Genomic DNA, 258,185 nt, shown 5'->3' with positions numbered 1-258,185 from the left:
TTGGGGAAGTTCTATCTCCCTGTTTGGTGTGTGTGTGTGTGTGCGTGCGTGCGTGCATGCGTGCGTGCGTGCGTGCGTGCGTGCGTGTGTGTGTGTGTGTGTGTGTGTGTGTGTGTGGCTTTTTTCTTTTTGAATAAGGATTTGGCCCTAAGTTTTCCTCTTTATTTCCTATTTCAGAATTTTAAGGCATTTTATGTGTGAGCCTAGAATTACACATTTGTGAAGAAGACTAGGGTCATAGAGCCAAATATATGCAAACTGTCAAAGTGAGATATGATCATTGTTTTCTAAGTTTTAATTGATCTGATTATCATGATTATTTTAAGTAATAGTCATTCTCTTTCCCTAAGCAGTAACCCTAGTCCTCAGTACTGGCTCCTCAATGGGGATGACTGCCTCCTCCAAAGGCCAGCACAATGACATTGCAAAGGATTATCCTAGTGACCTAGAGTTTTGTGTGTAACAGTTCTGTTTGGTGGTTTCCCTTGGATTATTGAGATACTGGAGACATGTCTGAACCCGAGAATGACTAAAAACAATGATTTTGCCCTATCTCACAACCACATTTTTAATATGGCATAGGTGTACAGCCAAACAAAGTTTTCAGGGCTCACCACCTTGAAAAAAATCCTCATATTAAAATCTGGGCATGTGAGTCATAGAGGAGTATGTTAGTGATAGCTACCTTACAACTTTCTGTGTTATTGAGACAAATAAATGTGAGGCTTTTCACTCAGTTTTGAGCATAATGCTAGCAGAGAGAGAGAGCTATTTCTTAACAGAGAGATCAGACAAATGCCTTCAAGGAAAATAACATTTGAAGAAGCTACCTACCTTCTATCAAAACCAAAATTGGGGTATAAATTAGAACCCAAATGGTAGATAAAACTGTTGTTTCACAGAGTCAGAAGTCATAGGTTTATAGGAGAACACATCCAGTATTTCTTTCCAACACTAAACATGCATCATTATCACAGAGGGTTTTGTTTTTAACATAGAGCCACAGCTGTATGCAATATGTAAATATGTGTCTTAACTCAAAGCACACAATCAAATGGAGTTAGCAGCTTGGGTTTCATCCATCTACATTTTGGTAATATCAAGGTTATGCCAAGCCCCCCAGCTGCACACAGTGGCAAGGCTCCATCTCTAGTCTGGCCCTTTACAGTGAGTTGTCTGATCACTGGACAGTTTCAGGATATCTCTGAAGCCAACGCTGAAGCTTGTTTTCATTTTTCATCCTTTGAGGTCATTCTCAGTTGGTCAGAGGCCAACATTTGTTGGCCTTTGAATTACTTGTATTAGCAATGAGCAAAATTGAGGGCAATGACAATGTGAAGGAAGAAAAATGGCAGTTTTCATGAATGACCGTTGGTGGGAATTAAGAGTGAGAATACCAGATCACAGCAAAGAAAATACTAGGAAATACATTAGAAGAGCCCTGTGTAGGAACTCTGCTAGTTAGGGAACAAGGGTGAGCTTTTCAATTATATCTTAACTCTGGTCAAAGCAGATTAGGAGCTTTCCCTGGAAAATGGTAAGAGAGAAAATGCTATGCTTATACTTGGGTTGTACAAAGATTATGTTGCTAGTGGAGTGGAGTTATGCATTATATTTCCTGTCATGGTGACAAAAATACCTGGCAATATTGGATGACAGGAAGAAGTGTCTGTTTGTGTACTCAGTTTCCACCCTTCTTAGTGGGCAAGGCACCACAGAGTTCATGGTGGTGAGTTTACCATGTAGCAGAGAAGCTCCATACTGAATAGCAGATGAGGAAGCAGAAAAGTCATGCTTGAAAAACAGGCTGGCAAATACTGAATGACCCCCACCCTCTGCTACCTGGGCCACATGCCCAACACTTAAAATGACAACCTCCCAAAGCAATACCATCAAGTAGAAATCAAGTGTCCAAATACAAGGGCCTCTGGGAGGCTTTGTACATTCAAACCCTAGCAGAGGGACTTGAAATCTGGATGCATATATTGTCTAAACAACAACAAAAGAACAATTGCTTAATGATTATGGAACTATTCCATACCTATATCTAGCTTGTTCTTTTCCCCATAGACTATGCATGTGCAGGTCACCAGAGGCATCATCAACCCTGATCAGTCTTGCATTGGAGGAAAGTGACTCCATAGGAAAGTCAGAGACTGGGACCTAAATCCTCCTGGATGGAAATTATTTTAAAGTGTGTCTTCTTATTATACTGGCTGGATGCTGGCCTGCCTCCCTCTTACTGTGGTGTGTGACCCTGGGAAAACTTGTCTCCTGCCCCTTATCTCTTAAACCAATACAGACATGAGGACAACAAGACACACAGGATGATCATGTGAGGATGGGCCAGAGATGGCATTCGCAAGCCAGGGAGAGATGTCTGGAACCTGTCCTTCCCTTAGGTCCTTAAAGGAACCACCATGCTGACGTGCTGGTTTCTGACCTGCAGACAACAGAACTGTGTTTAGCCATCTAGTCTGTGATCTTTTTCTAGTACTGTTGAAGCAGAATAATGCGTATTTCCATAAACAAAGAGAGTGGAAGAATGAAGGTTGAGGGAACACTGGGATTTAATTACACATGTCTGCAGATTCTCCTTTGGCTTGTCCAGGTACCACAGCAGACCCCTTCATCAGTAAGGACATCCTGGGAAGAAGTGCGCTTACCACAGACAGAGGAGAATCCAGACATCCCCATTTGTGTCAGCTTACAGATTTACTTCAGAAGGTGATTGTGCAAGTCATCCAAAATCTACACAAGAGCCTTTAGTCTCCCCAAAGCTATTGTCCTTTTGCAGACATAAGTCAATACTTGGTTTTCAAAATGCTTTATTTGCTTTATTAAAGTCTTGGCTTTTCCAGGCAAAGAGATTTAGAGTCCCAAGTGAAATGAAATAGCTCTGGACAGTCTGTATCAGCACGTATTCATGAAGAACTACTCAGGGAGACCAGTTAACACCACGTTCTCTCCAAGTCACTTGCACTAGGTAATATATGCAAGTGGTGCATGTAGTTCCTTAACATAGCCCAAAACTGCTAAGGTCCTATTGCAGCACAAGAGGCTAAAGGAGAACATGCTCAAGGTTCTGCATCTTTGCAATATTATCTCAATCACAGCAGCACCAAATTTCTACAGAAATCTAACAGTGTATTGCTGCCAATAGCTCAATCTTTTTATTACTAAGTGTTCTCTTTCTCCTTTGCTCAAGGCATATTTTTAAAATCACGTAGTAGTAGTGCAGCTTATGTTTGGGAGAGACCAGATGATATCTCTATATCCTGAGGTCAGACCCCGACAGGCCATCAGTTAGCACTTGCCTGCCATGGACTATGTGTGTGACATTTTAAGTATTTCATTAGTCTGGGGCCATGCTCCCTGGGGCTCCCATATAACAAAGGGTATTATGGGTGCTTTCCAAATGCTCAGTTGTAATAAATCATTGTTATTAAAATGTAGAGGCTGTGGAAGGAGCAGAATCCTAGGATTTTAGATGGTGCTTTTGAAATCTTCCAGTCCATAGATGGCAAGTAGATTTTACCAGTGACAAACTCATTAGCAGTTGCTTGTGGCTACCTAAAGCATACTATTAGTTACTTTCTCATACCCAACAAAAGTCAACTCCACTGAGGTAGGGCTTAATTTTGGCTTATAATTTGAGGGCACAGTTCATCAGGGCACATTAACACAACAGAATTATCCCATGGTACACACAATCTAGAGGCAGAGTGGAATGAATGCTGACACTCAGTTTACTCTCTCCCTTTCTGCTTTCTATTTAGTCTGGGGTGCCATCTGTACTGTAAGACTGTTCTGGCTGCATCCAGTGTTAATCTTACACCCTCAACAAACCTCTCTAGAAACGTGCTCAGACGTGCCCAAAAGTGTCTATCCTAAGTGGGTCTAAATCCTGCTATACTGACAATGAAAATGAACAAGCATGATATTGAAGAATGTTCTAGCACCAAATGTGAGCATAGTAAATGTGCTGGTTGGTTTTGTGTGTCAACCTGACACAAGTTAGAGTCATCAGAGGAAGGAGCCTCAGCTGAGGAAATGCCTCCTTCAGATCCACCAATAAGGCATTTTCTCATTTAGTGATCAATAGGGGAGGGCCCAGCCCATGGTAGTAGTGCGGATCCCTGGGCTGCTGGTCCTGGGTTCTATAAGAAGGTATGTTCAGCAAGCCATGGGAAGCATACCAGTTAGAAACTCTCCTCCATGGCCTCTGCGTCAGTTCCTTTCTCCAGGACTCCGTGCTGTTTGAGTTCCTATCTTGACTTCTTCCAGTGGTGAACAGCAATGCTGAAGTGTCAGCCTAATAAACCCTTTCCTCCACAACTTGCATTTTGCTGATGGTATTTTGTCACAGCAATAGAAACTCTAAAAGACAGACTAAGACTGGGGCTGGTGTCTTGTGCAGACACAAGCGCAATAGTTACGACCTTCCAGATCTACATCCAAAGATGAGAAAACTGAGCCCCAGAAGCATTAAATGACAGCCACATGGTCACATACATCCAGACTCTTCTGCGACACCACTTGAAAAAATCCTAGTAGCATGAGTATAATTTAATTCTGCCTTCCAGATGGTGTCGCTGGACTTCATTCTCAAACGAAACTAATCCAAAAAGTACAGCTATCCGTCTTCCCTTTGTAACACCAACGTGATCTCCTTTCTTTGGGATTTTTGCTTGCATCTATGCAGTGTCCTCTTCATCTGAGAAGCCTTTTATGGGCGATTCTGAGACTAAGGACCTGTCTACATACTGTTACTCATCTATTAATTGTGACTAAGCAAAAAGTCTGTATTCTGCATGTTCAATTCAAAGCTCTCAAGCTCTGAGTTCTTTGGGTAAAGGAGTGCAAGGAAATATAAGTTCAGTTTGTTAGCAATATGACAAATGCAGGTAGAGTATTAATGATCATAGAATATAAAATATCCTGCAGTTAAACTGGATAAACCATGGCCAGGGTGGGGGTTGGGGGAATCTAAAAAGTGCCAGAAAACCTTTTTGAAGTAATAAGAGCAAGGAGTTAAATTTTAATATCTTGTAGCAATTATTTTCTCCCCTGGGGAAAGGACATTAAGAACTTTGTGTGGCAATGACATCTATTTTTTATTACACCCGTGAACGAGTACATCTTTCCAAACTGCTGCTATTCATTGCTTTTAAATCAGAATAGATGAGGTTGAAGAGAGATGAAGATTCATTAGTCCTAGCTCTAAATTTTGCTGGTGAAATTATTCTCATCTACTGCAGCCTACTGAAGACTCACAGGATGGTCAAGTAACACCCTTGATCCAAAGAATGTGTCCTTGTTCAGATGAATTCAGAGGTATAAAGACATGGGCCCTTCACTCACTCACCAAAATCATTATGTATTCTACACAGAGATGAATGTAAGAGCTTTAGAGGAGGGATCATTTCTGTGTGTTGGAAATATTCCAAATGCTAGGAGAAGGGAAGTTTGATTTTGATGTAGAATTTTTACATATTTTATAATCTTTAGAAAAGTGTTATTAGAATCCACTTGTGACCATAAAATTATAACCTCTAGAATACAGTAACCGTAGACATCTGCTCTCTGCTGGAAACTAGCCTGAAGAGCCATGTATTCTCCTGAACACTTGACTGCTGCTTTTATCATCAGCACATTAATTGGCACAACATTTTAAGATAATTTATAACATAATCCCATTTTACAGATGAAATACTGAGACGCTTAGGACACACATAAACTAGCCAGAAGATGAGCAACCAGTTAATGTGGATGCACAGGCAAAACAAAAAATAGAAACTACTCTAAACCATGACCTCCCATTAGGCTAACACGAAGGCTGTTCTAGACTATATTTGGTAACCAACTCATGTGCCCAGAATTCATATTCTTCCGAAGGTCTTACTTATGGACAATCAGACTTGTACAAAAAATGATGAGCATCAGGTGCACAGACTAACATGTCCAACCTGAAAATGCAACATCTAATTCTTCCCAAATTTAGACATTGGCGAGGTGATATTTTAAACGTGTAGTACACGCAGATACAAGTGGAGAAGGATCGTGACATCTCACTCATGGCATTCATTTCATCTTGCTCTTTATTAGATTTTGGTTTTTTTTTCTATGACAAGGACAAGAATTGTGTCATGCAACTTGAGTCACCCACTGCATTTTTTACCTTGCACATAGTGGGTGTTGAATGCAAGCAAGACTTCCTGAGTAAGTGAAGGATACACCCACATTAATACTGATGGGGTGTCCTTAGCTGTCAAAAACTCAGTTTCTTCATTCACCTGCTACCCTTGAACAATTTTCCAGACATAAGAACAACCTCATCTCACCCCCTTTCCTCTGCAGCTCTCCTGGCACACCCTCAGCTCTGTCCCCTTCACTGACTTATCCCAGTGTCGTGAGGTTCAAGGAGAATGACTCAACAGCTATATTTTCCATGTTTTGTTTTCTCCCTCACCGTTTGCTTCATTGCCAGTCTCAGTGACTCAGCTCTTAGCTTAATGGAAGCGGTGTTTGTTTATAGCATATGTAATATTCCTTGTACGTAAAGACATTTTCAAAACTCTCCCACAGCTTCTATTTCATCTGATGACATAGCTTTCTGAGGTCACCAGCTTGCATCTTTGGGGCTTTATGCCATCAGGAGCAACATAAAGGCAAGGCGACTTGTTCAAGGTCATACAGCTAAGCAAGTTAACAATGGCAGACCCATGTATCTCATATTCTTTTCAGTTTTTTCCTGTACCCAGGACATTGTTTTCACCCTCCCCCCCCCAGGACAAGGTTTCACCCCATTTTCTCAGCCCCACCTTAAGATACTGACTGCAGAAAACAGGACTGCAACTTTCAAAGGTTCAGTTATGGTTCTTTTTTGTTGCTGTTGCTTCTAGAGTTGAACATAGTTTTAAAGGCTTATTTTTGTTATGAACAAAAAAGAAACTTCCAGAAATATTTGATATTTTAAAAAATCTTATAAAAAGTGGATATTCTCTATTCTTTATTCTATGAAAATTTGAGCACGGAGGTGGCATAAGAATGTAGAAAAAACTCTATTTTTTATATAGCCCTTGTGTCCCAGAGAGGCATCCTAAAGACAAAGTTCCACAGGTAGGACTGCTAGATCCTATAAACCATGACTGGATGAATGTGCAAGGGGCTCTATCTTTAGAGAGAAGGAAGCTTCTCTAGGCAGAAGTGGTGGATGAAGGGATTCTTGGAGGAAAAGAGGACATGTATTGCAGAGAGAGACAGAGATGAGAAGTTGGTGTGCTAAGGGCTTGATGATGATACACATCTGTGGGAACAAGGAGGTTATGGACAGCCATGCCTTTGTCTTTATTTCTTTTTATGATGGTTTAAAAAAACTATTTTTACCTGAAAGCACTTCACGGTCTGTTAGGTGGTTACATGAAGGACACATTTATAGCTCCTTAGCTGTGTGTACTGGGGTAGTTTCTCTGAGTCTCACCTTTCTGCAGCTAAAACAGTGATGACCTAGTGCACCGGATGACCTGCCTGGTGCAGAAGACTTGCTCAGCCATTTATTTCTGGGTGGATTTTCTTGTGCCCCTCGTCCCTCTAAATGTATACGTTTCCAAACTGTCTCAATCCCCAAAGTCTGGATCCCCTCAAACACTCTGCTCAGTGTTTCTTCAGTCCAGAAGTAGGTTGGTTAGATAGGTAAGTGGGTAGGCATATAGGTATGTTGGTAGGTAGAAGATATATAGATAGAAGCAAGCATATGGATGGAAATGCACAGGGTGGAAAATTGATCTCCATAGGGAAGACAACTGAAGCATTTTTCTCAACCCACCCACATGCTATGGACTGTTACCATTTAATCCTGCGGAAACCAATGCCTGAGTAATTGCAAATGATGTTTGGACTTAGGAGGTTTCACTGAAGGTCCTGGTTATTTATATTTCTTCTTGTTACTGAGTAATGAGATATCACAGGAAAAAAGGAAGTAGTGGATAAGAAAAAAAGAATTAAACCTACACAGATACTAAAACTGGGATCAAATAAAAGCTGGAAAACAAAGAATGTACATTTTCCTTATTCTGATTGTACATTTTCAAGTCCCCTAACTCTGTCATGATTTCAATAAGGCCTACTCCCGTCACCCCCATACCGCCTCTCCCCTGCCAAAAGTACCCATGACCTCAACTATTAACACATAGCTGGGTGGTAACTAAAAATTACTGTTTATGTGGAACTCGGGAATGCTAAAATTTAATCTGATGGAGTAGGAGTAGAGGCTGGAATTAGAGAATTCTCAGATGAAATTGAGGGACAAGACTTGTCGAAACTGAATATTGGAATAGCCTATCTATATTTCATATTCCTGAAAAAGGAACAAGTACCAGGTACTAGCATTTTAACTGACCAGTTTCTGTCGTCAGAGAGGTCTATGGTTTAGATCTGGAATGTATCACAATGATCATGTGTTGAAGGTCTATAAAGGTTTTGATATAGTAGTTTTTGAAGTTGGAGATTTTGTATAGTGGTTAGATCATGAGGTTTCTGACCTCATTGATGGTTTAACTGAATGGTTTTATAATAATGAACAAATTGGAGATGGCAGGAAAAATAGACATGGGGAAGAAAAAAAAGAAGGAGTAATGAAGTAATCATGTTAATGAAGCTATACCTCAAAGAATATATTTTGCTTTTTGACCCTAGCCACCTTAATAGTAATTTGGTAATCTCTCTCTCTCTCTCTCTCTCTCTCTCTCTCTCTCTCTCTCTCTCTCTCTCTCTCTCTCACACACACACACACACACACACACACACACACACACATCTGTCTCAATGTCTCAATTTCTGTCTATCACATGTGTCTTGTCTGTCTCTCTTTCTCTCTGTCTCCTTCTCTCCTGATCCCCCTTTCTCCTTTCTATTGGCAAGAAATCAGTAGCTCAGGCACACCATTCATTTTCTACCATAATGATTCTACTTTATCACGGGCTAAAGAATGATGGAAACAAGTGCCTGGATGCATGGACTTTATAATCCAAAACTCAGGAAGCTGATTTCCTCATATATTTTTCACAGTGAAGGAAGGCTAACTAGCATAGGGAGCATTGAGCAAGAATGAACACGTCTGAGCAGAGAAAAACCATGTATTAACTGCCTTGCTTCCAGAGACCATAACATCTAGGATTCACACCCACAATGGAAGTGGCTCTGTTTATTCCAGTCAGACTCCTAGAAAAAATGTTTTACAACCAAACATCCCATAGTTCAGAACTCATTCTTAGCTATAAAGTGTTTTATATCTGCCTCTGTGTCGTTATAATGGTAGCTAACATTTGGGGAAGGCATATCGTATGCCAGGCACTGTTTAAATGATTTCTGGCATATTGATTTCATTGATATTCATTCCATTCCAGTGATGGAAATGATAACATGTAATCTCATAAATGAAAAATTCAAGACACAATCAAGTAACTCACACAAAATCACACAGTCAATCAGGGGATTCTAGATATGGACCCAGGCAGTCTGCATCAACTGCCCCTGTTCCTGCCAGCTATGCTATGCCTCCTTCTAACGTGAGGTGTGCTTTCTCTGGAGAAATGAGTCATTGAAGGACAAAACGTACACCAAAAGACACTTTAAATTAACATCATACAGATGAAAAACAACATGCCTGCTGCATTACTAATTTACAAACTATGAAGCAACATTGGATATGAAACTCTTTATGGCATGCTTACCCTGGTGATGTATGGCCAGTTCCCATATACAAAGTGTCTACAGTCCCCTAGTTTTAGTGTTTTTATTGTTTTGAGGCCATATCCACCCTTTTGGACACTGGCTGAGCCCCTGTGTTCCTCAGGTCTTCATTATGATCATTTATGTATTCATTCCACCTTGATCCGCACATAAATGAAGCAGAGTTCTAAGTTTCACAACTCCTTTACCCACCAAAGATTGTTGCAAGACAAACAATCTAGAAACACTAACTTATTCTGTATAATTGATGCTAATTCTTGGTATGTTGAAATAGAGATATCAAGACCTTGGATTTGAATGTTCACCCTCTAGAGGGACAAATACAAACAAAATCATAGGACCAGTTTCAGGAGCATCTTCTGTGGTATCTGATTTGACAGCTTTTACAAGAGTGTTAGAGATACTCTGGTCAGTGAGAACAGCTGACCAGTGTCAGGAACACCTTCTGTGAAGATAACAAAGTTTTGGCTAGTCCAGGGTTGCTCCAGACCATGACTTTCATGTGAAATGTGAGACAGAGTAAGAAGCATGTCCCCACAGTCCTTACAGATGACATAGCTGCCAGAAAGATGAAGCAGATGAGATGGATTTAGGGGTTTGGGCAATCTGCCTGGATGCTTATTCCAAATGACCATACAATGGGAGTTGGCGCCTTCAGGTCAGATTCTGGACATCCCACAGAAAATCTCTCTCTCCCCACTTCTCCGATGAGCATCACCCTGAAAGGGATGCAGTTGCTGCTACCTACACAAACAAACGACAGAAGAGACACAGTAATGCCTGAAGCATCCCATTTACAGAATAAAGTTGGGAATGGCACATAACAGGGGTTTGAAAATGCTGGTACCTTGAGAATACAGGATTGCCTGCTATTCATAGATCTTATATTTACCACAGCAACTGAGAAGTTGTAGGTGACACTTGGCTAAGCTCAGCATGGGATAAATAAGAATCTTCAAATGATGGTAAAATAAATCAAATCACATGTGATTTTAAAATGACCTCTCAGAAATGGGAATTATGTCACTGTCTTTGAGAGAAGTTTTGATGTTAAATTGGATATGTGGGAAGTTCATTTATTCCTTTCTATAAAAACATAGTGACCCAACTCTTGTGTTAACCTCTGAGATGAAGGAGAAGGGCAGAGACAGAATTGTCTCAAATCACTTGCCGTTAACAAGAGAACCATGTTTGACTCCTAAGAGCCTCTGAGTTCACAACAAGGAGAACTGAAACATTCTTGTCCTTCTCTTGTGAATGGATTTCCTAAGACCCTTTGTGATAGATATCTGGGGGCTGTTCCTTAAAAATAAGACTTGATGCTCACACCATGCATGGACATGGCACCAAGGCAGGCACAGATTGTTCATTGCAAGTCCAAATTTTACATGTCTCAAAAAATGAGAAACATAAGAAGAGCTGGGTAGGTGTTGTCAGACTCATACAACCTTTTTGGTTGTGTTGTCATAAAAACTCAAAATGGGACACACTGCTTGCCTGTGGGAGAGTCCATTAGGGACTAATAGGAGCGAGCTTCTCCATCTGAGGTGCACAGAAAATCCAATTGCAGACTGGCCAGGCAGAGAGCAGCTCTGCAGTCAGTTGTTTCTCATTAGGGTGAATAAAAAGAGACTCAAGGAGACGTGAACCAGAGCATTATGGATAGTAACAGCCACTTGATGATTGGAAATGTGTTTTTCCAGGTCCACGGGAAATCACTCCATGTAGTGTCTGGCCATTACTGACACCGTAAGATTTGCACCTAATAGGCTGCAGGATGTTTCTGACAGACCACTTCCAGAAACCTGATCTGAGCTGTTTGGGCCCAGTCTGAGAAGAAGAAGGAGGAGAAGAGGGGGAGGAGGAGGAAGAGAAGGAGGAGGAGGAGGAGGAGGAGGAGGAGGAGGAGGAGAGAGGAGGAAGAGAAGAAGAAGAAGAAGAAGAAGAAGAAGAAGAAGAAGAAGAAGAAGAAGAAGAAGAAGAAGAAGAAGAAGAAGAAGAAGGGATTTGATTTGATTTTTATAATATTTAATTTTTAGAATCTCACACATGTATTACACCATTCTCTCTCTTTGCATCTTAAACTCCTTATATGCTCCCCAACAGAATGATTCTTTTGGCCTAACCTGTGCACAAAGACATTTTTCTTTCTCCTTGTTTTATGGAAAGCACCACGCTGAGGATGGTGTAACACCTAGATCCCCATCAGATGACCAGTCATTTCATTTATACCTTCTGGTGCTGTCTGCTCTCTCGGGGGTTAGCTCACTATACCATTACTCTATTTAGGAAAGAAATGAACTGCTAAGCCCATGCAAGGGTAGGGACAACTTTTTAAAAAAGGTACAAGGGTAGAAAGAACCACATGGACAAACCACGTAACATTCAGGAATATTTTGTGGGAATTCTTTATATTGGACCATCCTCCTCCACCCCCTGCTTTTCAGCCAAGAGTGAGATTGGAGAGTTATTTTAATCTTAACTCTATTTACAGGGCTGGAACATTCCAAAGAGAAGGAGGGTTTTGCTGAGCATTTTAAACAATTGATTCCAGATGGAGTCTCTCTGTATTATTTTTGGAATTGTTTGCTCTAAATATGTTCTAAAGATAGAATGTACATGTGTGTTGAAGACTGATGGATGCTGAAATATTAAGCAACACAAGAAAGCGATCTTTCTGCATTTTGGTCTCACTTGGTCACATGGCTTAATTCTCATGTTTTTTTGTTTGTTTGTTTGTTTTTGTTTTTGTTTTGGGGAGGGGAAACACTCTCAATGTGTGCATATGTCTGCTCATGAGTATCCAAAATATCAAGCCCAGCAAGATAAGGTCTATAGGATGAGTGTATAGGATCCACTGTCCACAGCTCCTCTCTACTCAGCTGAGTATTTTGAGAACATTTTTAATGCATGAATTTTATTTTGAACTAGATTTTGGGGTGGCTAGGCTAAGAAAGTGTGCGTGTGTGTGTGTGTGTGTGTGTGTGTGTGTGTGTGTGTGTGTGTGTGTGTGTGTGTGTGTGTGTGTGTGTGTGTGTGTATGAGAGGCACACACACACACACACACACAGAGAGAGAGAGAGAGAGAGAGAGAGAGAGAGGGAGGAAGAGAAAGAGAGGTGGAAAGGGAGGCACTCTCTGAGTAGCCCATTCCACTCACATTGTATTACATATTATCCTATTAGGTTTCTATTCAATAATACTCATAAAAGGGTATGAGGAAGACCATTGGTGAAGCCCTAGATCCAATAGAGCAGCATGAGCATCAGCCATAACTTCCATGATGACTGTTGCTATGTAACAAGCTGAATGTCAGATATGCAGTGATAATCCAGAGGCTACACCCTCAGAATGGAAGTAAACTGCTGTCCCATTCAGTCTCAGAAAGCATACCAAATAGATAGAACTGATTGAGCCACTACTGCACTTGTAGATTAAAAGTCCAGCCTTGAAAGGTAGCTAAATGCAAAATAGGAATCTGTTTTGTGATGAAGACTGACTAACATAGCAAGAGACTTCTTGTCTACAGAAGCTGAAGACTGATTTGGGAAGTAGAAAAGGAAACAGAGACAGGGAGTCCATCAAAGAAATCAGAAAACAGAAGGAGAAGAAAGTGAAAAAAAGGAGGCTAGCGGCTGAGAGTGATACATTCAGTAAGCAGGTCCCAGTGTCCACAGGCAACAGAGAGGAGAGGAGGGTTCCAGAGATGCTCCAAGCCTTCTGAATCCTCACTGTGGGGAAAGTGAGGTGATTTCCTGGCCGTACACATATCCCCAAATGACACTTGTGATCCCGATCGCCCTGGCTGTCACAACCTCTCTCATCCATTTAACACAAGTACTATTAATAATACCTACAACAATAAAGTATGTACTGTATACTTAATATTTAAGTCAGTTCTTTTGTGGTTTTATTTGTCTTTTCAGATTTTTTATTTGAATTAGAAACAAGATTGTTTTACATGGCAATCCCAGTTTTCTTCTCCCTCCCATCCTCCCCTACCACCCCCCCAACTAAAACCCTACCTATCACATATCCTTTCTGTTCCCCAGAGAGGGTGAGGCCTTCCATAGGGTGTCATCAGAGTCTATCATATCCTTTGGGATAGGGCCTAGACCAACCTCTGTGTATCTTGGCTCAGGGAATATTCCTCTATGTGGAATGGGCTCCCAAAGTCCACACCTATGCTAGGGATAAGGACTGACCTACTGCAGGAGGTCCCATAGATTTCCGAGGTTTCCTCACTGCAACCCATGTTCCTGGGGTCTGGCTCAGTCCCATGCTGGTATCCCAGCTATCATTCTGGAGAGCAAGAGTTCCCTGCTGTTCAGGTCAGCTGTTTCTGTGGGTTTCAAAGCCTGGTATGGACCCCTTTGTTCATCACTCATCTTTCTCTGCATCTGAATTCCAATTCAATTTGGTGATTACTGGTGGGTGTCTGCTTCTACTTCCACCAGCTGCTGGATGAAGGCTGTAGGATGGCATATAAGTCAGTCATCAATCTCATTATCAGGGGAGGGCATTTAAGGTAGCCTCTCCTCTGTTGCTTAGATTGTTAGCTGGTGTCATCTTTGTAGATCTCCAGACATTTCCCTAGTGCCTGATTTCTCTGTAATCCTAAAATGTCTCCCTCTATTATGGTATGTCCATTCTTGTTATCTTCTATTCTTCCCATGAATCAAACTATCTGCTTCCTCATGTCCTCTGCATCCCTCCTCTTCTTCCCTTCTCATTCTCCTAGCTCCCCCCCCTCTTCCTGTGCTCCCAATTTCCTCAGGGGATCTTGGCCCTTTCCCCTTCTCCAGAGGACCATGTGTGTCTCTCTCAGGGTCCTCCTTGTTTACTAACTTTTCTGGCAGTGTGGATTGTAGGCTGGTTATCCTTTATTCTATGTCTAAAATCTGCATATGAGTGAGTACACACCATGTTTTTCTTTCTGTGATTGGGTTACCTCACTCAGAATGGTTTCTATTAGTTCCATACACTTCCCTGCAAATTTCAAGATTCCATTGTTTTTTTACGCTGAGTAGTATTCCATTGTGAAAATGTACCACATTTTCTGTATCCATTCTTCAGTTGAGCGGCATCTAGGCTGCTTCCAGTTTCTGGCTATCACAAATAGTGCTGCTATGAACATCGTTGAACAGATGTCCTTGTATGAATGTGCTTCTTTTGGGTATATGCCTAAGAGTGGAATTGCTGGTAGATACTTATGGTAGACTGATTTCTATTTTCTTGAGGAGTCACCATACTGATTTCCAAAGTGTCTGTACAAGTTTGCACTCCCACCAGCAGTGGAGAAGTGTTCCCCTTTCTCCACATCCTCTCCAGCATGAACTGTCATTGGTGTTTTTTATTTTGGCCATTCTGACAGGAGTAAAATTGTATCTCAGAGTTCTTTTGATTTGCATTTCCCTGATGGCTAAGGATGTTGAACACTTTGTGTGTCTTTCAGCCATTTTAGATTCTTCTATTGAGAATTGTCTATTTAGTTCTGTACCCCACTTTTTAAGTGGATTGTTTGGTGTTTTGGAGACTAGCTTCTTGAGTTCTTTGTATATTTTGGAAATCTGCCCTTTGTCAGATGTGGGGTTGGTGATTATCTTTTCCCAGTCTGTGGGCTGTTGTTTTGTCTTGCTGACTGTGTCCTTTGCCTTACAGAAGCTTCTCAGTTTCAGGAAGTCCCATTTATCAATTATTGATCTCAATGTCTGTGTTACTGGTGTAATGTTCAGGAATCGGTCTCCTGTACCAATTAATTCAAGGGTATTTCCCACTTTGCCTTCTAATAGGTTCAGTCTGGCTGGACTTATGTTGAGGTCTTTGATCCATTTTGACTTAAGTTTTGGGCAAGGCGATAGGCTTGAGTCTATCTGCAGTCTTCTACATGCCAGCAACCAGTTATACCAGCACCATTTGTTGAAAATGTTCTCTTTGTTCCATCATATAAATTTGGATTGTTTGTCAAAAATCTTGTGTTCATAGGAGTGTGAGTTAATATCAGGGTTTTCAACTCTATTCCATTGGTCTACCTGTCTATTTTTGTGTCAATACCAAGCTGTTTCAGGACTATAGCTCTGTAATAGAGCTTGAAGTCAGGGATCCTGATGCGTCCAGAAGTTCCTTTATTGTACCGGGTTGTTTTGGCTATCCTGAGTCTTTTTTTTCATATAAAGTTGAGAATTTTTCTTTCAAGGTCTATGAAGAATTCTGCTGGGATTGCATAAGCTCAACCCTAGGAGACAAGAGGCTAATTCTCCTCCCAGCAGTCATTAGTTGCCTATATTTCTTTGTCTAGGGGTGGGATCACTGAAAAACCCATTGATAAAAAACATGCTCATTGATAAACCATTGTTCCAGTCTTATTTATACAGCCATTTCTAGGAGAGCCTAATTTATATGTGGGGGAAAGGGAAAACCTATTTGCTGCTAGAGGTTCTGCAAAATGGCACAGCTACTATGGAAATCAGTGCAAAGTTTCCTCAAAAAGTCAAAAATATGCCTACCATATAATCCAGATGTTTCACTCTTGGACACATACTTGCATACTCTATATCTTACTACAAAGATTCCTGGTCATTATTTAATTACTGACCCACTAACAATAGCCAGGAAATGGAAACAGCCTAGATGTCCAACAGATTAATGGATAGTGAAAATGTGGTGTATTTACACAATGAAATATTAATCTGCTGTTACAAATAATTAAATTAACAGGTAAATATAAAGCTGGGATCAATAATGCTGAATAAGGTAATCAGAATCAGGAAGACAAATGTCACAGGTTTTTCTCTTTTCTGGATACTAGCCTTGAATTTGCAAATACAAATAGCTCATTTGAAATAGCCATAGATGTCAGGAAGATACTAAAGGATCTTAGGTGTTGGCTTTAAAGATGGGAACATAAAAAATAACATAGTTAAAGAGGGTTAATAGGACAGATAGAGTAAAACTTGGCATACAGAGAGGAATAAATTATTCTTCAAAAAGTCATATGGAAACTTACCTTCTAGTGTAGCAACTTCCTAAAACATGTGTGTATCTATTTGTAATCTCAACAATATGGTTACCCAAATAAGACTGGAACAATAACAATGCCACTTGATATGCCAGTGTGAATGGGAGACATTTCATAGGATCCCAAGATAATGAGATAAAAGTAATTAATAACTACTGAGGGCTAAAGAGTCTTCCTCATGGCTGTCATTGGTGGCACACACCTTTAATCCTAGCACTCAGGAGGCAGAAGCAGGCAGATCTCTGTGAGTTTGAGACTAGCCTGATCTGCAGAGCGTGTGCCAGGACAGGCTCCAAAGCTACACAAAGAAACCCTGTCTCAAAAAACAAAAATCAAACAAAAAAAAAGAGTCTTCCTCATGGGTGAAACCCCTAATTTTCTATCCAATACCAAATGATAAGCCCTAAAAGTATAGGAGCAATACTGAACTGACTTAGTAGAGTCTGTGTGCAATGTATGTATACACACATATATAGTATGCATATATGTATACATATATATATGTATATCAATGTGTATTTGTGCATATATATGTATATATACAACAACAATAATTAGAGAAAATATGAAATAGAGAGGAGGCATGAGATGGGTTGAAAGGAGGAGAGACATAAGGAAGTGATATAATATTTGTGATTAAAATAAAATGAATTTTAAAGAGAAAGAATGAAGTGCTGATATTGTGGCTACATGGATAGTACTGGAGAAAATAGCATTTAAGAATAATGAGCTACACAATGAAAAACAACTATTGCCCATCCTCATTTTTGTAGGAAAGCTAGGGTCTATCTCATAGAAGTAGAGTGGAGGGGTGTGGTGATAAATAATTTATGATTTATTAAAGTTTGCCTGAGGATTCAGAAATCAAAGTCAGCCATAAGCAATAGAAGCCAGGCACACATCTTTAATCCCAGCAGCCAGAAGCTAGGAGGTGATGATACATAACTTTAATCCTAGGATTCTGGGAGTCCAAGACCACCCAGATCTATACAAGATTGATCCAGTCCTCAAGAGCAACAGCTTACACAAAGATGATCTCAGCACCTGGGATCACACAACTTTAATCCCAGAATTAGGGAGGTATATAAGGCAGGAGCAAGGTCTCAGTATCAGGGTTTCATTCTCCAGCCATGTTGAGAATAGGAGGCATTGATTCTCCAGACTGAGGATAGGAAGGCTTTCATTCTCCAACCACATTGAGGATAGGAACTCCCCATTTTATAGGTAAGAGGTCTCTGGTAGTGTGGGTGCTTTGCTTCCCTGATCTTCAAGTTGAACCCCAATATCTGTCTCTGGGTCTTTTATTTATTCGTGTTACAGAGAGGTAGAAGAATAGAGTGGAAGTTGGATTATGAGTCCCAAAGTACAGTTAGATGGAAAGAATAAGTGTAGTGTTCCACAACGTAAGAGACTGACAATACCTGCAGATAATTTAATATGCCATCTATAAAGTACTAGAAGAGACAAGTTTTTCCCAAAAATATGACCAATGTTTAAGGAATTACAAATACTTGAATTCATCAGTACATACTGCATGCATGCATCAAACTGTCACCCTTTCCTTCACTAACATGTACAATTATTGTGTCAGTTATAATACTCATAAAGATAGTAGTTAAGTTTTTGGTTTTCATTCTTGAGTGCTGATGGGATTTAAGACCTTCAACCTGGACTGAGCTCATGAAGCTGGGATAGAAGCCAGATGTTCTACACACCTCTGAGCACATCCAGGATTGAGTCAAAGTGGCTCTAAAGAGTAAACAGGGTGGGTGAGCATTAGATTTGCCATAATGACTTGGGGGCACAAAGACACCAGGCACTGGAGCATGAAACATTGAACACTGTCCCAATCCTTTACTCTGATGGACTGTGACAAATAGCTACCATCTCTCTTTCCCCACTCCATGTCCCTAACTAAGTGCCTGTATTCTTCTGGCAGAGACCTTGTGAAAAAGAGAACACAAGTGGTGCTAATAATTGCCTTTGTGTCCTGTAGAATGTTGTGATCTCACACTTAAGAGATTTATTCTAAAAAAAAAACCTTGATTATATCTTGAGATAAGTCTGTGAGGAACTATAGAACCTTCAACTATAGTCCCAGTGACACCCACTGTTACAGCTTGTATATGTTGCAGAAACAAATCCACTTACTGAACTTTAGTGCAATGTTATCAAGTGCATGCCTATGTACACTCAGAAAATTATCACATATGAAAAAAGTGTCTCTAGATATAACTGGGAATAAAATTTTAGTACTAATTTTTCCCAAACATAAAGGACTTATGTCATAAGGTCCTATAGAAAATTTTAACCTATCATCTTGATTCAACTTAATTCTGACGGAGACAGAAGAAGATAGACCTAAATAATATTCTTGAGTGTTTCTTGTAAAAGAATAGACTGTAAAATCTTTTCATCTAGTACTTCTGTCTATAAATTTAATTTGCTTTTATTTGGAAGGACATTTATGCAAAGTGTTCATAAATATGATTACCTGGCAATCTCCAGTGGAACAGATGTTATTGAAGTATGATTCTCCTGGGTGCCAAACAAAATCTGCTGCTAGAATTCCATTCCCTTTAATTCTCTCAGATGGAAGTAAACAATAAAGTTTAAATCTGTGAACAATGGATGCTGCGCTTTCTCCCAGGTCCTTCTCCTGCATTTAGCATTTCCTTTGTCTCTGAGGCTACCTGACTCCTTCCTGCACTTACAATGGGTACTCTGCCCATAGATGCTGATGTTGAAATTTTCAAAATACTTTAAGGACTCTTTTTCAAATTTCAAGGAGAACCAAGTATAACTTGGGAAAAATAATTTATTGTATTACTAATTAATGGTTCCCCCTTTTTCTATGGAAGGATAAAAAGCATAAGAAAAACACATTATTTACTCCTCCTTTAAGGCTATTTGTACTTTTTCTGATGTAAGCAATAGTTTTTTTTTTCAGTTTTGACTCTGATTTTATTACTATACTCTTATTTCCCTGGGGAAGAAGCTTACTGGAACCCCTAAGAGATGGGAAATCAAGTACGATATGGAAGAAGGATGCCCACTCAAGTACATCTAAGTTATTGAAAACTACATTACTTCATGTGGCAAAGGGTATTTAAAAGAACCATTTCTTAAACTGAAAACTGAGACTCACATGTGTCTGTATGTATATACATGTGTGTGTATACACATGTATATACATATAGTGTACTAATTCATGTACATATAGATATGTATGTATAGATAGATGATAGATTGGGTGTGCATGCACATGTACACATGTGTTTGTGTGTAAAATTTTCTACAGGACATTGTGACACAAGTCCTCTATCTTTGGAAAAATGAGTATTAAAGTATTTGCTTCCAATTATAGCCAGAGATGCTTCTTTCATGTGTAATAATTTTCTGGGCATATATGTGGATGTGCTTGAAAATATAGCACTAAAATTCAGTAAGTGGAAGTGCCCTTCCGTGTATGGCTGCAGCCCTGCCTGTTTTCATGTAGCCTGACAAAGACATTGGATATGCCATTGAGGCCATTTTCTTTTGAATTCTGTCTTCATCTTCATCTTAACTAATAAGCTTCATTAAACTCTTATTTCCAGCTTCAGTCACTCTCTGATGTCCTAGATGGTCATTAACTTTTGGAGGAAGTAAGCCAACTCAGTGTAATTGGCTTTTTCAAGCTCTTGTAACAGTTTCCATTAGAGATGATAGAGGCTTAGACCAGCAAGGGAGGTGATCTCCAGGGATTCCATCTGAGGAAAATGTTAAAACAATAAGCAGACTGAATGAGGATGCAAAGAAGTGGAGTATGGAGAGATGACACCAAATCTGCTTTGAATAACTAACTGCAAGAATGTAATTCATCTTATAGAGGTGGCAGAGGGTCAGGATTTCAAAGAGAGTTTGGGTTTGGCTAGTGTTAGTATAAGATGTGTTGTCTCTTACTGTATGCAAGAAATTTGTGCCAGATCAAGTCAGTCCAAATCCAGTATGGATGATGCAAGGAGGCGTGATGTCACACCCCTAGTTGCAGAGCTACTGGATGGAGGTTGATGGCTGCTTGAGAGGGAGAGTCCATTTTCTTCATGGATGCACCCCATGAGAAGCTACCCATTCTCCAGAAGATGGCCCTATACATAAGCTCATGCAGGCAGCACTAAGTTGATTCAGTAGGTTTTTCTAAAAGAATATATGAAGTTTGGAGTTGATAGTGGTATGGGGGATAGGGGAGGGAATGAGTGGATTTTATCAAAACATTATATGCATGTGTAAAATTCTCAACACATTATTAAATAACAGACTATAAGAAAAGAAAGATAGAATGAATCAGTTAGCAGATCCCTATGTGCTTTCACAAAGCTCTGTGTCTAATGGTGTTTAGTTTCTCCCTCCTACTGAAGCTTAAGTGCATACAGAAGGTCCCTTCCTTCCCACTCTCTGTAGGAGGCCTATACAAAGAGTATCTCCTTGAGGTCCTGCAGACTTGCTTCCTCAGTCACACCTTAGGCAATCCAGTTCCTTTCCTACACTACTTACCCAGGCTCACAGCAGTCACATCTGGAGTGGAGAGACAACCAGAAGGAACTTGTAGGAAGGGAAAATAACAGGAGAAGGAGGAGGAGGAGGAGGAGGAGGAGGAGGAGGAGGAGGAGGAGGAGCCCTGCTTTGAGAAAATAACCGCCTTAGGCTTTGCACCATGTTTCATGATTAGTCCAGACTTTTTTTCACCTGAAATTTCATTGGAATCTCTTTTTGTGGAAAGCACCAAGGCTCTGGTTATTCCTATTCTTTTTGAATAGGAGTACTTCCCTGGCCTACTTCCCTGGCCTTGGTCTTACTTTTAAGCCATGTTTGGTAACTCTTGAGGTCTTCCATTTAGAAACAGTCCTTCCCCTTGGCCTTTGAACATTTATATCTTTTAGTTTTTCTCCTGACTCTGTACAATCCTCATCATATTCTTCCTCCCTCCCTCCCTCCCACCCTCCCTTCCTCCCTCCCTCTCTCACTCCTTCCCTCTCTTCTTCCCTCCCTCCTTCCCCCTCTCCCTCCATCCCTCCATCCTTCTGTCTCCCCCACACATACACAGGAGTTAATTTCTGAGATCTTATCCCTGACCTTCAGACTCAGACATGCCCTGAGTTTTGTAGGAACAGAGACATAGAATGGTTCTTCAACATCATCCCACACTAAGCTCCCTAACTCAGGTTGACACATGGCTGTGCCATCCCTCACTTCACAAGAGCTATTCTGTACAGCTCACTCATTTTCTCTCCTTATATACCCCTCATATGGTATTCCTTTCCTTCCCCCATACATCTATTTTTGCTTGCACGTTCTTCCTCAGCACTTTCAGTCCGCTCCTGACTGTCCAGCTTTCAGAGAAAGGTGTCTTCTTGGCAAACCACCATTGACCACTAGAGCCCTGTATCTACCCCATGTTATCTTTTACTGAATATAACTCCTATCACCACACTTAACTACTTCCTCTATATACTCTAAATGCCTGTTCCCTGTGATGGTACAGACCTGATCCTTGGGATGATAGGGCAGGTGGATCACAAGTTGAAAACCAGCGTTGAAGATCCTGTCTCAAAATAAAAAGTGAAAAAAGGGGGGCTGGAATATAGATCAGTGTTAGAGTGCTTGTTATCACCAGTAAAACATACACACACACACACACACACACACACACACACACACACACACACACACACACACGCAGAGAGAGAGAGAGAGAGAGAGAGAGAGAGAGAGAGAGAGAGAGAAGACAGACAGACAGAGATATCTCAGTGCATACCTTTCTGACTTCTCTTGTGGTGTCAGACAGAAAGGGAGAGTCACTTTGAAAACAGAAAACAGCTGGAAACAAGAGAAGTTAAGAACATGCAGAGGCTGCTGTCTTGTTTTGGAAAGTGTATATAGAGTGTTTTGGGGGTTAGGTTTACACGTTTACAAAAATTATACATGAAAACTTGAGGGAATTACACATTACTTTCAATCTCCCATTGACTCCAACTGATCTATAGTTTTTAGGACAAAGTTGTTTAGAACAACTTTAATAGCCTTGCCTAATTAATGTCTAGATACTACTGGGGCCAGAGCTTTGAGTTTACTGCAAACTACAGCACTTGCTGCAATTTTGATCCATGCTCATATGACAGTATTATTTTTCTTTAACTGGTAAGAATGAAGCCAATTGTGTAAAGTATCAAGATCTTCATTCGGCTATTTTCTGATATATAGGATATTAAATTATTGTAATAATCATATAATTTTACTCCGGATAATGTATATGATTGCCATATCAAATATATTACATAGATAAATTCAAACGTTGCTATTGGTTTGTAATTGGAAGAACTTAGGAAAGCATATAATCATCAGAAATTTAAAGAAATTATTGTCATTAAAATGTGTAACTAAACTGGGCATGGTGGTGCATGCCTTTCATCCCAACACTCACTTGGGAGGCAAAGGCAGGCAGATCTCTGTGAAACCAGCCTGGTTCACAAAGGGAGTTCCAGGACAGCCAGGGCTGTTATACAGAGAAACCCTGTCACCTGTCACAAAAAAGTGTTTGAAATGTGTAATTAAAAGTAAACTGTAAACTCTCTCTCACTCTCTCTCCTCTCTCTGTCTCTGTCTCTGTCTCTGTCTCTCTCTCTCTCTCTCTCTCTCTCTCTCTCTCTCTCTCTCTCTCTGTGTGTGTGTGTGTGTGTGTGTGTTTGTGTTACTAACAATAGAACACAAGGACCATGTGAGATAAAAACTCTACCACTGAGTATAATCCAAGCCCTATTCTGGCATATAGTTAGTGTAATGTAGAAATTTTATATTAAAGAAATACCAGATGACAAAACTTAATTACTGTGAAGTGCTTTAGGAGCTTTTAATAATAAAGAAGCCATCTTCTATTTCCTGAGACTGTGACCAGCTTTCCTTTTCAGAATTGTGGTTTGATGTCTCCTGAGAGGAGAGAGAGGAAACATAGCTGGCCTATAAGATGCTCACTCTAGTGTCCTGTTGTCTTACACTACTTGCTCTAATGGATGCAGAGAAAATGCTGAGGTCCCAGAACTGATATTGCCAAGTCTTCTTTTTTGTTCATGCATCCTTGTGGGATCCAGTCCTATATTCAAGTCACCCTGGTGAGGAGGGACCATGTCTTGACCTGTACACTGCACTCCCTTACACACAGTACCCCTACTTTTGTAAAAAAACATGTCCCCTTCTCCCTAGACTGTTCATTGCTTCTTCTCTTCTGATGTTCAAATGACCACTCAGGCTTCAGGATCCAGGTTCCACCATATCCCAGTGACAACTGTTAAGACTAAAATGTGCTGAAAATCTATTAATAAACTATTATTAATACAATTCTCTATACTGGGATGCTAAAAGTAACTAAAATTGTTCCACATTAAATGGTGTGTTGCTAAACTCTCCAGGAGCCTCTCCCAGAACTGTGCCACATAGTGCCAGACTAAAATAAACAAACAAACTCTGTTTGGAATAGAATACCTGATACCCTCACTTCCTGGATCAGCCCCTAAATAATGGAAGAATTCTCCTCCCTGCGTAGCTTTGTGATTCATTCTTCACATTTCTAAAAATTGTCACCTTTTCATTGTTTGCGACACAGAATTGTAACTGGAAAAATATTATTTCCAAAATAAAGAGCATTTTCTATGGAGCAATTTTAGTTATATTTATAAACACAAACAATAATGTTGTTAATGACTCCAACATTATTTTTAGAGAATAGAATGGAGAACATTTTGTTTCCTAAGCTTTTAGATCTGGCTATGAACTTCAAATTACCAGCAGGCTTAAACTTCCCAATCGTGCCTGCCTACCTCCTTGTACATTTAGTTATTGCCCTGAAATATGTGTCAATCATTTCATTATAAGGATGGATTGTAGATAATTGCCAAGTACCACTAGTTAGAACCCTGTTTCTGGGAAGTCAAAGGCTTAATTTTTCTTTTCTTCTGTTCAGAAAAAAAGTCTAGACTATCCAGAGGAACAGAAAGATCTTCGCTGTTGGTAGGTGGAGATATTCCTCAGAACTTCTTTAAGCCAAGGAGCAGGGCTAATGTTTAGGTGATTAAGCAGGCATATATGCTTTCATTAAGAGGGAAATGACTACAATAATTCAAGACACTGATTATTTACCAAATCAATTACAACAGCTTATTAGGCTGTGCTGATGTGAACAGACTGTTTTGTGAGCCTCCGTGATTACAGCACCTGAAATGTTAGGGTAAGCTGAGCTTTCAAGGGCTGCATGTACTCAGGATACCACTGGCTGTTAGGCATGAACTGCAACTTTGCCATCTTAAACAGTGTCTGTCTTCCTCCTTTAACATCCACCATGCTGATTCAAAAGAGCAAAATCAATCCAGAACATTTGGTTATCACAACCACGGGAACAGATGTTTGTTGTTACAAGTTTGGTAACCTGGAGGGTGTGCCTGAGACAGGCTCTGTGGACCCTGCCTGCAGAATTATGAACTGACTCATTTGTACTGCACCTGAAACACTATACATGTGGCAAAAAAGTTTGATACACATATATTTAAAATAAGCACGAAAAATACCTTAGGTCTTAATGATAACTTTCATTATTCTTTTAACCATGTAGAGTTGAATGATGTGCATGACAATTTCAATAGCTAACTTTAAAAAGATGTAAGTCACAAAGCAAACAAGGAGCCCCTTTTTTTCAGAAAAATGTATTTGCAATTCAAATGTTCATATAAAAAGCATAGATTTTAAAAAGTTCATGGATGTACGATTAGAAGTGCTATGGTTTTGCCATTCATTGCAATTACATTCCGAAATGTGCAGAGCGCCACTCTCTGCTGCTGTGTACATCTGTCACACGGATGTCACTCTCATGACCACCTCCCCGGAGCCATCATCTTCCGACACATCTTCATGGGCCCTCATTCGATTGAATAGATGTAATAGCACATAGCCACACTGGAACCGTGGTGAGGTTAGCTGCGTTGGGTGGACCAAGTTCCTGTTCCTCAGGGCTGACAGCGGCAACCACAAAGTCCTACTTGTGGAAGACTCCCCTCGGCTGCTTTCTTCAATGTCTGTGGCTTTGTCATAATTTAATACATCCCAGTGCAAATTAACAGCTCGCCATCGCTTAAACACTCTGTAAACTGCAGCTCCTTCATGGACAATGAGGCCTAAAATTCAAGGAAAGAAAATGACTATTGACAATTCAAAGTTGGAATCATTATTTTGTGTAAAGATCAAGAATAACAAACAAAAGACTAATCACTGTTACTCAACATTATCAGAGAACACAGCATTCTGAGGAATAGGGTAGCCACAGGTAAACTACTTCTTGCTAGGTAGAGCTGCACATTACTTAGAGGTAACTCATTAACATGGGGAGAGTTCAGCTGTCATTATGGAAAATCCCTTCCAGCATCCTGACTCAGAGTACACATAGAAGTATTCCATTGCTTTCAATCCTTGTGTTCATTTTTTTAAAAACTTAACATTGTACCAACTGTGTCTCATGCAGTATGTTAGGAACTGGGATGGAAGTGAGAGATGACGCAACCATGGATATCTTGAAACCATAATAAAAATCTCAAAATCACAGTGGGAAGAAATGAAAGCTTCTTACAGGCATGACTGAAGAGAAAAATGCTGTACATTGTTTATTAGTGCATACATGTGATGAAGGTATAAAAATATGAAAATAATAACTATTAAACTTAAGGCTGTAAGGAGGGAAGGGGTAAATGAAACTAGTGGGGGCTCGAACATGTGCTTTGAGTTATATTTCAAATAGAGAAATAGGGACACAGACATTCAACTATCATTTGGAATTGTTTTTGCCCCTGGGTGATTCAAATGTCCCAGACAACAGATAATTCATTAGCAATCTAACATCTACGCAAAGCTTTGGGGAAACAAAAATGTTGTGAACCTAACTTTGAAGAGCAGAGAAGTCATAAGTAGACTACAGAAAGGAAAACAAGTCTTCACAGAGAGAAAAATGGTGGGGTTTGCACCAACAGAATAGGGCACAATGAGTGATTTAAAGATCACTGATTTACCAGAGGCTTGGTGAGTGAGGGTTGGGAAATGCTCCATCTTTAGGAAATTGCCTGCCCCTCCTTCCCTCCCTCCCTCCCTCCTCCTCCCTCCTCCCTCCTCCCTCCTCCCTCCCTCACTTTCCTTCCTCTTGCCCTTCCCTTTTCATTTCTTCTTCTTTCCCTCCCTTCCATACATTCATCAGCTGAAACAATGCCAAGCAGGTGATGAACATATCTAGTCCTTGTAAAAAGGAAGGCAGAATTTTGTCTATTCCCACAACCTTAGCAGAGGAAAAGTTTCTTGTGTATGTAACTAAACACCTTGCAGAGACATTTCCATGTCATAAAAAAAGTGTGCAACCTGGTAAGTAACACATCTTTGAGGCAAAGTCTTCTATGTCACAAAATATCAGGGAAAATATGCTCTGTCCATTGTGAGAATCACAGACACACACACACACACACACACACACACACACACACACACACACACACACACACACACACACACAATCCTTGTTGAAGTTTACTTTTCCTACAGGAATGACAGGAGTTGACCTAACTGACTACTTGTTTAGAGGGAACAGCCAGAATTACAAGTCAAGATGACTAGGTTTTAATTGCTGCATTTAGTCTTAGATTCTGGAATTCATCATAGCCAGTGACTTAGCCTTTCTGACTTTGTCTTTCTTACTTAAAATGCACTTGAAATACCCAATTTTTGGATTTGGCAGAAGAGTTTGGAGATATATCGTAATTCCTCAATACTGAAGCACTTGGATTTCCTCTGAGATGGTAACTATATAAATACAAGACATTACTATTAATTAAAAACTCAATAACAAGCCTGAGTGATGTGAGAGCTCTTTCACACTAATAAAAAAATTGCAGTCCAAGGTAGGCTGATTCAGAGTGAGTGCAGTGGTGATGTGGGTTGCAGGATGGCTTTATCATAGAAAACCACTCACTTTGGGCATTTTTTCTTCTTCCACTAGCTTTCTTTGAAAGGCCAAAGTCTAGAACATTTACTAGAGCATAAAGTCACTTTCTAGATACATGTCAGAGAGTCAGTTCCTCAAATATAAAAATAAGCAGAAATGTGTCTTCCAGTCCAGAACCACAACAAATAAATGTTTGCTGTTTGAACCATCCAATCTCCAGTATTTCATGATAGCATGTGACCCGACTACAGTATTATAGAAAAAACTAATGTCATCTTCATTTAAAACTTAAGTAAATCAAATACTGGAGGCTGTGATTTGAGAGGAGTTATATAATCTGTTGCTATCATCAGCACCTCTGAACTTTGATGACATTAACATCAATAGGATGCTTTCCATCCTACAACAAAACAACTTAATGAAGACAATGGTTATTTGGCTCTGGGTTTCAGGAGTTTCTTCAACTTAAAGTCCAAATAAGTGGAATTACACACACACACACACACACACACACACACACACACACACACACACACACACACACACTGTGGTCCAGGGAGAGCTTGGAGGACAGAAGCTCACCTTGTGGTAGCAGAATGCTACTGGCTACTTTCTGTCACCTTCCTCTGTGATCATCAAGTGATACATTAATTTAACTGAGTAGGTTTGAGTCCTCAAATCCAATCACATCCCCAGAGCCTCACCACCTTTGAATACAGCATCAGGGATTAAAACTTCAATAGAACACGTGCCTTCATGGGCCATTCCATAGGCAAACAGTAGTAGCCAAAACAGCTATGCTCCTGTCCATGCCCTCTACTTCTTGGAGAAAAAGGTCTCTGAATCTTTTCAGAAGGCAATATCCCAAGCTGTGAAGACTCTGTCTAGTTATTGGGTAAGTTATACTCATTTCAGCTTCTCAAACAGAGAAACCCTGTGTAGGATCTTCTCTGCTCAATCCAAATACCCTTGGGAAGGCTGGTAAGTGCAGCAAAGATCTGACCAAAGGGGTGTTTTGGTTGATATCCCCTAACATTTCTAGCTTTAAATTCTTCTTTGTCAAAGTGTCACCACCCCAGTATGTGTGGGTGCACACATGTATACTTGCATGAATGTTTGTGTTCAAATGCTGTGAGCAGGAAGCAGGGGCCCTGCAGGGGTCTACACCAGTTCTCCCTCATGTCTGTTGTGACTGTAAACTTGATGTTTTTGTGGAATTCCTAACTGTGGGAGCAGGTGTGTCTTTGCATGCTCTTGGGACTTTTCCTCCTGTCGTGTTCCCTTGTCTAGCCTCAGTCAACCTTGTTGTATTTTGTTATGTTTGTTGTCTCTTGGAGACCTTCTCTTTTCGGAAGGGAGATGGAGGAGGAGTGGAACCTGGGGGAGGGGAAATGGGAAGAGTGAAGGAAGGGGAAACTGCGGTTGGGATGAATTATATGAGAGGAGAACCTATTTTTAAAAAAGTTCCCAGTGTGTCAACCTGAATAGTCAGTGCTTCTAGAAGCAGCCTGGAAATTTGGGTCTGTTTATTTCTACATGGTAGAGCAGTTTGGAGCCCATAGAACTATGTGGCCTTACTTTTGATGCCTTTATTTTTGGCAGAAATTGGTGAAAACAACAGTGTTGTTGCTTCCTAGTAACCACGAAATGAAACATTAGTTCACAATTTTCTTGGTGTTGATAAATTTTGCTGAAAATTCTTTTAGCAGTTGGAGTAGTTGCTCAGTGGGTAAAAGGCTTGTAGCAGAAGACAGACTAAGTTCAATCCCCAAAGCCCACTTAAAAGTGGAAGGGAGAACCAATTTCCCAGCGTTGTCCTCTGACCCCCACAAGTGCACTGTAGTGTGTTCATCCTCTTGTCCTCCCTCAATAATGATAATAAAGAAAATGTAGAGTGCTTCGAAGTGCATTCAGTCTTCTACCTCCATTTCCCAATCTGTTCCCAAGTTGCATTTCCAGTGCTTAGAGAAACTTAGATGTGAGTGTGGAAGCCATTACTGAAAAGGCATCTCTCGCTGAATATTGTTCACAAATGTCTTGAAGACATAACTGTAACTCACAGTTATTTTTCTATGTGCTAAAAGATTTCTGTTGTTGAACTGAACTATACATGACAGCTAAAACACATAAAAATGCAGGGGGGATGGGAACAAAGGGGGTGGAGCTGGGAGGAGAGGAGGGAGTGAAAACTGTGGTCAGGGTGTTTTGTAGAAGATAAGAATCTATTTCAAAAAATAAGAAAAAATAAAAACAAAATAACACTTTTTGTTATTAACAATCTATAAAAGTTGTGTTGGCCTTTCTATTGTAGAATGTGCATGGTATAGATTTTTGCTCACTTCAGAATTGTCTAGAACCAATCTGAGAGTGGTGTGCTGGCTCTAGTAACCAACAGCAAGCACAGATTCACCATTACCACTGGCAGGAAGGAGACCCCTGAGTCGGAGAACCTGACAAGTCCAATGAATTCCACCATGACACAGAAAAGAAGCCTTGGCATAGACAGTGACTTATTTCTAGGCACTGACATTCAAAAGCCACCACAACCCTTAATGTAGATAACTGCACACACCAAGAAGTGAACATGTGCTGTTGAAGACCCCAAGACTTGATGGAGTTTCTCTGAGTCAACAACATAAACTTTTTGACTGTTTTATGGCCCCATCTCTGTGTTCTGTGAGAGCTACATTCATTAGGTGGATGGAAGGAGCTTGTTCAGGCTGGATCTCCAAGGCTGGTCACACCAGGGCTGAATAGAGACCCAGACTGCAAAGCCCATATTGATACAGAAGTCAGATCACTGGCTGAACTGAGTGAAACAGTTCCCAAAAAGCACTGACATGGGTTTTAAATTTGTCCTTGTCTTCCCATTACTGTTCCAGTCAATGGCCATTGCCTCCTTTGCCTGCTTAGCAAACATGGATTGAAAACTTAGAAAGAGAAATGTCCCCCTCATGATGAGGTATTAGGACCACCTTCTTCTGTTTTTCCTCATGAGATTTGTCAACTCCTCCCTCCCTCCCTCCCATCTCCTTCTCAGCCCCCATGGGACAGATCTGAGCTGTGTTACTTATTTCCTGACCAGTAGTAACTTGTATAAACACTGTGGTCCCTGGTCTGCTGTGTTCACAGCAGTCTGAATACCACCTTCTTTTTCCTTTAGGGAGATATTTTTTCCTGCCCCATTTCCTGGCATGGGACAAAAACTCAATCAACCCTTACTGAATTCCAGAGGTAGAGAAGAAGCCTCAGCAGACCTTGGCAGGATCTACAGGGTTTAAAAAAAGAAAAAAAATACTGGAGCTGTCAGTCTGGGGTTCATGAGCTCCCCCTTGTTCGGGTCAGCTGTTTCTGTGGGTTTCCCCAGCATCGTCTTGACCCCTTTGCTCATCACTCCTCCCTCTCTACAACTGGATTCTGCATAGAACCGAATCAGACCCCCTGAATGTGGGTCAGTTAGGAGGCCTGAGCAGTCTATGGGGCCTCCGGTAGTGGATCAGCATTTATCCCTAGAGTATGAATGGACTTTGTGAGCCCATTCCACATAGAGGGATACTCTCTCAGCATAGACACAAGGGGGAGGACCTAGGGCCCTGCCCCAAATGATGTGACAGACTTTGATGATCCCTCATGGAAGCCCTCACCCTCCCTGGGGAGCAGAAAAGGGATAGATAGGATAGGGGTCAGTGAAGCACAGGAGAGGAGGGTGGGAGAGGGAACTGGGATTGATATGTAAAATAAGATTGTTTCTAATTTAAGTTAAAAAAAAGAAAAAAGAAAAAACTCGATCGTAGTTCTTTGAAACATTAAAGTAAATTTTAAAACACTGGCAGATGAATTAAAACATGTTATTCAAAACTATATTTGAAAAAAGCATAAGGGGTCATTGCCCATATTTTATGACAGTAGCTTTGCCTTCAGGGGAACATGGGAATGAAAAGAGGGATCATTAGTGGAAAAGGAGTTGCAGGGAATTTGTATTTAGCACAGGAAACTGCATCTTCCTCCTTTACTCTCTTGTCAGTCTTGTCATCAAAACTTGGCTGAATCAAACTATTATGAACCCAGATCTTACAAAATGACTGGGCCAGGACTAAAGCTTAATGAGCAGCTTATGGATTCCTCTTGGTTGGTACAGGAAAAAAAAAAACAGAGAATGGAAAGCAAGCCATCTCTTCATCTCAAACTTGCAGTCAATTCATCAATCGATCACATTTTTTATTATTTTGATTACTTAGTAGTCAGGGATTCTCTTGATAATTCAGTTACTAACCTCAGAGCACAAGCCTGTCACTGATATAGTCATAGAACGTTTCTCCAAAGCTGAATTAAAATGCTATAAATTGTAAATCTATGATGTGGCAAATGAGAGGAGATTAAAATCACCTTCAGCAGAAGAGTACTTATGACTTCTACAATTTTAGCCAATAATCATTGGAAAGGATCTGTGCCTAGGACTCTTTTTTTCCAGTGAACTAAAGAGATGGGCCTAATACTTTTGTAAAGGATAAAGGTAACTGTGACACATAATTAGGAGTACAGGTTAGAATTAATTCACTTGAAAGACACATCAGTGCTATTCCTCAGTTCAAACAATAATGAATTATCTTTTAACAAAGGGAAAATACCCTGTATCAAGGGGGCAAATAACTAAAGACAGCCTGGTGGATATAATAGTCACTGAACATCAGAGTTACACAGCACCCGTGTGCTGCAGTCCAGCTCTTTCATTTGTTGGGGGAGAGGATACAGATTCTGAGATGTAGAGATTCGATATGACACAGCTTATTCAAGGGTCTGAGGGTTAAATCTGAATCCAAACACCTGGTCCAGGAACTTAAGTCAAAGACCTCAGAAGCCGCATCCAGCTATTAATGACCACTGAATAGTCAGTGACAAAAAGGGATATTATACTGATCAAGGAGACAAAATCAAAATCCATTGTTTTCCTTGGAAAATCCCAAGGCTGAGATGAGGACTTTAGTGAAAATTGAACAAACATACTAAGTTCCCATTTCTTCCCCAAATAACAGACTCCTACTGCAAACTCACAAAGCAAAATTTAATAAACCTCTAAAACCTAGATGATACGGGTATTGCTTAGTCACTTTTGAGAAGTGAGAATAATATGCTAAAATACCCAAACTGAAAGATATATTTGAATAGTTAAAAGCTTATCTATCTTTATGAATCATAATAGGATTCTTCATTGCTGTTGTTTTTTTAAAGTATTTACTTTAAAACATAAAGGAAATAGGTAAAATCCCCAAATGCAGGGGGCCAGCTAAGCATTATTGTAATATTTAACCCTTCTTTTATTCTATGACATAAGAAAGGTATTTTATTTGAATACATGATGAAACTTTCAGTTAGAAATAAAAATTCTCAAGCTTTAGATTTCTTAGTATCATTTCTGTAACCTAGTTAAATGAGAAACTTCAAGATAAGTAGCAGTGTGTGTGTGTGTGTGTGTGTGTGTGTGTGTGTGTGTGTGTGTGTGTAAGATTGATGTGTACATGTGGGTGGCATGTCACATGCCTAGAGATGAGAGGATAACTTCATAGAGTTTATTATTTCCTTCCACTGTTTGAGAGTTCCAAACACCTTTACCCACAGCCTTCTCTTCAGGCCACATGGGATTCTTCATACATATAATTTTAAGTGATAAAAAGAATGGAAACAAAGAAAGGCCTTATGGGATTGGGATATGTTATCATGTTTTATACTCTCTCAACTAATACTTTTATACTTTTTATTTGATTAATTATAGATCTAAAGTGAATGAATAAAGATTATACATATGTAATCTTGGGAATTTTAGGGAAAATATTTTCTTATCTAAAATCAGCTCCTCCAATCCTTATGCCATATCTTCATATTTTACATAGTTTCCATTATTATATAGACAATAAGTTTTATAAGTATTCCAGTTTAGCACTGAAGGAGGGTCTTTTTCTTTTTTTAGTCAAGTTGTCAATTTAATGGACTATCACATAGATATTATTGGTCTTTCTACAGAATCTCTGGCTTGACAGAATCCCAGGCTTAGATCTTGTTTCCAGTCTGACCATGATCATGGGTTAACTGTTGTTTATAATCAGATGCCTTATCCTAAGATGAGAATGACAACAACATCCCACCTCACCATTTGCTGTGAAGGTCGAACTTGAACCCTGAGGTGAAGGGCTTAGACTTGTGCATGGCTCCTACTAACTCTGCCTTCAGGAATAACCTAGGATACATTTTTTAAAAAGCTTATCTATTTGGACGTTGTTGTGGAGACTTCTATGCCACTTTCATGCCACTCCCCTTCATTTCTGATGACTCCAAGCATATGTCCCTCTCCCTTCCGTCTCCAGGGTCCCTTGAGTAATAAATGTATCTCAAAAGAGTACAAAACCAGGAAATTCCCCAAAGGTACGGGTATGCAGTGGGAAGGACAGTCCCTGAGTATGGGGGACTGAGAGAGATGCCTTTTCCTATATCCTTCTGAATGGTGACAATTGGGTCTGCTTGCAAGAGTTTGACCTCATTGTCATGTGATCTGATTCCTTCTTTCCCTTTCCAAGTTGACTTACCTTTCATAGCCTTGTTATCTCACAATACCACAGTACACACTCACATATAGTGTGAAATTGCAAGAGAAGTGTACTTACACCCACTCCCCAATGTCTACAATCACCACAGGCGTGCTTCCTATGCCTGCAGGATCTGTGGAAATACAGGCTCTATAGGCTAAGATGCAAAATCCCATCGTTGGCATTGCCTTCTGGAAACAATATCATCTCCAAGTTCTGCCTCCACTTCCCAGTTCTCTACCCTACCCATTTTCTTCACCTTGTTGCCCCCCTTATACCTCTTGAGAGATTTTCAGGGGTTTTGCCAATTTCACTGCTTTGCAACATTTTTTCTTCTCTAGAAGCCAAAAAACCAGCTCATCCCATCCTAAGGCCATTCTCTTACCTCATAAGGTCAGATGCATGGCTGTTCCATCCCAGAATCTCTGTATCACCAAATCCTATCTTATCCCAGATCTAGTGGTTCAGCTGTCTGAACTTTATCCTATTTCCTAGGGTAAAATATACCATCTAGCTGTATTTTACAGGATTAGTAAACTGTGGCCTTGGAAGAGTGTTGAATCAGACCTAGCAGTTCTTCAAACCCCTGGGCTCGTGCTCATCTCCCAATTCACTCAGCCACCAGACACCTTGTTTATTCCTCTCCTGAGACTCTTCTTTCCATATCCTGCCTTCTCTGAGAAGATGCCCACTCTGCCCATCTTACTGAGAAATCGAGGCGGACTCGGTGGCATTCTTTCCAGCAGTGCTTACCCTTCCCCTTCACTCAGGGGAATGGTTCAGTTGTTACTGTGCATGGTAACCTTCCTCTCTGCCCTCTGGGATATGGTCAGGCTGCTCTTTCCCATCTTGATCTTCATGTTCTCTTCTGACTTCCAAGAAACATCTCTCCTCATCAGTTGTCTATCTCTAGCACTACCATTAGAATGTGCAATCCAGTAAACAACACCTTTTTCAAGTCCACATCCCCTCTAGATCCTATCCATTTTCAACTGTGTCCTCTGTCAGGCCAGACTGGTGAACTTACATTTCCAGCCTTCTTGTGCCCACATTCATGCTGCTGTAGTGCCATGCTTCTCCATGCCCCTATATTACCAAGTCTGCTTTCCTCTCCTTACTGGGACTTATTTCTGATTGGGTCACCTCATCCTCCTCTTGCCCTCAGCTGACCTTCCCTACTCTGGCCATGCTCCCCTGCCCTTTCTGACTCCCTTTGTTCCTCAAACTTCAGCTCACCTTGCCCAAATCATTTCCCTGGCAGACACTTGTCTCCGAGACCACATATAAACCTCTAGCTCCAACCTTTATCTTGAGCTGCAGGCTCTTAATTCTGGTGCTTTTTGGCTGAATTCCTTAGGATTCCCCAGAAATTCTGACAAAAATAGATGCTCAAGAGGATTCCACAATCTTTCTCTCCTTCTGATGTCCCAGCCTTCAGAAATTAACAGCAGCCTCTGTGAATCCCAGCTGAGGGGCGCTCCCTGTATCCCCAGCTGCAACTCCTTCCGACACTCTCATCTGATTCATCTCCTTTCATAACAGTAGTTCTCTACCGGGGCTGAAAAATCCTGAATCATTTACTTAGGTGACTGTACTGTCTTCATCACCATTTCCTACATAACTGTCCTCTACACCTATGAATATCAATAAAATTTCTTCACTATCAGGATCTTCAACCATACTCAGAAAAGTATTTCCTAAGGTCTTTTGAACTGTGGTCCAGAGACCAGCATGGTCTATATATCAAGTTCCAGTCCAGCCAGGGCTACATAGTGAATCCCAATCTTTAAAAAAAAAAGAAAGAAAAGAAGGAAGAAAGGGAGGTAGAGAGGAGGAAGGAAAAAAGGAAGGAAGGAAGGAAGAAGGAAGGAAGGAGGAAAAAAAAAGGAAGGACGAAGGAAGGGCTCTAAACATACACTGATTAATCTAAGTAGTCACCTCCTCTCCAGGACTTGCAAGTTTCTGCCCTTCTTCAAAATTTAGCTCAAGACTTTTTCTTCCACATGGGTTTTGCTGATCCTAAATTGATTACCCCTCCTCTCAGCAGTTCTCAGAAATTTCTCTCCTGGTACTTTCCAGGTCTTATTTAATCTTGTTTCTATGAATGTCTCCCTATGACCGTCAGACAAAGCAGTAGGCATGCTATATCCCGGTTTAGTAAATAGCAAATGCAAAGGGACTAGAGCTAGTAATATTTATTTATTTATTTATTTATTTATTTATTTATTTATTTATTTATTTTATGTGCATTGGTGTTTTTGCCTGTATGCATGTCTGTGTGAGGGTGCTGGATACTCTGGAACTCGAGTTACAGACAGCTGTGAGCTGCCATGTGGGTGCTGGGAATTGAACCCAGGTCCTCTCGAGTGAGCAGCCAGTGCTCTTAATCACTGAGCACCCAGAGAGTGAATTTTTGAAGCTGTGCAAGCCCTGTGGTTCCTGTTACAGCTTCTCATTGCTAGCACACATATAAACAGATGTGGCTTTTTCTCTATACAATGCTATAAACATTAAATGTTTCAGTTCGATAAAATTTTAGTGTATCATAAGTTAGTATTCTTTTGGGGTATTTACCCATTAAAATGAAAAAAAAAATATCCAATCGTTCTCAAGGTCAAAAACAATCAATGTCTTGTATCTGGCCCTAGGCCCTGTGTGCTGACCCACTTTCTGTCTCTTTCTCAGCTCTGTACATCAGGGGTAACACAATGTACATACATGATGAAGCATCATATGTCTCAACAGGTTACTGACACCCTTTTGGCTAGACAGTTCTCAGTGGAGACACACAGCTGAGGGTGTCTTGATTTCCCATTGAGGAGATGGAAGTCGGTAATAATAGCACACTTGGTGTGCTGTTTGTTTAATCTTGTTAGTATTTCTTCAAAAGAACTAGGTCTTTACAAGGTCATTTAAGATGGAGGCTTCCTTGGGATCTTTTATTTTCACCCCTCATGGGAGACTATGGGGTTAATTAGTAATGAGAGACCATTCCAACTCAGCCCAGAAAGGCATGTATCAAAGATGAGTTCCCTTCTGTTTTAATTCCTGGGGTTCAAAATGCAACAGAATCACTAATAGCCAACCAAGATAATAATCTTTTTTAAAAAAAAACTGGTAAATATCACCATGAATAAGGAATAGAAAGCCCTATAATTTATACCTCCTGAGAAAAAGGATAATGACCTACTTCTCAAATCATATGAAGCATAAAAGTCTATTTTTCTTTAACTATCTCAAACAGTTCAGGACCACTCTGCCTCTGCCTCCAGCATGCATCCAAATTGCAGTCACAGTCTTCAGCATTCAAGGCTAGGGCTGGTGTTCAGGGGAGACTTGGATTGTGATTAAGTCTGACTGATGTTATCAGACAATTTCTGAATGAAACAGTGGCATTTACTAGGGTCTGGAACATGTTAGCCTATTCTGAAGTCAAGGAATAGTGATGTGTCCATATAAATAAATTCTACTACATCTAAAGAATGATTTCTAGTGAGCTGGCAGAGTGTGCTTTCTGTATAGTTGTGGTCAAACATGCCAAAGACTCTGGAAGTGCAGGGAACCATACAGCCTATCTTCCACTTGAGATGGACTTGAGGGGGAAAAACCCCAGGGGGATTCAGGCCAAGGACAGAATAAATGTTCTGCCCTTCATACAGAAGCAGATGGGTGAAGGTCTCCCAAGGAGCCAAATTGTAGTACTGAAGGTGTGAGTCCCTGATCAAATTACAGTTCAAGAAAAATGAAAAAATTTCCTGGAGTAGAAAATTACAGTGCTGCAGACATTCAAGAGAGGCAATACAAGCTAATCAACTTTTGTGGTTATTATGCCAAGCAGTGTTTAAGCTGGGTTTCCTTTATCACATGCCTTTTGATTCATGCAGATGTCAACGCATCCATGCTTCCTACCAAACTCAGCTGACCACAAAAGCAGCAATTCCTCCTATAACTGCCTCTAACTAAAACCAGAGTGCCAAACACAACTCAGGAAGCCTTCTGCACCCTACTCTATGGCTGAATGCTAACCACTGACTTCAAAGTTCAGTTCCTGGATAACTCCAATGACTTAATTCCAAACTGGGTAGTGATGGTGGTGACTGGGTACAAGGATGGAGTGTGATGAAGGGTTGCATCTGGATTCTGGATATTTTTTATAGAAAAACATCTACATATTCATTACATCTTTTGATGGAAATTACTAATGATTTTGAATAGGAAAGGCCTGTTTAGTTCAGTTCACCCTGGCATATGTGTGTCTGGGAGGGGGTGGGAGAATGGCTGGCACCTATGGTGTCTACTTCCCACAAAGAAAGCTAGTCCATGCAAAATGATGCTAGACTCTGGTGGTCCTCCCTCACTTGAGGCAAGTCTAGGAAAGAGCCCCCTCCATTCACACACCCCAACCCCACGAATGTACAATAGCATTCCCTATGTTAACAGTAGGGCAAACATGCTGAGGTTCTTTTGGTAATTTTGAATTATTCATTTGGGTCTATCTGATGTATTTTATATGTATCCAGAGATATCTCATAGCTTTAGCATGTGTGGTCGTTAGATAATGACCCTGGATCTGTTTCAATCACACATATCTTACTCATGATGAACAACCAGCAACTTGGAGGCTCTTTAGGTGCCTCCTAAATTATGTCCTGTCTCAACTTGTAGTGATGATTCATTTTTAACACTTCTGTCTTCTCTGTAGACCCATTTTTTCACACAAGACACTTTAAAATATTTTCAGCTTTTGAATCTTTCCAAAATACACCAGAAAATAAGAATTTAGTCTTTTCTTGCTTTTTGCTTGAGATGTTTAAGAATTTTATGTTTCCATACCAGATCTGTTTTCTCAATTAAGTTTCCTTATGCCAGTTGCTTCATATTTAGCGAAAGCAATGGAGATGACCCACAGCTCCATTTTAGATGTAAACCTTTCATCATTATGTGGGCATCACTGATAGGGGAATATATTTATGGAAATATTGAAATTTCTTCTTGCCAAAATTATGCATCTTTACTCACATAATATAAAGAGTGAGAAAATGTACTTTTAAAGTTTCCTATCAGCATAATATTAAACCACATGATTACTTAATGCTCTGCCTCCCTCCCTCCCCCTCCCTCCCTCCCTCCTCTCTCTCTCTCTCTCTCTCTCTCTCTCTCTCTCTCTCTCTCTGTGTGTGTGTACATGTGATGTATGCATATTATGTATGTGAGCAGTGATTCGTGTGCCATCACAAGTGTGTAAAGTTAGAGGAGAATTTTCAGCAGTCAGTCCTAGCCTTTCCATATTTTTTTAAAGATTTGTTTTTGTTTTATGTGTATGAATGTTTTTGCCTGCATGCACATATATGCAGTACACCCACACCAGCAGAGGTCAGATTGGAACTAGAGTTGCAAATGGTGGTGAGCTGCTGTGTGGATGCCAGGAGCCAAACTTATATTCTCTGTAAGAGCAGGAAGCATTTGTAACCACTAAGCCATCTCCCCAGTCCATATCCACATTGGTTTTGAGGCAGGGTTGTCTATTGATTGATTTTGCCACTGGGTATAGTGAACTAGCTAGCTCATGAGCTACAAGGTGATTTTCCTGTCTCCCTTCCCATTTCCCACAGGAGTGCTGGCTTTCCTGGTGCCTAGTGCCATGGTGTAGTATCTGACATTTTACTTAGGGTCAGAGTATTCAACTCAGGTTGTCAGGCTTATATCACAAGCACATTTGCTCACTGAAACATCTCACTGGCTGTGTTTTTAGCTCTTCTATCCAGAAAAAAATTCACAAAGTGAAACAAAATTACCTGCACAATGAATGCTAATCTAAAACTAAAAGCCAAATAAAAGTATTACCTCAACTCTTTAAAATGTAAATATATGTCTAATCCAGCCAACCAAACACTGCATTATACTTATCGTTCTGAATCTCTGTAATGAAATGTGAATACATGGGTGACTGTAACTCTGAGAAGTTTGTGTGCCCAAGAAACTGGAGAAAGATAAACATTCAGCTATGAAAAGTATATTTCAATAGGGCTACCATCACAATTATCAGAATTGCTTGAATTTAAATAACTATTTTGATTGAAAATCTAGGAGACTAAAAGTTTATTTGGGGTAAAATGAGCCTCCAGCCTAAGAAGTGTATGTTTCAGTGTTAACGATAATTGGTACAGCAAGAAGAAAATATTTTCATCTAATTGTTGTTCTTGCATGCCCCAGTTTACTTTTTAGAATCCCGTAAATTTGGAAGCATTTGAAAGCAGTACAGCATATTAAACTCATGTCATTGTTTTCTGTTCGATCAGCTGCATTCAGGACATAGACTGAGTCATTATCGCAAAAGAGCCCTGAGAGAGCTTGTGGTTCCTGGGGGGGGGGGTACATCGAGTAGGTTCACAAAGGTGCATGGGTGTGTCAAATGCCCCACCATTCTGTGATCTCCTGCTTTAAATTCAGAAATTAACATGGAGAAGAAAAGTAACACATCAGTATTTTATCTGGCAAACAGAGTAAGAGAGGGGGCTGCTTCCTTCAACTACTTTCAGGCGGTAGATTCTATACAGAAACAGAAACCGAAGTTGTCAAAACAGCTGAAGGAGCTGACCACAGTGTGTCTAGCATACTGGGGGATCCAGAGCGTGTGAGAGGCAGTTGGTACCACTCTCCATCGCCCGTGCTGAGCTTCACCTCGGAGAGAAACATGAAAGTGACACACTGGAAATTTACTCTCTGTCTGTGCCCTGTGCCACTGCTCTTCAAGGCTGTAGGGAGGAAAAGCTGTCCCAGGCCTGACACAGAGTGGCCTTGCTCATTTTCTTGGATAAAACTATCATACTGATTTAATTATAGAGCCAATTTGGAGAAAATGAGTCTAATGCCGTTCTGTATACCTAAAGCCACCAGTGGCAACATCAGGAAGTGATGATATATATCCTTGGCTACCAAGGCATGGGAAAACAAGAACTTTCCTTTGGTGTGTTGTAAATGCTAAAAGCTATATAGTGGGTTATTTAAAGGTATCTTCTAAAATATAACACACATGCCTACTACTCTATCCAGACTCTCTACTCTCAGAATCTTGTCTGAAGAAATAGTTAAAGCAGATGTCTGCCACAGCATCATCCCTCATGGCAAAAGTGACATTGAATGGTTTAAGTTGCCATCAGTAGATGGAAGGTGAAGTAAATCATGGTATAACAAACAAATAAGAGTCCTGAGATCACACTGTTGTGTGGAAAAGACTGTTTGATGTACATATTTGCAGAGCATAAAGATGAAATTTGGAATCTGTGTGTTTATAAGAACAGAATGATCTGGAGATACATTAAAATGTTGAGAATGGACATTTCCACAAAGGGAATACTGCATCAGGAAGAGGGGTGTGAGCCAGCCAGGTGGGCCTTTTGATAACTGCAGATTTTATAAGTACAAATCAAATGTATGTATCTGTGCATATTATGTGCATAGTAAAAGAACAATGCCAATCCATCTTTTAAAAGAAAGCAACAATAATCAGTGCCTTCCAGACTATCCCAGGAAAGATCAAAACCTATCTTTCACAGACATGGGCTTGCCACCAGCTTGCAGTGTTTATTAGAATTTTAAAAACTGGTTTTCTAATTCTGTGACATTATGTAAGTAAAGATGTATAATTTTGACCGGAAGATATTTCAGGATTATCTGTCTTGGTCATCACAAATAAGTTCCCTCATCAGGGATGCCTATGTAATGACAAAGGGTTTCCTTTTTAAATGAAGCTGTGGGGACCCCACTAATATAACATGGCTTTAGTCTGCTGCTTCCACAGCATTCTCCTTCTGACTCCTCCTGAAAGTGGAATGGCTTGGGAAATACCTTCATTTTAGATGCAAGCTAATAAACTGACTCTATGTCCTTTCATCTCCTAGCATGCCCAAGCTGGTCATTAATAAATACATTCGTCTCACAGCACAGCCACTGGGTCACACAGTCAATGAGTGTATGACCTCCCATTCCCTCAATGAGCAATGTGAAATACCCAGTTCTCTGGCCAATGCCCGGCCCCACTCCCTATACTGGCTCTTCCTTCTGGAGTTTCTAGTCTTCCCTGCTCCGCTGCACAAACCTTCCTTGGAAAAATCAGCAAAAGCCTATGTTAATTTTTACTTATTCCTAAGTTACTATTGTAGGGGGAAATGCTGGCCATGCCCACTTGAGGGTTGGCCTAGGTAAAGCTGTCCATCCCCAATTGGGGGCTGGCACAGTGATGCTGACCATGCACACTTGGGCGTGTATCTCTGGCTACATATGCCAGAGAATCAGGTTGTCCTGTGAACAATGATAATCTGAATGGCGACCACTTAGTGGTTGGATGATTGATTGTTAGGTTTCGACAAGATGGCATCCGTTTTGATTCTGAAGACCTCCACAGCCATATGAGGCCATGGCCTGACTGCAGACAGCCAAATAACTGACCTCAGTTGTGTTCTGAGCATCTAGCACCGTGTTTGACATAGAACATGCCCAATGACTGAGCTGAATAAACTCAACTTGACTCTGTAAATCTTTATACTTGGCTCCACGTCTTCTAGCCAGTAGTTTCTAAGTGTAATCTGTGTAATTTTGTTAGCATGTACCTTCAATTCGAAGACATTTAAGTTAATTTGTAATTTTGGCTAGGGTTAATACTGGCCATAATCCAGCTGATTAATGCATTCTTTGCTATGTTACTTTCTCAGGTTCTCAGGGTAAAAAAAAAATTACATTTTGTAGTTGTAAAATATACTAATTAATGAGGTTGCTAAATGAAATGATGCTAACTCTGAATTATTTCAAGTTTTTCTAACCCTGCAAATAGATCAGTGAATGATGAGAGTGGGGTCTGATGAGCCAAAAGACAACAGAACGTGTTTTCAATATTTATAACAGATAAAAATTCACTTTCTAAAATGTCTCTTCTAAGAAACTTGACTTTTAAAAAATGAGAGAATATTCAAATTTTAAAAGAGGATCCCAAATATAGCACATCTTCCCCCAAAGAACACTGGTTCACATGTCTGTGCTCTGGGAAGCAGGTCTAATAGTCTTAATTAAAATACTGACAGTAATATGTAATAACTTAGCAATGAATGCACACTGCAACACTCATAGAAATGATTTCCTACTTAGGAGGCATCTGGTCCTTCTTAGTTTACAAAAAGGTAAGGAAGGGCAGATAGACCTTCCCCCACAGGTTCGCTTCTCAGTCTAATGATTTCATAGTATTAGCTGTGTTTAACTTTCTTTTGTAAATTTATTTTAGTTGGTTCACAAAAATACAAAATGAAAGCTATTGATGTGCCTTTAATGTTTGTGTTAAGAAGTGCATAGACCTTTCTTCTCCTGAATTTATCCCTTATTAATCGTGAAAACTTTCAAAGAAACCTTTCCTCCAGGCTAAGGGAGCACCTCCCTTGTGATATCAAAAGCATACAACATTTCATAACAGACACTGGAGGAGTAAACACACTCTCTGAGATGCCTGGGGGATTTGGTATGAAGAATGGTTTCATGACTCCTCTTGATTTAGAGCAATACCCTAGAGATTAAATTTTAAGAGAGATTTGGAATTTTCCAAGCACTTGCACATGTATTAGCACATTTACCATAGAGTGCTCATATGTGTGATCAGCCTAATTACCCAGGAAACAAGTAGTTAGATTACTGTCTTCACAACATTTAGCTCTTTCATTTCTCTTTTGGGCCTGAAATTTCATCATTTTCATTCTTGTTAGTCTTGTATTAGTGACAAGGGAAGGAAGAAAGGAAGGAGTTTCTACACATTTTAAATGTGTAGAAACTTCCTTTTATAAAACAACTGAGGATATGGAAATTTCTAGTTAAATTTAGACTCTCATAAGTACAGACATCAATTCAAGGGACCCAGAGTGACTTTGGTGTTTCTGACCAGTGCTTACATATCTAGTATGCCAATGCCTACTAATAATGGGCTTCTTTCATAGTCATGGCTGCCTTTAATTAGGCTTGCTTGGTGGAAATTATTGTTCCATTTTGTGGATAGAAAGACAGAGGGTGGAGAGATGAAGCAGATCTACTCAAGCAGAGGGTGGGGCCAGAGACCCAGGCACTTGATCACACATGGAGCATTTTCCCTAGGACTGTTGGCTCTCCAGCTTCAGTATTCATCACCACTGCAGAAAATGTGAACAAGACAGATACCAGCTCCACCTTTCAAGTTTCTAATTCAGTAGGTCTGGGATGGGCCTGCTGATCAGCATTTCTAATCAGGTGACAGGTCACCATCACAGTGCCTGTGAGGACACCTCGCACACACCACACAATGTAACGTGAGTGAACTTCTGTTGATTGGCCAAGTGAACCATAAGTGTAACTAACCCTGCCTGTGAAGTCTAATTTAGCTACATTTAGGGAAAGCAGGAAACTTTCCCTCTTCTCAGACATTGAATTTATTAAGCACAATGAGAGAAAAATAAACAAGGAAAATGGTCCCATGCCCTCCACTTTTTGAGTGGCCATTTATGCTCAAAGGAATCTGAGTCCCAACTATGCAGCAGATTTCTTATGGTGCAGTCATATCTGCAAACCCACAATATTGCTGTTGGCACTGGCCATGCTTCCTCAGCTTTGGAAAGGGTACCAGTTTGTTCTTGCTTCTTAGAAACAAGTGGCAGTTCTAACATTGCTCTCCCCATGGAATTTCCTCAACCACTCCATCTTCCTTTTTGGTTGCAAAATATGCCACACTAAATGAACACTAGCCTGCTATTTCTTTTTCTTTTCAAACTACCCTAGAAGCAGTCAAGTTGTGGCAACATCCTCTTCCTGCCCCAGTCATTAACCAGAAGTCAAGGTAATTTATACAGCAGCATTCTGTGTGTAGTAGACATGACTGGTAGAAGTGCGGACGCTGAAAGAGATGTGTTACTAACAGTTGGTGAATATTTACCGCAGTGGTCTTACCTATGCACACTAGATCCATAAAACCATACATTCCATAGCAGATTTGAAAAAGGATGTCCTTCCTCTGCCACACTGCATAGGGGCTGAAGGCTGACCAGAGGAGCCAAGTCACACTCGCTATTAAGAACAGGGATCCTAGGATTACAGCAATCATCTGCACTTTCTCAACCAGTGTTATAGAAATGCTCTGCCACTAAAAGAAAAACAGAGGCATGTAAGGAAAAGGTGCTGTGCAGAGTTAAAGAGGAAAGAAAAAAATCACATTTTTAGTGTTTCTCTTCATAATGCCAGACCCCTTTCAAGCTGATAATCCCCCAAATGAATTTCTCCATTATATCCAGGATATGAAACAATAGACAAGCAGATAATGATTAATGAATTGCCTTTGACTACATCATTTTCATTAATTCACCATTCTCAAACTTTTATACAACCTTAGTCCAGATCATAATACTGGATGTGAACGGCTCAGAAATATTTGGTTACCTGGAAATCACATACCCACATGTAATTAAATACCTTCTGACATTACACAATGAGAACTCCTCTATCTCAGGCTTTTTCTTTCCTTAAACATATATGGTTTTTAAAAAAGGGAAAATTCTCTCTTGTTCTTGTAGAAGAATGTAAAAAATAGCAAACAAACTATATGTGGTCATCAGTGAAAATAGTTACTGAAAGTAACACATTAAAATAATCATACAGCTGTTCTTATCTGTTAATGGAGTGTCTCATATTCTTAGTCATCATTGGCTCTTATTATCAGTGGGTAAGCCATGGAGCATTTTTACCAAGATTTAGAATTTGTATACCAATAGCAGATCTTAGAAACAAATGAAACCATGGTATCACTTTTGGTATTCAATGAAGAGTGACTTAAACATCCTAAGTATCAGTATTTGAGAGGAATTACAGGTGCTCACAATGTCCATTGGTGGCCCTACTAGGTTGAGAATATAAATTAATCATGTTCTCACTTTTATATGCTTGAGAAACACACACAAGACAAGAACTGATGTTTGACTCATAAGCAGTGAAACACCTAAGAACCTACTCAGTCTGTGGAGGAAAGGCCTGGCTGCTGCCAAGTTGGGCTCATTGAGGAACCCTCTCCACGGGAGCTCAACCTAATATGTCCATTCAATAAATCTGAGTTTTCTTAAAACCCATACTTACCTTAAATCTGAATGCACAAGCTGTTCAATAATAAATCTATCCTCACTTGTAATTTCCCTCTACATTCTCTCCTTCTCTTCCTCTCCTACCTCACCAGCAGATCACCAAATAACCCACATGTAATATTTTAATTCTGAAGTTGGTCTCCAGTATTCACAGGTATATTATTGAACTCTATATTGTTGTGGGTTAAATATAAACATGCACTTAAAATAGTGCTCTACAGTCGTGTACTTAACAAGAGGCAAAACCAACAGTCAACAATTATTCACTGTGATAAACATATCTTCATTTTAATGTGGGGTTTTCTTTTATAATTTTAACAAACATGAAAATAATAATAAATTGTTGTGTATGGTTTCATCTTTACAACAGGGCTGTAGTAAGTGTAGTTTTGCTTTTTCCTTAGCTTCCTGATGCAATTAGAAACACATTAACCCCACCTTCTAGATATTTAATGGGAAAGCATCTTAAACTTCTTGTCATCCAACAAATGTGAAGTGCCACTGTAACTTGTTCTTGTTTACCGTGGATTTATATTAAAATGTGCCTTAAATACAGCAGCACAGTAAGCAACACAGAAAGCTGGCATACATCCTAAATGGAATGGATGCTGTCATATCTACATGCATGATCTTATCCTGAATCAATCACTTCAGGTAAATAAAAACAAAACATAAAGCAACACATACACTTGGGGATCCTACTTTTCAGACAGGGTCTCAATCATAGCACTGAGTTCACAGTTCTCTTGCTATGCAGACTGTTGACCAATGAGGAATACACCACCACTACTGGTGGTGGTGGTGGTGGTGGTGGTGTGTGTGTGTGTGTGTGTGTGTGTGTGTGTGTGTGTGTGTGCACGCGCGTGCTTTATTTCCATCTAGAGGTTCATAGCACATAGCTAAGCACATAGGACTGAATCATAGGACTTCTGGATAACCAAAAATGAGTGAGTAGGATTCAGCAAGAATGTTCTTATTCACTGATATATATTTTTATTCTTCCAATAGTCTGTGTAATGGAAGGGTGGAGTTTAAATTACACAATTCGGGGGTGGTAAGTTATACTTGGCCTCAATAAGACCTTGTCTGTAGGTCAAGCTTCTAACCTATGGGATATGCCCCTCCTTAGCAGAGAAGCCAAGTGAGTAAAGGGACACATCCAGGAGCAAGAAGTATGAATGTTCCACCTTTGCTGGTTGAGGCCACATTTAGGGTGGCTTACTATGTGAATGCCTGTAGTCTGAATGTATGTGTTGAAGGTCATGTGAGCAGACTACAAGGAAGTAAAAACTTGATTATGCCACACTGGGAGGGTCAACATGTACATTATTACAGAAATTTACTGTTGCTGGGGTTTTTCAAAGTTAGTTTTAAAGAAGGATAAACCGTATTTAATCTACAACAGATCATCTGTCATTTTCTGGTATCGTGCTGTGAATAATTGACTTTCTCCATTCACAACACAAATTATCCAGTAAGTTTATGTGTTGATGAACCCCAAATATCACATTGCTTCACTGAGTGGCTAGGGGGGACAAACACTGTCAAAGTCAAAATTATGGAATGTGATCATGGGCACAGGGGCTTCCCTTGATACAGTTACATCATCTTGGTGATTTCTTTGCCCTCTCTTTGTAGCCCCCTCATATTACCAGAGGTAAGTACAAGAGGAAGGAAGGTTGCCTCACTTATCCCAGAGAAAAATAGCTCTGTTTTCCATGATAGGGAATTCAGCCAGCATCTTTGCCCTTGGATGTAGGAGACTATCCATGGGCTCAGCTTGCATACAGCTTGACAGACCAAAAAAAATTAGAATATGGTGGCCATCTCAGTGCCTGCCCTTTCACTTCGTGGTATCCAAGGACTAGACTTCAGTCTGTAAAACGTTTGAAACTTGAGCTAAAGTTTCCAATGGTGAAACATATTTTTGTCCTCTGGAGACACAGGTATAGTACCTCATGCCTGAAATTCCAGCACTCAAAGGAGGAGAGAAATCTCCATAAGACTGAGCCAACCTGGTATGCTTAGTGACTTCTGGAATAACTGGGCTCCATAATGAGACCATGTCTCAAAGAGTTTTCTTTTCTCGAATAATCCCTTTCTCTCTCCCTCCTCTCCCTCTCTCCCTCCTTCTACTCCTTCTCTTCCTTCCCCCCCCAGTGTGTGTGTGTGTGTGTGTGTGTGTGTGTGTGTGTGTGTGTGTGTGTATTTTTCACTGACTTCATGCCATGAATGAGTAGAAAGAAAGGCGATGCAACGGTACCTAAATTGGCTTTCCATTCTCACTGTTATTTCATTTAGTCCTTAATATTTGATTCACAATCCTAAAAACTATTTGTGTCTGTACAAAAAACTATCATTCCTTTAAAAGCTGGGGCCAACAAGGTCTTCTGTTGGATGTTTACCCTCATTAAATGTCCTGGAGATAGTTTAATGATAATAACTTCCATTCACATAGGACCAATATATGCCAGTCATATTTCTAACTTATATGTAGTAACTCATTAAATTACCATAACAACTTTGTGAGAGAGTTGCAACCACCATTTTAAAGATAAGTAAATGCAAGCTGAAATGACATGATGTTTAATATTGATTACGAACCTGACAGGATTTATAATCACTTAAAAAAATAAGCTTCTGGACCTGACTATGAAGGGTTATATTGATTAGGTTAGTCTCCGGCCATGTCTTCAGGGATTACATTGATTAGGTTAACTGTGGTGGGAGAGCCCACCCTAAAGCTGAGAAGCCCCATTTCCTGGTCTTGGTCTTAGACTTCATAGAAAGGAAAAAAAGAGGCTGAGCACAACAGTTTGTCATTGTCTACTTCTTAACTACAGATGCCATTCTGATGGGGCTTGAAAGACAAGAAGTCTAAAAGAAATGTGCATAGCAGAGGTGCCAGTTCATGCAGTTTCAGGGAGAACAAGGACTCTGCAGGAATTGGACTAGGAGGAAATTACATGATATCTTGGCCAAGAATCGGCCTTCACTCTGCCAATGTCCTGAGAAGATAAGCGAGGTTGAATTTAAAGACAGGACTAATCTGTTCACTAGAGGACATTTCAAAACTGGTAGAATATATTCAGGTTTGGGCATAGCTGGCTAGTTTTTATGGCTCTTATCCAGTTCTGTAGTAAAAAAGAGCAAATCATGGAACAGATTATTGAGGACAAGAATAGCTTGAAGAAGTTAAATTGTGCAGCCTAGGTACATGCTGAAAAGAGTCGTAGTTGTTAAAGAAACACACCTCGATCTGCACAGGGACAACAGGACATGTGTCTCAAGAGCAACCTTCCACCCATCAAAAGTGGCTCAAGAGGTCCCTGACCTGTGGAAGGAACTTCCTGGGCCAGTGTTTCCCCATGTCCAGAGACACTTATGCATCTGTTGTCCAGTAGAGGCAGGCTTCATCTCAAACTGATGGCACTTGACAGCAGGACCAAGGTGGTACAGTCTTCTCAGATTGAGATGATCACAGAGAGCAGGTAAGGCAGTGTGTGATAGGGTCAGAGTTCATGAAAGGCACCCTGAGAGGCCATTATGCAAAGCTTTAAAAGATGGAGACCCCAGGAAGATGATGATGCCAGAACCAAGAGGTGTCTGCTAAGGAAAGTTTCGTGTATGAAAGGGAGAAAAGTTATAAGAGAAGTTGTGTGTGCTGCAGGTTCTAGAGCTTTAACAGTGGGGGCACCTAATCTTTCATGCCCAGATGATTCTGTCACAGGCCCAAGATGCTAGACATGAAGCTACAGGGTGTAGAGTACTCTCTGCTGGGTTTCGATCTTACTTTTGTCTCATTTTACTTGATTGGTCTTCATCCTACCCTTTTAGAAATGGGAGTGTTTATTCTTTACTGTTGTGTGTAGGGAATATGTAATGATTTATTTTTGGATGTCATAATTAAAGCATTGCCTGTAATATAAGCTGAAACTTTGGATTTGTAAATGGTGTTAGAATATTTAAATACAGTAAAGACCTTCAAAGTTAGACTCAAAGTTTTCCTGCCGTATGACATACCATGAGCCACACAGGTGTAAATTTTTGGCTTAAAAGTGAAGTTTCGACAGGTGATGGTGGCGCATGCCTTTAATCCCAGCACTCAGGAGGCAGAGACAGGTGGATCTCTTGTGAGTTCGAGGCCAGCCTGGTCTCCAGAGCGAGTGCCAGGATAGGCTCCAAAGCTACACAGAGAAACCCTGTCTCGAAAAACCAAAAAGAAAAAAATGTGTTTGGATGTCAAGTAGGCAAGGGGTAGAGTGATGTTGATATTGATTATTGACATGATTTAGAATTACCTAGGAGGCAGGCTTCAGGATGGAATGCTGAGTAATTACCTTAACTAGGTTAATTGAGGTCTAAAGACCCATACAAAACATGGGAAACACCATTCACTTGGCTTGAGTTCTGGGCTGTATAAAGTGGAAAAACATGGTTGACTTGTTTTATTCTCTACCCCTTGACTGTGGAAGCAATATAACTGGCTTCTTCAACTACTGCTGCCAGGGTTTTACCCTTGAATTGTGAAGCAAAATAAGCCATTTATCCATTAATTGGCTTTTGTCATGGTATTTTATCAAGCAAGAGAGGGAAGCAGGGAGAGAGGGAGGGAGGGAGGGAGGGAGGGAGGGAGGGAGGAGGGAGGAGGGAGGGAGGGAGGGAATATATATATATATATATATATATATATATATCCAGGATAGAAAGCTAAACAGTTTTCCCAAGCTTATCCTATTTAGGACTGGAAACAAGACATAAGCTCAGGCAGTATGACTCCTGCAATCATACTGTTAACACATTAGATTTTATAATTCTAGGGGACTTTATGACAATTTCATATATCCTCTATATCTTCCTCTTTGCAGTGCTGTGACATGCCTCTGGTGATGCCCCAGTGCTGTCACCTGTGGTTTGTTGTGGAACAGAATTCTAGCTGGGCTTGTGGCTGAACACTAGTCTCTGTTCTTCTGTGTAAGAGAAGGAGGGCTGAGCCTTCAAATTCCATCAAAGAGGGCTCCTCGGATCAACAGGAACCCTCAGTGTTTGACATACTGATACAGAATGTGAGAGAAGGTGATCAAGGGGGAGCATGAGAAGGGGAATGAAGGGATAGGAGGAAGAAGGGGAGGAGAGACCTCTCTCAGCTCATTTTATTTCATTCTCTCAGATGTCATTCATCACTTTGTGAACCAAGCATGTTCCTTCTCTTTCTCTTACTGACACTGTTTCTCATCCATTCCCATGGGGCTCCAAAGCCATGTTGACTGCACTAGCCAGCCCTTCTTCCTCTCCCTCTTCAAAGGGTGACTCTTCTCTCCTGACCCTCATGTCCACTATTAATGCATCTGTTTAAAGCCCATTATTTCTCACTTCAATCACAGACAGACCTACGGTCTCTACATCTTGCACAGACCACAGATTTTTTGACAGTTGAAACTGAAACCTATCCCCTCACATTTACCACACTGCTGAACTCACCCACCAGTGCCTGGAAATACAGGATACTAAGAGTGGTTTCTGCCATCTGTGTGACTGTCAAGTGGTCATTCTTTTCACATTCATCATCATGAAGTCCTCGATCTGGCCAAACCACCAGTGAATGGAGACTTGTCCTTAAAAGTCTAAGTTATTTCCAAATTTTCCTCTCTGCTTCCTATGTCTTCTCTCATCCTTTCCCTACCTGTTTGAATCTGTATCTTAAAGTTAGGAAAACACAGACACAATCACAACAATCACAGAAAAGGCTGAGAGAAGGGAAACCACAGGCAGCAAAGGCAACCCAGCACGGTGCCAGCTTAGACTACAAACTCTCAGGGGCATCCACAGTACTTCCCGAGTCTGGAAATCACAGCTTCTGAGATAAGAAACTTCCTCTCCACATGAAGAAGATAATTTCTCGAGGAGTTGAATCTCTTTAGTTTGAACTAATTTAGAAAAAAAATAAACAGGAACAGGAACTATTTAGAGGTGCTTTCATTTGTTCCAAAAAGATATGGACAATATACACAGTCAGAATTAGCAGCACTGTGTGAGGGTCCATGTTGGTCACTCTTCTTAGAAAATAATGTTAATTCCTCTGAAACTGTCAGATGGTGATCTGACAAAAATATTATTACTAATTTACTCAGCTTTGTTACTGCCAGCTGAGAAGACAAGATACAAGAAAAATGTAGGAATTTTCTATAAAACTTGACCAGAGATCAAGTCAAAACAAGACCTAAAGTTTCCTTCTGTATAAAAAAATTCCAACCAGTAAAACATGCTTGGGCACCTAGGAAACCACTTGAGAGATGTGATTTCCATCCTGTTACCTCAAAGAGTTAAAGTATTTTCTAAGTTAAGCGCCCAATTTGCTCCCGGAAAAATAACATGTGCTGAGAGGAAACCAGGCTTAACTTGGAGAGTGCAGTTCCGTTTGGTGAGCACTAAATCATTGAGTCTAAAAGAATGTGTCATCTTTGTTTTTACAAGAAGGCCAGATATGAATCATAAGCTAATGGGTCTGTAGTAAGATGATAGGTGGGATTACTCACCAGGGCTACTTGAGAGAACATCTGCTCCTAAGGAGTGTCTTCATCAGAAAGAAATGATGTTAAATGAAATCTATTTTCAATCATCTTTATATGGTGTTTAGATTGCAGTCCTAGAGTTATGATTGAAAACATAGGCAGATAACTTGCTATGGTGGAATCAGAGTGACAAGAAATTGTAATGTCCCCTTGATTACAGGTCTTATTCATTGTAGAGCTGATTTACAGGCTACAAGATAGAAGTGGTTTCATGGACTTGAACAGGTCTTCCTTTCTACAAAAGCAACTTCACAAAAAATTTTAGAACTGAGATAAAGCCAGACAAATGAAAGCTGAAATCTGAACAACTTCTGGAAAATCATCAGGAAACAGAACCAGGTGTTTGGAAAAGTTAACAACAACTTACAGTATGAAAGAGGTGTTGCAATCATTGACTCCATATTATAGATAGATGGGTGCAATGGAGGGAGCAATCATAGTCTCAAAACTGACACATGAAGAAAAGGAATGCATGAATAGTTCCATAGGCTACCCCTTCAATTTGTTGTGCATCTCAGACTGCCTTTTCTCTCCAGATCCTCCTGTCTTAGTGTCTTGGGCACTTGTGCCACCACACCCAGCTGTGAACCAAAGTGTTTAAACATTGCTTACATGCTATTCCTTAAAGAAACTAAAGACTCAAATAAATTACAGCTATAGATTAAGATGTACTATTGTTTAGGTACCCATTCACTCCAAATTTAAATTCTAGACAAAATAGGATCAAAATATTATCATGAAGACTGTTTCATTGTTATTTATCATATATTTATAGTACAGATCACTCATTTACAATAATCCTCTCTCATGTGGTACCAATAATTCTAATTTTTATGCTCCTGGATGGCAAAAGCAAAAGCAAAGTTCCAAATTCTCTAGTTGGGTTTAAGTTTCTATAAGGACCAGAGAGTTGGAAAATCTCTGAGCCTACTTTCTTATGTGAAAACTGTCTTCATTCTAATCTCTTGGCTACTGTAAAGGCACATGATTGACTGACACTGTCCTGACTGTAAACTATCACTTTATTTAACTAGAATGCCTGGACCCAAGTCATATGATCAAGAAAAGAAAAAGGAAAGAGGGGAATGGATAACTCAAGTGTTCCAGAAGATATGAAAGCTCCATGTTATTGGATAGCATTCAAAGTCAATGAAACATTGTCTTCCAAATTCCTGGAAATCTCAGAGCAGAACAGATCAGGACAAAAGGGAATCTGGCTCATGGTCATATAAGAAGGGACACACAATACGGGCCAGGACAAAAGAAATCTGTCAGCCTGAAAAGTTCCAAATTCAACTCTAGGATAAGGGGGAATTGGTGTGAGATGAAGGTTTGGTTGTGTAATGAGTCACAGCAATCAGAGGACTGTGACTAGGATCAGAGAGGGTGCTACCCAGGGAGCATCTGTGGACAACTATTGCAGGATTCACATGAGCCTCTCAGGGTGGCATCTACCCAGAGTTCCCTACAAGGAAACTTGACCTTCATTTACAGGCCAATTATTTGAGAATAGATTAAGGGTCCTATAGCTTAATTTGGGGGCTTGTTGAGAAAAAGCACATGTATTCCTTTGGTATCGTCCCCCTAATTCCCAAAGAACTATCCATATCTCACCTCTCTCACTTGATTGTCCTGAGTTTTTTTATATTTTCATACACTAGGCAAGGTCTGTGTAGTGAGATGAAAATATGCATATATCTCTCCAGTTCTTGAAGCCTTTTGTTACCTTTTCCATCCTTGCTTAAGTTTTTTAATAACAAATTAGGTACCATTATTATTTGAAATGAGAGAAATGTTATTTGTGTGACAACCATCTAATGTTAGTAGCCTGGATTTTGTCAGACATGATTTAGAGGTGTGTGCCAGTCACAGTGCCTACTCATGACTCATTGACTCATATGGAGTCAATTTATGTTTGTCTGTTGGGCACTTAGGACCCCTAAGTATAGGGCTCCACTGTTCTCTCCACAAAGATGCAAGAATTGTCTTTGCTAAAGGAGAGTATTAAAATTTTCAGTGTTTTTTGAATTTGCTTTTTCCACAGAATTTCCACAGATGGAAGCTATCTTACTGTCTCAGTCCATGCGGACCATGCACTGCACTGAGTATTTATGATATTAGGGGGAAGGACAGTGCCCTTGGAAATAAGGAGTGACAGCAGAAGGCAGATAGCCTCTTCTGTGGGATTTTCACAGTGCTTTTGTCTCTTGCCTATGGGAATGCAACATAATGTAGTAGGAAAAATATTAGAGGCTAAGAAGTGGTCCCACAACCAAGCACTTCAGTTCATAAGCACCTGAGTAGCATTCTATGTGAATGGCACTGGACAATAGCTATCGGTACAGGTTTCCTGTGCTGGATATTTTATAAGAGGAAGACTGAGCAGTGTGTAATTATGTACACACCCAGGAACATAAATGTATATATACATATATATATGCATATAACAATAATTAATAAAAGCGGCAATGAATTGAAAGCAAAGTAAGGAGGGTATATGGGAGGGCCTTGGAGGGAGGAAGTGGAAGGAGGAAATGATGTAATTGTATTGTAATGTCAAAAAAGCATATTAAAGCAGTTTTGTAAAAAGGAAGCCATACTCCCAGAGGAATAATATGTGTCTTACCCAGCCAGCTTGCCTGAGCGAGAGCAGTTATAAGAAAAGGAAGGCTGGCCCTGTGATCTCTTTTGCTAATTCTCACACTCATGTGATACTATTTACCTTCACGGCCTCCTGATCAGGAGTTTCAACCTCCAAAAGTATGAGCTCAGTGTTTTCTTAATAAAGTACTCAATCTTGGGCATTTTGTTATATCCAATAAATAAATAAAAAGGAACTAAGACCTAAGACAGTTATTAGAGAAAAAAACTTATGTTCTCAGAACTTGTTCTACTTCCCTAATTAGAGTCCTGGAGACTGAATCAGTGGAAGAAGACCACAAAGAGGCTGAGTTCCAGAGAAAAGACATAGTCTATGAAGCAGAGTGATGATCCTGTGGCATCTACCTCATGTTCAAGGTCTGAGAAGTCACACTACGGAACACCACCACCAATGTAAAAGCACCCATAGAATGTTTGCACACGCATCCCCTTAAGAACTAAAATACATGCAACCATTCAGTGTGCATTTATCAGATGCCGTAGAAAAAAACTAAGTTTGTGAAAAAATTCCAGTTCTCAGGAGACCAGAAGACTAGGTATACTCATAGAGAAAATGAGTATGCTGCTTATTGAGTGGAGGCATTTCCTTTGCTGGGGCCAACAGGGGAAGCTTCCAGGAAAGTAACCCTGAGTCAAACTTAGCAGGATGGATAAGAGACAGTTCCTTGAGGAAGCTGCTGTAGACTTGTGGAGAAGAAGGAAGTATTTGGAAAGACACTGCTGGGCAAACAATAAGGTTTTTCTTGCTAGGAAGTAGGACGTAAGTAGGCAAGTGCTGAAGGGTTTCCACTATCAATCAGAGCTTGAGTCCTTAGCATTTACCATAGCACAAGCACAAGAATGCCAGGCTCTGGGTGCGATGGGATGGCTCAGAGACATCTTCTGCTTAGTTCAATCTTGCTTCTTCTCTTTTCTCCAAGGGTGAGCAAAAGTGGTGAGTCCCAACCTAGGTGCTCTTCTGTCACATGGCTCTTGTAACCATGGAGTGGCAATCATTTCCCTACCCCTGTCAGTAAGGGGACACATTTTGGACAACAATGCATGGCAAGAATGACCCTGTGACTACCCCCAAGCAAAGGCTGTCCCTGTGTAATCAATGTGAATTTCCTAGCTTTTGTTAACCACAGCAGTTAACAAGTCTGACTTCCCTGAACTCAGCTCAAGCTACATGGAGAGGCCCTGGGCCAGTGGAAGTGGCATTGTGTGCTCAGAAGCTTCAAGGTATTAGTCATGGGGTAGAGGCACCACCTGGAAACAAATTCTCTAGCTACAAAGCACACAACAGCCACCATGCTGGCCACAGACACACAGAGAGTCAAAACTCTTCCAACTTCAGAATCAAATGCAAGAGAGTCATCTGAAGCCAGCGATCTGCTCACCGGATCCGAACTCACTTGTGGAAACCGACACACCGAGGCCCTGGTGGCAGCTCTGCCTCCATCCACAGGCCCAGGTAGGCCAGGGGCTGTTTCCAGTTCCCGTTCAGCGTCACTGCTCAGAGTCATCTGACGCCAGCGATCTGCTCACGGGATCTGAATTTGGGGGCAGAATCCAACACACCAAACACTCCTGAGGCCCCAGTGGCAGTTCCAGCTCCATCCACGAGGACAAACATCAGAGTATTGGATCTGTTTACATCTACCAGAAGGGAACCTTGGTCCCATACCCACCAGGAGAGGAAGAGACTCCTGCTACTCCCACCAGAAGAAAGGATGAGAAGTGGACAAGGTAAAAGCACATTCAACAGCAGAAAATACAATATGACACCACTGGAGAGGGGAACCATACAACAGCAAGACCTGAACATCACAATGCAGATGAACCAGAAGAGAATGACATTATAAACATCTTCAGGAAAATGATAGAGGACCTCAAAGAGGACGTGAGAAAAATCCCTTAAAGAAATGGAAGAAAAAACTAACCAAAAAAATACAAGATACCAACAAACCTCTCAAGTAAACAGTTCAAGACCTAAAAACTGAAATAGAAAAAATAAAGAAAGCACAATCTGAGGGGATGCTGGAAATAGAAAAGCTAGGTAAACGATCAGGAACTGCAGACGCAAGCATAACCAACAGAATACAAGAGATGGAAGAGAGAATCTCAGGAGTTGAAGACACACTAGCGGAAATAGATTCATCAACCAAAGAAAATCTTAAGTCCAACAAATCCCTAACACAAAATATCCAGGAAATATGGGACACCGTGAAAAGACCAAACCTAAGAATAATGGGTATAGAATAAGGTGAAGAAATCCAACCCAAAGGCGCAGAAAACATATTCAACAAAATCATAGAAGAAAACTTTCCCAACCTAAAGAAAGGCATGCCAATGAAAATACAAGAAGCCTACAGAACACCAAATAGACTGAACCAAATAAAAGGTCTCATTGCCACATAATAATCAAAACACCAAACATACAGAAGGAAAAATGTCGGGTAACCTATAAAGGCAAACCTATCAGAATCACACCTGACTTTTCCATGGAAACTATGAAAGCCAGAAGGTCCTGGATATTCTACCTACACTAAGAGACCATGATTGCCAGCCCAGACTTCTATATCAAGCAAAGCTTTTAATCAATATAGATGGAGAAAACAAGATATTCCATGACAAAACCAGATTCAAATATTACATATCCACCAATCCAGCCCTACAGAAAGTTCTGGAAGGAAAACTGCAACCCAAGGAAGTTAACTACAACCAGAAAAATGTAGGCAATAGATAACCCCACTTTGCCAACAGTCAAAAGGAAAAATGGATAGAATCCCACACATAATTTCACCACCATCACCAAATCAAAAACAAACAAGAATGAACAATCAATGGTCATTAATATCCATCAACATTAATGGTCTTAACTTGCCTATAAAAAGACACAGATTAGCAGAATGGATAAGAAGACAGAATCCTTCCTTCTGCTGCATACAAGAAACACACCTCAACTTCAAAGACATATGGTACCTAAGAATTAAAGGGGGGTAGCAATCCTAATATCCAACAATCTGGACTTTAAACTAAAATCAATCAAAAGAGATGAAGGAGGTCACTTCCTACTCATCACAGGAGAAATCCATCAGGATGAAGTCTCAATTCTGAACATTTATGTCCCAAATACAAAGGCATCCACGTTTGTAAAAGAAACATTACTAAAACTCAAATCACACATAAAACCACACACACTTATAGTGTGAGACTTCAACAGCCCACTCTCACCACTAGACAGGAACACCAGACAGAAACTTAACAAAGAAATAAAGGAACTAATAGAAGTTATGGTGCAATTGAACTTAACAGATATCTATAGAACATTCCATCCAAATACAAAACAATTTACATTCTTCTCAGTGCCACATGGAACCTTCTCTAAAATCGACCACATACTTGGCAACAGAATCAAATGCAAGATAAAGACAGCTAGGCATGGGTCAGTCTCTTCTTCTCATCATGGTGAGAAGATGTAGATCCATGGTGAGAGCATGTTGAGATTCCTGGTGAGAGCATGCTGAGGCTCATGTGATGGGGGAAATCCTTCTGTGTATATGTTAGTCTTATTGGTTGATAAATAAAGCACTCTTGGCCAATAGGGAAGCAAGTTAGGCGGGAGTAGGAAAGAAGGAGGATTCTGGAAAATGTAGTAGGGAAGGTCATCATGTGATTCCAGGAAGAGAGGACGCACATATCTGGTGTCCTCTGTAAAATAAGTCCTTATAAAAATAAATGGATTTATAGTTATGGTTGATACTTAAGACAGAGCTAGAAAATAAGAAATCCTAGTCATTGGCCAGCAGCATTGTACCAAATATAGATCTCTGTGCGTTACTTGGGAGCCCTGAAGCAGTGGCAGAACTCAGGCAGCTGGCGGTAAGAGTTATTATTACACTCAAGGTGAGAACATGCTGACATTCATGGAGAGAACATGTTGAGACCCATGGTGATAACATACTGAGACGCAGAGCAATACGTTGCTAGCATTTCACCAACTCCTTTGATTTGCACAATTTCTCAACCTTTCTCTTCACCGTCTTTACATAACATTCCAGTTTGTGACTCTTCTTTTTCACAATTTCCTCAGTATCAAGTAGTTTACTAACTTTTTACTTAATCTAATTTTTCATCCCCATCTCTTTTTTCCTACATCCTAGGAATTTTGTAACAATAAGAACAAAACAAACAAACAAATAAAACCCTTAAAAAAACACTAGAGGTGCTTCCTGGGTGATAGAAGTGTCTAAAGATAGATGGTGGTGACACAAACATAAAGCCTGAATATTCCCCACTCCCCCACTCCCTCCTACCCCCCCCCCGTAGTATATACTGAACTTAGTGGACATGCATGGTATGTAAGTCATATCCGATTAAAGCTAAGTTTTATAGGTTTAAAATAAAGTCAGGGCCTTAAAACAGAAAAACAAGACTCTAGGCAAGAAGGACCTTGTCTTGCTCACCATTAAAATAGGGTAACTGTACAGGCTAGTGTGGCTCAGTGATAGAGCTCTTATCTAACATACATATTGCCTAGAGTTCAAGTCTAACACCACAAAGAAAAAAATATAAAACAGAATTCAACACTTATTTCATACGGTGTGGTAAAGGTTAAGTAAAATCACACACACTCCCTCATACACACACACACACACACACACACACACACACACACACACACACACATATAGGCGCAGCACCAGAGGGGCTGCATTTAACTAAAATCTTTGTTCAAAGGGCAAAAGAGTCCTATCGTGCACCTTCTCTGAGAACAGGAAATTCCTGAACCCTTTGTTTCTAGGTAACATCTGGTAAAAGAATAACATTGCTGTGTCTGTGTATGGCTACACCATCCAACTTCCTGTTAGACCCCATCTATTTCATGCTTCAGTGTTCTAATCAGCATATTGACCTTTAGCTGAAGTCCAAAGAAGTCCCATTCACTGACAAAAATACTGTAAACTCTAACGTGTAAATTGGTAATTCGTTGCCTCATTGTAAGGAGCACAAGAAGGAGAGCTGATGTCCTATTTTATCCTTTATTTGGGAAACAGGATAATACAGTAGATGAATGCCTTTCTGTAACACTTTGGCCTTTTCATTGTCCCCCAAGGAAAAGGAAACAGACAGAAGCTTTTCCTCAAGGGCATCTTCCCCTTGCTTAAATGTTATACCACTCACTCACATGATAATTGAGAATCCACGAATCTGATGGCCTTGCAACAGTGCAGGATGCTACAATGTCAGGTTCCCAGACAGAGCCCCTGACCATGCAATGGGGATGGAGACCCATGGCCAGTAACTGCTAGGAGCCAAGAGACCCAGTAATCCCAAGACTTGGAAATTCAGGGAAGTAAGTGTGATTTAGTGTTTTGAAACATTAGAAGCAATACATGAGGAAGGAAAAACAACATTCCTCAGTTATAAGCACTTCTCAGCTTGTAGCTTTGTTTTTTAAATATGGCCTTCCACTTGCCTTTGTTGAGATCTGAGTTTTTCTTCCATGCCTCACTCTATAGAAAGTCTTCCATGCAAGTCTATAGAAATATTCAAATAACAACTCCTTTCATCCAAAAATCTAGCATAACACCTGATTTCTATCTTCATATATTGCACAATGCATGTGAGTAATATGACCACTGGATGAGACGTGGGACTAAGCCATGCATCATGCCCTAGAGCCACAAACTATGAAAAAAGACTGTGTACTTTCCAGTGGGCATTGAGTAGATAGCAACCCAGAACAGCTTCCTGGTGGAGGCAAATCTTTCTGTAAATATCAAGGAGAACCTGAATGTGTAAAAATCTTAGCTGAATCCATCAGCCTAAGCAAGTACCACAAAGGGTAGATGAGTGGGTTGCCTCTGCCATGTCCCATTTAAAACAAACCTGTGCCTGCAGGACTCCAAAGAAGCCATCTCAACGGTAAAAGGTACAGTGCAAACTATGATTGTAAAAGTTGGTCCCCATGATGTCAGCAGCAGGATGAAGTGTGTCTTTGTAATTCCTGCTGACCCATGATTATCCATCCATTTGCCTGCTTCCCCGACAGCATCATGAGCTCTCACAGCAGGGACTAGAACTTATCGATGAGACCTTGTAACTTAGTATCCTGATACAGAATGACATCAGAACTTAGACACACTGAATCAGGGTTTTGTCTTATCTGCTTTACATGAGGAACAGAATGAAAGGCTCACCAAAGTCATTTTCACTTCTAACCCACTCTCCTCTCTCTCTCTCTCTCTCTCTCTCTCTCTCTCTCTCTCTCTCTCTCTCTCTCTCTCTCTCTCTCTCCCCTCAGATGAGCATGCCCCAAGTTTATTCAATAGTTGTCTACAGTCGTCTTTGATTGGCATTTCTAGAAATGGTGCCAACACCACCAGTGAATAATGCCAAACATGTGTGACACACAAGACAGACCTCTCAGCAAAACGAAATCATGAACAGCACCAAGTTCAAGAAACCCCATCCTTCTCTGTTACATAAAAGGATACACAAGACTGTGTCTAGACCATGGATGCACTGGGTGAACTTAAAATGCATTTATTCCAGTTCATCCATGGTTATTTTTTGTCACCACAGGGAGCTGGCATGGGAGTAACAGAAATCACCTGTGTCATCAATGTCAAAGGAGGTTGTGGAGGGGGCACAGCTCTTGAGCTGAGACTTTGACCAAAAGTGAGGGAGTAGAGCATTATTTCCTATGAAAGCTTTGATTATCTTGACAAACACTCCAAATGAAGGAATTTTACAGAACACAATGAATTTAAAGCCTTCTGCCTGGTGACTTGCTTTTACTGGTCTATTAAGCAGGGCATTTATCCATCAGCAGGCATGGAGGCACACACCCTGGAACATCCCTCTGCTTTAGCTACTCAGGGGAAAAGACCCAGAACAAACATGAGGTTTGACTTTAGGGAGACTTGACAAGAGAGGGAGACTTGAAGAAAGTGCTACTGATCTTTTTCTGAAAGTCAGATCACCCTAGCTTTGGTTTCCAGTAAGTTATGTCCCTGTTAAAGGATAATTTGCTCTCCAACTAACTTCTTCGGGGAAAATAAACAAAATCTATGTTTGGAAGAACTGGGGTTGCATTGACAATAGTAAAATCAAAAGATGACTTATAAGTTTGAAACAATGAACACGTTGTTGAACAGAGGCAACAATATTAAACGTGACCGCCCTTTTCCACATCCTCCATGGAAAGCAAAAAGCTTCAGAACACTCAAAGCCAAGGAAGTGGAAAAGGAAAGCAGGCACTGGTTTGCAGTGGTGAATGAACCATCTTGGAAGGCTGTGCTGTGGCTTCTGTCCTTAGAGGAAGAGAGCTGAGTGGTTGGGACAGAACTACTGCCAGAGTAGGGACAGAAACCAGGTAGCAAGGTGGATGAGGAGACAGAAGAAACCTCAGCTGCATTCATCTAAGTAGCACTGTGACAAGGCAGGGAGGGTGCAGGGGACTCTACAAAACAAGAGTCACAGAGCTTGGAGGCAACAGCCCACAATGTTCTCTGGGAATTGTCTTCTCCTTTCATTACAAGGCCACACAGTACAAGGCAAGGTTAGTATTTTTCCAGAGAGCTGAGATACCTGAAAAAACTGCAGAGTTTTTTTTCCCTGCAGCTTTGGAAGCCAAGCTGGACCTGGAGAACATCATGGAGACAGTACTTGCAAAAGGTGTACGCAGATGTCTTTGGGCACACATGTGTGACTGGTCCTTTGCTCTCCACCTGCTGTTGAGAAAGGGCCAGGCCTTGGTGACAGTTCTAATTATTCCTTTTCCATTTCATTATTTCACTTCAGGAATTTGCTTGACCTTCAGAACCTTGGTGTCCTTGGCTGAAAGACAAACAGAGCTAATCATTCCTACCTCACTGCTCTGCTGTGAGCATCTGTCACATAACCAGAAATGTATGTGCCTCATCTCTGTCCCCACATCCTGGCATGTGGCTCTTAAAGCCACTGGGCTCTCTAGAATCACAAGTGTCTTCATGTATATTAACAAGAAGACTGGAATCTGGAGGTCTTGGATAGCTCAAGATGAAACTGCTTCCACAGGGGCCAGCCATGTGGTTAGAGGACTGAAATTTCATCCCCTCTCTCTGATCTTCAGTGAGGAGGAGGGGTTAAAGGCTGACCTGACTACGAAGGACCAGTGAGATAATTAATCATCTCTGGAGAATGAGACCTGTATTAAAACATAAGAGGAAAGAGCTCAGAGAACTAACTCTGCAGTGACCCTCAGAGGCACTGACTTTGCATCCTTTCCAATATGTCTTGTCTTTTACACCACCTGTGCTCATGTCTCATCTTATTGACCACCTAATCAAACTCAGGCGTTTCCTGAGTTTACGAGCAATTCTTGCAAATTCCTGAGATTGCATCTCAGGGAAGGGTTTGGAAATCTCTGATGATGGGGAATGTACTACTGTGTATGTTTATCTTATTGATTATTGAATAAAATACTGTTTGGCCAATGAGACAGCAAGTTAGATGGAAGTAGGAGTCAAAGAGGATTCTGGGAAATGTAGTAGAGAAGCTGAACCAGGCAGGAAGTGACATAACAAGGAGACTCATACTTAAGCGAAAGAGAAACAGGAAGGGCTCTCTTTTCCCCTCGGCTCCTGCTTCAGCAGCACAATGTGATCACCAGCTAGGAGGGACACCAATAAGGCGTCCGATAAGATAAGTCTTATAAAATATATAGATGCATGATAATTGAGACTGAGCTAACAGATGAGAATCCTAGTCATTGGCCAAGCAGCATTGTAACTAATACAAGTCTCTCTGTGTATTCATTTGGGCCTAACTCGGGCAGGCGGCTGTTGTAAAGCTCACATGTGGCAGTGGGGCTCAGGCAGATTTTGACAGAAAGATTTATCGCAACACTCTGATCTACAGCTTCCAGAGATGTAAGAGAGAATTCAACTCAGACTTGAGATTGGCAATTGATGGTCAAGTTTGGGACAGTCTTATAGGTCTAAACCTTAACCTGACCAGATGTCAACTCATATAAGTCCATAAGGTATTGACATGTGAAGGAAGCTTGTTTCTAATTTGAACTAATTAAAAAAAAGAGGCCCCAGTCTATGATCAGGTGGACTTGTAACTTTCAGATCTCTGATAAAAGTGCAGGATGGCAATGTAGAGCAGGAAGTGGGGCAAAGAATGAAGCAAGACACTTTCTGGCCACCAAGCAGAAAACAAAACAACTAAATAGCAAGAGATGAAGGGATCTGGATCCTACAGTTCCTAAGAAGCGAACTCGCCCATGACATGACGCCCTTCCTCTAGGCTCCACATCCAACCTCGCAGTGCTACCCTGGAACCAAACCTCACCTTCAAATCAGTTTAGCATATTGAGTGATAGATATTCCATGTCAGAACTGCAGCATTCTGTCACTGTCCCCAAAACTTCATGCCCATTCCACAGCTCAAAATGCATTGAGTCCAATCTTTAAGAGTTGTCAAAGTCTTACTTGCCCCACCCTTGCTCAGCAGCCCAAAGTCCCTTTGGGGATTCAAAGCAAACTCAGCTGTGAACCCCTACAGAAACATACGCACTACTAAGATAGAATGGTGGGATACAACATCCCAAAGAATACTAGGGTGTGGTCTGACAAGGGCTTGGGCATCCATATCTTGTCACTCTTCAGGTTGCCATCCATGCGGCCTCTCTGTTGAGCTGATTTTGTGCACTTCCTGAAGCTTCCCTCAGCAGCTAATCATTGTTCCTGCAAGTCTAACTTCCAAAGTTCCCTACTGAAGCTTTGGCATCTTGTTCACAGCTTCCCACATTAGCAGTTGACTGTAGAACTCTGACTTGTGCACTGTGTAACCTGAAGGCTGCCTGGAAATTTCAGTACCAGATACCAAGATCCATAATGCATGTTGTCAAAACCAGTCTTGCATGTGTGACATCAAGGTTTATTGTTTATCCAAGCTATATAGGGTCTTCATAATGGCTGCATAATGCTTCATAAATGGCTGCAGTGGCCCCTTGCTGCCTTTCTGGCTGAACACAAGGAAATGAATCCCACAGTTTTGAGCACAGAGGGGATCCAGGACTCTTCTTTGAGAAGATTCTTCCCTGGAAGGTCTTTGAAAGAATTCTGCACTTCTAAACAACTCAACTTGTGAGGGCTGCAGCCTTGGCAGCTTCTTAAATGCCTTTAGAACAAGATCCCTGGGAGCAAGCACTGAGGTGGCCCCTCTTTCCTAGTGCTGGCCACAGTCTCCTTGGTCACACCTCTCATATGCTCTCTTCCTAGCCAGATTGCATTTCCCTTTTCCAATCTGCCCACTGTGCTCCGCATCTCTCTTTGCTTTGACTTCTAATCCGGGATGGTATTATGGAATCACAAAACCTACCTTCTGTCAAGTGCTGGAAGTTCAGATGCTGAATGCCTCCCCTCCCCAAACATATACAGGAGGCCATACAATAAAGCCCTGGTCTTCCAGGTGACACTATGGGGAAGTGATAGCTCCTTTATAAGACCCTTATATTGCTGGGTATATACCCTGAAGAGGATAGTGGGACCTGGTCTTTCTTTTGTTCCCCAGCCATGAAGTGAGCCATTTATTCTGACATGTTCTCTTTGCCATTGCCACCAAGCATCCCCACTAGAACACTGAAAGAAATGACCAACTTAATCCTAGACTGGAAATTCTAAAACTGAAAGTTAAAATAAGCCTTTTTTCTTTATTAGCTGGTTATCTTAGGTATTTTATTACAATGGCAGACAATTGAATAAATAGAGAATTGTAACTTCTACTGGCAGGATGTGGAGGGACCTTAGAACTTGTTTTACAGGGAGAGTTTGGTCAAGCATGGAGGAGCAGACTAGAGAGAACCAAGGAAAAGCAACTGGCAAACAACTGCTGATATGACTGCATTACCAGAGATTCCCCCCAACTCATAGCTGGCCCATCAACAAAAGACCATTATACCCATCATGGAGTTCCCCCACTAAGCTCCATTTGAAAAAAGTATGCCTCTCCTACTTTTCAGAACTGATTTATTCTTTTTTTGTCCACTAATCATAAAAGGTATAGTGAGTATAATTTTAAAGCCCTATCCCTTAAAAACAAAAGTGACAGTGTAAAGTGCCAGGTTGACACTAGAACTAAGCTCATACAGTTCGGTCACTGTATTCAAAAGCTGTTTTACACAAATGAATAATTGTTCTGTGTCACTGAATCAAAGGAGACATGATGCAGACACCTGTCCAGCAAAACTGCTTAGGTACGTGTCCACCCCTGACTCACTGGGGTCTACTGGTGGGGAAGGAATAGCATGCTGTATAGGAGAGCAGTAATAATGGCACAATACAAACATGAGATGTAAATAAATTGGGTGTCCATGTGAGCTGCAGAGGCTCATTTAAGAAATACTGAGGGAAAATGCCAGGTGACTACCAGCAAGGTCACAGCTAGTGAAGGGACAGCAGAACAAAAGATGTGTACACTACAGAAAGTAGCAGAAGACCTGGGAAGTCTGTTCAGTCTAGGAAGTAATAATTACTTCATTCCCTGAGGTCTGACAAGAAGATGAGGAGGGGAGGACCCCCATCATGAGATAACAGGGTTAAAAATGGCACAAATAGAAAACAGTGTGCATGTTATCCACACAGCCAAGTACACAAGGAAGTGAAATATATATATATATATATATATATATATATATATATATAGTTATTTCCTCAAAATCACTATAGCTTAAGGTGATCTACCAATGTCCCTTCATACACTGGATTGGTGACAACTCCATGCCTCATGATTTATTTTCTCTTTATGACAAAACAGAGTAAGAAACTCCAATCCCAGAAGGAGGCCACCAAGACTAACGTCCAGGTCACTTTGTCACAGAGACAGTCATCACCAAAGATGACCAGTGTGCCAATGGAAGGCCTGTCTACACTGCAGAATACCACTGAAAGAACTCCGTCTTATTTCTGATTGACTTTACAAAGGACAGAGTTTCACCAAGATAATCTTTTTGGATAGATGCTACCTTCCTGAATTACACAAAATGTAGCAATACATTCATGAAATGGGGGAGGGGGCAGAAGGCCTCAATGGAGGAACGGCACTTACTAGAATCTCAACACCAGGCCATCTTTGAAGAACCAAACAATGGGATCCATTCCTCTAGTTCTGATATTTTAACCAAGCGGATATTTTTATTTACAAAGGAAAGCTATTATTTCACTTTTAACAGAGATAGTTTATAATGCCAGAATTAGAAGTAGCAGAAATCTTGCTTTTAACAGAAAAACTAAAGGAAAAACAGATAATTGGGAGAAGCCTTCAGCGTCTCTGGTTTCATCTTCTCAGGGCTGTTTAAGGTCAATCTCCAGCATGCTCAGTTTTCACATATATCTTTGTTTATCTTCCAGAAACTATCATTATTCTGTGTGGCAGTAATCTCTACTTGTCTTCCAGTAAGCCTAACCCAACCCCCCTACCTCCACCCAGTCCTCCCCTCCCCTGACACCCTGGCCTGGGTACCAGGTTCCGGGTCCTCACAAGACTTACTTTGCCATCAGGATGAAATGGTTTTCATACTTACTAATATAAAAATTGACTACACCATCCATGGTTGTTCACTTTTTATGGGTTATGATTCCTTTTGACAAGTTTGATTATTGTTTTGAGAATCAGAATCGTAGTCTGAAAAATTAAAATAGAAATCATCTCAGAACTCCTGCTCTTTAGCATTTAACTCTCCTCTGTGCCTTGGGCTGTTGTGATTACTTTGTCCATTTGTACAGGAAACATCAGTGATGCTCATAAGTGAGATTGCAACTCTTGGTTCTGCAGTGATATTTTTAACAGAAGCTGAGATGGGAGTTTGTAAAGGGCATTTTGAAGGAAGAATAACTTAAGATGAAATATTTAGCCCATCTCCTTATTAAGACAAAATTTGCGAGTCTAATTTCAGCCATTATTTTGTAATGAGTGCCCTCCAGTTCCTTAATTCATCAATTTCCTCCACGGCTCTTGCATTAGCTGTGCACTTAGCCCTTCTTCCTGTGCTGTCTCAGGCTCCACTCAGGTCCTGTGCTGCCAGCTTCCTCCCCAGCTAAGGACCACTGTCAAGTGGCTCTTGATTTCACAGCCCCATCCACTTAGGAGAAGGGAATGAGCTCATCAATAAAGCTGAACCCAGAGCCCCGCCCCCACCCCAGAAGCCTGAGAGAAGATAGCAACAGGATACATGAAGATATTCATGTTGCATATGCAGATAGCCCACATGTTAGCAGGTAATCAGAATTGTTAAAATATTGGGCGGGAAGCAAGAATAAAATTATTCCCACAAAGAGGACATGCCAATTAAATAGGAAGTTGGATATGTTTACTTTTCCCTATAGTTACCTTTGTCAGTAAAAAGACTTTGGCTTACACTATTTTCAGATATGTCTTTGGAAGAGCTAAATGTTACAGCCAAAGAGACACAGCTCAGTAGGAAAGCACTGGCTGGCGTAGGATGTGGAACAGAAGACACACTTTGAGTGGTAAAGAAAATGATCTCTTTTGTGTTTATCAACTCAGCTTTTTTTTTTTTTTCAAAGGTGTTCTTGTAGCTGGTGTCTTCAGTGTTGGTGATGCAAGGCTTTCTCTATTTGTCTGACTGATGCCATCACAAAGTTGGATCCACATGTATAAGATCACACTGACCACAGACTTCAGTGCCAGGACCTGAGGAACTACCTCTCAGCAGAAATGCAAGGCACAGTGCATTACACCAGTCCCTGCTGATGCGCTCCTCTAAGCAGGGGTGGAGCTGCCCTTGCCCATACTTATACTTTCACCAAACCAGATGTCCAAGGGGCTGGGTGAACAGTGTCTGTAAAGCAGAATTGTTTTAGCCTTTGATCCAGAGGGTTGGACACCAGTTCTCAGGTGTTTTACAGGCACAAAACAATAACCTCATGAAGACTTAATGCTGCCCAGACAGGGTGTTTGAGGAGGACAAACAGAGAGACAGAGTTGGACTCAATGTGAATGGCAATGTCACTCCAACATCAGCTGGGCTTTCAGGGCAATTACTTAAGTCACAGGTTGGCAATACACAGAGAAGGACAGATGTGCTAACGCTGCGGCCGTGTGTGTGAATGCAGGGATATCACCAGTGTGATCAGGACATTGAAAAATGAGGGCCTAGTGTTGAGCTGTCTCCTTCAGAATAACACTCACTTCACACATGCTGGGCCAAAATGCTTACTACCATGACCAACCACTCTGGAAATTCACAGATTGATTTTTTCAATACAGAGATAAATAAAATATGACTCCGTCAGCTTTCCTATAGCATGATTCATTCGGGATGCGGTGAATTATTTATTCCTGACTCTCCGTGCTGCCTGCCTATTTATTCACTAATCTTTAAAGCTATATGGTAAAACGGTGCAAACTGTCCTGAAACAGATTCGCATGTATGGACATTTTAAACAGCTATATTTTACATATATCCGGGAGGAGAAATCAATGCTTCTGGGGCAACAGAGAATCTGGCCCTCAAGAAGATGAAATTATGGCTTCTTTAATTTAAACCCATGTATCATGCAAAATAAAATTATTCTTTCATCAACATCATCGTGGTCGCTCTGCTCATACATAGTGCAAAGACAGGAGACTAGTAAAGGCCCTCCTCACATGTAGCATGTAGCCCAGCGGATGTTAGATTTTTAAAAATTACATGAAAAAGTCAGGATGTAAACCTGTGCCAATAAACCTGGAAGAAGAGAAAGGGAAAAAAACATAGGTGGGTTTGGAATTCCAAGAAACCCCTTAGATAAAAAAAGAAAAACACACACACACAAAAAAAAAAAACGGTATTTATGCCAGTCACTTTTCAACGGCTGTGAAATACTTCAGATAAACATGGTTAGTTTTAATTGTTTCTAGTTGATACATCTAGATCCAGCTACATGGAGACTATCGATAAGGCATGTATAGATTAAGTTGGCCTGTGGGCTTGTCTGGGGGTGACTCTCTTGATAAACTGAGGTGGGAAGATCAGCTCACTGTGAGTGCCACCACTCTCTAGGAAGGGGACGGTGATGGAGAAGTGATCAGAGGAGCAGGGACACACAGGCACTGATTCATTGCTCTCCACCCTTGACTGTGCATATAGTGTGACCAGCTGCCTCAGGGTCCTGCTACTTTTACATCCCCAAAAGAGTGGATTGTAAACTGGAATTGTGAGTCAGATTTCTCCTCTGTGTTGTGTTTGTCATGGTATTTAATCATGGCAACAGGAATGCGATTAGACAGATAATTTAAAGGAGCAAGATGGACTTTAGCCTACCCTTTCAGAGACTCTGGTTCCTGCTTACTTACTTCTGTTGCAATGGGGCCTGCCGCAAGACAGTGAGACATCACATGACCATATGACAAAGAAAATGTTTTCACCTCATGATGGTTTCAAAGTAGAGATCAAGAAAAGGGAGGCAAGTTCCTACATCACCTTCAAGATCATGTATCTGGGGACCAAACTGCCTTCACTAGACACCATTACCTAAAAATTCTACTACTCATAAGAGTGTCACAAGTTAGCCACCATGCCTTTAGCATGTGGAAGAAATTTAAGATCCAAACCATAACATTTTATCCAAAATGCTAGAGATGTATCAGTAAGAATCATCTATGAGGTGCAGTGGACACAAGCGTTTAGCAGAATGCAGATGGCAGATGTGTTGGCAGCGTTCGGAGGCCTGTGAAGAACACAGGTAGCAGGAGACAGACCAGAAACATGAAATGAGTACAGAGAAGCAGGCCTGGTCTGCATCAAAAGGGAACTTAGTTCTTTTAAAGGAATTGAGATTTCTCCCAAGATGGCTAGACAACCAACTGCTAAAGAGGTTAACGACAGACATTTCTCTTGTTGCACTGTGCAACAGGAACCTGAGTGTAGAAACAGCAGAAATGCCATTTAGAAGATGCTGCTATTGGTCCAAACAGGATGAAGTGCATTGGACAAGGGGTGGCTGCATATGACACAGGGGAGCAAGGGAACAAAACACAGAAAGGTGGGGTTTAGAAAGGAAGGACATTTCAGGAGGAAGACCATGAGATCCATTACAGACTCACTTGGAGTCTAATTCTCCTTAGGTATGCAAAAGAAGTTGTCAATAGGTAAGTAGTTATTTATTCACACAAAAGACTTCTATATTCAATAGAGGAAGAACCAGGATTTTAAAAAAATCAAAGCAAAACACAGACCCCTCTCTCTCTCTCTCTCTCTCTCTCTCTCTCTCTCTCTCTGTCTGTCTCTCTCTCTCTCTCTCTCTCTCTCTCTCTCTCTCTCTCTCTCTCTCTCTCTCTCTCTCTCTCTCCTGTGTGTTTATATGGTGTGTGTTTGTGTGCATGTGTGTGTGTGCTCATGTGAATGTGCAGGTAAAAAATAAACCTGAGCATTCTGAGTGAGACAAAAAGAGAACTCCAGAGGAGCCAGGCCATGGCTGGCTTCAAGAACAGTTTCATGATAGTAATGGAAGAGTAAGTCAGCATTGAGTGGAGTGAAGAGCCATCCAGAAGTGAGGAGAGAGTTAGTGTGGACACCCTGTTTAAAGCACCTGGGAGAGAGAATTACAGCAGTGGCTTGTCAGCTTCTGAAACTAAGGGATGCAGCTATGTGAGTCTGTGTAACTTACACCTTTGGAAGTAACCCATGGAAAGGGACACATGATAATGGGGGAAAGTAGGAGGGAGAGCAGAGGACAAATGCTCATCCAGGATGAGCTTGGAACCATCGTGGAAAGATAATTCCTGAATAACTCGATCATTCCTGTCTGGTGCCAGATGGAGAAACGTCACTCAGGGAGCAAAACTCTAACATCATATAGGTTTTGAGGGAGGACTAATACTTCTAAGCCCTAGAGTAAGATAATTAGAATATTTGTGGTTCTCAAATACAAAAAAAAAAAGGTCACTGAATATTGTGTTTGGAACTAATGAAGTTCCATCTCACATACACTCACATGAGCACACACACATGCGCACAAACACACATCACATAAACACACAGGAGAGAGAGAGAGAGAGAGAGAGAGAGAGAGAGAGAGAGAGAGAGAGTTACATTTCTTGACTTGCTGACAATACCATTTAGGGCTCTTCAAGTTCTTGAGTTTATTCGGCCAATTATTCCTTTAGAGCAAAAAGCAAGCACAGAGCTCCATTTTATTACTTCTACTTATAGTAATAAAAACTCAATCTACAGGTTCAAGGAAACAATGCAGAATGCAATGGAGTAAAATGAAGTAGCTTAACACACAGTACTAAATAACTCTCCACAAATGGATCCCTGCCTCCCTTGGCTTTATGTCCATTCATTTTCTGTTAAGTGCTTTAACTCAGGGGCACTCTCCCTACTCCAGTAGTCAGTCTAAGGACAGCAAGCATAGACCAGCAAGTGCACAACACTCAAGGGCTATGGGGGAACTCCTACAGAAATTCTGAGAGGGGGATCCTGTTTGGTTTCTCAAGTTCACCTCAACAATTTAAATTCCCATTATTCATTCACTCTTTTCATTTTCAAATATGTTTTTAATTGAAATAGAATCACATCATTATCCTTTCTACATTCCCTTCCAATCTCTCCCATGCCCTTCAGCACTCAAGTTGGTATTATCTTTTCACTCCTTCATTTAACCTATCTGTATTGAAAATTCACAATGTTCCAGCTACACACTGGAAACATTGCAGAAAAGTAAAACAGCTCTTGGGTATATATGCCAAATCTCACTCAGGTAAATGCAGCAGACTCCTTCCTGGGAAGTTGGTTTCTGCTCTTGGGTCTCTGTTGAACAGAGTAGCCTGAAAGAGCTTCTCAGTGATTGTATCATCCCAGGTTTAAGCTCACCTCCAGATCCTCAAGAAGCTTTACAACTCATTTATGCAAGTGGACAAGTGAGGTTAGGACAAAATCCAAGAGGAGTCTATTCCTCTCCTTGGGAAGCCAGGCCTGCTGCAAGACCTCTGACCAAGAAAACATGGCAAAAGAGACATACTGGGGACAAACATGGGATAACAGAGCAACATGGGCCACAAGTAAGCCACCCCACATGAGTGCCATAACACTGACCAGGGCCCAGTCTGTTAGTGAGACTAGAACATAGACTGCCTGGCTAAGCCAAGCCAAATTGCTAACATATAGGTTACTGAGCTTAAACAAGTAGTAGTTGTTCGAAACCACCAATTTTGTGGTGCTCATTCAAGTTGGCAAAAGTTAGTCAATACACCCCCTTCTTCACATTTTGTTCCTGCTATACTGAGCTCCTTGTTCTGATGTGAACAAAACATGCCTATTCTGAACTCGCCCTTCCTGGTGACTTCATCTCACCCAGGTAGACACATGCATCACTTCTTTCAAATTTCTGCCTAGCTGCAATCTGTTGGTGAAGTGAAGCCCTCTGCAATAGGCCAGGTAGTTTTAAGCCTAAATGCCACATCCCAGATGAGCACTTCATGGGTTTTGTGCATAAGATTTACCACCATCTGGCATAATGCTTTACTACACATTTACTTATTTATTTTAATCCACCTTGCCCATGATGACAAGCCATTTCATTTATTTCATTCTTGCATGCTTGCCTTAGCACATATAGTGACTGTGACATGGTAACAATGTAATACATATTGGTGACATAAGCAAGAAAATGAATGAATGAAGCAAACAAAGACATAAAAACAGACAATAACTGCTATGCAGAGATTTAAAATTCAGTAACAAAGTGGTGGTTAGTGAGTCCTGTGATGAAATCAAGAGCCACAAATTAAGGTAGCAATTGAGTGGGTACTTAATTAAATTCAAGATTTTCTCAGTTATGAAGTCCAAGCTGCACTATCAATGTTGCTGTTAACAAACCCACTTTACTGTGTTACAATAGCTCAGAGAATGACCACTGTTGATAGAATCAAAGAGCAGGACTAAAGCTTATATGTATACTGAAATAATCTTACCTAACCTGTAGCAGCTGTCTTTATTCCAACTGCTCCATCAATGTCCTGCCACCAGTATCACTATAGCTACTGATCTCACATGTCTGATAAGAATAATGTCCACTTTTTTGAGCACTTGTACTTTTCTAGGCACTGCTGTTCTAGAAACACTGGCTTTTGAATCATGATTATTGTTAACTTTACTCTAATACTCAATGATCCTATTAATATTCTAGAAACTCAGAGACAGGGAGTTGAGGTACTCTGTCAGATGGCATAGAACTACAAAGCTGTCTTAAAATATGAGTAGTGCAGCTCTAATGCTTCTACCTTTCTTCACCCACATATGACCCCTTGCATTGATGCCAACACCTTATCTAGGATTGCCTCCAAAGGAAACTTCTGGTTCCTGATGTCTCAGCATTATGCCTCTCCCAGGAGTGCTTCCTCTTCCTTGCTCATAGGAACTGTCAAAGCATGGGGAAAGAGGCTCATTCCAGGAGAGTGCTGGATGGGACTTCTCCACATTTGCAATGGAAGGCAGTCTGATGGGGGAGGTCCTTCTGTGTATATGATTGTCTTATTGGTTGATAAATAAAGTACTGTTGGCCAATAGGAAAACAAGATAGGTGGGACTAGGAGTCAAGGAGGATTCTGGGAAAGGTAGGAGAAGGCACAGTGTCACCATGTCAGCCTGGGAAGACAGGATGCTTGTCACTGGCGTCCAATAAGATAAGTCTTATAAAATATATAGATTTATGACAATTAAGGCTGAGCTAACCGATGAGAAATCCTAGTCATTGGCCAAGCAGCATTTGTACTCTCTGTGTTACTTGGGACCATAATGTTGCTGCAGGCGGAACTTGGGTGGCCTGGCCGAAAATGCTCACTTGGCAGCAGGGCTCAGGCGGCTTGGTGGAAAGACTGATTGTTATAGCAGTCTGGTCCAGCCACCTACTATCTGACTGTCTCTGTCTCAGGATACTTTCTAGTACATTAGCTCCCAGCATCCATGTAGACGTACTTAATACCTTTCCAAAACCTGGCAGAAAAGAGCAACATTTAAGGGAAGCATTTTTCAGACAAGGAGAATTTATACAAATGATAAAAGCTCACATATTGGTATTCTGGTTCTGCCCAGTGAAAGTTTTACTGTTTACTCTGACCCCCACCCTTTATCCCTGTAGTTTTTCCCTCCTCCCTCATGCCATCACATATGCACATAGCCCTGACTTCCCTCTGCATCAGCCACTACATGCATTGCTTCCATGACAGACTAAATCTCCTTGGCAGCAAGGCAGGGACCAGGCACAGCATAGGTGTGTTCACCCTCCTTCAGAAGAGAAGGCATTCCATCAAAGGAGAGTGATACAGAGATGTTTAGAGGAGTTAGTTGGTCACGCATTCATCCACACAACCTGAAGAATCTCACCACAGAAGACATGCTTCCTTAATCCAGAAAGTCTGGACTATGCATTCTTAATGCTACATTTATTTCTTACATTGAGTAGTCCCTTTACAGTTGATGTCAGGACACTGTGCAGACAATGATTTCCTCAAGAACTTGACTCAGCCCTTCCAACTGAAGCATGCCCTGAATCTATATTCTCTTCTTCAAGCTTTTCCCCTCTCCCAACTCTTCACCCTGTCTACTTACCACATATGATGCTGTCATCTCAACTGAATCATCTCAGATATCTCTACACTGAGGTCTTAGCTCCACTACCTCAGTCCATGGTTGCCTTTAGAGATGAGGCTTTGACAGAATGGTATGGGGCAAAGTAAGAACAGTTGAGTGGGCTGGGATTGGAGCTGAGAGATCTTTTTGTAAGAAGAGTTTATAAGGATGCAGGTACACACAGATAGCTTTGTGAAGAGAAGAAAGGATGGCTACTGAAGGCCAAGGGGGTAAACTGGAACCCTTCTCTCACATCTCTCAGATATCTTGCCAGCACCCTGGTCTAAGATGTCTAGCCTCTAAACTTGGAAACAGTAACTCTCTGATGTCTCAAATGTTTTAAGAAGCAGCTCAAGTGAACCAATACATTGCAAACAGCCTTGGGATATGTCTCACACTGCTTTGTCTCTGAAATCCTGGGGTCTTATTTCTGATGGGGTTTTGTGGTCCAGACACAGTGATCTGTATAATTATTTAAGCCCCATGTGGACTCATTTCTCCAAGGTCAAAAGTCGGAAATCATGCATTCTTAATTGCAAAGGCATTTGTAGTGGCATTGCCAATGTCATCAGAATCATCATTTTGCAGAATCTACACCTGTGAAGATGGATTTGTAAAAAGATAAGCACATGTAGTATTGCCATATTAAAAACTAAGTCAGGAGCCTCATTTAGTATATAGGTATAAAAATAAACTTTTCACAAGTTACCATATGGCATGAAAATGTTCAGAAATCCATGAGTCAACAGAATAAAATGTTGAAGCCTGGACAGCCTGGGAAAAGTCCAGACCTTTTCTCTTAAATAAACAGAGTTGTGATGTGTTGTTTTTTAACAGAGCTATCAAGTGTAAATCAGGCGAGTGCGTGGATGCGGGAGACGATGAGAATGAAATGGGGAATAAGTAGGCTTGTTGTAATTTCTGAGCATGAAATTAACCTTGGCTGGGAGTAGAAATGAGCTGAGGACAGAGAAAGCAATTAGTGTGAAATTTTAAAGAATAAAATGAGGTATTGCTACTAGGAAACTGGAGCATAGAATGCTGAGGAAGAGTTATGAGACGTGGCTCACAGAAGAGAAGAACAAGAGCCACTGAGAAAGGAGGAGCTGTGAGAGCTAGTGGGTGAAAGCATGTGTCAGCTGCAGTTCCTCACAGAATTTTCTATGAGACTTACCATATCCACAGATCCCCGGGAGGTCTGTGTGATTACCTCATGGACTCTCAGTATTCCAGTTCCAGTATTCCAGAATGTATAGGATCATTAATTTATATCTTGAAAAACTAACATGTTTAGGGACAAGATATTTAATTAACTACATAAAATGCAAGTCTTTACTTGTCATCTCAATTGTTTTAAGAAGGATTCACTACAGGAATGCAAACCAAGAGGGTGGGGTGGAGGGCAGCTTGGCCTCCATGATAGGAGCTAGGTGGTTCAGCAATAGCTGTCTGCATGCTGGAGAGTCAAAGAATCAAGTTTCCAAGTCAGAAAGTGGGATGCCTTGGCAGTCACTGTCTCTGTCCAATGCTGGAAGTGCACTGGGCAGTCTCTGTATGGGTGCCATGTTGAAGATGGAGTGGAAACTGGTGTGATGGCAACAGGCCGCAGCTGCCATAGACAGACCCACCAAGAAGAAAAAGAGACTTGCGGAGTCCCATGCAGCCGTACTCAAAGTTACCTTCTTTCTTTATCTTTTTTCTAATCACTTTGCCCATTTGTGGGTCCATATCTGTTAACGCACTTGAGTTGACAGTACAGACCAGCAATCACATCAACCATGTCTACATTTTTGGCTGATGTTTGTTTTATCTGATTAGACTGTTGGTGGCGGGTTTTTTATGGTTTTTGTTTTTGTTTTGCATGTTCGGTTTTTTTTCTTTTTTGAAACATGGCAGTATTGCTTCAAAGCACAGAAGCTGTCTTATGTTCTTACTGATGTAAGATTATTCAAATTCTCTTTCATCAGCAATTTCCTTTTTGAGCGTTGTTCAGCCTCCTTTTGTCAGTTGTGTGAGGTGACATGGAGTTTAAACCACATGCTGTTCTATACAGTATCAGTTCAGCAGGGCTCTGGCAACTCTGACAGGCCACAGTCTGCTGAGACAGCACATGGGTGAGGACAGCACTGATGACAGCATATTTGTGACCATCTGATGTGAATGTGCACCAGGCCCCAGAGCTGACTCACACTAAACACTGGTAAAGCTTTTCCTGTGTGAACTGTGGATAATACACAATACATGAAGCTGTGCTAGAACAGGAGAGGACACGGTCAGTATTCAATGAATCATGTCAATAGCCTAACCCTAGAATCCTCAGCACTGGAGACAGTCCCCAAATGGCCCTGTGCCATGTGGCTTTCAAAGCATGGGATTAACTTCCGAGCAGTGTTTGTGCTGCCATGAGGAATCCAGACTCCAGGCTCGCTCCAGGAATGGATTTAGAGTTTGTAAACGCTGCCAACACTGTAGGACGGGATCCTCAACCAAGGTCATCCAGCTGGTTAACCCCAGCTGTGAAAGCTTCATGGTACACACTGCTTTCATACAATACCAAACAGAACGGTTTGAGGAAGCTTAGAGTACCCAACTAGGAGGAAATCCTATTGCATTTGTACCATGAAGTGGGACAAATTATACAAATACATGAGAAGAAATTTAACATAAATCCTTCACAGGTATGCTGAAAAAAAGAAACCTGTTTTTACTTTCCTCCATGAGAAGAAAGACACCAGCAAAGATATATTACCCCTGAAATTTGTAAATACTAAGTCAATGTCATGAGAATGTTCTCTTTCAGATTTATGAACATGACTTCTTGCTTGAAACTCTCTAGAACGCAATTGGATTTAGATTAATCACTTGCTATAGTTGCTGGTTTGGATTTCTTAAATAATATGACTTTAGTCAAGAGTCATTGTGCACAATAAGTATTGTAAACTACTATAGTAGGATCCTAACTATAGTTAGGATCAATTGATGAAGATAAAGGACTCATGATCGCAACTCATCTGTGAGTAAGATTAGAGGCACAGGTAGTAGATGAAAGGGGCAGGTGTCCTATGGTTTGGATATGGTTTGAGTGTGATACCCAAAACTTTCCATTCTGAAGTTCCAATGCCAGCGTGGTGATTCAAGAGCTGATGAGGGCTCTATAGGGATTAGCTCAAGGTAATGAAGTTGCTGAAGGGAGCTCCTTGCCTAAGCACAGTCACTGCTAACCTCCTGAGGGGACATTTTTAAGTCAGCTGAGGGCTGAGTGATGGCTCAGGAGGCAATGTGCTTATTATGTGAGCATGAAGATCTGAGCTTGGCTTACCAACACCCATAAGAAAAGCTGGGAGTGAAGACACCTGACTGTATCGTCAACACTTGGAGACTGAGACAGGTAGATTCCCGGGGTTTGCAGGACAGCTAATCTAGGAAAAATGATGGATTCCAGGGTCAGTGAAAAACCCTGTCTGAAAAAGTTAAGGTGGATAAATGCAAAAGAGGACATTGCCATCTGGATTTCCTAAGGGCAAGCACATACATCCGTACCCACACAGATCATCCCCTCTGGTGCCACACAACACACAGAGTGAAACTGGAATGGCTTTAGCCTCTGCCTTTCTATTTCATCACGGCATTTTCCCTGCCACTATGTACTGCCTCTCTGATGCTTTTGACCATGTTGTGATGCAGCCAAAGAAGCCCTCACCAAGTCCAGGTTCCACATCCAAGAACCTTCAAGACAGCTAGCTAAACAAATGTTTTTGTTTTTAAAACATTTACCTTTTTACCACCACATTTCCATTTTATACAATGGTTGATTTTGTTATATTTTAATCTCATGCACTCCACTCATATTCACCACCCATTCATTGCACTTCTCTGTCCCCATGTCCCACCTCCCACTAGTCCGCTTCTACCCTTCTGCTCTCATGAAGAACCTAGCTTCCATATACAAGCAGAATATGCAATTTTTGTTTTTTTGAGTCTCATTTATTCTACTCACTATGAGGAGCTCCAGTTCTATGCACTTTCTTTTGGAATCATTTCGTGTGTGTGTGTGTGTGTGTGTGTGTGTGTGTGTGTGTGTGTGTGTATCTCACATTTTAATTATCCATCCATAAGTAAATAGAGAGCTAGACTGGTTATGGGATGTGGCTGTTATGAATAAGGTTATAATAAACATATATTATTTTGTTGGTGCACAGGAATCCCTGTAGCATACGACATGGGGTCCTATGGGTATATACCAAAGTGGAATAACTGACTGATTCTACTTTCGTATATACCCATAGGACCCCAGGTCCTATAACTGACTGAATCATGTGCTAGTTCTACTCCTGGTTTTCTGAGGCCCCTTTGTACTAGTTTCTTCCAGCATGGCTACACTGGTTTCTATTCCCACTAACAGGGAAGAAGGGATCATTTCCTTACCTCATCCTCACCTTGATGGTACCATCCTGTCTGGGATGAAACATGTCCTCAATGTAATTTCATTTTATATATCCTTGATGGCTAGGATTGTTGGGTATTTTCCCATATGTTTACTGGACATTTGTACTTCTTTGGGGATGTCTATCTTTAATTAATTTGCTCATTATTGATTGGATTGTTAGTTGTTTTCGTATAGCAAGACAAAATTGGTTAATAGAGCATATAAAGGAAAGGGAATCAATAATTAAACAGTTTCTGATTTACATAAAGCTCACTGATTCCAAGGAGTTGTATGCCAGGAATGTACTATATAAATGCCACTAATTAGCAATATAGTCATGCATTATTTTGGCAGATAAACTAATTTATAACACATGAATTATTATGTTCCTTACTCCTAGTTTTAATATTTTGTGTATTAAATTAAGCTTAGGTTCTTAACTACAAAGTCCCTGTTTGTCATTAGCATTATAATAGATGCCCTTTCATGCCCTGCATACACATTTTAAAATAAAAATCAATTGTTTATAATAATGGAAAAACTCAGTACTATATGGTGGTTCTAAATTTCTTAGGGCAACAAATGCTAAATGATGCTACATTATTTCCTGGGCTTTGGTCCTGTGTCAAAGATTTTAAGCAATTCTAAGTTTCTCATACAATGAAGTCTACACAGTTAAGACTGTATACAATGAGGTTTGAGTAATTAAGACTGTAATGTAATGAGTGTTGGCATTAAATAAATTCATCCTATACATTGTTCATTACTAATACAATTAACTCTTCTGATCTTAAGAAGCAGTAACTGGAAAAGCTCTGCTTTGGTTTGCATCTACTTTTCTTATGACTAGATATAAAGAGTCAAATTAGTAACTTGATTAAACCATTAAAACTTGGGATATGTATATAAAGAATCATAAACCTTTAATAACAACATGAGTCTGCCTACATGTACTGGCACAGCTCAATCAGGAGAAAAAGCATTTATCCATGATTTGTTCAAATAATGAATGATGAAGTTAAAGAGATATATGTAGAATAGCTTTAAATATTCAAGTTTTACTGGGTATAATACAAATTTCTGGGACTTAATGAATATTATAATATGTGGAATACATAGTCAATTAGTTCCAACTCACTCCAGTCATGTTTAGAGCTAAGATTTCCACACATGCTCAACACAGACTATTAATCATCTTTATATCCACCTTTCTCTGCAGTCAGCTGAAGCAGTGAAACCATGTGACCAATTAGATCTTAGTGCCCAGGTGTCACCACACAGGGATGGCAAAGATTATCTTACGTACTCATCATCTCTCTCCTTTCTGGTGATCATTATGTTACAAATTCCAGAAGGAACCTCTACAACACAGAGATCATTGGACAGGGACATGAGTGTCCTGGCTAGCCTTAACTGTCAACTTGATACAGTCTAGAATCTCTGAAAGGTGTCTCAGTTGAGTGATTATCTTTATCAGGTTTGTCTGTGGACATGTCTGTGAAGGATGATTTTCATTGTTAATTGATGCAAGATGGCCAGGCCCACTGTGGGCAGCACTATCCTTAGGCATGTGGTTCTGGATATATATGAAAATTAGCCAAGCATGAATCTGTGAGCCAGACAGACAGCATGCCAGCCAGCAGTGTTAGGCCATGTTCCTCCCTCAAGTTCCTGCCCTGACTTCTGTCAGTGGTGAACTGTGACCTATAGGTGTGAGAAGAAATAAACACTTCTTTCTCAAGTTGATTTTGGTCAGAATATTTTATCACAGCAACAGAAGAGTGTGCAAGTCACTCTGTTGAGGAAGCCACTGAAACTTTGAGGTTTTCCCACATCAACCTACTTCCTTGACTAATGCATGTCAGAGAAGGTCTAGAGACCAGCTGAGTCAGCACAACAGACATGTATTCCCATTTGTAGCTGGCCTTCTGGACAAGTTCTTGATACCAAATTTACAAGCTGGTGTCGTTCTACAGAGAGAGACTGTCCTCTCTTCTTTGCAGAATTTTACTCTGACCCAGTTCCTGGGTGCTGTGCTTGCTATGCTACAAGATCTATGGGAGAGGGCATGTACTAAACACTCTTGATTGGACCTCTGTCTCAGTCTTTCTTACTCTCATGTCAGTCCTATGAGGTCCTTCTATGAGAATCCTTCTGGATTCTGAATAAATGGGATCAACTAAGGGGAGTTTAGGAGGTCACAGGGTGGAAGCAATAAAACTGTGGTATTGATCTACACATGGTAGTGAGCCACAGCAAACTCTGCCTGCCTGCCCAAGAATGTGACAGTGGCTATATTCCCCTATATGCCCACTCATCTCCTTTTCCTTGCCACAGCTGCTGAGCCTTTATACGAGTGATTCTCAACCTGCAGATCACAACCCTTACACAAGGTTCACCTAAGACCTTGTCTGGAAAACACAGACACTTATATTATGCTATATATCAATAGCAAAATCTCAGGCATTATGTAGCAATGAAATAATTTTATGGCTGGGGGTCACCGGGACATGAGGAACTGTATTAAAGGGTCACAGAATTAGGAAGGTTGGGAACCACTGCTTTATACGCTACTATTGTAGCCTCTGGTGTCTACCAAATCTTTCTGGTTTTCATATCCCGAACTACTAAGTCAACAAAACCCACCAAGCAGTCTATGATCTACAGTGGGTTGGTGAAAGCTACATGGAACACAAAAGGCTAAAACTGGGTGGATACAGGACACTACAACTGGAGTCTGCACTGCAGGAGAAACAAATGTATAACACAAACTCTAATTTAAAGTTAATAAGTTGGATATAGGGGAAAATGCTGAGAGATCAGAGAGAAGGGGCAAGCCAAAGCCACCTTTACCTCATTAGCTTCCCAATGGAAAAGAGACTCAGCTCCTATTTCCTCCCACCTATATTTCTCTCTCTACACAGCCATCTCACTTCCTGTCTGTACAGACCTCCAGACCTCTATGGTTAGCTAGTGGCAAGTGCCATCCCCTGATCTTCAAACATGGTTTATTTGTACAAACAAGATATCACCACACAAGTATACCCAGTGAGATATTCTAGCATAGTCCAGGTGGGCTTCTTAAGATCACCAGAAGCACACAGTCATACTAGGACTACAGTGAATATGGCTAAGTAGCACCCCTACCTGTGTGGTTAAAAGACAATGCTTGCTAATCACTAATCACTGAACTGAACTGGAATCCAGTTGCAGAGAAGGACGAGTGATGAGCCAAGGGGTCCAGACCAGGCTGGTGAAACACACAGAAACAGCTGACCTGAACAAGGGGGAGCTCACGGACCCCAGACTGATAGCTGGGAAACCAGCATGGGACTGATCCAGATCCTAGGAACATGGGTGTCAGTGATGAGACCTCGGAAATCTATGGGGCCTCCTGTAGTAGACAAGTACTTATCCCTAGCATAGGTGTGGACTTTGGGAGCCCATTCCACATAGAGGGATACTCCCTGAGCCAAGACACAAGGGGGTGGGCCTAGCCCCTATCCCAAAGGATATGATAGACTCTGAAGACCCCCTATAGAAGGCTTCACCCACTCTGTGGAGCAGAAAGGGTATGGGATAGTTAGGGTTTTAGTTGGGGGGTGGTAGGGGAGGGGGGAAGGGAGAGGGGACTGGGATTGACATGTAAAATAAACTTAGTTCTAATTAAAATAAAAAAGTGAAAACAAAAAAACAAAAAAAGACAATGCTTGTCTCTAGGCAGTTCATATGCAGATGGAGGCTATAGTAGAATACTTTTATTCAGCTTTGCAAACTTATGAATAACCACTAGCTTCCAAGTCATGCTGGAGCCTACTAGGGGAAAATGAATTTGAAATTGATAGGATCACACCATAATGAAGAAGAAACAAAAGCAAGAGAAATGATATCAAATATTCTTTATATTGGCACCTGGGATGGTTGTCATTAATTTGTAAAAATCACTGGGGAGATGAACCTCTGGGCATGCCTATTAATTATTACATTGATTACATTAATTTTAGAGGTAGCAATAATTGACTGTTAGGGTAGTACAGTCCTTAGCGGGAGACCATCCATTCATTGCTCTCTGCTTCCTAATTGAGGATGTTGTGTGCACAGTTGCTCCAAGGTCTTCATGTGTTGATGTTCCCACCATGACAGACTATACCTTTGAACTATAATGATTCCTCTTTAAGTTACCTTTGTCAGAGTATGTTCTCACAGCAACAAAAACATAACTAAGATGCCAACCACATGATTCCAAGTTGACTTGGCCTGGGAAAGACTCCTTAGAAGAGCTTTATGTGGGAAAAGGCACATAGACTATCCCTCCCACCAAAAGAAGTAACTTTAATGTCATTGGTCATGCATCAAACTGTGTGTGCATCTTTCAATGGCCATGAAAAAAATGCATTCAGTGTTCAACATATGTGACAACACTTTGTTATCTGTTCACACCAGGAAATTACAAATCTTTTGGGTGCCAGATGGGCACCAAACTTTAGAGACTAAACTTACCATGGAGTGTTATGCCTAGTTCCCCTCACTGACAAAACAGACACATTCCTTCATCAAGTATGGCCCTACCCTTTCATCACTAATATTTCTGTATGATAAAGTGTCATCATCCCCTGCCAGGTCCAGGGTGATTAGGAGATGGCTTTGCTTTGGAGGGACTCTTAGCTTTAGCACCATAGTTCAGCATTCAGGGTGGGAACTAGAACCATCAAATATTCACACTGGCCATGCAACTGGCATAAGACTGTCACAGTCTGGCACTCTGCAGTGTATAAGAGTATGATGTCTATAATGTATATAAGTGTGTAATGTGTATAATGTGTACAAGGATATAATGTGCATAAGGATATAATGTATATGTGTGTATAATGGTATAATGTGTATAATTTTATAAGGGTATACCAAGTATAATTGTACAATGAGGGTATAATGCTTTCTTTATTTCTGACATGACCAGTACCTTAAACTTTAATGTTGGAGCACTCCAAAGGCACTTCATGGAAATTTAAGGTCATAAGGGGACTAGGAATATTCCCCATCACTTCCTCACTATTAGTAGTATTCCCTTGGTTATATTTTTCTGACATTTATCAGGCAAACTTCTAACAGAGAGGTTACATCTTTGGTTCTTTTTTTCTGTAAAGTAAAACATTAAACAACTTACCAAGTCATGGTTTACAATAAGAAAAAATACTTATTTTTGAATGTTTAATTGAAGTAGCCTTGGCAATTTTAATTTAATGATAAGATGTTCAAATAAAAAATTTATTTTAGAGTTATTTTATAGTCCCATTATGCCTTAATTAAGAAAATTAACAACATGCTGGTTCAGCACTGCTTTCTTTCTATGCCTATTTTCAACAACTCTGGGGAAGGCTGTACAACATTTAACTGTAATGATGAGTAGGGTGACCCTGATGTCTTTTTAAGCTTGTTTTCAAGTTTCAATAAAAAGTGACCTCCAGTTGACATTCATTCCAATGAGTTATATAATCCTTTGGATTGGCACTGTTTTCTTAATTTAACTTTATATATACTAACAAAAGCAAGGATCCAAACAGAAATAAATGAATGTGGGGAAAGTATATACTTAAATTTGTGATATAAATCCAAAATTGAGCCCTTTCCACCTACCGACCCAGGAACTAGGTGAGTGAGTCTCTGCCCTTACCCAACTCCCACCGAAAACATTACTCACCCCGTCCACCATCCCCACCCCCATCCCCACCGCCACCCCCACCCCCGCATGTGCCTGCCTTCTTGGAGTAGACATGCCCAGGCAGGGAGGACCTTCCTGCTCCCTGACTCTGGTAGCATCCCACTCTTCCATCCCTTTCCGCCGACCAACCCAGGAACGAGGTGAGTGAGCCTCTGCCCTTACCCAACTCCCACCCAAACCATCACTCACCCCGACCACCCCGGGCCTGCGCCCGACTGCTTGGGGTAGACACGAACAAACAAGGAGGAGCTCCCTGAATCTGGAAACACCTTATTCTTCCATCTCTTCCCGAAAACCAATCCACAACGAGTGAGGAGACTACCAGGAGAGGCAAGACCATCCAGATTTGTGGACATTGAATTCCTGGGCCCCACACACCACTGGGTAACAAGAGGAGATAAAGAGACCCCACCTGCACCCACTAAAAGAAGATATGGGAAGAAGACAGAATAAGATTTCACTCAACAACAGAAAGACAAATATGACACCACCAGAATCTAGGGACTCCACTAAAGCAAGATCTGAAAAGCCCAACAGAGCATGAAGATGAGATGGACCTCAAAAATTATCCCGGCGAGATGATAGAGACCTTTAAAGAGGAAACAAGAAAATCCCTTAAAGAAATAGAAGAAAAAGCAAACAAAAAATTACATGAAATGGAGGAAAAGACAAACCAAAAAAATTCAAGAAATAAACAAATCTCTTAAAGAATCTAAAGAAACCCAAGAAAAAACATCCAAACAAGTGAAGGAAGTTCTTGAAACAGTTCAAAGCATGAAAGCTGAAATAGACACAATAAAGAAAACACAGAATGAGGCAATGCTGGAAATGGAAAGGCTGGATAAACGATCAGGAACTAAAGATGTGAGTATAACCAAAAGAATTCAAGAGATGGAAGAGAGAATCTCAGCTATTGAAGACTCACTAGAGGATATACATTCATCAACAAAGAAAACCTCAAGTCCAACAAATCCCTAACACGAAATATCCAGGAAATATGGGACACTGTAAAAAGACCAAACCTAAGAATAATAGGTGTAGAAGAAGGTGAAGAAACACTGCTCAATGGTACAGAAAACATATTCAACAAAATCATAGAAGAAAACTTCCCCAACCTACGGAAGGCTATGCCTATGAAAATACAAGAAGCTTACAGGAAACCAAACAGACTGGACCACAAAAAGAAGTCTCCATGACATATATTAATCAAAACACCAAATTTACAGAATAAAGAGAAAATATTAAGAGCAGCAAAGGAAAAAGGCCAGGAAACATAAAGGCAAACCAATCAGAATCACACCCGACTTCTCAATGGAAACTCTGAAAGCCAGAAGGTCTTGGAAGATACCCCACAAGCACTAAGGGAGCATGGATGTCAACCCAAACTACTGTACCCAGCAAAACTTTCAATCACTATAGATGGAGCAAACAAGATATTCCATGACAAAAACAGATTTAAACAATACATATCCACAAATCCAACACTACAGAAGGTTCTGGAAGGAAAACTCCAACCCAATGAACATAACTACACTCACAAAAACACTGGCAATAGATAATCTAATTTTACCAAACACAAAAAGAAACAGGAGGGCGAAATCCACAAGCAATGACACCACCAACAATAAATCCAAAACAAAGAAGAACCAATGAACAATGGACATTAATATCTCTAAATGTCAATGGTCTTAACTTACCCATAAAAAGATATGGGCTAACAGAATGGATACAAAGACAGAATCCATCCTTCTGCTGTTTACAAGAAACACACCTCAATTTCAAAGACAGGTGATACCTCAGAGTAAAAGGATGGGAAAAAATTTTACAATCAAATGGGCCCAAGAAACAAGTTGGTGTAGCAATCCTAATATCAATCAAATTAGACTTTAAACTAAGAACAATCAAAAGAGATGAAAAAGGGCATTTCATACTCATCACAGGAAAACTCCATCAAGATAAAGTCTCAATCCTGAACATCTATGCCCCAAATAAGAAAGCACCCACATTTGTAAGAGAAACACTACTAAAGCTCAAACCACACATAAAACCACCCACATTTATAGTAGGAGACTTCAACACCCCCCTTACACCACTAGACAGGACCATCAGACAGAAACTTAACAAAGAAACAAAGGATCTGACAGAAGTTATGACCCAACTGGGTTTAACAGATATCTATAGAACATTCCATCCAAACACAAAAGAATATACCTTCTTCTCAGCACCACATGGAACCTTCTCAAAAATTCACCACATAGTTGGCAGCAAAGCAAACCTCCACAGTTACAAAAGAGTTGAAATAACACCCTGTATCTTATCAGACCACCATGCATTAAAGCTAGAATTCAACAGCAATACAAATTGCAGAAAACCTACATTCTGGTGGAAAATGAATAACACCCAATTACACCATTCCTGGGTTGAGGAAGAAATAAAAAAAGAAATTAAAGACTTTCTAGAATTTAATGAGAATGTAGACACAACATACCCAAACTTATGAGGCAATCTGAAAGCAGTGCTAAGCGGGAAGTTCATAGCACTAAGTCCCACATGAAGAAACTGGAGAAAAGTCACATTAGAGAATTGACAGAACAACTGAAAGCTTTAGAGCAAAAAGAAGCAAACACACCAAGGAGGAGTAGACACCAGGAAATAATCAACCTGAGAGTCAAAATCAACAAAGTAGCAACTAGGAAAATAGTATAAAGAATCAATGAAACAAAGAGTTGGTTCTTTGAGAAGATCAACAAGATAGACAACCCTCTAGCCAAACTAACCAAAAGGCAGAGAGCCAAATTAACCAAAAGGCTAATTAACAAAATCAGAAACAAAAAGGGGGATATAACAACGGACACGGAGGAAATCCAGAAAATCTTCAGGTCATACTTTGAAAACCTGTACTCCACAAAATTGGAAAATCTAAAGGAAATGGACAGCTTTCTGGATAAATATCACTTACCAAAATTAAATCAAGATCAGATAAACAGTTTAAATCCACCCATAACCCCTAATGAAATAGAAGCAGTCATCAAAAGCCTCCCAACCAAAGTGAAGCCAGGGCCAGATGGCTTCACTGCAGAATTCTACCAGAAATTCAAACAAGAGCTAATTCCAGTATTCCTCAAACTGTTCTGCACAATAGAAGCAGATGGGATATTGCCAAACTCTTTGTACGAGGCTACAATCACTTTGATACCCAAGCCACACAAAGATAGGACTAAAAAAGAGAACTACAGACAAATATCCCTCATGAACATCGATGCTAAAATACTCAAGAAAATATTGATGAACCGAATCCAATAACATATCAGAAAAATCATCCACTATGATCAACTAGGCTTCATCCCAGGGATGCAAGGATGGTTCAACATACGAAAATCCATCAATGTAATCCACCATATAAACAAACTGAAAAAGAAAAACCACATGATCATCTCACTAGACACTGAAAAAGCCTTTAACAAAATCCAACATCCCTTCATGATAAAGATCTTGGAGAGAACAGGAATAACAGGAACATATCTAAACATGATAAACACAATATACACCAAATCAAAGGCCAAAATCAAACTAAATGGAGAGAAACTCAAAACGTTTCCTCTAAAATCAGGAACAAGACAAGGCTGTCCACTCTCTCCATATCTCTTCATTATTGTACTTGAAGTTCTGGCTAGAGCAATAAGACAAGAAAAGGGGATAAAAAAGATACAAATTGGAAAGAAGTCAAACTTTCACTATTTACAGACGACATGATAGTCTACATTAGTGACCCAAAAAACTCTACCATGGAACTCCTACGGCTGATAAACACCTTCAGCAAGGTAGCAGAATACAAAATTAACTCAAAAATATCAGTAGCCCTACTATATACAGATGATAATTCCAATGAGAAAGAAATCAGGGAAACATCACCTTTCACAATATCCACAAGCAACATAAAATGTCTTGGGGTAACACTAACAAAAAAAAGTGAAAGAACTGTACAATAAGAACTTTGAGACTTTAAAGAAAGAAATTAAAGAAGATACCAGAAAATGGAAAGATCTCCCATGCTCTTGGATATGTAGAATTAACATAGTAAAAATGGCAATCCTGCCAAAAGCAATCTACAGATTCAATGCAATCCCCATGAAAATCCCAACACAGTTTTTCACAGACATTGAAAGAACAATACTCAACTTTATATGGAAAAATAAAAAACCCAGGATAGCTAAAACAACTCTTTACAATAAAGGATCTTCTGGAGGTATCACTATCCCCAACTTCAAGCTCTACTATAGAGCCATAGTTCTGAAAACAGCTTGGTACTGGCAGAAAAATAGACAGACAGACCAATGGAATCGAATTGAAAACCCTGATATTGACACACGCACCTAAAAATACCTTATTTTTGACAAAGGTTCTAAATCTATACAATGGAAAAAAGATAGCATCTTCAATAAATGGTGCTGGTACAATTGGATTCAGACATGCAGAAAATTGCAGATAGATCTGTACCTGTCACCATGCACAAAACTTAAGTTCAAATGGATCAAAGATCTCAGCATAAATCCAGCCACACTGAATCTTCTAGAAGAGAAAGTGGGAATTACCCTTGAACGAATTGGCACAGGAGACCGCTTCATGAACATTACGCCAGTAGCACAGACATTGAGGTCTGCAATTAATAAATGGGACCTCCTGATACTGAGAAGCTTCTGCAAGGCAAAGGAAACAGTCAGTAGGACAAAACGACCACCCACAGAATGGGAAAAGATCTTCACCGATCCCATATCTGAAAGAGGACTGATTTCCAAAATATATAAGGAGCTCAAGAAGCTAGCCACCAAAACACCAAACAATTAAATTAAAAAGTGGGGTGCAGAACTAAATAGAGAATTCTCAACAGAGGAATCTGAAATGGCTGAAAGACACTTAAGAAAGTGCTCAAAATCATTGGCCATCAGAGAAATGCAACTCAAAACAACTCTGAGATACCACCTCACACCTGTCAGAATGGCTAAAATCAAAAATACCAATGACAATCTATGCTGGAGAGGATGTGGAGGAAAAGGAACACTCCTCCATTGCTGGTGGGAGTGCGAACTTGTAAGACCACTCTGGAAATCAGTATGGTGGTTGCTCAGAAAAATGGGAATCAGTCTACCTCAAGATCCAGCCATTCCTTTCTTGAGTATATACCCAAATAGTGCATGTTCATACAAAAAGGACATATGTTCAACTATGTTCATAGAAGCATTGTTGGTAATAGCCAGAACCTGGAAGCAACCTAGATGTCCCTCAACTGAAGAATGGATTGAGAAAATGTGGTACATTTATACAATGGAGTACTACTCAGCAGTAAAAAACAATGGAATCTTGAAATTAGCAGGCAAATGGATGGAACTAGAAGAAACCATCCTGAGTGAGGTAACCCAGTCACAAAAGACAAACATGGTATGTACTCACTCATATATGTATTTTAGACATAGAGCAAAGGATTACCAGCCTGTAATCCTCTTCACCAAAGAAACTAGGAAACATGAAGGACACTAAGGGATAAATGGTCACCAGGAATGGAAGTGGCATGAACTCCTGAACTAATTGGGAGCATGAGGGGAGGGGGGAGGTTGCTTCTACAATAAGAGCACGAGAAGAGGAGGAGAGGACAGGAAATGGAGGGGCAGAAATATTGAGTTCAGGGAAGAATAGAAGAGAGAGAGCAGGATGAGAGATACTTTATCAGAGGGAGCCACTATAGGTCCGAGAAGAGATCTGGAACCAGGGAGATCTCCAGAGACCTACAAGGATGACATGATCTGACAATCCAGGCAATGGTGGAGAGGATAACCTAAAAGCCCTTCCCCTAAAATGAGATTGATGACTTCTCTTTATGCCATCCTAGAGCCCTCATCCAGTGGCTGATGGAAGCAGAGACAGACATCCACAGATATACACTGAGCTGAAATCTGGAATTTAGTTGAAGAGAGGGAGGAATGAAGAGCGAAGGGTTCTGTACCAGGTTGGAGAAACCCACAGGAACAATTGGCCTGAACAAGGGAGAACACATCGATCCCAGATGCTGTCGGGGAGGCCAGTACAAGACTGATCCAGACCCCTGAACATGGATGTCAATAAGGAGGCCTCTGCACTCCAGGGAGCCTCTGGTAGTGGATTAGTATTTTTCCCTGGTGCAAGAAGGGACTTTGAGAGCCCATCCCACGTGAAAGGTTACACTCTGGCCCTGGACACATGGGGAAGGGCCCAGAACCAGGACAGGAAGATTTGGTGGACTTTGCAGAGGCCCCGTTGAGGGCCCTACCCTGCCTGGGGAGTGGTGGGTGGATGGGGTTGGGGTAGGCTGGGGGTGGAGGAGGAGGGATGGGGATGAGGGGAGGGAGAGGGAGAAGGGACTTATATGTGAAACAAGCTTGTTCCCTAAATACAACTAATAAAAAAAATCCAAAATTGATACTATTTCCTTCTCTTCCCATTTTTCATGTATTAATCTCTATGTCCTAAAAAAATCAATAAAATCCCCATATTTTGTCAGTTACAGAGAAAAAGAGAGTGCAGTGTTTATTACCCACTAAGACTTAATTGGTAAATACAGGTGGAATCTAATGTTAACAAATCTTAATATGATAATCAGATTCAGCTTGATAACGGGGTCAACCTGTCATCTAACAACCCACTTTGATTGTGCTACTGATGGGAAAGGATAAGTCCCACATACACATATGTGTGTACATCGGGAACTGTCGGCCCATGTCACAAGTCAGTTAAAACCACAAGTCAGTTAAAACCACAAGTCAGTTAAAACCACCAGTGCTTCATCAAGACTGGGTGTGCACAGATCTTGAATTTTAACATTTGCACTGTGCAAAACATGCAGACACAAGCCGGGCATTGGTGGCACACACCTTTAATCCCAGCACTCGGGAGGCAGAGGCAGGTTGATCTCTGTGAGTTCGAGACCAGCCTGGTCTACAAGAGCTAGTTCCAGGACAGCCTCCAAAAGCCACAGAGAACCCCTGTCTTGAAAAACCAAAAAACAAACAAACAAACAAACAAAAACCATGCAGACACACTGGGAATACTGAGATGGATGCCAAGGGCTGTCCTGGTGACATTTGTACATTTTAAATACAGTTGTGTTGTTACACCTATTCTGCAGAGATTCTCCCAGGTCATAGAACATAACCAATATGGTGCTAATAACTAGAAATGACACATGAAGAAACAAGGTGTAAAAGACAACTACTCAATTCTTTCATGAACATAATCCAAAAAGTATTTCTATAAGGAGTCAAGGAATGTTCAGGATATGCTTAAAATCTGAGATGTAAATGGGATAGAAGAGAAGCTTCGTTGCCATAAATCAAGCCCCCTCTGCATCATAAATGGACACTGGGAATCCAAGTATTCCTGCACAATTTTATCAGGCGTGCTTTCCACCCTCACTGAAGATAGGTCAATTCCTAAGTCCTGCACGATTAATGTAATTATCTTGAGACAGGTGCCTGTAAGGTTGGGTGAATTTATTAGGAAGATGAGATTGGCTCTCTCATGTTAAGCAGATGTATACCTATTATTGTATATGTAAAGCTAGCCACGATGGGTGTTTTCTATTTATCAAAGGTCAGCCTGATGGAGTAGACTGTAGAGAAGAGGAAACTAACACTTTCCCATATGTAAAACCAAGGCGAATCAAAACAGTAAAGCAACCCCTAGGTGTTCAAAGTTCACTCACGGACAAGGAGTGGACAGCCATCAGGAGGCATAGCAGGAGTTGTTTTTTGCTTAGTAAGTAACCTTATTGCCCCATCACAATTTCCTTCTATGGTTCATGAAAGTGGAAAACAATAAGCTAAAGCTTAGGATGATGCAAGACTTTCCACACAGGAAACAGATTCTGGAAATGTTTTCAATCAAATTTCAAACAGAATAATCACAATGTAGAATATCCCTGGAACAAAATCGCAAAAGTAGACCTTGGAGAAGGGTTGGGGCTCTGAAACAAAATGTATCTTTATCAGCAGGGAGCTGGGGGTGGGGTGGGGGTGGTTACACAAGAGAGAGATTTAGGAGGCTGCAGCATACCTGCTGTGGTCAGGAATGAGTCAGTCACCCACTCCAAGCTGTTTCCTCTAGGATGTCTTTCAGTTCTAATATTCTGGGCAGCTTAAGCAGGAAGATCACTTTACCCTGGCCAAAGAACACTCCACACCCCCTGCACCAACTACATACTCAGCTCTAATTTTTGCTAGTTTAGGGCTTCAGAAACTGAATCCTGGTGCAAAAGCACAATTTAAACAGCCCCGGTCATTAAGTAGTCAGCACTCTTGGTAAAGGAAAGCTCACCAAGAGAGAAATACAAAATGTCAGAGAAGCTGCCAACAGTGACCCGTGAGTGTCCTTAGGAGACTGGCTACAGACGGTTCACTTTATCTAGGTCCATGGGACCTCATGAGCTCAGACCAGTTACCCTGTAGCTGTGGAAACAGTCCAGAGGATGAGGAGATTGCACCCTCAATATGAAATACACAGGGAAGGCTCATCACAAGTGTTCAGAACTGAGTATGAAATAAGTACTGTCTGAGGTGTCTAAAAGCCCAAGAGCAAAAGCATTGTGGTGAGTGGCTGGGTGCCTTCCCTTTGGCATGACGTCATGGACCATCGGGCCCCCAGCCACATGTGCCTATTATTTCACCTCAGGACAGCAGGATGTCATTCCATTTGCTTGGAGAGCATCTACTTTGCATCTGTTTCCATTCTTTCTTCTTAAGCAACCCTCCTCCAGGATGTGGATCTGCACTGTCAGTAACGAGGACCTTAAACACGGAGATCTAACTGTGTAAGGAGAGATTTTTAACAGACAACTGGGATGGGAGAAACGTGTGAGCAACAGACAGATGGGGCCTATGCTTGGAAATACACAGTCTATAGTCAAAGTATCAGAGAACAAGAGAGTGTGACATATCAGCCTGGAGGCCAAGAATAAGAAAGATAATATTTAATTTACAGACACAAAGAACATTTCAGGAGCTATCCTGGAAGCCTCTGAAAGCCTGAAAGCAGCTATGCCCTAGTAAGCAACAGAAACAGGAAGTTGGTGCAAAAATATCAAGTACATCATTTTAAAATAAACCTAAATTGAAAAATAAAAAAATAAGGTTAATTCTCCCTACCCTGCCTGCCACAATTTAAGAGGAAAGGTTCAGAGAACAGTGCTGTAAATAACTGTATCTCTTAAGAAATGACCTGTAGCTCAACTTGAAAACACTGTCGAACAGACTGGTGTCTTCTACGTCTACTTAAAAAATGTGAATAAATCACACTACATACTACATGCATAGACATCAATGTAATTTCATCTGAAACATGCCCTTCAGTGTGAAGATATGAACATAAATGAAAGGTTCAAGAATCAGAAGATCAAAGGAAAAAAGAGAAAGGGGGGAAGAACCAGGGCAGAAGATAATGAATATGAGTTACTTGGAAAGATTTTTCAACACTAACAAAGTGCCCCTTCTGAAAATACAGAGCCCTGCAGAGCTGAGTTTGTGTCCTAGCTGCCTGTATCTCTTACTGTACCCAAAGAGCTCATAGTAAAGTAAGGGGGTGTGGTCAGGGAAATACACTACACACTACCAAGTTCAGGGGAAAGCCCAGCACAACAGCAGATGCCTGTAATGCCAACACTCAAAAGCACTATGAGTTCAAGACCTAAAAAGATGTCAACAAGAAAGCCAACAAAAAAGGGAGAAGAAAATGTTTGTGAAAAACAATAGTACTTACATGTAATAAATGTCTAACTAGTGTCTCAGCATACAAAAACAGAGCAAAGAGGACAGAAAAATTAATGAACATGTAAGATTTAAGTTAATAAAGTAAGAAGGAAAAGAAACATTCAGAGTCCACACTACCAGAAAAGTTTGAAAGATAACAATAAACACACAATCAGAAGACCTTGGTGAAATTGAAATCACCTTTTGGCATCCAGATAGAATAAAGGTAAACCTCCCCTAAAGGAAGACATCCAATCACCGTGAGATTCTCCCAGAAGTAGCTGGACTCCTCAAGCCAAAGAATTCAAGAGACAAGAACCACAGGAAAATGACTGCTGGTGGTTACTAAATGCACATAACGAACAAAAATGAAAGCAACTGCAAGAACCATGGTTTGAAACAGAAAAGAAATGGTATGTGCTCTGACACATGCAGAAAAGGGTGACACAAAATGTTGGAGTGCACATGAGAGGGGAAGTGAAGGTTTTATGAGTTACACTGACTTACCCTGGAGAACTGATATGAAAACACCAAACATAAATCTAGTAGGGAAAAGAAATTACAAACAATAATAGTATAAAAGCTACTAATAGAATAGTTAAAATAGGGGATATGGTCAACTAAAGTTAGGTAGTAAAAAGAAAAGAGAGAAGTAAGTGAGGAAAATACTTATCTCTTCACATGTCTTAAGGGGCATGAATAGATACTGTCCAAAGAAATAAAATTATCTATTATACTATGGTTATAAAGGTTGTTCCTAACAGAGTTGCAATATAACATAACCTTTCCAAATAACATGAAAAACTACAAAACTAAATCCAGACACTGTAGTAAAAATGTAAGCAGTAAAGCAAAGAACAGCATAAAATGTGATTACAGAGGTGAGACTAGACACATAAATACAAATAAAACTTCCCATTATAAAAAAGAGCCCCATCTTTGTCCCCACAGGAATAAGTGGTATAGATATGTGTAGAAACACAATAATGCAACCCAGAAATGATAAAAAATAAAAACTCAGGGAGCAGCATATCAGATAGACTAAATAGACATGAAAATAGGAGGGAGGCTTGAGAAAAGGGGTTCTGGGGGAAGGGAGAGACTGGGTGGGATGAGACATGAAAATATCTAAAGTTCGTTATACAAATGTACGTGTCTGTCAACTAGAAATCCAGTAACTTTGATTTGAATAAGACTCATTGGACTCATCCATAACAAATAGCATCAGGTAAGCCAAAGCTACTTTGAAGTTGAAGAATGTGTAGCCTACAGAATATCTAACACTTACAGCACGACATCAATATTTATGTAGCAAAACCATGAAAAACTGCACCCAAGTAAGGATTGCTGAAGAGTTTGGAGGCATCCTTGTGCTGGAAAACTTTCAGGGGAACGAGATATAAGAACAAAGTTACAGATCTACTCAAATAGACATATAAATGGAACTACATAGCAGAAATAAAGATGAGGCTTCCTTACAAATGTCTACCGAATGCTTTTTACTATTTATTAGGTTTTTAAAAATCCCCTGCAAGTCATAAAAAATAGATAGGAACAATACTGTTTGTTCACAGTTCAGTGAAATGGAAAATTTATAAAACCAGAGGGAGAGAAAGCCTATACCATCTGTAACAAGTTGAAATTCTCCAAACTTAGTTGTCAAAAATGAAATCCAAATAAGAATACAGAATATTTACATAATACTGTAAAAAATGATCTCTTGAAATCTCCAGAGAATCCTACTACATTCATAAGAAAGCCCATTGGTCACACTAATATACTACTTACAAAAATAAATATGAAATAATAAGTCCATTTAAAAAGAATTTTTCCATGTTGAAAAATAAGAAAAACATTTAAATAGTCAAAATTGATGCAAAGAAAAGTCAGAAAATGGAAATCATCACAGAGCAACTGTGAAACAAGTGCATCCTGACAAATACTTCACTTAAATGTATTCCTTAGACTCTGTAAATTATATGAATGTGTGGAGGGGATGACACATGAGGTCAAGTGTAAGATCCCCTAGAGCTGGAGTCCCATGTGGTTGTGAGCTACCAGAGGTGGATTCTGGAATTGAACTCAGGTCCTCCACAAAGCAGCAACTGCTCCTAACCTTTGAACCATCCCTTTATGCCCACCGAAAATAATTTGATAGTATATAAAACTTACATGAGTGGATTTTGTAGACCCGCAGGCAATGACTAGAAATGAAGATGCCATTATTTCTCAAGGCATAACCTTCCCCCAACTGTACTAAACAGCATTGGCCTCACACAAGTGGGTCTGCTGAACCCTTCAGGAACGGGTGATGCCAGCATCTACTGCACATACAGAAAGGAGTGTGAGTTTCTGAGTCTTCCTGCACAATCAACACAGCCTCCAAACCAACACCCAGTGCATGCACACACTCATGTTCCCTCAAACATGTGTACACCTGCATGTCTACAAACAACAGTATGGCCTCAATGCGAAAAACCTTAACCCTACACACTCTAAATGGCTTAGAACTGTTCAACAGTTAAAACACCTAAGTCTGTAGTGAGATATACACCCCACCCATACCTGTAGCACTGACCACACCTGTTTGGGCATGGTCACAGGTGAGGACATGATGGAGGAGAGGACTATATCTGGGAATGGCTTAGACCCCAGGGCTCTTTGGGTTCCGGTGGGCTCTCAGAGGGCAGCTGAGATTGGATACTCAGAGCGCTGACCTTGGGTTATCGGTTTCTCATGTAAATGATTTCTCCCCAATAAAATTAACCTCCTTCATCCCAAACCTGGGTGTCATAATATTTCTACTGCATGTCAATATAACTTCTTGTGTTTTTTTTTCAGGACAGAAAACACCAGGCAGAAGCAACATAACTCCTCTCTATTACAAATATGACAGCCGCTGGAGTTTTCTGAGAAGAGTTGGGACCAGGACAGGCCCTTGGGGATAGTCACTAAAAGAAACTGTCCAGGTGGGAGCCAAGCTTCTCCCTGTGCATAAGGTACCACAAAGCCTTAGAAGAGGGCTAAAGATCAGGAGGCCCATGATGGGAGATGAGGCTCCTGGGATTGAGGTTGAAAGGTAATCCTTCCAGAACCCCTGCCCTGCAACACTTAGGACAGCTGTGAGTAGAAATCACACCTGGGCCTTTTCCAAATCATCTAGGGATCCAAGTGTTAGATCTAGGGATCTAAGTAGAAGGCCAGGGGCAGAGATGTTCATATTAGCATATTAGAAGGGAAAAACATTTTCTTCATTCACACTGAGAAGGAACTTGACAAATTTTATTAAACTTAAATGTATATATCCTCAATTTTTAAAAAACTATAGAATTAGAGGGGGGAGAACACTAACATCATACAAATAGGAATGACTAAGATATATGTGGTAGTTATATTTCTGGCATCTTAAGTAAGTGTGCACCAATGTCAAGATTTTTTTCCTGAAGTCATGGTGAAATATGCCACAACACTGAAAAGGAGGGGACTTGGGAAAAAGTTCTGAAGCTGAGAGAATCCATTTACTCTCAAAGGTGGAGGAATGATCTAGTCTAAACTGACAGAGGAGGAAACACAAAGTGTCCATCATAGCAGGTGTTTCCAATCCGTACCCCGCAGTATGCACTGGAGACTTTATGTATGGACTGAAGAATAACACAGCAGATAGCAGACATTCATAACTCAGAGTCATGACTATTATCAATGTGGAGACCGGACTGAATTCTCACGTTCTGTACAGAAGACAATGGTGAATTCGTGGCATATCCCATGCAGGGAGATATTCTCTAATCCTCTTTCCACTGGAATCACCTCTAGGTTACTAGTTATATGAAATACAGTTTAACTGTGGAGTCATTTTCCCCATTGGTACAACAGCAATGAAACTGACACCACTCTACCCATGGAACAGAGTTTATAAACAATCTCCCTCCTGAGACCATGGTGTTTCCAAATAGACGCCTCTTAGGGCAACCAGATGGCCAAACAGATCACAGAGAACTCTTAACAAAGCCTGTGTTTGCCCTCAAGGCCCACATTGCCCACATGCTTCTGATGCCAGTGTTTCAAAGGAACACAGTGCTCAGTGTAACTCAGTGAGCCCGGTCAAGGTCCCAGTTACAGCTCTCATTGCCCTTGTCTCTCTCCTTTGCTGCTTCTACTTAAACAAAGCTCTGTTTACACTCTTTGCAGTTCAGGTTTGAACGCATAAAGGAGAATTGCATTGGACTTAAATGGAGCAGAATACTCTATGCCTTTCTCTCTTTCAGGTGGTCCTTGGCATTTTTTCACTGACTGAAGCACTTCTGATTCTTTGTTCTGTATCTGATTCTCCTTTCTGATATAGCACAGATTCATGAGACACCAGAGACCACCATCCATGAATGTGTAGGCAAGGAGGCAGGGTGGGCCTGGGAAGACTTGACTCCCATCCACCAGTCTTTCTCTATCTTTCTAACAGTGGACCAAGGCAAACTGGCTGTGCTTTGGTTTCTTCCTTGGCATCTTTTAAGAGACAGCTGACTGGGTCACTGAATACTATCATCCTCTACAGAAAGGACTTCCCATGCCCTATGTCTGAGGGCACATTGGTCCTGTAAGCTGCCTATCAGAAACAAGCACGTAGCCTTGAAAGAAAATTTTTCTAAACACAACTAAGCTCTAGCCAGCACTCTATAAATGAAGGTACTTCCCCCACCCAAAGTCAATCTTTCTTTTTATTCTAGAGAAACTATTATAAAATGGAGCAAGATGAAAGACAGGAAGGCAAATAACTAGGAAAATTTTGTCTGGGACAAAAGGTAATGATGTATTTGGGATAAGACTATGCAGCCAGAATACTAATAAAGAGGTTTGTGCAAATTCCTCAGTATCAGCAACACCTGGGACAGTCTGATGGTGAAATCTCTTCAGAACATGGGTAGGACTTCAGGAGTGTGGGCTAACAATTCCTAAATGAGATGCTTAGGACAATGGGGTTTCAGATTTAAGACCTTCTTTTCACAATTTGGATCTCTACATAAGCATGAAGGGGTCTCTTGGAAATGAGTGCCAAGACCAAATAGGAAATTCATTTGTGTTGTATATGCAGCCTGTATGCTTCAAGCTGAAGGAATCACTGACAATGCTTTAGCAGTTTTGTGCATGAGTCAACGTTTGAGTGGCCACACTTGCCTCTTCATGTTGATACTCAAAATAAATCCAATGTTGGGTCAGATGCAGAGAATCTGGTCTAAACATACCCAGCTTGAGGTTTGAATGGACCATGACATGTTATAGTCCAGGAACTTCCGAATACCTAGGTGGGTTAGTTAACTTTGTGTCTTTACAACACAGCAGTGGGGGAAGCCAAGTTTATGAAGTAAGAATATTCACTTAGCTCACACTTTAGAGATAAAGTCCAAGATCCAGTGACCACATGGCGAGAGCAGTCCCTCATGAGAGGAGCGTACATAAGAGAAAATAGACACACCTTGAAGCCCTCTGTAGACAACACACCTCCAGTAACCTAGACACTCCTCTACACTAGTCTCTAAAAGTCCATAGCATCTCTAAATAGTGCTGCCCTGTACCCACACTGTGACTTAATTCACAAATGACCAGCGAACACAATTAAATACTCAAACCATACCAGAATCACGAAACTGAGTTGAGTCCAGTATTCTGTAGACTTGTCCATACCCATTCTTTCTGGTGAACAAAGACTAAGTGAATTTAAGAAAAACCAAGTTCATTTCCTGGTTCATTGTCATTTGCCAAGTGGCCAAGAATAATTTGATTTTTACTTCCCTCAGGCCCAATAGACCCATATATAAAAAGAAACTAATGATTAAACCAATAGCCCAGATTTTCATAAGGCTTTATTGAGCTAATACATGTGAGAACACTTTATACACAAAAACAATTAAGAATTATTGTTATTACTCAGGAAATTCAGTATAAATGCTGTGAAATGAGTTCAGGAAACATAAAGGACTAGGATGCATCTAAATACTTGCAAATATTAATTAAGTTGACAACCTTTTGGTTTTTTCCCCCAGTGCCATGTTTTAAAGACACAACTAATCCACCAAGGAATTCAGTTGTTTCTGGATTATAACACATCACACTGTAAGATGTTATAGTCCATTCTAACTTCAAGTTGAATATATTTAAACCAAAATTAAGACCATTAAGTAAGCTGACTTCTTAAGATGGAATTCAGAAAACTGCTCAGATCCCATGTGCTCTATCAGTGTAATGCCCATCTCAATGCACAGCCTCCAGTGGTCCTTCCTCCTCCCTCAGCACACTCTCCTGCAGCATCTCTTACCATTTCTCTGTTCTCTAGTATTAAACCACTAAATGTGTGTTCATTGTTATTCTCTTTCTCATCCCTTAATCCTACCTCTTGTTTTCCATCAGCCTGCTGGATTGATTTGAGGGTTTTAGCATTTAGTTAAGCCATGCATTCTGATTCCTCATCAAAGTGACACATTGCAATCTGTGTACTGAGCACACAGAGGTGAGTCACATGGTTCTGAATTAGGTAAAAATACATCAAAATCTAAGAGTCATGTGGGGATCTTATGGCGCCAAATAAAGCCTATAATTTCACAATGCAAAATGCAGTGAATGTTATCCCCTGGAGAGGGGAAAGGGACAAAAATCTCCTGAGCAAATTGGGAGCATGGGGGAGGGGAGAAGGAGGTAGGAGAATGAGAAGGGGAGAAGAGGAGGGGTGAGGAGGACATAAGGGAGCAGGAAGGTTGTGTAGGGGGAAGAATAGAGGAGAGCAAAATAGACATACCATCAAAGAGGGAGCCAGTATAGGTTTAACACAAAATCAGGCACTAGTAAGATGTCCAGAGATCTACAAGGATGACACCAACTAACCATCTAAGCAACAGTGGGAGAGGCTACTTTAAATGCCCTCCCCTGATAACGAGATTGACGACTGACTTATATACCATCCTATAGCCTTCATCCAGCAGCTGATGGAAGTAGAAGCAGATAACCACAGCTAAAAACTGAACTGGAATGCAGTTGCAGAGAAGGAGGAGTGATGAGCAAAGGGGTCAGGACCAAGCTGGTGAAACCCACAGAAACAGCTCACCTGAACAAGAGGGAGCTCTTGGCCCCCAGACTGATCACTGGGAAACCAGTATGAAACTGATCCAGACCCCATAAATGTGGGTGTCAGAGAGGAGGCCTCAGAAATCTATGGGGCCTCTTGTAGTAGATCAGTATTTATCCCTAGCGTAGGAATGGACTTTGGGATTCCATTTCGTATAGAAGTATACTCCCTCAGCCTAGACACACAGGGGAGGGCTTAGGCCCTATCCCAAATGATATGTCAGACTCTGAAGCCCCCCCCCATAAGAGGCCTCACTCTGCCTGGGGAACAGAAATGGTATTGGATAGTTAGGGTGTTAATGGGGGCAGGGGAGGTGGGGAGGGAGAGGGAACCGGAATTGACATGTAAAACAATCTTTTTTACTAATTTAAATAAAAAATTAAAATTAAAAAAAAGAATGTAATATTCAGTTCCTTATCTGAGTATTTAATCTGTTAGGCAACCCTCCAAACTGAGTAGAAAGCCGCCAGCAACTAGTAAGGTTTTAAGCATTGATGTCGACTTTGAATGTTGTGTGCACAACATATGAAACCAGCAAAGTTAAAAGTGACATCTGATGGGAAAGTAAAGAGGCAACCTGTGAAAGCCACAGGGAAAATCTTTCCTTTTGGGTTAGGCTAAGAGCTCAAACAGAAATTTGTGGTGTAGGTTATCTGAAGAGAGTTGAACATATTTTAAAGATGTTCCCTATCATTCCTACCGCAGAAACTTAATCCTCAGTCTAACTTAGTGAAAGAAAGTGGCCATTAAAGGCCTTGTATGGTTTTATCAAAGGGTTTACAGAAATAACTTTTCTGTGTCTTCTACCAAAAAATGAAACCCCATGATTTAAATGATTAAAGATCACTGACAACTGGAAAATGGCTACACAAGTAGTCTGTCTGACTAGCTAGAATCACTGTAGGACAAGTTAAGTTGATATAGTTTCTAAGTTCTCAAATCATCCTCTCTTCCATTCTGCCCTTGTCTTCCTTGATACTTTGGTGTCAGGTATCCAAGGCAGCCATCAGGATCCTACAGCCAGTCTCCCAGGTAGGCCTGGGAGTGGTCTTTCTTGGTTTCACACTCCACTTCCATCTCATCCTTTTAGCCTTGTCAACTCTATAATTGTGTGTGTATATACATGAGAGAGAGAGAGAGAGAGAGAGAGAGAGAGAGAGAGAGAGAGAGAGAGAATGCAAGGTGCATGCTCTGTTTAACTCTGTCTGTCTATATTTCTGTGTGTGTGTGTGTGTGTATGTGTGTGTGCGCACGCACGCGCGCGTGTGTGTGTGTGTGTGTGTGTGTGTGTGTGTGTGTGTATTAATGTCTATTTCTTTCTTTTTTATTTAAATTAGAAGCAATCTTGTTTTACATGCCAATCCCAGTTCCCTTTCCCTCCCCTCCTGCCCTGCCCCCACCAACACCCTACTCCATCCCCTTTCTGCTCCCCAGGGAGGATGAGGCCCTCCATGTGGGATCTTCAAAGTTTATCGTATCATTTGGAAAAGGGCCTAGAACATCCCCCATGTGTCTAGGCTGAGAGAGTATCCCTCTATGAGGAGAGGGCTCTCTCAAACTCCATTCCTATACTAGGGATAAATATTGTTCCACTGCCAGAGGCCCCACAGATAGCCCAGGCCTCCTAACTGACACCCACATTCAGGAGGTCTGAGTGGATCTTATGCTGGTTTCCCAATTATCAGTCTGGGGACCATGAGGTCCCCTTTGTTAAGGTCAGTTGATTCTGTGGGTTTCACCAGCCTGGTCTTAACCCCTTTACTCATCCCTCCTCCCTCTCTGCAACTGGATTCCAGGAGTTGGGCTCAATGTTTTGCTGTGGGTGTCTGCTTCTGCTTCCATTAGCTACTGGATGAAGGCTCTAGGATGGCATATAAGGTAGTCATCAATCTCATTATAGGAGAAGGGCATTTAAGGTAGCCTCTCCACTATTGCTTAAATTCCTAGTTGTGGACATCCTTGTGGATATCTGGACATTTCCCTAGTGCCAGATTTCTCTTTAAACCTATAATGGCTCTCTCTATTCTGGGATCTCTTTTCTTGCTCTCCTCTATTTTTCTCCTGACTCAATCTTCCTACTCCCTCATATCCTCCTATGCCCTCCTCTTCCCTCTTTCTCTTTCTCCTGACCCCCTCTCCCCTCCCCCATGCCACTAATTTGCCCAGGAGATCTTATCCTTTTCCCCTTCTCCAGGAGACCTTGTATGTCTCTTTTAGTGTCCTCCTTGTTTCCTAGCTTCTCTGGAACTATGGACTGCAGGCTGGTAATCCTTTGCTCTGTGTCTAATAACCATATATGAGTGAGTACATACCATGTTTGTCTTTTTGTGACTGGGTTACCTCGCTCAGAATGGTTTCTTCTAGTTCCATCCATTTTCCTGCAAATTTTAAGATTCTATTGTTTTCTTCCACTGAGTAGTACTCCATTGTATAAATGAACGATATTTTGTTTATCCATTCTTCAGCTGAGTGGTAGCTAGGATGCTTAGAGGTACTGGCTATTACAAATAATGCTGCTATGAACAAAGTTGAGCAGATGTCCTTGTTGTATGAAAGTGCATCTTTGGGTATATGCCTAAGAGTGGAATTGCTGGATCTTGTGGTAGACTCCCATTTTCCTGAGGAGCCACTATACTGATGTCCAAAGTGACTATATGAGTTTGTACTTCAGCAATGGAGAAGTGTTCCCCTTACTCCACATCCTCTCCAGCATAAACCGTCATTGGTGTTTTTGATTTTAGCCATTCTAACAGGAGCAAGATGGTATCTCAGATTTGTTTTGATTTGCATTTCCCTGATGGCTAAGGATGTTGAGCACTTTCTTAAGAGTCTTTCAGGCATTTTAGATTCCTCTATTGAGAATTCTCTATTTAGTTCTGTACGCCACTTTTTAATTGGATTATTTGGTGTTTTGGTGACTAGTTTCTTGAGTTCTTTGTATATTTTGGAAACCAGCCCTCTTTCTGATGTGGGGTTGGTGAAGATCTTTTCCCATTCTGTGGACTGCTGTTTTGTCTTGTTGACAGTGTTCTTTGCATTCAGAAGCTTCTCAGTTTCAGGAGGTCCCATTTATTAATTGTCAATCTCAGGTCTGTGCTACTGGTGTTAAGTTCAGGAACTGGTCTCCTGTACCAATTCATTCAAGGGTACTTCCCACTTTCTCTTCTAAGAGATTCAGTGTGACTGGATTTATGTTGAGGTATTTGATCCATTTGGACTTAAGTTTTGTGCATGGCAATAGATATGGATCTATTTCAGTCTTCTACATACCAGCATCCAGTTATGCCAGCACCATTTGTTGAAGATGCTTTTTTTCTATTGTATAATTTTAGCTTTTTGTCAAAAATCAGGTGTTCATAGGTGTGTAGGTTAATATCAGGGTTTTCAATTTGATTGCATTGGTCTACCTGTCTATTTTTGTGCAAATGCCAAGAAATTTTCTAAACTAGAGCTCTATAATACAGCTTGAAATCAGTGAGCCTACCTATCCAAGGGCATGAGAGATCTTTCCATTTTCTGATATATTCTTTAATTTCCTTCTTTAAAGACTCAAAGTTCTTGATATACAGATCTTTCACTTGTTTGGTTAGTGTTACCCCAAGATATTTTATGTTGTTTGTGACTATTGTAAAGGGTGATATTTCTCTGATTTCTTTCTCAGCCAATTTTGGTCTCTATATAGTAGGGCTACTGATTTTTTTTTAGTTAATCTTGTATCCTGCCCTTTGCTGAAGGTGTTTATCAGCTGAGGAGTTCACTGGTAGAATTTTTGGGTCACTTATGTAGACTATCATATAATCTGCAAACAGTGAAAGTTTGACTTCTTCCTTTCCCATTTGTATTCCCTTGATCTCCTTTTGTTGTCTTATTGCTCTAGCTAGAACTTTTAGTACCATATTGAAGAGATATGGAAAGAGTGGACAGCTTTGCCTTGTTCCTGATTTTAGAGGAATTGTCTTGAGTTTCTCTCCATTTAGTTTGATGTTGGCTGTTGGTTTGCTGTATATTGATTTGATTGTGTTTAGGTATGTTCCTGTTATCCCTGATCTCTCCAAGACCTTTATGATGAAGAGGTGTTGGATTTTGTCAAAGGCTTTTTCAGCATCTAGTGAGATGATCATGTGGTTTTTCTTTCTCAGTCTGTTTATATGTTGGATTACATTGAGGGATTTTTGTATGTTGAACCATCCCTGCATCCCTGGGATGAAGCTTATTTGATCATGTTGGATGATGTGTTCTTGGATTTGATTTGCCAGTAGTTTATAGAGTATTTTTGCATCAATGTTCAGGAGGGATATTGGTCTTTAGTTCTCTTTCTTAGTTGTGTCTTTGTGTGGCTTGGGTAACAAGGTTATTGAAGTCTGGTAAAGAATTGTCAATGACCCTTCTGCTTCTATTGTGTACAATACTTTGAGAATTGGTACTGGCTCATTTGAATAACTGGTAGAATTCTTCACTGAAGCCATCTGGCCCTGGGCTTTTTTTGGTTGGGAAACTTTTGTTGACTGCTTCTATTTCATTAGGGATTATAGGTCTATTTAAATTATGTATTTGTTCTTGATTTAATTTTGGTAAGTGAAATCTATCCTGAAAATTGTCCATTTCCTTTAGAATTTTGAATTTTGAGGATTACAGGTTTTCATATATGACCTTGCGATTCTCTGGATTTTCTCAGTATGTGTTGGTATGTCCCCCTTTTCATTTCTGATTTTGTTAATTAGCATGTTCATTCTCTGCCATTTGTTAAGTTTGGATAAAGGTTTGTCTACCTTGTTGATTTTCTCAAAGAACCAGCTCTTTGTTACATTGATTCTTTGTATTGTTTTCTTTGTTTGTACTTTATTGATTTCAGCTCTCAGTTTATTTCCTGTCATCTACTCCTATGAGCTGAGTTTTCTTCTTTTGTTATAGAGCTTTCAGTTGTGCTGTTAATTATCTAGTGTGACTATTCTCCAGTTTCTTCATGTAGGCACTTAGTGCTATGAAATTTCCTCTTAGTATTGCTTTCAAAGTGTCTCATAAATTTGGGTATGTTGTGTCTTCATGCTAGGAAGTCTTTAATTCTTTTTTTTATTTCTTCCTTGACCCAGCAGTGGTTCAATTGCACATTGTTCAATTTCCATGAGTTTATGGGATTTCTGATATTTATGTTGTTGAATTCTAACTTTAAATCATGGTGGTCTGATAAGATGCATGGAGATATTCCAATTTTTTGTACTTTTTGAGGTTTGTTATTTTGCCAGGTATCTGGTTAATTTTAGAGAAGGTTCCATGTGGCACTGAGGAGAAGGTATATTCTTTTGTGTTTGGATGGAATGTTCTGTGGATGTCTGTTAAGCCCAATTGGGTCATAACTTCTGTTAGTTCCTTTGTTTCTTTTTTAAGTTTCTGTCTGGTGGTCTTGTCTAGTGTTGAGTGTGGGGTGTTGAAGCCTCCCACTATAAGTGTATGAGGTTTTATGTGTGATTTGAGTTTTAGTTATGTTTCTTTTATGAATGTGGATGCCTTTGTATTTGAGGCATAGATGCTCAGAATTGAGACTTTATCTTAATGGAGTTTTCCTGTGATGAGTATGAAATGACCTCCTTCATCTCTTTTGATTGATTTTAGTTTGAAGTCTAATTTGTTAGATATTAGGATTGCTATATGAGCTTGTTTCTTGGGTCAATTTGATTGGAAAATCTTTTCCCAACCCTTAACTCTGAGGTACTGTCTGTCTTTGAAGTAGAGGTGTGTTTCTTGTATGCAGCAGAAGGATGGATTCTGTCTCTGTATCCATTCCATTAGCCTGTGTCTTTTTATAGGCTAATTAAGACCATTAGTATTGAGGGATATTAATGACCATTGATTGTTCTTGTTTGTTTTGGATTTGGTGGTGGTGGTATTGTGTGTAGATCTCCTCCGCCTTTTATTTTTGCTTTTGGCTGTGGGTAATGTATCTATTGCCTATGTTTATGTGAGTGTAGTTAACTTCCTTGGGTTGGAGCTTTCCTTCCAGAACTTTCTGTAGGGCTGGATTAGTGGATATGTATTTTGTAAATTTTGTTTTTTCATGGAATATCCTTTTTTCTCCATCTCTGGTGATAGAAAGCCTTGCTGGGTATAGTAGTCTGGGTTGGCATCCGTGGTCTCAGTGTTGGTAGAATATCTATCCAGGACCTTCTGGCTTTCAGAGTTTCCATAGAGAAGTCAGGTATAATTCTGATAGGTTTGCTTTTATATGTTACTTGTCCTTTTTTCTTTGCTGCTCTTAATATTCTTTCTTTATTCTGTATATTTGATGTTTTTATTATTATGTGGTGAGGGGAATTTTTTTGTTCCATTCTATTGTGTTTTGTAAGCTCCTTGTACTTTCATTGGCATGACTTTCTTTAGGTTGAGAAAGTTTTCTACTATGATTTTGTTGAATATCTTTTCTGCCATTTCTATACCTTCTATACCTATTATTCTTAGGTTTGGCCTTTTCACGGTGTCCCATATTTCCTAAATATTTTGTGTTAGGGATGTGTTGTACTTAAGATTTTCTTTGGTTGATGTATCTATTTCTCCTAGTGTATCTTCAACGCCTGAGATTCTCTCTTCCATCTCTTTATTCTGTTGGTTATGTTTGCATCTTTAGTTACTGATCATTCACCCAGCTTTTCTATTTCCAGCATTTCCTCAGACTTTGTATTTTTTTATTGTCTCTATTTCAGTTTTCAAGCCTTGCACTCTTTGAATTGTTTCCTTCACTTGTTTGGTTGTTTTTTCTTGGCTTTCCTTTTTTACTTTAAGAGACATGTTTATTTCTTGAAATTTTTGGTTTGTTTTTTTCCTCCATTTCCTGATTTTTTTCTTCCCATCCCTTTAATAGATTTTCTCATTACCTCTTTGAGGGTCTGTATCATCTTCTTAAAGTTGTTTTTAGAGTTGCTCTCTTCTGCTTCATCTGTGTTGGGGTGTTCAGGTCTTGCTGGTGTGGAGTCCCTGGATTCTGGTGACATCATATTGATCTTTCTGCTGTTGACTGTGTTCTTATACTGTCGTCTTCCCATCCCTTCTTCCAGTGGGTGCCAGTGGAGTCTCCCCCTCTCCTGGTGCGTAAAGGTTCAAGGTTCTCTTCCGATGGTTGCAAGCAGGTCCAATGCTCTGATGGTTCTCTTCTTTCCATGGGTGGAAGCGGTACTAGCACCTGGACTTCGGCAAACTCTGGGTGGGCTGGTCCGCTGGATGGGTTCCCATATGCAAGTTCCCAAGCCTCAGGAGGCTCCCAACAGGGCACCCAGAAGATGGATCGGAAATAGGGCCATGCTTACCTCCTCCTGTGGGTGGAGGTGGGACTAGCACAGCAAAACTGGACTCTGGATGGGCTGGTCTGCCGGGACGGGTGCCTCCGTGCACAGTCCTCAGGCCAGAGGAGGCTCCTGTGTTGGTGCCTTAGTTAAGGTTTTTATTGCTATGAAGAGACACCATGGCCATGGTAACTCATACAAAGAAAACACTCAATTGGGAAAACACTCAAGTGACAGAGGTCCAGTCCACTATCATCATGATGAGGGAGCATAGCAACATACAGGCAGATGTGGTGCTGGAGCTGAGCATGCTACATCAGACTGTCACACTGAGGTAAGCTTGAGCAAAAGAGAAGTCAAAGCCTGCCCCCATGAGGACACATTTCTTCCAACAAGGCCATACCTCCTAACAGTGCCATTCCCATTGGGGGCCATTTTCTTTTCAACCACCACAGTTGGTGTATATGTACATGTGTATGCGTGTGCATAGAGGCCTTGGGCATTGTTCCTTAGGAGCTGGCCACCTTGTCTGCATCAGCTCCCTCACTAGACCTATCGATTGTCAAATAAACCAAGCTGGGTGCGTGGTGAGCACCAGGGAGCTGCCTGTCTCTGCCTCCCCAGCACTGGGATTATAGGAGCATATATCCATGTCCAACTTATTATTTGTTGAGTACTGGTCATCAAACTCAGGTTCTTTTGTCTGCAAGAAAAGCACTTTACCAATTGACTCTCCCTCTTTAATTTTTATTAAGAAGTTAATCTCCTCATAAGGGCTAATGTACAGATAGTTACAGATAGCTTTAGGTAATCAGTGGGCCATTTGGAGTAATGTTTAGATTTTAAAAATGAATTCCATGGGGATAGGCGTATAGATGTGGAATGGCCAAGACATAGCATAATATGCTTTGTATTCAAACAAGTATTTGTAGACAATTCATGGTAACCACCCAAAGCCCAATTAGTTCCCATACCCACTCCTTTGCCACATCTTACTCTTTCAGACTCTCCTAACTTTTTAGTATCCTAACAGAATAAAACTATCAGCCTTTTGTCTTATATCCTTGATTCAGAAGTGTATGTGTATTTGTGTGGATATGTGCAAGGGTTCACATACATCCATACATCTGGAGATATTAACAATGGAATTAAATTCAATTTCTCCATCCAGATCTCCAGTTATAACCACAAGTAAACTAGTTACACATCATATTCTACCCTGATATTGCCAGGAAATCTATGAAAAGAAAAAACTCCCCCTATTAACCAAAAAGAGGAGGGCAGAAATAGTAGCTTTTTCATTTTGTTTTGTTGGAATTTATGAACAAAGACAGAGAACAACATTCCAGTTCACATGAGTATAGCATTGTGCATGTGTGTATATTTGTGGTGTGTGTGTGTGTGTGTGTGTGTGTGTGTGTGTGTGTGTGTGTGGTATGTATGTGTAGGTGGTGTGTATGTGTGTTTGTGGTATGTGATGTATGTGGCGTTTATGTGCTTGTGGTATGTTTGGGGGGGTTTATGTGTGGGTGTGGGTGGTGGTGGTGGTGGTGGTGTGTGTGTGTACATGTGTTGTCCTTCCCTAATTATCTATCTAGCTCTCCCAGAGAAATTTCAAGTAACATTGGAGACAGCACTTGTGTTTTGATGCCAGAATTGATCGCCGCATTTCCAGTATCTCATTCATTAAGTGTGAGAAGATTTGTAGTCGAGCTTTATATTTTTAATTTCTACTTTCCTGTCCAACTATGAATAAATAGTTTTGCCAGGTGTATTTTTGCATTTATCCAGATGGACGTGCCTTAACCAGTACACATATAATGGCAATGGTATAGACCAGGCAGTGCCTACCTGACCAGCCCTACAAATCTATTCCTGTCAAACAATAAGACGTAAGCCAGGTTTCTAGGCCAAGGGAAAATGCACAAATACAATGTGGTTTTAGTATTTCTTTGGAATAAGAATTATTTTTTTAATTAAAGCCCATGTCACAAACCATTGCAAGCCCTGATAATCAGTCTTTTCAAAAACAACCTAAAACACCTTTCCTTGGGATCCAGTGGGTTTTTATCAGAATCCAGTTTTGTTTTGTAAGGATTTGATCACCAGTGCAACAAGAACAGCTGTGGATGGCCCAATAAATCACCTCCAAACATCTTCTGAGCAGACTCAGACCTTCAGCTCCTACCCCAACTGAGACAAAGGCAGCCAAGATGTCTCATCACCCTCTCCCAGAGTCTATGAGAAAACTGCCCTGAACAAATTGCAGAAACTGGCATCAATCCTGAATTCTGTTTCCTCTACTTGGCTAATAAGGAATCCACTAGATATATAGATGTGCTGGAGGTAGACTGTAGTGTTCCCCTGCCACTAGAAGCTGGTTGTGCTATCTCTAAAATGAACATATCTCTCCAGTCACAGCTGATTAATCACCAATAATGTTATTTGGACCACACAAAGTGTAAGTTTCATGAGTGTGATATGATTGTTTGGGTTGTATAAAATAACTGTTTGGCACTAAGTGCACACATGGATGTACACTAAATCATCTGTCAGCTCTCGTTATCAGTGTGCTGTTCAGTGTTCTACTCTGCATACAGCCAAGAAAAGGAAAACAATCTAGGTGCACAAATCCTGTCCTCAGGTGCCTCAGAGTCTCTCTCTCTCTCTCTCTCTCTCTCTCTCTCTCTCTCTCTCTCTCTCTCTCTCACACACACACACACACACACACACACACACACAGTGCACACCCAATTCCAGAAGCAAAGACAGTTAAGCTCTTGGGGCCAGAAAAATGGTTCAGTGATTAACAGTATCTGCTACTCTTGCAGAAGACCTGTTCAGTTCCCAGCACCCAGCACCCTATAATTTGTTCCACGGAATCCAACAGCTTCTTTACTCCTGGGTATCTGTATTGATGTGTGCATATACATAACCCATAGCATATGTAATTTAAAAATGGAAATAAACTGTTCTGATAAAGTCCTGAGGGGGAGCTAAGAGGGACATAAGAGAAACAATGGTACAGAAACTGACAGTGATAAACAGCTTGGAAGACAGTAGCTTTGGATTAGCCTCAGAGACCTAGAAGGGATTCCTCCTTGTAAAGAACAGAGTGAAGGCATTCAACAGTGAGAAAGGAGCCTCTGCAGGGAAGTGACAAAAGCAGGAATCCATTTGCACTGGGAAAACAAGAGCGACGGCTCCAATAATCAGTCATAGGAAGCACAGATGGGGCAGACACAAGCCTGGCAGCTCAGGTGTGGCTCCCTTCCTTACAAACATGCTAAGAAGCTTGGCTTCCCCTCTGCAATTGACTGGGTGTGACTGAGAGGATCTTCGACAAGGGCACTTGGGTGTTCTGTATCACGATGTAGAACAGCTGGAAGGATAAGCATTGAGGTGAAGATCCCATCCAAAGCTAAGTGCATCATTCTCTACACCACAAGACACTGCTATAGAAGAAATTAATATAATTAGTGGATGTACACGTTGATAGAACTATTTATAGCTGAGAGTAATAATTGTCCAATATCTACTCACCCAGCTCTTAGTAAAGAACTAAAGTAGCTTACTTCAATAGGTCTCATGTTAAACAGAACAAATACAACATATTCAGGCTTATCTTCTCTCTAGACATGATCATATGAATAAGTCATGCTTCATTAGATATCATCTCAAGTACTGTAAACAATTTCTGAGAAATATTCCCTAGGTATTTCTAGATATTTCTGGAGAGATTGCCTCTCCGTGCCCCATCAAGGAACATGGATGTGGTGTCTATTACTAAAGTGGCCATGGTAGCCAGAAGGACACACTTGAGGATGAACACATCACAATGATACAAATATGGAATTCTCATCCATATACAGTAGTTCAGATGGGATGAGGGGCACAGATTCTGGGAGAGAGACAGCCCCTGTCTCCAACTGATGAGCCTACCATGCACCAACAGATAGCCCATGTACACAAGGGCAAACCTGGTCAAACTCAGTGTGTCACAAAACACAACAAAAAGGCATGAAGTAGAAAGGGGGTTGGGGGAGGAGGATGGGATCAGAGAGGCAACCACTATGTATGTGTATAAAACTGACAAAGAACAAATTGAGTAAAAATATTGTCTTTAAACAATGTCACATTTGCCTGCAAAAATGAATATATAATAATGTCCAGTATTCTACACAACTGCCCCAAAAGCTGAAGGTACACTAATGGCCAGTAGACCCAGGAAGTAACATTCAACCTCCCTAATCAAAGAAATGAGAATTAAAATAACACAGTATCACTTTTATGCAACATTAATAATTCAGTAATAATTAACTATTTATAATTTCCTTGTCCATGAGTATATGAGAAATGAGCACTGTCCCACAATGCCTATGGAAAAAGCAGGCTCTGAGATTGCTGATGGTGGGTAAAATCCAACACTTCCCCATCCAAAGGGGTCCCACAGCAAGGATCCCCATGTGCATACAGAATTCACTATGCCCCTTTATAACAGTGAAAATTTGGAGCCACTAATAGGAAAGCCTACCAGTTAGATTGCCAAATTCATTCTAAATAATACAGTCCATTAGTTGAAAAAAGGCAGGAACGCTTGTACTGAGAAGGCTGTCAGGAGACTGAAGCTGCACAACAAAGCAGGTAGGGGTTTCCCATGAGGAGGGACAAATAGTACAAATGCACACATACACAGATTCACATGTAAACACATTTGCAAAAGTCTGGGAAGTCCGTGGAACATTCCTTTTCCCGGGATTTCCCCGGGGGATCATAGGGTAGGTTGGGGCCTGAGAAAGAAAGAGGAATCCTAACTATTTCTACTGGACTGGTTAGTGTGTTTTCTCGGTTCTTTAAAAGCCAATGATATTATGCTGTTTTGAATTGGTTGTGTAGTTAAAAGTGACTTAGTAGACTATAATAAGATTTATTCCAGATCTCATAGTTCTAGGCAGTGCCTCGCCAACTGGGATACTGGCCCCCTGACTGGAAGTCAATCTTCTATTTCTCCAAATTGACTTAGCCTTCTAATTCCAGAAGTTCTGGCTGGTACAAAGCAAGGGATGCATTTCTAAGCTGATCAACCTTCCGCCTGCCAAGTGTGTCAGTCCTACTAAACACTCTGAAGAACACACAACACATAAGAGCACCCTAAGTGGCAGTTGTCATCACTGTCAGTATCTCTGGAGCTAGGGCTTGTTGTGTATTGTTGAAGTTTATAATATGGGAGTCCCTTCCCCTGGGTCACCAAGTTTAGCCTAGTCAGCTGGGAAAAGTGTGTATGCGGTGGGACACACAAGCATAATTTAACCCTTTCACTACAAATGACTTTCAACCATATCTTTAAAATGTTTTCCGTCCTAACACACCTCTCTAATAACAATAAACACCTGCCTAATTTCCATCAACTCCCACTGTCACTATGAAAAGAAGCCTTAATCCATGAGCACCCATGTGTGTATGGACAGTTTTTGTATGAGTTCTAGATCCATCTGCCACAAAACATAACAACTCTAATCCAATCACTGCACCATCATTTTGTGGATTCTGCTTGGTTTTGATCAAACATTGAAAAGGAATTCCATTACCAGGCTCTCTGGGGTAAGATATGAGAAATGAGCTCTCTCACTACTAAAGTATGAGACAGATTCTGACTCAGAACAGATAAGAAGTTATGTACTAGTTTCCTATCATAAAATTGCCACCTATACATTGTCAGTACCTTATTTGAAGGGCTTTGTCTTTGGGAATGAAACTGCCTTTAACAATGTGTAACAATTTAATAGTTCTTCATGAGGTGGCATTATATATATATATATATATATATATATATATATATATATATAGTTTCATTTTGCATCCCAACCTCAGTTCTCCATCACATCCCTCCTACTACTACGCTGTCTACTCCTCCTCATGGGTAAAGGCTCCCATGGGAATTCAACAAAGTCTGGCATATTAAGTTAGGGCAGGACCAAGCCTCTCTCCCATGAATTAAGGCTGAGCATGGCATCCCCCCATAGGGAATGGGCCCTAAGAAGCTAGCTCATGTACCAGGGTTAGATCCTACTCCTACTTCCAGGGGCTTTCAGATAGATCCAGCTACACAATTGTTTCCCACATGCAAAGGGTTTCGTTAGATCCCATGGAGTTTCCAGCTGTGGGCCTTGACTTCCTGAGTTCCCAGGAGCTTTCTGGGAACTCTCTGTAGATTTCTCCATCATGATCTTGACCTCCCTTGCTCATATATTCCCTGAGGAGGCTGATCTCAAGTCAGTGAGGTTCTGCCCAGTGATGGCTAGGTGAGTTTAAATATAGAGCAGAGTGCACCACTCAAATGCTCATTAATTTAAATATTCCTTTCTTTGCTCAATGAAATTTTATGCTACGTCATTGAAACCATTTCAGTTTGGAACAAACTCTTTAATGAATTATTTTTATTATTATGTTATTGCCATAAAAAATAGTATGCTGTGTATTGGATAAATGTTTAACTATTGAAAACATTTTACTGACCATACAAATCAGGTTTTGATTTACTGTGTGTTTATTTCATTTACTACTTATTGTTTGCTACAGAGAGAAAAACAGCTATTTTTGTAATAACTGTCATATCATTTTTCTCATCAAAGTAGGGTAGAGAATATAATTCAAGTTTTCTGAACTAAAACATATGCCCCTGGAACATATGACTAGGTATTAACTCTATCAAATTGTGTTAATGTTATGTTTAACTTTCTAAATAGTTTGTAGGATTATTTTGGTCTAGAAATATATTTTAGTTTTCAGTAAAACAAAAGCATGATTTGTACATCTTTATATTTAATACAGTTATTTACTAAACTCTTTTATAGGGTACATCTACCTTAAATGGGTTTAAAATAGACTTTAATAAAACTATACAAAAAAGAAGGTGATTATATATTGTAAAGGGAATTAATTCATCAAGATGTGATGGGGGAAGTCCTTCTGTGTATATGTCTCTCTTATTGGTTAATTAATAAAACACTGTTGGCTGATAGGGAAGCAAGATAAGTGGGACTTGGAGAGAAGGAGGATTCTGGGAAATGTAGTAACAAGGAGTCGCCATGTGATCCCAGGAAGAGAGGACACATAAGGCTGTCATCCTCAATAAGATAAGTCTTTATAAAATATATAGATTAATTGTTAGAGTTGATACTTAAGATAGAGCTAGCAAATAAGAAATCCTAGTCATTGGCCAGCAGCATTGTAACTAGTATTAAATCTCTCTGTGTTATTTGGGGGCCCTAATGTGGCAGCAGAACTCAGGCGGCTGGTGGAAAGAGTTATCGTTACAAAGGTGTTTTAACAATTGAAAGATAGATACAGTCATATCAGAGCACATTGATAACATAAGAAGTATTAATAAGTCTGAAGAGAGAGCTATGTTAATGCAACAATCATTTAGGATTTTAGTAACTCACTTTCAGCAAAGCTCAGAACACTGAGTAAACATCAGATTTCAACTACACTTCAGACAAAATAAACCAACAAATAGAGTAAATTCTGTATAATATGTACACAGTACCACATATTATTCTCAAAGATATAGGCAGAATTCTCCAGTATACATTACATTTTAGACCCTAAAGCAAATTAAAATAACATCAAGTATGTTTTCAACCATAATCACATGGAACCAGAAATCATTAATGTTAGAATTTAAGAAAATTCCAAAATACATGGGCATTCAATAACAAAAGGGTTAAAGAAGAAATTAAAAGTGAAATTCAAAAATGTCATAATACAAAGGATAATATATAAATCTATTTGGGATACAGCAAAAAGACCTAAAGCAGCCCAAATAATAGGAAGGAATATAGAATATACCCATAATAGATCATATAAAAGTAAATTAAATAAAATCCAAGTAAAACAATGAAATAAAACATCAATAAACTAAGAATTCATTTGTGAAGGGATAAACTAATTAAAATATTAAATAGACTGGGACAAAAAGAAAATCAGAAACAAAAGTTTTCAAGTGATGCTAGTAACAGAAAAACAGGCTAAAGTATGACTTTGGGAAATTATGTACCAACAAATGGATAACTGAGGAAATGTGTTACCACACAAAAAATGAATAACAAAGAAATAGAAAATCCGAATCAAACAATAACTAGTAAAGCGGCTGCATCAGTAGCCAAATAAATAAATAAATAAGCCCAAGAATTTATGGCTTGCCTGGTGAATCTATCAAATATTTATACTATTGCCAATCCTTTTAAACTCTATGACAACGTCAAATGTTGGCAACTCACTGATAACATTGCTGAGATTTTAAAGCAATACAAACATACTCTGGAAAGAAAAACTACCAATATCCCTGGTGAATATGGCCATGAGAATCACGAACAAAATACCAGCAAACCAAATTCATCAGAATCTTAAAAAGATAAAGTGGGGTTTATTCTTGGAATGTGAGAAAAGTTCAATATATACAGAGTATAAATATGACATACCACATTAACATAATGGAGAATTAAAAAATATGATTATCTTAATATATGTGGAAGTACTTTGGTGAAATGCAACATGCTTCTACACTAAAAAGTTAGATGCTAAGCATAGAAAGATCTTAGTACCATACAGGATAAATATGGATGTCTCATAGTTAGCATCAAACTCAACAGTCAGAAGGGTATTTTAATTCCTTGACAGTTTCCAACATGTATATAAAGAACTTTAATCATTTTCAACCTGTTGCCCCCTCTGTCTTACCCTCCCCTGCTGACACCCTTCTTTTCAACAAGCCCCCTTCTACTTTTGTGTCTTCTTTTTGTGTGTGACCCACTGAATTTATGAGTTGCTTACATAAGCATTGGTTTATTTGTATGAGACCCTAAAAGCACAGACAATGAAAATGAAGGAATAAATAATAACTACACTTAAGTTTAAAAGACTCTATGTAGCAAAGGAAATTATCATAGGGATAAGGAGATGACCTAGAGAATGAGAGAAAAATATTTGTAATCCATGCATTCACACAAGACCATAGGAAGGAAATAAAACCTGCTTTTTAGAAGACCCAGATCAATATTTCTGAAATGGCCAAAAAGCATGTGAAAAAAAATCAACATTTCTGGCTGTCAAGGAAATATAAGGAAACCACAGCGAGTTATTATCCCACACCTGTTAGAATGACTATTATCAAAAAGATTAGAGAATACAGAGGCAAGGCAGCTCCATACAGTGCTTAAGGATGCAAATTGGTACAGCTGAATAAATTAATGGAGGCTGTACCAGAAACAGAAAATAGAATTACCACATAGCTCATGAATAACACTGGGTACGCTCCAAAAGAAATGAACTTGCTTGGCATCTACAAGGACTACTTGCACAAACATAGTCTATTGCAATGCTATTCACGACAAACAAATAGGGAATCAACCTGTGTCCATCTGTTACAAATGAACAGATAGAGAAATCGTGACATCTACACATAGCAACTAGAAGTATGCAATGTTGGAATCCAGCCTCTGAGCATGCCTCATCTCACAGATACTACAAGGTACCATATTGGATACTATCTGTCAATCCTGAACTACTAGACCTGCCTCTGTCACACACAACTGGGAAGTCAGTTTACATCAAAGGAGTGCCACATTTGTTCCCTTCTGCCTGGGACTCAGATAGTCTAGCTTCAGCTCTTGATGTAAACCTCATCCTTCAAAAGGTAGAAAAAGAGGTCCCTCACATGGGCTTGAATATGCTTAGAGACCCTGCCATGCTGTCTCCCTTTCTTACTGTAGAACATTATTTTAAAATGTGTTCCATTTGTTTATGCTGTGAAATATTTGTTCAATGATGCAAAGATGCATTCCTTTATGTTGCATTGTTTTAACTCTGTGAAGCTGTGTTACTGTGTCTGTCTAAAGCACCTGATTGGTCTAATAAAGAGGTGAATGACCAATGAATGGCAAGGCAGGAGAGAGGATAGGAGAGGCTGGCAGGCAGAGAGAATACATAGAAGGAGAAAAAGAGAGAAAAGGTGGAAGAAAGAACAAGAAAAGAAGGAGGACATCAGGAGCCAGCTACATAGTAAGCCATGGAGTAAGAAAGATACACGAGATAATTTAAGAAAAGCTGGCAAGAAACAAGCCTAACTATCATCAGGCATTTGTAAGTAATAATAAGTCTCTGAGTATGATTTATTTGTGATCTGGGTGGTATGTACCCAAAAGAGTAAAGAGCCCAAAGACAGCCTGAACTATTTTACCATGTTGCCCCTCTATCTGTCCACAGCATTAATAAGATTTATAATAAACTCCTTAGTCTCCAGTGCCCCATCCCAATTTCCTCTTGATCAATCACCTGGTTACAAAATCTAACAATAACATACTATTCAGCTTTTCATAAACAAGTAGAAGTAACTTTCTGTTTATAATGACATAGATGAACCAAGAGACATTATGTTAAGTGAAATAAGCCAGGTGTTGGTGCACACCTTTAATCCCAGGACTTGGGAGGCAGAAGCAGGCAGATCTCTGTGAGTTGAGGCCAGCTTGGTCTACAGAGGGAGTTTCAGGACAGCCCCAAAAGCAATACAGAGAAACCATGTCTTGGAAAAGAAGAAAGAAAAAGACACACACACACACACACACACACACACACACACAGAGAGAGAGAGAGAGAGAGAGAGAGAGAGAGAGAGAGAGAGAGAGAGACCAAGACCATATGATCTCTCCTTTATGTGAAATCTGAAGAAGCAGAAAATAAAATGCAATTGCAATGGTCCAGGAGTATTGGCCAAAGGATTTACTTTTCAATTAGAAAGAATTAAGTTCAAGAGCTCTATAGTCAGTACTATAGTGATGTATTCTTGAAATAGGTAATAGGTAAGAAGTGGATTTTAAGAATTCTAACAACAAGCCGGTGTTGGTGGTGCACACCTTTAATCCCAGCACTCGGGAGGCAGAGACAGGCGGATCTCTGTGAGTTTGAGGCCAGCTTGGTCTCCAGAGCAAGTGCCAGGATAGCCTCCAAAGCTACACAGAGAAACCCTGTCTCAAAAAAAAAACAAAAAAAAAAGAATTCTAACAACAAATACTAAGTAAGTAGGGTGATTATATATGTATGTATGTATGTATGTATGTATGTATGTATGTATGTATACATACATATAAGCCAATATGCCAGTTGGCTTGATTTAGTCTTCTCACAAATTTACATATGTAAAATCTACATTCTTTACAAGATAAATATATGTAATCTTTATCTCCCCATGTAATCGATTTTAAATGAATAAATAAAAATACATTAACAAATGTTCTCAGTAGCATTGAAATCCAGTGGTCTCTCTTGAAAACATTATGCAAATGAATGAAATAGGTTCAGTGAATGTTAGGAACACACTATCATCTTACAGACACTTGCATGCCTAAACTCAGCTCCACTTCATGAGTTAGTCCCTCAGTAAGGTGGGGGCAGGTACAAAACAAGTTCCTCAGAACCCTGCCCTCAAAAGGTCCTACTTTTGCTGCTTTGAACCAAGAGCAATTTTGGCTTCATTAATCTGGAAAAGTAAAATTTAGATGTGTTTCCAGACAAAATAACTTTTGTCTAAAACCAACTATTTGAGTTGTTAAAATACATTGTAACTCTAAAGTTAAACTTTACTTCCCAGTTAGAAAAATAAAATTATCCATGTCTCTCCCCATTTTTTTCTTTGATTTCTTTGTCATTGCCAGGATACATCACTAGGGACTCACAGCTTCATCAAAAGTATTCTTCTTCACACATTCTCTCACCATGAACGAGCCTCAGGGATGGTCGGTGCCTCAATAGTTACAACTTAATTAATGTTCATCTGGCTGGTAACTAAGAATTAAAGCTGCCTGGAAAGCAGTCCGCCCTCAAGCGTGATGGCTTAGCATTAGTAAAATAATCAGTAGTAATGAAAAACCTCATTTTCAAATACAGTTCATCAGCTTTACATCATTAAAAGGGTGTCTCATCTACTTCTCTTTAGAAATGTGACCCCAAGCAAGGTAAAATGTCTTCTTTGAAACTGTAAAAACAGAAGTTAATATGTGATTAGATTCTCTTTCAAATAATAAAGTCTTTGCAATTACTGGGTCAGTGATTGCTTTTCTACATGTGATACCAGCTAGTTATGTTGTTTAGGGAATTTACACCTTGTTCCCCAGTTTGCTTTTCAGTATGTCACAAATATTCTGATACCATTAGGTATTATAATTATCTTCTCTTTAAACATACCACACCCAGAAATACAATGAGCAATAGTAATTGAATGCCCTCTCTAAAATAAATGCAAATTAATTTATACTCTGCTTGAGTTAAAATGCTTTCTCATCTTAAATTGTTTTAAAACTCATTCCAAAAAAAAAATACCTGAAGAGTTTATCCCCATCAACAAGTGGAATGATATAATATATATATGAGAGAGAGAGAACTTTTTGATTAAATTAAAGCCTGACCAAATAGAAAAATTTCATTCGCATTGATTAGGTAAGCAATGATAATTGATACATCTTTTTATCATTGATTTTTAAAAATACTTTAAGTAAATGCTTATTTTAAAATGAGAGCCTTAAGTGAATTTAATCTTGGTCTCATTCATTTCCAAGGAACATGAGAGAAGTACAGATTCCAAAAACACCATGCCCAAGGTTCCCGAGAGACACTAGAGGGCGGAGTTGCACAGGGAAGTCTATCTGCCACCAACCAGAAAGGGATGCAACATGGGGGTTTCTTGCTCTATCGACTGATTTATTCTATAGACCCACTGATTTATTTGGAAAGGATTTCAAACTTTTAAAAGGTGGTCTAATCTTTTCCAAAATGAAACCGCAGCCAACAAAACACAAGAAACCCAGAGAAGGGCTCATGAAGAATAATTTCTTAGGAATGACCATTCCTCCTTCTAGCCTGTACTCATAATGAACATCTCATTCTCTAAGACATGACTGCTGCTTTTCTCCTGAATAAAAGTGTTAGCAACAAAGGTACACTTGCAGACTCTAAAATCTGAAGGTGTAGAATTAATAATGCCTTGAATGATCAAATTGGGGAAAATGAGTATTCCATTTGTGTTAACCAAGTACCATAAAGATCAAACAAAATGTCTCCGTGCGCTTAAAAGTTTTCAAAAAAAAAAAAAAAAAGAGGAGGCATCCTCACACTTCAGAAGATTTTAATCCACATTTCCTATCAATGGCAGAGATGCAAAAAACAATATAGGTTGTCCAGCATCCCACTGCACTGACAAATGAAACCCATTTATTTCCAAATGGATTCTGGAAGCCCAAATATCAATTTGCACAGCTCGAGGAGCAACAGAAAAAAGTCATTTCCCACTCTTTAAGTCATTGCATGTTTTTCATTGTGGCTAAGACATTCGAGACACTTCAATATATCTCAATTATTTTATGTTGAACATCAGAGCATCAAACATTCATTCTCCAAATAGCCAAGTTTCCAGGGTACATTCAACAAGATGATCAAACTCTCCAAAGCCATTCATCTTAGAAACTGTGTGTTTTCTGTGAGAAAAAAAATGGCATTTGCCCAAAAAGAAATCATTTCAAAGTAGGGTTTTATCTGTCTTATTATCAATACCATATAAAATCAGCATTAGAAGTAATTAACCATTGAATAATATTTAATTTGATTTAGTCATACCAACAGCATTAAAGATTTAATAGACACAATATCTCTGCTCATCACATAGCTTGCCAATTGGATGAGCTGACATTGGTCCACATATTACCAAAGTCCATGCTCTTTCAATGATATTACAATAATCCTCCTATAATCTCAGCCATTATAAAAAGATATGTGGCAATTTTTAAATGGCATGGCATAAATGATAATGGCTATTTGTGCCAACTTGGTACCCTCCTCTGGAGAGTCTGGAGTTACAGAGGATATTAGCTACATGAAAATAGTACTAAGTATTATGTATTTATTTACTAGTAAGAGTTAATTCCTAAATCCTTCCCTTCTCATATCAGGTACTGCATGGTGGGAAAAGGACAAACTAAGAGAAAAAATCCAGACATTTCCCTCACAAGTTATAGATGAGGACAACTGTATGAATATATAAGTTAACACATATTCACAGAAAGTCTATTAGGAATTTAAGAACCCATAATCCAGCACATATGAACCCTGAATGTAGAATCTTAGACTCTAAATTGATGACTTTATAATCAGAGTATAACCAAGTATGTGTGATTTTGATAAATTTCAACTATAGCAATCACTTAATACAGGTCCAAAATTCCAGACTTAATAATACAACCATAGGGTCTCTCTAAGAGATCCAATTTAGATTCAAGGACAAAGTAGATGGAAAGATAAAAGATGAAAAAAATGTATATCATGGAAATGTGCAATCAAAGTAGAGTCAGAGTAGACTGACTGACATCAGACAAAACCAATATTGAGATGGAGTTGTAGAGTTCTATGTTTTGAATGACAATTCCCCTGGAATTTATATGTGGAAATTTAATGACCAGTGTAGCCACTAAGAAGCAGAGATTTAAAGAGATAGTTATGAGGTTAGAGCCCTCCCTCATAAATGGAACTGAGGCCTTTGTCAAAGGTCTTGAGGCTTCGCTCTCTTCCCATCATCTTTGTGTGAGGACACAGCACCCACACTCTCCAGTGGAGTTAGCCACCACCAGTCACCAAAGCTATGGGTGTCTAAATCTTGGAGTATGTCCCTCCAGAATGGGAAGAGAGAAGTTTCTATGTCTTCAAACTACTAGACATATGGCATTTTGTTACAGAACTAAAAATTGAAAAAGACATAGAAACAAAGGGTATTCTATAATGATAAAATGACCAGTATGTAGGATGGTATAACATTTATGAACATATTGGCATTCAATCCCTGACCCCTAAAATACAGGAAGGACAAATGGATAGAGCTGAATAAAGAACAGACAATTCAAAACTAACAGTTGGAAACATCAAGTATCTGCTTTCAAGTAGAGAGGAAATAAAAGACTTTAACATCACCATAAACAATTATACCTAACACTGTAAGTGAGCAGCTAGTTCTGATCAACAGAAGAAAGCAGGTTCTTCTCAAATCCACTTGAACGCTCTTCAACATGGAATGTACATTAGGCTAAAATTTCTCATCTAAAACACTTGCACCATATGAGAGTCAGAATTCCAAATTTTCTGGCTCTTTAATATAAAATAGTACATTTGTGGCATATTACAAAATACCCACATTATCATCCTGCACGTCAACAGCCCCTAATCAATTATATTTCCTCACAGACATAGACACCTCTTGGCACTAAAATAAAGATTATATAATAACACTACCTTCATTCCAATGTTGTCTCATCATCAAGCCCAAAGCATTTCCAAATGGGTTTTATTCTCTTTAAACTCTGATGCTGTTACGATAAATCTTTCCACCAAAAGCCACTGAGCCCCACCGCCACATGTGTGCTTTATGCAAACCACCAGCCTGAGTTAGGGCCCAAATGAATACACAAAAACTTGTATTAGGTTCAAAGCTGCATGGTCAATGACTAGGATTCTCATCTGTTAGCTCAGTGTTAATTATCGTAAACCTACATATTTTATAAGACTTATCTTATCGGATGCCTTATTGGTGTCCCTCCTTGCCGGTGGCTCACATCCCACTACTGGAGGAGGCATGGAGGGGGAAAGGGGCACTTATTTCTCCTTGCTCAAATAAGAGTCTCCTTTCTATGTCACTTCCGGCCTGGATCACCACTTCTCTACTACATTTCCCAGTATCCTCTTTGACTCCTAGTCCTGTCTAACTTGCTGTTTCATTGGCCAAACTGAACTTTATTAAACAATCAATAAGATAAACATACACAGTACATTCCCCATCATCTCCTCTTTTCTGTCTAAATAAAAAGAAAGATAACTTATCTTTTATAATAATTTTAGAAAACTATAACCATAACTATCTGTCTTCAACTCTATCAAAAGATCACAGAAGGATTATATATATATATATATATATTCTATAATTGACAGGACATCTCGCTACCTGGACAGTTACCCAAAGTTCCTCTGTAATGTTGGGGCATCCATCTTAGGAGAGTGTATATACCTAGTTAGGGATAGCTTCCTATTGTTTTTGGTTGGGACTGGAAGGAGGTGTTCAGGCTTGGACTCCTCTTTCAGATGACTTTAGGGTTTAGTTAAAATAGATAATTAGGATGTAACATAAGCAGATTGTTGTATCTTCTTATATTTCACCCTTATGATTGTTAATTTTGGATACTTTACACTGTTAAGTTTTAATCCTCTTTTAGACTAAAAGGGGAATTGTAGGGACCTGTAGCCACGGCTGCTTAGGGGCTGGCTACAGGTCTGCCTGACCACGCCTGCATAGGGTGACATAGAGTGAGAGATTCAGGTGGCTGGTTTTCACTTTTAGTTTTGCTTTTCAGCTTGCTGTACAGACTGCTGCCATGCTGGCTGGCTAGGTCACTCTGTAAGTAAGGCTTTTCCCTATTAAATACCCTTATATTTCTACTTGGCTCTGTATTGGTAATTTCCCACTTTATGATGCCATCATTTTAAACAAGCAACTATTATACTCCAAAGCTTTCTACCAGCATCCATGCTTTCAGTCCTCCTTCACTTCGGCAGTGTCCACAAAACAATAATGGCATTCACTGTTACCACTATAGTATTGGAGTGAGTCTCACATAATGTAAGCATCCATGTGTGGTTACTGAGGCCTTTGGCATCCTGAGACTGATAACTTTCTTCTTGAGACCATTGAATACTTTCCCTTTGCTCTTCAAATGAAATATGAATTGTTGGTGACAGTCTGTCTAACATGCTAAAGCCCAGCTTCCTCCAGAGCATCGCTAACTCTTCCTCCCTCAGAACTGTAGCTACATAGACATTTTTCGTTCCCCAAACACCCCATTAGTTCCTAGTTAGAGTCTGGTTTTCCCATCCCCCCCCTCAGAGTACACTTCAAATGGTTATCAAAACCAGCTTCGTCATCAACATCAGAATCTAATCTTAGGTGTCACATCCTATCACTTCTATAAGTCCCCTATCTAGCTAAGCTCACACTTCTCCATGCCCTTTTGAAACTTAATTTTAGACTTCTTTTGTTTACAAAAATGTGGCAAAGTTCACATGTGGCCCACATTCAGTTTACTTCTTGCTAATCTGTCAGGTTGTCACTGCATATTCACTGCAGCTGATAAACCAGCCACCACTTTAACACACCAGTGTGTGTTGAATAGTTTCCATACTTTATAATTCACCTGTCTCTTCTTGGGCTCTGTTTTTTATTCTAGTCTCCAATCTGGAATCTTTAGTCATTTTGCCCTTTTGTCTTTTCTTTCCTCAGATGTTCCTCTTTGTTTTTCCTTATGCTTTAAGAAGGGCTGCTCAAGTGCCTTTCAGGTTTCTTGACCACTTTTTGTGTCTTGTGTTGGTTTTTATTTTCATAACTGTACTGAGGTGTGTGTTTAGAGGGGAAACTGTTTCATCATATTATCTCAAGGGTATGTGCTATCAACATGACCTATAGCTGAGGGTGCTATCAATCCCTGACAGGGTTAACCTTAATCACGTGACTAAAGCAATGTTTGCTAGATATTGCAAACAGAAACCTATTCCTTTCTCCCATTTCTACCATAGCAGTCCTCTATTCTTTGGAATCAGATCACTGAGGACAGTCCACACTCAAATGGAGGAGGAGTAGAGTTATACCTTTCCTGGAGGGAAATTACATATGAAGTTATTTTAACGTGTTCTTGAGAGATTGTCTATTCTTTTTAATTTTATTTTTTATTTGAATTAGAAACATACTGTTTTACATGTCAATCCCAGTTCCCTCTCCCTCCCCTCTTCCCCTACTACCCTTCCCCCAACTAAAACCCTACCTATCACATATCCTTTCTGCTCCCCAGGGAAGGTGAGGCCTTCCCTAAGGGTCTTCAGAGTCTATTTTATCCTTTGGGATAGGGCCTAGGCCCTCCCCCATATGTCTTGGCTCAGGGAGTTTCCATCTATGTGGAATGGGCTCCCAAAGTCCACACATATGCTAGGGATAAATACTGATCTACTACAGGAGGCCCATAGATTTCTGAGGTCTCCTCACTGACACCCATGTTCCTGGGGTCTGGATCAGTCCCATGCTGGTTTCTCAGCTATCAGTCTGGGGACCAGGAGCTTCCCATTGTTCAGGTCAGGTGTTTCTATGGGTTTCACCAGCCTGATCTGGACCCCTTTGCTCATCACTCGTCCTTCTCTGCAACTGGATTCCAGTTGAGTTCAGTGAGTAGTTGTGGGTATCTGATTCTACTTCCACCAGCTGATGGATGAAGGTTATAGGATGGCATAAGTCAGTCATCGAGATTGCCTATTCTTTCACATTTGTTTGTTGGTTTGTTCTTTTATTTCTATCAGTGTCCACTCTACTCAAGTACTCCATGATCTATTTTATAAAACTCTGAAATAATGTAGAGGATTTGTTAGGACTATCCAGAGAGGCAATACCAATTGTGTGTGTGTGTGTGTGTGTGTGTGTGTGTGTGTGTGTGTGTGTGTGTGTGTGTTTTGAGGGATTTGTGGCAAGGAACTCATTCTTATAACTGAACTGGTAAGTCCTAAGACAGTTAATCAGAGCTGCTGCTTATATCCCTGGTGGAAGCTGAAGGCCTGAGAAATAGGAGCACTGACAGAATGCAATGAAAGCCCACCAATTGGAAGGAGAGACTGGATAATATCCAGGAAGAGCTGATGCTTCTGTTCAAATACAATGGCAACAAAAATTAATCCCCTGACTTAGAAACAAATAGGTGGAATTCCTTCTCCTTCCAAGAGGTGGTCAGCCCTTTTGCTCTCTTTAGGACTCCAATTCACTGGACAGGTGCAAGCCAGATTAGAAAGACACTCTGTTTTACTTCACCTATAGGTTCAAATGTCAGTCTCTCCAGACACATTCTCACAGACACACCCAGAATAAATGTCTGAGAATTTGTCCAGTGCATCTAAACATAAAATTAGCCATCACACCCAATTTATTTCCCATAGAATTAATAGCACAATATACAATTAACAAGGCCTTATATTTATTTTCTGTCACTCTTATTCATGATCTCAGCTCTGGAATCAGAGGCCCTACCAGCTTTAACAAACCTGGCAACTCCAGGGCTTAGCACAGTGCTTATAATGAAGCAGTCAGTAATTGAGAAATAAGTGAAAAAAAATCAGTCAGAAAGTATTGATTATATAGTGCAAGGTAGAAAATAACAATGATGGAATATGCTGTGATTACCTCTCAGAAGTAAGTAAAATCAAACCAAAAATAAACAAATGTATATTAGTTGCTTGTCTTGCTACTATGACAAAATACCTGAACAAAATCAATTTAAGAACAAACAATGGCTATTCTATCTCATAATTTAGGGTATAGTCCCTCAGGAAAGCCAAGGCAGAAGGAGCTCAAAGAATATAAACACATCATATCCACAACTGAAAAGCAGAGAGTAATTAAAGCAAGCTAGTGCTCATCTTGCCTTTTTATGCACTTTATAAAATTCAGAATCCCTTCACCAGAGAGTAGCACTGTCTACAATTAGGACAGGTCTTCATTTATCAATTTATTTAAGACACTCCTCTACAGGCATGCCCAGAGGTTCATCTCCCAGGTAATTCTAGACTTTGTCAAGTTGACAATTCACGCTATTCCCAGTCATGGTAGGCAACTCATGGTGGCAGGATCCTGAAGCAGCTGGTCACACTGTGTCATCAGGAAGCAGGAGAAGATGGAGCTTACTTCTGAGCTCACTTTCTCCATTTTATGCAGTCTAGGACCACAGCTCACATGTGAGGTGGATCTGCACAGCTCAGTTAACCTAACAGGCATGGCCAGAGACTATCTTAATCACAATAGTCCCTCACAGGTATGCCCAGATGCTTGTCTCTTATGTTACTCTAAATCCTGGTAAATGGACAATTATTAGTCATCACAATTCCACCATGTATCACCTTGATGTTCAAACACATCACTTTTAAGCCATAGGTTTCTACCCCTTATCTCCATAGGCTTATGTCACTCCAGTAATGCAAATTGTAATTAATACAACTTCAAAAGCCTCCAAAGACTTTATGGCTTTCAATACTCTTTAAGAGATAGAAGAGCAATCCTCATATATGAGACTCAGATAACATCTTAACTGTGAGTTCTTACACATTCAAAAACAAATTGTATACTTCAATTTACGATGGCACAGAATCAACACCTGCATTCCAAAAGGGAAGAATGGGAGAAAAGAAAGGATCAGACCAAAGCAAAAGCAGATCCCAGCAGGTGAAACACCAAATCCTACAGCTGCAAGTTCAGCATCTGGGGCTCCTGATGAAAGCACCTGGGCTTGAAAGCAGTTGAGCATCCTCAGGCCTCCAGCTGTTGCCTGCAGCACACCCACACCTCCAGCTGTTGCCTGCAGCACAGCCACGCCTCCAGCTGTTGCCTGCAGCACACACACACACAACCCCTCTATCCTAAGCATCATTACTTGGGGCCTGTGACTTTCCTTAGAGAAGGTCCTATGTTCCTGGCATCTCCAACATCTCCAACCTCAACCTCGTACCTTTACACAGACATTCCCAGAGTCTAACTTAATCTAGATAAAACCTCACAGGCATGCACACAGGCTTGTCTCCTACTTGGGTCTCGATTTTGTCAAGTTGACACTATTAATCTTCACAAATCCATTCCAAAACTATCATCATGCTCTGCCATGCTAATAATCTGCATCACTCTGCTCATTCATATATGAATTTTAGACATAGAGCAAAGGATTACCAGCCTACATCTCTTCACCAAAGAAATTAGGAAACATGAAGTACTCTAGAGGATAAATGCATGGACCCCAGGAGTGGGAAGGGGCAGGAACTCCTGGGCTAATTGGGAGCATGAGGGTAGGAGAGGGGGAGCTGCCAAAATGAGAGCAGGAGAAGAGGAGAGGAGGAAATGGAGGAGCAGAAATATTGAGTTGGGGGAAGAATAGAGGAGAGCAGAATGAGAGATACCATATTAGAGGGAGCCATTATAGGTCTGAGGAGAGATCTGGCACTAGGGAGACTTCCAGAGATCTACAAGGATGACACGAACTGACAATCCAAGCAATGGTGGAGAGAATAACATAAACACCCTTCCCCTAAAATGAAATTGATGACTACTTTTTATGCCATCCTAGAGCCCTCAGCCAGTGGGTGATGGAAGCAGAGGCAGACATCCACAGATACACACTGAACTGAACTCTGGAACTTAGTTGTAGAGAGGGAGGAATGAAGATCGAAGGGGTTGGCACCAGGTTGGAGAAACCCACAGAAACAGCTGGCCTGAACAAGGGGGAACACATGAACCCAGATGCTGCCTGGGAGGCCAGTGCAGGACTGATCCAGACCCCTGAACATGGATGTCAATGAGGAGGTCTCTGCACTCTAGAAGGCCACTGGTAGTGGATTAGTATTTTTCCCTGGTGTACGAAGATACTTTGAGAGCCCATCCCACATGAAGGGATGCACTCTTGCTCTGGACACATGGGGAAGGGCCTAGGCCCAGCCCAGGATGATGTGGTGAACTTTTTGGAGCCCCCTGTTGAGGGCCCTACCCTGCCTGGGGAGTGGAGGATGGATGGGGTGGGGGTAAGTTGGGTTGGGGTAGGAGGGGTGAGCGTGAGGGGAGGGAGAGGGAGAAGGGATTGACATGTGAAACAAGCTTGTTCCTAATTTGAACTAATAAAAAAAATAACCTGCATCACTCATAGTGACTTGATGGTGGTAGAGATTCCATATAGGCAACTTGAGAAGTAGATGGCATTTTTCTCCTTGCAGCTTGCAGAAACACAACTTAATTATATCCCAAATAAGGAGGCAGGGTTCCTTTTTTTATTTTATTTTATTAGTTCAAATTAGGAACAAGCTTGCTTCAGATGTCAATCCCTTCTCCCTCTCCCTCCCCTCCCCCCAACATCCTACCTGCCCCTAGCCATCCCCCCTCCACTCCCCAAGCAGGGTAAGGCCCTCAAAAGGGGCTCCCCAAAGTCTACCACATCATCCTGGGCCAGGCCTAAGCCCTTCCCCATGTGTCCAGGTCAAGAGAGCATCCCTTCACATGGGATGGGCTCTCAAAATTCCTTCTTTTTTTTAAGACCTTGCATATTTAATACAGTGGGTTATCCCTGTACAAATGGAAAAAAATTAAGTTCAACATTTCTAGACCAATATGGCTGTTAATTTTTGTACAATGCCAACTCAACACGGTAAACTGGGATACTTTTTTCCAAAGTTGACAGCACAGCTAAAGTTTCCAAAAATTCAAATTATATATATATATATATATATATATATATATATATATATATAATGGCAGTATGTTATGCATCAATAGCAGCAACAGCTTTTCCAGGTTCTGCAGTCATTTGAACAAAATTGTAGAGACATCCAGCACTCTCCATTTAAAAAAAAAAAAAGTAAAAAACAAAATCCCAGAAAAACAGCACAGTTCTGTTACTCTTGTGGTAACCTGGTTCCTTTTTAAGTCTTTTTCTACAATGGACATTAGCCTCATCTGTAGCAGGTCAGAGAGGGAGCCTTAGAAGTAAGAGGTAGTCGTCACTCATCCTTGCAAATCCCTCAGAAAGGTTTCAGTGTCTACATGTTCTATACGCTGTAGCCAGAGAACCACACAGCACAAAGCTACCCAACACATTTCAGACAAGTTGCTTGCAATCTTGTTAGCTGGCCTAGCATTTCATGTGTTTGTTTTTGTTTTCACTTCTTTAAACTACTCACATTGTGTAGAACACAGAATACACAGAAGCTACTGCACTATTCCTGAGCAGCTACAATGAAAGAAAGAAGATGCTACAGCAGGAGGCTTGAAGAAACTGTGCTATGAAAATTCAATTCAGCCTCTAAGTCTGAGGCTGGGCATTCTTGGTCCTGGGGAACACTACACAGGCAAAGGCCACCACCTCTCCTCTTTGTGCCCTTCTCTTCAGGGGTTTAGAAGATTCTCTGTAAATTTCCCACATATTCTCCCCTTATAAAAATGATAGAAAGATGACGTTCAGAAATTCAAGGAAGAGTTGGGCCAAGGATAAGATGAATAATAAAAAAGACCCTCTCCTCTTTTCTATTCACCTAACAAGTTTTTCACACACTTTATTAAAACAACTAATAGATCATTTAAATGCATATCCGTGTAAAAATCTGTAAATGAGACACAGAGAAATTTAATACCATAGCTTTTGAAATCTTCTTCACAAAACCATAAAGTCACCCAGTGTTTGTGAAAGCTGCTACCCTTTCCTAAAAATCTTTTCAACAAACCACATTGAGCCTGTGTAGGATCTTGAAATAGTTCCCTATTCATTTGAACTATTTTGTAACTCAGTGTCATGATGGTAATTGAGGAGGAAGATGCCATTTGGCACTACTGCAAGACCATATATAGCAAAGGAATACCCAGAGAGCTCCTGGAATAATAGCTAGACACTTGAGGAGCCCATCTATCCCCATCCTACATTAAGGTCTAGGCCACTTGCATATAATCCGAAGGCTGAAAAGAGAAGCAAGACAAAGGGCCCATTAAGGAAAGAACCTCCATTATTCCAGTTGGAACACGTTGCCCATGTGTCACCAATCAAAATGAACTATCCTGAGATAGAAATAGAAACAGAGTAAGTTATTAGATGAAAGTTTGCCCAGCATGTCAAACCTAAGGGGTGGATGGAATAAGAAATGTCTCTTTAATAAGCCTCTGTATTGCCTTTGCCTGTACTTGCTGCTTCTAGGTTTTCATCATTCCTCCCACACAACATTTTGCAGTCCACCTTTACTGATACCAAACTTCATTTGCATAAATCACATAGAACAGCTGTTGAATTATGAGCTATGTGCACTGGGGATATGCTGTCAAATATCCAAGGATACAGAAAGTACAAACCACAATACAGTTGTTCTCAGCAGAGTCCTCTGAGTTGGCCATGCATTTCCTTGTAATTGTAGTGATTATCTGCTCATCAGGCCACTCTCTGCCATTCTGAATGGTCCGATGCACTCCCAGTTTGTCCTCCAAGTCATTCTCTCTACTTTCAAAAGGTCCAAGAATAGAAGGAAGCTGAATTTCCTTTGTTCTTATCCCTTTAGTCACAGCACAGCAAAGGCACATGCAAGGTAAAGCAGGAAATGAGCAAGGGGGAAATTGCTTGCCCATTGCTAGATTTCCCTTTGCTGCAGTAGTGTATCCAACTGTCAAAAATCATCTTTGAATGTATGTTACAATGGTACAAACCATACATCAAAAAATGTAGCCTTGTTTTCAGTCAAGAGGCAGGTTTCATAGCCAGAATTTGTATCCCATAGACTTTCTTAACAGCCCATCTACAGCCATGAACACACAGTGAGAGTTCCAAAATTTTATTCAAATTCCCTGAGCAAATGTTATGTGAAACCCTTCAACCAGTGACAATCTCAAGAAAGCAAGTGTGACACACATAGCAATTCCATTTTCAATGAGTCTTTCTCATGACGTTTTAAGTTTTTTAAAGAGTGGATATATCTCACCAGAAGCTTTTTTTTCTAAATCTAGGTTTTCAAATTAATATTTTTATTACTTTTGATGCTTTTTGTTGTGGTCTAAAAAATTGAAAACATTTGCCTAGGCATATTCTGAATCTCACTGGTAGTAGATCTAAGAAGACAAACTGAAAATGAATGGCCAGCAAACAGGAAACCAACCAGTCCTCAGGTAATGAAAGCAATTTTAATTCCTTAAGACAAAGTCTCATGGCAGAAGTAACAGAACAGCCATGTTTCTAGAGCTTTGCTAAAATGCTCACTAAGGTATCCACACACTCACTCATTCATTCATTCACATCACCAGGATTCACTCAGGTATCCACACACTCACTCATTCATTCCCATCACCAGTATTCACTGAATGCTCAAAGGTGACCATAAAGCTATTTCATCTCAAGCACTATTGTGCTTTATTCTGTAATTTGTTCTAAAACTTGTTCCACTCAAGACTATAGGTCTACAAACCTAAGCATGCTGGAGAGATTCAATATCAGGACATTCAGAAGGACTATGCACACTTGGTGAGTGGCAGATGCTGGAAGGATCTGTGTTGGGATGGGCCCACTAACACTCTGCACATGTGTGTCAGAGGACTCACTGAGATTAGAGATAGCTTGCTCCAATGATACTTAGGGTTGCTATGGCCCTGTCTTTCATTCTGGTGATACTGAAATTTCCCTGTGGTTTGAAACAACTAAGAAACTGTTTGGAAGGAAGGAATAATGGGTTGAGTAATTAGCAATAGCCAACATTTAATACTTTTATGAAGCTGAAATGTCACCATCTTCTAAATGATGTAAGTTCATTATGATTTTACTTAAAGTGGCAAACAGTAAAACTGAAAACGCTTTGCCCATGTGACTAAGAGACACCCAAGTCTACAAGTCTGCCTTCCATTGTTTGAACTATTGCTGACCACCACAGAGCCCAGCCAGCTCTGCAATAGTTTTGGGTATATGCTGCAATTTTTTTTTAAATTTTAAAATGAGAGGAGGGGAAAACACAAAGGAATACCATTCCTTGAAACAATTTGATTAAGTGAAATTAAAACTCCAGTATTGCTAAGTGAAACTTCCCTGGAGTACAGTCATGTCCATCCATCTATATGGTGTCTACAGCTGTTTCCAAGCAAGGGTGGTGGCTATGATGCCCCTCGGAGTTTATTAACTTTCTATTCTGGCCCACTGGTTTAAATAACCAGGTATCAAGTGAAGATATGTTGGAGCTATATTTGTAGTCCTCTACTCAAAGAGTCTCTGCCAGTGTAACTTGTTTTGAGGGATAGATCCACCCACATCTGTGCTATAGATCCTTTCTCATAGAGGCAGCTGGGTGAACAGGCACAGACAGCAAAGAACAAAAACATGTATCAAAACAAAGGGAAGATATACTGTAAGACATGTATAAAATATGGAAAAGCAGATGCATGGGAAGGACAAATTTCTGGAAGATATCATCTACATGATATACATTGTCTCTCAGTCTCTCCCTATACAGGTTTTTCATAGCACCTGAACACACAAAGCCCCAAATTCTCCACCTTTCCTCCCTCCCCACCTCTCCTGTCTCAGAGCCATCTGGCTTTGGGACAACTTGGAGAATCAGCAGTACACAGTGCTGTTCAGTAAACATGACAGCTATAGTAGTGCACAAAACTCATCTACATATTTCAATCAGCAGAACATCATCAATCTTGCCTAGTGAGCGACATCACCCCAGACTTGAGAATTAGAAAATATATGAAACCAAACCAATTTCTAAGGTAAATAAACTGTCTTGTGGTGTGTTCCCTGTTTATCTTGGCATTTTTAGTTGCCTACAAGTTATGCCAGCATATACATCTGAAACGTATGCCTGGCCATCACCTTATTGCTATTGGGCATGATAATGAAAAGCTTTGCCTCCTCCCTGCTCTGCAATTGATCCCATGAAAAACATCAAGGAGAGCAACAGCTAGATATAACGTCGAAGTGAGACAAGGTTGTGCACACATGGACAAATGGACATTGTCATGAGTAAGCACTGGAGATGCTTCCCAGAGACAGCGTGCCTGGCTGATGGGGGTCCATGCCCTCCCATTTTATTAATAAAATTTCAAAATCTCGGGTAATTTTAGTGATAATTCATCAGCTTTTTTAGTGCATTATACTAACTATGAGTTTCAGTGAAGGTGAGAGTAGTGCCTCATATCCCATTTAAGAATAAAGGAGTTCCAGGCATGCCTTGCAAACAGGCCTAGAAGTTGGACCTTCGAACAATGGGCAAGATAAATACAAATGCTGCAAGTTTGTACCTAGTGTGGTGGACTACAGTATTTTAGTAATAAGGACTTAAAACTGAAAAATAATTACATGTCCTTTACCTTTTATGGGCAACTTTCAGATTATTCTTACTGTGGCCCAGGGTGTGTTATGTGTGTTTAAAGGAAAAGCGCCTGGGTTGATGAGCGAAAACAGCTGGGGAGCTATTGCCTTCAAAGGTAGATCAGCATGCAAGCCTCAGTCATTCCCCAGGCGGACAGGCCTGGTAGACAGCAAGCACTCATCTTTTCCTCTGTTTCAGTAATGGTAGAGGAGAGAGGAAAGTTTGGGGGAGGGGTGTCTCCTTCCCTTTTGATCTCTGCAAGGCCACCCTGTGTGTGTCATTACCCTCCAGCAACCTCTAAGGCTCCCTAACTTCCCACTGACTGCTCACGTGAAATCCACCCAATGATGGCCATTCCAAACTACAAATTAGCAATAGCTCTCTGACTTTGAATAAAGCTATCCTGTGAAATAATCACATTTAAAATTCTCCAAATCTCAGATCTCCAAATACAAGAATACTCAAGATAGATGTAAATTAGACTCATGGGGAGGGACATCTGGACTGCGACTGTACTTAGAACACTGAGATCAGTATATCTCAGTGCTTTCAAAAATACTGTTTTGCTAATAATTTATGATGATGGGTTCAGTTAGAAACTGGGATATGTTTTGGCTTTCAGAAGCAAGAAGTAAAATATGTAGGTGAAGAAATGGAAAACAATAAAACAATATGGAATTCACAATCTCCTGGTTATTGAGAAATCTGCATGCCTACAGAATATGATATGTATACACAAAGGAACACTATATAGTCTTTAAAAAAAAGCAAAAGTAACAAAAAAAAATCTCTGTTACTTGTCGCAATATAGATGAATCTTAAGGGTTTCATGTTAAATGGAATAAACCTGTAATTGGGTGATAAATAACATACAACTTCACTTATGTGTGGGACCCACAAAATATTGATATTTTTGCCAATAGAATGCCAAATATCAGAGGATGGGATGGGATGGAGTATAATAAAAGGGAGACAGTGGTCACCAGGATGAAATTTCAGTTGGATGCAGGGAGTAAATTCTGGTTCCCCATGTTGTCAACAACAATGTTATCTATAATTCAGAGCTAAAATATCATGACTTAGATAAATCCAACCAAAGAAAAAATGTTAAATATCTGATGTGGTGAATAAATCCATTAACCATATTATTCCTTCCACAATCTATCCATATACTGAAACATCTCTTTGTACCCTATAAGTTCATACAGTCAGTATTAATTAGTTACACATAAAACTTAAAGAGTTATATGGAAAGAGGAACTTTCTGCCTGGGGAAGGACTAAGGCTTGATGCTGGCCAGTTGCCTTTTAAGGAAAGTTAGTGAAAATAGAGGGGTAAAAAGAAGCACCTCTTATCAGAAAGGAACAAAATCTCTATTTCTTAGTAGGTTGAACAAGTAATAATGATGACAAGCAAGGGGGCAGCCATTATAAGCATGCCACGTATCTTTATAAAGTTAATGTATGAAATAACACAAGGAATAGGTGCCATCATGATATGATCTCTCTTTTAAGGATAAGTCATTACTAGAGAAATGGTTCAGAGGGTAAAGGCACCTGAAACCAAGCCTGATGACCTGAGTTTGATCTTCAAAGCTCACGTGGCAGAAGGAGAGAACCAAATGCCACAAGTGGTCTGTCCTCTGGCACCCACAAAAGTGGCATCACACACACACACACACACACACACACACACACACACACACACACACACACACACACACACGCAGCAAATAAGTGTAAAGACTATTTAATATAAGTTAACTGGTATGTACAATAATACTGTTAGGACTTCTTGTGTATGTATGTTTTTCTATCTGGAGGCACTGCAGACTGAGTTTTACTTCAAGGTGAAAGTATCCCACACAGCATATTACCTAGTAAATGTTATCCTCTCAAAAACGCACATCACCAACATCATTTATAACCTAAAACGGGGCTTCACCGGTTTATAATGTCACCAACGTCTAGAAATAAATGTGATCTTATATGCTCACACATCTCAATGTGCAGGCATAATTATGTGATTCAAAACATAATTAGCTTTTACTCTTAAAATACCATTAATGTATCATCTTGGATGCATTAATAAATAGGTTCTGTAAGTAAGAAGGAAGGTAAATGCATTTTAATCACATCAAATGTCTTAATTAACTCCTACTACTAATGATGCAACAATTAAGGTGTAAATGTGCCTGCTCAATTTCTCCTAGGTTGTACCACTGAGCATAACTGAAACACAAGGCAAGCAAGTGGAAGAATTTTAATCTTGATGAGAAAAACAAAGAGGAAAACTAAAGTTTTACATGGCACTTTTGTGGCATGTTTTGCTCACACATGCCTGTTGCCTGGAAATCACTCTCATGAACAATAAGACCATGACAACATGATGGTAACAAAGACTGCTGGACAGTGCTTGATGAAATGCATCAAACACCAAGGGCAAAGTCAAGCTTCCATGAACTGATAGCCTCCTTCAGCTTTGAGCCCACAATAGGGAAGTCATAACAATGCCCACTGGTCCACATGGACCTGATGAAGATCAGATCAAATAGAGAGATCGGGGTGGGAAGGTTAGTCACACTATACACTTCCTGCAGAGATGGTCTCTCTTTAAAAGAGGTCTGACTCCAAGAAGTGGAGTCAGGTTGCCCTTCTTTTGAATCAGAATGAGACTAAGTTTGCTTTAGATCGGAGAACACAACAGATGTGAAATCATGTCACTTTCAAGGCTCAGCTTTAATAGATTTGTAATGCTCACTTGTATCCTCCTGAGACCTAGACACCATATTTCTAGAAGCAGAGTATTTGGGAGGAGAATTGGGTTTCCAGTGAGTACCACCAGACTGAACCCCCAATCAACAGTCACCACCAAGAACAAGTCAAATGGGAAAGCCACCCAGGATTACAGTTCTAGGTAATCCCATGTGTGGACCAAAGCTCCCTAGCTAACCTCAATCAATATGCAGATGCTTGTGAGATAATGAGTTATAGTGGCTGTTTAAATAACTTAGAATTTAGGAAGTTCGTTATACAGCCAAAGATTTTATAGTCCTTCTTAGATACTTGAGTGAAAATCAGCTCCTGCCTACGTCAAGCCTCACTCATGAAAGACCCCAAAACATCAAGACAGGCTAGCAGAAGACTGAGAAGAACTTTCCAACATAGTGGTTAAGACCATGGACCCTGAAGCCAGATTGACTGAGTTCCAATCGAGATTTACTACTAGGAGAGACTGGCTGTGTTCCAGTTTCACATTGTGCAGGGTAGAGAGATAACAGTACTGCTCAGATTACTAATGTGTTACAAAGACTAAGTATCAGTATCCATGTGTATAAGGCATTTAGAACAGTGGCTGGCACAGACTAACTGCTCAGGAAATACTTCTGTTCAATATTATTGTTTATTCTCTATTCTGTTCTCATCCAGTGAACTGCCTGCTCATAACTGTAAGATGACCCTATGCCTAGAAATAGAGAGATAGACAGGGAAAGGAAGAGCCATACACACACTTTCTGTTTGATTCTGCCCTGGAGGAGGTAGCTTTATATCAGACCACAGGAACCTGGAAGTGGTAACTGACTGACATATAACTCCCATGGTCCTCAAGTTAAGATTCAGAGTGAACACACAGGCTGTGGGTCTTCCATTTATGGATGTTGAGCTGGGAACCAAACTCTAACCCTTCATCTGGCCATTAAAAATCTATTCTTTGGGGCTTCATGATCAACTCCAGTTAGGTGAGGGTAGCAAGCTCAGATTTGGAGTATAGCTCAGGATTAGAATATTTGCCTCATATGTGTGAGGGACAGAGTTCAATCCCTGGCACCCAAAAAATGAGCATCAGGCTTTGTATGTGTTAAGAGTAGTCTTGCAAAGTTCTTTCATCTCTGCATGATGCAACAATATACCAGCATAGCGTTCACATGAACCTCCTTTTAAACATCACTTTCCATCTCAGTGTAATAGTCATGTAATGTCACAGATCATATATATAAATGTATGTATATGTTTATATGTACATACAAGCTTTATATGTGTGTGTGTGTGTTTGTGTGTGTGTGTGTGTGTGTGTGTGTGTGTGTGTGTGTCAGAACAAAACTAATCTTAAATACATGTATAATGTTGGGTTAATTTGGGGGATTTTGAAAGGGAAGTGTTTGGGGAATCATTTTTGTTAAAATAATTATTGTATTTTTAATGAAGCAAAAAATGAATTCCTTTTGCTCTAGGATTATAATTACTATAAATAGTATTATTTGCCTCGACTTTTACCTCTGTTCAGTGTTCATAAAGAACCTATTGCTATGTACTGAAAAATTAATGTTCAATAGAAATGATGTATAGTAGCTGTCAAAGTTTCTTTTTTTTTAAATATCTAGCATCCACTGTAGCTCCACACATCATCTCACTAGGTTCACTATCTGGAGATAAGACTTCTATGTCTTACCTCGATTGTATTCTACTCATCACAGACACAACAATGTCAACCATGCCATGACCTTTGGACACAGCTCCAATATGACAGCATAAGTAGATCCATTAACTCATGCAGTCTGGAGTTCTGGGAAAGGTGTCAGGTGTGTGCATTGCCACACCTCTCATTAGATCAGCTCCCCCTTTCCAAGTAACTTGTAAGCCTGAGGTGGAGAAATTCCCCTTTTCATTTCATGAATGCTAATCAGGCCTTAAATGCAGCTCTCAGAGATTCAAATTAACTGCATAATAAACAAGGTACCAAATAAATACTAGGAAATTTAAATTATTACTGCAATAATAATTCACATTCTGGGTTCCTTCTGAAACACTACAGTGCCATGCATGCTATATACCTCAATGTAAATCTGATTTGGTGATGTAGATGGCAACAGGGGCTGCTGTGTTCCAACATGTTCCCCTCTCCACTTTCCCATTGCCTCTTTCCTGGCTACTGAATCTCCCTGCCAGATCTCTGCTACACATTTCCCCCACGTTTCTCTAGATATCATGCTCAACATTCTGCATTTATGACTCCATCACCTTACTCAAAGAAATTGAGTCATTTCCACCAAGAAAAATAAGGGGGTGGGGAGAAAGAAGTGTATTGGGGGGGACATTTGCTTGCCTAGGATACTGTGTCCCTGTGTTGTGATTTTTACACAAAAGTTTGAAACTATGTACAATCTCAGCAGCATCATTGAGAGCATCTGCAGGGAACATACCTGGCATTAACTAATGAATGCCACCAAGAATTAATATGGGCAAAATGTAACCCATATGAAACGGAAGCTTAAGGAGGAAGGATACTCAAGAGCTGAGCTAACAGGTTCATCTGGAAGTTTCTGCACTAGTAAGCTGCCACTTCATTTGCAAGATCTGCATTTCCATAAACTGGGCTCCACGCAGTTTAAATAAATGTAGAAATGTCTACTAGATAAGCAGTATAACATCTCTAATTAACAAAACAGACAAGAAGATTCTGTGACATTTTACCAACTTACTCTCTAAGAAACAGAACTGTCAATAATTTGATCAGTAAATAACAAATTATGAAGGAAAGCATTTGGTTAAAATATCCTTTGAATTTCTCAGATAGAATGTCATAGCTTTCTCTAAGTACATCTTACAAATTCTAAATCTTGGGCTTACTTCAACTTGCATTAAATATTCCCAAGTAGCATTAAGGGGATCACATAAGCAAAAATGAAAGTCAAGTGTACCCTTGTTAACAAAATTATTCCTGGAAAAGTAAGAGCTGTGTCTACCTGGCAAGGTTGCTTCATCTTAATGGCTGTGACATGGTATCTATAACAGCACAGTTCACAGGTCCAGGAGCCTCTCTCACTGATCCACTTTAGAAGACACAGCTGATGTGTGTACCGAACAGACCCATCACATCGGCAGGGATTTAACAACTCACCCTGAAAAGAAAACAGCTCACTGTGAATATTCCTGTTTCTGCCTCTGCTTAAAAAACCCTGAGCTCTCTTTCTTTCCCTTCTAAACTGTTTACCCAGAAGGAAACAAGCATCAAGCTCTATCCCAGAAAACCAAATTAAAATTTTATATGTCTGATGGGAATGATACTAAAGCCTTAAAAACTGTTTCCAAGATAGTGCTTAGAGTTATGACATAAATGTTCCATACAAAATGTCTGCAAGACATGGCCCCCAATACCCTTGGGAGAAAGCTCTACTATTAAATCTCTTTAATAACTTTTAAGTGGGTGGTCAGATGCATTTCCTCTGCAGTTCTTCTTAATCATTGCCGAAGAAGAAATGCATGGCAGAAAGCAGCTCATAGTAGCATTATGCTTTTACTTTTTCTAAATGCAGCATCATAAATATTGACTCGGGGCATTATATTTCTGAAAGCCTCCATATTCTTATGCAACTTCCTTACTTTTAAAGACATTAAACCCAGTGTTTTCACACACTTTGGAGGGGCGATGCATTATCTTTTCCCTGCATGATGATTATCATGAAAGTTTGCATGTGCCTGTAATGGTGTTTATAATTTTTGAAATGGGTTTCTAACAAAGCCCAAGTACATCCATTGGCTAAAATAGCCTTTCTCTTAAAGTACTTCCTTTTGCAGAACTTCGGAGCCTTTTGCATTAATAATTTGCAATAAGGAAACACCCTCGTTTGTTATTGTAGCATGACTTACCCCCCCACCCCATCTGTAGTCTAAGACTAGGCTCTCTGGATATATTAATAGGAAACAAACTTCACCTTTGCATCCTATGGATTTGATTCCACTTGTAAGCTAAAATACTTTGAGTAATTCACAAGAAACGCTTGATAATGTTGCCATTATAGCACCTGAGGCGTAACCGACTGCAAAATCAGGTAGAGGGGAAAAGTGTAGGTTAAACTGACTTCGGTATTGGCCACCAGGACACTTTTTATGTGCCTTCACAGAAAGGGGACTGGAGTGCAAGGCGCCACTGCGAGGCGTGCGCTGTCCGCGGTGCTGAAAAGGCGCACCGCCTGCAGACCTGGCCTTACCTGCTCTGCGCCCTGGAAGCAGATCTTGCAAATGGGCTGATGGTGCTGGTGGTGATGGCCCGAGCGCTGGTCGCCTCCGCCTCCACTGCTACTGCTGCGGCTGCTGCACACGGAGCGTGTCTCGGGCTGGTCTCCCGTGCCCCGCCGCTCGCCCTCCCCGCACGCACCGGCCTCGGGCTCCCCGGGGCCGCCTTTCTCCGCTGCTGCCTCGGGGACCGCCCCCTCAGGAAGGTGCCTCGGACCTTCACAAGAGTCGCCCGCCACTGATACCTCCTGGTCTAGGGGCAACAGAGACGGCGGCAGGGGTTCATCCGCACCCTTGCGCCGCGGGGCCACCTCTACCAGCCGCTCGCACGACCCCGCGTTGCGCTCCGGAGGAGCGGGCAGAGGCGCTCGGTAGCGTGGGGAGGTGGAGACCAGGGCCGGCTCTCCAGGCGGCGGGGGCGGAGGTGGCGGAGGCAGGGTCGGCTCGACTTCACTGAGGTCCACCCGGCTACACCGTTTGCTGCCCTCCTCGTTCATGGTGGAGCCGCCGCCGCCCTCCTGCCCGCCCGGTGGCGGGCCGGGCGCGGACTGCAGCCAGAGAGAGCACTAGGAAAGGCCGGAGAGGGAGGAGGGAGGAGGGCGGGAAGGGAGGACCGAGGCACTGGGACTGGGAGGGCGGGACCGGGAGGGGACGCGGAGGACCAGCGCGGCGGCGGCAGAGGCGGCTGTTCAGCTGAGCCGCCGGCTCGGCTCTGATGGAGGCGGCGCAGAGTTCTGCTGCGCGTGCCAGGCGCGCAAAGGGGGGGAGGGGGCGGAGATGCGCAGGGAGGCTGGGAGGGAACAAGCGCGGGACTGGGGCGGGGGAGGGGGGTGCGAGTCGTGCGTGAGAGGGAAGTGTGGGGTGCAGAGAAGACCCGGCTGCAACTGGGGGAATCCCTGGGTTGCTTCCACCAACCCCGCCCCGGGCCGCTCACGTCGGTTCCGGGGCGGATTGTCCCTCTCAGAAGCGCGCGGCACTGCGGCTCCGTGAGCTAGGAAAAGGGGGAGGGGTCGGAAGCTACTGATCCAAAAACCGTTACTGGGTGGCTCTGAGGGGAATTCTGTGGCACCGGCCGGGTGGGGGCGCGATGGACCAAGCGGAAACCCGCGTGGGAGTGGGGAATGAGGGAGAGGCAGGTGTCTTCATGGTGCAAAAACCCATTGAACAGAGGCGCGCGGGAAAGGGCTTGTGGGGGCTGATGCTGTAACTGCTTTTTGCTCCACTGTTGTTCGGTGGATCCCAATCGTTTCCCTTCAGAGGATTCTGCATCCCAAGTGCCTTCAAACAGAAGCCTCTGGAACCTTCCTCATCCCCCCTCCCCCCTCCCCCGCCCTGCCATGAATCCTTCAGTCACCTGTCCCTGTCCCCTGCAGTATGTGTCCTGAGTTTGCAAATTTTTCATATGCCTCAGAAGTTGGAGGGTCACATCCTGTAGCAATGCCCCATTGTGTGGCTTGTGGGTCTCCTTCATCTGTGCAGGAATGATGAGAAAGGGCTACAACCCTGAACCTCTAATTGACTCAGTGTGAGTCCAGTTTCTCTTTCAAACTCCTTCCCAGGCCCGGTTCCTTTGTGAAGGGGACCCTACCCCCACCCCCATTTCCCACAGGGTACTAGGCAGAAATCAGCGCTGCTGTGATCAGGAAGTATGTTCCAAACTGGCAGTCAGAATCCCGAAATCATTGGATTTATATACTGAAAGGTGTCTATGCAAATCACTTGTGACTTTTCATTGATGTGGCACTTTAATGCCTTTGACACAGCAACTGGCCCTAGAAACATTCATTTTTGGCTAACTCCATAGCTGAAGACCCAGCATCAGAGAGGCAAACCAACACACCACTCAAGGTCACCGGTCTACTTAAGGACTTTTGAGATACCCGGTTGACTTTACTGGCTCTGGCATGAGTTCTCTCTCTCTCTCTCTCTCTCTCTCTCTCTCTCTCTCTCTCTCTCTCTCTCTGTCTCTCTCTCTCTCTCGGTCTCTCTCGGTCTCTCTCGGTCTCTCTCTCTCTCCTCTCTCCTCTCTCCTCTCCCCCTTCTCTCCCCCTTCTCTCTCTCCTCTCTCTCTGTCTCTCTCTGTCTCTGTCTCTCTCGGTCTCTCTCTCTCCTCTCTCCTCCCCCTCTCACTCTCTCTCTCTCTCTCTCTCTCTCTCTCTCTCTCTCTCTCTCTCTCTCTCTCTCTCTCTCTCTCTCTCTGTCCCCATCCTCTTAAAATAGTTCTGTAGAATGTGGTTTGTTTGGTATCTCTAACTCCAGTTCACAGATTTTGAAATGGTTGAGACAAAACACCAGCCTAAGTAAGTTTTTCAACTAAGTTTTTTAACTGCACATTTGGCAGTATGATATGTATTTGCCTTTTTCAAAGAAGAAAGAAAAGACCCAGATCAGTGGGATTTACAACAAAAATAATAATAATAATCAAGAATGCTTTGTCACAAATGGCCTTGGATGAAACAGTTTCCAGGAATGTCCTCTCACACTTAGTTCCTTCAGACCAGTTTATTTTTGGTAGCAGAGTAACAGGCAGCAAACACAGTTTTAAAATAATCCTTGCAGGCCCTGGGAACTTACCATATTGAAGAAATGTGATTGTAGATCTGTGTTGTCTGGGTCTTCACCTGTCAAAATTGCACTGCACACATCTATATATATTATCCCACTATTAGGATTTTCATAAATATTAATATACTCATAATCCTAGATCATAAATTCTTAAAGGGAGACAAAATTTATATATGATGCCAAGTAATTCAATGTATTGCTAATAAATCTCTGAGATATGACAAAATATGTTATTAAAGGACAAAATGAAGATAGAGATTGTGTGGATACCTAAGCAGGTAAATAGCACCTAGGTGTGTCCTTTAAGTTGCTTATTTCTGGGAAGGAAAAAAAAACTCTAATCTGCTTTACCTACTGAGTATTCAAGGGCCAGTAGCAACTGTAAGTTTTGACCTCTGCTGTAAAAGTGTGGAGTAATGAGAGACATGGAAAGAGGAGCTGCAAACACCCAAATGGAAGAGAGGAAGAAGACACAAAGAAGAGCGGAGGAAGGACACCACCGTCCAACAGCCACCAGAAGTTGACGTGTACCAACCTAGTTTTAAAGAATCAAGCTTTGTCAAATGTGAATGTTGTAAAGTATATGAAACCTCTCTTATATAAATAAGGAGAAATCTAAAGACAACATGGCAGATTAAACAAGTCGATTATTATGCTCCCCACATACATGCTTCATGACGTGGGCTGTTTCGCTGTGAATTACAGACCCTTTAGATACCACTAAGCAAATCTAAGAATGGTGAAGAAAGTGAGAAAGAACCGGGCAAGTGTCAGATGCTCTTTTGTGGCATTAATGAATATCCCTAAGAGTTTCTTCTGCAGCTTCCCTAGTGTGCACATCCTGGAATTGGATGCCGAAATCACTTCAAGGGAAGAGGGTTAGACAGCAGTTAATGGAGGCTATGGCAGGTGGGAGTGATTTTAGATTTATCCTGAATCTGGATTAGGCACTGTGGCCTTGGTATGCCCTTCAAACAAATAAAGATAGCCTGGAGAGATCTTTAGAATTAATTGCTTTTTCAAATCTTTTAAGTGTAGCTCTTGCTGATATTCCACTGTAGGATACACTGGCACTTTTAGGATACATTGATACCTCCATGGAGAGTATGATACATGGTATTCTCAGTTGTCCTCACATACAAGAAAAGAAACTAAGAATTCAGCCTATAATAAATCCAGAAACCATTTCCCTAGCCTTATGCTGTGCTTGAGAGTTGGGGGCTACATGTATCATACCCTGTAGCACAAAAAAATAAAGACCAAGAGATTGATATTGGGGGTTAAGCTTCAAAGTGAAGATCAGTAAAGCAAAGCAGTCAGCCACTAGCTCTTACCTCTGCCTCATGCTGAAAAGGCTGATCCTGTCTCCACAAATCCTCAGAGACAATGCTATCTCCAGAAATCCCCAGAGGTAAAAGCTCTGAGTTCCTGTCTCCTTCTGCCTTATATTCCTTTTTTTTTTCCACCCAGCCATATCACTCCTGCCTCCACATCCCTAGTGCTGGAATTAAAGGCCTATGATCCCAAGTGCTGGGATCAAAGGCATGAACTCGGTTACTCTTCACTCTTGTGTAGGCCAGGTTGGCCTTGAACTCAGAGTGATCATTTTCCTGTCTCCTGAATCCTGGGATTAAAGGTGTGTACCACCATCATCAGACCTCTGTAGCTTGTGGCTGACTTTGCATCCTGAACCCTCAAGCAAACTTTATTAAATCATAAATAATAAACCACCAAAGACACAAGACTCGTCAGTGCAGAGCATAGTTTGTAAGGCACCAGAACCTAAGCAGTGTCTGTAGCCTCGTGTCCGCATGGTTCCACATGCAGAGAGGTCCACAACTTACAGCTTCGCTCCTCTCCACTTAACCCTAGCTTCACATACCAGTTGTATCATCCAAAGACAAGTCTCACTAAGCAGGTCCAGTTCAAAAGTAGACAACACCCCCAAGCTTTTTCTTTTAATCTTCATTATGCCAGTTATCCAGTTGCTCACTCATTCTGTTGTTCAAGCCAAAATTTCTGACGTCATCCTTGCATTTTCTTTTCACATTATTGTATGAAATTGAAAGGTCCTTCAAATGTACTTTCAAAATATACACCAGATTCTACTACTACTTTTCACTGCTATGCCCACCATCGCAGTTCAGACTGCCATCCTGGTGCACCTGGATCATCAACATGGTTCTTGGTTGTTCCTGTGCTACTCACCATGGAACCCGCCCCTGCAGCAGCCAGATGATCTGACTCAAGTGTGAATTCAACTCATCAGCTCCCTGCTCAGTATCACTGATGGCTTCCCATAATAGTTGGTGCACTATCAAAACCTTAGTACACCCCTACCTCTGACTCTGAAGACATCTGCATACCCTGCCTGGAATTCACTTGTTATTTCCCAGGATCTTGTTCTTCTCCATTTTTGTCTTTAAGACTCATTCCTATCCCTCATTTCACTCACCCCCTCCATCTTAAACAAGATCCACTCTCATTATAAATCTGACCTTGGTCGAGTTCCCTGGTTCATCCCACCACCCAATATCCACTCGTATATTCACGTTTTATATATTTTCTTATTTGTTTTCTCACTTAGCATCTTTGACATACACTTGCCCTATAGGAAACTGTCTTGCTCGGGGTTCTATCACCAGTGCCTAGACCAGAGTAGTACACCACAAATATTTACTCAAAAAACAAACAAACAAACAAAGAAGTCTGTCATGCAGGAAATTCTTCACCAGTTTACATGTTTAAAGCACTGTGCAGCTGGTTAAGCAGACATTCTCAGGTGGGAATGCAATCATTAGTATAAATATGCTTCTTCCATTGGATGCAAGCTATTCTCCACTTCTTAACTGAGTTAATAAAAATTATCTCATTTTCTTTGTCATGTATAGAGGACTAAGTAGAGAGTCCTCTGTTACCAGGGATTAAATGATATCAAAATCTTAGATGATTTGATCATGTTCACCAAAGACACATGATCACATGATATTGCTGTCATTTCGAGAGTTTCAGAAATTGCTTACAATGCAATTCCTGTTTACTTAAGTAATATTATATTCTTCTGGGGTCTTTGATGGAGTTGAAGACTAAATAGTAATAATTATAGTTTTCCTTAGTTATAATAAAAGATAAATTAGATATACAACTTTAGACTCACAGATAGGATAAACAAGAGTATTTTCTTTATTTTTAACCAAATACAAATAGACTAAATATGATAACTGTAATTCTTGCATTATATCTGTTTTGTTATGTGTAATTTTACTATGTTAAAGTTAAAAACCTTCCTTCTTAATTAGACAGAAAAGGGGAGATGATGTGGGATGCCCACATCATCTGTATGCTGTGAATATGTTTTATTGCCATTGGTTAATAAAGATGCGGATTTGGCCAATAACCAGACAGGATAGAGCCAGTCAGAAAATCCAAACAAATGTACAAGGGGAAAAAAGGCAGAGCCAGGGAAACAGCATGTAAGCCGCTGGAGAAGTTAGATGCCAGAGCATTGCTGATGAGCCACAGCCAGGTGGCAATACATAGATTAATAGAAACAGGTTAATTTAAATGTGAGATTAAAAGAGTGATGGCTTTACAGGCAGCTGCAGGACCGGGAGGGATACATAAAAGCATCAGCTATAGACACATGACCAATTTTAAAAGTCAAGACCTAAGGAGTCAATGTGAAGGAGAAAGGATACATACTGGATAATTTGACTCATCTTTCTACAGACCTGCTGTGTCCTTCTCTGGTTTTATATAATTTAATTTTTCTTTTTTAGCTTATATCAATTCTACCCATAGTTTAAGAATATTATTTCTTTTCATCTTTCTAGTATTGGTTACAATATCTCACCACAGTTTTCTATCCCTGGCAATTTTTTCTACTCTTAAAGGCTTCCAAATCTAAGATAGCCAGGTCCTCTCTATCTTCACTATGCTCCCTGGCCCTCGCCAACGTAGTGTGACTACTGTCCTTCAAGTTCCTGGTCTCATCTGTAAAAGCTCTAGAATAACTAAACTTTGCAAACAAACAAATGTCATCAAAACTTCCTGATTGCCACCAAAACCACCCCTCTTCATCCCCCCTCCCCGAATGATATGAGACCTTAAAATACAGGAAACCAGTCTCTTAAAGACTGTGCATGATATGTAAAAGGTCATATTGCACTAAAATAAGGAATCCTTGTGTTCTCTCCTGTCTTGAATGTTGGAAACACAAAAGAGTTCTTCACATCAGAGATGTGAATGCCCAAAGTGCCTAATTAAAACACCGTGGATGTCTGCATGCACGGGCATCCAGAACCAACCTGCCATCTGGAATATAGTAAAATCGATGTCACTTGACAGGGCAGCCAAAACACTAATGAAGCCATCTCTGGCTCTGCCCAGCTGAAAATCATCTTGTTTTCTACCAAACACTAAATGTGTTTTTATGCTACATCTCGAATGCTATGCCTTGCATTACAGCATTAGACATGTTTTTATTTGGACCTTTCCCATTGTTCTACATTTTAACCCATTTGTATTGAGTCTATCTATGCATACACAACCCTCTTCTCTAAGGAAAATAATTACTATGATGCTGTGAGCATGAATTAAACATTAAATCAACATAAATTTTAATTCAAAATAACTTATTTTAAGTTATTAATACACTTCTAAACAATTAATAGCTTAAAAAGATTTATTTTCCCACCATGCTTGGGTAGAGGGCAGAGGAGTCAGCTATAGGACTTTCTAATGCAGACAACCACTTCATAACAAGCTTTGACAAAGACTCAGTGTCCCTAGGAAGCACTCATGAGCTACAGTATGTACAGGGGAATTGCCAAGTTTCCTTACAGTTTCACCTGTCCGAACCCACTTTTCTCCAAACTCTAATTGCACTACCAGGACACAGGACCTTCTTGAGAAGAGTGGAAATCTGAAGCAAGAAGCAGCATTAGCTTGCTGGCCTTCACGTGGATGGAAATCTGTCTGCTACAGTGCCTACTTCTTTCACAGGGCCTCTACCGTAGAGGCTGTCTTCCACAAAGAAGGGAACAAGCTCCAAGGTTACACTAGGCCACTAACCCCAATGGCCTCACTCTGCACCATTCCCCAGACCTAAAACCTTCCAAAGGAGAGTTGTAACGACTCCACAATACATCATGCACTGATGACCAGCCAGTGAAGATCCCGTCAAGAAAAATGCAGAACTACTGTGAGTCAATACCAATTCCTCAAAGGGAAGGAAGTGTTTTTCCCAGAGGAATGGCTGCTTGACTAATAAAAAGGTCCTATTTATGCCTACTTCTTGGATGTAATCTGTAGCTTGTACCAACTATTTTATTAACTGCCTTCTGCCATCCACCTGAATTCCCACACCCACACACCTAGCCCTCTCCTCAGCTAAGACAACAGCAGAAAACTGCACTTCCATATGTACTTGTTATTGTGATACAAAAGCAAGCATTATAAAAAATTCAGCTATACAATGGATGTCTAAATGCTAAATGTAAAAAGATTTGAGTAAATAGGCATAAATTAATCATTTATACACATAACATTTTAGGGGTCAGCAAAATATCTCAGAGGGTAAAGGTGTCATTTGCCAGGCCCCGTGACCAAAATGTGATACCCAAGATCCACAGAGAGGAAAGGAAGAGTGAGTGACTCCCACAAGTTGTCCTCTATCCTACACACACACACACACACACACACACACACACACACACACACACACGAATAAAAAAATTTAAATGTAAGAAAATATTTAATACTTTCATGGTCCCAACTTTTAATCTGTACTAGAGATTGATTTTTAAAAAATACTATTTGTACAATCAGCAATTAGCAAGTCAAATCTGCTAGATGGTGCCCTTTGACTAATCTCTTAGTACCTGCAGAAAAACTGAGAAGATGGAAATAAGATTAAACACATTGCATAGACTAAGAGTTATAGGATTAAAAGTGTTAGGAAAGTCCAGAAATATAAATAATTCTGTATGGAAAAGGAGACTCATTAGTAAAGCTTCTCATACTAGATCATTTGAGCTGGATTTAAATGATAAACAATAATGTGTTAGAAGTAATCCACCTTAACAAAATCAAGGGCCTAGAGAAAGTGCTGGTCACACATAGTGAGCTCAGTGTGAGGGCTAAAATGCAAAGGCCAAGAGGAGTTGTTATGCAAGTACAAGAAAGTGAATATGATTAGAATGAAAGTGTAACATTTGAGACAAACCAACTATGTGCCTAATGAAGTACAAGGATACAGGGACTTTCTGCTCAAAACCATCCCTACGAGGTTTGACCATTTATTTACCAAGAAGTCAAATGCAACCTAGAGCTGAGAATCAGGAAATGAACAAACCACCCTCTATCAGATCACCTCAGCCCATGCCCTTAACAATCTCACAGGTGAATTTATTAATGTTTAAAAAAATCTTAAACAGAACTACTACTACTAAATATGCTCCCCCAATTTCCCTGACCACAGCATACTGCAAACAACAAATTTGGAAATGCAAGCAGTATCCCCAGCATTTGAAAATAATAGCTAATGCTATTCCTTTAAAAAAAATTAAAGCCAATGTCTTAAAAACACCTCAGCAGTAAGTGTTCATTTATGAGCAAAAAGCTCTGTGTGTGCTTGAGTTAACTCCTGGACATATTACTGCCTCATAGCCTCTACACTCACTGGCTTTTATAATGAAGGGTGTGACCATCCAAGAAAAGTATATAGCCTCATCTTATTGCTCTGGAGAGCACAATTACTTAACACGAAGGATCCCTTGGATCAATGATCAGGATCTTAACATTAAAAAAATGAGTGTGTTGTCCATACCACATTTATTGATGAGCCAATAAAGGGCAATGAAACGTGTCTAGATTGTTTTTCAGTAAAGCCAGTATATTAGTTACTTTCCTTTTTTTGACTTTTAATTTCATTTATTTAGTTATGATTGTGGGTACTATCTCACATTCTTTGGGAGGCATCTCTTGATACTCCTGCAGTGTCACCACATAAGGACTTTATATGCCATCAGACATAAGGACCACAATTCTCAACTGTAAGCCATGATGCTGGGTAATGTTTGAAAGAACACATTTGATATCAATGTTCACATGAAAATATCAAAATGCCAGGCTTTTCTACTGCTGCGATAAAACACAATGGCAAAGGTAATTTATAGAAGTCAGAGTCTATTTGGGCTCTGGGTCCAGAGAGCTAGAGGCCGTGATGGTGAAGTGGAGGCAGCAGTCTATAGACATGGTAGCTGGAGTAGACACTGAGGGTCCACACTTTGAACCATAAATAAGCAGCAAAATGTGTGAACTAGAAATGGCATAAGTCTTCAAACTCTCAAAGCCCACCTCCAGTGACACACTTCCTCCAGCACGGCCATATCTCCTAAGCCTACCCATTCAGTAACACTAATAAGGACCATTATTCAAATGCCAAAGATTACAGGTGGCTTTATTATTCAAATCACCACAGTCAGATACACATTTCTGTCACTTAAGATAACCAGATTGAGAAGTTTTCTTAGATCCTCCTGAACAGCCTCTGAGCTTCCTGTTCTCCCAGTCCTAGGAGGCACAATATGTCTGTCACTGCCTTGACTAACAGGCATTATCACCACTTTCCACTTCAAACTCCTCCTTCTCCACCAACAGATCACACGTCATTTGAGGGCAGGCCATTTATATTCATGCAACTTTGATAGTTTGTCCCTAGTGCTAGGTGCAAATATCTAACCCATAATAGATATTCAGGAAAATCTTACACAGTGAGCACACAGAATGAAGTGATTGCAACATTTTCTAAAATTCATCTTAAGAATGAATGAGCTTTCAACTGCATGAGCAATTCTTTTGTACTTATTGATGATAACAAAAATTTATTGCTCATTTACTTGGTCAGGCACTGTTCCAAGTACTTCAAATGTGCTAATTTATTTAATCCTCATCTCAGGGCCAGGATCCAGGTACCATTAACTTCATTATAAGGAGGAGAAAGGGGAGGCCCAGAGAAAGTAAACTGCCCATTCAATAAGCTGGTGACAGAAACTTATGTTCCCACTCTGGCAATCTGCCCCCAGTCCATGCTATCACCAAACTTCCTGCACTTCTTATACTGGTATCTCCATAGTAGACCAATTGAAGAGAGCTGTGCACCTCATAGCTGTAAGACATGGCTGAGAGCCTAAACTACTTTACCAGTTTGAATAGCAACACAACCTCCTAAGGTAGCATAAACTTCTGAAGGCATTTGTGATGGTTAGACTTGGTTGTATAATTCAATTAAAAAGCAAATAAGACTGAGAAACACAAACACTGGAGTGTCCATGAGGGTGTTTCCAGAAAGGAAGAAGCAGTAGAAAGCCCTGCCCTTTACCACTATGATTTATTTAATGTGTTGAACCTATTTCTATTTCTATAGTAGAGAACTATGTAGCTTTGCCAGGCTTTCTGCAAAGGAGACCTGCTTCAAAGCATCCCCAGGATCTAGGTTTCTTTGAGTCCTATAAGCCTCCCTTATATTTGCCTTTCATACAACATTATTTCTAAGCATCTTTTCATGTTTCATGCATTTTTCAGTGATAAAATAGATTTGATCATGCCATAGTTTCCATGTACATATATGATAATCAAAATTCTGGGATATGTAGAAAGCTGATTTACTACATTGGTATATCCAGAATTTAAGAAAGATACCATCTATATTCCATGCCAGAACTCAGGAACTAACTCTCTTCCACACCAGAAGTAATGCAATATGGAAAAAAATATGTTTCCGTATACAGAAGTATTAGTAGAATTTCACCCATCCTATGGCAGGGATTTAGTTCAGGGCTGTGTGCACACTCAGAAAAGCTCTACATTTAGGAGTACAAAGGACTAGTTAGTGGCTGACTCATACTCAAGGTAAAAAAGATCACCACTGGGACTCACTCCTGCTCTAGATAGCCAGTGAGCCAAAGAGAATCCAGCTGCTCCAAGTTTGGAGCTGGGGTCATGCTGTTCTTATCTTGAATCTAACTACATTTCTGGTTTATGTGTTAAGAAGTGCCTAAGTAGTTAAACTTAACTCACTCAAATGTGTCACATATGAGAAAATGTGGCCCTTTCTTCATCTTCTCAACACAGTTAGTAAGGTTTAGCAGTAAGAGCTAGAAATGAACTTCCCATGGGAAGAAATCCCATAGTCTTAGGAGCCATCCTTAATTTCAAGCATCAGGCAGGTCAAGGGCACCATGGAAAATCTGGGAACCTCCAAAGAGACAGAAAATGCTGGATAGAGTCAGCTTTCAAGAGAGCCTAGGGTAAGACAGCTCAAAGTGCACATCAGGTCCAGTCAGGAAATGTATCTGATAAGAAAGGGTTACTACACACCTTCCTTGTCTCATCACCCTACTTTTACCCAGAATAGTACCTGGCTTGTAGGAAGAGATGAGCCATGATGGAAATAGCCAAGACAGCAGCATTACGATCATCTTTGTATGTCCCCAGAAAACTCCCTTCACACTGAGGTTAGGGACAGGAAGATTTGGTTTGCAGACAATTTATGATCATTGTCAGATGCTGAACGTTTGAATGAGTGGGACAGGTGGCCAATAATGGGCCACAAAGCTTTCAGACCAGTAAACATTATGTAGGGCAGAGAACCACAGAGAAGTGGTGTCTACCACCACTTCTCAGCATAATCCGTGTATATAACCCAGCATCATTTTTGCACTACATATGAACTGTGAGCTGTGTTCATTAACAATGGTTTCTTTAAAAGACAGAGTTATCTGGAATTTTGTGGGAGGAGAATTCTTTCTGTTTTTTATTCACCCCTGGTTTAATGGATGAGATTCCTGTGAAGCAAAAATAAATAATGAAGAAAAAGATACAGATGTATGTAATATGAATTGGGCAGGTCACAGGAGGCTTTCTGAATAAGGACAATAACCACAAAAAATTATATGCTCTTCAATGCTTGCCTGATGAAAAAATGACGAGGCATGATAAAATAACGATTTGGTATAAAGGGTAATCTGATGTTAACAAATTGGAAAAATTTATCGAGGCCTGTTCATATTGTTCTGTGTGTTACTGTCTTAAGAGACAGGAACTCCCTCCTTACAGGTAAAGGGATGGTATTGTTCTCACATGGGTTGTGTGACCTGAGTTACAAAAAAGGTCATAGGATTCTTTCACAATTTGTTTCAAGAAACAAGACAAAATACAGGAAGGAACAGATGCCTCACAGGCCTTCTGCTTCTGCTGTTTGCTCTGATGCCAAAGTGCCATGCTGTAGGTTAGGGTGTGCTTGCCCTCATTAATAACTATTGACACCTGCAAAGATTGTCTTATGCTCACTGAGAAAGGATGAGAAGCTCCGAGGATTGGAAACATCCCTCTCCGAAGGGATGTCAGTGGTGTTTCAACAGTTTCAAGTCCAACAGCTGCAAGTCCTAAGAAAGAAGAACAAGCAGCAGACAGAACATGTAGCTTATAAAAATGAAAATATTGACTGTACAGGCCTTCACGGTGGAGAAGGAATCTCACCCCCTACTTTAAACAGCACAAGGTTCATGAGAGGAATCTGGGGTTCAAGGAGATGAATAAGCCATAAACAAACATTCCCTGGCCAGCATAGCATAAAGGGATGTGATGGGACCCAGGAAAATTCTATTTAAGACCAGGCTGAAAGAGAGTGAGGAAAGGAATCTTCAGCAGAGCTCAATTTGGATGGGGTGGGAAAAGGACACTAAGCCCGACCTACAGAGATTGATGGCATGAAGTAACATAGCCACACTTCTTCAAAATTACTTTTTGATTCTGCTGACAGAAAGAAAATAGCAGGAGTGGAGGGTCATTGAGTACATATGATATTTCCTACGCTTCTATCTCTGTTCTGTCGGAAAAAGATAGCCTACGCTAAAAGGTCTGTCAGGTCCCATGTTTCAAAAATAATACACTTACAAATCATAACTAAAAATTATTTTTTTAAAAAAGGCTAAACTCATTCTCATCATGTGGTTCTTAACCAGGAGCAACTTTGCCAACTTTGACCCAACTCCTACCTACTAGGATATTTAGCAATATTTGTTGTGTGTGGACATTTTTTAATTTTGTTGTTACTACATTTAATAAGGTGGTGCTTTGGATATCAAGATGTGTAGACGCCAAAGATGCTGATGAACACTGTATGACCCCTCCCCCCGCCGCACACACACAATAAATAAACAAATGTAATGAGAGCAATGGCTGATGAGCATTGTATGATAACCTCCAAGTAAACAAATATAATGAAAGCAATGACCAATGAGCAATGTTTAACAACACCCCCACACAAATAATATACAAACAGATATAATTAAAGCAATGTAGCTCAGATGCAATGGGAGAGGAAAGGCATCTCCGACGGAGAAGCCATGTCCTTTCAGCTCATCTCTCATTTTCTTCAGTGCTCTGTGCAGAGGTTTCCCACTGACTTCAAAGGGTAGTTTGGGTTTTTGCTTTGGAAGCTAAAAATTAGACTTTGAAAATTATAACCCTCGCTGAATTAGATTTTAAATCTCCTAGAATGTAGAGACATGCTTATTCAATTTGTGCTGAAACTCATGTACTAAACAGAAACAAACATTTTAATGATAGTTCAGGGAATGAAGTTTGTATTTCTAAGAGGTGATGCTAAAAACAAATTGACTAGCAAAATGCAATGCAAATCAAGAACTTAAAAAAAAAAACAAGCAGACAAAGGAGAACCAAGGACCAATAACCGATGGCATCTGGGGGACAATTATATGTTTTTTATTTAAACAAACATTTTTAATATTTGCATTTATTACTTGAATATTTCGTGCGATGAATTCCATGGTTACACCAACTACCCCCTTAACTCCACCCAGAACCACCTGCACATACATCTCTCTACCCCTTCGACTTTGTGTGCCTGTGTGTGTGTGCCTGTGTGTGTGTGTGCCTGTGTGTGTGTGTGCCTGTGTGTGTGTGTGCCTGTGTGTGTGTGTGCCTGTGTGTGTGTGTGTGTGTGCCTGTGTGTGTTTGTGTGTGTGCCTGTGTGTGTGTGTGTGTGTGTGTGTGTGTGTGTGTGTGTGTGTGTGTGTGTGTGCATGACAGCACTTCTGACTAACCCATTATACTTATTACCTGTAGTACTGTAGTGCTTGTCCTAAAAGGACTTTAATGTTTTCTTTCCATGTTGTTACTTCTACTCCAGTCTGGTGATTCTCAGTTATGTATTGAGCATGTGAAATGGTATCCAAATGCCTGGCTTTGGTGTCGCTGTCTCCATGGCAGGTAATGCAGAGCCAGGCAGATGGAAGTGTGGAATGGATGAGGACAGGGCAGTGCCAGAACCTGGCATTGGTATTATAGGTATTCAGTTCATCATGCTAGAATCCAGGACCAGAGCTGGCTCCTCTCCAGAGGTGCAGGAGGGGCTGAAGTAGTTTCTTCCCAGCACTGACATTTGCGGTGTCAGGCACATCCCCACCGACCTGCGTTCTCCAGTACTGCTCAGCGTGAAGCTTTTTGGGGAGATGCTAAATGTGGGGGATTAATTTGCAGGATTATGAGGTTCTCAGCTCTGAAAACATTTCTACCAGTTTATGACTCCCTACCTCTTATGCTCCAGAACCGCAGGTTTTATTATACAACTGGCATGGCTACAGCTTTCTAGTGCCTTATGGATTCACATAGATGTCCCTATTTTATTGTAATGGGGTTTGAGAAGGGAAAGTAATAATTACGCTTTTCATTTGCTAAACTGATTTGAAACCTCTTATTGTATTAAGATTAGCAAGGTTCAAAATTGGATTCCACTTACCCTACAATCAGGATAAATTACCATGCCTCTGTTTCTTCATTTTAAATATGCCTATATGTATGCATATTGTCATGCATAGAACATGCATAGAATATTCCACAAATTCTAGATATAATTATCTTGTCATGTACATTGTTAAATTTTATATCTTGTAAAAGAAACCTTTTATGTATGGTCCAATGTGTTTATGTGAATGTGACTATAGGAATGTATTTATCTTTATGCCTTCCAATAATAAAGCTAGCACATATACATAGTATGAACCATATACATTGGAAGCACTGCACATATATTAACCCATAGTTCAGAAGGAGGGAGAACAGAGGAAATTAGAAAGTATTTTTAAGCAATAATGAAATACAACACAATAAACTTAGCGTGTGCTTTTTGCCATTATGTTTCCTAATTAGCTATTGCTGGTTCTTAAAAATGCTTTCGTTTCTGGTCATTTATTTTGGATTTAGTTAGTACAAAACAATGCCTCAGGCAGAGGGCTTATGAGTTATTTTAGTATTATTATTCTAAGGAATGGAAACAAGGCACGGAGCAGGGAGGTGGAGAGGCAGTCTTCTGAGAGTGTGCTATTGTGAGGGAGGCAGTGAGTCACACCCTCAATGCTTGAGGCCACTCTGAGGGGATATGAGCTCCATTTCAGGGTGACATCAGTGGGGACAGGGAGGAAGAGGAAATTCTTTATCGTCTATCTTCTTCCTTATCTCCGGGACATCAGGCCCTTAATTCTCTGCTTTGGCAGAGATCCAACTCAATCAGCTTGCTTCTCTCCAGGAACTTCCAATTGCTTCTGTGATTGTTCTAAAAGGCACTGGAAACCACACTGAGGTCAGAAAAGCTCATCTTTATATTTTGTTTGATACATAAGTTTTCATTGATTTTAGTGATATTTCATTATCATATCTATGTACATATACAAGCATATATGTGAATATACATATACAGGTACACGTATATGCTTATTCCTGTTTTGTAACATGTCACTCCTAAAACCACCAGAATCTCCAAAGTGGTAAGTGTCTTTCTATGCTAATGAGCTGTCTGATGGCTGGGGCCTAATGATGTGAGCAATTGTCTTTTCGTAACAAAGCGTCCATTAAAGACCCATCAGCTTTATCAGACTGAAGAGTAGCTGGATATATAGAGATTCCTGGAGAGCAGTCCTCTTCTCACAAGTCTTGGCCTGTGCATCTTTTCTATCTCACTCTTTACCTGTATCTTCTGTATTATCATTGTAAGTGACCAAAAATGTAAGTAACCACTGCCCTAATTCCTGAGTGGTGTGAATCATGGGAAAGGGCTGTGAAAACCCCAACCCATAGCTAGGTAGAAGTGTAAGTAACAACCCATTATATTCAAATGGTCACCGATGTGTGAGCATCCCTGATGACTAAGCCCTGTAGACCAGTCAAGTAGACTGGGTCAGAGTGAAATTGACTCAGATGACACCCTGCTTGTGTCCATCTCAGACTCTATTGCAGAAGACCTGGCTGTGTATGAAGACAGGTGTGTGTGTTAATGCACACACACATTTTGGTTCCCAGAGGTGATCTATTATGAGAATTACTGTAGGAAACTCACGTTGATGTCTTCCTGTATGTTATACTTCTTTTTGTTTGTTTGTTTTTAAGTTTTAGTTTTGATTACATCTTCCTCTAACAAATTTTGGCTAAATCTTCATCAAAGAATCCTTCGAGAAGCACGTTGGATTGTTAATACTTAGTTTCTGCTGTGTAACGAAGCTTCTTTGGACATGGTAAGTTAGAACAGTTGTGTGCATCATCTCAGCCTCTCTGTGGGTCAGGAGGCTAGGTAGAGATCACCTTGATGCCTCTACCACAAAGTCTCCAAAGACACAATTAGTGGTCATCCAGGGATTTGTCTGTATCACAATGCCCACTAGAAAGTTCCCAAGCTCACAGGGGCAGTTGCTAGATAAACTCTTCCCTCAGAAGGTTTGGATGTTCTGGCCCTTCCTGGCTGTGGGCAAATGTTAAGTTTCTTAACATGTGGGCAGCTTAACATGGCAGCCTCCTTCATTTAAAATAAACAAGTGAGAGAAATTCCAACAAGGAATCAGTCTTTCATAGTCTCAAGTTAGAAGTGGTAGGCCACCACGGGTTTTGCCATATTCAGTTTTCTCAGAAGTGATTGACTAGGCTGCAGGCATATGCAAGACCTCAGCTATGCTTGGGAACAAACCCTTTTAGGTGAAAAAGAACCAAGCTCCTCTGGGGAAGAGCCCGGTGTCTTTTCACTGCCTTCCCAGTAGCTGAAAGATAAATGTCTCATCTGCACTTGCCCACTTGGATCTACCAGTGCAGACTTTAAACAAGAGCTGCTTTGGGAAAGAGTGTGGTAGCAATAACCAAGTGTCAGGTGCTGCAGTGTGACAGGCATATTCCCAGCCCAGTCTGCATTGCTTCTGTGGCCCAAGCTGTACCATCAGTGGCCAGAGTCTCTGGAAACCCATATCCCAATGCTGTTGCTGAGAGTTTCTTGGTGACATTGAGACCTAACCAATGTCTGTAAGCGAATTCCTTTCCTCATGAGGTCAACCAGTGGTTTGTTTTTCCTCTGAAATGTGCCCCTAAGAAATTGGAAACTGCTAATGTTCTCATTATTATGTTAATTCCTTCTTTCTTGTGTCTTCTCCAAGATCAACAGTTCCCCATCAGAGTCCCCCTTTTTCTGCAACTTTGCCATACCTTTGTCTTTTCACTCTGCATTCTAAGACAGTCTCAGTTCTCTTACCGATGTGTTTTAAAGATTCATCTTCCAATGGTAACTTGTTCTTTCAAAAATATTTATTTTTTATGTGTGAGTGTTTGCCTGTATTATGCCCGTGCACCATATCCATGTAGGGCCTATAGATGCCAGCAAAGGGAGTCAGGTCTCCTGGCACAAGAGTTACATAGACGTTGCAAGGTACTGAGCAGGTGCTGGGAACCAAATCAGGATCCTTTACAAAAGCAATGAGTGCCCATAACTGCTGAGCTGTCTCTCCAGCCCCTTGCTCTTTATAATTTACTCTTTATATAGTTTCCAACTTAATTCACACTGCTCTCTTTGACACACCTCTGTTTGCAATGACTACAACTTACATCTCATCACTGTTCTTACTTTCTAGGATTCATTTATTCTTCATTGTAATTGAGAACACTAAGTATGAAATCCTCCAAAAGAACTTCCATTTCCAAAGCAAATATTTTGAAATGTATTTTCCTCTGTCTTACCTATGTGCCCCACTGATATTAAGGTCTGAGATTGTTTCAAAGTCAACTGCTTCAAGGATGAGTTTTACTTGAGTCCACTTGAGTATACGTACAGTCCAGCTGTCAGAAATCTGCCCAGATTTAACCTTAAAAGGCTAATGGTTAACATGGCTAATAGAAAATACTTTTTTAAAACATAGCTTTACTCCAAATGCTCAAAAAATTACCATATATGTGTTGATTCTTACACAAGAAACTTTGAAAAGATTGGAGAGATGAAAGTAATTGAAGTGTGGTGTACACATATATGAAGACATCAAGATGAAACCCATTACTGTGTATAAATAATACAATTGAATGGTTAAAGATGGAAAAATAAAGCTAGAACACATTTTAAAATTCCACAATGGTGTAAGTCATGTCTACTGACAAAGAACAAACTACCAAAGTGTTATTTAATATTCATAGAACTATTAATTTCATCAACTATATGGATATGTAATCTTTATGATGGGATTAGTGCCCTATAACTAGCCCAAGACTTTGGGTAGCTTAAGTTTCAGTAACTTAAGTGATACTAAGTACAAGAAGGATTCTTCTACTTTTCTCTAAAGCAGGACAAAGAACCACCAGGAGGTGCCTGTCTTAGGGCTTTTAATGCTGCAAAGAGACACCATGACCACAGCAACTTACAAAGAAAAAACATTTAATTTGGGGTGGTTTACATTTTCAGAGGCTTAGTCTATTTACTAGGGTGTGACATGGTTGCAGGCAGGCAGACATCGTGCTGTCTACATCTTGATCAGAAGGCAACAGGAAATGAACTGTCTTACTGGGTGTGACTTGAACATATATGAGACCTCCAAGCCTGCTTTCACAGTAACACACTTCCTTCAAAAGGTCACACCTACTCCAAGAAGGCCACACCTTCCAATAGTGCCATCTCCTTTGGGGGTCATTTTCCTTCAAATAACCACAGTTCCGTTTTGACATAAATAGGAAAGAGCCATCCTCATCTCTAAATGCAAGGGGGCACCAAGAATAGTATGAGCAAATGCCCTTGTCAAGAGTGTCCATTTATTGCCCTCAACTCACACCCTTTTTTATCCTCCGATCAAAAAAAAATGTATAACTTTACACTCTTTATCTACTTGAAAAAAAAAGCAGGTTCTACTATTGTTTCACATCTTCATTTTTACAAAGGGTCTCATTTCTTGTAAAACTTTTATTAAGAAAAGTGGTTTGAGGTGGTTGTGCTGGCACATGCCTTTAATCCTAGCTCTCAGGAGGCAGAGATGGGTGACTCTCTGTGAGTTTGAGGCCATCCTGGTCTACAAAGCTAGCTCCAGGTCAGCCAAGGCTGTTACCCAGAAAAACCCTGTCTCGAAAAACCTCAAAGGAAAAAAAAAAAGGAAGAAAGAAACAAAAAAAAGAAGAAAGTTTTTTGTTGTTGTTTATCTTATGTCAGCCTAGAACCAGTAGAAGAAAAAGGTATTTTCTTCCCCTAAATTTTCTATCAATGTTATGTATTTTAAATTATAAGACGGCAAACATCATACATAATTCACAGAAATTATATTTTTCTACTTATAAGATTTCTCAAAATAAGAAATTGGAAAATCAAACTGTATAAAAAGATATTATTTCTTACCTTTGATGTTGGAAAATTTTTATGGCACACTGAGTAGTCAAGGTTTGGAAAAATAAGAAGGTGATGCATAGTTGCTGGTGATGTAACTCTTTATACAAGTCTATAAAACCTCTCTCTAGAATGATTTTTAAAAGCTCATACCATTTGCTTCCACAATTACACTTGAGGTCTTTATCCCACAGATACCCCAAAAGACATTTTTTTCATAATAGCAAAAGGCAATACCAAAAACAACCTAAATGTCTGTGATATGAAGGTTAGCATCATCAACTTAACAGGATTTGGAATCACCTCTCAGACAGGCCACCTGAACACATCTGTCACAGATTATCTAGGATAGGTTGCCTCTGGGTATCCCTTCAGGGTATGGTTTTGATTAGAAAAAAAAAAAAAAAAAAACACTTGAACATTCCATCCACTGTGAGTGGTGTCATTTCTGGGCCTGGGATACTTGAGAGGAGAAAGTGAGCTAAGAAGTAATGTTCATTGCTTCCTGCTCCTGCTTATGAATGTGAGATGACCAGCTGCTTTAACCTCCCACAGTCTTGATTTCTCTTCCATGATAGACTGTGTCCTTGATGCAGGAGCTGAAATAAACCCTGTCTCCCCTGAGTTGCTTGTGTCAAGATATATCTCACAGGTACAGAAAAAGACATTATCTGTCAATGGGGCTGGGGATGGTAAAATAAATTTCAGTCTGTCATATTAAAAAATCTATGCATTAGTTCAGACAATGCGATAACTCTAGTTTTTCCAACCAAAGGTGATTTCCAAATCACACTGGAAATGGTGACAAAATAACAGGAAAGGGAAGCATGGTTCTAGTAGGTGTTCTTATCTTTTCATCACCTACCTGAGCAAAAGAGGAGGCAGCTGTCTGAATGCCTGTCTGTACATTGAATATTTACAAAAGGAAAAAAGATAATGCTACAGTGTTGACTCTTGGAAAATTTTCTAGAGACAGATGAATCTATAGAGCTATTTTTATAGTATGTACCTCTGTGACCTTCATATATTTCACCAAATGGTTAGTTTCAAAAATTCACTATAAGTTTTAATGAGTTTGTACTGATATGGTTGCCCATTTTTATATCTAGATATTCCAAATGTTTGATTATACTTATGCTCATTGCATTTTGGCATGAGACAGGGTCTTGATATGTAGTTCAGGCTAGTCACAAATGTGTGATGTCTGGTCTCAACTTCTCAAGAGCCTGGATTACGCTGTATGTTCTACCAAGCCCAGCCTCCTTGCATGTTTTAATGCTCTAAATGTAGGCAAGCAAACAGTATAATTCTCTCAGCAAATGGGACTCTTAGGTCATCAAGCAATTTTTTAAACTGAGTAGAAGCTATTTTTAAGAGTGAAAGCAAAATTATCTGAGATGGTATCTCAGGAGCAAATCCCTGGACAGGAAAGCAGCTGTGGGAAGCTGAGGGTAAATGCTTAACCTCAGACCCTTTGAAATTAAACTTCATTTACAAGTTGTGCTGTTGCCTTGCAAAGACCAGCTCAGTTAAGAGGATGTAGCCCCTGTGTCCACATATGAGAACATCAGCATTGTGTATCTACAACATTCCTTGGCCTCCTTACAAAAATGTGGGCTTTTGATCTTTCTTCCAAACTAATTTCACCTGTGTTGATCATTTGGCATAAACATTATCTTGATCTTAATTATGTATTTTCTTTCATTTTGTTTCTTCCTCTTTACCATTTAAACTTAATTTCATGGGTTGTTTTTTCATTTAAGTAAGAGTTTTCATTAAGACTGCCAGAGTGATTTCATCGTAGTGTGCAGTTAATATACAGCAGTCTTTAAGATAACTTGCCAAGATTATGGAAGGACTGGTTTTATGAGTAAGAGTGGATGCTTTGTAATATTGAGCTTAAGTTAAAAGTTAAAAGAACTTTAAAAGTCACAATTCTTTCTAATAGACTAAGAATCAGTTGAATTTTAAGGTGGACATACATATGAGTATCCAATAGATGACACCATGACAAATAGCTGTGAAAAAACAGTGTAAGGGTTTTTCTAGCTTCCTTTCCATTGTTGTGATAGAGTACTTTGGCCAAAATTAGAGGTACAAAGGGTTCACTTGGCTTACACTTCCAGATCACAGTCCATTACTGAGGAAAGTCAATAAAGGATCTTAGGCAAGAACTTGAAGAAACCATGGAGGAATGCTACTAGGTGGCTGACTCACAGCCTCAAGCTTGTACAGCCCAGAACCAGAATACTAGATAATACAGACACCCACAGTGTCCAGGCCCTCCCGCCTAATTAACAATCAAGACAATCTCCAGAGACATACTCACAGGACAATCTGATTTAGATAATTCCTCAACTGAGACTCTCTTTCAGATGACTCTGGGATATTGACAAGTAAAGCAGGAATGACTTATTTGGGATCCTGGATTCGGCTTGTTGTCAAGTGGCCACACTGCTGTGGGACTGTAAGGAACCTGGGCATTAGAATGAGAAGGACCGATAGAAATGAGCTGCTAGCCTTATGTTAACTGGTAAGCAGAGAGAGAGTCAGGAGGGTGCTGAGGACAAGGTAAAGACTTCTGGGGAAGACCCCAAGTGATCCACTTCCTGCAACCAGACCAGCACCACATCCCTCAAACTACTAACAAATTGTGAGTTTGTTAGAAAATGTCGTACAGCCTACAGGCTTGCCTACAATCCAGTCATACTGAGACATTTTCTCAATTGAGGCTACCTCCTCTCCAGTGACTCTAGCTGACATAAAACTAGCCAGCATATTACCCAGATGAACCTAAATGATATTAAGCAAAATTTTTTTTAAAGTGCTTATTTTTGCAATGCTGACGAGCATCAGGATGTCACCAAATTGAAACAGGTGGTGAACTGGGACTTTTCAAGTCGTACCACATATGTCCTTTCAAGGAACAATCTTCTATATAGCCTTTACCCGTCTAGTCTACACTACATAGCTTGCACCACCTGTGTTAGTATTTTACAGGGAGATGCCTTCTATTCTCCTCCAGGGCCAGTGTCCTGTGTACTAGAAGCTGAATAAAATAACTACAGAACAATTCAACTCTCCTTGCTGTAATTGCCTATTAACTGAGGCTATGCATTATTTATCCACTGGGCAATAGGATGTAAATAAATTCCCTGCTCTGCCTCCAGGAAAGTGTTTATTTGGCCTTGAAAAATTCTGAATCAGGCCTGTTTGTGAGATTTCACACTTTGAGAACATTACCACTGATCCACTAAACTCAGACACATCTGAGTAAATTTTGGCATAGCTATAACTTAATCACTTCAATACTGGATAATGCCCTTGCATGTAGACACAGATTTTGGAAGCAAAGAGGATTTTCATATGATTTTGAAGGCAGTTTGCTTAAACTATTAGCGGATCTTATTTAACTTGTAGTTCATCTTTTCTAGTTTTTAAGAGTGTATAAGAGCTTTTAGTAATCCAAGTGATACACTGGTATGGAGAATATAAATTTTAAGCTCAGTGGGGTTTGACTTGTACTTGGGTTTGGTTCTGAAATCAACCTTTTGGCAAAAGTCTTGTGTAGAATAATTACCCTTGGCAGTACCCCAGCTAAAGCAAACATCCCTTTCCTTCAAGCCCACAGCAGCCAGCTCCTCGTGTCAACACACACTTCCATTTTGTCAGTCTGACACCAAATGAAGCTGCTGGCTGGCATTTAGGGGCCATTGCACAAATAACAGGTAATCTATTCTTTTTGTATTAAAAAGTAAAGATTCTTTATAGAAGTGTGAGATTTCCATGCAATCAGAAGTCAAGAGGATCGCTGAGTCAGCAGCATATTTGTTTTATGTTGCATTTGCATAGCAATTGATAATGTTTGGTGACAAAGCAGATAGAGACACAGTAATATTCTCTCCTCCTTTCTGTTATATAACTCACAGATGCTAAACCTTTGTGCTTTTTCACTGTCATGAAAGTTAGTTGTCCTCAAAAACTTGTCACAAATCTATGAAAAGATGAAGCATGCTTTGTACTCATTCCACAAGTCACATTGCAAGTATGGGGTTCCAAAATACCCTTACTGCAATCTTTGGGAGAAAAAGGTTTGTCCCAACTCCACCAAGTTCTAAAAGATATGAAAGATTTTCCTGATAGCATTATCTGTGATTCTATGTTTAGGACCACATTGATATACATACATACATACATACATACATACATACATACATATTTAAATAGCTACTGATTCCCACTGTCAGAAGCATCTGAAGAAATAGATTGAGAAGCTGGCATATGGAAAGCATCCCATGAATATACAACAGGGAGCTCCTCATAAGACAGCTTTCTGCCCTCTCCTATCATGCTTTAACTCTGAGATTCAGAAACCATGAGGTCCATGGAAGACTAACGAAGATTTCATCTGGCATATGCGTGGATCAGCATCTCAGTGAGGGAGCCATGGCAAAACCATCAAAGAAGATTTTCAAAAGGGAAATGAGTAAAAGGATTTGGGGTGCTGATACCTCAAGCAGAGAGAAAACGAAGGCAACTTCCCTTCTATCAATTACCTCCCCAGTTCTTGAAGCCACTTAGAAAAGTTGAGCTTCATTCCATTTTGCAAAGGAAGAAACAGAGGTTGAAAGATATCTAGTAACATATCCAAGGCCATAGACACTGTAGGTGGTACAGCCGAGGCACAAACAGCTTTATCTGCCTCCAGGCCTCCAATGGCTGCACTATACCATGCAATTAAAATTATCCCTAAATCCCATGCTTCCTCTCAGCCTGTATCACAAAGATACTCTTGTTTATTTTTATGAAAGTTTTCACTAATCAAGCAAGAAATTTTTGAGTGCTTACTTCTTTAAAAGATTTGCATGGAGTTTATTACATTTATAGCAAGAATTCTCAGTCTGGCTCCTTAAAAGGAGTTTGGTGTATTGTCCACACAAAGTGTGTGCTGTTTGGTTTAAAGCCCTTGTTTCCAGTCCCACATCCCCAAATAGGAGTTCTCAGTCTCAGATTTCCCCTGCTTCCCATTCTCCATAGAATAACCTCTTCTCTCCTGACAGAAGAGCATAAATCAGGCTGAAATGGGACAAAGGAGCAGGTTTGGGGGTCACTGTTTTGCATGAATACTTGCCAACACTCTTTCTGTGTCTGCCCTACACAGATCCAATTTGCAGAGGTAGATAGAACTTTCCATCTCCCCAAACTCCCACTTCAGGCCTTCTGTGATAGACATTAGCCTGACCCTCTCTCCAGCTCACACTCCAACTTCCTCTGTGGAGCTAAACCTCTTATCATTTGCTTTTTCTTTTCTTAGTTCCAAAATTTTGTTGCTGTTATGTCTACGCCTATCCCTTTTAACTTGTGGGCTTCTACCTACAAAGGTTGCTATAAATGTGACCCACTAGGTTAGTTCAATTCCCTCTCCACTTGAGTGTAGAGGTTCCCTTTGCCTTTCGTCTTCCTCTCCAATGGTTTATTCAGAAGCATTGGGTATGGTTAGATCCACATTTAGGCTATAGGATCCCGATAAAACGGGTCCCAAGTGAGAACTATGAGTGGACTTCATGCTGACTAGAAAGAGTATATGATTACTGAACAGCAGCTAAATTCCTGAATTATGCAGCAACTAAAAATCAGATATCAAATGCTTGATTTAAGGAAAGCTGCAAGGTGGTCCTCTAGAAACTGCAACCAACATGGGAGGATGAGATCCCAATGGTGGGATCTGTTCCACAAATGCCAAAATCCTGGACAATAAACTCAACTGGATCAATCGTATCATCTCCATTTAGAGTTTCACCTTTGGGCCAAGTGAGAGAATCGGGGGTTAGTATCAACCAAACAAGCATGTGACAGCATTTCAGAAGGGAGGTCTTCAAACCCCAATACAGGGGTACTCATGTATCACAGAGCTCAGGAGTGAGCTATTCTTTGTATCCTATGAGATACTGCCATATACATATCTTTCCAAGGAACCCTCCTTCCCTTTTGAAAGTGGTACTATCAATTACCACAACACAGGTAGGTATTGTGCTGAAACTGAAAGACAAAGTCACATGTTGAATCTTCTAACTTTATGTTTAGTGGCTTTACAAATTGAAATCAGCGATGACGATGATACGTTTTTTAAATGGACAAATGGTTCAAATTTTAGCTCTACTCCCACCCTCCACAAGGCAGACTGACTCCTAAACACTTGGCAGCACAGCACTGATTATTACCCAGGTTGCGGCCTTCTTTACCTCTCAGTTTGCCCACGATTAAATGGGTCTAGTACTTCTGTTTTCCCTTGTCTAGACAACACGTTATTGAGACTTGAGCTAGGTCATAACAGCAAGTAATATAACACTGTGTAGACTGTATTATGAATATCCAGTGAGTAAATTTGCCATGCATTTTCTAAAGCAAAAGTGCAAGAATCCTAGAGACTAAAAATTGAAGCAATCTTTTGATGCCTTCCTTTCTCTTTTACTATGGAGCAAATTTAAATCACTCTTCTCAGAAATATTAAAACCATCACCTTTTCTGAAGGTGGAAAAGCTTGTCAGATCAATGCATTATTAGTTTATGTTTGTACATAAATATATTTTACAAAGTGAGTCTATATGCCTTATGTTCTTCAACTCTGTTAACATCTATTTTTATTTCAAAATTCCAATACAACTCTCACCTTGCATTCCCCCTTACATATAAAATAGACATTCTTAGATAAAATACAGATTGAGTTTTAGTTTCTGGTGAGGTATAGAGATGCACAAATCCTATGTTAGATCCCTATCTTGGTCTTTATGGACTCCTTTCTGAATGCTTGAATTGACATCAACTCCATGTCCCCCATTGGAAATGGATATTGCATCAGGACGGTGTGGCTATTTATCATTGTGTGGAAAAGAAAATGTTATGAGGTAGGCAATTCAGATAACATTAGACAACTACAACACACCAGGTGTTCTGATTATTTATAGGATAGTTCTGAGAGTGTAAAGAGGGACAGCCCCTACAATTGTGTTTGAAGGACAAAAATGGGGACAAACACAGGGAGCGCATCAGAAGGCAGGCTTCACAGATGCAATGATATCACCAACCTTGAGTTTCATCCATCTTATTTCCTGGAGCCATCTTTCACACTCTCTCCTAAGGGGAGGACTTTATTAGGGAACTGCATTCAAAGATATAGTAAGCATAATCTAAAAACAAATTTGCAAGGAAGAGACTTTGTTGAGAAAAAAAACCTAAAATAAAATATCCTTTTCACATAAAATCATAGCCCATGGAAATTTATAGGGTGAAAGAGAATATCAAGAAAATGAAGAATGGAATAGATACAGGCAAGAGAGAGGTGAAATTTGTACAAGACAAAGGAAAGAAAGACCATTAGGGTACTAATGAACTGTGACATAGCATTGTATCTTTATTTACTAACAGTTCAAAATGATACAGCCCTCTTGACCCAAGTTCTCCCTCCACCCCAGCATGAAATCTACAAAGGAAGACATGAGCAGACCCATGTGTCTTTTCAGGTGCCAAATACATGTGTCCCCACCAAGACCCTCCCTGGGTCTTTTATCTTTAAATTTAATCTTTGATTTAACATGAAAAGCCTGGTCCAGGTAAAGCAATTTCAGGCGTCATTGAGCAGGAAAGATTTGGCCCAGGGAATCTATCACACAGTATCAGTTTTGTGTACCTATGTATTTTTAATTATTTTTTAGTCTTGGCACAGACAACAATATAACTTCACAGTGCTGAGAAGTAAAATTTTCAGTCTGAAAATAAGCATGTGGCTATTGAAGACCTTGTGAGCAAAGAGACTTAGGAGCTTCCATGAATATATTACGTCAGTAATCTCCTCTATCCTTTACTTATTTACTCACTGGATGTATATTTTACTGAACAACTGTTCTGTGCCAAGTCATAATCATAGCATTAATTTTCTGGAGAAGGTCAACAGGAACACACACACACACACACACACACACACACACACACACACACACACACACACACGAGCATGTGTGTGTGCGCATGAAAGAACTTTATCCCGTGGACATTCCATTATAGGCAGTGGAGAAAAACAAGCAAACAATTACAGAAAAACATGTCAACCCGTGACAAAGTGTTCTACAGAGACCTGGGAAGTCATGACTATTAAGTTGTGTGGGCAGAGATCTCTCTGAGGAGGTCATGATCTACTAAAGCAGTATTTATAATAAGAATCGAAATGAAGAGAAATAAAGAATACCTTAAGACGAGGAAACAGCTATGTTAATTGTGGAAGAAGCCCCTGTGGCCACCCTGTGCTAGATGAGAAGTGTGTGAGGTGAATCCCAAGCAGACTGAAAAATCATGTCTTCATTTCTGGTCTAATTCCTGAGAGTCAAATGCCCCAGAAAGATGAAAGGGTGTGGGGGAGATAGAAGAAGGACAGACGGAATACTATTGCTCCTAAGAACATTTCTTTAATTTTTCATAACTGGGTTTCATGTTTGGTCAAAAGAGTTTTTATGAAACAAATGTTTACTGTGTTTTCTTTGTGTACAAGTCACTTAGTTATATCACTAGATTAGTAAACTTGACTTTACTACCAAAAAGAAAGTTAGTTTGTTTGATGTATACATCAACATTATTATCCACAACATGGAAATAATTTTATCTCTGGTACCTTCATCCCTGTGCTTGAAAGTAATGTAACATCATTTTTTTCTGTTGTTCTTTGTTCTTTGTTTTTATGGAGGTGGGAGCTCTGAGACAGCATTTCCCTGTTGTATCCCTAGCTGTCCTGGAACTCACTCTGTAGACCAGGCTCCTCTCTCTCAGAAATCCTCCTGCCTCTGTCTCTCAAATGGTGGGATTAAAGGCATGTGCCACCACACCTGGCTCAACTGTTTCTTAGAGTGGGGAAACCACACGTCCTCCTTCATAAATAGTAGCAACTTTGTGGAACCACTCATGCTGTTCTTCCTCTCATGTCTAAAAATTACTCCTTTCTTCCTTATATCTTAAAGTTCTTAGTTCATGTTTTATTCCTGCCCCCACAAACCATTTCCATCTGATTGCCACATAGAAAATTGTTTTGACCCTTTGTAGCAAGTTTAGGAGCTGCTTGCAAACCTATTTCACATTTGTATTTGTGTTAAGCTACTCCTGAATGGTCTCCCTGAAAGAGCTTTCACATAGAAACCAAGGGGTCACTTCCAAGGCTAGTTGGTTTTCACATCTTTATTAAGAGTCTGAAGGAATGTGAAAACACTAGTCATGTAATCTGGTTTTAAGTTGGGAATTTCTGTGATGACAGAGAAAGAAATTGAGAAGAAAACCACAGAATGGCTGAAATTCAACTTGGTAAGTTATAATATAATATATTAGAGAACTGAAAAAGAATGCAGAATGTGGACTGCCAGTTGTTGAGGGAAGTCAGTCAAATATTAATGTCTTCAAGGCCCAAGACTGATAGCAAAGTTAACTGTGCATGTTAGCAGAACCATGACCGGCTAGGCAATGATCGATGCTATTTTGTAGTGAAGATTCACTATACGGATAGAAGATGTGAAGAACAGGCAGATGGCATCAGAATTCAGCATTGTGTTTAATCTGTCACTATGTGGAAACCCCTCTCAGTTGAAATACATTAAAGGTAAGAGTCCAGAGAAGAGGGGAAGGAGAGAATTGACCTTCCTGTAGACAAGTATAGTGGGCTTATGAAGCAGCTATTAAGATTTAGCTGCTTGGGAATTACTGGAGGCCACAGAAGGGTGTGTAACACACAGTAAGAATTTAAAAGCCAGATTTTGTTTTGAATCTCCAGTTCTGCTTTTATTTGCTGTTCATCCTTGGGAAACATATTTGACTCACAAAGTCTTGGTATCTTGATCTGACAACCTAAAACAGCAGAAATGCTAAATTCTTACAGATTGAGAAATGAGTGGGAAAGCATGTGCTACAAAATTAATATGGTACCTGATACAAATATTCTCAGTAAATGCTGAGTGTAAGAAACAATAACAATAAAAACTTGGAAAGGATTTTTATAGCAATATACATAACATTTTGTCAGAAATTTTGCTTTTCCTTAGACTTGGGCAGGGCAATTTTTCTAGATGTGTCATTCAACATATAGTTTCTACCCAGACATTCAACAACTCACTGTTAACAGAGTGTTAATTGTAAGCAGTTCACTGCCTTCATCCCTTTCTCCACCATGTAACTCTACCATCTGTCCGCCTGTCTCTTCTTAATCAGAATAGCCCTAATGGGTAGTCCTGGATCTAGTGCTTTCTTTAATAAAGAGAATATAGAATGAGAGCCAGATGGTAAATTCAAGTGTATTTAGGACAATCTCTATTTAGCTGCAAAAACAAACAAACAAAATTAAAGTGTCTTTTCTCTCTTGTACATTACTTTTCTAGTCCAGATAGGTTCTTAACCCTGTTTTGTACATAATAAAAATGTCCCATACACTCATGATATAACACATATTACCTTAAACCACAACATTTCAAAGTTGGAGTGTACTGTAGCTGAGCAATTTCAAAAGGACTCAGTCATCAACTAATTAGTTGTTCCCTATTGTACACTCCACATCTCTTCAGTGATTTCAGGCTGAAAGATACATGGAGATATGATCTTTTAAGATAAATATTTGAGAGTAAGTAAATTAGAACTATGGGGTACAGGAATAGGCAAAGGCAGAGAGAGCATCACAATAAGGACAAGGATGTAAGCAACCTGGTTCAACAGAGGCTCCTTCTTCCTGGAGGTTGCTTGCTGATTCACACATCTCCCACAGACACAAGCAGTTGAATAAAGGATCCCCCCATCTGCCCACATGAAGTTAGAAGCCAGAATTTCCTGTGGCAATCTGTATCTTCTCTATTAATTAACAAGACACATTCCTTTTTCAATAGAAACCTTGTGCTCCAATGGCTTGGTCAATCAGATAACATTGAAATAGAAGCATTCTACTCCCAGTCATTTTTTATGAAAACAGAAATGAATGGCATAATACTTACACATTGTTCAGATGTGTTCATTTCTTTGTCCAAATTGAACATTTTTCAAAGAGTAGGTAAAAACTATCAAGTAGACATTGTTTGAAGTAATAGAGCAATTTCAAGTCTTTCTCTACCATTTTGACTTTAGTGTTACTGAAATAAGTTATTGTACTTTGGCTATTTCTAGTGAGGTTATCAAACTATATCATAATACTAGTTAGAAAGTTTAGTTTTCAAAACTTTGATTAGCTTGATAAATACCTCACTTCTTCCCTTAACACTGTAACTCAGCATAGCAATAGAGAAGATATTTTAACTTTCATGATACATCTTATAATTATTTTTGAGATTATAATCTAATTACATCATTCCCCTTCCCTTCCCCCTCTCCAAACTTTCCCATATATCCTTTGCTCTCTTTCAAATTCAGTCTCTTTTTTCATTAATTTTTGTTACATATATGTGTTAGCATATATATATATATATATATATATATATTATTATATATATATTCTTAACCACATAAATAAAACTGATCAGTCTATATAATGTTACTTGGCTACTATATGTGTTGAATTTCAGGCCCAATGCCCTGGAATTGGTTGCCTAAATATGACCTGGACAAGGAAGACACTAATAGACATGCCAGTGTGAACAGGGCAGGAAAGCTTACAAGTACTTAGCCCTACACAAAGAAGTTCAGGCCACTAAGAACTCCTGAGAGCAGGAGAAATAGTCTTCCCCAGGGAAGAGAAACCAATTGGTTATCCAACAGTGAATGGTCATACTTCCATGACTAGACTTCCTGTTTTGAGTCAGGGTATGTTAGTGACTTGTCTGGTTACGAATGACAAAACACCTGACAAAATCAATATAAAGAATGGAAAATTCATTTTAGTTCACTGTCAAGTGTGTCATTGAAATAGTGGTGGCAGCTGATCACTGTCAGGAAATAGCAATGAGGGCCACAGTTCAACTCACTGTCTCCTTATCATTCATCCCTGGACCTCAGCACATGGAACACGGTCTTCCACATCAACTAAGCTCATCTAGAAAATCCCTCACAGCTATCCACATTGGGTAGTTTCTATAGTGTTTCTAACTTCCATCAACTTAGCGGTTAATATTAACTCTTACAGAGGTGTTGGCTGATCTGGAATACCAGGTTTTCTTGTTTGTTTCATTTTGTTTTCGTAAACCATGCTGGTCTGGAACTAATAGCAATTTTCTCACCATCTCCTCCCACATATTGGAACTGCTGGTGTGCCACCATGAGTGATCTGTTTTTCATTTTTTCCCAAAAGAAGTTTCCTCCTCAAAATGGGGAACATTTTTACTTTTTGTAAATATAAACAATAAAAGGGTCTAAATGTGAAATTAGTCAAATTAAATACAAGTTTATCATTCTTGAGAGGTTGAGGGAGAAGGATTGTAAGCTTGAGGCCAGTCACAGAATAAGAACCTTTATCCAAAACAAACAACAAAAAAAGAATTTTAACTAAAAATATGGGGACAAATTATTATCTAGAGAAGACTTTTGTGGGACAATGTGGAATGTTTACCCTAGCCTGTACCATGGTGAGTTATTAAGCCTCAAGATTGAATCACATTGCCCTTCACACTGCACCAAGCTCATCCAAGTATCTGAAGCAGACTCCACTTTGTTGTAGGTGAAAGCAAGTTGCCCTACAGAACACCCAACAGCACATCATTAAATGTCTGCTACCCTAGGGGTGTTCTCTGCAGTTCTAATTCAATGCTTGATGTCAACATTTGTTTAATTTCATTTAACATTTACTGTTTATGATTTCGAAGTCTTTTCTCCCCAAATGTCCTTGGTTATGGGAGAGAAAGCATGGAAACAATGTCTCTGTTATTTACTACAGAGAACAGTTCTTTTATTTATATGGCTAAGTCAATTCTATCTAAATTGCTTTACTTGTCACTAAAATGCCATCCTGTAAATTCATTAGCTGTTGCGTACACTGTTTTACAAACAGTTAGAAAGTACTTATGCATCTCTAATTCTGTTCATGGAAGGGAAATTTTAAAATAAAAAGGAAACAGGGAACTACTCAACATTTTTCTATGGCTTTCCCAGCCAGATACCTCTTTGAATTATTCTAGATGTCAAAAATGTTTCATCCTTCCAAAAGTTGGTTCAAAAACAAACAAAAAACAACAACTAAACCCCCCAAACAAAATAAAAAACATCAAAGCTAGACAATTCAAGTGATTAAGAGATTGGTCAAAGGTTGACAGCATGTTCGGCTCTTGCAGAAGATCTCAGTTTGTTTCCCAACACCCATGTCAGGGAGCTTACAAATGCCTTTAACTCCAACTTCAGTAGATCCAGTGCCTTTGGTCTCCAGCCTGAACTTACATGCACAAGCCCACATACAGAAAACACATACATGTAGTTTAAAATGATAATAATTCTTTAAATGTGCACATTTTGTTTTATTCTTTGATGTATAAGTCAATTCTTAGTCCCCAGATCATCCTGTGCATCTCACCAGAAATGTATCAAATCCATGAGATGTAGATAACATTTTGACTTGATGACCTCTTCCAGTAAGGAAATATGAATATTAGGAATCTTAATGTTATATACTTATATAAATCTGCCTGTACTACAAATGACATTTCAATACAAAATATATTTTTGTACATTAAGTTCTATCCTAAATATATTTTGATTATATTCTCTGGAGACAAATTCATTTTTATCTTTAAGTTGACCAACTTCCTTAAGTTTTTGACAAATGTTATCTCAAAAGGCAAAAGGATTTTTGCTTATAAATATGTCCATCCAGTGGTTGCTCTTCAAAGCCCACAGCTTACCTAACTATTCCATATTTAAAATTCTTGTCTGGAGATCATTATTCCTTTAATGGATGGATACTGTCTTCATCACACAGCTGTTAGCCCATCAAGACACTGTTAATGAACTTGGCAATATAAATTGCATTAACTTTTTTGCCCTGAGGTTAATCATAGGGAATATTTTCAAATACATCTTTTATGTGCTGGGCTTTCCTAATAAATATGATTAACTAAAATCAGTTGGGAGGAAGAACTTCAAAACAGTGAAGATTGCTTGGCATTAGGCATTGGATTCAGGTCTGAGGACAGGGCAAGAGATGCCTGTGCATTCCCTGTCTGACAGAGAACACAGCTCTGACCCCAGAGGAGCATCCCCTCCATTCTGCTAAACAGTGGAAATGCTGACCAATACATCAACATCGTCTTTTGAATAGGACATCATAGGGATATTTTGCATAGAAAATGTGTGCAGTTTCCTGGCTTTTGTATCAAAATGGGCACTACAACCTTACTAGAATAAAAGAATACTAGCATTCTGGCCCCCTCAGAGTGCAGAGAGTGCAGAGGTGAGCTGCTTCAGGCCCTGCTTGGGCCTAACTTCCACCTGCCCACCCTGGCAAATCCTGCCCCTGGATCTGCAGGCAGACTGAATCGGTCCCTGAGGACCCTGGGATCCTGACTCTGCTGAGATCGCTGGCCTATTCTGGCCCCCACAGAGTGCAGAGAGTGCAGAGGGATCTTCGGCAGGATGACTCGTCCCCTGAGGACCAAGCAACCCAGAGTCTGATGACATCTCTGCACCAGTGCTGCTCTCACCCACCTGGAGAGCAAGTGCCTCAGACCTGCCTGCACCCAACTTGAAACCCATCAGAGTATCAAAGTCAATTGCACACACCTGAAGAGAACACCAGACCCATACACACCAGGAAAGGAAGTGACACCAACTGTACTCACTGGAAAAAGAGATGGGAAGATGACAATATAAGAACACATCCAACAACAGGAAAACCAATATGACACCACCAAAGTCTAGGGACTCTACACCAGCAAGACATGAACATCCCAACACAGAAGAAGCAGAAGAGAGCAACCTTGAAAACAACTTCATGCAGATGATAGAGAACCTAAGAGAGGAAATCAGAAAATCCTTCAGAGAAATGGAAGAAAAGACAAACCAAAAGAACGCAAGAAATCAAGGAAAGCCAAAAAAGCCAAGAAAATACAATTAAACAGCTGAAGGAAACAGTTCAGGACCTGAAAACTGAATTAGAGACAATAAAGAAAACACAAACTGAGGGAATGCTGGAAGTGGAAAAGCTGAGTAAACAATCAGGAACCAAAGATGCAAGCATAACCAATAGAATACAAGAGATGGAAGACACAATCTCAGATGCTGAAGACAAACTAGAGGAAATAAACTCGTCAAGCAAAGATAATCTGAAGTCTAATAAATCCATAACACAAAATATCCAGGAAATATGGGACACCATGACAAGATCAAACCTAAAGATAATAGGTATAGAAGAAGGTGAAGAAACCCAACTCAAAGGTGCAGAAAACATATTCAACAAAATCATAGAAGAAAACTTTCCCAACCTAAATAAAGACATGTCAACGAAAGTACAAGAAGCCTACAGAACACCAAATAGAGTGGACCACAAAAGAAATTCCCCTTGTCACATAATAATAAAACACAAAACGTACGGAATAAAGAAAAAATATTAAGAGCAGCAAGTGAAAAATGACAAGTAACATACAAAGGCAAACCAATCAGAATTACACCAGACTTCTCCATGGAAACTCTGAAAGCTAGAAGGACCTGTATAGATATTCTACCAACTCTGAGAGAACATGGATACCAGCCCAGACTACTATACCCAGCAAAGTTTTAATCACTAAATGGAGAAAACAAGATATTCCACGACAAAACCAGATTTAAACAACATGTAACCACTAATCCAGCCCTACAGAAAGTACTAGAAGGAAAATTCCAACCTAAGGAAATTAACTACACTCGCATAAACATAGGCAATAGATAATCCCACTCTACAAAAACACAAAATAAAAGGCAGGGTAAATCCACATACAATACCAGTACCAACAACAAACCAAAAACAAACAAGAATAAACACTCAATGGACCTTAATTTCCCTCAATATTAATGGTCTTAACTCGCCTATAAAAAAGACACAGGCTAACAGATTGGATACGAAGACAGAATCCATCCTTCTGTTTCATACAAGAAACACACCTCCAATTCAAAGACAGACATTACCTCAGAGTAAAGGATTGGAATAAGATACTCCAATCAAATAGACCCAAGAAAGGAGCTGGGGTAGCTATCCTAGTATCTAACAAGATAGACTTTAAACTAAAATCAATCTAAAGAGATGAAGAAGGTCATTTCATATTCATCACAGGAAAAATCCATCAGGAAGAAGTCTCAATTCTAAACATCTATGCCCCAAATAAAAAGGCACCAACATTCATAAAAGAAACATTATTAAAACTCAAATCACAAATAAGGCCTCACACAGTTATAGTGGGAGACTTCAACACCCCATTCTCACCACTGGACAGGACCACTAGACAGAAACTTAACAAAGAAACAAAGGAACTAACAGAAGTTATGACCCAATTGGGATTAACAGAAATTTATAGAACTTTCTATCCAAACACAAAAGAATATACCTTCTTTTCAGCATCACTAGGAACCTTCTCAAAAATCGACCATATTCTCGGCAACATAGCAGACCTCAACAGGTACAAAAAAATAGGAATAATCCCCTGTGTCTTATCAAACCACCATGCTTGAAAGATAGATATCAAAAACAAATCAAAGTGCAAAAAACCTATCAACTCATGGAAATTGAACAACACACAATTGCAACATTCCTGGGTCAAGGAAGAAATAAAGAAAGAAATTAAAGACTTCCTAGAATTCAATGAAAATGTTGACACAACATACTCAAACTTATGGGACACTTTGAAAGCAGTACCAAGAGGAAGTTCATAGCTCTAAGTGCTTACATGAAGAAACTAGAGAATAGCCACACCAGAGATTTGACATCACAGCTGAAAGCTCTAGAAAAAATGGAAGCAAATTCACCCCAGAGGAGCAGATGCCAGGAAATAATCAAACTGAGGGCAGAAATCAACAAAGTCAAAACAAAGAAAACAATTCAAAGAATCAATATAACAAAGAGTTGGTTCTTCAAGATAATCAACAAGATAGACAAACTGTTATCCAAATTAACCAAAAGGCAGAGAGAGATCATGCAAATTAACAAAATCAGAAATGAAAAGGGGGACATAATAATGGACACTGAGGAAATCCAGAGAATCTTCAGGTCATACTTTGAAAACGTGTACTCCACAAAATTTGAAAATTTAAAGGAAATGGACAATTTTCTGGACAGTTATCACTTACCAAAATTGAAACAAGAACAGATAAGCAACTTAAACAGACCTATAACCTCTAAGAAAATAGAAGCAGTCATCAAAAGTCTCCCAACCAAAAAAAGCCTGGGGCCAGATGGATTCACTGCAGAATTATACCAGAAATTCAAAGAAGTGCTAATACCAATACTCCTCAAATTGTTCCACAAAATAGAAGCAGAAGGGCCATTGCCAAACTCTTTTTAGGAGGCTACAAAAACCTTGATACCCAAGCCACACAAAGACACGACTTAGAAAGAGAACTACAGACCAATATCCCTCATGAACATTGATGCAAAATACTCAATAAAATCATGGCAAATCGAATACAAGATCTTATCAGAGAAATCATCCACCATGATCAAGTAGAATTCTTCCCAGGGATGCAAGGATGGTTCATAATGTGAAAATCCATCAATGTAATTGCCCATATAAACAGACTGAGAAAAAAAACACATGATCATCTCACTAGATGCTGAAAAAGTCTTTGACAAAATCCAACACCCCTTCATGATAAAGGTCTTGGAGAAATCAGGGATAACAGGAACATACCTCAACATAATAAAAGCAAAATACAGCAAGCCAACAGCCAACACCAAATTAAATGGAGAGAAACTCGATCCAATTCCTCTAAAATCTGGGACAAGGCAAGGTTTCCACTCTCTCCAAACCTCTTTAATATTGTCCTTGAAGTCATAGCTAGAGCAATAAGACAACAAAAGGAGATCAAGGGAATACAAATCAGAAAGGAAGAAGTCAAACTCTTACTATTTGCAGATGATATGATAGTCTACATTAGTGACCCGAAAAACTCTACCAAGGAACTCCCACACCTGATAAACACCTTCAGCAAAGTGGCAGGATACAAGATTAACTCAAAAAAATCCATAGCCCTAATATATACTGATGACACATTGGTGGAGAAAGAAATCAGAGAAACATCACCCTTTACAATTGCCACAAACAACATAAAATACCTTGGGGTAACATTAACCAAAAATGTGAAAGACCTGTACCATAAGAATTTTGAGTCTCTAAAGAAAGAAATTAAAAAAGATACCAGAAAATTGAAAGATCTCCCTTGCTCTTGCATAGGTAGGATCAACATAGTAAAAATGGCAATCTTGCCAAAAGCAATCTACAAATTCAATGCAATCCCCATCAAAATCCCAACACAATTCTTCACAGACTTTGAAGGAAAAATTCTCAACTTTATATGGAAAAACAAAAGACCCAGGATAGCCAAAACATCCCTATACAATAAAGGAACATCTTGAGGCGTCACCATCCCTGACTTCAAACTCAACAAAGCTATAGTCCTGAAAACAGCTTGGTATTGGCACAAAAATAGACTGGTAGACCAATGGAATAGAGTTGAAAACCCTGATATTACCCACACACCTATGAACACCTGATTTTTGACAAACAATCTAACTTTATACGATGGAACAAAGAGAACATCTTCAACAAATGGTGCTGGCATAACTGGTTGCAGACATGTAGAAGACTGCAGTTAGACCCAAGCCTATCGCCTTGCCCAAAACTTAAGTCAAAATGGATCAAATATCTCAACATAAATCCAGCTACACTGAACCTATTAGAAGACAAAGTGGGAAATACTCTCAAATTAATAGGTATAGGAGACCAATTCCTGAACATTACACCAGTAGCACAGACACTGAGATCAACAATTGATAAATGGGACCTCCTGAAACTGAGAAGCTTCTGTAAGGCAAAGGAGACAGTCAGCATGACAAAACGGCAGCCCACAGACTGGGAAAAGATATTCACCAACCCCACATCTGACAGAGGGATGATCTCCAAAATATACAAAGAACTCAAGAAGCTAGTCTCCAAAACACCAAACAATCCAATTAAAAAGTGGGGTACAGATCTAAATAGACAATTCTCAATAGAGGAATCAAAAATGGCTAAAAGACACATAAGAAAGTGTTCAACATCCTTAGCCATCAGGGAAATGCAGATCAAAACAACTCTGAGATACCATCTTACTCCTGTCAGATGGCCAAAATCAAAAACACGAATGACATTTCATGTTGGAGAGGATGTGGAGAAAGGGGAACACTTCTCCACTGCTGGTGGGAGTGCCAACTTGTACAGCCAATTTGGAAATCAGTATGGTGACTCCTCAAAAGAATGGGAATCAGTCTATCACAAGATGCAGCAATTCCACTCTTAGGCATATACCCAAAAGAAGCACATTCATACAACAAGGACATCTGTTCAACCATGTTCATATCAGCATTATTTGTAATATCCAGAAACTGGAAGCAGCCTAGATGCCCCTCAACCGAAGAATGGATAGAGAAAATGTGGTACATTTACACAATGGAGTACTACTCAGTGGAAAAAAAAAACAATGGAATCTTGAAATTTGCAGGAAAATGGATGGATCTAGAAGAAACCATTCTGAGAGAGGTAACCCACTCACATAAAGACAAACATGATATGTACTCACTCATATGTGGATTTTAGACATAGAGTAAGGATTACCAGCCTACAATCCACACTGCCAAAGAACCTAATAATCATGGAGGTCCCTAAGAGAGACATACATGGTCCCCTGGAGAAGGGGAGAGGTTCAAGATCTACTGAGCAATTTGGGAGCATGGGAAGAGGGGGCAGGGAGCTAGGAGAATGAGAAGGGGAGAAGAAGAGGGATGCTGAGGACATGAGGGAGCAGAAAATATGAGTACACGATAACAAGAATGGAGATACCATAATAGAGGGAGACATTTTTGGTTTACAGAGAAATCAGGCACTAGGGAATGTCTATAGATCTACAAAGATGACACCAGCTAACTATCTCAGCAACGAAGGAGAGGCTACCCTAAATGCCCTCCCCTGATTATGAGATTGATGACTTGCTTATATGCCTTTATCCAGCAGCTGGTGGAAGTAGAAGCAGACACCCTTAACTAATCACCGATCTGAACTGGAACCCAGATGTAGAGAAGGACCAGTGAAGAGCACAGAGGTCCAGACCACACTGGTGAAACACATAGAAACAGCTGACCTGAACATCCGGGAACTCTTGGTCCCCAGTCTGATAGCTGGAATACCAGCATGGGACTGATCCAGACCCAAGGCACATGGGTTTCTGTGAGGAAACTTCAGAAATCTATGGGACCTCCTGTAGAAGCCCAGTATTTATCCCTAGCATAGGTGTGGACTTTGTGAACCCATTCCATATAGAGGAATACTCCCTGAGCCAAGACACACAGGGGTGGGCCTAGACCCTACCCCAAAGGATACAAAAGACTCTGATGGCACCCTATAGAAGGTCTCACCATCGGGGGAAGCAGAAAAGATATGTGACAGATAAGGTTTTAGTTGGGGGGTACAGGTAGGGGAGGAAGGGTGTGAGAAGGGAAATGGGATTGTCATGTAAAACAAACCTGTTTCTAATTCAAATAAAATAAGTTGGAAAAAATGAATACTATATGATTACATGGACTGTGTTAAAGGGGCACACTCCCAAGAACAAAACTAAAGAGACACAAATTGTAAATATTACATGAAATAGTAACTTTAAAACAAAATATATTTCCTTACATTTTAGGAACAACAAAGTGGAATTCATCTGTTGCTACTGCTTCTGTGAGTGTCCCTCTTTTAAAGTTGTTCTTCATGTTTTATATTCTTTGAGATTATTGTATAGTTACATAATTCCCCTCTTCCCTTTCCTTCCTCAAACCCTCCCGTTTCACCCCTTCTTGCTCTCTTTCAAATTCACAGCTTCTTTTTACATTAATGTTGTTACATGCATGTGTGTGTGATGGGGAATGTACTTCTTTGTAAATTTATCTTGTTGATTATTGAATAAAATACTGTTTGGCCAATGAGACAGCAAGTTAGGACTAGGAGTCAAAGAGGATTCTGGGAAATGTAGTAGATAAGTGGTGATCCAGGCAGGAAGGGACATAACAAGGAGACTCATATTTAAAGAAGGAATAACAGGAAGCGTTCTCCTTTTTCCCCTTGCTCCTCCAGCAGCACAATGTGATCCACCGGCAAGGAGGGATGCCAATAAGGTGTCCGATAAGTCTTATATATATAGGTTTATTATAGTTAAGACTGAGCTAACAGATGAGAAGCCTAGTCATTGGACAAGCAGCAGTGTACCTAATACAAGTTTCTGTGTATTCATTTGGGCCCTAACTCAGGCCGCCGGCAGCTGGCATATAGCTCACACATGGCAGTGGGGCTCAGGCAGCTTTTGGCGTAAAGATTTATCTTAGTGCGTGCGTGCGTATGTATGTGTGCATACATATATATTTCTAAATAAAACCTACTCAATCTGTGTAATGTTACTTGTGTGTACATTTTCAGGGCTGACCAAGTGGATAACCAGTCAGTGTACTATTCCCTGGGGAAGACTATTTCTTCTGTCTCAGCAATCTTTAGTTGCCTGTAGCTTTTTATATAGGGTTGAGGCCTCCTAGGCTTTCCCTTCTCTACATTAGTATGTCTATTGTCCCTGTTCTGCTCGTGTATAGGTATATGTGTCTTCTGTATGTACACAATATATGTATAGATAAGTGACCATAAAGACCGGAAGAAGGTGTCAGATTCCCTAGGGTGAAGTTTTAAATAGTTGTGAACTGCCCCCTTTGGGTGGCAGGAACTGAACTTAGATCCTGTGCAAGAGCAGAAAGTGCTATTAACTGCTGGGTCTTCTTTCCTCACTGACTTACATCCATTGCTCTGAGTGCATCATTTTAGCCCTTATTGATGCGTTTGATATTGGACTAATCTGGTAACAAAATATAAGTTATATGGAATTTAAAACGATGAAGATTGAACAGGTCATTAGGAACACATTTTGTGATCTAATGTTCCTTATTTTAGTTTCCATTAGTGTGATAAAAATAATGGCTTTGGATTTAAACTCTGCATCATTTGTCTGGATCTAAAACGATGTTATTTTTGAACATTTTGATATAGTCAATTTAGTCATTTTCTCTGATGCCCGGAATGGTGACATCAGTATTGGAGATGATAGCAACCACCATTGAAGAGAGAAAAATTAATTTATATTTGAATTGGATCCAGGTTTTTTTTTCCATTCAAGTACAAAATCAGTACTTCTCAGCTCTTAGCACAAAATGCACTTGCAAAGGTGGAAAACCTGACTGAAACTTCCTGAATTCACCTGATTTCATCTTGGCTGAAGGAAAAAAATCACAGAGCATCTATCAGTGAGGTAGCAACCACTACTCTTCTCACAGTTCACAATGTGGGTGGGAGTTTTCTCAGGAGTCACCGAGACACCATCTCCAGGCAGACCTCTGTTCTCGGGATCTGGCATAGGCTCATATATGCAGTTTCTGTTTCTTCATTAGCTAGTGCATTTGAATATTTGTTAGAGAATCTTTCTGTTTGGTCAAAGCAGCCCAAATGAAGCTGAATTATCAGGAAAGATATTTGAAAAAAAACTTTAAAAGGTGACACACTTTAAGCACACTACCCCCTTTATCAGAAGGGGCATAAATCACACCCTTTCCAGAATTATCTGATAGCTTCAAACAAGAAACATTGTAGACTAAAGACATTCAGTACTAACAGCTAGGAGTCTCTGAAGAAGACAGAGGAGTCTATGAACCTATGACAGTAGTCTATACATCATAGCCAAACCCAACCTGCTGTCTATTTCTTTCCATTTTAAAATACGTAGTTGACTAATAATGATAGTATGTTTAAGGTACATAATGTGATGATTTAACGTACATATACATTAGGCAGCTTTATGAAAACATCCATCACCTCACAGGGTAGGTGAGAAAAGGAGAATTGAAATTACTCTAAGCAATTTTTGAAGAAATAATCTTGTAATATTAGCTGGGATTGCTATGGAATACACGACATCTACAGAGTATATTCATCTTGGAACTAAAAATTTGTACCTTTTGACCAATGTCTGCTCATATCTGTCACCTTTTCCCAAATCCTGGGAGCTGACAATCCTTCCTTGGCTCCTACAAGACCAGCATTTTCATAATGGGGTCACACCATTTTTGTCTTTCTATACCTTGCTCATTTAATCCAACACGATGTCATCTAGGTCTATTGTTGGTGCAATGCAGATTTACTTCTTTTCATGTCTAAATCTAGCCACTGTAATATAGACAATATTTACAAACATTGTTTAACACTGTATAAGTTTGACATCTGTTTTTTATTGTTTCCTTTGTTGTTTTAACCTTTTTTATTGGATGGATTCCCACTTGTTCATTTTTCCTTTTGTTATTGTCATCAGTTTTAATTAAATTTTATTAAGACACAACCTCAATATTTGTGTGTATTGTCTGAATGTTTTGTGCCATACTCTCTCAAGAGTAGCTATGGTAGATGTAGATATCCTATGAAATATAAAATGTTCCTATCTGGTTCTTTCTAGGAAAGGTTTACTTGTCTCTCAAATAGAAAATATGATGCAGAGAAAGGCTATGGGAAGACTCAAAAATGATTCTGCTTTGGGATCCACTGGATAAACATGTTGTAGGAGGAAAGACCATCAACAGGGAGTGCATGGACTTGTTGCCATGAATCTTGCCTTCTTCAGACTGTTATTCGGGGTTATTGTGTTCTAAGTGTCTCTGCTGTTTTTCCTCACAATTTTATGAGACACACTTTTCTGCTCATTTATCTCCACTTGAACCAGAGACTGGAAATGGAACTAAGTATGCCTCATGTCCCAGAAGGAAGTCAGTCAGGAGTGAAGTGATGCAAGATAAAGAAAAATACCACTGTGTTGCACTTGTGAGACCTAAGCACAGTCACTGTACCCACTGTTTGTCAGCTCAGTGAATTTTTTTCTTTATGGTAATGTGAGGACCCTAAACTGAAATATTATAGCATCATTTTTACACAGTTGGAGAAGTGCTGAATATTTTGACAAGGAAAGAGGTGTGCTGGGATATTTTCCTAAGGAAGATTCCATGTCTACAATACTTATGATGCATGTTGGGGAATAAGAGAAGCTGTATTACAAAGAACAGCCAGTACACACAGTCGAAAAGTTCCAGTGGGTGCCAAGAGCGAGAGGGAGACAAGGATGAGCAGGTGGAGTGTGGGGTGGGAGGGTAAGAAAATGATTCCACATCATGGTATAATGTAAATAGTCAGTGGATAGTAGTCATGGATCCCTTAGCATGACCAATACCAAGGAAGAATCTGAACATAAACTAAGGGCTGAGTTTTCGGTGTAGTTTGCTCAGCTGCAATAGAAAGAGCACTCAGGTGGGGATGCTCACAGTGGAAGTGGCTGGCTGTGATGTGCAGGTACCCAGGTTCATAAGAATGCTCATACTTTTTCCCAGTCTTGCTTTTTGTCTAAGTCCCCAAATTATTTTTTAATTCAATTTTTCAAATGTCTCTGGGGAGGGAGGAGTAAATCCAACTTTGTCAGACAGCCAGAAAAAGTGCCTTTAGGATATTCAGAAATATTAAAAAAAAAAAACTCCAAAGAAAGTTAATAGAAGAATGAAGTTTGAAGGTAGTTTGCTTGAAGACTGTAACATGGGACCAAGTAGGTGGCTTGGCAAGTAAAGGCTACTGCCACCATGCTTGGTGCAAGTAAGAACAGACTCTCACAAATTTTCCTCTGACTTTCACATGTGCACCCTGTCACATGTAGTCTAGAGAGTCTGAGATCTGTGCAGATTGCATTTGCAAATGGCTGCTTAAAGATCTTCTATCTCATTTTCCTTTTTTTGATGTGACACTGACTTCTGCCAGGGTTTTTCTCTGTCTCTCAAATTGTGGCAGGTCTACAAAGCGTACTCACCCTGTGGAACTCTTTGGGGTAAAATATTAATGCAATACAGGTTCCATGTGGTTCTCTTGGGGTGCTTACCATCATGCTGTAAGAGAATAGCTAGATCTGACATAGGCAAGCTGTGAGTTTCTGGCTAAAGCTCCAAGTGGTCCCAGCGAATGGAGATCAAGTGCAGTCCGCATATGCTTAGGTGAGCAGCAAGATAGCTGGAGTTCCAGACAAGAAGGCACAACATCATGCATAGTAGAGCCCAGTCAACAAACAGACCTTTAACAAAAATTAAATGATTCTTGTATGTTGATGTGTGACTCATTGTATGGGAGTAAAGTGCCAAATAAATGTAATAAGAAGAAAAGAAAAAATGCTCAAGTGTGTGGCCATTGATCTTTAATAAACCCTCGGAAAAGTGGAGTTAATGTTGCTAGGTCCAGCTCTCATGCTTTGTTTTGTTTTTTCATTTCAAACAAGTAGCTTAAGATTTGTTATCCTTCTTCCATGTGCTGCTGAGCTGACAGGATCCTGCTTTTGCCCAGGAGGTGGTCTACAGGAGCCAGAAGGAGAGCAATGCAAATTGCTACTTATGCATTTCATTAAAAGCAAAACATTGTATCTAAGTCTGTCCATTTTCCTGAAAATTTTGTAATGTCATTTTCTTTCGATCCACTATTCTACTACAGATATATACCTGTATGCATGTGTGCACCAAATTTTCATTATTTACCATGTGTTGATGGACGACTTGGTTGATTCTAATTCTTTGTTGTGGTGAATAAAGCATGAATAATATAGTAAGTGATGCACATAATCTAAAAAAGAAAAAAATGTGTTTCTTACTCATATATAGAATCTAGCCAATCATATGTAGATGCACACACACACACACACACACACACACACACACACACGTATACAAACGAACATACATGTTGGTGCAGTACAACATGCAGAAAAGAGAACAAGAAAGGCTTAAAAGTAGAGGATGAAGAACTGAAGTAGTTAGATAATGGACATGAGGTGTTAAAGAGGATATAAAGCTAACTGTTTTGCTAGCTCTAATTCTGTCAATGATGTTTCATTCTTGGTATTGGAGAAGTGCATAAAATATATATTCAACAGTAAAAGTGTAAAGTCTAATGGGGAGCTTTATGGCTTCAGACTTTATATTCTAATTGTACAGAAGTTCACTGATACATACTTTGGGTCTTGCTAACTAGGATGTAATGTTTATTTTATTTGCAAAGGTATTTTTAACAATAAAGTTTATAAAATTAAAAAGCTAAATTAAGAATATGCCATTCATCATTCCATGCATCCAGTTCCCAGGAAGTTAGAATGCAGTCAAAGGTACTGAACCCAGGTTTGCAATTCATTTTTAGGAGTGTATTTCCTAATTACACTCTGAATATTTATCCCTATGTCACAGAGAAGTGTCTTTCCCCATCAAAGAAACATCTCTTTGAAAGAGACAAAGTCCATTAGAGAAAACCATAATCAGTCAAAATGCCGAGAACCAATGAGTGTATGGTGGTCCATCTCCATGTGACACATCTACAACGCAGCTTCCACACCGGAGACTCAGTGATCACAGCATAGGAGGTAATGGGAAGTTTGGAAGAGCCAGAAGGACAGGAAGTTTGCGGTTAGAGTGCGTGTTCCAGAAGTGCCAGAGAGACACACACATGAAGTCTCATCAACATGGCTGCCTAAACAGGACTCCCACAAGGATGACACCAATAAACTTAATGACATGAAAGGAAGAAATCTCATGGGGTCTCCACCATACACAAAAACTACAGGCAACTAAGGAAGGATGATAAAGGGAAAATAGTCTCTCCTAGGGAAGAGAATACCAATTGAATATCTAATACCAAGTCACTAGCTCTGAAATCATATACATACAGGTTCCATATGGACTGAGGAGTCAGCATTTATGTATTTTAGAACATTTAGGAATATGGTGTGTGCGTGTGTGTGTGTGTGTGTGTGTGTGTGTGTGTGTGTGTGTGTGTGTGTGTGTGTGTGTACACTTAATGAAAAAGAGCAAGGGGTATACCGGAGGAGTTGAAGGGAGGGGAAAATGTTATATTTTAATTTCAAGAAACTTTAAATACATGTTTAAAAGACGAGTTTTACTAAGTCCCCTCCTCATCTTTAACATGATGCTTCATCTTTTTTACCTTTTACTAATTCTATCACAGATCCTATAACACCCTACAAGTCTTGCTAAGGCCCTCGGGCATGCACTTTAATCTAATTATGGCAACAACTCCAGAAGCCTGTCATTCATTTGGATTCTATGAGATATGTGATATAACAGGTCACATTCTTGGTCAAATTCCACTAGTCAAGCAGGAGGCAGCTGCTTGAGTGTGTCCAAGGATGCAGAAAGTGGATTCATCTGCTTTCAAGCCTGCACTTGCCACTTCATTCTCCAAAAAGAAAATTCTCCCCCCACGTAGGACTAAGTAATGTCTCTGGGTTTGCTGTCTGCCTCTTCCTCTTGTTCATGTGACAATGCTCCTCACTTATCCTTCCTATAATTTCTCTTAAATTTTATTTTGCTCAGTGGGTGGGGGTGCGGAGGGACAAAGGAAGGAGGCACTCCATGTTATGGGTGTGGAAGTGAAAAGACAATTTCATGGGGCCTATTTTCCCCTTCTACCACTACACAGGCTCCAGAGGTCAAACTCAGGCTGTCAGTATTGTGTTGTAAGCACATCTATCTATTGAACCATCTCTGTGGATTCCAGAACAAGTCCTTTCTAGTCTACCTTTCTTCTGAAATTCACCCCTTTCCTATCTTCTCTGAAACTTTGCCCATAAGTTATTCTCTCTCTTCTAAATGTCTGGCTACCCCCTTCTTTCATGACTCCTTTCATGATTTTATCCATGAAAAAAAAATCCACTCAAAAACCTACCACTCCCTTATCTTTTTGGTCCTTGAGTGTTCCCTTTCTTCCTTTCCAACCAATATCTTAAATACCTTGTTTCTCTCATATTATTTTTATTTTGGTCTCTGTCCTTTTCTTGTTGGTTTGAAGTGTGGAACTCTAAGCCTAGTGCATGCTAGGCAAGAGATCTCTTTCTACGAGGTCCAACTAGTTACTAACTTTCCCTCTGCTTCCTAGGTATCTCAAAAACCTGAGCCTTTTTTTTTCATGCACAATGCTACTGTCTTACCCATTTATATTCACTCTCTAACATTTCCCTTCACATCACACCATGCCATTCAGGACTTTGTATGTCTTGCATTGAGGTATATAGCATATTTGATTTTACATCTTTGTTTCAACACTTTTCACTAGTACTGGATATGAAGATGCAAGAGATGGGAGAGGACCTTCTCATTTTTATTTTTGAACCCATCTATATCAATCAGAATCATGGGCCCTTGAAACCAAGTTTAATTCAGCACACCAAACTTGTATATACTGAAGCAATGACACAACCTTCCCACACTAAACTTTCAGGGCCAGACATCTGAAGGAAGGACCTCTATCATTCACTTCCTTTGCAACTTAAAGGAAAGAGTACAGTACTTTCTACTAAAGACCAACTAACCACTGGGCCAAGCTCCAGGAGCTCAGCTGAAGAGAGGAAGGAGCGATAACAAGAGCAAAGTGCTCAAGACCAGGATGCAAAAACCCACAGAAACAGCTGACCCGAGCTAGTAGGAGCTGACTGACTCTGAACTGACAGCTGGGGAATCTGCATAAGACCAAACTAGGCCCACTGAATGCCTGTGACAATGGATGGCTGAGGCAGTTTGTGGGGCTACTGCAGTGGGACCAGGATCTATCCCTTGTGCATGAACTGGCTTTTTGGAACCCAAAAAGGTATCTCTTCCTGTGGAGAGATACCTTGCTCAGCCTAGACATAGGGGGAAGGCCTTGGTCCTGCCTCAACAGGGAAATAGGACAGACTTTGTTGACTCCCCATTGGAGGCCTTACCCTAGCTGAGCAGCAAAAGGTGGTGGTGAAGGGAAGGGGGGGAATAGGAAGAGGGGGGAACTGAGATTAGTATGTAAAAGAAATATTTATGTATTCAAATATATTAAAAAGTTAAGTGACCCATACAATAACAGGGTGGATGTGCATTAATTTATTTCGCCATTTTGTATGCAGTTTCTGCCCATCTACATTACATGTGGACTCCCCACCATCAGTTGCCATCAACGTCTGAGTCTACAGAATAAATCTTGGCTCTGCTCAAGTCAATGGCCTCTTATAGGTCTCTTGCTTTACCCTTCTGCGATTTTCTAGATAAATAAGCCCATTAGGTGGGAGGAGGGAAATTGCTATACCTAATGATGTCCTGAAATAACTGTGTGGCTCAAAAAGGCAAATGCTTTATTTTTAGGGACAGGAAGTTAGCCTCAGTATTTCAAGGTTCCAAAAGTGTGATTGATCTTTGGGAAAGACTATATAGGAAAGCAATATATCCTTTTGAATACAGGTCAAAAGTTGAAGGCATGGCATATGTGATTATATCAGAAATATTGCAATAAATCATAACAATTGAGACATTCTGCTCTTCAATGAAATTCTCAGCATAACAAATAGTTCCAGAATATAAGACCATAATTAAAACCAAGATAAGATTAAGGTATTATATCATAATTTATCCTACTATATTCAGACACTTTGATTAAGTTGGAAGAAAGTATATTGGCTGCTAAGAGTACATAAGTAGTTTTCAATTAATTTGTAACAGATAAAAAATAAATAAGTTATCTCCCCTAACTAAATTGTTATTTATATTTCATTATTCTCTTTTTTATTCAAACAGTTGCATTTGAAATTTTCAACTTTTGTTATTAATCTCATTATTCTCATTGCACTGAGAGTGACATATCTTATATTTACAGTGTTTCATTTTCTACTGTCTTTTTTGACCTATCTCACTATATCCAAGTCTCACATTAATCTTATGAAGTAGATAAGCCAGAGATAATTTCACACATGAAGGGACTGTCACCTCATCCATGATCACATGAGTAGCAACAGGACTAGGGAAAAATTCTGATCATCTGATTTTTAGCCTAGTGCTCTTTGAAACTCATCAATGATTCCAAACTCAGAAAATAAATCTCTCTCTGACTTTTCTAGAGTGAGCATTGGATTTGCAGGGGGTGTGCAGAATCTGAATTGCTTGCTGACTTTTGATCACTCCTTTCTTTTTGCCATTTCAAAACAGAAATGGCAAAGCTTGGGAATGTGTCCAAGTTTTACACAGTGAAAACTTTACTTCTTAGGACTTGGAAAAGTCCACTTGAGTCTGTCAAAGTAGGGAAAACTCCCACTCATGCAAAATTCAAGAGACAAATGAATTTCTAAAACTTGAAATGATGGCTAAGTTATAACCTCACAAACTGTATTTCAAAACATGATGGTGGTCTTCTGCATTAGCGGACACAATGTAACTTGTTCCAGAAAAGCCCTCTTACAAGAAGCAGACAAAACTGAACAAAAATATGAAACAATTGTTTTCAGATGCTAGGAGATAGGCAGCCCAGGTCTGTGAACCATGTGTAAAGAAACCATTCGATAAGCCTCCCAGGGAACCAGCAGCCTGACTGGGAACACTGGCCAAATGACTGTGGTTCAGGGAGTTGTGTCCTGAAGACACTATTAGAGCTCTGAGCTACTGTCTCTTTTCCCCAGGAAGCATGTGGCTCTTTCTTCTTCATACCAACTTTTGACAGTTTATCTAAAGAAATAGTTCACTGTTGACCATCCTATGAAGAAAAACAAGCCCACTCTTGTCACTTCATTCATTTCACTTTCATTCATTTATTTCAGTTGTCATTGCATAGCTTTATGTTATTAGATCTGTTTGTTTGTGGTCTGTTTCCCATTAAACTGGAAGTTTCACAATAGCACTAGTTCTGGTTTTCCTACTGCTGCACCTGTTCTCCTGGCACAAAAGAAAGGATGAATCTACATTTATTGAGTGGGAGCTGATCATTTGTGTTCATATAAATATTATCTTTGTAGTTAAATGTTTCAGTGTTGGGAATGAGAGCAGTTCATTAAGCATGTGATGTAAGTAGGCAAAACCGAAAAGATGCTGATGGGGAGAAGGAGAAACAGAAAGAGCTACAACCATGATCTTTGTCATTGTCACTTTGCTTAGTTTATGTTCTTAAAAGTATTTTGCCATTTTGCAAATTCCATACTGTTTTCTAAATTATGGTCTTCAAATATTGAACTGAGGTTGCATGATGACGTCAGCAGTGTCCTGTTAAACTGAGCTTGCATCATAGTTTCTAATGAGAACCCATATTCTTCCCTTTATATATTCAACAAAAATACGCTAACACTTCTTCTGTGTCAAGCACAAACATGTTTGAAGATGAGGACCAGCATAGTAGGTATGAAGCCAATAGTCTAGTGAGGAAAGAAGATCTGAGAACCAGTATGGAAGAGACTGACTAGTTCTGAAATAGAAGTCTGCACAGATTGATAAGGAAACTCAACAAAAATAAATTCAAGTTAGACCAGGTATAGGGAGAATGACTATAAGAAAACTATGCATATGCTGAGCCCAAAGTCATGTGCTTGTTTTGTATGCAGAAGAAGGCAAAGAAACAAGAAAAAATCACAAGGCTAAAACAAAGATATAAGAAAGCTCACACTGCAGACATCTATGAGAAGTTCCTCTTTTTGGTCCAAAAGCAATGTCACAATAAGAGGCCAGATCAGGAATGTGGCATGCTCTTGAGGATTTTAGATTTAAAAAATGAGTAACTGTTGAAATATTGAAAACAGGACCAAACTTGGACCACTGAAAGAATATTAGAACAGTTAATTAAAGAAATAGATCAGTTTGTAGACTGTTGCTTGAATTCAATCCAAAATAATAAGGGCCTGATCCAAATTAATGATGGTAGGGAGTCAGAGATGGGGAAGCATAATGGATGAAAGGGCTAGAACTAACCATGAGTTTTAGTTGTTGGTCAAATGTCAAGTGTTATGGGCAAGGAAGGGTTGGGTTTTGTGAGTAGATTGCTATGTGAATGGGTATGCCTACACTAAAGGAGATCCATTGGTGGCTGTCATTTATCTTGGTGATATTTCTGTGCATATCTCAAACTCAGGAAAGCCCTGAGGACTGACATCTAGCTTCCCTCACAGTCAAAATGAGTGTGCAAGCATGCTTGTCTTTTTGAGACATGTGCTGTGAAGCCATGGGAATGGATGAGATATCAAGAAAACAGCAAAGGATGTTACATTAAAATGGGTCTCTGGTCAGCATTTCATTGCTATAATGAATATCACGACCAGAACAAGTGGATCTCTAACTCTTGTGCCTGCTCTTGGGACTTTTTCCCTCCTTTTGGGCTACCATGTCCAACTTCAATATAATAGTTTTTGATTCATCATATTATATTTTATTTTGTTATGGTTGATTGTTGTCTCTTGGAAGCCTGTTCCTGTCTAATGACAGAGGGGAAGTAATGGAAGGAGGAACTAGAAGGAGTGGAGGGAGGGAAAACTATAATCAGGTTTTATTGTGTGAGAAAAGAATCTATTTTGAATAAAAGGAAAATATTAAAATAATAAATACAATTTAATAATAAGAAGAATAATGATAAAACAGCACATGGTCTATGCAGTGCTACAAGTATAATGGAGCTACAATGCTGTGATTATTTGGGGTAAGTAAACAGAATTCTACTCTTTTCCTGTACAGCGAGGCATGTTTTTCAAAAAGTTGAGACTTCTTGTTGAATTGACTCCATCAAATAAATTAAAAATGCAGTAAAAATAAATTATTGAACAAATGAATACCAGTACCAAAGAAAACTTAGGGAGGGGAGAGTTTATAGGGTTTATAGTTACAGTGTATCATTAAAGAATGCCATGGCAAGAGCTCAAGGCAGGAACTGCAGACAGGTCTTGAAGTGACATCATAGAGGGATGTTGCTTACTGACCTGCTTCCTCTGGCTTGCTTACATGCCTTTCTTATACAGACCACTCCTACCTACCTAGGAATTGCACCACCCAGAGAAGGCTGGACCCTCCTACCTCAGCTAACAATTAAGAATGCTTGGAGACATGGCCACAGGCCAACGTGATCCGAGAAATTCTTCAGTTAGGTTCCCCTCCTCCTGGGTGACTCTAGGCTTGTGCCAAGTTGACAGCTGAAGCTATCTCTAACAAGTGGCAAAAGGCAATTTTCAATAAAAATATGTGTATGTAATTTCTGTATAAGCAAACATCTTTTCTTGTTCCAGATCCAAGTTGGATGCAACGAACTTCTGACAGGGGTTTCAAACATGAGTGTCTTTCTCAATAAAGGGATTTTCCCTGAACAGTGGAGACACTGATGCTGAATATCTATCAGTTGTAAAATATAAGAAGAGATTCTGTGGAAGTGTGCTAGAAACAGGGCTCCAGATCTTCAACAAGGATCACATTTCCTTCAGTCTGACTTTTATAGCAGATGTTGTTGTCTACAAGTTCTACTCTCCACACCTTCTCTTTCCCTGCTTCCATTCAGCACAGTCCTGTGTGATATTAGCTACTTTGAATCTACATCGAAATCTCATGATTGTTTTTCAACAATTTGATAAATCCAGAACATCTTCAACTGTGATGCTGCCAAGTTGTCTGGTGTACTTCTGGTGGTAAAGTAATTCTCATTTTTTTGTTTGTTTTTAAGAATTTATCAAGGATGACCCCAGCTAAGACCCTAATCATTAGTGGAAAGGGTGCCTGAACTGGCCTTCCCCAGTAATCAGATTGATGATTACCCGAATTATGATAGAACCTTCATCCAACCAACTGAAGGAAGCATATGCAGAGATCCACTGCTAAGCACTGAGCCAAGCTCCCAGAATCCAGCTGAAGAGAGGGAGGAATAATAATATGAGCAAAGGGGTCAAGACCATTTTGGGAAAACTGACAAAAACAGTTGAACTGAGCTACTAGGAGCTCACTGACTCTGGACTGACATCGAGGGAACCTGCATAGGACCAAACAAGGCCCTCTGCATGTGGGTGACAGATGTGTGACTTGGGCAGTCTGTGGGGCCAATAGAGGTGGGACCAGGATTTATCCCTGGTGCTTGAACTGGCTTTCTGGAGCCCATCCTCTTTAGAGGGATACCTTGTTCAGCCTATATATAGGGAGAGGGCCTTGATCCTGCCCCAAGGTTATGTGCCAGATTTTGTTGACTCCCCATGGAAAGCCTTACCTTCTCTGAGGAGTGGATGGGGGTGGGGTGGGGGGAAGGTGAGGAGATCAGGAGGATGGGAGGGAATGGGAACTGGGATTGGTATGTAAAATGAAAAAAAGATTGTTTTAAAATAAAAACTGATTAAATAATAATAATAAGAGAATTTTTAGAAAGAATTGATCTTATTTTACTTTGGTATATATGTCTATGTATGTGAATATGTGTATGCAAGGACCCATTAAATGAAATGAACTCTTTTCTCCCCAAGTTGATTTTGCTCATGATGCTTCATCACAGCAATAGAAGCCCTAAGACAACAACATTTTATTCATCAAATTTTATCAGTCAGAAAGGTAACTGCCACACTCAGGTCTTCTGCAAGTTCTCTCTGCTCTAGCATGGGTTCTTTACCTGTTTACACATTTCCATCAGTCAATGGAGAGTTGAGAACCTCGTGGCTCAGTTCAGACTTCAAAGTTTCCAAACCACATCCCTGAGGAAATATTGCCAAAGGACACAATAGTGAAAGGCAGAGATGAAATTCTTTGTGTTGATTTTTAAATAACTCACTGTGGGTTGGATTGTGCCGAGTACTATAAATACTTACTCAGGTAAAAGAAAGTTGTTTTCCCTATGTAAAGAAGTTATTATGTAGCAGACAGGCTATTTCTACTTATTCTGCACTCAGTGGTTGATAGGTTTTATGGTTTGGACTTCATGATAAAACATCTAGCAACTCCCTGTGTTCTCATCTATATAAATTTGAAGCAAACATTTGGGTTCAGGTTTTAGTCATCATCTTTTGAGTCCTTCCCCATCAAGTACATTTGCCCTAAATTTGAATAATAGGAAAAGAATCATTTACTCTAGCAGATGAATTTATTTTATCATTTTATTAACACTTTTTCATTTATTTTACATATCAACCAGAGTTTCTCCTCCCTCCTCTCCTCTCAGTTCCTCTCCCTGACTTCCATCTACTCCCCTCCCCATCCACTCCTCCTCTGTCTCCGTTCAGAAAAGGGCAGGCCTCCCATGGACTTGAACACAGCATAGCATCTCAAGTTGAGGTAGGACCAAGCTCCTCCCTCTGCATAAAGGCTGGGAGAGTCAACCATGGGGAATAGGTTGTCAAAAGCTAGCTAAGCACTAGGGACAGGTCCTGATTTCACTGCTAGGAGCCCTACAAAGAGACCAAGCTACACAACTGTCACACCCATGCAGAACGGTCCCATGCAGGATCCCTAACTGTTGCTCTAGAGTCCATGCGCTCCTACGAGCTTGGGTCAGCTGGCAGTGGGATTTTTAATTCATTAAATGTCCGTGGTATCCTACTTGCACACATGCATTGTGAGCACATCCACCCATTCCCTTCCCACACCTCCACCCCTCAGAAAACTTCTTCCCAACGAGTCCTCTTCCTTCCTTCCTTCCTTCCTTCCTTCCTTCCTTCCTTCCTTCCTTCCTACCTTCCTTCCTTTCTTCTTTCCTCCCTTCCTCCCTTCCTCCTTCCTTCCCTACTGTCTTTCTCTCCTTTTCCCCCAGGTCTTATGCAGGTAGTCACAGATGCTGTGCATGTGATATATTGAGCACACCCATGTTGTTTCCATAAGTCAGTTCCCACTGCTCTCCTCCCCATCTTCTTACTCCCATCTTCTCCCTCAATGTTACCTGAGCCTCAGAGGTGTGATATCAATGTCCCACCTAGAGATAAACATTCACAGCTGAGTTTTTAAATCATCTATTTCCTTACAGAAGCCTTAACATACCATGAAATTATTTCTCAGTCTCTCTTTTAAAAAACAAGATCCTAGCTTCAGTAAGGGCCAGAGAGGCAAGAACAGTTGTGCATGAGAGAAATTATTTTAGTATTTCCATGTTGCCCTGGGATTCTTTGAATAAACAAATCGTCTCTGCTTTGGAATCCTATCCATTTACACAAAGAAGCATTTATTACCTTCAATTTCCAGTCTTTTCTCTTTAAGGTAATGTATAAGAGCCTATAGCTCTGTGAATAGAGTAGCTGAGTAAGAGCTATGGTTCCAGCTCAGTGGTTGTGTGAAATTAGCAAGGTGCTTGAACTCTTAAGAATCCAGTCTCTCCTGCTAAATATGCACCATACAACGGGTAGTGCATCAGGGACCTTGTGCAATTTTTTTGTTTTGTTTTGTTTCTGGAGACAGGGTTTCTCTGTGTAACAGCCCTGGCTATACCAGAACTCGCTCCATAGACAAGGCTGGCCTCGAACTCAAAGAGATCTGCCTGCCTCTGCCTCCTGAGTGCTGGCTGGGATTAAATCCACATGCCACCCAATACAATATTTGTATTCTGTTTTATTTGACAGAAATAAGTTTGTTCTGAAGCTCTGACTTTAAGGTCATTGAATGTATACACATTTAGAAAGCAATATCATGAATTATGTTCTAAATACATAAAGAATTTAGCCACATTTCTCATCTCATCCTGCAAACCATAGGAAGCCTGATATATATTTTCATTAATTGGAAATGATTCCACATTAAATATTTCCTTTCATTTGGGAAGTATCTGCTTAGGTGATAGTATTGCTATCATGTAATTGCTATCATGTGTTTTGTCTTGGTCTCAGAATCTGATTGACCTGGAATGATACCAAAAAGGCCATTATTGTTTACTCAATATTAGCATTGATCTCCCAATACATCATTATCCTCAAAGTCAACTTCAGGAAGGTTCTTTCACTGTATGGTGAGAAAAATCATGGCAGTGGCTACATGTGCAATTAAATGTAAGGCAGAATCTAACATGGACTTAGAGCCAAGAAAATAGACCCAAAATACATATTGAGTTGAGTGCACTAAAATCTTCACCAGAGATGGACACAGGTTAAGTGGGGTGGTCAAGAAGCTGCTTTGATGCAAAGCTAGAACTCAGGTCTTCTAATTACTGTCTACTGACAATAGAAATCACTCCAATTGTCCACAATAAAATAGCTAATGCTTAAAACTCCTAGGATAGACTATGTTTAACATGGGGGGGGGCATATACAGAGCTTTAGACTTTAATTGAAAATTGACCAAGATTGCATCTTATGCATCGATGCCATGTGAATGGTGTTAAAATTACACAATACTTGTGTTCTTTGTTCAAATACAGATATTTTCCACCAGGTTATGAAATCCTAGTTAAACATATTTAATTTAGTTGCTTTTTACTTGGAGTACTGATCTTAAATTGGAATTTAATTATAAAAAGCATTTGACTAAATTAGCCTCAGAGTTCCTTTTATTGTTTCTATGCATAAGATTAAAAATAATAATATAAGAGGAGGGAACCACAACAGAACAATACCATATAAACTTTCTGCTCGTGGATTAATCCCTGGTCTGAGGAGACAAACATCTTGTCCTGTTCAGGAAGGGCAACTAGGAGCACATTACAAAGTCATGAGTGCCAAGATGGCATCATCAATAAATACTGTCAGTTCTGCACAATTATATGTCAGATTTATATGTCACATTTAATCTATACAAAGTGTAAAGCAAGTGAATTCACATAAGGATTTAGCTTCATTGTGTTAACTTTGCCACTGGAATAGGGAAAGAGGCAATGTGTGGTGTCCTTTATGCTATAACTGTTCCTAAACTGTTGTGTGGCAGTTGAAGATACCATATTCTTCTCAGAAATGCTTAACTCGACTGTTGTAATTGCCTCTTTAAAATGTAAACATCATCCTAGTTGTTCACTCCCAAGAAATGGTTATATAGGCAGATGGATGTTTGGATATTCAAATAGAAATGTTTTCCTGATTATGGAGATAGTTTCCAAACCTCTGGTCTCAGATATCCCTCTAAATAGTGTTAGAGAAACCTCCTAAACTCTAGAGACTCTGTATCCTCCTAAAATTCTGGTCCTTATGATCCATCCTGTACTAGAGTTCAGTGCTCCAAGCTATCTAACTTCCTTGCTCAAAGCCAGCTGTTAAACACTTCACCAAAGGTTGAGCTCACAGTTCATGCTTTATTGTTGTAAATTTGCTGCTACAGTCTTTTCTCTATGGAAGAATGGAGGAATACACAAATAAACAAATGAGTCAATAACAAACAATGGTGCTTATATTACAGACATGTCTAACATGCCTTGTTCATTTTAAAATGCCTAATATGTAATCATTTAAATTTAAAAGAGGTGGGAGCCTGGGTTAAGGAATTTCCTATCTCCCAACAGGAAGAGCAAAAGGCATTTATTCTAGGGAAGGAAAGTCCTTCCCCATTGTTTTTGTGAAGTATATTATTCTGTTGCTTTCTGATTTATATTTATGTAGGAAAAAGCTAAAGCTTCACACATAATCTACTCAGAAAATAAAAATGATAAATTGTGGGGAGAAATCAAATAGAAATGAGATTGAAAGATAAAGGGTGTTATAAAATTTCCAGCTATTAAATAGCATGTTCATGAATATTTTAAGTGGCTGTGTTAAGTGCTTGTCTATGCTAAGTAATAATATAATTTAAGCAATTGGGTATCAATTTGTTATTATTGTTGACTCTATGAAGTATATTCTGAAGCACTTCAGAGAGGCTTTATTATAATCTGGTTATTACAATAACCCCTAAAGTTATTCATTTAAAATATTTAAAATATGTTGAGAAAACATTTCGAATGTGTGGCTATGCTGAGAACTCTGTGTGGAGTTCATCCATGCACACAGATTGGGATCACTACTCTCCATGAGCCGCCTCCACATGCTCATTTCCTTACTCAATGCACCACCAGCTGAAGTCTGACCAGTCTCTTCCTCATCAAAGCCATTTGCACACCACTAGTGTGTATTTCATGAATCCAGTGTGCATTGGCCTTCCTCACTTTGATCAATTTGAGGCTGGCTACAATGTCATTAGTTTTCTAGATATAACAAAGCAAAGGAAAACAACCTTAGAGGCTTAAAGCCAGAGAAAGGAAGTGTTCAGAGGCTCTGGGTAGATGTTTCCTTGCCTCATGATGGTAGCCACCAGTTCTTGGTGTTCCTGCCCTACAACTGTCTCAGTGAAGCCTCTGTCATCACAGGCCATCTTCCTCTTCTACATCTACATCTTAACATGGCATTTCCCTCTTCATATGAGGATACCTGTCTTCTTGTATTAAGGGTTTACCCCACTCCTGTGTGACCACATCTCAACCAATCACATCTTCAAAGGCCCAATTTCCAAGCTGGCTCATATTCCAGGTACCACAAATGAGGACACACACAGTTCAGACTGTAGCTGTGAGAAGTATTGCACTTTGCTTTGATAAACCCTTAAACCTCATGCTCCAGTATTTCCTTGGTCTCCTCTGTGATCCTTCAGGCTCTTCCTCTCTTCTTCCTTGACCTCTCACCACCAGTGTACCCAAGCCCCCGCTCATGGCACATATCCTAGTCCACAGGCCATCTGCTGAAGCCAGCCATGTCCCATTTCACTATGGGCTAACCGGTATCTCTCATCATGACCTCTCTTCTGAGCTCAGATATGCAACTGTCTCCTTAAAATAACCTCTTGGCTATCTCACAGGCATGTCTAACCCACTGCTCCCAAATTCCACTGCTCACCCCACACTCCATCTGTGCTCCCTCAGTTGTCTCCAGCTCAGATTCTGACACCCACACCCCCAGTTGTTCATGCCAGTAACCTGACAGTCATCTTGTGTCTATTCCTCCTCAGAAAACATCTTGACTCAACAGAGCTTTCTGTTTGGCTTGCCAATACTCTAAATCGAGGCACCATCATAACTCTCCTGAAATCATTACATGCTGGGTAGATTTCAAAGTCCATACAAGGCCTCCAGGGCTCCTTGTATCATTTATTAGGGCTCTCTGATAATAAAAGTTGACAAAGCCCTCTAAAGAATAAGGGGCTAGCTGTGTGGATATGACATTAACCCCCAAACCCCTTTCCTGTGGCTGCAGTCAACCTTTCCTGCTTGATAGAATTCCCAGGAGAGGATTGGGGCAATTAAGTCCTTTTGGAGGACTCTTCTTTAGGAAGTAAAGGGAACACAGGAAGTTCCTGCCTGTATCCACTGTCCCTTGTAAATGCCTGATTCAAAGTAACCAACTTTAAGGGGTAGCATTTCCTAAATTCCATCAGCAGAACTATTGCAAAGGAAGTAGACAAGTCCCTGACCTCAGATGACTAATCCAAGGTTTTGCACTGTAAGAATTGGTTACAAAGGACTGAGTGAGTCAGTGGGTGAGTAGTGTTAGTATTCATTTTAATGTCTTAATTCCTCCTTGGTTCACAGTAGACTTTGTTCAGATTCTTCTTATGCTAACCAAGATGTGAGAAAACCATTCTGCCAAGACTTTCGCTTCCCCCCACACAAACTTTCTCTTATATCCTACACTATTTTCTACATTGTCTATCAATAATGTCAAAAAACAATTGGTATTGTCCAATTCATAGCTATACTTGAAGGAGACCAAGTTTTTTTTTTTGGCATTGGCATTGGCATTGGCATTGGCATGAAGGGAATGAGGCTGAAAAGGCAGCAGTGCTAGAGTCAAGAGTATGGGTTTGGGTGGTACTCTCACCTTGGTTGACTGTCACTCCAGCCTTCACTGGGCTATTAGCACCATGAATCAACAGTAAGGGAAAACAGGAATGCTACTTTCATAGTATCTGCCAAAAGGGACCATGACTGTGAAGGTTCTGTCCATTTTCTTGCTCTCTGGGTTGGTTTATTTCCAAAGGCCACTGAATCCGTGGTATGCTAATTGCTGTCTTGAAAGGGAAAATTCTTTTGAAAGCCTCTTTTATAGCCATGACAAAGAAATGATATTTAGTTTAAACAATTCATTTTCAAGTCCTTTAAATGTGAGTTTAGTGATAAGACAATCATCAAAACAAGTCACACGAGTAGCAAAGTTTTCTGATGAACAACCCTGCTACTTTCTCCACATCTGCCATATTAGTGACCTTGTCTTGTCATTCTCTTTTTAAATTTCTTCACCCCTTATTATCAGCCTGCCTCCCCTTCACATATCTAAACATCTGACCTGCCTTTGGAACTCTACTACCAAAAGACATTCTATTGTCCCTTATTGTCCATTGCTATTGCCACTAGCTCAGATGAGGCCAGAGCTATTACATTCAACCTAGAGTGAGACAATGCTACAGCATATTCCTTACCCCACATCATCACCCCTTTAGCCATACTTCCTCATCCAGCTAACATCTGCAGCTTTGATTACCTACACAAAGCCCATCTATAACCATGTAACTACTTGGCTTTTAGAATAAAACACAGAAACCTATCACAGTTTAAAGGACTTCTACCATCTGTTCCACCTTAATCCCCCTAGCTTTTAGTTTTATAACACTTCCCAAACTTTCTATTGCTGCTCACAGAGTGCCTTTCATTAGAAGACTTTTTTCTCATGACCAAACTCCAACTGTTTGCAAATCTGAATTAGAGGTTGTTAGTGTTTTTTCTCATGGATATTTTCTGATGCTAGCTCTGATATCCCCTAAGAAAAAGTATCTGAAGTTTATTTTTAATGACTAGATCTGATGGTCCTTAACCTTCCATCATACCCATGGTCATTTACAGCATTTGCTGTATGTCAGTGTCAGAGAAACCCTTCCAAACAATAACATCTCTAGGTGACTCCAACCACTTATTTCTCCTAGAAGAATTATGCTACCTCTTCACTGCTTCTAATTATCTGGCTAGATTTTTTTTCAATAACAACCCCAAAATATAGCATTAAGAAATTCCCACCTGAAAACACTATTTTCAATGTCATATAATTGGATTACAGAAAGATTATTGCCTAAAGAAATACCTACACTCGACTTTGCTTTTACTATTAGTTACAGGGTTAGATTCAATGGGACTGTATGTTTGTGTTGATTGTATTCCACTAGAAAAGATAAACCCAAAGTTAGGATTTTGCTGATCTGTGGGACATTAGTTAATGTTTTATTCAGCCTAGCCAATTAATTCTAGCATTCTTTCTCTAAACTGTGTATAAACACCTCCACTTCTCAGTAGGCTGCTTCCCCTAGCTTGCTATCTTTGTAGGTCTCTCATAGGTGGGTTCATATACCCTGACTCACACAATTCTGTAACACAAATAAATAAATGACCCAGAGACTGATATTGGGGTTCAAGCTGAGTATCAAAAAAACAAAGCAGCTGGCCACTAGCTTCTTAGCTCTACCTCAGGCTTCGTGGACAAGTCCTGCCTTCATGAGCTCTCACCAAGCCTCAGACTGTAATTTCTCCTTAGCGTGGCTGGAGAATGAATAGTCTCTCCGAGACCTTGCTTCCCTAATGTTGGGATTAAAGGTGTGAGCTATATTCTCTTTTAGACTGAATCACTCTTATGTAGATCTGGGTGGCCTTGAACACACAGAGATCCATCTGTCTCTTAATTCTAAGTCCTAGGATTAAAGATGTGTACCATGACCTCCCAGCTTCTGGCTGCTGGGCTTAAAGGTGTGTACCTGGTTCCTATAGCTTGTGGCTGGCTTTGCTTTTCTGAATCCTCAGTCAAGCTCTCATAAATCATGAACAATATATCACTACACAATTCTGTATTTCCATAATGTTCCTATTTGGATGAGAAATGTCCCCAACAGGCTCATGTGTTTGAACACATCGTCTTCAGTTTCTGCTGCTGCTAGGGGAGGTTGTGGAATCCATGAAGCATGGAGTCTAGCGGGTAGAAGTAGAACACTAGGAGCAATTCACCTCTGGCTCTGGTCTGTGGTCTCTTATTTTGGACAGGTGTGAATAAGTAGCCATTAATGCCACCTGGCCCTCCCTGCTATGAGGGAATGTAATCTCTCTGCAACCACAAGCCAAAATAAGCTTCTTCTTTAAGTTGTATCTGTCAAGTATTTTGTCACAGTAATGAGAAAAATCAAGTTAGTGTACATGTGAATTGTGCATTTTAATTTTCTAATTATGCATTAACATCCTCATTGGAATTATTTTAGAATTATTTAATTTTCATGAGAACCATAGCTTCACTTACTTTTTGTGTGCTATTTATCTTTTTATAGCTATAATCCTCGAGAAGGGTTGGCCATGAAGAAAATTCACCTTTATGTCTGCAAATGGCAGATACTCAAAAATATCATTTGAGCGTGAGGGGAAATATGAGCAAAAAGTTGACTTTTTTTACAGTGAACATTACTTTAAGAAGGAATTTTAATTGGTAAAATTATGCTAAGTCCCTATTTAAAGTTCTCATATTTTGTTATAAATAGGACTTCAGAAACCTTCAATGATCATGCGTAGCTTTGATATATTCTTTTAATTTTACAATATCATCTGAGGAGGCCATTATTATCACTAAAGAGAGGGCCTCAGCACCACCAACAACCACATTCATATCGGATATTATAACAAATTAGGTCAATCAAAATAAAATAGTTGTATAAATAGCAAATTGGAAAATATACAATATAACTTTGGTATGTGCAAAGCAAACATCTCTGATAAGTGTGTAAAAAATGATGCAATAATTCAGTGTCTCTGTTTACTTTCTTTGATGTATATGAGTGTTTTGCCCATGCACCATGTGAGTGCCAGGTGGCCACAGAGGCCAGAAGAGAATGTCAGCCTTCCCAGTACTGGAGTCAACATGTGACTGTGAGATGCCCTGTGGGTGGTGGGAATCAAGCCCAGGTCTGTTAAAGCAACAAGTTGTCAATCCCCAATGTCCTTATTTTCAATTCCACATTCAATGACTTTCTTGAGACCTGAGACCACCTGCATCAAATAACTCATCCAATGAGATAGTGGAGAGAACACATGTATCACTTTGACCTGATTACTCCAAGTAATTCATACCCAGGAAGGTAAGATGTTTAAGCGATAGTGAGCTGCACCATTTACTTCAGAAAATCCTTGTCAGCCAACTTGTCAAGGCAGTCTCCTCTATCAGAACAGCAATGCAGTCACTGCCACAAACTCCATGCTCATCAGCACCAGTGTGGCTGCCATCAATCTATACTTTAATGCCCTAGACCTTGCCTAGTCCTACCAGAGCATGAGAGACCTACATCAAAACATTTGCCGCAAACTTCAAAATCCTATTAGTAAGAACAAGTAAACAAGAACCTTTCTTCCTCTTTGCACAAAAATGTCACTTTGCTATTCTGGGCAGAAGTCATCCAACATTTCATAATAAGAGACCTCAAAATAGTTTTCTAGTGCTGCAAAGCCAATGATAGACCCAACTTTATGGTAGCCGTTCTGCTGTAAGGGAATTAACTTATATTAAATGCTGTAGGTTATGAGTTTGTTGTGATTTCAGTGTGGTCTGTCTCCCAGCGTGAACTTGGGGACTGGGAAGCTTGGTCCCCAATGGGACAGCACTGAAAGGGAGATGATACAAGCATGAAGAGGGGTGTTCTAGTGGAAGGTGACTATGTGATGGAGGCTCTGTGCCCAGAAGTGGTGAATTCTGTCTCAGAAGGTCAGTTAGGTAGTTGCAGAAATACATTAGTTACTATGGAACTGATTGTTAGAAGACAGTGGTTCTCAACTTTCCTAATGCTAAGACTCTTTAATATAGCTCCTCATACTATGGTGACTCCCAACCATAAAATTTTTATTGCAACTTAATAACTCTAATTTTGCTACTGTTATGAATCATAATGTAAATATCTGATATGCAGGATATCTGATATGTGATCCCCAAAGGAGTCATGACCCCCAGGTTGAGAACTGCTGTTATAAGGTGAGGCTGCCCTGTGTTTGTCCAGGATGTACACATATTTCCCTCCCCCAGAAGTTTCTACATATGATGTCAAACACCATGTGAAGCAATGGCTAAGCAGATGATGTCATCATTTATGATGTCATCCACTATGAGAGGTTCTAAGTAGATGGTTCATTGTATATGATGTCATCTTCTATGAGAGGTTCTGACTAAGTAGATGACATCATAAACAATGATGTCATCTGCTCTGAGAGGATCTGACTAACTAGATAGTGCCATTGTATATGATGTCATCTGCTATGAGAGACTGATTAAGCAGATGGTGTCATCTTATATGATGTCATCTGCTATGAGAGGTTCTAAGTAGATGGTGTCATTGTATATAATGTCATCTACTATGAGAGGCTCCAACTAAGTAGATGGTGTCTTGGACCAGAACTATGGAACAAAATAACCTTCTTTTGTTTATAAGGTACCCAACTGTGGAGTTTCCTTTCTGTTGCTGTGATTAAATATCCCGCCAAAAGGGACAGAGGACAGAGGGAGAAAGTGTTTTGTGTTCTGTAATTCTAAGTTAAAGTCCATCAGCGTAGACAAGCTGGTCACATCACATGCACAGTCAAAAGCAGAGAGAAATTAGTGCAGACCTTCTAGCTCGCTTGCTTGTGCTCAGTTTGATTTCTCCACTTGTAATAACAACTCAGACTCTTTGCCCAGGTAAAGGTGCCCCACACTGAGCTAGGCCTTCCTATATAGATTAACTTAATTAAGATAACCTCCACAGACATGCCCACAGTCTGCTCCATGTACACAAGGCCTCGCTGACTGAAAGTTTAAGTTGTATTAAGTTGACAAAGTTAACCATGAAATCAGTCCCAACATTTTGTTATAACAACACAAACAGAATATGGCCCTATTGAATAAAGCTAGGAGCTGGAGAGATAAATCAACCATAGAGAATAATTACTGTTCTCATCAGCAACTCAGTTCCCAGCACACATATTGAGAGTCTCACAGCAGCAGCCTGTAACTCCAGCTCTAGGAGCCCAGCAGGTACCTGCACTCCCATATACATAACTACACACAAACACATACAAGCACATAGAATTAAAATAATAATAACAGTGAACCTTTTAAAAATAGCTATGCCAGTGGAGGTTTATTGGAGTTTGTAGATAACACAAGTATGCAAAACTAATCAGAATTATAAGAGGTGAATGGCTTTCTTCTTCCTTGTTTCCCTATATGTTTACTCAATGCCAACAATAGGAAAAGTTGAAATATGGATGAGTTTTGACATGTGTAGACAATCTATCTACTTAAAATGAATTGCTTAGGATTGGCTATTGAAAATTCTGAAATTTTCCTGTGAAACTCCCATTTTCCTTATCGTTTTCCTTCTGTTCAGTGTAGGCTTTGTTCCATTACTCTTGGCCCTCATCTGATCAGTCATTTACACCTTGCCATCACTGAGTTTCCATCAATGTTCAATATCCTCCATCTCTCACCCCATCTTTGAGTGTCTATTTGGCAGTTCTCTGGCCTCCATAATTCATAATAATATTACAGCATTTTCATTCTAAACCTTTTATTCTATTGAAAACATGAAAGTATTCATTTTTAGTTAAAAAGATTTCAGAAATGTGATAGGGACAATTTCAGAAATACTAAGGACTCCTCTATACTCATTTCAATTACTGTGTACCCTTAACCTATAAGATGGGCTAGCCATGATAACACTAAAGAAATAGGAATGACTATAGTAGAATAAGCAAAAACAATCAATGAGAAGGTAAAAATGCTCCCAAGGGATAAACCAGGTAAGAGATAATTCTGAAGCACAGCTGTCCCAAATGCCATGGAAAAGAGGGTTCTTGATCATAGAACTGGAATTTTAAAAACAGTAGTAGTCATGTGGTACATTTTTAGACTTTGTAGCCCATATGGTCCCTGTTACAACAACTCAGCTGTGCTTTGTGGAGAGAAACCTGGCCTGAATAGCACACAAAGGGGTGTGTCATTCCTTGTAAAGCATTATTTCCAGCAGCAGGCATCCTGGTAGATTTGGTCCGCCTGTCTTGTTGTAGAACAGACTCCACTGACTTAACAAGATGCAATGTACAGTCTTGGCATCAGTTGGGACAAGATGCTTGGAAATGAATGGTGTAGTCATAATAGGATTTATATAACCATGATGACTGACTTACTCTGGTTCAACTTATGACATCTCCACTACATGGTGGGGTGGAGGAACTAAGCTTTAAGCATAAACCACACATTGGTTTTTGTTATTTTTTGATTTCTTCTTTTTTTAAACATGTGAACCAAGCAGTGTTTCCATCTAAGCAGTTGCCTTGTATAATGATCACCAAACTTTACCGTGCCACCTAGGTGTCTCCAGTCTGCAGCCTCCAGCTTTTAGTGGCCCAGGGTAGGTATGAATAAAGCCCTGCACAAAACTGTAGCCTGATTTGTTTTGGCTCGATTTTTGTCAACTTGACAAACTAGAGTCACTTGGGAAGAGGGAACTTCAATTGAGTTATCTCTGTCACATTGGCCTATGGGCTTGTCTGTGGGGTAGTTTCTGAACTGCTAATCTTGGAGGCCCAGACCACTGTGGTTGGTGCCCTCTGTAGGGCTGTGGGCTGTCTATAAGAACAGTAGTTGAGCAAGCCAGAGGAAGTGAGCCAGTAAGCACACATTGGTTTTTGAATTTCAATCTTTCACTGGACTAGTAATAGCTGAAGGGCACAGCAAGCCACACCCCCAGTCAGCCCACCACTGTGCATCTGAGCTATGGTGTTCAGAACATAGTGAAAATAGAACAATTTTTTGGCTGATGACAGATTTTTCAGGATGTTCACCTATATCCTACATCAAGAAGCATCTGTACCTAATGGCTTACAACTTTCTTAACATGGAAAAGTTAAAAATACTAACTAAAATGCACATTACTTTATTTTATATAACATAATACAATACTATTTCAAGTCATTTAAAATGCTTGTTTCTAAAACTTTAAAGTAATATTCAATAAAATTCCATTAATGCTGGGAAAACTGTTTGAATTTTCCAATGACAATTATCTAAATTCTTACACTTTTACTTTTGAATTTCAAGAACTTGTACAATGTACCTTCACTGATTTTTCATAGAAAATTCATTTATTCATTTAGAAACACATAAGTTAATAATTATTATATACCTAACTTGATTAAAATGAAGATGTCAAAGCCTCAAAACTCCATCAGTTTTTGACAATTTTTATTTTGGCAAGGTAAATATAAAATTCATTTAAAATATATTTTGAATAGTAAACTAAACCAAATATTATTATTTAAATGAATAAATCCCCAACTTTTCTAATATTTTAAGCATTTTTGGAACTGTACACAAGAGAATAAAAAGACTTCCCACAAATTGTGACTTATAAATCACATTTATTGTTGCCCACAGGAAATTTTATGCTTAATGTATGCAATGAATTATGTGAGGCAATAAATGTGTGTCATTTAAATATATATAGCTATTAACAGTGGTTTTCACATTTTATTAAAGGAATTCTGCAGTGCATTTCTAAGTGGTTGTCATTTCACATAACTGAGACTAAATTTATACAAAGTTTTTCTTCTGTGTAATGTGTTTTTGACTCACTTAGCTTTTAATATTTTTCACTTTATTTTGATTTTCTTTGTGTAATCAACTGTAGGACTTTAAACCATTGCATAGGCAATAGATACATGACTTAGTGAGTAGAAGAACTTGCTGTGAAAACATGAGGATCTAAGATCAAATCTTTAGCACTCATATAAAAATCTGGGCATGGTGAGGCATGCACATGTATGTAACTCCCATACAGCAGGGAGCAGAGAAAGGCCAATCACTGGGGCTTCCTGGCTTTCTGACGAGCTCCAGGTTTAGTGAGAGACTCTGACTAAAAAGAGTAAGTCATACCTGATATTGTCCTCTGACCACCCACACACATATGCTCATGTATGTCACATATTCTCACACAGGTGCACATGTGCACGATATCCTTGTGTGGGTGATTTTGGGGGGAAAGATTCATGTAAATTCAAAAGAATCCCCCAGCCAAATAACATGTTGCTGTATGTGTATTACAAGTACCTTTCCAGTCCATTGACATGCCTCTACAGATAATGTGTGTGAGCTCTGTGCACTTCCCAGTTTCTCTCTGAAAATGGAAGGTTTAGAATGACTTCCCCAATGGCCAATTAAGCACCAACATGACATGTTTACTAACTGTGTGTCTCATTTGTTATACATTTTATTTATCACAGACAAAAGAGTGACAACAAACACAGACTAACTTCCTCCTCTCCTCGATACCAGTGTCTTCCTGTATCTCATATTTTTGAGACCACCCCAGAACTGCACAGTCCCTTCACTTTCAGCAGCTAGAGTCAGCTTTGTTCTCACCAGCCCTCAAACACCATCTCTACCGCTAATCCCTACACTTGTCCCCAAGGGGATAATTAATTTTATGTGTCCATCTGACTGAGACAAGGAGTCCCAGATAGCTAATAAAATATAATCACTGGGAGAACTTCCAAGGGGGTGTCAGGCAAAGATTGCAATGTGATTCAGTAGACTTAACAAAGACCATCCTTATCAATGTAGATGAGCACCATCCAATCAAACCACTGAGGGCTCAAATTGATTTAAAATATAGAAGAAGGATAAATTTTCTATCTCTCCCCAACTTGAATTGGACAACCACATTCTCCTACTGTATACATTGGACCTCTGGTCCTCAAGACTTCAGACTTAGAGCAGGACTGACATGGTTGGTACCACTCAGCCTTTTCTGTTCTCCAGGTCATAGGAAACATCACCATGAGACTTCTTAACCTCCACAAATACATAAGCCTAACCTTTATAATAATTTCTTGTATGTGTCTACATTCATATCTACATACAATACTTCTGTCACATATTCATGGAGTTGACACCCTGTTGATAAGAAATCTATGTATACTTAAGTCCCTTGTATAAAATGGCATGGTGTTTGCATATAACCTTTGCATATCTTCCTGCATACTTCAAGCCTTTTCTAGATTACTTATGATAACCAATGCAATTCAGATGCCAAATAAGAAACAATTATAGTGTACTTTTTAGTAGATAAATTACAAGAAAGAGAAGTCTGTCCATTTTCAGCACAGGTGCAAATTCTTAAACTGACTTTGACCCATGTTCAGTTCAGTTTAGTGCAAGATTGTGGAACCCACATAGATAAATATACAAGTGTGTATGCATACACATATATATTATGTATGAATACACTATATTGAATAAATTTGTCTTTGTTATATAGTATATATTGTTTGTTCTATCTCTCTGGAGAAACCTGACTTAGACTTCTACAAATACAAGAGAGAGATGGTTATAATTTTCCTACCAGTTCCCTCTTCTGAAAATCCACTGCACTTGATTGCATGCAAGTGCCTTCAAACTTCTCTTACAGATGTATCTTAGTTTCTGTTCTACTTCTGTGACAGAGCATTATGACAAAGGCAACTTATATAAGAAAGCATTTAATTGGTTTTGCAGTTCAGAGTATGAGTCCATGACCATTCGGGGGTGTATCATGGCAGCAGACCAACAAACATGGTACTAGAGCAGTAGCTATGGTCTTGTATCTGATCTATAAGCATATAAGCATTAGGGAGAGAAGGGAAAGGAAAAGAGGAGGAGAGAGGAGGGGAGGGGAGAAGAGGGGAGGGGAGGAAAGGAGAGGAGAAGAATAGGCTTTTGAAATCTCAAAGCCTACTCCATCAAAGGCATACCTCCAAATCCTTCCCAAATAGTTCCACTACCTGAGGACCAAGTATTTAAACATATGAGCCAATGGGACCCATTCTTGTTCAAACTAGTATATTTAAGTGCAGCATTCTGGGAATTTGAATGCAGAGAATCTGCCTTATAAATTAAATTTCCAAGACCATGCTTCTGGGCCTACATGCTAAGACCAATTTTCTTTGAATTCTTTGATTTGTCTCCCAATTCCCCTTGTCCCATCTTCACTTTTCTTTTCTAGTTTGATCTTCCAGCATCTCAGACCATGAGAAAATCCTATACAACTATTTGATAGTCAAAGTTTCTTAAAACCCTGTCCTCTATCCATAATAATTATATTTAGTATTTTTAGCAAATATCATAAAATGAAATGACTCGTATACATGGCTTAATAAAGTATGATTCTCACTTATGTAGCCGTGTAAATACTGCTAATAAAAATTAAAAATAAAATCAGTATAGTCCAAAATAGAACAGAAACATCACTCTATTGGATTGAATCATGGCTTCCAAAAATATATGGATTATTTTGTAATACTAGGATCCTTGAAGGTATAAGAGAGAGAGAGAGAGAGAGAGAGAGAGAGAGAGAGAGAGAGAGAGAGAGAGATTTTGATATTAGACCATCCTAAGTTAACCAAGTGAGACTGAGGTAGAATAAGTTGTCCTTCTTGGAAATGGAGAAAGACACACACAGAGAAGACTTGTAACCATTGCAGGGTTGCAATGGCTTGTCAACAAGCCATGCAATGCAAAACATGGAATCTGCCATCAGAATCTAGGAGCAAGGCACCAATGCCACTCTCAGAGCCTTGGAAATGAACCACCATGCCCAACACCTTCATTTTTTTTTACTTTTTAACTCCACCATGGCAGTAGGAAAATTCCTATCACCCAATTTATTATGCTTTATTATAACAGTTCTCAGAAACTAATACAAGCTGGTACTTTTTTAAATCCTCCTAAAATATGAAAAAGAACACCTGTATGTTGCTGCATCCTGGTAATGAATAATGATGACAATATCTATTTTAAGTCTTGTCTTTGTCATTCTTTTTCAGGACTTTGTCTACCTTGGTCACCAAACCTGTGTGTTCAATGGTTAACAAAATGAGGTTTGGCTATCTATCCTCAAATATTGTTGATTGACTCATCATACTTACTTATCTTATTTTAGAAACATTTCATTCACATTAAGCCACAGATTTACAAATAGTTAGAAAAGGCTTAAATTCCATAATAAATTTGGTAGGTATCCCTTTGCAAGTTAAATTCAGAAATCACAAACATATCTTTGCTGGTTTCCACAGTAGAGGCCTTCAGAATTCTTCCCAACGAAAACATCTAACTACAAATAGCAACTCAAAGTGGTCATGAAGAAAGGCACTATTAAGCATCACATTGTTCATTTTTATTGACATTCTTCAAAAGATGTATGTATAAGTCCAGAAATGCATCCTGTCACAGGGATGGAAGGCACACCCTAGAGGGTGAGGATCTGAAAAGTTCTGAAGCTCAAGGAATGAGAGCAGCCATGTCTGTGCCATTTGCATGCCTGTGATATTGTGAGCTCTGCAATACAATATCCAGATAGAATGCATTTCTCGCCCAGTATTTATCCCTAGCATAGGTGTGGACTTTGTGAGCCCATTCCATATAGAGAAATGCTCCCTGAGCCAAGACACACGGGGGTGGGCCTAGGCCCTATCCCAAAGGATACGAAAGACTCTGATGACACCCTATGGAAGGCCTCACCATCCAGGGGGAGCAGAAAAGATATGTGGCAGATAGATTTTAGTTGGAGGGGGAGTGGAGGAGGACGGGTGGGAGAAGGGAACTGGGATTGTCATGTACATCAATCCTGTTTCTAATTCAAATTAAAAAAAAGTTGGAAAAAAGTTAAAATAATTAAAAAAAAGAATGCATTTCTCATTAGAAGACAGAGAATTTTAACATGGTAACCTGAACCTCACGAGTGTACAGTTTTTTTACTAATTCAGCAGTAATTGCAGCAAATGTGTAGATCTTATACCAAAAATAGTTTTGGAAAGAGATGACATTGTTGTTTGCTGGTTTGGTTTGGAATTGCTGGTGCATGGTTATAACAGTAGGACACCTTTAGCCCAATTTTATTATCATTTATAAATTCTCTATAAACAATGCACCTCCTTATTGCCTATACCCACACAGACCTCTTCCATATCCTGGCTTTCTGTACTCCACTGCAAGGAAAGTTAAGAAAGAGAAAGGGGAAGCCATGCTTGATTTTAAGGATGCCATAAAAAATGCCATTCACCGGAGTGGCCATTTTCCTCCCATGAGCCTCCGGGTGGAGTCATGATTTCCCTGCTGCTGCTAGCTTCCTCAACTGTGACTGGAACTCTAGGGTATCCATCTCTTGCCCCTGCTTCTACAATCATGTGGCTTTCACATTGTGTGTCTCTGCCTATAATCCAGTTACCCTCCTGTAAGGACGACCTTCATATTGGATTAGGACCCACATATATGATCTGATTGTGACATAGACTATCTATGAATAAGGTGATATGTGATCTGGGTCTTCAAGCTATAGTTCACAGTTATGTGATCTGAGTCTTCAAGCTATAGTCTCAGAGGACAAGATTCCACTCACAATAAAAGTTGAACTGTTCAGCTCTTGTTAACCACAAAATGTTTTGTATTATATTAGTGTCACTTGGGGTGCTTTTGGGGGATTCTGATGACTCATTTGAAATGACAGTGATTCCTTTTTAGTGACAACTTAGTGAAAAGTGTACATCCTTTTTCTTTTTCCATAAGAAAAAATAACAAAAATTCAGAATATTAATTTGTTGCAGTTTATAATACATTTGATGTTCTTGCTGCAGCCTTTCATTTGATACCTACATTACTGGCAATGCTTCCCAAATGGCCCAACACTCTGCTGTATAGCAGGGCTCTAATTTTTACAGTTAGTCACATGTGTTCCCTTCCTTTTTAATTTTAACCTTTTGGCTAAGTTATGCTCTCTTGAAATCTCTCAAGAAATTGTACATTTTTGGTTAATAAAACTTTCTTACACACCTTTAATTTCCTCCATGATATCTTAGGCAATTTTAAAAGTGGTTGTCTTTCCTCAGTCAGCTTTTTGAAAGACTGAAAGGATGTTTAGTTCAAATTATAAGATGTTGTAGAACTTTGACTTCCATCCACATATAAAATGCTTTGTCCTTTCATGCTCTGCTTCTCAACTTCCTTAAATTCTCTGAACAGTCACGTCTCCTTTTCTGACTATGTATTTAACAGAATCTTTACCCACAGTGTGGTGATTTCAGTATCACACACATATGTGCAGCTCTCAATTTTCCTTATTACTTCCTCGTTTTTTCTTCTGCTGGAAGATCCCTGGATTTAGTGACCTGTGGCTCTGCTTGGTTTGTGTTATGTACCTCTTCCTCTTCTAATAGTGTGCTTGGCAGCCCTGCCCATTCATCTGCATATACTCTGCATACACATCCCTCTCCAAACAAGGCACTTAGCAAACTTGGAACCCAGCCTTCATCTGGCTACAGGCACATTCCTCTTGAACCACTGAGATAAATTTGTCCTCCCCTTGACAACCATCGAATTTAGGTTCTATTTGATCATACCCTTGTTATATCCAGGTAGAGGAATGCAAAAGCCAATCTGCCTTGAACCAGTTTTGAGTTCATGAAAAATAAGGAAAAAGTGTGTTCTCAAGGAACTTTGTGGGGAAATTCTCTATTATCCATTTTATACCTGTACATAATTAGATGTGCATATGATCAAATCAGATGTATTGTGAGGAGGGACATGCACAGTTCCCAATCATGGTTGGGACAGAAATAGCTCATTGATAGTTGGAGTCTCGGAAGAAGATCCCTGACTGCTGTTGGTGGTGGAATTCTTTTCAGGGAAAGAAAAACATCCTGGCCTCTGTCTCCCTTTGGCCTCCTCATTAGTGTTTCTCTTTGGCCATGCCCATCTGGATTAGCAAGAGAGGCCCAGGGGTATAAGGCAACATAAACTTTCTACCCAGGGCAAGACAGGGACAAGAAATGTTAAAGATTAGATTGGGGAGAAAGGGATGGAGTTAAGTCAGTATGCCATGCTGAAAAAGCTAGGTAGGAGAATGAATAAGCCCTAATGGATCACCACTTTCTTGAATGCATGAACAAGCACTGGATCTCTTAGAAGCTGAGACTGAAGCTGCATAAAGGGTCTGATTTTTAGTCACTCAAGTTTAATTATAACATCATTCATTAATATTAGGAGATAAAACAGAAGTGAGTGAAATATGCACAAGAACTTGACAATCATTTAAGTCATTTCTACTGTGACCAACGAGAAATACACATCATCTTGATTTGAGCTCTGCCATTGGTCATGTTTGTCTGATCAGAATATACCATTGAAACCCACAGAGCTCTGCCAGGCAGTATGCAAAGTGTGCTTTCATGTACTATCTAATCAAACTCTAACAAAACTAGTGGGAGGCCAGCTAGATAAGAAAACAAAAGGGGGAGCTAAAACTCTGACATAAGACATGTCCTCCAAATGTGTTCTTTCATACATACTAGAGGAGGGAGATTAATTGAGGTCACACTAGAGGTACAGGGAAAACAAAGTGTAGAACACAATTCCACCTGATCCTAATGTCTTTCCATTATCCTAAAGTCAGAGATGATAAGTATCATATCAAAATTAACTAGTGTAGTCTCTATGATCATGTATCCAGAGAGAACTTCCCCAAGGATAAAGATGCATGCTGGGTATTAGGAAAAGTCAGGGTATCCAGAATACTGAGAAAACTAAATGTGAGCAGTCATTTTCCTTGCAATGTAACCAGTGTGGACATTATGAAGAATCCTAAAAACACTAAAGAGAATGAACAATCTCAAGATCCAGAAATTTTGTTGCTGGATATTTACCCAAATGAAGTTAAATCAGTGTACCAAGATATAAAGTCTCATATTTATTGAAGTACTATTTACCAAGTCATAGCTTCAATAAAAGTGACTATCACTAGATGAAAAGATAAATAAAATATCACATGACAACCCTCCCACACACACACACACACTCACACACTAGAATACCATCCACTCAAAAGGTAAAAACAAAAAACTTTCAATTTACTGAAACATGGAAGGAGACTATACTGCTAAATAAATAAAACATACAGACAGACAGACAGACAGCTGTCTTTGCAAAAAGACCTCCTAAGTTCATCCTGACCAAATGGATTCAAGAAGATGGTGTAGCCCAGGCCTATATCATCTGGCAAATTGTAGTTTAGAAAAGATATTTGAATACTAAACACTGATGCCCTAGATAAAAGACTGATAATGAAACGATCACAGGATTCTCCATGATGATGAAAAATGGATATATAACGATAAATAACTTAGGGGTAAAAACAGTAATATTGACATAAAGACCTGAAAATGAATAGGAACCAGAAACTCTGATGACATCTAGTCATGGTGTAAATGCCATGCCCTTTACTACCATCGTCGCTTCAAAATAGATTGCCTTTGAAAGGTCGGTATGGTAAACAATTGTTTTCTGCTTTAGTGATGCTCCACACAGTACAAGAGGGGACATTTGTCATTGCATCTGGGTGATCTGAATGGATTGATAGTGACATGCGCATGGCACATGAGAGGGTGCCTAAAATGAGATGAATCACCTATTATTTCAAATAGATGATCTCTGATTCTTGTATGTGTTTATATCAGGTTCTATGACACCAGTCAAGAAACTTGAATTGCTGATTTTAAACATTGATAGTTAAACACAATTGTAAGGATTTGACTCCACTTTTATTCCTAAATACATTTTTAAATTTTATTTATAATAACACATCTTTATGCAGAACAGTGTGATGTTTTGGAATTTCTACACTGTATTAACCAACTCAAGAAATTAAGTTTTATTTCACATAAAATATTTACCTTTTTGTGATATCTGACTGTAACTGTGGACCCACTATCAAGTTTCTCACATAGTTCTCTCTTCTCTTCCTTCCTTGGCCTTCAATGACCATAATTCTTACTAGTTCTATGGATACTCATATATTTCTGTATGAGTGAGACCATACAGCACTTGTATGTTTATCTGTGGCTTATTTCACTTAGCTGTATGGTTTCTAGTTCCTTCCATGTTTTGGTGATAAATTGTTATTTTTATTTTTGAGTGGGTAGAATTCCATTGTATGTGTCTTTATGGTGTGTGGGAGGTGGTATATGGTGGGGAGGGTGGTGTATGTGTGTTTGTGGTGTGTGTTTTGGGAGGTGTATGGTGGGGTGTGTGTGTGTTATTTGGTTTATCCACTCATCTAATGATGAATGCCTTGGTGATGTCATGTCTAGGTGGCCAGTGTTTCAATAAATGAGACTATCTCTTGATATAGAGTTCATTTCCTTTTGGCTAAATACCTATAATAAAATTGCTGGATTATTTCAATGAGTCATTGGTCTGGTTCAAGGCCTCTGGCATACCATCATCCCTGAGTGAGGTGGGGCATGTGTTTGTTTTTTTTTTAATTAATTTTGGGGGACATACTGTAGGAGTGGGGAGCATATATAGAGTGGCTTGGAGGTGAGCAGGATTGGGGTGCGTGGTGTGAAATTTCCAAAGAATCAATAAAGAATTACATTTTAAAATTACTAGATTATGGCCGGGCGCTGGTGGCACACGCCTTTAATCCCAGCACTCTGGAGGCAGAGGCAGGTGGATCTCAGTGAGTTCAAAGCCAGCCTGGTCTCCAGAGGGAGTGCCAGGATAGTCTCCAAAGCTACACAGAGAAACCCTGTCTCAAAAAACCAAAAAGAAAAAAAAATGCTAGATTATGAATTAGTTCATTCTTGGTAGGTGTTTTGTTTTGTTCTTCAACCTCCATGTTCTTTGTTAAAGTGACTGTACTAGTATACATTTATCCAAACTAGAGCAAAAACTGAAAGGCCAGCATAAATAATCTGAGTTGATAACAGGAAAATGACTTGAGCAGCCATATCACGGAAGAGGAGATGCAAACAGACAACAATATGAAAAAATGCCTGACCTCAGTAATCTTTGAGGAAACAAATCAGAATCACAATAAGATCTAATCACCTTATTTCAAAAAGACAAAAAACCAATATGTATCAACAGAAGTCTCTGTATTTCCCAAAACTGGTGCTTCATAGTTTAACTTTACAAATACATTAATTTCACACATGCTGCACTTTTAGAAATGGAATTTATTTAGAAATTGTTCGCTATTCACAGAATAAAAGCAGAATTAAAATCCTAGAGATTTAGATAGTTTTCTATTAAATAAAGCTGAGAAGAGAAACTTCCATCGTGGATGAGCTATTTAGGAAACTACAAAGTGATCCTGGAAGTTAAGGAGTGAACCTCTGACTTTCTGCCAGCTACCAGGGTCATTGCAGCAGCTGGGGTGGGGAGGCTGTAAATTCAGAGCAAAGTGTCATATGAAACTCCAAGGCTTGCTGGTGGAGCCCCATGTGGTCTATGTGTTTGTATACACAATTTATTATTGTCGTCGCTATATATAACGCTCGTCAGTCTGCCCTAGTAAAGAACAGCTGTCTCCCACAAAACAATGTGCCTCTGAGGAGTTCCTAAGGAAGTCTCAGCACTAAGGGAAGCAATCAAGACTGATTAAAAGGATAGCATTTAACCAAGGGAGAGGCAGAGCTGATGGGGAGGAAGGAAGAAGAAAACATTAACACTGAAAGTCTCAGTTTCATCATCCATGGGTATTAATGGAACTATAATTATGCTGATATCTGTTTATAGTCACAATCACTTGTTCCAATAAGGGAATTAAAAGGTTCTCTGTGATAACACATACCTGGTGGTGTGTGTTTAAAATAATGTCATATTCCCAGCATGCAATGTGTGTTGTTCATTAACATGCATTTGTGTAAAGCACAAATGTGGTAGGCATTGAGAACTTAAATTACTGACAGCCTCTTTAAAGTCATCTCCCTAGGAGGTTATAGAGCACTATTTTCTCTTTCTTCTTTAGGGCAGTTTACTAGTCATTCATGACTCTCACTTTCTGTCTCTCCCTCTCCCTGTCCCTCCCTCTCTCTCCCTTTCTTCTTCCTCCCACACACATACTTCATAAATATTTATAGTATTTTTTAAGTCAGCATTTGACCTTGCATATTCATGGATATTATTAAGTTTTGTATTTGTTGCAAACTAAATACTAACATACATTTGAAATAGTTTAGAATCTAAGTCATTCCTTTTTCAAATTCTTTTAAAAAATAAAACCAAACAATAGTTATTTACACTATTAGAGATATTGCTCTTCCTTTGAATGCAAAGACTCACTGAAAACATTATTCCTTCTTTTACAAATATGAATGAAAATTAGTTTAAATTATTTTATCATTACAAGTGAATCAATGTATTTCACACACATGTACATAAACACACATGCAAGAAGAAGCAGATTACAACGTGGTCATTCTAGGAGTTTTGTAATGTTTTTACCAACATATAGATTATACAATATTGCCCATCATTAATGAATGGTAATTCAACCCATTTTCACTGGCAAGAGCTTCCCCATATTTAACTGTTATGTATTACATATCCACAGGAAAGAGGAAAAAACTCTCCATCTCAACTCCTACAGCTGATAAACACCTTCAGCAAAGTGGCAGGATACAAGATTAACTAAGAAAAATATAGCCCTACTATATACCAATGACACATTGGTGGAGAAACAAATCAGAGAAACATCACACTTTACAATTGCCACAAACAACATAAAATATCTTGGGGTAACACTAACCAAAAAACGTGAAAGTCCTGTATCATAAGAATTTTGAGTCTCTAAAGAAAAAAATTAAAGAAGATACCAGAAAATGGAAAGATCTCCCATGCTCTTGGATAGGCAGGATAAACATAGTAAAAATGGCAATCTTGCCAAAAGCAATCTACAGATTCAATGCAATCCCCATCAAAATCGCAACACAATTCTTCACAGACCTTAAAGGAAAATTCTCAACTTTATATGGAGAAACAAAATACCCAGTGTTATGATAAATCTTTCTGTCAAATGCCGCCTGAGCCCCACCACCATGTGTGAGCTTTACGCCAGCCACCTGTCCGAGTTAGGCCCAAATGAATACACAGAAACTTGTATTAGGTTCAATGCTGCTTGGCCAATGACTAGGACTTCTCATCTGTTAGCTGAGTCTCAATTATCATACATCTATATATTTTATAAGACTTATCTTATTGGACGCCTTATGGCATCCATCCTTGCTGGTGGATCACATTGTGCCACTGGAGCAGGAGTGGAGGGGAAAAGAGGGCCCTTCCTGTTTCTCCTTATTTAAATATGAGTCTCCTTGCTATGTCACTTCCAGCCTGGATCAGCACGTCTCTACTACATTTTCCAGAATCCTCCTTGACTCCTAGTCCCGTCTAACTTGATGTCTCATTGGCCAAACAGTATTTTATTTAACAATCAATAAGATAAACATACACAGTACATTCCCCATCAACCCATTATACCCAAAACAAACCTGTACAATAGAGGAACTTCTGGATGCATCGCCAAACCTGACTTCAAGCTTTATTACAGAGCTATAATCCTGAAAACAGCTTGGTATTGGCACAAAATTAGACAGGTAATCCAATGGAATAGAGTTGAAAACCCTGATATTAACCCACACACCTACAAACACCTGATTTTTTATAAATAATCCAAATTTATATGACGGAACAAAGAGAACATCTTCAACAAATGGTGCTGGCATAACTGGTTGCAGACATGTAGAAGGCAACTAGACCCAAGCCAATCGCCTTGCACAAATCTTAAGTCAAAATGGATCAAAGACCTCAACATAAATCCAGCTACACTGAACCTATTAGAAGACAAAGTGGGAAATACTCTTGAATTAATTGGTACAGGAGACTGCTTCCTGAACATTACACCAGTAGCACAGACACTGAGATCAACAATTAATAAATGGGACCTCCTAAAGCTGAGAAGCTTCTGTAAGGCAAAGGACACAGTCAGCAAGCCAAAACGACAGCCCACAGACTGGGAAAAGATATTCACCAACCCCACATCTGACAGAGGCATGATTTCCAAAATATACAAAGAACTCAAGAAGCTAGTCTCCAAAACACCAAACAATCCAATTAAAAAGTGGGGTACAGAACTAAATAGACAATTCTCAATAGAGGAATCAAAAATGGCTAAAAGACACATAAGAAAGTGTTCAACACCCTTAGCCATCAGGGAAATGCAGATCAAAACAACTCTGAAATACCATCTTACTCCTGTCAGAATGGCCAAAATAAAAAATACCAATGACAGTTCATGCTGGAGAGGATGTGGAGAAAGGGGAACACTTCTCCACTGCTGGTGGGAGTGCCAACTTGTACAGCCACTTTGGAAATCAGTATGGTGACTCCTCAAGAAAATGGGAATCAGTGTACCACAAGATGCAGCAATTCCACTCTTAGGCATATACCCAAAAGAAGCACATTTATACAACAAGGACATACATTCAATGATGTTCATAGCAGCACTATTTGTAATATCCAGAAACTGGAAGTAGCCTAGATGCCCCTCAACCAAAGAATGGATAGAGAAAATGTGGTACATTTACACAATGGAGTACTACTCAGCGGAAAAAAAAAATGGAATCTTGAAATTTGCAGGAAAATGGAAGGAACTAGAAGAAACCATTCTGAGCGAGGTAACTCAATTGCAAAAAGACAAACATGATATGTACTCACTCATATGCAGAATTTAGACATAGAGTAAAGGAGTACCAGCCTACAATCCACATTGCCAAGGAAGCTAAAAAAACAAGGAGGACCCTAAGAGAGACATACATGGTCACCTGGAGAAGGGGAAAGGGTCAAGATATGCTGAGCAAAGTGGGAGTACAGGAAGAGAGTTGAGGGAGCTACAAGAATGAGAAGTGGAGAAGAGGAGGGATACAGAGGACATGAGGGAGCAGAAAGGTTGAGTCAGGGGATGAATAGATGATAACAAGAATGGAGATATCATAATAGAGGGAGACATTTTTGGTTTACACAGAAATCAGGCACTAAGGAAATGTCTGTAGATCTACAAAGATGACACCAGCTAACAATATAAGCAACAGAGGAGAGGCTGCCTTAAATGCCCTCCCCTGATAATGAGATTGATGACTGACTTATATGCCACCTGGTAGCCCTCATAGAGCAGCTGGTGGAAGTAGACGCAGACACCCACAACTAATCACTGAACTGAAGTGGAATCCAGATGCAGAGAAGGATGAGTGAAGAGCAAAGGGGTCCAGACCAGGCTGGTGAAACCCACAGAAATAGCTGACCTGAACATCGGGGAACTCTTGCTCTCCAGACAGATAGCTGGAATACCAGCATAGGACTGATCCAGACCCCAAGAACATTTCTGTGAGGAAACCTCGGAAATCTACGGGACCTCCTGTAGAAGTTCAGTACTTATCCCTAGCATAGGTGTGGACTTTGGGAGCCCATTCCATATAGAGGAATACTCCCTGAGCCAACAAACACGGGGGTGGGACTAGGCCCTATCCCAAAGGATACAATAGATACTGATGACATCCTATGGAAGGCCTCATCATCCAGGGGGAGCAGAAAGGATATGTGATAGATAGGGTTTTAGTTGCACGGGGGGTGGTGGTAGGGGAGGACAGGTGGGAGAAGGGAACTGGGATTGTCATGTACATCAATCCTGTTTCTAATTCAAATAAAAAAAGTTGAAAAAAAACTCTTCATCTCTGAAACTAATTGGTTATGATCATATGATCACATTCAAATAATGACAAATCAAAACCCTAACAGAGTTGTTTGAAAAATCAAACCAGTCTATCCTCATAGAAAAGCAGCTGGGCTTACTGATCAAAACTTCCAATTTGAGTAAGTGAAGTTATTCCCTAGAGAGACTGCAGATCATTTGGCATTGGATAACCAATTGGTGTGCTCTTCCTTGGGGAAGACTATTTCTCCCACTCCCTGTATCCCTAGTTGCCCATAGCTCTTTGTTTATATCTGAAGCCTCATGCCCATCCCCATACAGAAGATCGATATGAAGTTATCAGGCAGATGGGAAGAAGGGAGAATTAGAAGAGGGTTGTGTGGTAGATATGATCAAAGCACATTAAATAAATTCTTAAAGAATGGGTAAGTAAAATAATTTTATTGTCTAAACAAAGTATATTCCAATCCCTTAAATATTATAAAACTTATAAAAAAGAAATCTCTACTTTCTCATAAATGATTGATTATTAATATCTTCTTCAAATTCTTTATTTAGCCCATTGAAACGAAATTCCAGTAGAGTTTACTGGGAAAATCTGTAGAATCTCAGGTGTCAGGCTTCTACAATGACTTAAGTGTAAGCTTAGTCAAGTGGTGACATGATTATCTGCTCCATGACTAGGAAATACTCTACATGGAAGTTTCTCTTCCGCCTTGTCCCATTGCCCTTCAGCCCCAAATAAACACACAGAGACTTATACTAATTAGAAACTTTTTGGTTGATAGCTCAGGCTTCTTCTTCTTTTTTTTTTTTTTTTGGTTTTCCGAGACAGGGTTTCTCTGTGTAGCTTTGGAGCCTATCCTGGGACTTGCTCTGGAGACCAGGCTGGCCTCGAACTCACAGAGATCCGCCTGCCTCTGCCTCCCGAGTGCTGGGATTAAAGGCATGCACCACCAATGCCTGGCGGCTCAGGCTTCTTATTGGCTAGTTCTTTCTTAATTATTAAGCCATAACTATTAATCTACATGGCCTTATCTTACCGGAGAATGTCAGGACCTGTCACCCCTTCTGTGACTACATGGCATCCCTCTATTGGCTTGTCTCTGCCTCCTCTCCCCAGAATTCCCCTACCCTGGTAGCCCCACCTATACTTCCTGCCTGGCTACTGGCAAATCAGTGTTTTATTCATCAACCAGTAAGAGAAACATATATATAAAAGGGCATTCTCCATCAAAATATCGTGCCCTTTTACACTTGATATTAAGAATGAGAATCTTCTTTGTGTCTATGGTGGCCTGCAATGCTTTGCCAGAGCAAATAACATCAAGCCTACAGATGGATATTCAACTCCAACATAGGCAATAAATGTAGGAGAGAAGCCATTGATTCTGGTAACATCAGGCAGTGTCTTCAGAGGAGCAGACTGTCAAGCCAGGAATGTATCAAAATCATAATTGAAAGGGAATAAGCTTGATAAACTGGAAATGATCTCAAAGGCAAATGTAGAGGTTCATACTGAAGACAAAATTTGGGGGCCAGAGGGTGGCTATATAGCAACCACGGAAACCAGATATGAAAATAGATTCTGGGAATTGGCTGCAAACACCTCCAGGCCCGGCTTTTCAAGATCCAGGAGGTCCCAATCAGGGGCCTCAAGATGACGAAGTTCAAGATGATGTGTAGGTGGGAAGGATGCTCAGATCTTGGGAAGCGACAAAATTCTCATCTTTTTTCTTTGTTCTCAATCATGAAAGTCTTTCCTTTCTTCAGACTGAAGACATTGACCCCCAGAGGAATTGAGGATGCCGGAAATGAGAACTGCAGATCATTAATACAAACTGCTTGTCTTTGGGAAAGCTTGGAGTTTTTATTTTTCTTATTTACTGAGAGCATCATGAAATATCAACTTAATTCCTAGATATTTGTTTCTGTCTTCCTTACTTACATTATATATGAAAGGCCTCAAACATATATAAGAGCAGAAAAGAAACTTGATACATTTCTTGCTTCAGCAATTTTCCTTCATTTGTAACCACCAACATCATCCTAGGCCTCTAGACTATTTGAAAGCAAATCTCACACGTTCATAAATGTGCATAGAAATATTACAGAGTATCTGCTTAAAATACAAAGAGTGAATTTGGGATCAACATGAGAATATTACTCAAGTTCTTCTTTAAAAAATGTTACTTCACAAAAAGGCAAGTTATTCATTTACTTCTCTCCTCAGGCTCACTCTTTCTACCTACAGAATAAATTCAACCATGATGGATTACTTAGCTTTCTTCCTGTCTGCCCTGGAAATTCCAGCATTTGCTCAAATGAAGTCAAGAAGAAACCTGGTTGCATTAACTTCTTTCAAAAGTGTATCAACTTCTCATTCACAGGGTTTAGAAGGTAAATTCTCACCTGTGTAAATGAGAGATGTCCAATGGTCTTATCCAGATGATGTCATATGATGTCTAGGTCTAAAAGGACTCTACAAACCCATTCCTCATCCATTAATACCTCATTCATATTACCCAGGGTTGTGGATCTCAAATATCATGCTCAAGAAACCTATATAGCTCCCTATTGCCTAGTGGTTTCCCATTCAAATGCTTTTTTAAATTAATTTTTATTAAATTAAAAGCAATCTTATTGTATACATACCAATCCAAGTTCCCTCTTCATCTTCCCATTCCCCCTACCATCTATCCCCCCATCTCACTCCCCACCAACTCCTCAGGGAGGGTGAGACCTCCCATGGGGATCATCAAAGTCTATCACTCAAATACTTTATTGTTGATGAAAGTTTTCTGGTCCTGCAGGGTCCTGCTGCCCTTGGGCCCCAAATAAACACACAGAAAGACACTATATTATAAATCTGTTGGCCCATGACTATGGCTTGTTACTGGATAGCTCTGTCTTAATTATTAACCATTTCTATTAATCTAAGTATTTCCACATGGTCTTATTTTACCCAAGAAGGGTCCTGACCTCTAACTCCTTTGGTGGCTCACATGGCAAATCCCAGAATTCTCCTCATCTCCTAGTCCAGCCTATCTTCCTGCCTGGCCAAACAGTGTTTTATTTATCAACCAATAAGAGAAACATATATACAGAAGAACAACCCCTATTATTTTATAGAATAATGTCTATCAGCTGTGACTTTTATTTGTATTCATTCAAGTGACTACCTCTTCTTTTTGGCCATGCCAAACTCTTATAAATCATGATGACCACACTATCTGCTTTTTCTTGACCATGGAGCATCTTTTTCCCATATGATTCAATTTTCCTTTGCATATGTCATCTGTCCTGTCTCAATGACAGTGTTCCTATTTGGGTGTAATTATTAGCTTTTTGGGTATTATTAAACAGTAAAGGAAAAATTACTATTTCAATTGATTTTTAATATCAGAAATTATTCTTTTTGTCAGTCATAAATACATGAATACTGTCGCTGTGTTAGATAGTTTTGTGTCAGCTTAACACAAATTAAAGTCATTTGAGAGGCAGGAACCTAAATTTGGAAAAATGCCTTGATAATGTCAGGTTGTAGGCAAGCCTGTAGGACATTTTCTTAATTAGTGATTTATGGGGTAGGTCCCAGTTCATTGTGGCTGGTTCCATCTCTATGATGATGGTCCTGGGGTCTATACAAAAGTGGGCCTAGCAAGCCATGATTAGAAGCCAATAAACAGTACCCCTCCATGGCATCTATATTAGATCTTGCCTCTAAGGTTCCTGTCCTGTTTGAATGCCTCTCTTTACTGCTTTTGATGAACTGTGAGCAAAATAAACTCTTTCATCACCAAGTTGCTTTGGTCATGGTGTTTCACTATAGCAATAGGAACCCTAACTAGGATAAGCACATAACATTAATATGAAGAATTCAATTTTATATTGCTTTGAAACAAAGAGTAATATCTGTTTTACTTGATGTCCTCATGATAGCAAAATTGTTGTTTTTGAAATGTGATTTGACATATACATTATATAAAACACACAGTGATAATCTATAGTTTACTATATTGATATTAGAAAATGGGCTCCATACTCAGTCATTGGTTCAGTAAATACTAAGCACAAATTGGTAACAAAGGTCTCTTTCTAGGTCTAAGGATATATCAGTAAATGAAATAGACTAAGTCCCTATATTAACATAACTAAATTCTAGATGTGAATAAAGAAAAGTAAACCGATAAATAAATATAGAAGGTAATCTTAAATGAAACAAGTGATGTTAGTCAAAATAAACCCAAATTACAAATAAATACATAATGAATCATATATGAAACCTGTAATCCATGGAGGGCCCTACACTCACATGCATACTTCCAACACAAACTGAATTCAGTGGATTTTGAAAAGACTACATGATGTTGGGAGAGACTCATACACATATGTATATATGAGTTATGCCACATAAGATGATAATGGTCTCTCCAAGAGATATAGACTATCTAACAAAACTCTAGGGCCAGGCATGAGAAACCTCCTTTCCAGTCTTTGGTCAGAGTCACCCAACAGATACCAAAACCAATATAGGCTATTGCCATTGTCCTTGGTTATCTCCTACTACTTGAAGGAAAGACCCTAATGCTGAAAACACCACACAGTTTGAAGACAGAACTTGAAGTTAATGGAAATGATTTAGATTCCTCTTCCCCAAGGACCAGCTCTCAGAGTAGAGGAAGGTGCTATGCAAGCAGACAAGGGAGAATAGCTATTAATAGGCCTACCCAGTTGTAGAGCCTACAACGCACAACAATTACTGACCCAATAAGATCTCTCCAATTGTATGATAGAGGCATTTTGTCTTGGGGGTAAAATATAACTGTCTAATTGAACTTAAGTCCTGCTTGATCAGAAGTAATTCATGCCTAGAAGTGTAAACCTAGCTAAGTTTTTGTGTCTAAGTTTGAGTTAGAAATGTTAAGTTTTTCATGCCATTTAGTCTTCAAGGACAACGTGTGGGTGGGGTTATTGGCTTTAGGCACCAGAGGCTCAGATGAGTGCTCAGAGAGAGGCACACATGCTGATGAATTACTTCAGTTGGTCATGCCACCAACCTGACAAAGGAACCACCCCTAGAAAGGCGACTCACCCTTTCTTTCCTAGAACCTCTGTGCCCTAGGGCAGTCCCTAAGAGCTACTATGAGGTTCAGCTGGGTCTGCCTGCCTTTCTGGTTCCTAACTCAGAACAGTGTGATTTTTGTCTTCCCCTTCTCTTCTGTCCTCCCTTTCAGATGTTGCCCAAAGCCTACTCATGCTTTGGCTTCCTGACTATTCTCTGAAGCTCAACTCTCTACCATGCTGCCCACCTTCTCACCAACTCTCCTCACATAGCAAATCTGAAGAAAAATTTCCTGAAATTTTCTTCTCTAGTTTCATACTCCTCTCTGGGCAGATGCAGATTTTACAGCTTGCCTGCCTAGGTTTTTGTTGGTTTGTTGTTGTCTGCTTGGTTAGTTTGGTTTGGTTTGGTTTGGTAGGGGGCAGTTGTTTGGTTTTTGTTTTAAATGCTAATATATTGTTCTCAGACTTGAAAGAAAAATGGAGTGGCTGTGTAAGATATGCTAAAACTTCAAGTAAAACAAGGATGGGAAAATTACAGTGGGTCTAGAAGGATGCAAGTTATTGGTGACATTAATACAAGAATGCCTAGTGCATGGGGTGACAAGTAAAAGATATTAAATGGATACCTTGAGAGAAGAGTAAGAGGTGGCAATACAGTCAAATTTCAGGGGTTTTGTTTAAAATAGGAAGAAAAGATGTGAAGCAGTTCCTGGAAGATATTCTAAAGACAATGGGGGGTTATTTTATATAAATACATTGTGGACTTTTGAATGCTGGTGATTTGGATCCCATGAAGACATAGCAATTGATAATGTGGGGGACAGAGGCAATAATGCAGGAGAGAAATCCTTGGAATAGTGATAGGCTTACATCCAGGCACAGGAAGAGAGGGTGTCTGAGACAAGAGCAGATGCTGTCTATCATATCAGCAGAATGGGCAGAAGAGCGGGGGTGAGAGACCACTACACTGATGGATGTGTGGAAGCTATTCTCCTCTCACTTCTATTGTGTTTCCTAACTGAAAAAGGAATTATATAATCTGTTTGAGGAGATACAAAATGCCAGCAGCTGTCTCACAGAATGAGAGAAATCCTCGTGTATGGGAATGAAGTACAGTGTATTGCAAGGTGATATTGAGGTTCCATTTGAGATGCTTGCAACTGTATTTTTGCTCTATCCATAGTCAACTGTTCAAGTGCAGATGTGGAAGAGATCAAGGGCTAACTACATTTAACTGAGCATGAGATTTCATTGGTCAAGTACAAAGAAGGCAAAATGAACAGGCTGAGGCTATTTGCAAGGAAGTTGTAAAAATGTGTGGAATAAAGCTATCTAAGCTCCATGACAAAGAAAGTATGGATGTTATAGAGGTAATGGAGGTATTCATAGACACAGTAACTCTTAGACTGGGAATCTTAGGGCCAATGAACTAAGAATTGAAGGAATAGTATCAATGTGTAAGACACTCAAAATCAACATGATGGTAGTATTTGGATGCCAATTACATTTGACCTAGAGTACAGCCACTGTCTAGAGCTAAGATATATAATATTGTGATCACTAACCTCATATACCTACTAAGAACTGATATAAGATTAATTTAAACTGAAATCTACTACAAACTGAACATATATGATGATGTTCAAAGATGTGGTATGAAGGAGATGTAAAATATACCATTAATACTTATATGTTCATTATATGTTCATCATATGTTGAAAAGATCATATTTTGAATAAAATAATGCTAGAGTTTACATACAGATCAATGGAAAATAGGGAGGTGTTGAGATCTGAAGGCAATGGAAATATCTTGAACATGAATACTGGCAACACTGGTATTTATAAAATATCATGGGCCTACAAAGAAAAATGTCAGTGAATGAATGTGTAACAAAGATGTCTGTGATAGCTCAACTCGGAAAGATATCATGTGATGACTATGAACAAGAGGGCTAGAGACTTAGAAGAATGCTGTCCACAAGCACTAATTTGAGCAAGCCTCACCTCTGGACCATGGACCTACCACACAGTGTATACAAGAAAACTTGCACCATATGGATAGTGTGTAGAAGAATTGAAGTCATTTAAAAATGACTTTCAGGCTGGTAAAACCCACAGAAACAGCTGACCTGAACAAGGAGAGCTCTTGGTCCCCAGACTGGTCACTGGAAAACCAGCATGGAACTGATCCAGACCCCATGAACCTGGTGTCAGTGAGGAGACCTCAGAAATCTATGGGGCCTCTTGTAGTAGATCAGTACTTATCCCTAACATAGGAATGGACTTTGGGATCCCATTTCACATAAAAGGATACTCCCTCAGCCTAGAAACACAGGGGAGGGCCTAGGCCCTATCCCAAAGGATATGACAGACTCTGATGACCCCATGGAAGGCCTCACCCTCTCTGAGGAACAGAAATGGTATTGGATAGGAATGGGGGGCAGGGGAGGAGGAGAGGGAGAGGGAACTGGGATTGGCATGTAAAACAATCTTGTTTCTAATTTAAATAAAAAATGGAGGAAAAAATGACTTTCAGTTGAATTTGGAAGAGTAGGTTTGTACAACAAAGGGACTTTAGATATGGACTGTTGATAGCAGACTGTTAAGGTCAGTAAGGGGCAGATTCAGAGAACCATGTGTGTGATCAGATTTGGGGATATATGAAAGTCATTTCTTTGTATGGAAAGGTGGCATGATACATTTAGACCTCTTGTGGCTTGGTATGCATGTTAACTAAACTGCGTGCTTTCAGAGAATCATGGTTTGAATAGTGTCACTCCATAAATCTCAAACATTTGAATATTTGTCTCTTTAGGGGAGGATTAGGAGGTATGGCCTCGCTGAGGTAGTATGTGTCACTGGGAGTAGGCTTTGAAGTTTTAGAAGCCACATGCCATTCCCACTTCACTCTGTTTCATTTTTGTGGGTCCAGATGTGAACTCTCAGCTGCTGCTCTAGCCACATGTCACATGCTACTTCTGCTCCACCATATTGGACTCTAACTGTATAGAAATGTAAGCCCCAAATAAACTCCTCTATAAGTTGCTTTGGTAATGATGTTTTACCACAGCCATAGAAAATAACCAATACAGAGTGTATGCTAGATCATGTACTTTTCAGATCCTTCCTAAGCTTGCTATTCTGAACACCAGTGACATTTGTCTTTCTGGATCTGGGTTATCTCATTCCATTTACCTGCAAAACTAAAATCTATAGGCTAAAAAATAAAGCCAGTGGCAGGAGTTGGTTACTTCTTTTTGAATGAGGTCACACACACACACACCCCCAAAAAAAAAAACATTAGCAGCTGGCAATGCTATTGGTTACCTTCTGTAACTTAATGATAGGACCCTGTTGCTGAAGAAACCACATACTAACATAGAGAAATCAAGCTGAAACTCACCCAAAAGCTTCTTCCTAACTGCCTAGCTTTTATAGTGCTGTAAGGTGCTATGCACTCTACTGGAGAGAAAGAGAGAAATCACCAATCTCATTCAGGTGTGAATTCTGACTTTTACTTAAAAGTAACTTGACTTTTAAGGAGTGTTAGTTGGTGCATAGATAGTTAGTTAGTTAGTTGGTAATAACAGCAAGGGAATGACTAACTACTTTCTGATTAGATTTAGGTCCCACTCCACAAGATGAAATCCCTGTTTGGCACCATTACCAGGCCAAAAACCTGTGACTAGATAGGTCATTGGCTCTAGAGAAGAGCCTACTACCTAATAATATGCTGCTAAATGGGCATGGTAGTACATTGATTCCTGGTAATGCATCATTATACCTAGAGGTCAATTCATTCCACAACCCTCCTCTGAGAAGCTTCCATTTGCAGTAGATGGTGGTTATCACAGAGATGCAGAACTGACCATGGTGTATAGAATAAGAGGGTGGATAATGATCAGCTTTAGATGGAACATGTATACCACACAACTTCCTCTCATGACTCAGAGGTCATTATGGATGAGGGAGCAGAAAGAATGTAAGAGCCAGAGTCAGTGAATGACCGCAAGGAAACAATGTCTTCTGGACATGTCAAAGCAGCTGCACACATAGACTCAGATTTTGAGAGCATCCACAAGACATGTGCAAGCCTAAACCACACCAAGTCACAACATGGAGAGGGGAGTTAGACATGCAATCCCTCCATTTGCTACAGAACTATTGGAGATTGTTAGTGTGGCCTTGTTGGGAGACGTACATCACTGTGGGGGTGGGCTTTGAGGTCTCCTATGCTCAAGTTGTAACCAGTGTAGAAGATAGTTGTTTGAGGATCAAGATATAGAACCCTCTACTCCTCCAGAACCATGTCTGTCTGCATGCTGCCATGTCCTTCCATGATGACAATGGACTAAACCCCTGAAACTGAAAGGTAGCCCTAATTAAATGTTTTCCTTTATCAGAGTTGCCATGGTTATGTGTCTATTCACAGCAGTGGAAACTCTAACTAAGACAGTTGCCTTCTGGGAATGGGAGAGTCATTCTCTAACAGTGTAGCCCCTAATAATCCATTTAAACCCTCCCCTTTAATCACGTAAAGTTAGTGGCAAAAGTTATCTGATGTTGTCTTGGCAATCAGGACACTCTAAGATAAATCCCTGCACTTGCCACTTACCCCTTTAGTGTTTGCAGATTCAAGAAACCACTCTAAATGGCTATTCCTTTGAGGTCTGGTGCCCTTCTTTTTTACCTTGAGAAAAGCAAACTCAGGAATCCTATTAAGGTCTGGAAAATGTTAACCTCCAAGCATGTAAATATCTTTACAAAGCTTATTTATGTTTTACTGTTAGAACAGAATACAGGCATGGCAATGGTAATAAGGCAGCTATTGACAAAGCCATTCTTTCTCTAACGTCCTCCTGAATCTTGCTTTCTGTGTGTAGGAAGTGGTGGCAGCTGTGTGCGGGCAGCTGTGGTGTGTTCTCCTGAGCTAAAGCACTGCTTTCCTCTAAGACTGCAATGTTCATTAATAGGACTCCAATTCCTGAAGCATATTACATAGAAGCTCCCTTTAAAAAGAAAAAGACAAAAGAAATTCTGTAGCCAGACTCTTTCCCATGCAGCAAAAGAACAAAGATATGGAGACCTGGCAAACATCGGTCATGGGTTAACTCAAAAAGGCTTTAGGTAGAGGAAGGCTAGGTGACTTAAAAAGAGTGAGGCAAAGGTATATGTTGGCACTCCACAGGGACAAAAAGACAGTGAAGAAAAAGACTATACCCCCCAGACACATCCAAGCATAAGGTATCACTCCCATACTCCATGCTTCCCAGATGCTTGTTCCCTGTCTAGCTTTTTTCACTGTAACTAAAGACAGAGGCAAGAGTTGAAAGGTTAGTACAGGCAAGGATATAATATCAAAAGTTGCTGAAGAAACAGAATTATTCTTGTTTAATTCTATCCCTGTGTAGGTAGGCAGCTGGGATGCACAGCTGAGGTTAGGCAGCTGGGGAGGGCAGCTGGGGAGAACAGCTGGGCTGGGAAACTGGGGTGGAAAGCTGGGGTGGGCATCTGGGGTGGGAAATTGGGTTAGGCAGCTGGGGAAGGCAGCTGGGGTGGGAAACTGGGGTGGAAAGTTGGGGTGGGCATCTGGGGTGGGAAGCTGGGCTGGGCAGTTGAGGGTGGACAACTTAGGCAGGAGGTTGGTTGAGGTAAGGCTCCAACTCAAATGATGAACTTCTTTCTTTGACAGCCCTCCCAAGAACACTCTCAGGACTGAGCTAATCACAACAACAGGGCCGCTTTTCTCCCTTTCCAGGTTAGTGACCCCTGGGGCAGAAGGAATCTACAGATGATCTAATAAAATCAACTTCAAGATCTCTATCTCTTCCATTTCCTTTCTGTTCCAAGTTCTGTTCACTGTTTTCCTAATGTGTCTATTAATTAACAGAATTTAAGATCAATAATTTACACAGTATCATAAGACAGCCCTTCAGAATTATAAGCTCTGGAAGAAATGTACTTACTCAAGTGAGGAAGATGTTGTTTAAACCATTCATTCTCTGGGTTCCTTTTGTGAAATTGCCTTCACATTAACTTCTTTAAAGCTACTTTGCAGTATTAGGAGGTAACCTTTGAGTGCAGAAGACCTTTCTACAGAGTCAGAAGTCACTCCGTAAGAACCATAGAGTAGCAGGTGAATAATATCCGTGGGTGACAGCATTTTTCTTTTGTGAAAAAAAAGCAGCTTTACAGAAAAGGTTATGATCTAATGGAGCATGATCATTACTGGCACTTTGAAGAATAATCTGTCAATTTCTAGGACAGCTAGGCTATGTACACCTGCCCCTGGGCATGAATACTAGAGAAATCTCATTTGCATATCCAAGAGATATATGCGAAGACACTGTGTACAGTATTGTAGTGTTGAAAAGGCGTGCTCACACACACACACAAAGCCCGACAATGTCACATGTAACCAGCATGGACAACTCTGAAAAGTCATAATTTTAACAAGAGAATGATGCCTTGGGTGAATTGTACAGTATGATACAAATTACATGAAGGGTAAAGTCTGTAAAATGAGTATAAATTTTATTAATATATACATTATACAATTATAAATATGTAGGTATAATATAAATCCTACATCTAGATATCATGTCTTCTTATATTTGTCTTAGCCGTGGCTATTATCAAATTACTATTTGTGAACTGGACAGCTTGAGAGCAGGTATTTTGTTTGTAATATGTCCTACCACTGGATTTGTCTGATACTCTTTTCCTAATGAGATTTGGATTCTCCCTGCCGCAACGTTCAGGGGGCATCTCAGAATAGGAGATGGAGAGATTGTACTTGGCAGAGGTCAGGGAGGAGGAGAGGGAAACTGTCTCCTGGACATGTCTGGGCTGTGTTACTAATAAACTCACAGCTGTGGTTGCCTACATGAAACATGCATAAGATCAAGCCAGTAAACATTTATCACTGACTAGGAGGAGGCTCATGATCACCCCACACACACATACACACACACACTCTCCTAACTGAGGAGCTATGGATAATTGATGGTTTCCAAAGAAAGACAAGCCAGTTTTCTCTAAGGATGTGTCTCCTAGTAGATCATCTATTCTTCAGTGGATGGCTCCATTCCCAGAATTACACAGATGGCACAGATTGAAGTCAAGGGGTTGTAGAACAAAGGAAGACATGAAGTGGGAGAGGTAGAGGTGCGTGTGCTCCTCTGAGAGGAGCAGAGGTGAATGAGATCAAAGTACATGTATGGAATTCTCCAAGGATTAACCGAAAATTAATATTTGTATTATAGATTTAGAGAACAAAGATCATAGCAATCAAATGTCACTTTTGTCCAATTCCATACCTTCAACATGGCATTTGAATGTTGAAATTGACCATGACTGGCTGTCTAATAAAGCATTTGCCAGGCCTCATCACTGTAACTTTCTTCTCTTACCTGTATCTCATAATTGAAAGGAAAATGCTATTAACAGCCGATGCCTGAATGATCCACATTGTCCTTGAGCATGAATGTCTACATAAATCATTTGTAGCCCTGCATAAAACATTCATTGATTCTTGTTATCTATTGGTTGAGTTGCTCATTATGTCATTATGGACTTTTATACTTTGGACTGGAAGCTAGTGTTGTTTGACTTCATTCTTGTCACAAAGTTTCCATTGGGATCTCTTTCAGGGTCTGCTGTAGTCTTCTAGCCCAGCCTATCAGTATGGTAGCTTAGTTGATGTCCTGATAAATTTTCTTGTTGCTGATACTTTACAAAATAACCCAAAGGAGGATTTATGCCACTCATAGTTCCAGAAGGTTCAGTCTGTCGTAGCAGAAAAAGTGTAGTGGAATAAGGCAAGCCACATGGTGAAAAGGACAAAGAGAGTGAGATGAGAAAAACCTAGGGACAAGATAACTCCAAAGGCCTCCTCCAGCAATTCATTTTCTCCAGGTAAGACAGTGCCTCCAGCAAAGAATCAAACCTGCATCATAGCAGGCTTTCATTGGGTCAATGTAAGCTACAATAGGCCTGTGGATGTGTCTGATGTGTTCTCTGATGCTGCTAGATGCTCAAGGTTCATCTTGTATGTCTCATCCCCACATCCTAGAAGCAGCCACAATTTTTTACATTTTTGTTCTTTTTATTATTAGAAACCAATATTGGGTTCTTCGTGTAATTATTGCTTTGAGATTGTTTAGTGTCATTCTTTGGGTATACAAGATTAAATAAAATCAAGGCATATTATAGAGATTTGGAGCCCTTATTGATCTTGCTGGTCATCAACAGGGGAGAGGCATTTAAAAGTGACAAATGCTTTCCCGTAAAGTCTGTTGTGACCATTTCTCTTTCATCCCTCTATATCATACTGGTATCGATCTGTTGTGCCTATATCATCTTATTACTTCCAAGACACAAATAGTCAGTCCTTCACTATGGTTCTTAAACATTTTCACCTCATTGACACAGCACTAAAGACCCTCCCCAGTCTATAAGAGAAACCAGTAGTAGTTTCCTTGACTGTTTTTAAGGTTAGAAATTATCAGTATAAGCCTAATTTGACTCTATTTGTAGATGTAGAGAAGCATATTTCAAAGACCATATAGAAATCAAGACTGCTTTGGGCCATTCAGGCTACCATAACCGGTCACCATGATGTAGACAACTATAACCATAGATTTATTTCTAACACTTGAAGTGAGAACCAAGTCTAAGACAAGGGTACTAGCAGACTCCCTGCCTGCTGAGACCCACCTTCTGGACTCATAGATGGCTTGCTTTTGCTGATGACACATAGGAAAGGCATTGTTTTAATCTCTTGCATAGAAATGAATCCTGTGCATAAGGTCTTTTCCCTAATAAACAAATCATGCCCCATAGTCTCATCTCCATATATGTTCACATCATGGCTTCACTTTCAGCATAAAGATTTAGGAACAGTCTTTGTCCAACAACCTGCTTGTACATCTTCTAACACTGCAGACACTGATTTAGATATCATTATTAAATGATGGCAGGACATAACTAAAAGGTGTTGTAGAAACTAAAAACTGAATTCCAGAAGTATGACAATATTGATATCCAGTTGGCTGACATTTTTCCATTATTTTGGAGATAACAAAAGACCAATTTATTGCAGTTTTAAATGTAGAATATTGTTTTATTCTAAGAAATTATTTTATCCTCCAACCTTAAGAATTCTTGAGAGTTCTATACAAGTATACAATGAATAGAATTACACCTACTTCCCATTTCTCACTGCACCTTTCCCTTTGTCATCCCACAGATATCTCCTAAAAGTTTATTTATTATTATTTTTTATAACCCACTAAGTCTAGTTGGTGCTCTCCACACATGCATGGATGAGGAGGCACCCATGGAAGTATAGAAAACTTGAAAGTAGCCACACTGTGAAAAAAATGATGCTGCCAGAATATTTGCTGTCTTGTGGAGGTAACTAAAGTCAATGTAAGTTCATGAGCAGGGCAACCACATCATGTCCAGAGAACAGCATTTATTTTTCACAGTTGAATGACTAGCCAGGAAGGACTGCAGTTCCAAGCTTCTGTTATTTACTAACAAAATACTTACAACTTCTAACAGAAAAGAGATGATCAATGGTGTAAATACCCTAAAATATGTCGCCTCTGGATCCAGTTGAGAGGTGGCTGAAGCCACATGTTAATCAAAAGCATTTCAACCTGTGTTGAAACACACCTGCTAATAAAAAAATGAAGTCTCAAGGCTGCATAGACGGCTCCGTGGAGAAAACGCTTACTGCATAAGCACCCTGAGTTTGGATACCCAGAATACCTAAAAAGCTGAGCACAGCAGCATGCACCTGGGACCCCAGCATAGGAGCTTTCTAGCCAGCCAGTCTAGCCAAATCAATGATGTTCAGATCCAGGAGGAGACCATTTGAAGAAGGTGGAGGGCAGATGCCGTGGCTCAGTGAGCAAAGGTGCTGGCCACCAACCTTACCAACCTGAGTGCCATCTCTGGAACACATGTGGTGAAAGGAAAGCACTTAGACTCCACCTCTAAAAGTTCTGATGCCCCCTTCTGGCCTCTGTGGGCACCTGTGAGCACACACGTATACACACACACACACACACACACACACACACACACACACACACAGGCAAAATAATTTTTAAAAAGATTTTTCTAATAGCAACTGGAACAGTTGTTCATTTCCCCATGTTTGTGTCAACACCACTTCATCTCTTTCATTGCTTTTTCCTAAGCATTTTTGGATTTTTTTTCCTCCTCTACCAAATGTAATTATTTTTAAGTGAATGCATTAAATACTACATAAAATCACAAGTGGTATTTAATTATCTTGTATCAGGAGCAGTTTTTGTATGGTGTCTTTTAATTCTTTGGAGGACATTCAATAAATAGAATGAACTTCTTAAGTAATAAATCAGTTTAAAGTCTCAATATTTCATTAAAAACTTTAGAAAAATACCTAAATTATCATTAAGGAACAATGCTTTTTATATGGAAAATCTTTTTTTAATGGCACTGGAAATAGTCATCTGGGGATATAAGTTGAGTGTTTTAACAGGAGTATGTAATTTGTAATTCATTTGAGTCTTACAGGAACCACTTAGTAAAAATAAATAAATAAATTACATTTTTCAGTTATAATTTAACTCAGTTTTTCTCCCTGATTGACATTTGTGTGTTATTAAATATTTGCATAGATGATAGTAAACTGTTTCACTTAGAAAACAAATTCAAAGGCATTCATTTAATTAAATTGTTATGCAAAACTAATCCAAAACATTCTGGTTTGTATTCCTCTATTTTAGCATAATAGTAAAGTCACTTCATCAAAAAATAAACTGTACACATGGTATTTTAAACCCAAACCCAAGTACAACTTAATTTGTCAAGTTATTTTTCATATTAAATAAATCTTGAGATTAAAATAGTTACTAAAATTTCTTTTACTGTGTACAACTATAACCTCCTCATACTTAGTTTAAAAGTCTTAATACAAAATGTAAAGTTTTTAACTTCATTTGCTGTTGCAATATACTCATCTCTGTGCTTCCTCTGCAAGACTGACAAACTCAGTGCCGTTTGTAAAAGAAATAAAGATGTTGCCCAGAGAGGATTGAGGAAAACTCATACCAGCTCAGGGGTGGATTGTGCAGCTCTTTGTCACTCAGTTTCAGCGCTATCTTGCTTGGGGTATGAAAAGTACCAAGAGTATTTGCACCCTGAGAGTTAGGAACACTCCAGCAAAGTTCCGGAGAGTTAACCGATAACCACTCACCTTCACACCACTGTTGTCACACAATTGTGAAGACCAGAATTGACAAAGCAGAGCTTGTCTGGTAACGGGGAGTCTACGGACCCAGACAACCCTAAAATCTCAGGGTCTCATTGAAATAGAGATATATTTATCACATAAACAGACTTTGCTAACTGTCCAAGTAATGATTACTTCCTAAGTGGTGTCTCAAGACTCCAGGCTTACAGAGTCTTCCTATGGAGAATTCATGACTTTCATAGTAAGGGAAAGGAACTAGTCCCCAAACACTGTCGTAGAGACTTTTCCAAGCTGTTTGTAACTCATCTTCACTCACTGGGCTTGCTTCTCTTGCTATATTACATCGTGAAATGATGACTCCCTTTGTATCGATTCCTTGCCAGCCTTTGCTGCTGTTTCCTTCACCTTGGCCATCATGACCAGGATGAGATGAAGTCTCAAAGCAGTTTTATACAGTATACAGTATACAGACCTACATGGCCAAGGACATTGAATGCCATTTAAGGCATTTCTCAGCCAGTTCTATTGCTTCATTTGAGAACTCTCTTTTTGACTCTGTAGGAATTTTCAACTGGATTGTTTTTCTTGGGATTTTGGTTTTGAACTCTTTGAATATTTTAAATAATAATTATCTTCCAGGTGTAAAGTTGGGAAAGTTGTTTTTTTTTTTTCATTCTGTAGGCTGCCTCTTCAGTCAATTAACACTTTCCTTTTCAGTGCAGAAGCTTTTTTCTCAATTTCATGAAGTCTCAATTGTTGATTGTTGGTAATGTTTCCTCTACAACAATGATACCCAGCTGTGTACTCGATACTCTTTTCTCTAAAAGTTCCTGGTCTACCACCGAAATCTTTGATCCACTTGAATATGATTTTTTTGCAGGTTGAAAGATAAGATAAAAATTTCATTCTTTTATGTGTAAATAACTAGTACTCTGCATCATTTGTTAAATATACTCTTTTCCCCAGTATGTATTTTTGACATCTGTATCAAAAATTGGGTGGCTCTCGGTGCATAGATTTATATATAGTTCCTAAACTCTATTCTATGGAACCATGTGTCTGTTTTTGTGTTGGTACCATGCCATTTTTATTGCTATGACTCTGTAGTATAACTTGAAATTAGGAATGGTGATATTTCTAGCAGTGGGTGTGGGGAAAGAGGAGTACAAAATGGTGCAGCTGTTGTAATTTTTTTAAAGTGGCACTCTCAGACAGAGCTTGAGTGGAGGGTTTTTTAATGGGGGGGTAAATGGGAAAGGGAGGAGGAAAGAAGGGAGACTGGCCTCTGGGAGCAGGAGAGGTGGGAATGGAGGGAGGGAGAGAGAGACAGACAGAGAGAGAGAGAGAGAGACAGAGAGAGAGGCAGAGAGAGACAGAGAGAGAGGCAAAGAGAGACAGAGAGAGACAGAGACAGAGAAAGGGGAGGTTGGCAGGGCCCTTTTAAAAGGGAACATAGTGAATGTGCTCAGATAGTGCTCTTAGTCACTGTAGCTGAGGACACATCCTGTCAGAACCCCAAGGATAGGCCAGTTCAAGTGCCTGAATATTATCAGCAGCCACTATGAAGTCAGTGTGGAGACTCCTCAGAAATGTAGAAACAAATATAACCTAAGAGTCAGATATTCCACTCCTGGAATATATACAAAGGACTCTTTATCTTATTACAAAGATACATGTGATTCCTTGCTAATAGCATCCCTATTCACATTACCTAAGACATGGAATCAGCCTAGGTGTCAATCAACTGATTAATAGATAATGAAAATGTGGTAATATACACATATATACATATACACATAGAATTTCATTCAGCTGTAAAGGAAAGTGAAACTGCAAAATTTGCAGCTCTAGGTTCACATCAGGGATGTCTCCTTGTACGGTAACGAGCACTTAACACAGAAATTCACAACTTGTCCGAGTGCAAATAATAAATTCCTGTGATGTGTTCAGCATTGATATCTGTATGGCCCACTTCCAAAGGCCCAGAACACTGTAGAAGAGAAAGTGGAAAATCCTGTAAGAGGTCAGGGAAAACTGGTGCAACACAGTGTCTCCTGAGCATGACAAGAGCAATGGGCTAGTGAACTCGGCAGCTGTGGTTGCCTGGACAAGACCAAGCCAGTCCACACCCCAGCAAGGAGAGAGCAGAGATGTGGTGTAAAGAGCCCCCACCCATAGCTGGGGAGTTATTGACGGTTGACTTCCACTAGAGGAAGGAGACTACATTTTCTTTAAGAGGGTCTCTGGAAAATCAACATTTGTGAATGGATGGCCTACATTCCTACATATGTAAACAACACAAACTTGGTTGGTTATTAAAAAAAATAAGATTGAACATGGTGGTGAACACCTTTAATCCAGTACTTGAGAAACAGAGGCAGGGTGATCTCCATGAGTTGGGAAACCAGCCTGGTCTACACAGAGAATTCTAAGCAAGCCAAAGCTACATATTGAGATGGTGTCTCAAAAATTAAAAATAAATAAATGAAAGGGACATGAAGTTTGGAGGGATATGAGTGGAGGTGAACTCAGAAGGAGTTGGGGAAAGAACAGGAGTGAATATGATCAAACTACGCTGTATGCATGTATGAAATCCTCAAAGAATCAATTAAAATATTATACCAAAATTTTAACATTCTATACCGGAAAACCTAACAAAAGTAAGGTGTCTTAGTTAAGGTTTCTATGCTGTAAAGAGACACCATGACCATGGCAACTCTTAGAAAAGAAAAACATTTAACTGGAATGCCTTACACTTTCAGAAGTTTGGTTTATTATCATGATGGGGTGGCATGGAGGCACAGCAGCTGGGAGGACAGTGGCGTGCAGGTAGGCATAATGCTGGAGAGGTCTTACATCTTGACTTGCAGGCAACGGGAAGTGGTCTATCTTACTGGGCATGGCTTGATATATGCCTATATGAGACCTCAAAGCCCACCTCCACCAAGTCCACACACACCTTCTCCACCAAGACCACACCTGCTAGTAGTGCCACTTCATTTTGGAGAGGCCACTTTCTTTCAAACCACCACATAAAGGAAATGTATTTTGAATGAATTTGGTTTGAAAAATAAAGAAATAGCCTTTAAATCATCACTGTTATGGAATGATTTTTTTTTCTTGTTTCAAAATCTACAAATTACAAATTTAAAACCTCATTGGGTAAATGTGTTGACCCATAGAATTTCTGATGCTTCATAGACATTCAGATAACAATGATTTAAAATTTGGAGTTCAACTATGCACTACCTGTCCGAATGTCTTGCTGACTGAGAGAAACATGTGCCTTCCCCCAGTCTCCTCGAAGATAAAAAAAAAAATGTTTGTCCTTGGCCAACTATAGAAGCCTACTTAGGTGAAAACAAAATTACTAAGTCATCTCTCTAAGACAATTGTATCATACAGCTAAAAGCATGTGTTTGTACTCTGCTATCATCAACTTTACATCTACTGAAGCTGCTTTCATCTTACCACTGCCTTCAGAGAGAGAGAGAGAGAGAGTGAGACAGAGATACATTCACATGCAAATTTAGGACCTGAAAATAAGCTTTTTTTTTTTTTTCCTGAGTTCAGAGTGAGCAACTCTCCTAAGCAATTACACAGATCACTACAATGGAAAACACAAAATCTGAGAACCCACCTAAGCTTAATTACTCTCCATATTTACCCAGATCCCTTCCTAGGAGCCTATACCCCAGTCTTAATTCACAACTAATAGAGGTCAGAGTAAGGGTTAATAGCCTGCTGTTCAACATTCATTAAGTCAGTCACTGATCATTAAAACATTCTAAAGCAGGTTTGCCTTGAAGTTTTAGTAGCAATAGAGGGAGACTTGCTGTTCTCAAACACTAATAATGTTTTTTGATGACAGTAAGGAAGATTGTGCACCTAAAAACTAATATCAATCTAGATCAACAGCTCTGGAGTCTCAGTGTGAATTTAAACCTATGAAATTTTGTCTATCAGAATTCTCATGGTCATCAGAAAATAACACTTAGGGTCCATCTTTGAGAACAGTCAGTGCACTGGATGCTGCTAGAGCTTGCTCTGGGGCTAGCCAGGGAGATTCCTCTGACTGACATTTTCCAAGTCTGTTCAGCTAACATTGATTAAAAACCTGAGCTGGAGCATGGTCATGAATAAAGGAGATATATCTGCATGAAACCTATTTTCTAACCACATGGGAGAGCCCTGGCCCTCACATGCTAAACTATCTAGAAGACAGTAAAAGGAATCACATGCTAGTGTGAGTTGCTAATACATGTATGTTATAAACATGTAAAAATTTTAGAAGCATATATTAATGCTCTCAATGTCTTTTAATAAACATTCATGCTCATGAATATTTTTAAAGCCTGGAGGATTCATACTTAATAATGGTTGTTTCTGAATTAGGCAATTAGATGGAAGGAGAATCATTGTGTTATTTAAAATCTCTGATTTTTTTAAATTATGAATTGTGTGTGTGTGTGTGTGTGTGTGTGTGTGTGTGTGTGTGTGTGTGTGTGTGTGTGTGCGCGCGCGCGCGCGCGCGCGCACAGAGCAAGTGTGAAGGCCAAAGGATAAGCTACAATAGTCAGTGAGTTCCAGGAATCAAATTCAGGCTGTAAGACTTAGTGGCAAATGCCTTTACTCACTGAGACATCTCACCAGCCCACTCTCTGATGTTTTAATACAGCAACTGATAATGATAAAATTTCCTCTTCACTTCCTTTTAAGTACCTCTATTTTATTCATGAAGGCCATTTTAAGGCATGGTTGTGTGCGTTAGCTATGTTATAATATCAAGGACCTGCAGTGGTAAGGTTGCTGGGCTCTAGTGAAGACATAATGTCTGGCTATTAGTGATTGTGTTTTTATTCTGCCATCTAGGCATCTGGGACTGGGAAAATTATAGTTATGTGTGCCATGACAATATCTCATTTGGTCTTTGCTGGGTGGGTTTTCCTTGGTTTCTGCTTCTTCTCTGGTTTTCAGAGGAGTGTGGAGACTGTGTATTCTGTAGGAAATTTTCCCTGGACCTGATAGGTGTGGCCATTGGGGTTTCCAGGAAAAATGGGTTTCTGGGTATGGGGAGCTGACATTTATAAATAGGAATAGACTAGAGGTCTGAGGAGGGTCATGGGATTGGGGAGAGCAGAGTGTTCCACCAGAATCTGCTTATTTGGTCTCCTTGGAATGAGAGTAGAGTGAAGAGGGGTCACCCCAGAAGGAATGGGAATACAGTGAAGAGGGTCACCCCAAAAGCTCTGCTATCGACTGGGAATGAGTCTGGGGATTGGATCTGGAGGAGCAGAAGGGGAAGTGGAAGAAGATCTGCAGTCAGCCTACTTGCTTCCCTGGCAGGAGTGGCCTGTGGCTTAGCAGGAAGTGCCTGCTGGATTTGGGGGGCTGGAATAAAGCAAGAGGAAAGGAGGTTGGTCAGGGAGGACCTATGGGGTGCACAGGAGATGTGGGCAGAGGAGCAAGGAAGGTTGCAGCAGGTGCTCTGTTGCAGAGCTAGGGGTGAGAGGGGATGTTGGATTTGGAAGGAAGGAAGAAAAGTGAAGATCTTCAGTTGGCTTACTTGTTTGCCTGTTCAGCTCAATTACTGTGTTCCCAGGGAATGCTTGCTGGTGTTGGAGGCTGGGATAATGGGATGAGCTGGGGTAAAGAAGATTGGAGAAAATCTTGTTGATTGCTGGAGATGGGGCCAGAGAGGAGAAGGAGACCACAGTAGGTGTTCTGCTGCAGAGCTTGGGATGAGACTGGGGAATTGGATCTGGAAGAGTATAAGGGGAGGTGAAGCTCAGCAGTCAGCCTACCTGCGACCAGTGGCTTCACATAGAGTCAAAATTTCCTTGTGGAATTATATCCTAGAGATTCTGGTAGCTTGTGTTGTCACTTCCACTTGCTTCTAAAATTTTTTACAATTTCTTCTCTCTTTTTTTTTTAAATCAATGACCTACTGTTTATTCAACACTGTATCATTCAGTTTCCAAGTATTTGTGTAGTTTTGTGCTTTTTGTTATTGACTGCTAGTTTTACTTCACCCTGGTCTATTAAGATCAAATGAATTATCTGAATATTTGAGTATTTGTTAATGTTTATTTTCTGCCCTAAACTATGGATTGATTTTAGAGCCAGTTCCATATACCACTGAGAAGAACATGCATTCCCAGTGTGTGGATAGGATTTTCTTTGGATATATGTTAATTCCATTTCACCTATGATGTCTGCTAACTCTGAATTTTTTGTGGATATTTAATTTGGAAGACTTATTTCAAAATAACAGTATGACATTGAAGTTTCCCACTATGACTGTGTAAGGACCTATTTGACTTTTCAAGCTTTATGATTTTTATATGAAACTGGAGGTTCCAAGATTCTGTGCCTACATGTTTATAATTATTACATATTTTAATGAGTTGTCCCCTTTGTTACTATGTAGTGTGGCTTTCTTTCTTTCTTCTGACTAGGTTTGGTTTGAAGTCTGCTTTATCAGAGAGGAGACCAGCTACTCAAGCTTGTTTATAGCCTCCATTTTCTTAATAAGGCGATTTCTACCCTTTGACTCTCAGAATTTGCAAGTCTTTGCTAGTGAGGTGTATTTCTTGAGGACAACAGACAGTTGAGTCATGGCTTTCATCTCAGACTGTGTCTTCTAATTGGTGATGTCATTTGCATTTAAGGATTTTATTCATACATTCACTCACTAATTTATTGTGTGTGTTTGTGCGCACTCGTGTGTGTGTGTGTGTGTGTGTGTGTGTGTGTGTGTGTGTGTGTGTGTGTGTATGTGTGCATTTGTGTACATGGGTATGCACCACAGTGAGCATGTGGTGTGGATAGCAGAGGAGTAATTTCTCTCCCTCTGCCATATGGTCTCAGAAATCAAATGTGGTCACCAGGGTGGGAATCAGGTGCCTTTACTCAAAGAGCCATCTGTCTCATCAATCCTGCTTACACCATTGAATGTTTATTTGCTTTGTATTGTGGACATTTTCTTTAATATGTCATGGAGATGCTCTTCTTTTGTCATATCTACCTAAAATTCCAAGTGCCTATTTTTGGGTGTCCATTTCTTTTTCTAGAGTTCAGTGAGATGACATCTATTATCTGGTTCTTCATACTGTAGAAGAGCTATTTCATCTTGTTATCAGTTGATCATCTACTATCATCAAACCTACTGTGGTAACCTACAAAACACCTTGGCTCCCAAAGTTATGACAATGACATAATAAAGTAATACAATGATGGATGTCTAGGTCCACAGTAATGATAATGAAACTGTAGAAACTGTCACTAGTTGTCACATTAGATTCTACATTTGACACACTCCTGTCTCACAGATGACTATGATGTTGAGGGTGCTAGTATATATGGGAGCTAGAAGACTGACTAGAGGTTAGAACTCTGCAGCTTTCTTAACATAAAGGTTGGGACTTGTAATTAATTAATTAATTAATTAATTGCTGTCCACAACTAACCCTGAAAATAATATCAGTAAACTCAATATTTCATTAAACTGGACTTAAATAAACTCTTTTCTTTGATCTTGTCATCTGTATGAATAGACATTCCTTTTTATCTCTCTAGAAAAGCTAATGTAACATGAGGCATACATATTGCTGATTATAGCATTTAACAAAGATGTCAACTAGAATGAGTGTAATAGCCACCATTTTATCAGAACAGCTATGGTTACTTTCAAGAGATCTTCAAATCAGGCTAATTGGTTATTGATGTTCCCTTATAGAAAGAGGTATGGAGGAACATTGGACTCTCCTGTAACTCTATGCCAGTTATGTGATTCTGTCTCAGTTACATGTATTCTCAGGGCCTTAGGAGGTACTATAGTTATATAAACTCTGGAATGTTAAATAATTGGGAGGCTCCATCTATGCAGCAATGAAATAGTCATCATCCATGCTGGGTGAAATCTTCCAGTGGTGCCACTGAATTGGAGATATTCATGTTTGTGTAAGTTACCCCTCACCCATGGTCTGTAAGAAAACCAAGCAAACTAACTCATTGAGTCTCCAAGTTGGACTTTGATGGAATTGCACTTTGGCCTCTTGGTGGTACCCTATCTGAAGTAAAGGGTGGGGTAGAAAGGAGCTATTTGTCTATGAATTCCTGGGGGAAAGTTCAGGCAACAAGGGCTGTGGGTATGTTTGGAGGGTTTGAGAATAAGCTGCAGTTTGGAAGCCATGTCTTTCAGTTGGAAGAAGTTAGCATTATTTTCCCCCTTAGGCTCCTTTTGCACTTGCAAAATGAACAAGTATCAAGAAAGATTATATTGATTGGACATGTTGAGTATTTATCCTTCCTGCTTCAACATAAACATATTTAACATAATCATAGAGGTTTTCAGTCAGATATTTTAGTGTTAAAGCAGGAAACCTAAATTTGGTGTATTTTGGAAATGATCTCCTCCAAAATGCTTATACATGTGCATATGCAGACACTGTCCAGTGTCCATACAATATCCCTGTTAGCATCTACCTTTCAAGGAAACAGACTGGGGACACAATGATAAAAGCTCTGGAAGTAATGGGAAGGGTAACATCATCTCATTTTCAGCTTATGAAATGTGGGAAATGAGTTAAAGGAACAGAGGACTAGAAAGCAGGACTCATGTCCTGTGGTCCATGTGAGAAATGGGGGTTCACTGACATGAGACTTGTGTTAAAGAAACATTAGGATTATGGAATCAGCAAGGCTTGATGACTGACCAAATGAAGAAGTGAAAGAAAGAGGATTTGGCACACGTCAGTCAAATAGTCAAGCTATTCCCAGCTTATAAACATCAGAGTGTGTCTATTACATCTTCGATTCCTTTGAAGCTTTTATATCTGTTTATTTCACTGTCTTATAATCATTAAAATTGTAATTAAGTGTTTCCTTTTCAAAATAATTTTCAAGGAAACATTGACAAAAAGTTATTTTCTTTTCTTTTTTAAACTAGTACTTTCTTTCCAAGATCTCCTGACTGGCATTGCTATGAAGCTCCCACTGCAAAGTGCATGTTGATAATTGTAATATAGTTGTAAAATGTTAACCTTCACCTGTGTTAATAAACATCAACTCATATGTGTCTCAAGGACACCACACTCAAAGGAAATATTGAAATAAATTGTGACACATAGATGACATATTTGTAAATGTTGTTCAAAACTCAATACCTAGTATTATAGAAACACAAATTTTAGTCCTTGAATATTCACTAATCTTTGTAACTTTATTATATCTGAAAATTAGATTCCTATGAAGGATAACAGTATGCCATTTTGAAGTAAATGTCTTTAGAGAAAGGTCACACTCTTCCATAGAGATGTGTCAAGGCTAATGGACATATCCAAAGGTTAAATTTCAGGACCTGCTTGGAATTTGATTCATGCTGTTTTATAATTGCATGCCCATGGCTACCCTAGTTGGTTAGCACACCATACTAATGAGGCCAGTGGCAAAAGTTCAAATCCCTAGGCAAGCAATTTGTTTTTCTCTGCTTGTGGTGATGACTGTACCGCTTATCCCAAGTTAGGCATCAGAAATGTGTGTCCAGCATCATAATGTCAAGGGAGAGTACAAATGCCCAAATGAAAATCTGTCCTTTCTATTAGAAAAATGCTGCAAAGCACACATGCAAATTATGTGAGGACAGTGGTGTCACCTTCAAATAAAGAGTAGAGCATTCCTCACAGTACTACAACATAGTTCTTGCCAGCAGCAACTCATAAATGTCATCAAGAATGATGATCTTAAATTAGATTCCCCATGAATAATTTCATCATTTTTCATCTTGGACCAAACAACACTAAATTTACCATTAAGTAAAAACTATGTGAAGTACACATTTACCTGCTTCCTTCCTGTCTACCACTGCTCTTATGAGGATGAGTCAGACAGTATCTTGGAGGCATTTTAAAATGATAAAATATTAATCCCTCTTGTCCCCCTCTGGCTCAGCAGGGCAGTAGATATATTGAGTTTTCACAAGCTGAAAGCCATGGCTGGTATGCAATTCAATCTTGAACAACAGTCAATTCAGAAAATGAAAGCAGAATTTCAAGCCTGGTTGTTGAATGAAACAGGGTTTAGAAGGAATTAGGTGACCGAGTGGCAGCATGAGGGACACTGAACATTCCAGCATAACCATTCCTATACACTCTGTTTAGCAATATTTGCTGTTAAATTGGGCTTAGAAAATGGTCACCATAGGAAGAAATCCATGCAAGACTTTAAATGGCTTTATGAGCAAAACCTTTGCCTGGAACACAGCTTCACCTGTGATATTAAGACTGAAGTCCTGCAAAAGGAACCTGCAGGGGTGGGGTTTTAGATACAGAAAAAGAATCATAAAAAGAATTGCACAGTGTAGGGTCTTGCCATGTTAGTAGCTGACTGAGTCCAGAAACCATAACTCAAGAACTCTCTCCATAGCAATAAATATGTGTCCCCACCCCTGCATCCTTGCCAGCATCTGTTGTCATTTGTTTTCTTATAATCTTGACCATTATATCTGTGGTAAGATGAAATCTCAATGTAGTTTTAATTTGTATTTTCAGGATGGCCAAGGATATTGAACATATTTTAAAATGTTTCTCATTTGAGTTTCATCTGAGGACTCTGTGTTTGGTCTTCTCTCTGACTCTGCTCTGACAATACAAATCTGGGAATAGAGTGAGACAAAGGGATCACACCTACAGTACTAAAGGGGAAAACTACTTAAATTATCTAGATGGATTTCAACTGGGACTGAGCAGACAGTCTTCATTATTACTATGGCAAAATATTGAAATAAGTCAAAGTTCACAAAGTGTTTATTCTTGGGACATTTTCTATTAAGGCTAATAGAAAACATTTTGCAGGCTTCGTCACCATCCATCCATCCATCCATCCCTTTAAAAGGAATGACTGCTTACAAAATACCTGATTGCTTAAATATGTACGAAGAGGTCAGGGATCATAACCAGGAAATCTCCTTGTTTGTGACTTTTCTCACATGTGAGAAATGAATATGGAGGAAAAATATGAAGAAAAGATCATCCAGAAAATCATTTTTTTCAAACAGAGAGGCTAATCTTAGTGCCAACTATCATAGTTTTCTGAGAAACAAATGTAGGTCAGTCTATTTGCTTCATGGGGGAAAATGACCTCCAGGGATAGTAAACCTTCCATTGCCAAAGTCAAGCAAAAATTAGATGACCATCTGCCAAACACTAGTTTTTCACTGAGTAAAGTACGTCAAAAGGTGCCTGCTTTGAACACTAAATAATTAGCCTACATTATGAGTGGTGAACTTACCTGGAGACATCCTAAAAGACAATGAATAGGAAGTGAGCACAGGTGCAAGCACCTGTAACACAGGCTAATGAGGACAGAATGGGAAAGACCCCAGTAGCCTCTTGCTATGTCAATACTGATCCCATTGGCTGTATCTGGAAACACCAGAGAACCAGAAAGGAGAGCCAAGGAAACTGAGCAGGGCAGTTCACAGCATATCGGAGCTATGGCTCTTTATCAGCTGGATCATACTATAATTTTTTATTTTAAAAAGCAGTACTGCTATGTTGAGTGACTTCAGGTTGCGTATATGTCTTGGCTACAATATGTGCTCCCACAGTCTTCTGTGACCTGTGCACTAAGCATCTTCCCCGAAAGCACATTTGAAAGGAAGGAACGACCAGAGAGTGGCCACATACTTTGACATATCTGTGACACAATATTAATTCATTAGGCTATAGCAAGCAGGGTCTGACAGCAAATACGGAGAGTCACATCCAATGCCCAAAGGAGTATGTTTTTATAGCAATGATTTTTTACTTGCTTGCCAGCTTTACCTCACTTGAAAAAAATGGGTAAATAATATTTAAAATAATTGGCAACATAACAGTAGGTAGAAAATAGAATATTATAATTAAGCATTAAAGAAGGTATAAATCAAGAGTTGAAGGAATGCTTCAATTTTTGAAAAACTAGCATAATTCCATAATATCTCAAAAAAAAAGGCAAGAAGGAATAAAGTTCTGGCTGGGCAGTGGTGGTGAAAGGCAGAGTCAGGTGGATCTCTGTGAGTTCAAGAGAGGCGTGGTCTACAAGAGCTAGTTGCAGGACAGCCTCCAAAGCCACAGAGAAAGCCTTTCTCGAAAAACCAAAATAAAATAAAATAAAATTCTATGTAACCGTCACTATATCAGGTGAGAAGAACACCTGAGTATGAGATGATGCTGAGAATTTGTATGGTGCCGATATATGGATGCCTGATAAACATATTTATCATCCCAAGTTCATCCATTCATAAGTATTGAGCCTCTGCCACTTAACCCTTTATGGACCCTAGGAAGTATTCTATAGATACCTACTAGTGCCTATTGAAGTCTGTTTTATTCCTACTATCACTTGATCATCCTTGAAAGCAATTAGCTTGGCATAGACCTCTGTAGAACTAATTACATGTATAACAGTAAATCAATTCCTTTTTTTTTTTAAAGAATAAGACCTTAAATCAAAAGCACAGACAGAAGATAACTTATCTAAACAAGACACAATTAAAAATAATGCAAGGTCTGTTAATAGCTACCCCAGAATATCAGATATAAATCTGAAGTGACCAAACTTGTAGAGACAGCAAACTAAACCCCCACTGCTTCTTGAGAAAGCCATGTCCCTCCCAAATCAAGGATTTCTTATTTTTCTCAAAAGTAACTACTTCTGCTATTTGTGAAGGATAATAATCCGGAAACATTTAAATCAATGGAGCCTTTTAGATCCAGGTAAGACAAAACTAGAGATCAGAAGCAGCAGCATCTCAGGGTCACAGCACATCTCAGGGTTATATGTGACTCACTTCTCTGACTTTCACCCCCATATTTCCACACGCAAGCATTCTCACCCAGTTCCCACCAGCTTTACATAAGTGTGTTTGTCCCTCATCATTTGGCCATAAGATAAGGTGGCAATAAGGACCCACTATACTGTGGGCAGTCTCTCAGATACTTCTTTGTGTGATGCTTATCCTGCTCTCTACAGACTTGACAAGCTCTTATTTCTATTCATTGTTAAAATAAACCATTTAGGACTATATTTTGATACTGAGGATCTCTTAAATTGGGGTGGGTAAAATATACATCTGTAATTCATTTTGTTCTAAAACGTAATATATAATATTTACCCACCACACAAGATGGGTATTCACTGGAGAAAATGTTCTCTGTCCATCACTTACTACTTCCATTAGGCAAAGGAAATATCTGGATGGTAGGAATGAAAGACAGAACACCACATTCATCTTCAGAAACTCCCTCACCATAAGCAGATCAAACATTCTGACCAGCTGACAGAAGGGTCTTGCTCACTTGTGCTTATTTGGATAGCCCCAGGGCAGCTGGTTCAAGGCTTTCTAGTTCAGACGAAGTGTTACTAAGACTATTTGGCCCACATTTAAAGCCATGTTTTCTCATCAGTTTCTTCAATCTTAGTGCCAGCTTTCTTTTTAATCCCCATCTGTCTGTCTTCTCTGGCCCATCTCTCTTCTGGCTCCAAAATCTGGACAGAAAGAGGAATGTCATTCACTAGAAGGCCATGTGCAGTTCTGATGGATGAAGTTTCAAAACAACTCTTCTCTATCTGTGACCACCACATTGAGTAGGGGTGACAAGGATGGTGACCCCTCTGTACCATTTGCTTTGCCCTTCTTTCTGTGACTAATACCATACATTTGACTGTAGCTCCCAAGGTCAACTTGACATCTAGGATTACCGGATGGAATTCCTTCTATTTAGAGTTAACGGCTATAGAAGGTCTGTCTCTGTGTGTAACTTGGTGGTAGAACACTGACCTAGCTTGTATAGGACCCTAAAATTCCAAACCTAATCACAGAAGATAGCAGCATTTTTCAATATCAGATCCAACTGAAGTAGTTCTTAATTTATTTACAGCTATGGACTAATTATTATGTAGACATGTAACTCGAATCATAAAAATAAAAGCTAAGCATATACTTTGAAAATTTTGCATGTATTATGGCAATTGGGGCTATTCAAAGAGAGGGAATCATTGTCTTTGGTAATATAGCCACTGGTGCTCATACTCCACAGAACTCTGCACCCATGCCAACTACAACAGTCCTGATTCAACACAGTAATTACAAAGCAAACACAAAAAGGCATGAAAGTAGGATGGGGACTTGGTAGGAAGCAAGGCAGTAGGGGGTAGGAGGACAATAAGCAAGGGCAGAGAGGGGAGTGTCACCAAAATGTGTCATATACTCATATAAAATTGTCAGGTAATAAATTAATTATAAATAAAAAGTTAGCATCTAATTAAGTCTCTTGGACTCTCAAGGAATAAATGGTCAGCAAAGTCAGTTGCCAACTCTAACTGACAACAGAGAAGTGGTGTCAGTGAGCGGGATAACCCCATGCCCCAAGGTTTCCAGAGAAAGAGAAAAACCTGCCACCACAGTCTGCCCTGTCG

General features: G+C 39.9%; 1 protein-coding gene and 1 long non-coding RNA gene across 3 annotated transcripts; one reads left to right on the top strand and one right to left on the bottom strand.

Moving 5' to 3' along the window:
- Nucleotides 1-25,648: 25,648 nt before the first annotated feature.
- Nucleotides 25,649-145,118, bottom strand: Marchf11 (membrane associated ring-CH-type finger 11). 2 transcript variants are annotated; one of them, XM_035440625.1, is made up of 4 exons: nt 144,597-145,118; nt 143,352-143,507; nt 45,308-45,500; nt 25,649-25,971 (listed from the first exon to the last, which is right to left on the bottom strand). In XM_035440625.1, exons 1-4 carry the CDS (start codon nt 145,116-145,118, stop codon nt 25,649-25,651), a joined length of 1,194 nt encoding a protein of 397 aa, XP_035296516.1. The 2 variants fall into 2 exon arrangements, with proteins under 2 accessions (XP_035296516.1, XP_035296517.1); XM_035440626.1 differs by lacking the exon at nt 45,308-45,500 and having other exon boundaries at nt 25,785-25,971.
- On the top strand, nt 67,417-70,307 carry LOC113833948. Its single transcript, XR_003482123.2, has 2 exons — nt 67,417-68,974; nt 69,284-70,307. It is a non-coding gene; the product is annotated as an uncharacterized LOC113833948 (long non-coding RNA).
- Nucleotides 145,119-258,185: the final 113,067 nt, after the last annotated feature.

Source organism: Cricetulus griseus, chromosome 2 (genome assembly GCF_003668045.3).
Source record: "Cricetulus griseus strain 17A/GY chromosome 2, alternate assembly CriGri-PICRH-1.0, whole genome shotgun sequence".
In the NCBI taxonomy this organism is placed as follows: Eukaryota; Metazoa; Chordata; class Mammalia; order Rodentia; family Cricetidae; genus Cricetulus; species Cricetulus griseus.
The sequence above is the reverse complement of the archived record's forward strand: the minus strand, read 5'-3'. Positions and strand labels throughout refer to the sequence as shown.

What these genes read in the sequence shown, in the direction of transcription:
- Marchf11 (XM_035440625.1), bottom strand. Translation starts at nt 145,118, where the DNA reads ATGAACGAGGAGGGCAGCAAACGGTGTAGCCGGGTGGACCTCAGTGAA. An exon ending in GCTTCCAGGGCGCAGAGCAG is followed by an intron (nt 143,508 to 144,596) that starts GTAAGGCCAGGT and finishes TTTTCTTTTCAG; the next exon opens with GGTGAGTTGTTAAATCCCTG. An exon ending in TATGGATCTAGTGTGCATAG is followed by an intron (nt 25,972 to 45,307) that starts GTAAGACCACTG and finishes CTTGAATTTTAG; the next exon opens with GCCTCATTGTCCATGAAGGA.